Below are 288,358 nucleotides of genomic sequence, written 5' to 3' on the forward strand. Positions count from 1 at the left end.
TTGGGACCCCTTTTTAGAAGCTGCATGCGCATGCTATATTATATATTTTGTCATGAGTGCTGAGAAAGATTTGAGGGGGGAAAAGTGAATAGAAAGTTGGCCAGGTTAATGCCATAATTTCATCTGCGTGACTGCATAATACGAGCAGGGATTGGTAGGTGTCAGTATCATTAACATGTGCCTATACAGAAGTTAATGTGGGATAGAGACAGCACTCAATTCATAAAAGTAGAGACAGTAGTTTGTTTGTGCATGCTAGTGTATAAGTTTGGCTGTAACTGAAGACGTTCGAGAAAATACGTGCGGAGGTTCAAACCTGGCCCACCCTACACATTAGCTAGGCTAACAAAGTAGAGATTTTTCTAGTTGATTTTGATCATGTCTGAATATTATTATTATTATCATTATTATTATTATTATTATTATTATTATTATTATTATTATTATTATTATTATTATTATTATTTTCTTAATGTAACTTGATCAGTGTTTTGTACCGATACATTTTTAAGCAACAGATTAATGGATTATTATTATTATTATTATTTTATTTACTATTATTAATTTCTTAAAGTATTTTGATCGGTGATTTGATACCGATAGATCTTGAACAATAGGGTAGTATCTGACAGGTACACAATCTCGCCTCTAAGGGGAGAGATTAGGAGACATCGCTTTTTGGTAAAGGCTGACGAACGTACGATAAGGCTACGGGAAGAAATGTGTGGTTGAACTCCAGACTCCTGGCAAAATTAGGGAATTTTGCGATAATATGGCTGCATAATTTGAAAAGTGTATTGTTGGATCATAAGGATAGTATGAGTTAATTTGAGCAGGTGTACCCTGCATTAGCTCAAATTGTATGGGTTTATCAAGCCCGTGACTGCCGCTATTGTGCGCGCTGAATGTCCTTTCGCCCGTGTTGTGGAAGGGAGCTTTGTCAAGCAGTAAGTTATTGCCCGAGGAGGCAGGTCAGAGAGAGGAGCAGCTTAGAGAACTTGACTCGCCAGAGAATGTGTCTTTTAAAACGTTGCAGTTTTCTGTGAGAAGAGGGACAGAATATTGATGTAACCACCACACCCAGTCCGTGAGCCATGACCCGAAAGCAATGTAGAATATTTTTCCGACTGTCAATGACATGATTAGGTTAATTAGGGTTTTTATTTCAGTGTCCCTGATGGAGACGACCAGAGTCTCAGGTTCGAACCTCAATAGAGCACAGAAGAGACCGATAGCTTGCTCAAGTAGCGGGCGCTACGAGATGAAATACAGCCATTCATACTTCGTGTTGTTATATAATGTGTGTTCCTTTTCAGAGTGTGATCTTGTTTTATGTTATGTACTGTTCTGGGCGAGTTTAGACTTCGTGAAATTTCACTGGTAGTTGTTGGAAGTGACGGGTTCGTTGTCGAGCCTGTGTTCGTGTGATTTTCATTTCATTTGTCTTCCAATTGGTGGAGACGCGCAATATTATTGTCTTTTCCATGGTTTACGTAAACATATGTTTATTTCTCCAGTATACTTTTATTTACGTATAGATATTTGGTGGCGGTAGATATAAGATAAAATGACCACTCCGGGGTAGTTGAATTAGTGTAAGTAAATGTTTAACTTCATGACATGGGATTCGGTCCCAGGGAATACTGATATTTGGAGGAAAATGGTTCGAATTGTAACTGTAAATAGGTAATCTGTGTTATATTTTGTTTGTGTAACACTCAACAGCTTTTGATACCCAACGGGAGATAGACAGACAAAACCGATGGTATGAACGTAGTATGTCAACGAGATTGGTCATCCCTCGGGGATGTATATTTTTCTGTGTATGTCAAATCAGGTATCCATCAGCAAATTAGTTCGGATGGAAGTATTCTTGCATTTGAAGTATCCTTAGGAACTGTGGTCATCCACATAAATATTCTTATGGAATGTGGATGAAGTTTAGCTGATGAATGGTAGCACGGATTTTACCGTTGCTAAATATTTGTATTCAACTTGTCAATTTATATTAATTTTCCAAGGATGTCATAGTGTATGTGTATATTTCAACGAGCGCCTTAGTAAATTTGGAAAACTTATTTGTGCTTATTCTTTGCCGAAAAACGAGCATCCAAAAATCCTCTTCCGTTCATTGTAGGCCTTTAAGGTAGTTTATGTTTGATAGCCTCTATTTGCCGCGAACGTTCTTCGGCCCTGATGAGTCCGTGTTCAGACCTCAGGAACGGGAGAGTAGCTCTGATCTAGCTGAGTCGAATGGTCGATAACTCTTCATGTGAGTGGATTAAGTATACAATCCCAATGAGGAGAAATCGGCACAGACCAAAAAGATCCCTTGACTATCGACTTCCGTGGAGCATGGTCCCATGTGTTCGTGACCCGAAAGGGTTGGTTTGTTGTCACATGGTCCCATGAGTCATGGGGGACGGTGGGAAAGGTCCCAATATATACATTTTTTAAAAATTTCTGATTAACTGCTTTGTGCGATTTCTTAAGATGCGGTTAGATTCGAAGTCTGTGTCATCAAGATTTGTTTGTAATGTCGAAATAACGAGTCACAGTGGGCCATCATTCTCTTGCCTTCATCATCTAGCCATGGAAAAGAAGGACGAGAAACCTGTATTCGACGCGCGCGTGTGTATATCTTTGCCGCATTATTTGTATTTCAATGTCATTTCTTTATTGCTTATCACATGACCATTATTATAATAGCATTACCGTATTTATTCTAAACCAGAATATTGCATCCTTACTCAAACTGTTTATTCTTGCATTCATTTCACTTGTACTCGGAATATATTAAATGCTGCAGTTATGCTGGGATGTAACAGAGGTAACCGGGGAGCGGGGGGGGGGTTGTCGTCCAAGGAGTCCAGACACCCCAGGAGTTTTAACGAATGTCCTTTTATTGAGCATTTTATACATAATGTACATCAATATTAGCTTTCATGGTCCGACACATTGGCTGAATGATCAGTGTTGAGGCCATCGCTTTAGACGGTCCCGGGTTCGATTCCCGACTAAGTCGGGGATTTTAATCAAGTCTGATTAATTTTTCTGGCTACGGACTGGGTGTTTGTCCCAACATATTCATATTCAGACAACATACTACACTACCAACCACCAAAGCAGCACACAACACTGATTACATCCCTCTACATAGGGTTGACTACGGGAAGGACATCCGGCCTAAAACAGGGCCAAATCCACATGTGCGACACAGTTCGCACCCGCGACCCCACAGATGTGGGAAAAGCGGGGAAGAAGAAGGAGAAGAAGAAGAAGAAGAAGAAGAAGGAAAAACATACTATTAGCTTCCGGAATCCGCACGAATCAACCACTCTTACCTGGATCCAAGGGCACTCATTTCCTTTTTCGTTATTCTACACCACCTAAACTATGGAACTTTGGACACCTATCAAAATAAAACTCTGGATGAATGCCCCCCCCCCCCCAAAACTGAAATCCTGGCTACGCTACTGACGCCCTGGACGTATAAAATGGCTTCTCGAATATTGTGTTCTCTACCTATCTTATGTACGTTGCCTAGCGACAGTGACTCTATATATATTGGTGTTCTGTGCTCTATGCACTTAATCTTGGTGACAGCACGTTGGATTGTCATATCCCAATGCACGTTTTCCGATGGTTTTTCGTTCATAACTCACCAACGAAAGCGAAAATGAAAATTCCGGCTTCGAGGTGCATTAGGACCCCTTTCCATCTACCTATGTTCACAATTTCAGATCTCTGCGTGCTGTAGATTTTGCTGGTCATCGCGCACAGACAGACAGACAGACAGACAGACAGACAGACAGACAGACAGACAGACAGACAGACAGACAGACAGACAGACAGACAGACACTTCCTTTTATAATTATAGATATATACACACCCAGTATAAGCAAAATACATAACATCTCGAAACATTGAACCAATCTGTTCTTAATTGAAACTATGATCATATCACTCTCCTTAGTGACAGGCTGAGTGGCTCAGACAGCTGAAGCGCTGGCCTTTTGTCCTCAACTTGGCAGGTTCGATCCTGGCTCAGTTCGGTGGTATTTGAAGGTGCGCAAATATTATTATAACTCCCCTTCATCTAAAAGCTGATTGAGTACGTGGCCAAAACATGGCGGCTGGACTGTACTTTGCCACTCTACAGAGCGTAGTCTCCGTAAGCACGGCCAACTTGATGCGTTGGGCTAGGTAGGTCCTTACCACCGGAGATTTTGCGTCTACGACTGCACTCTTACGGCGACTTGAAGATATATTGGTATTCGCGCCCAAAGACTTCAATCTTCGCCTTCCTGTGTTATCCAGTTGACTAAACGAAGTTATATTTTAGGGTCATACGTGAGTGACCAGTAGACTTAATACGTTTTGTGCTGTCCTACGTATAAACATATCATGAGTGTTTTTCCTATAAATCAAGACGTTTTATTAGGCAAGAAGAGAATAAGAAGACTAAACGAAGTTAAACTAGAGACATAGAACAGGCCAAGCAGTAGAAGAGATCGAGTCGGCGGTGTTGGAAGTTGTTTATGTTTTCGCAGTTATGAAGTTGTTTATGTTTTCGCAGTTATCACAACAAACATTTTAAACTGTATTGAAGGTTTATCAATGATAATACGAGTTATTTAGTGTGGATCTCATGTAGAGAATCATTTATCAGATCTGGATTATATTTTATTCAGAGTGGGGAAAATGGTGTAAAATATGGATCGTTTATGTAGGTTATGTACTGGAAATGTGTTGTCTATGGAATTCTTGGATTTGCTTGAAAACATTGATTTGATGGAAAAAGTAGAGAAACACCTACAAATTAAGGTAAATTTGAACTGTATTGGAGCTTTTGTAACACCATACGCCTATAGCTTAATTGTTTGATCTATGAACGTGTTTCATTTAGCAAAATATTATTAAGAGCATTACGTTATTAAACTATTTTTAATAACCCGATTTGGTTAAACACTAGAACAGCGGCTCCCATTAGCATTCACAGGAAGCTATCGCATGTCGACGACCGGTGATGTATGTGTGTTCATATAGGCCTACACACACTTCTGAACCAGGTTGAATTCTTTTGCCAGTTGAATGGTGATTAATCATTACACATCCTATTGACGTCCGAAACGGGGGAGGAGCTTACGGTCAACTGTTTCCAATATGGCGGCGAGATAGTGACGGGAAATAAATACGACAGTGATCGGGTGTGCGTCTGCAGGATTTATTAAGTGTTCAAAATGTCTTTGGTGTCGTATGCGCAACTGTTGAGAGTTGTCGGAGATTTCACGTGTCCATTAGTGGAAGGGGAAGACATATTCAAGCGTAATTACTTGATATCTGTAGGTAAAAAGTTTGAAACAGAAGATGACACTAGTGTTGTATCGTTGTGTTTACAATTATCCCACATCGATTCAAAACCCCACAAAGTTAATGTTGTCTTGAACAAAGGGAGTGAAAATGTGAAGTGCAACTGTACATGTAAAGCGGGTTTGTCAGAGAAATGTTACCGTTGACGCGCTAATTCACCTTAACAGTTAAGCTGCCGTAGTTTTCCACTATTAGAGGTTATGGAGTAATTTCTTGTTGATTTGGTCCATGCCAAAGCCTTAGCCAGGTGACGGTGGAGTTACCTGTCTTGTAAACTGTAATCCTGGGGAAGAAATAAAATAATAATTCTACTAAGTAAATGTTGTAAAGCAAATAAATCCTAGGCTTTATACAGGCTTGTGTTGGAACAGCCCACATCCTAATCTTAATATTCTTCCATATTTACCATCAGCATAAAAGTTAGAACTTAGAACCGACAATAAATTATAACTACCTACAGAATATGCAGAGCAAAGTTTGAAAATTATAATTTAAGAGTACTATAACCTCTACAGACACAGCTGTTTGGGGTTGAAGAATACTTGGTTTGTCCAATTCTACCAAGTAATTAGGTTATGGCTTCTAATTTATGATGACCGGGCGAGTTGGCCGTGCGGTTAGGAGCGAGCAGCTGTGAGCTCGCATCCGGGAGATAGTGGGTTCGAACCCCACTGTCGGCAGCCCTGAAGATGGTTTTCCGTGGTTTCCCAAATGCTGGGGCTGTACCTTAATTAAGGCCACGGCCGCTTCCTTCCCATTCCTAGACCTTTCCTGTCCCATCGTCGCCATAAGACCTATCTGTGTCGGTGTGATGTAAAACAAATAGCAATAAAAGCTAATTTATGATTTGCAAAATACTACATATTTTCTTTCATTGATAAGTATTTTACAGGCAATTTAAATGCAGTGCTTAATTACTACCAGTTAAAGATATTACTACTCACACGTAAATAGTTAATTTTCTGCCTGCTGTTCCACATGTGAAGAAGTTTACAAAGAGCGGATTACATTCTATGTGCGGCACAGAAGTATTAGGCTACAAGTTTATCAGTATTTTTGATGTAGCTAAATCTTTGTGAATACAAATTAGAGACAATAACTATCAATGAGTACAATAAACAGTACCGGTACATATGCTGTGGAAAGAAGTCATCTTCACGAGAATGCAGACTGCACACTGTCATGTATCGCGTAACGCGTTTTCCAATTGACAGCGCGGAAGCCCATCTTTCTCTCTGAACTTTTTGTATAGGAAAGTAGTGAAGAGATTTCGCATCCGTTTTATACGATTTGCAACCATATACAGAGCAGTACCTCCTCAAATTTGACAATTTTCTTTCTGTTTTCATCACGATGTTAATGCTTCGCCATGTAAATAATCCTCACCAGTCACTATGTTGCAGCTTCAACATTCTACCACGTGGCTGCGCCATCCAACTTTTCTGACGTCAATCTGCTTATACACTATAAATAGAGGAATAGCTGTAAACAAATGAAGTCTTAACATCTTAATGCCTTGCTTTGCATGGCATATTGTACATCCAATCAGTCTTTCACCACTGATCTGCGTTTAGGCATAAGGTGTATTGCCTATAGGGCGAATTCCTTATTTGTTTACCTAGTCTACCCCCTGTGCGAGGGGGACGCAGACGAAGAATACACCCACGGTATCCCCTATCTGTCGTAAGAGGTGACTAAAAGGGTCGACTTTGGCATGGACAAGGATTGTAGCTTGGTATCTTGTGTTGGACCTCCTGTGGATTGGAGAGGCTGAATACATTCACAGGTAATCCCTGCCTGTCGTAGAAGGCGACTGAGAGGGTCATGTAGCCATCGTCCCCTCTTTATTTTTTAATTTTTTGAGGATTAGTTGTAGACCGATTCAAAATTCTTGATGTGCTTGCTGCTTGGAGATGGGCCTCTTACGTGTGCAATTACACCTGAAAGCCTGCTTGTAACCACTCAGGAAGCACCATGTACCCGTGCAGTAATATCCATCTGACAACACAGGTCCCTGTACAGCCGAATGCCAGAAGGACATATTATTAATTGTTTTTAATTTTATCTCTATATTTATTACTTTGTATTATTGGCACACTTTATCTTTTTGCATTTACACCCTAGTGCTGAATTGGTCGACCTCAGCAATCTTCTAGATTCGTACTGGCAACCTTTAAAACACAAACTATGAATCGCTTAAGCATCGTTGTGCGACATCTGGCATACACTTTATGTACTAGTACTGTTGTTGTTTACACAGCAAAGCCAAACTATAGAATTCATGCTAGGAACAAGATTCGCATCGAGAAATGTTATATAATGTGTATGTGACACAGTTGTTGGCTTAAGATAATAACGATTTAGAAACTTCATATCGCGCGGCTGTGAGCTTGCATCCGGAAGATAGTAGGTTCGAATCCCACTATCGACAGCCCTGAAGATGGTTTTCCGTGGTTTCCCATTTTCACACCAGGCAAATGCTGGGGCTGTACCTTAATTAAGGCCACGGCCGCTTCCTTCCAACTCCTAGGCCTTTCCTATCCCATCGTCGCCATAAGACCTATCTGTGTCGGTGCGACGTAAAGCCCCTAGCAAAAAAAAAAAAAAACTTCATATCGATCAGTCATATTCTCGATTCAATTCAGATTTCATTTTCATTCAGTTGGCAGCACTACCAGAACCGGGACAGCTCCCTCCTTACTCCTCATCCCCGTACACAAATGCATCCAGATAAAGTGTGCCGATGATATATGCTATGAGGTACATGCTTCGACAAGGTGGTTTTTACCTTGGCTGCTTGGTTTGGCTACAGAGGCCCTTGATTGGAGTGAGTGGCATTCGGGGAGGATGATTCCGCGTATGGCTACGGAACGTCTTCAGCCTGCCCAAGTCGGTCCCCTGCCAAAGTTGTTAACTTGTGATTCCGTGAGGGGTTCAACCCCCTGGAAACAAGTCCAGCGTGAAGGAATGGGATCCAGCTTTCCTAGGTTTCTGGTTGCTGCAAGAACTGATGGTAGTGACTTCAGGCTGGTAAAGTCTATTTTATTCAGCAGACACATCGAAGGTGACTATGGCGAACTGAAAGATATGAAGAAAATGCACAACGGTAGTTTGTTGCCTCAGACGCGCACTGCCGTGCAAGCTGATCGGTTGCTGAAGTGCGACCACTTTGGCGATATTCCCATCAAAGTTTTTCTTTTTTTACAAGTTGCTTTACATCGCACCGACACAGATAGGTCTTATGGCAACGATGGGATAGGAAGGGGCCAGGAGTGGGAATGAAGCATCCATGGCCTTTATTAACGTACAGCCCCAGCAGTCTAAGCAGCCGAATGCTGGTTCCCCTGTTTCGGTGGAATACACACGGTGATCTCTGTGAAAGTGATGTTTTACCCATTGTTCTTACTTTGTTGAAACTGAAATCCATCAATGTTCTTCCTCGATGGATTCTTAAACATGCTGATTGGCCGAAGTTCACATAACTTGCTGCCTTTAACGATGTGACCACACGGAGTGTAGACGGCGATATCAATTACATAACACAGGTTATTCTTGCTGCTGCTGAGGAGTCCACCCCATTATTTTCAGGGACTCCTCGCCGAAAACTCGTTCCTTGGTGGAACGAAGAAATTGCAGCAGCTATGAAAGAAAGCCGTCTTGCTCATAAACGCTATCGTAGGCAGCCTACTTTGGCCAATTTGATAACATTTAAGAAACTCCATGCTAAGGCGCGAGTTTTTATTTGCCAGAGTAAGAAACCTTCCTGGGAGAGATGTGTCGTCTATGACGTCACATACTCTGTCATCTCAAGTGTGGACTAAACTTCGATGTATTTCAGGTATCCAAGGATCATCTTCAGTACGAGGAATTTCCATCGCAGGCAGTATCGTCACTGAACCGCTCTTGATTGCTAACCATCTAGCCAGTCATTTCACGGATGTGTCTGGCTCTGGGAATTACCATCGTGATTTCCGCGCTCTGTTGCAGGAGGCAGAACGTCATCACCTTAGTTTTGCCACTCAAGCTTCAGAGGATTATAATATGCCCTTTACGGAGTGGGAACTCCGCAGCGCGTTGGCGCTTTGCAAGGACACGTCTCCTGGACCAGACAATGTCCATTTAACCAGATGTTGAAACACCTTAGTGAGGATGGTCTGTTATATCTCCTTCATGTGTTCAACTGAATCTGGATAGAGGGTGAGTTTCCATCTCATTGGCGAGAGGGCATAGTAATTCCTGTCCTCAAGCCTGACAAAAATCCTAAGTATGCAAGAAGTTACAGACCTATTTGTCTTACTAACTGTTTGTGTAAGCTATTTAAGAGGATGGTAAATCGCCGACTTGTATATAGTCTGGAGAAACAAGGACTTTTGTCCGAGTACCAATGTGGTTTTCGAGCCGCTCGCTCGACCACTGACCACTTGGTACTCCTGGAGAGTTCTATTCAGGGTGAATTTCTCTGCAAAAAGCATTTGGTGGCTCTTTTCTTTGGCTTAGAAAGGGCCTGTGATACCACATGGCAATATGGTATCCTATCAGTCCTGCAACAATGTATCCGAGGTAACTTGCCAGTATTTATTGCAAATTTTTTGTCCATCTGTCTGTTCCGTGTCTGAGTAGGGAGGGCATATTTGCAAGACCATGTTCAAGAAAATGGAGTCCCACAGGGATGGGTTGTTAGTGTCACTCTGTTCGCGATTGCATAAAAAATATTGGGTGGTGTGAATAAAAATGAGCACGCACTCTTTACTCGCGAATTTAGAGCAGGCACTCGCAATGAGGTGAATAAAAACTGCCTGTCGGAAGCAGTCACTCACAACAGACCTGTGACCTTGAGCACACACTCCGGTCGCTCGAGTGACAGAGTGGGCGCTCCTGATTTCTGGTGAATAAAGATAAAGCAGGCACTCTTTCCGGTAAGCGCCTGCTCATGTTTCCATGAGCTAACTCAGTAGGTGACTCCAAATGATAGTGTCAAGTTCAATAACATGGCAGAGGTAATGGTGGCGGTTAATCAGAAAAGAAAATTATATAAACTTTGCAGAGAATCATCTCAGCTTGATTACAGAGTGCTATAAAGGTCCAGTAAGGAGCATGCTGAAGAGCCTCCGTGGCTCAGACGGCAGCGCGCTGGCCTTTCACCTTTGGGTTCCGTGGTTCAAATCTCGGCCTCTCCATGTGGGATTTGTGCTGGACAAAGCAGAGGCAGGACAGGTTTTTATCCGGGTACTCCAGTTTTTCCTGTCATCTTTCATTCCAGCAGCACTCTCCACTATAATTATATTTCATCTGTCAATCATTAATCATTGCCGCAGAATAGTGTGACAGATTTTGGCAGCTGGCACAATTCCTATCCTCACCGCTTCATTCATTCCATTTGTGATCCGGTCAGATGACTGGAAACAGGCTGTGGATTTTCAAGGAGCATGCTGAATGGTTAGCGGAGCATTTCTTTGGGGACCCCAAAGAAACAAGAAGTGGTGCACTAACAAATAAAGAAAAAATGTAAATATTCTTGCAATGTTGGTGACCCTGGGTTTTAGAGTGGAGTTGGTGAAGACATCTCGGAGAACTGTGTCAAAAACATTTACGCAGGTTTTGACATGAACAGAAGTGAAAGCAGATTGATTATTAGATAAAATTCCAACAAATGTTGCTTAGATGCAGCAAGCACGGGCTAAGTGGCAAGAACGTTTGAGCTTCCCTTATGCTGTCGGAACTGTAGACTGTACTCATGGACAAATTCTGAAGCCACTTGTTCATGGGAATAACTACATTTACAGAAAAGGCGTCCCTAGCATAAATGTACAGGCCACTTGCAATGGAAAGGAAGAATTCAACCATTGTAGATGTATTACGGCCTGACTCTGTCTATGACTCCCGAATTTGGAGAAACTCCAATGTTTGCAAAGTTATGACGACTCTGTAGGAAGTCGAAGGGATGACAACTTGATTACGTCACGCCGACACAGATAGGTCTTATGGCGACTATGGGATAGGAATGGCGTAGGAGTAGAAAGAGAGCGGCCGTAGCCTTAATTAAGATACAACCCCGTCATTTGCCTGGTGTGAAAATAGGAAAAAACGGAAAACCATCTTCTGGGCTGCCGACAATGGGGGTCGAACCCACTATCTCCTGATTGCTGGATACTGGCCGCACTTAAGCGACTGCAGCTATCGAGCTTAGTCTACGAAGGTTCATCTCACTTTATACCCATACTTCATTTCCCGTACGCTGTAATTCTACTTTATATTTCAGTCTTGTTATGTTTTGTAATTTTTTACAAACAGTTGTTGGACGGAAATTCTTCTCTTTCTACCACTTTTCCCACCACTGTGGGGTCCTGGCTGCGAATTGTGTCGCACATGTGGATTTGGTCCAGTTTTACAGCTGGATGCTCTTCCTGACACCACCCCTAGATGGAGGGATGTAATCACTATTGCGTGTTTCTGTGATGGTTGGTAGCGTAGTGTGCTGTGCGAATATGAAGAGGAATGTGTTTAGACAAACACAAACACTCAGTCTCCGGGCGAGAAGAATTAGTCAGAGGCGATTAAAATCCCCGACCCAGCTGGGACCCTCTGAACCGAAGGTCTCAATGCTGACCATTCAGCCAATCAGACAGTTGTTGGACGGAAAGGTTTAAGTTAAATTTAGCGAGTAGCTCACACAACTGCATTTATTGCACTTGTCTTCTTGTGCTTGTTATCTGCTAACTGTGACTTTGAAAACATAATTGTATGTTCCTTTAAAATGGAGATAAAAGCGGACTGGAATGCCCCACTGTCATCTGCCATGTTGAGCATTGAAATAGCCGGAAGTCATCAAAGTTTTATCACAGTCTAAGGTGTTATATACATGGCACGTGCACGACGTTGATCAGTGACACTGAGTGGCTGCTCCAGACACTCGAGTGTACGCTGTGCTTCAGCTCTACATTTTTATTCACCGCAAATGCTGAGTTGAAGCTCATCGGCAGGGGGACACTCAGGCACTCATTGAGCTTAGACCAATTTTTATTCACACCACCTTTTTTGCTGCTGCTGGTTCAGCAGTAATACCGTTGCTATATGTGGATGATTTTGCTGTGTATTATAGCTCGCATGATATGGTAGTTGCAGAGCAACAATTGCAGCAAGCAATTAGGAGAGTGGAACAGTGGACTTGAGAACATGGCTTTCAGTTTTCAACCGCAAAGACCTGTATTGTGCACTTTTGTCAGAAGCACTCGCATCCTGAGCTTTATTTAGGAAATGTTGCTCTTCCCGTAGTTGACACTTACTGATTTTTTGGGTTCCTTTTCGATAGCAAATTATCATGGGAGCCACATATGCGGCAGTACAAGTGCAGTGCACTAAGATATTGAATATTTTGAAGTTTCTTAGCAGTAATTGGGGGAGGGGGGTGGGGTTGATTGCACGATACTCCTAAGATTTTATTGGGCGCATATTTTATCCAGGTTAGACTACGGCAGTGCAGCACGTGGCTCAGCAAGGCAAAGTGTCCTTACAAAACTGAATAGCATCCACCATAGTGGGGTTAGGTTGGCAACGGGAGCTTTTCGTACAAGTCTCATTGCTAGCCTGCTCGCTAAATCTGGTGTGCCACCTTTACATCTGAGGTGCCAGCAAATGCTTCTGTCCTATGCAGCAAATTTGCGACAGATGCCACTTCACTCAAGCCATCCTTGCGTATTCCACAGTAGAAACCGCCAGCTGCGCGCTGCTTATATTCGAGCAGCGTAGCTGGTTGGAATACGCTTGAATAGCAGTCTCAGCTTTTTTGATGTACTTTCGGTTCCCTGCCTTGTTAGACAACCAAGTGGGGTACCTCCATGGATAATATGACGATCTGAAATAATCCTGGATCTGCACACTGGCCCGAAGGAAAACACGGACCCTTCGATTTATCGGAGGCTCTTCCTGTCCATTGTTGGCCGGTATCTAGGTTCAGTCATCGTTTACACAGATGGTTTGCGGGCAGAAACAAAAATGGGCTGTGCGTTCGTTGTCGACAATGATAGGTTTCTTTTTGCTCTCCCGGAAATCTGTAGTATGTACACAGCAAAGCTCTATGCTATTTGTGAAGTCTGCGGTATGCACTGTCCGATGAGCACGGACACTTTCTGCTGTGTACTTACTCCTTGAGCTCGCTACAGTCTATTGATACCTGTTTTCCTTGGCACTGTCTGGTGCTATTAAAGAAACTACTGTATTTATGCTAATAATCCCCGGATATTTTTTAAAAACAAAATTGGGGTGCGGGTTTTATTTGCGTCAAGGTTGGCAACACGTTCCTGCTCACGTAGTTTTTGGTGTTGGGTGTACAGTTATGCTTTGTGTAACTGCAGATGGAAAAAAACTGCCCCCATTTGTCATATTTAAACAGAAAACAATTCAGACGTTTAATTTAAAACCGTTTACATTTAAAAAATAGTATTTTACAGAGTAATTTAAATTTAAAAGATTCTCCATGTCATGATAGAATGTGTCTTCCGGAACGTGCAGGAGTATCTTTCCACACTTTCACTTCAGTGTGTCGACAGTATGTTTCATAGTTGCTAAGTTCCAGTGAAATCGTAATTCTTTTGTATTAACGTTTTAAGGAACGCCACAATATCACGTAAGAGGCAGTGTGCGGAGAAGCAGAATCCGCAAACACTGGGAATGCCGTCAGTTGACGAAAAAGCGTGGCTCATAATTATAATCAATTCGTACACACCGAACAATATCGTCAATGCCATTGAAACTGCATTTTTGTAATGCCTAGCCCAAACAGACTTTTTCTTGCACTGTATTGCAATGCAGGCAGAAGCGAAAGATCTCCTCCCCTCGACATTGGAAAGTTCGATAAACCACGAAATTTTAAGGGCGTCTGGCACTTTCCGTGCAAGTATAAGGCATCTGAAAACGCAAAGAGTATGGTAATCCAAAAAATAAAGCACTTGCACAGGGGAGCCAGCATAATTTGTCCTCGTCTTTGAATCGTGTTTTTTTCTTTCGTCGCGTTAGGTTACGTTTGCTTGTGAGTTATCCAAGTGCATTACTTGAATACTGTAAATGCACCTTGTTAGATACCTGTCAGAAATAGTTCTTTTCCGTGGCATTTGAAAGGCTTAAACTGTGATTCAGTGTTAATTGCATGGAGTAACGGGTCTTAGAATTTTTTATGACGCGACAAGGGTTGGCATTTCCGAAGTACGAGTTGGCGGTTAATTCGAAATCCGATTTTTGTGTCCCAACGACTTCGACTTAACGAGGTTCTACTGTATTGCAAAACTAACATCCGAGTTCACCAGTGTGTCTGTTTCAAGATTTTACATTGCACGAAAAGAATTATTCCCCACCGGTCGTGTTAATATCCAAGAAAAAGAGACCGCGTGTGAAAAGTTGTTTAGACGTAGAGTGTGACAAATTTGTAAGTAATTTAAGAAAGGATTCTAGTGATGCAAGAGACAACGAATCTTCCGATCTACAGGGAATCAAACCCGTTTCAAGTTCAGATTAATGAAATACCTAGGCCTACTTGCTAATTTTCATGGCAAATACATTTTATAGCAGTGATAATGTATTTTTATTATCTCAAATATGTTCAAGCAAAGCAGCTATATCCGTAAATTTATACGGTCATATTTGCGTACAGACCACGTGGACCTCACGGAGTGATATGAAATGTTAGTTTATGCCTACGTTACTCTTTTGATGGAAGGAATTTTAGTTAATTTCAGTTTTTTCACCGAGCTCGATAGCTGCAGTCGCTTAAGTGCGGCCAGTATCCAGTATTTGGAAGATGTGGGTTAGTACCCCGCTGTCGGCAGCCCTGAACATGGTTTTCCGTGGTTTCCCATTTTCACACCAGGCAAATGCAGAGGGTGTACCTTAATTAAGGCCACGGCCGCTTCCTTCTCACTCCTTGCCCCTTCCTCTCCCATCGTCGCCATAAGGCCTGTCTATGTTGGTGTGACGTAAAGCAGCTTGTAAAAAAAAAAATCAGTTTTTCAAAATGAGCCTTCCTAAAATTAGGCTGCGGGGAATATTCGCGTAAATACAGTATTTAAAATAGTTTATGTTTGGTTCACCTTGTCAACACACTTTTAACGATTGAAAAAAAAATTAAAAAATCATACATGTTTCGGGAACAATATCCATTCCCTTCATCACCAAAAATAAGGCATTGCGAATTAGTTCCACTGATTATTTTAAATTCACTATCATTATTCATCTTCATTTGTTTTAAATTCTAGTCAGTGGTTACATTTTAAAATTTTAATTATCGTATCATGCCGTCCGTATCGTACCATTAGAGGCTGATGACCTTAGATGTTAAGCCCCTTTAAACAGCAAGCATCATCATCATCATCGTGTTTACCTAGTCTTGAACGATTTCAAAGAAGTTGGAACTTTATCGAAGATCTCTCTTTGGTAAATTATTCCAATCTCTAATTCTTCCCGTAAACAAATATTTATTTACTTATTTATTTATTCTTGACTTTCGTTAGTGGCAAAGTTAGGGCCCAGGCCCTCTTTTACACTTAATCACTTTCAAAAATATTTAAAAGTATAAACATAAAAATAAAAGCAAGACATAGTATTGTACAAAAAACTAAATAAGTTACCAAATATCTGCCCAAATTTGTGCTCTTCAATTTCAGCTTTATCTTCGTATTGCTTTTCCTGCTTTCAAAATGTTCACTCAAACTTGTTCATCTTCTAATCTCATTTCAAGCTATCCCTCTGTTGACATCTTGGAACATACCACAGTGACTATATTAATACAGTGTGGCCAAGTCCATGCGGCAACCATGTTCGTCCCAACCACTCCAAAAGCTGATTGTATCACGGCAAGGTTAGAGGCAAAGGAACCAAAGAAAATATGAATAAATTAAAACAAAACACACTGAACCTCATAATTATAATGTCTATTACATATTTATTACTTTCTGAAAACCGTAGAAGTAGTTATTGGGACGTAAAGCAAATAACATTATTATTTATTACTTGACAAAGCAGGAAAATAATGAACTAGAAGACACATGTAATAATATCCAATTTCTCTATGAGGTTGACAGCATGTTTACACAGATTGCATGAGCTTATAACTGATTGTACTGTAGACTACATACAAACTCCACACCGTATGTACATACGTTATTTGAGAACAGGCTTTATTTACAATAAATAGATGGTAGCGCTAGCTCACAAGTTTTTCGATGCCGGATAATGCTCAATGGAAAGAAGTCCCTCGAACATTCGGCTTTCATAATCGAGGTGGAGAGGCGACATAGATGATTCGCAGCAATTGAAATACATCAGTCAGTTTTTCTGTTATTGCATAAACGTTTCCGGTGTTAATTTCTTCAGTATATACAGCGTCATTCAATGAGACAAGGCCACTTCAACATACAATGACCAGATGGATTATCTTCAGCATTTTTCCCCTACACAGGTTTAATTATTGTGCATTATTCCCTATCTGCCCAAACCTTCTGTTACATTCTTCCCTTACGAGGTTTGTCCGGAAAATACGTATAAATCCGTCGGGGTGACGTATCACGTATCGTGGAGGCGCCGCCAGGTGGCACTACTGTTGTCGCCAATCTTCTCAACGCTCAGTTCGAGTCGGAGAGCTCTGCGTGTCAGTAGCAGTGTGCGGCTGCTTGTTGAAAGTTACCCGTTTTCACCTGCCGTCGGTATGGAGCTCTCTCTGATTGAGGAACAGCGCATCAACATCAAGTCTCAGAGCTCGTGTGGCCCGAGTTCGACCGGATTTGGCACAAGGGGGCAGGTGGATCCTTCATCACGACAATACGCCCGCTCACACGTCGCTCGTTGTGCGTGAGTTTTTGGCCCGAAGCTCAATCACTGTAACAGACCACTCGCCTTATTCACCCGATTTAGCCCCTTGTGACTTCTTTCTGTTCCCGAAATGCAAAATGGTGCGTCGGGGGCGGCACTTGGGTGATGTGGAAGCCATCAAGGGAGAAACGACACGGCAGCTGAACAGCATCACAACTGAAGACTTTCAACAATGTTATCAACAGTGGAAACGGCGTTGGCAGAAGTGCATCTTGTCTCAGGGAGAGTACTTTGAAGGGGACCATATTGTAATACCTGAATAATTGTCAAATAAAGTTATTATTCAACTTTTATACGTATTTTCCGGACAAACCTCGTATAACAGTGGTGTAATGTTTGTAATCGACTCTGAAGTGTGTGATTGAAGTGAAATCTAAGATAAACGTGATCTGTGAAGTGTTAGAGGTGACCATAAGACGTATGTATCAAATTGGTGAAGGTGGTGAATTATCCCAGAATGATTAAAAGTGAGTGCCCAATGTTATTAACTACTTGCATGCACATTTTTAGTTATGCAGTCAAAAGTTAAGCTGGTACGTTTGACAAAATTCCCCACAGTATTTTGTATCTTACACATTGATAAATTTAATAATAATTCTATTTGCTTTACGTCACACTAGCACAGATAGGTCGTATGACAATGATGGGACAGGAAAAGCCTAGGAATGGGAAGGAAGTGGCCGTGGCCTTAATTAAGATACGCCCCAGCATTTGCCTGGTGTGAAAATGGGAAACCACGAAAACCCTCTTCAGGAGTACTGAGATGGTTCGAACCCATTATCTCCCGGATGCAAGCTCACAGCTGCGCGCCCCTAACCGCACCGCCACCTCATCCGGTAATTGATATATTTAGTTCGTCGAAAGAATTTTTGTCACCTTAGTGTATCAAACACTATTTATATTACAGATGCATGGGCTGCCACATATTTGCTGCTAATGATAGTTTTACTTTTCTTTCTTCTGTCAAATACATTTTTTAGCCTAAATACAATGTACCTCATTATGAATACAAATTATGACAGTCAAGCACTGGAATTGCAGAAATTTCGTTCTTCACATTAGATACCAGAAACCTTTTTATGTCAATAGACATGCTTTGTGATTTCAATAGATCAGTGTAGTTAGAAAACAATGCTGCCATTTCTAATACAGATTGAAATGTAAACTCATTTACAAACCATAATGTACTCTCTTTGAAACATTTAATTTGAGTTAATCTCTCGTAAGGTAAGCCATAGGGCTCTGAACTACCTAAGCTCTTTAAACATTTCTCACAGTGCCTGGAATTATTCTTAATGCTCTTAATTAGATAACCCAGCAAACAATACAGAGAATGAGAATTCTTTTCACTGGAGGTCAAGATTAGGCTTGATTTGCTGAAATGTTGAAGTACTTCAGGTTTTTGCACTTTAACTTTCTGCTGACACTCTATTTGCTTAGTGCCCTCAGGAAAATCTTTTACAGCCTACCTGTCATCCTTCCCATAGCTTCCTTTTCTCACATCCTTCATGCATTGAGAGATCGTGGTCAACTGCAAGTTATGTTTGAACTGTAATGCTGTAGGGAGAGGTTGCTTTGCTTTTACAAGTGAAAATATCCTCTAATGAATCTTGTGGGAACCTGGAAGTTAGAACAAAATCATACTGGTACACATTCAGTAACACAGCCTGCAACTCAAGTATGGATTTTGTGCAAGGAATAATTCCAGTTTGTACAGGTTTCCAAGCAACTCTCACTCCTATTTTGAGATTAGAAAAAATGTCCACAAAATGGTTGAGGAAGGAAATATTTTCATTATATGCATCAGAATCATGTTTACTGAATGCTATGGTTCTGCTACTAGAAGTCACAAGTGCAAAACATTTTTCATTCAAATCTACGAACCAAGTGGTAGTGTAAAATTTTGGACAATTTAATTCTTCAGCCAGGAACTCCAGAGCACTATTGACAGAATGAAATTAATACCTGCATCTTATTGAAGTGAGATGGGTACATATCTTCTTTAGTAAGTTTTGGTGCTAACTTGAAATTGAATTTCTGTTGGTATGCAATTAGTTCCTCTAAATGTGATACCTTGACTTGAACAGAGCGTAGGCCATATTCTTCAGCAGATGTGGGTTAGTGATCACTTTGTTAATTGAGCATGCCTTTAATATTCATGAAAAGGTGAACTGGATCTGGAACGACATAGTATTTCTTGTTTTCATCACTACAATGCAAGATATAATTAACTACCGTATTGTGACATTCAGCGGTTACACCGACACTCCTCCAAAATTCTTTATTTGGTGCACCTATATCGGACACTACTGACAAAATATTAAGACCTAATTTTTTGGGCGTGGGATTTTCATTATCAAGTCTGAAATAATATTTGCATACACAGCACCGTATGTACTGACTCCAGCAAAAAAGTATTGTTTCCAACTACTTGATAATCCACCAAACATAAACACAAAAGCACGTGTAATTTGCCCGGTATGACCCGGTTAAGCGACTCGCGGTGAATGCATTGCTTGAATTATCAGATTCATTCCCTGGTATAATGGCCATTTCATCCCATTATTAAAATAAATTGTTTTTCTTCACTTTTATTTTGGGGAACTTAATAACACCCTCTAGAATGCTAGGCTGAAAAGGAATATTCTGAAGCAATTATTGAGGCAAGAAAATTATGGCAATGGTGTTACATCTCAGAATTCTTTTCCCATCCTCTTGTACTTTTCCCCACATTCCCACTTCAAAGTGTGCCTAGGGACATAAAAATAACATGCTGGTCATTCCAGCCGACTATATTGTGGGTACTTAGATTACCTTTAAAAAAATGTAGTATTACGGACTTACTTCACATGAACGCGATGCGTCATTGGGAGACCACCATTCTCTTTTAATCATAGCAGCCCATTGCATTATTTGAATTGGATCCCTGGGAACTGTGACTGTGGTGCCTCTAAGCAGACCATCAAACGTATTATCACTGAGTGTCCAAAAAGAAAGTACAGTGGCGACATTAGTTATTTTGCTTGTGCGTTTGCACAGACAATTATATAAACAGCCTGGACGTAACAATATAGTTCGCTTTCCAAAATCATGTATGTATGTTGCAACCCTACCACCTTCGCCATTGCCCCATAGAACCACATGACAGCATGATAATCCCCATAATATCGGGCTACAGCCATATAGCACCATACGCCAAGGCGTTCGATGGTGTGGGACCTTTTTAGTCTAGAGTCAAATGCCACCTCATCTAGAATTATCATTATCATTATAGACTGTTATGCCTTTCAGCATTCAGTCTGCAAGCCTCTGAGAATTTACTCAATTTGCAACTAGTGTTGTGGCCTCATTTAGTTCTATACCTGTTATCTTTAAATCGTTTGAAACCGAGTCTAACCAACGTCGTCTTGGTCTCCCTCTACTTCTCTTACCCTCCATAGCAGAGTCCCTTATTCTCCTAGGTAACCTATCCTCCTCCATTCGCCTCACATGACCCCACCACCGAAGCCGGTTTATGCGTACAGCTTCATCCATCGAGTTCATTCCTAAATTAGCCTTTATCTCCTCATTCTGAGTACTCTCCTGCCATTGTTCCCACCTGTTTGTACCAGCAATCATTCTTGCTACTTTCATGTCTGTTACTTCTAACTTATGAATAAGATATCCTGAGTCCACCCAGTTTTCGCTCCCGTAAAGCAAAGTTGGTCTGAAAACAGACCGATGTAAAGATAGTTTCATCTGGGAGCTGACTTCATTCTTACAGAATACTGCTGATCACAACTGCGAGCTCACTGCATTAGCTTTACTACACCTTGATTCAATCTCACTTACTATATTACCATCTTGGGAGAACACACAACCTAAATACTTGAAATTATCGACCTGTTCTAGCTTTGTACCACCAATCTGACATTCAATTCTGTTGGATTTCTTACCTACTGACATCAATTTAGTCTTCGAGAGGCTAATTTTCATACCATACTTAATGCACCTATTTTCAAGTTCCAAGATATTAGACTGCAGGCTTTCGGCACAGTCTGCCAATAAGACCAAGTCGTCAGCATAGGCCAAACTGCTTACTACATTTCCACCTAACTGAATCCCTCCCTGCCATTTTATACCTTTCAGCAGATGATCCATGTAAACTACGAACAGCAAAGGTGAAAGATTACAGCCTTGTCTAACTCCTGTAAGTACCCATTCTACCATCAATTCTCACTGAAGCCCAATTGTCAACATAAATGCCTTTGATTGATTTTAATAATCTACCTTTAATTCCATAGTCCGCCAGTATAGTGAACATCTTTTCCCTCGGTACCCTGTCATATGCTTTCTCTAGATCTACAAAACATAAACACAACTGCCTATTCCTCTCGTAGAATTTTTTCAATTACCTGTTGCATACTGAAAATCTGATCCTGACAGCCTCTCTGTGGTCTGAAACCACACTGGTTTTCATCCAAACTTCCTCTCACTGGGCGAGTTGGCCGTGCGCGTAGAGGCGCGCGGCTGTGAGCATGCATCCGGGAGATAGTAGGTTCGAATCCCACTATCGGCAGCCCTGAAGATGGTTTTCCGTGGTTTCCCATTTTCTCACCAGGCAAATGCTGGGGCTGTACCTTAATTAAGGCCACGGCCGCTTCCTTCCAACTCCTAGGCCTTTCCTATCCCATCGTCGCCATAAGACCTATCTGTGTCGGTGCGACGTAAAGCCCCTAGCAAAAAAAAAAAAAAAAAAAAAACCTTCCTCTCAACAGCTGATCGCAACCTCCCTTCCAAGATGCCAGTGAATACTTTGCCTTTTATACTAATCAATGAGATACCTTGATAGTTGTTGCAATCCTTCCTGTTCCCTTGCTTATAGATAGGTGCAATTACCCCTACTGCTTTTGTCGAATCTGAAGGTACCTTACCAACACTCCACGCTAATTTTACTACTCTATGAAGCCATTTCATTCCTGCCTTCCCACTATACTTCACCATTTCAGGTCTAATTTCATCTATTCCTGCTGCCTTATGACAATGGAGTTTATTTACTATCCTTTCCACTTCCTCAAGCATAATTTCACCAACATCATTTTCCTCCTCCCCATGAGCTTGGCTGTATGCAACACCACCATGATGATTTCCTTTTACATTGAGAAGATGTTCAAAATATTCCCTTCACCTCTCCAGTGATTCCCTGCGATCTATTATGAGTTCACCTGAATTACTCAAAACACTGTTCATTTCCTTTTTCCCTCCCTTCCTAAGATTCTTTATTACTGTCCAGAAAGGTTTCCCTGCTGCTTGACCTAGCCTTTCCAGGTTATTACCAAAATCTTCCCATGACTTCTTTTTGGATTCAACAACTATTTGTTTCGCTCTGATTCTTTCATCTACGTACAAATCCCTGTCTGCCTAAGCCCTTGTTTGGAGCCATTTCTGATAAGCCTTCTTTTTACATTTACAGGCTGCTCTTACTTCATCATTCCACCAAGATGTTCGCCTTTTCCCATCTTTACACACAGTTGTTTTTAGGCATTCCCTTGTTGTTTCTACTACAGCATCCCTGTATGCCACCCATTCACTTTCTATATCCTGAACCTGCTTACTGTCTACTGTTCGAAACTTCTCACTAATCATATCCATGTACTTCTGTCTAATTTCCTCGCCCTGGAGATTTTCTAGAAAAAAAACGAAAAAAGATCATCTTCAAAATGATGGGTGAGCAAAAGCTCTTTCGACCGTGCAAGGATCAACTGCACTCCTCCGTTCCATAGAATCAAACCAACGGCCTCCCAGGCCCACGGTGCGTTCGCAACAAAAGATCAAAATATAACACATAACTAGCTTAAAGGCATAAATGAACGGAAGGAAATTTAGGATGCAATGTTTTCCGGCAAATGACAGGCAAACAAAAGTTTAATTACCTATTTATTAATCCTTGATAAATCATAATTAATTGAAATTAACCCTGAATAATTATAATATAATCAAAATAGAATATACAATGTCCGATGGACTAAATACAAATTTTTGAAATATCGAAGTTGATTTCTCCATTCCCTTATCTGACATGATAAGTATTACATTGAAATTGGTATAACATATATTTTAAAAAAATCAGAAATATCCTTGTAAATCCGACAGTTATCATTACTAACTTTCTTCACTATTAGAAGAAATAATTATCTATACAAAACAAAAAATTGAAGATAACTTGGAGTGGTCGCCTAACTAATTAAATATACTACCAAATAAGTAAACAAAGAAATAAGCAAACACTAGTCGATAAAATCATAATCATCAAAAAAATTTACTGATGTTGGGTCCAGACATCGAACCCACATTACAATGAATCCAATGACAAAATAATGAGATAGAGCTTGTTTTGTCATCCAAATAAAAATGTAAAACACAACTTAAAGAGCGTATTTAAAAAATATATGTACACATATTTTAAAAGGAACTGTAAACAATATACACATGCAACTGGCTATATAATGAAAAAGAAAAATAAATTGTGTGACAAGGAAAATCCAAGGTCTGCCTCAGAGTTCGAACCGATGATAACCAGGATGACATCGACAAACGGGTCTATAAAAACTCCCTTTCTCAGTTATTCATAAGGTCAACAAATCAATAATAATACTGGCATTCCAGTTATTTAATTTAGAGAATTAAACATGAAAGAGTTGAAAGAATCCTTTTAAATGTAGTTGGTTTATGCAAACTTTCCTGCATTCAGACTTAGTGGACAGGCTTGAACAATACACTTGGCAGTGACCCTTTTCAAGGGGATTGCTCACTCTCCCTTCTCTAAATCATAAATCTTACTATGTCTGACCACACCAAATAATGGCCGACCGCTAAATACTTCTTGCCATCAACTCAAGGCGAGACCAAATCGTCTCCCTTAAAATATATCATGGAAAATAATATCGTTTCAACTGATATCCTCACATCATATTCCAAAGCTCCACTGGCTTATTAATTTACTGCCCCATTACAATTCTTTAATTCAATATCAAGCCACTATTCATCTTCTCAATTTCACATCCATAGATTTAGAATACCCGGGTTCACATCCATCCGGCTACAAAAATTATCTCAGCTTATGTTTTCCTACAGCTTGAACTCAGACACACACAAAAAAAAAATCAAATATGGATTTAAACATATCCATAATGTTATTCTCATATACAGAAAGGAAAATACTTGACATTAAAGGAAAACACTTATCTCAATGGGAGGGCGTTTGTTCGTTGTCCAGGCTTGTCACAAGTTACGCATATAATTAATACAGCCATCTACATATTATTATCATGCAAATTACGTGAAAATAGGAGTGCCTTCCTATCTTCATGGTACAAGCCGATAGTTCATTTTGAAGACACAGTCACCATGCATTACCACAATATGCTTCAATATCCCGTAAATACACTGACTGACAGAGCAAATGCAACACCAAGAAGGAGTGGTCAGAACTTTATGCCAATTGCAGGGTAGACTGACGTCACTGAGGTATGCTCATGATGTGAAATGCACCGCTGTGCTGCGCACGTAGCGAACGATAAATGGGACACGGCGTTGGCGAATGGCCCACTTCGTACCGTGATTTCTCAGCCGACAGTCATTGTAGAACGTGTTGTCGTGTGCCACAGGGCACGTGTATAGCTAAGAATGCCAGGCCGCCGTCAACGGAGGCATTTCCAGCAGACAGACGACTTTACGAGGGGTATGGTGATCGGGCTGAGAAGGGCAGGTTGGTCGCTTCGTCAAATCGCAGCCGATACCCATAGGGATGTGTCCACGGTGCAGCGCCTGTGGCGAAGATGGTTGGCGCAGGGACATGTGGCACGTGCGAGGGGTCCAGGCGCAGCCCGAGTGACGTCAGCACGCGAGGATCGGCGCATCCGCCGCCAAGCGGTGGCAGCCCCGCACGCCACGTCAACCCCCATTCTTCAGCATGTGCAAGACACTCTGGCTGTTCCAATATCGACCAGAACAATTTCCCGTCGATTGGTTGAAGGAGGCATGCACTCCCGGCGTCTGCTCAGAAGACTACCATTGACTCCACAGCATAGACGTGCATGCCTTGCATGGTGCCGGGCTAGTGCGACTTGGATGAGGGAATGGCGGAACGTCGTGTTCTCCGATGAGTCACGCTTCTGTTCTGTCAGTGATAGTCACCGCAGACGAGTGTGGCGTCAGCGTGGAGAAAGGTCAAATCCGGCAGTAACTGTGGAGCGCCTTACCGCTAGACAATGCGGCATCATGGTTTGGGGCGCTATTGCATATGATTCCACGTCACCTCTAGTGCGTATTCAAGGCACGTTAAATGCCCACCGCTACGTGCAGCATGTGCAGCATGTGCTGCGGCCGGTGGCACTCCCGTACCTTCAGGGGCTGCCCAATGCTCTGTTTCAGCAGGATAATGCCCGCCCACACACTGCTTGCATCTCCCAACAGGCTCTACGAGGTGTACAGATGCTTCCGTGGCCAGCGTACTCTCCGGATCTCTCACCAATCGAACACGTGTGGGATCTCATTGGACGCCGTTTGCAAACTCTGCCCCAGCCTCGTACGGACGACCAACTGTGGCAAATGGTTGACAGAGAATGGAGAACCATCCCTCAGGACACCATCCGCACTCTTATTGACTCTGTACCTCGACGTGTTTCTGCGTGCATCGCCGCTCGCGGTGGTCCTACATCCTACTGAGTCGATGCCGTGCGCATTGTGTAACCTGCATATCGATTTGAAATAAACATCAATTTTTCGTCCGTGCCGTCTCTGTTTTTTCCCCAACTTTCATCCCTTTCGAACCACTCCTTCTTGGTGTTGCATTTGCTCTGTCAGTCAGTGTAAAATATACATATCACGGTTTGAAATTATCAATAATACAATCTACATTTCCTTCACCTAATCTAAGCACTCTCAGACTAACTAATATTTTTCCATTAAATTACGTACATGCATTACATTACATATATTTTTCATGCCCGAAATTTTAGCCATGTAATAAGACTTTCAATTCCATCTAGAATATAAACGATATGAAGACCACTCACAAGTTCTCTCTCTAATTCAAGAATACATGCAATTTACATTTGTAACCTAATTTATGTGATCTACATATTATATAACCGTGCATTTATTTAGATAAAATTTTATATTTTTGTACTTCTCGTCATGTCGTGAAATCCATGGCTCGGGCCCAGGATAAAGGCCCTTTATCGTCGCTTAAGCTCTCATGGCGCTGATGTTGGTCACAGGTTCGTATCCACTGCTGCTGAGCACGTTCATAATCCCGTTGTTCTCTTCTGCACTGTAACAACTTTAATGATGCTGAAATATGTTGCGTCACTCAAACACAATTTTTTTTAAAACTGTAACACAGTTCTTGCGGTCACGTTACTTAAACACTTTCAATATTATAACTTGGACAAGGTTTATCACACCTCGTATTTGCAAAATGTATATTTTTACTTTCAAATACAAGTAAGGTCAGAACACCAGCGAACCGTGGGTCTGCCTTGAATCTTTCGCGTCAAGTGGATGTTGTTGCAAGTGATAAAAATCATTGTTATCGTATTGAAGATACTGAATGTAGGACGCTAAAAGGTTTGTTTTTTCCACCTATTCAATACATATGTATTGAAGATACTGAATGTAGGACGCTAAAAGGTTTGTTTTTTCCACCTATTCAATACATATAAATTTTATAAATTAGGAATTTATTATTGATTCCACTTGAGACATGTTTCGCCCTTCATTGAGGGCATCATCAGTCAAAATGTCACCTCAAGGTAAAAAATCTGGTAACTGGTTAGTAGTTAACATGTACAAATTAATACATATTACATTAATACATATTACATTATTACATTAATACATATTATACATTATACATTAATACATATTATTAATTTTTGTAATTGTATTAATAATATGTATTAATTTGTACATGTCAACTACAGTACTAACTAGTTACCAGATTTTTTACCTTGAGGTGATATTTTGACTGATGATGCCCTCAATGAAGGGCGAAACATGTCTCAAGTGGAATCAATAATAAATTCCTAATTTATAAAATTTATATATATTGAATAGGTGGAAAAAACAAATCTTTTAGCGTCCTACAAGTGGATGTTGTGTCGACATGGCCACCCTTTTTATAACCTAAGCCCTACACGCACAATAGACGGCGGTCAGTCCCCACCATTTTTTAAAATTAATAGTTCTACATGTCGTATGACATCGGTAATGCGCTCAAATGTCACACTCAGACTTTTAAGTAGTCTTGTTATGTGCAAAAACTGCATTGATCGGCCGTTTATTTAAAATTTATTATCAAAATAATGCCTTTACAGAATCCCCCGTGATGATTCTGCGTACATAGTTAGCTTGGTGACGCTCTCGTAGTTATATAATGAGATGATCACGTATTTTTCCACACGTCAACATTTTATAAACAACTCGAATTTTGGCAGAGGTCTATTATGAAAACATATGACATCCCGAGGTTTCCTATACTAATTGTTATGCATATCTCGAAATCATACCATACAAATGAAGGTTGCAAGTTGGCATTGCCGCGTTTCGGCCAATTTTTTTTTGCGGGTGGAGGTATTAGTATTGATTTTCTTTCCTTGTCATTTTTCATCCCTCTCTCTCTCTATCTGGGGATTCCTTCAGTTACGACGGAGTCGTGTTTACCAAGTTAGAAGTGTTGTGTAAGCATGTGCAACCTAATGCAACTTTCTGTAATATGTACTGCCTAAAATAATTAATAAATAAATATGTACATGACCAATACAGTCACAATGTATTATATCTGTAAAGCCATATGCTAAATAAATAAATCATTCACAAAAAGCCTTATCTGTGATTCCAGTTCTTTACTCATCATTTATGTGTAAGAAAACATTAAAGTCCAATAATGCTGCCTTGTAAACTCTCTATTAATCATTACAGGATCAGATAATGAAATAAACAATCAAACAAACAAACCGTATGTCAGTACAGCTCTAACGGTCCTTGGCCTACCAAGTGACTGTTGTTCAGCCCGAAGGTCTGCAAATTATGAAGTGATGTAGGGTTGGTTGACGAATCCTCTCTGCCGTTATTCTTGTTTTTCTAGGCAGGTGTCACCGTCTTGATGTCGGATAGCTTCTCAATTGTAATCGCATCTTAGGCTGAGCGGACCTCGAACCAATCCTTGGGTCCAGGAAAAAGTCCATGACCTGTTACGGAATCGAATCTGAGGCCTCTAGGTGAGAGGCAGGCACAATACCCCTAGACCATGGGGCCGGCCAGATAATGCCACATCTACTCTTAATTCTTTGAGTTCTGTTTTCTAGAAATGTAACCATCTTGGCATCCCAGAAGTTGGAGTTGCTAGCTATCCGATCTCCCAACAAGCTCAGATTAATTTAGAAGACAACTGCCATGTGGCGGTCCTCTTTCTGGTATTCTTAGAGAGAGGCCTTTGTTTTGTGTAGGCTGAGGATAGATCATGGAAGATCTACACACTCTTACCTCCTAAAGAGGGAAGCCCCCCTGTGTGTTCTTGCGTTGCCAAATTCACGGAGTGTACAGGTCTCTGACATAAGATGGAACCTTGGTCCGCAGCAGTCGCTCAAACTCATACGAGGTGGTAATGGGAAAACTGCTGATCTTGTCATTTGCTTTCTGTGTGAAAGTGGGTTAATCAAGGGCTTCTAAATTTCAGGTTTTCAATGTCCTTTTCGGCTTAATACATTTTTTAATATCTTAATTCATTTTAAAATTACTCCCGCCGCTTAATTTGTTCAATGTTGATAAACTTAACCATAATAGGTATTATGTTTGATCCTGTATCACCTAGACAATATTTCCGTCCATGGACTCATGATCGGAGCTCGAGGCACAATCCCTAAATTTATTGTGCAGCTATAGGATTCTCTCGGTCTCAGCCGGACACGACATCGCTATCGCCGCAATACGAGGTTCAGTGACCATACTCCGTAATCATCTGTACAACATCTGAAGAAATGTATTGCAAATTTACTCCTGAGCCTTGTGGTGATTTTTCTACCTGGCCCACTAGCAAAGTCAACAATAACTTAGAAGACAAAATAACTGTGTAGTCGACATACTTTGTCCTTGTGGCAGCCTCCGCATGGGGGAAGTTGTAGTAATAATAATAATAATAATAATAATAATAAATCTATTACAGAACTATTTAAATTAGTTTTACTGGTGAAGGGAATGGATGTGTTTCCTGAAACATGTATGGTAAAATAAACAGTTTTCTATCATTATAAGGTGTATTAACAAGGCGGACTCAAGTAAAACTATTTTAAATAGTTCTGTAATAGATTAATTTTTTCAGAGAGGGTGGTTATATAGTTGTACTTCCTCTTAAAAACAACAATCACTGCCATCTTTCTCACTGTGGTACAATATTGCTAGTTAAGTGTTAGGTTTCAATCCAGCATTCTTGAGTATTGGAGGCAAGCACCCAACCAGTGGCATAATTCATCCAGCCTATCCCTTCTAGACTCCAAATCCAAATAATAAAAGTGCTCTGGAAGAAACTCGAAAAAGGTAGGTTAAACTCCTGAGAAACGTGTGGAGTATAAAAATCCTTGCGAATGGAAGTAAATGATCACATTGACATGTCATAACTGATAGAAAGTATGTTAACAGTAGCATTTGTATCCAAAATTATATAGATTGATTGTTTTCAATGCTTTATTTATTCTGGAAAGATTAAGGCCATGAAACCTTTTCTTATATCTAACCAGATTTATTTAACAAATTTTTTTTTTTTTTTTTGCTAGTTGCTTTACGTCGCGCCGACACAGATAGGTCTTATGGTGACGATGGGACAGGGAAGGGCTGGGAGTGGGAAGGAAGCGGCCGTGGCCTTAATTAAGGTACAGCCCCAGCATTTGCCTGGTGTGAAAATGGGAAACCACGGAAAACCATTTTCAGGGCTGCCGACAGTGGGGTTCGAACCTACTATCTCCCGAATACTGGATACTGGCCGCACTTAAGCGACTGCAGCTATCGAGCTCGGTCATACTAACAAAACAAGACACCTTAGTTAGTCTGAGTATGTGATAAATGAAGTGGCAGAGAAGTAATTAATAGTATATAACTGATTTACACTTAGGATAAAAAACATATAAACTATCACAGATAAGTATAATGTGAATTTACATGTGTGGAGTTAGTAAGCAAGAGTTTAACTTCATGGAAATTAAATTTTATATAAACTAAAGTAATATATAGAGAATAAAATTTGTTTACCATGTTTGAAAATAGAACTGTGGTATATTTGCAGCAGTTGTGCATGAACTCATTTACGGCTCCATAGCTAAAAGGTTAGCATGCTGGCCTTTGGGCACAGGGGCCCCGGATTCGATTCCTGGCAGGTTCGGGAATTTTAAAAATCATTGGTTAATTCCGCTTGCACGGGGGCTGGGTGCATGTGTCGTCTTCATCATTTTATCCTCATCATGACGTGCAGGTTGCCTAGGAGTGTCAAATCAAAAGACCTGCCCCTGGCGAGCCGAACATGTCCTCGGACACTCCCGGCACTAAAAGCCACACACCATTTAATGTCCTTTACTCCTGCATTATCGTTGAATCACTGGCTCCCCAACACCTCTTTGAGTGGTCCAAACAAATAATAATCACAGGGCTATAAGGAGAGTGTAAAAATGGTGCCTGTTGAATTTCTTCCAGAGTATTACATGTTAAAGTAGCAGTATGGGGCTTTGTATTATCATGGAAAATAATACTATTGGTTTTACATCTCACTAACTACTTTTAGCAGTATTCAGGGATGCCAAGGTGCCAGAATTTTGTCCTGCAGGAATTCTTTTATGTGGCATTAAATCTACCGACACAAGTCTGGCGAAATTGAGCCCCTTCAAATACCACCATACTGAGCCGGGATCAAACTCACCATCTTTAACTCAGAAGGCCAGTGCTCTACCATATGAGCAACTTACCCCGGCAGCATAGATAATAATGACGTCTAATTTTGGCTGCTAACTTCTTGTTGCAGTAGGCAGCATTTGAATTGTCCATAATTTGGCATTAGTAGGCATCATTCACTGTTCTTCATTCATGGAGGAAGTCAACTAATAAAATGCTCGTCGAGTTTCAGAAATGGTCCCAAGAACCTCTGCGGCTGAAAAGCAACTTTTGGGCTTTACTGACTCTGCTTCAACTCTTTTATATGAAGGTCGATCAAATATAAACGGGATTTTTGTTCCTGAACATCAACAGTTGGTAGGACTGGCCCCGCGCTTCTGCTATGCTTAGGCGGGGCCGTTAGGAGTGGGGAGAGCGTGCTGTTAGATATTTTCTGCTGTTTCATCAGTAACGCTCATGATGTCGAGCAACAGGTGCACCCCTCCACTGCGCAACACATAATTATAAAATTTCGAGCTCATGAAGGAGTTACAGCGGCGGAAATTTTCCAGAAACTGACTGCACGGTTCGGTGATCAAACATGGCCAAGGACGCATGTGTTTGCCTGGCATAAAATGTTCAAGGAAGGACGAGAACATGTTTAAAATTAGCAACATGATTTCCGTCCTCTGACCAGCATTACAAACGAAAACATTCGTGCGGTTATAGACATTATTGACAATGATCGAAGGGCGAGAGTATCAGATATTGCAGAACAAGTCGGAATCAGTTATGGGAGCCGTCAAGCAATCATTACAAATGAACTACAGTTCCGTAAAGTGTGTTCCAGTTGGGTTCCTCGCCTTTTGACCAAAAATTTGAAGTTGAGACGTTTGGGGTTGTCAGAGGCTTACAGCAAGGTTTGTGGAAGAAGGTGATGAATATGTGAGTTGGATCGTCACCTGCAATGAAACATAGGTCCACCACTACACTCCCAAATTGAAACAAGCCAGTAAGGAATGTTGGAGGGAAGGGGAGGCAGCAGCAGCGAAAGCCAAGACTCGACTGTCAGCTGACAAGGTTCTTACAACCATTTTCTTTTTCGATTGGTGAGGCATTTTGCTGATTGGTTTTTTGCATGAGCGATGCACATTCAATGCTGCTTAGTACTGCGAGCTGTTGAACAAGGCGACGGTTGCATATTGCTGCAAAAGACGAGACCAACTGATTCGACAGAACAATGCGTGGCCCTATACTGCAGCTTTAACTGTCTCCAAACTACAGGAAATGCACTAGACGACACTTAATCATCCGCCTTACAACCCGGAGTTATTGCTCTGCGATTTCCATTTGTTCGGACCGCCTAAAGAAGCTCTAGAAGGGCAACGATTTGAAGATGATGCGAGTATGGGAGACTTCATGCGCAACTGGCTGGTGACATGACCCTGTTCTTTTTACGATAAGGGCATCAAAAAGCTGCCCATACACTGGGACAAATGCATTTCCAAAGCAGAAAACTGTGTGGAAAAGTTGCCTTGTGTTTTTCAATAAATGAATTTAAATAAAAAATAAAATCCTGTTTATATTTGATCTCCCTCCTTGTGCCAATCCATGCTTGCTTGTTTTGATTCAGAAGTGTAATGATCCAAGTTTCATCACAGATGACAATATGGAAGAAAAAAAATCCTCACCTTCATTGATGCTTCCAGAAAGTTTTCAGATGAGCATGTTTTTGTTGTTAGAGGCAGGACATGACTGATACATTTCAGCAGTCAAGTCATGTTCATCACTGCTGATGGATTGAGCACTCCCATAACTATTCCTACTGCAGTTATAATTTCAGAAACCTTTATCTGGCCATGTGCTTCAAAAGGATTACGAACATCACAAATGTTTTGTTTTGTGCTAGTTGTCTGGAGCTGTCACTGATGTTGTTCATTTTCCACAGCTTCCCATCCTGACAGAAACATTTTATGCCAATCAAACATTTGCATCTTTCGAAGAGTTTGTTCCCCAACTTGTTGCAGTCTTCTTAGAATTTCAGCAGGTTTGAAATATCTTTTTGGCAATAAATGTTATAACGATGCATGGCACAGCGGATGGACGGACGTACGTCTTGCTCACTCACTTTGCTACTGACGAGAGGAAACCCTTGCCATGCGTGTTGAGTAAAGTGTCAGCTTCACACTTCCCCACCACTCTTCATTCAGCATCTCAAACCATTCCCTGTGGTACTTCAGTTTCTTTGTGAAAATTCTGGTTTATATTTGATTCACCTTGTAGTTATCTGTTTTATTTGTACAGTGTGTATTAAGTGACAGAAGTTGGTTAACATACTTCCATGCAGCTACTTGATCTCAACATTTGTCTTTTGTTTCAGTGCTCGCAAGATGAGTTTGCTCTACCACATAAGATATGCAATACCTGCATATATGAACTTGAAGCATTCGTGAATTTCTTTGAGCGGTGTCATTCAGTTCAGAAAGCTCTCAAGTTACAGGCTGAACTGTATTCCGACCAGGGCACACATAAAAGTTTATTCAAGGTTTGTTTTACATTTTTCAGTGTTGATGTTCACTACGAAGTGATGACTACTTCCTCATCTTCTTCTTGGCCTTTTTTGTAATTTTATTGGGGTTGACAGTTGATGTGGATTTGGCCCAGTTTTACGGTCGGTGGTCCTTCCAGATGCCAGTCCTATGTGGACGGATGTATTCACTGTCGTGTGTTCTGTGGTAGTCATAGTATGGTGTATTGTATGTAGATGAAGGAGGTTGTACTGAGACAAACACAAACTCCCAGTCTCGGAACCAGAGGAATTAACCGTATGCAGTTAAAATCCCTGATCCAGCTGGGAATTGAACCCAAGGCCCTCTGAACCAACGGCCAGTATGCTGACCATGCAGGCAATGAACCAGACCAAGGAGCGATAATGACAGCTCTTGGAATTAGATCAACTTTTACTACTGTTATTGAAGCACTTTCAACTGCATACCTTGTAGCCATTTTCAGCTGTTGACTTCCAGAGCAGAAACACTTTAATCTTTTGTGTCTGTATCAAAGCAGTTTTGTATGATGTGGTCATATAGTGCATGATATTTGAATTGTGTCTGTTCATTTAAAACTAGTTTCTGGCTCCTTGGTTAAATGGTCAGCATCGAGGCCTTCATTTTTGTGGGTCCCAGATTTGATTCCTGGCGTGGTGAAGGATTTAACTGCTTTTGGTTAATTCATCTGACTTGGGGACTGGGAATTTGTGTTTGTCCCAAAACACTCCTCTTACATGCTCTCTCTCTCTCTCTCTCTCTCTCTCTCTCTCTCTCTCTCTCTCTCTCCTCTACAAAAAAGCACACACGGTGGTGAGTACATCTCTCCACATGGGGCTGGCATCAGGAAGGGCATCCAGCTGTAAAACAAGACCAAGTCCTCATGTGTGATACAGTTCAACCTGCGACCCTACTAGGCTGAGGGAAAAGTGGCAGATGATGAAGATTTATAATGTTAGTATCAACTTGTGAAAATTTAAATTATAATTCCGCCTTTACAATACTATAATTGTCTTTATTGAAAAGACTACATTAGACTATATTCGTGATACATGTTTCGTCTTATTATGGGACATCTTCAGTAACACATACAAACATTGAAAATACAATAATATGAGGACATGTTAAAATTGGCTGATACAGCGAGTTGGCATCTTGTCAATCTTGAATCTTAAAATGGTGCAACATGAACTTGATATGAACCATGAAGTCCAGTTAAAATGCAGATTAATATGTTGTATGCACAGAATTGCCCAAATATAAAACATGAGTGGCTATGCAAATAAAATTGTAAACATATTGTACATAAAATAGTGTGATGATAATGCCACATTAAAATAGCTTCCTTGATTAGATGAAGCAGGTGGAGTTATGTTGATAACGCAAGTTGAACTTGATTGTGTGTTGACAGTATAGGCCTAAAAAAGAAAAAAATATGAATGAACTAATGAAAAAAATTCAATTGAAATGCAAACTGAGTGCCCATCTGGTCACTCACCTCCTTGCCCGTCCTGTGTCGACCACTCCATCTCATTACAAGTGATTATTTTCATTTTGACCGTATTGAAATTCAAGTATTAAATGTTAAACAATTAATTTATTGAAACCACCTCTTCAGTAGTAGTAAAGTCTTTAGGACTATAACACTGTCATTATATTAAGTTTAAGTATGGTACATGTTTCGCCTGTCATTGCAGGCATCATCAGCCATGAATTCTAACTTCAAGTCAGAGCTCTGAGTGGATGCTATACTAGGATTATTCATAAATCAGTATTTTTTATATAACAATTGGCACTGAACTACAAGAACATTACGTCACATTGGAGTGAACAAGCCGTTCATGTCTTAAAGTTCTAATGTGACGTCCTACACAAGTTCACATCCATTGAAAATAATACTGTCAACTCTCATAATGCCGGTAATGAGAACGGCATGATACAAGTGGGATACTAGAACTATTCTTAAAAACTATTTTTTATACAATTTACACTAATGTATATAAAATATGGTACAATTTGGAAATGAACTGTCTTATTTTGTCTTAAGGTTCCAATGGGTCGCCCTACTCACGTCCACGTCGATTGGAGATAATACAAAATATTAACACACATCATGCTGATACTAAGATGGCAATTGTAGTCTATTGGATAATAACATTTAAACATTTCATTTTACATTTGTAGATCAAACACGTTCAGCTTATATGGTTTTGGGATGGCTTAAATATTCTATAGATCAAGATCACTTCCTTGAAGAATGAGAATCGCTATTGAAGTGGATTGCTGGTAGAGCGCTTGATCGAGTTTCATTAAATAACGGATTATTTCATGTTTATGTTGTGTAGCTTTTTGAAGTTATTCCATGTAAGCCTGAAGAGGAGTTCAACTGGATTCTGGATGTAAGTGTGCGGGTAGTGAGTATGTTGAAATGTGTGGAATAAAACGAAAGAGTGTGCGAGTGCTATATTGGGATGGTTTATTAGTGGATTTAATATTCTTGACACTTACCCTTTAGACGTTAGGAGGATGTCCGGTTGTGTTGCTTGTGTGAGGTGGTCTGAACAGTCGCTTTATCTCTGCTTCTCGTATTGTAGAGGTGTGTCATTGTTGGCCGGGAGTGTGTTGGGTGGAGTGGGTAGGGCGGGGTGTTAAGATCGTTATTGGTATAAGTGGGGGAATGGCTGTGGCTGGGCGAGGGGGCAATGGCTGTTGTTGGTATATGGGTATTAATGTTGGATTTTTGGTTTATGTTTATCTTAAGAGATGACAATAAGTTAGGAATTTGTTCCATGACCGGGCTTTTTTATTCTACGATGCCATTTAGATTTTTATTTTTATTGAAGTGTTGGTCTAAAAAGCTGTAGGTATTTTCAAATTCAGTCATTAGACTACGTTTATTAGTGATCTTTAAGATTTAAGATCCTGGTTTATGGTGGAGAAGTTATGCCCCGTTTCTTTCATGTGAATACTCATAGCAGAGTGTTTGTTGTGCTTAGATGCGTTGTAATGCTCTAAATATCTTGTATGAGAACTGTGTCCAGTTTACCCGACATAAGAAAATTCACATAGGGCGCATTTGAGTCTATAAATTCCTGAATTAGAGTATCGGTCGTGTGTTGAATTTACTGTATGGGAGTTAAAGAATATATTTCTGTTTGTTTTTAATGCAATATTGATGTCCTGTTTCTTGATTGGGTTGGTGATTTGATATAGAGCCGAATTTGTGAAGGTGAAAGGAGCAAAACTGTTTTTTTGTTTTTTTTAAGCTCTTTCAGAGGTTAGGTTAGTAGCAGTTTTTAATTTGATTTTGTTTATAATTTTATTAACAGTGTTTGGTTTGTAGCCATTAAGTTTAGCCAGTTCTTTAATATATTGTAGTTCTTTTTTTTTTTTTTTTTTCGGTTGTCATTGGAAAGAGGAATTTTGAACGCTCTATGGATTAAGCTGTAGAAGTTTGCTAATTTGTGAGAATGCGGGTGCATAGATTCTTGTCTTATAGTCAGAGGGGCAAAAATGGGTTTTCTATAGATTTGAAATTTGTATTTATTATTGGTTCTATTTATGGTTACATTAGGAAATTTAAAGAGTTGTTGGTTTCATCTTCCTTTGTTATTGTTGAGTCCATTAAGAAATTCTAAAATGTTGTTGCTGTTGTTTTGCTGCTTATCAATGATGGCAAACGTGTCATCTACGAATCTTATCCATGGGTGGAGACCGTTGATTTTGTTTACAATTTTGTTAGCCTCTAGATCAGAGTCAGCCAACTGCGTGTACGTGTGATGTCAGGTAACACGTCACACACTCTGCTCGGGCAGCGAAACGAAGTACTTAGTACTGTAACTGAGAAGTGAAGGCCAGAGGGGCGAGGGGAAACACAACGTCATTCCTAGGGGGAGGCCCAAGGGTTGCAGGTAGTACAATGCGGTTGTGTGTTGTACATATTCCTCTCCACATAATTTATTGTAACGTAACTTTGTTATGAATTAACATAAAAGTTAAAAAGCAACTTTATTTCTACATATACAAACTAAACTAGCTTTTTCTGGTGAATCTTCGGAACTGATATTGAACACAAAATGGCTGAGTTTTACAATATCACCCAATGTGAAAAAATAGTGCTAATAGTGTCAAACAGCACAGTTTTACAACAAAATAGTACAGAGAGTAATCTGTAAACTCAAAACATACCTTTTAACTCATGATATCGATACTCAGTTGCCTTGATTTTTGTAGTCTTGTTTTGTTTACTAGTTTTGCAATATTTGGAGTTAATGTTTGAGGAAACATTAAGTTTAAGAGCACACTTCAAATCGTGATCTGACAACTGGCTTCAATGTTTTGGTTTTGTTGATTTAAAATAGAAAAGATTCGTTCACAGGCATACATGGAACCGAAAATACTCAACATTCTCGCTGCAAACCTATGCAATCGGGGAAACCTTTTTTTAATATTATGAGCCTAACTACTCCAGAATTGCGCCCTAACATAGAAGGTGCACCATCTGTTGCTATTGAAACTAGTTTGTTCCATGGCAAAGAAGCATTTTCAACAACACTTACAGTGCAGTTGAAAATATCGATGCCTTTCGTGGTATTCTTCATAGGCACTAAATCCAGTATTTCCTCCCAAATTGTAAAGTTTTTGTCAACCCCTCATATGAAAACGGCTAGCTGGGCCGTGTCAGAAATATCTGTGCCCACGTCAGTTACTAAGGAGTATGCCCGGAAGCTTTTTGTCAGTTCTAATAATTGTAGGTGGACATCATGAGATAGGTCTTGAATTTTTGTCGACACTGTGTGCGCGGACAAGCTGGTAGCTTCGAACTCTTGAATGATATTTAGACAAATTCCCTCACCTGCTAGAATTAAACATTCCTTTACGAATTCACCACCACTGAACGGTTTAAGTTTCTTTGCAATTAAATATGAAATTTTACAACTCAGTCAAACTGCTGACTCACTGATCGAATGCTCGACATGGTTATTTAATGTACCTTTTAGTTCTGTAATTACATGTATCCTTTCCTCGCCTTGATACTGATCATAATCTGCAGCGTGATACAAACTGTAGTGGCGTTGTAAATTATATATTTTTACATACTGTAGCTCTTTTCTACAAACTAAACATTTAGCTGTAGCAATCCTATCATTTTCAATGAATAAATATAGATCTTCCCATAAAGATAAAAAGATCGGAGGCGTAGATAGCTTTTCGCACCGTGATGTGCCCGGTTCGTCCATACTTATGTACTGTACCACTAACACCATACGGCTGAGGATATTGATAGGTATGTCAAAATCATTTTAAAAAAACTTTTTTCGGAATTTGATCCTAGATTTAACAATTTGGAGTATCTGGAAACTTATATTCAACTTTTAACCACGCCATTTTCAGTTGTTACAGATAACGTTGATCTAGACCTACAGTTAGAGTTATTAGATTTACAGTGTGATAGAGAACTAAGAGATAAATTTTTAAATAAGAAGGATTTATGTGGCTTTTTGTGAAAAGCGTCTATAAAAGCCGTAGCCACCAGCATGTATGGCACTTCACGTGTTTACTACAAAGCAAGGTTGTCTCTTCGTCTCCAGTCTACGACAGCAGCTCCCCACCTTCTGCGCTCTTACGTCACATGGTCTCTCGGACGTCACACGGTCTCTCTCACATCACACGCCAGCAAGTTGGCCGAGCCTGCTCTAAATTATCCATGAAAATGTTAGCTAAAATGCCCAAAATGGGATCTCCCATTGCCAGTCCTTTTTAATGGTAGATTTTGTTGTTGAAAGTGAAGTACTTATTGTTCAAAACAAAGCTCAATGATGTAATAAATTCATTTATTTCAAATTTGCTTAAATTGCTGTGTTTGGATAGGTTCTTTTTGATAATATTTATAGTATCATTTATAGGGATGCTTGAGCACATATTGGTGATGTCATATGAGACCATTATATGGTTAGGTTGCAGTTTAAATTGTGTTAATTTTTTGCAGAAGTCAGTGGAATTTTTTATGTATGCTTCATTGTTGAATTTAAAGTGTTTGTTAAGAAAATAGTGTAGAAATCTTGAGACTTTATATGTGGGACGGTTTCTGCTGTTTATAATAGGGCGCACAGGAATTTTTTTTTTATGGATTTCGGGTAATGCTTTTGCGCTTGGTAGTTTTGGATCATGATAGTAAGTTTTTGATATTCTTGCTGTTGCAAAAGGAAGGATGTGAATTTTTCAACAAAATCTTTAAATCACGTTGAATTTTTGGTGTCGGGTCTTTACTATAGTGTAGGTATTATCGGAAAAGAAAAGTTCTGTTTTATTGACGTAGTGGGCCTTGTTTAATAAAACAGTGGTGGATCCTTTATCAGCTTTCGTAATGATTATATCGTTATTCCTAATTTTGTTTTTTAAATCAATTATTTGTTTTTTGAGACCTGGTTGTGGATTATTTTTAAATTAATTGACTAAAGAGGGAAGTTTCTTTTTAATTTCAAATCTAACGTCGTTACATTTGTTGGTAGGGAGTTTATTAATGTTAGATTCGATTTTGGCAGCTGTGGTGATAAGGTCGTCCGCTTTGTTGGGATTCGGCCAGTTGAATTTTATGCCTTTGTTAAGAAGATCCAATTCTTTGTCTGAGAAACAAGTTTGTGATAAGTTTATAGTTGTAGGGGTGTTGCCTAGTAGCGAAGTATCCGTGTTAGTTCTTTTTTTTTTTTTTTTTTTTTTTTTTTTTTTTTTTTTTTTTTTTGGGAGGTTTGATTGATTTTTGTTTAGTGTCTTTTAAAGTAGCTGGTTTTTTGTGTAGTGCTTCTTGTTTTTTGTTTAAAACATCTAACACTTTGTTGTTCACGAATCTTAGATATGAATCCCATTGTAATGGGGGCATGCTTTGGGCGACTTATAGATGATTTTTGTATAATTGTAGGTTCAAGAGCGATTTCTTTTTATAGAGAGACTTGATCTTACTCTTTACCGAGATTTTGTTAATCTTTTGTTGAGTATTGTTGAATTTTGAAAAGGTAATGTTTTTTCTTTGTAAGTGTTTTAGAAATTTAGGTACTAATCCACTTTTCAAGCATTCTTTCAAGAAGTTAATATCTCTTGAGATTTTGCTAATTCTGACTTTGAGATTCAGGTACCTGTTGGACATAGCCTGGTTGGCTACTCGATTACAAGTGATTATTATGTTAAAGCTAATTGAGTGATGTCCGCAAAGGCCGTTGAAGACTTACTAGGAGGGGAGGTTGAGGGGAGTTGGTAATGGGAGGAATGTAAGGTAAAGCATTACTTATGCACCTTTGTGTAAAGAATTTAATGATTATCTCCTCGAAAAGTATATTGATTACCTCTGATATTTCATTCAGATTACAAATCGGGTTGCATTTTTGATCGTTATTAATAAAAATGGAAACTACCTCACTCTTCATTTTCCTAGTATGCCTCTTCAGTGACACCTAGGCTATCTATGACAGCTGTTGGTGGAGCTGAATACCCAACATACAACACATTAATAAAAATGTTTTCCAAAATACAAAGGGCACTAGGAAAGTTTTGCAATGTGAGTGAACGCTTTAGTCTTTTCCAAATAATTTCCACCACACTCAATACACTTCTCCATCCATCGAAACCAGTCACTGAACCAACTCTGCCCCTTTTCTTCGGTTACATTTTCACACTCTTGATCCCATGCTGCCAGAAGCATCCTCGTTGGATGCAAAACGCCGCCCTTTCAGCTTCATCTTCACTTCTGGGAAGAGTGCGAAGTCACATGGGGCAAGATCAGGACTGTATGGAGGGTGATCAAGCACACTCAACCCTGATCTGGCAAGAAAATCCATTGTTACATTAGCACGATGTGCTGGAGTGTTGTCGTGATGCCAGAGCCAAGTGTTGAGCCGTGACCTTGAACGGAGCTACTTAAGAGCCTGGATGACCTGAGGCAGACAAGTCTCACTGTACCACTTTCCAGTAACTGTCCTTTGTGTTTCTAGAACAACCTGAATCAGCATGCCCCGTTTAGTGAAGAATACTGCAATCATCCTTTTCTTCACTGACCTTGACTTTCGCACAGTCACAAGAGTACCCTCATATTCAAACAGCCTGTTCTGGTATTTTGTTGGGACATCGAAATAATAAAGCCAAGTTTCATCACCTGTAACAATGCTATTGGCGGTACGCGAAGTCCCATTTTCAAACTGTTTTAGCATTTCTTGGCACCATTTCACTCGATGTGCCCTTTGTTGCTCTGAAAGTGAATGGGGCACCCAAAGGGAACAAACCTTTCTAACATGGAGATGGTCGTGTAGAATTGAATGAATAGCTGGTGCAGGGATCTAGAGGATCTCTTCTACCTGCCGATATGTCAACCGCCTCTCTTGCTGCAACATTTTCCTCACAGCTTCAGTGTTTTCGTGTCACTGATTCAGACGGTCGCCCAGAACGAGGATCGCCTTTAACCCCAAAATTTCCCCTCTGGAACTCTTTGCGAAAAATTGTTTTCCGATGTGGACAGTCTTTCCCCAGCTCCCCAGCACAGGAGTCATTTCTTCCAGGCACTGGTCAGCAGTTAATCCACAAGCAAAATTGTAGCGGAAAACGCGATATTCACCTTTAGACCACCACTGACAACTTGCTTTCAATCGCACTGCTTGGTAACAACTGGTGTGAAAGTCGCGCCTTGCTGTCTCTAGACTGGTTTTCACCCCGCTTTTCATCCCTCACCATAACAGGGGTGTCCAGCCAACCGTTTTTGCATATTGCAAAACATTCCTAGCACCCTTTGTATTCAATAGATTCCCTTTCTTACTTAAATGGAGAATTTGAAGGTCTTGTTTTATGTCCAGGAATGGATGATTGGTATCGACCATATGAGAACCGAATGCCGAGAATCTGCCGTATTTTGACACATTAATATGTTCCTTATACCTTTTGTTAAAATTGCGGCCCGTCTGTCCAATATAACGGGTGGAACATTGCGGGTACTTTAATTTGTAAACTCCTGATTTCTGATATTTGCTATTGCCGTTATTGATAGTGTGCTGATTATAGAAAAGATGAGCGTTGTTGTTTGTTGTCTTGAAAGAAACTTTCATATTAAGTTTCTTGAAAACATTCGTAATTTCGTAGATTTTACTATGACTGTAGGTGAAAAGGGCGTAGCTGTCTTCTTTCTTTTTTTATCCTTGGTTAATGTCGAAAATGATTTCTTCTCGATTTTGCTAATGATTTTGTCCACAAATTGCCTGCTGAACGCGTTACATTTAGCTATAAAATAAATAGTATCCAATTCATTTTTACGATCGACTTCTGACATGGGTATACTATATGCCCTGTAAATCATACTATAAAAGGAGACCATCGTATGTGTTGCCGGGTGTATGGAATTTTGTCGAATTACATTCTCTGTTTGAGTGGGTTTTCTAAATATATTATATCTAAGTTTATTAGAGTCATTAATGATTGTAATATCAAGAAAATTTAACGCTTTATTATTTTCACGTTCGAAAGAAAATTTAATCTGTGAATCCATATTATTTAATTGTTCCATTACCTCCTCTCCATTAGAAATGCTGTGATCAATTATTGTAAACGTGTCGTCTACATATCTCAACCAGCATATTATTCCTTTAATGTTGTTGATTTTATTATATTCAAGAAAATCCATGTAAATTTCCTGTTTATAAATCTGACCATTAAAAGTGAAATAATTATTAATGGTGACGAACTCCAAGATATTAATAAAATTGGCCACCTATTGTTCCTTACAAGATTTATCGCTTTGATACATGAATATTTGGGAACATATTTTTGACATCAAATTAGTACATCTTCTGTTCCGATTGCATGTTTAAATTTTTAGTATGATCACAAAATTCTTTGGAGTTTTTAATAGATTTGTTACCCTCAAATCTATAATGCCTTTTAAAGAAATTGTGTATAAGGCTATTTTCGAAATGTATGGTGGATCTTATTAGGTATATTCTCTTTATGTACCTTCGGTAGTGCCCTAGCCGTCGGGATACCCCTGTTCATACTAATAAGTTTTTGAGACTCCCTTTCATTGAGGATGAAAGAAAATCTAAGTTTCTCTGAATAATATTGGACAGGTCTTTTTTTTTTTTATAATTTTGAATGAATTCCCTGTGAAAGAGGTTTCGGTTTTCTTTATGCCTGATTATTAATAATAACCGTAGCATTCCCCTTGTCCGCCTTAGTCAAAATCAAATCATTCTCCTTAATTTTCTGTTTCAGTGAACCTATTATTTGGTTATGATATGAAGAAACTCCATCTTTGTTGTTATTTATAAAATTAGAAAGTTTTTTTCTTAATATTAAATCTAGTCTCCATTTGGTTCTCGATCGGTAGGTAACTTCTGTATTGCATTTTCAGCTTCCTGCGTGATCGTGATTGAGAGTTTGAATTGAACAGGTCGATTGAATTTGGGACCTTTCTCCATAACACACTTCCGATTTATCAAAATGGGTATTCGGAATATTGATTAACAGGCTCTTGAAATACAGGAATGGTTGAATGAACCCGATTGTTATAATTCGTAGACGAGGGAGAATCCGCCTCAGTTTTCTGACTATTGCGCCTATTCTGTTTATCTACAAGTAGGTATGCGATTTTATCATTAACATAATTTTGAAATGAATTCCATTCTAATGGGACAAAGAAGGAAGAAGCCACAAGATGGGCCTCATATAACTGAGTATTAAGTAATGCTTCTTTTCTTATAGAGAAATTTAATTTCGCTACTGATCTATAGAATGGATTTTTCTTGTGTCTTTCTATGCCCGTACGACAAAACATTCTTGTTTTGAACATATTTCAAAAAGATAAGGATGAATCCCTCTTTGAGACAGTTTTTCAAGAAAAGAATGTCCTTACCTATTTTCACAATTTTGCTCTTAAGATTTAAATATTTGTTAGCTCTACCTGCCTGGTTGACATCAACATTGCATGTAATAAATTTCATATTACAGCCTGTATTGTCAAAAAGTATCAACTTGTGAAAATGTAAATTATAATTCCACCTTTACAATAAAATAATTGTCTTTATTGAGAAGACTACATTAGACTATATTCGTGATACATGTTTCGTCCTCTTATAGGACATCTTCAGTCACACATACAAACATTGAAAATAAGGCGAGCACACGTTAAAATTGGTTGATGAAAAGGCTTTAAATCATGTGACGCAACGTGTTGGTGTCTTGTCAACCTTGAATCTTAAAATGGTGCAGCATGAACATAATATGCACCATGAAGTCCAGTTAAAATACAGATTAAAATGGTGTTATATGCGTAGAATTGCCCAAATATAAAACAACATGAGTGGCTATGCGAATAAAATTGTAAACATATTGTACGTAAAATAGTGTGATGATAATGCCACATTAAAATATCTTCCTTGATTAGATAAAGAAGGTGGAGTTATGTCCCATAAGAGGACGAAACATGTACCACGAATATAGTCTAATGTAGTCTTTTTAATAAAGATAATTATTTTATTTAAAGGTGGAATTATAATTTACATTTTCACATGTTGATATTTTTGACAATACGGGCTCTAATATGAAATTTATTAGGTGCAATGTTGATGCCAACCAGGTAGGTAGAGCTAACAAATATTTAAATCTTAAGACCAAAATTCCAAAAATAGATAAGGACATTCTTTTCTTGAAAAACTGTTCCAAAGAGGGATTCATCCCTAATTTATTGAAATATTTTCAAAACAATAATGTTTTGTCATACTGGCATAGAAAGACACAAGGAAAATCCAACCTTCTGTGGATCAAGAATGAAATTAAATTTCTCTGTAGGAAAAAAGCATTACTTAATACTCAGTTATACGAGACCCATCTTGTTGCTTCTTCCTCCTTTGTCCCAATAGAATGGAATTCATTTCAAAATTATGTTAATGATAAAATTGCACACCTGCTTGTAGATAAACAGAACAAGTTAGTCAACAAAACTAATACACTTAGGCGCAGTAGTAAGAGAACTGAGGCGGATTCTCGCTAGTCTACGGATTATAACAATCGGGTTCATTCAACCATTCCTGTATTTCAAGAGCCTGTTATCAATCTTCCAAAGACCCATTTTGATAAGTCAGAAATAACTGTTATGGAGAAAGGTCCCAAATTCAGTTGGCTTGTTCAATTCAAACTTACAAGACGCAATGAAGATCACGGCGGAAGCTGAAAATACAATACAGAAGTTACTTACCGATCAAGAAACAAACGGAGACTAGATTTAATATTAAGAAAAAACTTTCTAATTTAATAAATAACAACAAAGATGGTGTTTCTTCACATCATAACCAAATAATAGGTAGATTGAAACAGAAAATTAAGGAGATTGATTTGATTTTGACTAAGGCGGACAAGGGTATTGCTACAGTCATTATGAGTAAAGAAGCATACATACAGAAGACCGAAACCTTTTTTACAGAGAATTTGTTCAAAATTATTAAAAAAAAGTCCTGACCAATATGATCCAAAGAAACTTAAAGCAACTTGTTAAACGATCTTCTTTCATCCTCAATGAAAGGGAGTCTTAAAAACTTATTAGTATGAACCCGGGTATCCCAACGACTAGGCCACAACCGAAGGTGTATAAAGAGAATATAGCAGTCCTAATAAGACCCATCAGACCCATCATAAATTTCAGAAATAGCCCTATATACAAGATGACTATATTTATACACAATTTAAAAAAATTAGAGATTTGAGGGTAACAAGTCTATTAAGAATTCCAGAAAATTTTGTGATCGTACTAAAGATTTAAACATGCAGTCGGACCAGAAGATATACTCATTTGATATAAAAAAATATTTTTCCAAATATTCCAGTATCAAAGCGATAAATCTTGTAAAGAACAATCTACTTAAATACAGTAATTTCAGTAGGCAAGAGGTAGCTGATTTTATTAATATCTTGGAGTTCGTCACCGCTAATAATTATTTCACCTTTAATGGTCAGATTTATAAACAGGAAGGTCATCTCATGGGTGCCCCAGCTTTGCGAATTATGGTGGAAATTCACATGGATTTTCTTGAAAATAATAAAATCAACAACATTAAAGGAATAATATGCTGGTTGAGATACGTAGACGACACGTTTACAATAATTGATCACAGCATTACTAATGGAGAGGAGGTAATGGAACAGTTAAATAATATGGATTCACAGATTAAATTTTCTTTCGAACATGAAAATAATAAAGTGTTAAATTTTCTTGAAATTACAATCATTAATGACTTTAATAAACTTAGGTATAAAATATTTAGAAAACCCACTCAAACAATGAACCTAATTAGACAAAATTCCATACACCCGGCAACACAGAGGGTTTCCTTTTCTAGTATGATTTACAGGGTGTATAGTATACCCATGTCAGAAGTCGATCGTAAAAATGAATTGGATACTATTTATTTTATAACTAAAAGTAACAGGTTCAACAGGCAATTTGTGGATGAAATTATTAGCAAAATAGAGAAGAAATCATTTTCGACATTAACCAAGGATACTAAAAAGAAAGAAGACAGTTACGCCCTTTTCACCTACAGTCATAGTAAAATCTATGAAATTACAAATGTTTTCAAGAAACTTAATATGAAAGTTTCTTTCAAGACAACCAACAACAACGCTCATCTTTTCTATAATCAGCACACTATCAATAACGGCAATAGCAAATATCAGAAATCAGGAGTTTACAAATTAAAGTACCTGCAATGTTCCGCCAGTTATATCGGACAGACAGGCCGCAATTTTAACATAAGGTATAAGGAACATGTTAGTGCGTCAAAATATGGCAGAATCTCAGCATTCAGTTCTCATATGGTCAATGACAATCATACATTCCTGGACATAAAACAAGACCTTCAAATTCTCCAATTAATTAAGAAAGGGAATCTATTGAATATTTTGGAATACATTTTTACAAATATTGATCAAAAATGCAACCCGATTTATAATCTGAATGAAATATCATAGGAAATCATTATTTTCGAGGAGATAATCATTAAATTCTTTACACAAAGACTTTATGCTTTACCTTACACCTCTTCCCTTACAGCAAACTGCCCTCAACCTCCCCTCCTAGTCGGTCCTTAACAGTCTTTGAGGACGTCGCTCAGTTAGCTTTAACACCTGAGGTGCAGTGGTCGATACACGTTGGGCAAGGAGGTGAGTGACCAGATGGGCACTCATTTTACATTTCAGTTGAATTTTTTCATTAGTTCACTCATGTTTTTTTCTTTTTTAACCTCATATTGTCAGCACACAATCAAGTTCAACTTGCGTCATCAACTTAACTCCACCTGCTTCATCTAATCAAGGAAGCTTTTTTTAATGTGGCATTATCATCACATTATTTTATGTACAATATGTTTACAATTTTATTTGCATAGCCACTCATGTTGTTTTATATTTGGGCAATTCAACCATATAACAACATTTTAATCTGTGTTTTAACTGGACTTTGTGGTTCATATTATGTTTATACTGCACCATTTTAAGATTCAAGTTTGACAAGACGCCAACACACCGTGTTACAAGATTTAAAGACTTTCCATCGACCAATTTTAACGTGTCATCTTATTTTCATTGTTTGTATGTGTGACTGAAGTAGTCCCATAAGAGGACGAAACATGTAATACAAATATAGTCTAATGTAGTCTTTTCAGTAAAGACAATTATGGTATTGTAAAGGTGAAGTTATAATTTAAATTTTCACAAGTTGGTACTTTTTGACAATATGGGCTCTAATATGAAAAACAAAATTATTTTGTGCAGTTATAAAGTTAGTGCCTGGAGAGAGAGAGAGAGAATGAGTTATGTGTTGAGTATTGGGAGTGTGCCCTTAGGGCTGTTATGGTGAATTTCCAGATAGAATATTATAGGCAGGACTCGAAAAGTTTTCTTCAGACCTAGGCACCAGTTATAAAAACCAGGTGCCTCAAAAAAAATTAATATATACTGTGATGCATAGGCCTAGATGTTTTGGCCTTAAATTATAATTAATGGTATAAAAAGTACAAACTTACCCTAGTATACAAAGTATCCCTCGAAGATTATAGCGAATGAAGGCAATATAAGTTAAGTTTTACAAAGCAGCAGTGTGTGTTTTATTTTTCATGCCATGTCTTTTAATTTGAGTGCTGAAATACCAGTTTTCCACTGTTCTGGAGGGACCAAAGTTCTCTAATGATGGGTTATTTATGTTTTAAAAAAATTAAAAAATGGATAGTTTCATCAAACTCTGTTAAGGATTTAACGTCATGTTAACATGCGAGAGGTCGCACCCGTTTTAATATTCTAATGAGCTGCTCTTTGCCTTTTACAGTGAATGCTCTGATAAAAATATAAATATATACCCTGTTTAACTGCCTTTCAACTAGTACTAACATAATTACCCAGTAACAATATTTTCTCAATGTAAAAAATTAATGAAATGTTTTTGCAAAATCTGGTAAAATTACGTGAGTTTTTAAAGAACGCGAGAGGTCGCGCGTGAGCAAATTGCCTCAACGTTTGCATTTGTACGTTTCAATGAATGATTTGGTCACAATTCAAGATAAAACTACACTTCACTGAAAGTCACCATAAACCTCATGAACTTTACTTAAGAAACTTTCTTGGAAATGCAGTCATGAAAGAATACACTACGTGAGGGGTCGCTCGAAGGCAATTTGCCGCGGCAGATGCGAGAGTGAAAGAAAACAAACTACTTAAACAGATAATAAATAATAATGTTATTTGTTTTACGTCCCACTAACTACTTTTTGAGGTCTTCGGAGACGCTAAGGTGCCGGAATTTAGTCCCGCAGGAGTTCTTTTACGTGCCAGTAAATCTACCGACACGGGGCTGTCGTATTTGAGCACCTTCAAATACCACCGGACTGGCCAAGTTGGGGTTAGAAGGCCAGCGCCTTAACCGTCTGAGCCACTCAGCCCGGCTTAAACAGATAATCAACGTCAGGCGGGAAATAGGGAGGGGAGGAATGAAACGAGCGCCCTAGGCCCTACAGCGGCTAGCAACGAAATTATTAACAAATATTTATAATTGCCGGGGTGTGACCTCTCGCGTGTTAAATTGCTTCAGCAGGATTGTTAACAGAATGATTGTTTCATCAACCTTCGTTAACTCGAATAGCGCCAAGGGGTTTGCTCAAGACTTAATGTCCCTATCCGATGGACGAATCGCCATCAGCAGCTTCATATGCCCTCACTCCATATGAGCACTGAGGAGAGGTTTGGAATTGAATCCAGACTTGTAGATATTATAAATTGTAAACCACCAACTCTTTTCTCTGTCAGCCAACATTCTGATGGTGACCTTTTTTTGACCAACGGGACTCTTAACTGGCTAACCACAGTATCAGATCATAATTCAGGATTGACACCTTAACAATCATGGCCACCAGGTAGTCATCTAATTTCTAATATGATTATGCTAATTATTAATGATCTGTCTAGTTAATAAAATTCGGCATATAAGCCTCTCAGTGGTAATACCAAAGAGATGTCTCACATAATAGCATGAATTCTTTAAAACCAACGCATCATTTCATATAACGACATAAACTCTAAATGTCATGCCGAGGAAATTATGACTGAGCAAGTGATGCGCTTTTTAGGCCGCTATCAGCTTGCATTCGAGAGATAGTGGGTTTGGACCCCATTGTCAACAGCCCTGAAGATGGTTTGTTTGGTTTCCTATTTTCACACCAGGCAAATGATGGAGCTGTACCTTAATTAAGGTCATGGTCGCTTCCTTGTCCTTTAGTATCCCATTGTCACCCAGACCTATCTGTGTTGGTGCATCATTAAGCAAATTGTAAAAAAACAAAAGAAACACTATGGTGGCTTACTGTGATATTCTGCATCACAGTAGTCATTATGAAGATCCTCAACTTGGGTCACCGATTTATGCAATAATCTTCGAAGTTGTCTGTGTAGATGCTGTAACAAATGTACTACCTCTCTGGTCTTGTACTGCTCCAACTTATCCTTCAAATAAGCCTTATTAATGCTTGTCTGCAGGTTGCTGTACAAGTATTTTAATTGTTTTACTGACTGCATGGTCACTTTCAAGTAGCTATTGACTTCATTTCACTAATTAATTCCACGTTTTTCCTTTTAGGGATGTACCATCTTTTTTTTTCTTCTTTCTATAACACTCCTATATTCAGAAAGTAAATTGACAATCTCTTTCTCCAGCAAAGTAAAATTACTGCCTCGAACACGTTTGTTGTGTCCTCCCCCCACCTCCGTCACCTTCCAATATTATTTTCTTCTGTGCAAAGTCTAATCAGTTTTAAATGGAACCTTTTAAGCCTGCTCAAACAAAAGTACAGATGAAAGGTGACAAATGAGTAACATTCTGCCCAGCACAGTTCAGAGGAGTGAAATAATGTTAATGCTACACATTGCTTACTTGATCTTTAAAGGAAAAGGCCTCTGATGCCATGTTAGTTAACAAACTTCTTATAGCTTTCTGTGAAGTGCGATTTCCATAATGCCACATTAGAATCTTTACAAGGTGTTAACTGACGCTCTTTCAGCGGATTTTTAACAGTGGTTGATGAAACTGGCCCTAAATTATTAAGGCTGTCCCACCTTATTGATGACCTCAATTCTGTGGCTTGGTTCTAAAAGGGCCAATGCCAAAAAACTTGTTTTTGAGCTATGAGCATTTGAAGTTTTGCTTATAGTTTTCCAATTTTTTTTTTCAGCAACTAACTTTAAATAACTTTATACCTTCTTTGTGGAAGGCACCTTATTAAACGCTAATTTTTTCTATCGTTTTCTTAAAAAATTGCCAGGTCTCTAATCTTGATTGGTAATCTAACATTATTGGCAAAGACTTATTTAATTAAACATCAACTGTTCGTTTAGTACTTATCAGAGACATTGGCCCTTTTAACATGTTGCAAGCCAGGATAAAACACGTTTTTATCAGTTAGTATCTCAATTTTGATAAAAAATGACATTGGCCCTTTTAGAACCAAGCCACAGAATTGTTCTTTAGTAGGTTCATTAAACTAAAAACACACACACTCTCTCTCTCTCTCTCTCTCTCTCTCTCTCTGCCTAAAATATATTTTTTTTGACACCACTTTGCTGTAAATCTCACTTAACTGCATCCCCTTTGAGTTTTAAAATAACCGGGCGAGTTGGCCGTGCGCGTAGAGGCGCGCGGCTGTGAGCTTGCATCCGGGAGATAGTAGGTTCGAATCCCACTATCGGCAGCCCTGAAGATGGTTTTCCGTGGTTTCCCATTTTCACACCAGGCAAATGCTGGGGCTGTACCTTAATTAAGGCCACGGCCGCTTCCTTCCAACTCCTAGGCCTTTCCTATCCCATTGTCGCCATAAGACCTATCTGTGTCGGTGCGACGTAAAGCCCCTAGAAAAAAAAAAAGTTCTAAAATACACTTTGAATTGGAATTCCTATCATTAATGTAGAGTGGTTTGCTGTGCATTTTCAAAGTCCATTGTAGAACCCACAAGTTAGTTCATGAAATGCTGTGTCAGTGTTTCTGTGTCCTCCTCTCTAAAATTCTCTAGTTCCTTCCCACAATAAATCAATCAATCGGTCACCGCTGTTCTGCATTTAGGGGGCTGTCACCCAGGTGGCAGATTCCCTATCAGTTGTGTACCTAGTCTCTTCTTGAATGGTTTCTCCCTTAGTAAATAATTCCAATCCCTAATTCCTCTACCTATAAACAAACATTTGCCTCAATTTGTCCACTTGATTTTCAAATTTATCTTCATATTACAAATTTTTCCTACTTATAAACATTTCTCTTTTGGCCATGTGAAGTATCAAATACTTACCATGGTACATATTTCAGTGCTATGTTCACTCTTTGAGAAACCTTTCCTTTCGGTGTTATGCTCCATCTTACAACAAAGCCCTTTTGTCAGCTTGAAGACCGAGCTCGACAGCTGCAGTCGCTTAAGTGCGGCCACTATCCAGTATTCGGGAGATAGTGGATTCGAACCCCACTGTCGGCAGTCCTGATAATGGTTTTCCATGGTTTCCCATTTTCACACCAGGCAAATGATGGGACTGTACCTCAATTAAGGCCACGGCTGCTTCCTTCCCACTCCTAGCCTTTTCCTAACCCATCGAAGGACTTGTACTGCTATTCTACCCTTGTAATTGCACACTCGTACCTCAACGGAAGTAAATGAGTTTGACTTTCAAAGTAAATCTGAAATATTGAACTTCATCTAGGAACAAAATTATTATAATTTGTTTTTAATCCATTCACATAAAAATCACATCTACTGGCAGATAAAAATTGAGAATACAAACATCAGAAAAACCTAGGTACCACACTTGTAATTCCAGTCACCATGGCAGTGAAGGTCATCATCACTGCTTTCTTTGTCTCTGAAGGCGTTATTTAAATAAAGGTTGTGCGGTGGGGCCCAACTATTGTTGCTGCCAAACTTTGGAATGGTTGTGCATGGCTATAAAAAATAAGAGGTGGAGAAAGTTAACCAATGATGTTGTTACAGATTATGAATCCATTGTTGAATCTGTATTGACGGTTGAACTTCGTACAAAATTGTACAAAATTATTTTAAATCCTCGTAGTCAATACTATATATTTTTACGTCCAATTAAGACGAAAGTTCGTACATAATTAGGCATGTTTCGACCTGGCATATGCATTAAAACATAGGAAAACACACAAAATGAAATGTTATTTAAAAAGTTTTTGAAAGGCATTATGAAAGTTAAAGAACTGTGAAATGTTGATCGTTAAAACAGTCTTGAGGCTGGAAGTCTTTCTGTTTCAATGCTTTTGTTGTCCTTTGGTGTTGTTCAACTGGTATCTGTATATTGTTGGTTTAGTTTTTGTATTCCGACCTGGGCTGATATACATAAGCATTGTTGAAGTTGTACCGTCTGATTTTAGTGTTACGTGGCCCGCTTCTATCACCCGTGTCCAGTGGACTCCATAATCAGGAAGGACATTCCATGGCCCACACAAGTCGTCGGTTCACCATCCTCTCAAATAACTTAGAGAGGTCATTCATAAGGTGCACTGGCCTATAACTATCCAGAAGCTTTGGATCTTTACCTGGCTTGGGAATTGGTAATACAATTACCTCACACCACTGAGATGGAAACACACTCTCACTCCATATTCTCTTGAATTAGGTGAGGATATACTTGACATCGGATACTCAAATGTAAGAGAATTTAATTGTAGATTTTGTCCCATCCAGGAACAGTGTCCCTGCATAGTGCAATTGCACTTCGCAATTCCCACTCCATAAAAGGCATGTTATAGGAATGCAAAGCATTAGAAGCAAATGAAAGCACACTTGAAAAGCAGAAATACAGGGTCATATCTTCTTAAAAAATTGTACAAAACAATTTTAATCCTCGTAGTTAATACTACCGTATAATCCCGAATACCACCCACACTTTTTTTTCCCCAAAATATTGGTTTTAAATCTTGGTGCAGGTCGTATTCAAGCCGTTTATTCTTGTAAATATTTACTATGTTTACATGGAGCATTGAAATAGATTGGAATACGGTTACTGTACTCAATATACCACATGTAAATGGGCATTCAGGTCTTACTGTGTTTTAGTTGTGTTATAGAAAACAAGATTGATTTTTTCTCACTGCGGTTACAGTGGCATGTAAACGCGAAATGTAAGGTAATGAAATGCAGTACAGTAAATCAAAGAATATGGGTAAATATGAAAGCCGCTGCTGCAGATGGTTGATCATCATTTGTTTCACAAGTGTTGCTGGCATGCTGGGTGTGCGAATAGCTGATCTCGTGGGAAATCGTACTTTGCAAGAATCAAAACTGTTGATTACGGAAGTCTACCTCGCTCCCATTCAAGTTCCGTATCAGTCCCATGAAAGTGCTGTCTCGATAGTAAGCCATGGATTCAAAACGGCGTCTGCGGTCATTTACTGTGAGTGAGAAACTTAAAGTAGCAAGTGAAGCTGAAATATACGGAATTCGTGCCGTTGGCAGAAAGTACGATATTGATGAATCATGTTTTCATGATTGATGGAAGAAGAAAAACTTTTAAAATGTAACAGCGATCGCAGAGCGTTTTGTGGGCGGAGTGCAGTGTTTCTGGAAATTGAAGAATGACTCCACAAATTTGTGACAGAAAAATGTGAGTTAGGATATGGTGTTCCTAGTGAAATGTGTCAATTGAAAGCACTAGAGATCTCAAAAGAACTCAACACACAGGGTTTTACTGGAAACCGTGGATGGATCCGAAACTTTTTTTTTTTTTGCTAGGGGCTTTACGTCGCACCGACACAGATAGGTCTTATGGCGACGATGGGATAGGAAAGGCCTAGGAGTTGGAAGGAAGCGGCCGTGGCCTTAATTAAGGTACAGCCCCAGCATTTGCCTGGTGTGAAAATGGGAAACCACGGAAAACCATTTTCAGGGCTGCCGATAGTGGGATTCGAACCTACTATCTCCCGGATGCAAGCTCACAGCCGCGCACCTCTACGCGCACGGCCAACTCGCCCGGTCCGAAACTTTTATCGGAGAAAGGGATTGTGCATTTGGAGACTATGTCTATTTCACAACGTCTCCCTGGGGCATATGAAGAAAATTAACATCCTTTCAGTGTTACATTATTCATATGTGGAAGCAAAATTCTTTTTTGCTGTCGTAAATGGGGAATGCTGACCAGACACCTGTCTATTTTGAAATGCCGTTGGAAAATACAGTGGATACGAAGGGTTCTAAAGGTGTAACCATCAGAACAGGTGGTAACGAAAAGCAACGATGCACGGTAATGTTGTGCGTATTAGCGGATGGAACCAAACTCCTTCCATATGTGGTTCTGAAAAGGAAAACACTTCTGAAAGTAAACTTGCCATCCGGTGTTATTGTTAGAACACATGAGTCCGGCTGGATGGACAGTGCGTTAGTTGAGAACTGGGTGAAGTGCATTTGGCAACATCGCCCGGAAGCTTTGTTACAAAAACGAAACATGCTTGTGTTGGACAGTTACCGAGGACATACAACTGGCGCCGTAAAAGATATGATGAGGAAAGGAAAAACTGATCTTGCAATAATTACAGGAGGACTCACTTTTATTCTACAGCCATTGGATGTTCGTGAAATGGCCTTTCAAAACTGCAATGAAACAGTTGTACACCGAATGGTTGTCTGATGTTGATTACGCGTTAACACCAACCGGACGAGTGAAGAGGCCTGAAGTGGGACTGATATGCAGCTGGATAAAGACTGCGTGGGCGCGTATTCTAAATGCTCTAGTGTCCAAAAGCTTTAAGAAATGTGGAATTTCAAATTCAGTGGACGGTAGTGAGGACGACTATTTGTGGAAAGATGCCAGCGACGAAAGTTCCTATGGTGAAACTTCAGATGACGACGGGGAGTTGTGAATGATCTGAGTATTGGACCGATTTTATTTACGATTTTTGTGATGATTTTATGAATTGTAAGTTGTTTGAATTTATATTTGTGATATATTTCAAGAAAATTAAATAGGTAGGCCTAAGTTATTTGATTTTTTATTTTTTTCTGTATTTTGCCGTCTGAAATTTAGCGTGCAGTCTTATTTGGTGGCGGGTGGTATTCGGTGGTATGTTTCAACCCGGTATTGGGGTCATCCTCAGTAAGACATGTAAAATGAATTAAATATATAGGATACACACTAAATGAAATGTTAGTTAAAATGTTCCTGGTACCTGTTTTTGCCTTAAAGTACCTATATATACGTTTCCATTTTTCTCTTAAACTCATACGGCTGCCAATTGTTAGCCATCATGTTATAGTTAGCAGAATTTTTTGGTAATTCAATTTTGTAGTTCTTTCAATCTCTCCTTACTTTTTCAACCATTCCTAATCTATTTCTTTCTAATCTGAACCTTCTTAATCTAATATTTCTCTGTTATAACATACTGGTTTTTCACCATTCCTTACCACCTTTAACGCTAGAAAGATGGAATGAATCACACCTCCTAGAAAGACAGAGGGGTCAAAAATGACCCTCGAGTGATATGCCATGATTCGTGAATACAGATGTGGGGATATATTTTCTACAATGTAAAAAATCACTGATCTTCCTGATTGAATATTATATTATATATTCTGTTCTAAACCATACAGTCATATCTGACATTCAGTTAGAAAGGATGTAAAATAAACTAAAAATCACAATCAGATATAATGTGGTTACAAAATGAAAGTCTCTTGCCTGAAAAGCTTTCTATTTTCATGGATCTGTGTTTTCATACTAAGCACACCCTTCAGATTCTGCCTCTGCAACATAACGGTTAGCGCTATTGCCATCCTTGGAGGCCCAGGTTCAATTTCTGGTACTGCCAGAAATTTAAGAATGGCAGGAGGGCTGGTATGGTACACCTTCATTGGGGGTGTGCCAGAAAAGAGTTGCACCACCTCGTGATGAGGATACAAGTTTACTTTACATCCTTCAATGGTCTGAAGAGCACATGATGAAGTACAGTATGTCTGTTCATGAGTGTATCATCAATCTCAAAGGTTACACACATTCTACATAGGTAATGATTGTTTTCTCTTTTCCAGTACGTCTCTTGCAGACAGCCTTTTTGCATGCCTTGCATACATACTGACCTGTTGTATCCTTCTTGCATTTGTTGTGCACTTGCCATATTTCCTGCATTTTCAGCCAGATTGAGGTTCTATATCACTATCGTCGTCTGCAGTATTGATTTTTTTATTTCTGCTTTGGATGTTTGCTACAGTAAGTTCCTCAACGAGTTGTAGGAGAAAGTTTCTTCACAAGGTCTTGATATTTGTAACCTGTTTGTACAACACTGGAGCATTTATTCCTTCTAAGTCGAGAATATTACTGAATGTGTGTAACAGTCACTTATGTGCAGCTGGCTTGACAGGATATTTTCTGGCCATTTGTCCACAATGTTCTGGACGTGGTGCCGGTAAGACATTATTCTCTCTAGTTGGTTCATTCACTTTCTGATTCAGCTTTCCTTCCTAGATTAACTTATTTGGCATTCATTTGTTGGTCGTGCTGCCTGTCATTTGCATTACCTTCCCAATCGACATTTGGTAAATTGAGATCACCTGCTACAATCACGTTCCTTTCTGTATTGTTTTCCACATAGCTGATTATCTTATCAAATAATTCTGAATCAGTGTCGCATCATCCTTTCCAGGTCTATACACTCCAAAAACATCAAGTTGCCATCATCTTTAAAGGTGAGCCATTCACCTAGAATTTCATGTTTGTCATCTTTAACATTTTTGTAGCTTACAAATTCTTCTTTCACCAGAATGAATAATCCCCCTCCTACCTATTCCTTTCTCTACAATACTTCTACTGTTCCAACACGAACATTTGTATGTCATCCCTACTTGATTTCCAGATCCCTGTACCCTTATGTCCACTCCCTAGTTCACGCAGTTTCCCTGAATGTACCTCCCTATCTGAGCGCATATCCCTATCTCCTACCCACCCATTAGGATCTAGAAATCTCACTCCCAGTTTCCCACATACCCATTCCATAGTCTCATTTAAATCCCCAATCACCTTCCAGTCAGTATCCCTCATACACAGTATTCCACTGATAATCTCAGTTTCCTTAAACTTCACCCGTGCTGCATTTACCAGATCCCACACATCCCCAGCTATGTTGGTACTTATGCTTGCCTTACGTTGTTGGTACCAATGTGAAACACTAGCACCATTTCCTTTTCCTCCTCCTTCTCTTTTACTTTCCTAAACATCTGCCTTAATTGAATTTCTGGATAACACTCTGCCCTGGTTCTCATTCCTGCACACACTTTCCCCACATGCCTGACAGTTCAGTTACCCATTACCAGAGCCTCAACCATACCCTCCTCATTTGATCCCCTCCTTTCCTACTCTCCCTTAACTTCCCTGACAGCTGCAGAACTCGCTTCCTCCTACCTTTTCTTCCCTCTCACTACCCTGTCCCACTTCCCTTTTCCTATCCTCTGCTCTACATTTCCCTTTCCTACTGGTCCTTTTCATGTTGCCCTCCCCCTCCTCTGTAACACTTCCCTGATCTCCATCTTCCCTCTGCTGATCTACCTACAGTGACCCATACAGATTCCTCACTAATACCTCTCCTGGGCACACTGCCACTGAGGAAAACCGTTAACCCTTGTTTTCCTTGACCTTAAAACATTAGCCCATCTGTCTTCCACAACTTCTCCCCTTCCTTCCCCTCCCTCTTGCCTACTTGCCGAATCCTGTACATTGATTGACGGAGGCCTATTTTCATTCCTGTCCTCTGTTACAAATTTAATTATCTTCCTCAAACTCGCTCTCTTCCCTCATCTTCCGTACCTCCCACTCACACCCACAGTCTTTACACCGACCTCTCTCAGCCATTTTTTTATCTCTTAACATTAAGGGAGAGGGTCCCACACTTGAAAAAACAGAGTATCGGCCAAAGAAAGACAAGGCCCATGAAAATGAAAGACTCCTTAGGCCTCAGAACCTAATACCATTTGGGTCGGAACAAAACAAAAGTGGACCAAGAGTGGTCGTATAGAATAGAGGAAAGTGAGGAGCCTGAAGCAGTGCCATTAAGAGAAATGAATTTCACTTTGAATGGTCCGTATTGAACTGTGATTACAATTAAATTAAAAATTAAGAGTAAAATATTTCCACCTTTTCAAGACAAAATCAAGTAATGTGGATTACGTTATGGGAGAAACATTCATTGTAACTAGTTTTAACCTAAGGTCGTGAAAACAGTGATTTGATGCTATAAGAGTGAAAAAGTCAAAATTGTTGCAAAAGTTTTGGATAATGCATAAAATGCATAAATTGATGCACTTAGCTGTTGAAGGAAGAATTCAAGAATAATTTGGGCATTGAAGATTCTTGAGTTTTGTATATATTACTCCTTATGAAGTTCTGATAGATGTGCTGCGATGTGTTGGACTTATTGCAGGTAAGGTCTCATTGGTGATCAAAGTTTCAGATTATGTTTAAAAATGCATACATCAATGAATATAGTTGTCGTTGAAGGATAACGAAGGTTCTTGAGAATTACGTATCACACGATGCAGAGTTTTAAAAGCTACAAATCATCAATGGTAGTAGCAGTGCTGAGAAAACAATCCATGCATACACAGTGAACAATGTAAAAAGATGGTAAATAGAAGTCATTCAAAGAGATTAAAGTCCTTAAAAAACTAAAAGTGTAAGTAGCGCTTGAAAGTTTAAAAAAATTAAAAATGGTGGAGAAGATTTGCAGTTCAGTGCAGAAATAAATGAAATGAATAAAGTTGTAAATAGTAATAAAAGCCAAATTAGCGAAATAGTAATCGAAAAAGGAAAAATAGAAAAAATTTTATTAAGAAAATATGTAATATGTGACTCGCCTTGCGTTGCTAAGTGTTGGACATATTGGATAACTTATGTGGCAGGAAGCAAGATGAAGGAAGAAAAAGAAAGGGAGGGGAAATTTTGGAAAGAAATGAGGAATGGAATGGGAGAAAAGAGGAGGGGTTAATTTAATGGGAATGGAAATGGGGGAAGAAAACAAATAGAAGAGGTAATAAATTATGTAATATGTTAATCAATTTGCGGTGTGAAGTATTGAGTGTATTGTATAATTTATGTGAAAGGAAGCAAGAATAGGAAGGTAAGGAAGGAGAAAATAGGTAGGATAGTTCAGAGCTAATTGGGGAAGGTAGGTGGAAGAAACGAGAGAGGAGGGGGTAATTAAGGTGGAGCTGTGGGATGAGGGAATAGGAGTCAACGCTGAGGAAAGGTGCCTTGAATAGAATGGAAAATTGATTTTAGATTGGTTAAATTCAAAAATTTTAAAATAATAATCTGGTCAAATAAAATGTTGGTGTTTTCAGAAATGCCATTTAGGTTATAGTTTGAGTTGAAATATTGATCTAAATGTATGAAACAGTTTTCTGTTATATCGGGTAGAGGGCCTTAGTTTAATGTTTTATTTCCATATCTTTGTTTATGTTGGTAAAAGTATGGTTGTAGTCTTGCATGTGTTGACCTAGTGCTGAGAATTTGTTGTATCTGAGGCCATTAATATGTTCTGAATATCTTGTGGTTTATCCAATATATGAGAAATTGCAATTATTACACTTGATTCTATAAACTCCTGATTTTGAGAAACTATTAATTCTGTTAACAGAATTGGAGTTGTATAAGACATCTGCATTTTTATTATTTGTTTTAAAGGCTATTTTTACATTGTATTCCTTAAAAATGTTAGTGATTTTGTAGATGTTTTTATTAAAAGTGAAAGTGGAAATTAAGGGGATGTTTTTTTTTTTTTTAAGTGGTTGTGGGGTGATGTCTGTTTTTGTTAATTATTCTTTCAATGAAAAAATTATTGTAACCATTGGATTTTGTGATGTATTGAATGGTTTTCAATCCGTTATAATCTTTTTTAGACATGGTTACAGTGAAGGCTCTGTGAACTAAGCTATTGTAAGTTGTCTGTTAGTGAGTCTGTAGATGTGTTGAATTATGAATCCAAGTCTTCCTACTGCAAAAGCCCATCCAAAAATACACGAAACCGGTGTACCTATTCACCCAATCATCAACTTTAGACCAAACCGTTTATATATAATATCTGAATTTACCCAAAAAGTTTTGAGGAAGAATTATCAATTTATTTCTTTAAAAAATCCATCAAAACACTTCAGATCTAATTAATAAATTAAATAAATTCATTAACCAACCCCATCACTCCGTTCTTTCGATATCGTTAATATGTATCCCATTATACAAATATCAAAACTTTACCCTATTATTGAAAATAATTTAAATAAATAAATAGTCATTTGAGTAAATTAGTAATCCTTGAATTCATGTCTATTTTAAAATTAGTTGTTAATAACAATTTCTTCACTTTTGATAATGTTATCTATCAACAGAGAGGTCTAGCAATAGGCTTGTCTGCCTCAGGTATCCTAGCTGAAATATACCTAGATTTCCTAGAACATAATAAGATTGACAACAACCAAAACTTTAACAATATTCTATTTTGGGCCAGATATGTAGTTATTTTAGAGGAGAAAACAGTCAACATTACTACCACCCTTCTCAATAATAACATTGATCCACATATAAGTTCACACCAGAATCTGAACAAAACCGGAAAATAAACTATTTAGATCTAACCATCACCGGACATCAACCCTTTTTAAATTACAAAATCTTCAGAAAACCCACTCTGCTTCCACAATCCGCCATGATTCAACACATCCACAGGCTCATAAACAGGCAACTTACAATAGCTTAGTTCACAGAGCCTTCACTGTACCCGTGTCTATAAAAAAATCTAAATAACTAATTGAACACCATTCGATACCTCGCAAAATCCAATGGTTGCAATCATTTTTTCACTGAAAGAGTAATTAACAAATACAGACATCGCCCCACAACTTCTTTAAAAAAAGAAAAACCCAACATCCCGTTAATTTCCACATTCGCTTTTAATAAAGACATCTACAAAATCACTAACATTTTTAAGGAATACAATGTAAAAATAGCCTTTAAAACAAATAATAAAAATGCAGATATCTAATACAACTCCACTTCTGTTAAGAGAATTAATAGTTTCTCAAAATCAGGAGTTTATAGAATCAAGTGTAATAATTGCAATTTCTCATATATTGGATAAACCACAAGATATTCAGAACATATTAATGGCCTCAGATACAACAAATTCTCAGCACTAGGTCAACACATGCAAGACTACAACCATACTTTTACCAACATAAACAAAGATATGGAAATAAAACATTAAACTAAGGCCTTCTACCCGATATAACAGAAAACTGTTTCATACATTTAGATCAATATTTCAACTCAAACTATAACCTAAATGGCATTTCTGAAAACACCAACATTTTATTTGACCAGATTATTATTTTAAAATTTTTGAATTTAACCAATCTAAAATCAATTTTCCATTCTATTCAAGGCACCTTTCCTCAGCGTTGACTCCTAATTCCCTCATCCCACAGCTCCACCTTAATTACCCCCTCCTCTCTCGTTTCTTCCACCTACCTTCCCCAATTAGCTCTGAACTATCCTACCTATTTTCTCCTTCCTTACCTTCCTATTCTTGCTTCCTTTCACATAAATTATACAATACACTCAATACTTCACACCGCAAATTGATTAACATATTACATAATTTATTACCTCTTCTATTCGTTTTCTTCCCCCATTTCCATTCCCATTAAATTAACCCCTCCTCTTTTCTCCCATTCCATTCCTCATTTCTTTCCAAAATTTCCCCTCCCTTTCTTTTTCTTCCTTCATCTTGCTTCCTGCCACATAAGTTATCCAATATGTCCAACACTTAGCAACGCAAGGCGAGTCACATATTACATATTTTCTTAATAAAATTTTTTCTATTTTTCCTTTTTCGATTACTATTTCGCTAATTTGGCTTTTATTACTATTTACAACTTTATTCATTTCATTTATTTCTGCACTGAACTGCAAATCTTCTCCACCATTTTAAATTTTTTTTAACTTTCAAGCACTACTTACACTTTTAGTTTTTTAAGGACTTTAATCTCTTTGAATGACTTCTATTTACCATCTTTTTACATTGTTCACTGTGTATGCATGGATTGTTTTCTCAGCACTGCTACTACCATTGATGATTTGTAGCTTTTAAAACTCTGCATCGTGTGATACGTAATTCTCAAGAACCTTCGTTATCCTTCAACGACAACTATATTCATTGATGTATGCATTTTTAAACATAATCTGAAACTTTGATCACCAATGAGACCTTACCTGCAATACGACCAACATATCGCAATGCAACTATCAGAACTTCATAAGGAGTGATATATACAAATCTCAAGAATCTTCATCGCCCAGATTATTCTTCTTGAATTCTTCCTTCAACAGCTAAGTGCATCAATTTATGCATTTTATGCATCGTCCAAAACTTTTACAGTAATTTAGACTTTTTCACATTTATAGTGACAAACCACTGTGTTTTCATGACTTTTTACAATTTCTATGAGCTATCAGATTCATTGTGCAACTTGAGATTTGGCTGATGATTACCTTAAAAAATAGGTTGAAAATAGTTCCAATAAATATTTCTCCTTAATGTAACCCACATTACTTGATTTTGTATTGAAAAGGTAGACATATTTTACTCTTATTTTTTAATTTAATAGAAGCATTGCCAGGACTCATCTAAGGGCCCTGTGGTTGCTAAACCATGCTCCAAACTTAAGAGCCTCTGAGGCCCCTTTTAATCATCTCCTCCGACAGGCAGAGGATAGCGTGGGTATAATTCTACCGCTCCCACCCATGGGCTGCTGGGAAGCTGCCAACTGGCTTGAGGGCATGGGATTCCCTTTCATTTCTATTGTGTTTTTCAACTGATGCCTCTGTCAATTTTCTGGTAAGTGAAACTTGAACGCTTGCATTCTGGTCACATCCCGAAGATAGTGGAATTTCATCATCAGGTGCATGAAAGAAGGCACACCGTGAGCAGTGGTAGTGGTTGGTGTTGGGTTATGTTGCCGAGTGATATGTGTTCAGTATGTGTGGAACAGTCAAGCAAGTTGATTGTGTGAGTTATTGATCTTGTCTGGAGTCAAGCCAAGTGTATAGCAGTCGTGTGTTATGATTGTTAACAGACTTACGTTCAAACCTGTGTGCGTGCAGCTGCTGAGTGGAGTGACCAATGGTGCAAGTGAAGGGGATATACATGAAAGCTGTCAATTAAGATTACAGAGGGACTGCTCATTCCAGGTAAATACCAACAACCTGGAGACTTGCTGTGAGGACAAAAGACTTTTTAAATGGTCACTGAATAGTGAAGTGTTATTATTGAATATAATTATGTGTGTATGTTTGCAGTTTCCATGTAACTGCATAATCTTTGGTGGTGTTATTTGAGGATCCAACCAGCCTCTGGGCTGATCACCTAACAGGCAGATTGTGTGTACCAATTGGGTGATCCTAGGTTAAATTACATTAATAAAACGGACACTGAATTATATATAACAATACATATCTATTAAATTACTTAATTCTGGTCCTTACTGTACATTTCTTGTACAGTTTAACACTTATTCTTACCTGACTTCCTGCTTCCAGTACTGTCATCATCACTCCCTAATCCACCCTGTTTCCATGAATGTACCTCTCTATTACTGTTCTAAATGAATCCCATAACTTGTACGTGGGCTACCATTGTGATTCAAATGAAGGGCATCTTAGTGTAGATCCCTATTTCCTACCCATCTGTTAGGATCTAGAAATTTCACTCTCAGTTTTCCTCATACCCACTTCATAGTCTCATTTAAATATCTTATCACCCTCCAATCAGTATCCCTTGTACACAGTATCCCACATATAACACTCCCTCAAAACTTCTCCCACGCTGTCATAACCAGTTCCTGCACATCCCCAACTACTGTGTGGAGATGAGAAGAATGCAAGCATGAGAAATGTGGTCTGCAAACATGAACTTCCTGTTCTGCCCAGACAGATCGGCTCTTATCTGCTACACGAAAACATTGACTCACACTTTGCAGTTTGTTGGATTACAACTGACAAGAGCTAATAGCTGCCAGTAGAAGATAATATAAAGTCGCCGGGGTAGTAGTGGAGTTGGTGTGGTAACCATTGCGTCACTGGCTCTGCTGGTGAAAATCCCTCCGCCCCGTGCCTCACCGGGCATGTGCATTCTTCTGATCTCCCAACAATATGTTAGTACCTATTCCTACTTGTCTTACATTGTTAGTACCCGTGTGGATAATTACCAGCTTCTCCTTACCCTCCTCCTGTGAGAATGAACCTATGAGAAAAAGTGATATGGAAGTATGATCATTATGTGATGCTCTTTAATGTTCATTGTGTTAAGCTCTCTTAATTGATGTAATGTCATGTAGGGATTAATTTTATTAATTTTGATGGAAAAGAAATCCATTTAAATGAATCTGTTTTGGTTTCAAGCAAAGTTTTTAGATTTCGATAACATTACTTGTTATTTCTACTTTTCTTTTACTTTCAGGGAAAGAAGATTGATACCAATTGTCATGCATCAAATAATATTGATGGGAATGGAGTAATTGTTTCAACAGTTCCAAACCAGACGCCATTACTAAATCAGTTAGTACGTTGCATAAAATCTGAAGAGCCTTCAGATACTTGCGTGAATAATAACTTACCACCAAGTGAGATTGTGGCTAAAGTGATTGTACCAAACATTGTGAAAGAAGAAGAAAAAGGCGATGAAGAAGTATTTATAATTGACGCAAGTGATCATGACAGTAATGATTTTAGGCATGATGTAATAGATGTTGATGATGATAGTGATGTACAAGTACTGGCTGAACAAGGCACATCAGAACAAAGTAATAAATCAGAAGGTGTTGTAAATTCATCAGCTAATAAAGCAGAGGGCATCAGAAATTCATCTGAGGGTTGTAACCAACCTCCAGGTGGTGCCTTTCAGTTGAACAAAGCGGTGATAAACAATCTTGTGCATTCTAATAAGAATAGAAATAAAAGTCTTCCAAATTCTGGGTCCAGACCTTCTAATACATTAGCCTGTGATGATTCCCTCCAAGTGACAAGAAGTTCTATTGGTAATAAACAAGCATTTGTAAGCAATACTTCTTCTGAGAGCCATGAAAATGTGGAAAAAGATCCTCCTTCAAATAGTTGTAGGTGAGTTGAAACATTTTTCTTTAGTGAAATGACATACAGTAGCATATATAGAATAGGCCTAATGGTATTTAGGAGAGAATTCACTCAATCGGTTACTACTGATCTGCATTTAGGGTAGTTGCCCAAGTGGCAGATTCCCTATCTGTTCTTTACCTGTGGCAGGCTGAGTGGCACAGACGGTTGAGGCACTGGCCTTCTGACTCCAACTTGGTAGGTTCGATACTGGCTCAGTCCAGTGGTATTTGAAGGTGCTCAAATAAGGCAGTCGGTAGATTTACTGGCACGTAGAAGAATTCCTGTGCGACAATATTACGGCACCTCGGCGTCTCCGAAAACAAAAATAAATAGTGGGGCGTAAAGCTAGTAAAATCACTATTATTATTATTATTATTATTATTATTATTATTATTATTATTTATTTGTTGTTTACCTGTCTTTTCTTAAATAATTGCAAAAAATTGGAAATTTTGTTGAATATCTCCCTTGGTAAATTGTTCCATTCCCTAACTCCTCTTCCTATAAACAAATAATTGCCCCATTTTGTCCTCTTGAATTCCAGCTTCATCTTCATATTGTGATCTTTCCTACTTTTAAAAACACCACTCAAAATTATTTGTCTACTAATGTCATTCCACACCATCTCTCCACTGATAGCTCGAAACATACCACTTATTACAGGTTATAAATTTCATTTATTGTCTGTATTGAAGATCTACATGTGGTACAAATTACTATAATATTATTAAATACCACCTATTCAATACATAATAAACTAATGAGGACTTATATCCTTTTTAAATGATTAACATGTTACATGTTTCACTCCTTTTTGTGAGCATCATCAGCCAATTAACCGAGCAGCTCGTCTTCTTTCTTCCATGTCTTCCCAACCCAAAATTTGCAACATTTTTGTAACGTTCCTCTTTTGTTGGAAATCACCCATAACAAATCGAGCTGCTTTTCTTTGGATTTTTTCCAGTTCTCGAATCAAGTAATCCTGATGAGGCCCCCTCTAGGGACATCAAGATTTTGACGTCAGTGTGGGGACTTGTGTGCTTGTTGATCCTGAGGGCTGTGCCAGCTCAGGGTTACCCATGCTGAATTGGCCTCCATGTAGGGCCAGACTAACAAAGTGTCCCCCGAGTTGCTTGAGAGGCGTCTGTGCTCTTTATTCTTCATTACTGTTTCTACTCTTCTATTCTCACATTCTTAAATTTCATTCTTCTTCCTGTCTAGCCAGCTTCTCTGCCTCGGGTAGAATAGGTTAGTACGAAGGTTTTATCCTACCCCAATTACAAGTTTTGGGTCATGGCAAGGTGATGCATTGCTACTGGGAGAGTAGTTCTTAGTGACCCCCTCCAGATATCGGGCGCTCTCTGGAGTACATAGGCATACCAGGGCTCTGTCAAAGGTCGACCTTATCCCGGGTTCTCGTGGGACTGAAAATGGAACCTCTCTCTTCTTCTTCTTCGTCTTCTTATGTACTTTCAAAGGGTGGCACCCTTCAAAAGAATGGCATCTTTAAAAAGAACAAAAAGAAAGTGATATACTCCAGTACTTGTAGATTAAGTGACGAGTGTCTACCGCGTTTCCTGGTTGCTTCCAGGGTCAATGGTAAAATTTTTAGATGAATGTCCTTTTTTGATTAGTAATTGGATTGAAGAAATTGCTGGTGGTGAAGTTGACGAGATGCGCAAGCTTTGTGATGGATTCGTACTAATCAAGACCGGCTGAACAGTCCAGATGGCTACTTAAAGCCAAATTATTCGGAAAGGTAGAGGTTAAAATCAAGAAGCACCAAACCCTAAACTCCTGCAAGGGAGTTATATTCCACAGGGATTTGGTTAAGTGTTCCGATGATACCATGATCAGATACCCTGCACGTCGGAGAGTAACCAACATGAAGAGGTTGAAGAGGTGCGTTGGTGACAAGCTGCTCGATATGGGCGCTTTCATCCTTACCTTTGACGCTGAGACCGTACCTGAAGCAATAAAAGTAGCTATGTACCGATTGACTGTTCTTCCATATATTCCAGCACCAGTGAGGTGTTATAACTGCCAAAAGTTTGGCCACACTTCATCGAGATGTCAAGGTTCGACGACCTGCAAAATGTGTTGGAAATGTGAGCATGCTGGGGTTGACTGCACACCATCACCTGTGTGTGTCAACTGTCCAGGTTTGCATGCTCCTATCTCTAAGGAGTGTCCCACATTCAAGCAGGAGAAGAAGATCCAGGAGATAGAAATTCTAGTTAAGCTTTTTTATCCAGACGCCCGGAAAAAATTAAAATCACTGGCTGCTCCGGAGTTCTCCAACTCCTTTGCTGAAAAGGTCTCGAACGTGCGGATCACCTCACAGAGTTTTACACCATCTATCTCTAGACTGCTAGCATCGACAAGTCTCAGCCACCAAAAAGAGCAGGTACTGAAGGAAACTGGAGATCCTGGGAAGGTTTTGGGATCTCCTGGGAGTAAGAAACACACGTTATTTCCAATGTCGCCTGGGAGAGGCCCTTCCCAGGAACATGTGGCTGGGAAGACCTCCCAAAACAGGGCGAGGGAAAGACTTCCCCAAATAGGGCTGGAAAGTCCAGCCCTCCTTCTAATGCCCAGACCAAAAAAAAGAAGGGGAAGTCCCATAGCTTCCCTAAGAAATTGGAGAAGCAGCCTTCTCCAACTCAGTCGGGGGTCATAGGATCCCTGAAGAACACCGGCAAGCCATCTGCCGGTTCTCCTCCAAGAAAGACAGAAACGGTGGGCAAGAGCGAGAGGCCCAGGTGCCTTCTTGCGCGATCACTTTCTGGGGAACCTAGTTCTTCCAGGAAGAAGGCCCACTGTTCCCGATCACTGAGATAACCGTCCACGGAGTGCCCAGTCACCGCATCTCCCTCTTCTGAGGAGACCATGAAGACTGAACGACTCATTGTCATGGATGGTGATGACTACATAAAAGACACCGACAAAAACGGCGGAACCTAGCAGGTATGGACCGAACGAAGAGCAAGAAATTCCTCTAAATTCAAAGCGCTACCTATCTGCACAATGGCACTTTTGCAGTGGAACTGCAGTAGTTATCTCTGTCACCTAGTTGAGATACGTCAATTGATATCTGTCTCTGCGGCCTCCATATTCCCTCTAAAGGAATCTTATTTGAGACCTGGATACGACACGATTATGAGAGAACATCGTCTTTCCTCTAAAGACAGAGTAGCTGTGGATGGCGTGGCGTCTGGGGGTGTTTGTACCCTAGTTCGCTCCGACATCTTCAGCGATGAATTACCGCTCTGTGCTCAGCTGGATGCAGTTGCAGTTCGTGCTCCGTTGCCTGTAATGACAACGGTGTGCAACGTGTACATTCCACCGGATTGCCATCTTGAAGTACATGAACTCCAAGATCTGATTGGTGAATGCCCATAACACACTGGGTTTCTCCATCTTCCTGTGCTAGGGGGAAGATGTTCGAGCGATTGATCAACCCTTTCAATCTTTGCGTGCTTAATCCAGGGGAACCGACACATTTCAGCAGCACACTTGGCACATTCTCACACCTGGATCTCACCTTGTGCAGCTGTGTGCTAGTTCCCCTGCTTCGATGGCTCTTTTGAGTCCGAGTAGGGAATGCATTTTCTCAATATTACGTTTGAGAAATTGGAGTACCTCAGGGATCTGTAGTGAGTGTCACGCTGTTCGCAATCGTCATTAATGGCATAGTTACCGCTGCTGGGCCCACAGTCATTCCATTGCTGTATGTAGACGATTTAGCTCTACATTACAGCTCCGGAAGGTTGGCATTTGCTGAGAGACAGCTTCAGCAAGCTATTAACCGAGTCGACAGATGATTGTGCATCCGGAACCAGAGCTCCACTTGCAAAACAATGTCTTACCAGTGGTAGACAGACACCTGCAGATTCCTGGGTCTCCATTTTGATAAGAGACTAAAGTGGCCGCCCCACATCCGTGAGTTGAAGGTTGCCTGCATGAAGCGACTTAACATGCTTGTCAAGTTTCTCAGCGGCACTTTGTGGGGGGCTGACCGTACGGTGTTGCTACGTTTCTACATGGTAACGGTCCTCTTCTGAATGGACTATGCCTCAGCATTAAAATCTACGCTCAGCCTTTTAGATAGTGTTCACCATAATGGAGTTAGGCTGACAACGGGAGCTTTCCGTACTAGCCCCATTCCCAGCCTACTCGCTGAAGCGGGAGTTCCATCTTTACGAATAAGAAGGCAGCAGTTTTTACTCACGTATGCTGCCAAAATCCATGAAATGCCACTACATCCAAGCTATCAGTGCATCTTTAGTACCCAGTACCACCAGAGGTACCAAGACCAGCCGAATGCCACATGGTATTGAAAAGGTGAACCTTTAACATTTTCATTTTACTGTAGCCACATGGCCAGTCGGGTTTCGAATTGGTAGCTTGTGTCATGATTTAAATAGAGGTATTGGTGGTGGTCTTGAACAGACATTTAGCAAGGTATCTCCATGTTTGGTTTTACGACCGGATATACGCCTAGATCTACTCCCATATATAATTTAAAAAGTTTATTCCACCTACTCAATACTGTACAATAAGTGCAATGGCAAGGTCTATAAATACACTGGGTGTCAGTCTGCGTGATAGAAGGAAGATTATGTAAATGTGGCCCACAGTTGGCCATATCGATAAATAATAATAAACATTACAATATGTTATCAAGGGACTAGTTTCGACCCTATGTCAGTCATCATCAGCCTAAGATACACTTATGGATCTACTCCGTGGATGCAAGGTGCACACGGATTCCTCCGTTTATTGGAGGTATTTCCAGGACTTCATTCACCAGTATCCGGCTGCACGACATATCTTCACGGATGGTTCTCAAATCGGAGAAAGTGTTGGATGCTTTTTGGTCACCGATGATATGAGCACAAAGATCTCACTTCCTAGTGTATGTAGCGTGTATACTGCAGAGCTTTACGCCATCTTAGAAGCTCTGCAGTTTGCACTGGGTGATGAAAGAAACCATTTTCTTATGGGTACCAACTCGTTAAGCTCTCTGCAGTTTATTGAAACCTCTTCCTCGCAACACCCACTGGTGCAGCGGATTCATGACCTTCTAGGCAGGTTAAGTATGCTGGCACCAGAATCACTTTCACATGGTTTCCAAGCCACGTTGGGATTGCGGGAAATTAACTTGCGGGTAAAGCTGCAAAGGAAGCGGTACTTTTACCTCCAAGACCTATTAATATACCTGCTAAAGATATTTGTTCTCAGCTATGTCAAACCATCTTGGCGTCCTGGGAGTCGGGTGGCTAGCTGTCCGAACTCCCAACAAGCTGAGAGCAATTAAGAAGACAACCTCCATGTGGCGATCTTCTTTCCGGCCTTCACGGAGAGAGGCCATAGTATTGTGCAGGCTGAGGATATCTCCTAAAGAGGGAAGACCCCCCAGTGTTTTCTTTTGTGTTGCTGACTTCACCGTTGCACCAATCTCTCTGGCATAAGACAGAGCCTTGGCCTACAGAAAACACTCAAACGCATTTTAGCCGATGACGCGACTACTGCTGATCTCGGCATCCGCTTTATGTGCGACAGTGGAGTATTCAAGGGTATGTAAATTACAAGTGTACTGTTACTAAGGGAACGCACGTCCCCTTGTGATTCGTTAGTAATTTTTCGGCTTAATCCAATAATTTTTTTTTTAAATTTTGTACTTCATTTCAAAATTCCTTTGTTGAATAAATAATTTTGTTTTATTTTAAATTTCGTTTCCACTTAATTTGTTCACAGAGGATGATTACCTAGTTGTACTTCCTCTTAAAACAAAAATCACCACCACCAATTCTGGTGAGGTCGGCATACACTAGAACAATACCCTGGTTGAGATCTTACCAGAGACTTATATGCCGTCTTCTTTAAATCCGTACTACAACCCCTAAATACCCTCAAAACTGTATGCAGAGATCTGTACACTTTATTTACAATCCTGTTTATATGATTACTTCAATTAACACCTAAGTACTTAGAGTGATCCCCATAAGGAACTTTCACTCCATCAACGCAGTAATTAAAAGTGAGAGGACTTTTCCTATTATTAGAGAACTCACAAGCTGACTTTTAACTCTGTCTATCATCATACCATTGCCTGCTGTCCATCTCACAAATTGACGAGGTCATTTTGCAGTTGCTCACAGTCTTGCAACTTGTAACAGAATAACATCATGTGCAAAAACCTTATCTTTTGATTCCACATCTTTACTCATATCATTTATATACATAAGAAAACATAAAGGTCCAATAATACTGCCTTGAGGAATTCCCCTCTTAATTATTAGAGGGTCAGATAAAGCTTTGCCTACTATAATTTTCTGAGTTATATTTTCTACAAACATAACCCACCCATACAGTCACTCTTTTGTCTAGTCCAGTTGAACTCATTTTTGCCAACAGTCTCCCATGATCTACCCTATCAAGTGCCTTAGATCAATCACAATATAGTCCAACTGACCTGAATCTAAAATATCTGTTATATCTTGCTGGAATCCTAAAATTTGAGCTTCAGTGGAATAACCTTCCCTAAATCAAAACTGCCTTCTATCGAACCAGTTATTAATTTCAAAAACATGTCTAATATAATCAGAACGAATGCTTTCCCAAAGCTTACATGCAACACATGTTAAACTTTTTGGCCTGTAATTTTTGGATTTATGTTTATCACCTTTTTCCTTTATACGCAGGGACTACTATAGCAAGTCTCCATTCATATGGTATAGTTCCTTCATACAAACACTAATCAAATAAGTACTTCAGATATGGTAGTATATCCTAACCCATTGCCCATTGTCTTCAGTATATCCCCAGAAATCTTATCAATTCTAGCTGCTTTTCAACTTTTCTCTTTTTTTATTGTATTGTAAATGTCCTTGTTATCATAGGTAAATTTCAATACGCAATTAGTATTAGTCATTTCCTCTACCTGGACTTTATCCTTGTAAGCAACAATTTTTCATACTGCTGACTGTATACTTCTGCCTTCTTTAGCTCCTCACACAACACTCCCCTTGTTCATTAACTTTTTCACTGTATAATTTGGAATATGTGGCATTCATGGGATTCCAGGATGATAAAGCCTTTAATTTCAGAAACTGTACCATATGTATGTATTTTGTCATTAAGCATTACATTTTAGTAGAATAGTGGCATTCTTGTGTAATCTTAAGTAATGTTTTATTCTGTACAGTCTCTATTGAATAAGCAGGTTCATCAACAGCGGGAACATAACGTTCCCCGCATATTTGCGTCCCAACAATGCACTTTTGTATCTACCCTGCACAACCGTTGGACATAATGCCGGCATGCAGCATATGATATTTGAACTTGACACAATGATATCAGTGACTCTTTAAACTTTAAGAATTGTTTCCTGTTTTTAACATTATAGTATAATATAAAAATTGTTTGAAATATGTGGCATTCATGGGACTCCAAGAAGTTAAAGCCTTTTAACTTCAAAAACTGTAATATATGTACTGTATATATTTAGACATTAAGCATTGCATTTTACTAGAATAGTGGCATTCTTGTTTAATCTCAGTAATGTTTTATTCTGTACAGACGCTATTGAATAAGCAGGTTCATCAACAGCTGACGATGACCTATTTAACAGGTCGAAATTGGTATTGTGTTTTAATGTAATTTAAATTTTTAGACACTTTGTATAATAAAGTATTGATTGGGGAAATAATAACATGGAAGAAAAATGAAAAAAAAAAAGCAATAGAACACAGAAAAACTAAACAAGCACAAAGTCTTACCTGGCCAACCTATAAAAAAAAAATCTCTTTGGATAAACGCTAAGCTGAAACACTATAATTCCATAGTTAAACCAGAGGCAACGTACGCTAGTGAAACTTTATTCAAATTAAATGTAAAATCTATAACAGACAAATTACAGAAAACTGATAGAAGAATTCTTAAAACAATTATTAATAAAAAACACCAAGTTGATGGACAGTGAAGATTGTTGCCTAACAACATTGTCTATCGTGAATGTGAATCAATAATATCTACAATGCGTAAAAGAAGAATTTCCTTTTTCTGTCACATATCAAGATTACCAGACACCAGGATATTGAAACAACTATTTGATTGATTGTTTTTTGAAAACTAAAATCAGTAATAATTGGTTCAAAGAAGTTCAGGATGATTTGGAAGAATTGGGTATAACTCGGCAACAAATCAAAGACAGAAAAGAAAAGAGGATTTTGAAGAACAAAAGCATAAGTCTCAAAAAAACAGTTGAACTGAAACAATGTACTATATCGGACACACAAAGGGCTTCCAGGTCAGAGAGGATGAGAAAGTTCTGGGAGAAGAAAAAGAAGAAATTAACTCAAATGTATTGATTTAAGTGCTCCAATTTGGGTGTAAAATATGTAAATAATAATAATAATAATAATAATAATAATAATAATAATAATAATAAAGTATTGATTAGGTGGATAACTCTCATCCTTCATACTTGTAAGGTTAGCAATGACACCAAAAAAAAAAAATGGTTAGAAATCTGAAGCGGGAAACCTTGGGAACCGAAAGGGGGTACACTCTTCTACCTGGTGCAGTTACAAAATGTTTGGGTAAGTTTTTCTCATGTAGATAATTATATACATTTAAATTTAGTAGTTTTGCACAAGCTATTCAGAATATATCAACATTTACAGTATATTTACAGATTAAACTCTTTCACAGGTAAGGGAAATGATGAGTTCATTTCAGTCAAGGGTATTGACATATTGAAGAAGTGAAGCATAGATTTAGATTTCTGAAATATGGGTCTTGATGATTTCTACCTTAATACCAAAGAGACTATGAAAAATCTTAAGGTGGAAAATGATACGGCAGAGAGAGGAGTGAAGTTAATGCAAGACTTCAATGGACTCTTAACCAGGGAGTTTCCACTGAGAAATTAACATTCATCACAGGGAATATATTTTGACTGAAAATGAGTTAATCTTGCCCATTATCATGATGGTGACAAGTTACCTCGTCATGCCCATTGCTCTTCCGCGAATGACGAAGGAACTCGTCCTGCCTGTTATACTCTTCTGCAAATGATGAAGGAACTTGACCAGCTCATTATGCATGCATGCCTTCGTGGAAGACAAGTTATCTAGTTCTGCCCGTTTTGACATAAATATGTTTTATGGCTGGTGGTCATCTGAAAATTTGCGTTATGGAAATTAGCGTCACAAAATGGAAAATGTGTAACGGTAGTGTAACCCTATCATCCGTGCAGGCTGTGATGTAAGGTATGGATCGATGGTCAGATAGTGTTACCTAGCAACCGTGCAGGCTGTGTTTTCTTGCTGGTGGTCATCTGAAATTAGCAGCTGTTGATGGATGGCCATGACCGAAAGATATATTTATGATCATTTGATTTTGGCAAAGAGAAAAGTGGTTTCTTTTGATTTGCATTTGGTAACTCAAACTGTAATTCAATATTGCATGCGACATTTTGTAACCACATTATGAAACTACGTTTAACACTAAGTAACAACCGATAAAACGATGCCGCTATTATAATGAAGTATTATTATTATTACACTATATGAATTTATCCTGTATAACAATATAGCAAGAAAAGCAGTGGAAAATGAAAATACTGTACTGTGCATGATGTTACAAAAAGTATTCTAAGTCAGTCTTCAATTTAATTTTTCTTCAGTCTCTATTTCAGTGAGTATTTATAATGGTACAGGCGTAAGCTCACTATGAGTTTCACCACTTGTGTTATCCACTTTATTCAAAGAGCATCATCGAATTCATCATCTGAATCAATGAGATGAGGAATAGTTTCATTATCTAAACGAAAATGCTTAGCAATTTTGTTCAGAAGAAAATGCAATAAAATATTGGTGTGCAGTGTGGTGCAGTAAGTCTGAAACCTATTGACATTTATAAAGTGATTATAGAACTACACTCAATATAAGAAGTGATGAGAAAACATGTCCAACCCAGCAGATAACAGTTTTCGAAGGTTTTAGATGAGTTAACTAGTTATTACCCAGTTGAGTAAATATTATTGGTAGATGAATTGACTCATCATGCCCGGTCAAGAGGTTAATAGCCAATGAAGAAAAACGAAAACTCATTTTGCGATATGTGCAAGATCACCGGATACAATACCCTGATAGTAGAAAAGACATGTAGAAAAGAAAATAGTGCTAAAATTGGTATTGATTTGTATGTAATCAATCAATCAATCACTACTGATCTGCATTTAGGGCAGTCACCCAGGTGGCAGATTCTCTATCTGTTGTTTTCCTAGCAGTTTCTTAAATCATTGCAAAGAAATTGGAAATTTATTGAACATCTATCTTGGTAAGTTATTCCAATCCCTAACTCCCCTTCCTATAAAAAAATATTTGCTCCAATTTGTCTTCTTGAATTCCAGCTTTATCTTCATGTTGTGATCCTTCCTACTTTTAAAGACACCACTCAAACTTATTCATCTACTGATGTCATTCCACGCCATCTCTCCACTGTCAGCTCGGAACATACCACTTAGTCAAGCAGCTTGTCTCCTTTCTCCCAAGTCTTCCCAGCCCAAACTTTGCAACATTTTTGTAATGCTACTCTTTTGTCAGAAATCACCCAGAACAAATTGAGCTGCTTTTCTTTGGATTTTTTCCAGTCCTTGAATCAAGTAGTCCTGGTGAGGGTTCCATACAATGGAACCATACTCTAGTTGGGGTCTTACCAGAGACTTATATGCCCTCTCCTTTAAATCCTTACTACAACCCCTAAATACCCTCATAACCATGACCAGAGATCTGTACCCTCTATTTAGAATAATATTTATGTGATTACCCCAATGAAGATCTTTCCTTATATTAACACCTAGGTACTTACAATGATCCCCAAAAGGAACTTTCACTCCATTACTGCAGTAATTAAAACTGAGAGGACTTTTCCTATTTGTGAAACTCACAACCTGACTTTTAACCCCATTTATCATCATACCATTGCCTACTGTCCATCTCACAACATTATCGGGGTCATTTTGCAGTTGCTCACAATCTTGTAACTTATTTATTACTCTGTACAGAATAACGTCATCTGCAAAAAGCCTTATCTCTGATTCCACTTCTTTGCAGATATCGTTGATATATGCAAGAAAACATAAAGGTCCAATAATTGTGCCTTGAGGTATTCCCCTCTTAATTATTACAGGGACAGATAAAGCTTCACCTACCCTAATTCTCTGAGTTCTATTTTCTAGAAACATAGCCACCCATTCAGTCACTCTTGTGTCAAGTCCAGTTGCACTCATTTTTGCCAGTAGTCTCCCATGATCTACCCTATTAAATGCCTTAGATAGGTCAATCTCGATACAGTCCATTTGACCTGCTGAATCCAGGTTATCTGCTATATCTTGCTGGAATGCTACAAGGTGAGCTTAAGTGGAAATAACTTTTCCTAAACTCAAACTGTATTCTATCAAACAAGGTATTAATTTTGCAAACATGTCTAATATAATCAGAAAGAATGCTTTCCCAAAGCTTACATGCAATGCATGTCAAACTGACTGGCCTGAAATTTTTTCAGCTTTTTCAGCTTTATGTCTATCACCCTTTCCTTTATATACAGGGGTTATTATAGCAACTCTTCGTTTGGTATAGCTCCTTCTTGCATGCAATAATCAAATAAGTACTTCAGATATGGTACTATATCCCAACCCAAAGAGAAATTTGGAAAGGGAATCACAGTCCAAGGAGAGGAAATCAAAACCTTGAGATTTGCCGATGATATTGTTATTTTATCTGAGACTGCAGAAGATCTCGAAGTTGCTGAATGGTATGGATGAAGTCTTGGGTAAGGAGTACCAGATGAAAATAAATAAGTCCAAAACAAAAGTAATGGAGTGCAGTCGAACGAAGACAGGTGATGTAGGAAACATTAGATTAGGAAATTAAGTCTTAAAGGAAGTAGATGAATATTGTTACTTGGGTAGTAAAAAAACTAACGATGGCAGAAGTAAGGTGGACATAAAATGTAGACTAGCACAAGCAAGGAAGAGCTTTCTTAAGAAAAGAAATTTGCTCACTTCAAACATTGATATCGGAATCAGAAAGATGTTTTTGAAGACTTTTGTGTGGAGCGTGGCATTGTATGGAAGTGAAACATGGACGATAACTAGCTCAGAAAGAAAGAGAATAGAAGCTTTTGAAATGTGGTGTTACAGAAGAATGCTGAAGGTGAGATGGATAGATCGAATCACGAATGAAGAGATACTGAATCGAATTGGTGAGAGGAGATCGATTTGGCTAAATTTGATGAGAAGAAGAGATAGAATGATAGGACACATCTTAAGACACCCAGGACTTGTTCAGTTGGTTTTTGAAGGAAGTGTAGGTGGTAAGAACGGTAGGGGTAGACCAAGGTATGAATATGACAAGCAGATTAGAGCAGATGTAGGATGCAATAGTTATGTAGAAATGAAAAGGTTAGCACAGGATAGGGTGGCATGGAGGGCTGCATCAAACCAGTCTATGCACTGATGACTCAAACACACATCCCAACCCATTGTCTTTAGTATATCCCCCAAAACCTTATCAGTTCCAACTGCTTTTCTAGTTTTCAACTTTTGTATCTTACTGTAAATGTCATTGTTGTCATAGGTAAATTTTAATACTTCTTTAGTATTAGTCACCTCCACTATCTGGACATTATCCTTGTAACCAACATTCTTTACCTACTGCTGCCTTTTGAAGATCCTCACATACACACTCCACTTGTTCATTAATTATTCCTGGAATGATGTTCTTAGAACCTGTTTCTGCCTTAAAATACATACCCTTCCATTTTTCACTAAAATTTGTATGACTGCCAATTCTGCTTGCCATCATGTTATCCTTAGCTGCCTTCTTTGCTAGATTCAATTTCCTAGTAAGTTCCTTCAATTTCTCCTTAGTTCCACAGCTATTTCTAACTGTATTTCTTTCCAATCTGCACCTCCTTCTTAGTCTCTTTATTTCTCTATTATAATAAGGTGGGTCTTTATCATTCCTTACCACATTTAAAGGTACAAACCTATTTTCACATTCCTCAACAACTGCTTTAAACTCATCCCAGAGTTTGTTTACATTTTTATTTACCGTTTTCTACCAATCATAGTTACCTTTTAAAATCTCCCTCTTGCCTGTTTTATCAGCCATACGGTTCTGCCTAATAGTCCTAATTTTTTAATACCTTCCTTTCTTTCACATTTATTTTTAACTACCACAAAAACAGCTTTGTGATCACTAATACCATCTGTTACTTTGGTTTCTCTATACAGCTCATCTGGTTTAACCAGCACTACATCCAGAATATTCTTCCCTCTAGTTCAGGGCCATCCAGTCATTGCGCTCCGAGAGCGCGCCCGTGCTCGGGGAGCACTGGGCAGTCAGCCTAGCGCTCCTTCCCCTACCACCATTACAGTGTGGCATCGAGGGGACCTGAGACAGACGGACGATCTTCATACCGTGCTGACTAGATATGTACGTACAGTCGTGCGGCCGATGGCTTTTGTGGGTTTGTTGACATCACATTGATAGAGCTGTTTTGCCATAACAAATATACTGAATATACAAATCGAAAGGTGCTCCGATGTATGGAATATGCAGGAAACAGAATAAAGAATGGTGTAATTTATTCAAAGCTGAAATTTTAACATATCTGAGAGGAAAATTCAACAAAATTTTACCATTATGAACAGATAGTACAGGCTGTGAGTGACTTCTGCTCAGTCGTTTCTACGAGCTTTTAGTTTTGGAGCAAACAATCTTTTCCAAATTTGGTACGATATTTCCGGACACAGTTATTCTTAAACAATTGTGCAAGTTTCTATCATTCATCGTGCACGATGTTTACTTTCGGTAAGCTTAAGAACCGAAAAGAAACGCTCACAAATGTACGTTGAGCCGAACATTGACAGAACTTGACATGCATGTTTATACAAAATGGGGTATTCTTCGTGCGGAAAGCCACTGTAATATTCTTCTAAACTTCGTGACATTATAAAGCGGTCTTTAAGACGAACATTTCACTGCAGTTCAATCAATTATAATTGAAATAGCTGTGGAACGTCTGTACTAAGAGAAAATGGTCGAACAAATACATCTAACACTACTTGGAGTTCTGATAATTCTGAAAATTTCTTTTCAAACTCTTCTTGTAATCGGCGAATTACCTGCAAGTACTCATCAAAGTCGACACCTTCTTTCACTGTTTCAAGCAATGGAAAATGTCCGGTGTTCCTTGCATGCAAGTTTTCCCACAAAATCAATTTTCTTTTGAAAGCTTGAATTTTTTCAACCAAATTGCAGATATTGTGCTTTTCTCCCTGAAGCAAAATGTTCAAAGTATTCAGATGAGCAGTAATGTCACTCAAAAATGCTAAGTCCGACACCCACTTAGGATCACGCAAAATTTAGGGCCGCCCTTTCATGTCACAAAAGGTATCTATTGCGTTCCGCAAGCAAAAAACCCGATGAAGCACCTTCGCCTTGCTCAGCCATCTTACTTCTGCATGGTACGGGATATCCGGATACTCCGCTTCAGTGTCATCCAAGAACTCTTTTAAATGACGGTGCGTGAATCCATGGGAACGAAGAGAATTTACCATTCGCACAACTGTACCCATTACGTGTTTAAGCTTGGCGACTTTTGCACAGATTGCCTCCTGGTGTATCAAGCAATGGATCGCCGCCATTAGGGTACTACCGCTCTCAGCTTTTTAATTTTACATAGCTGAGGATCCCCGTACGTAGACCACGTAAAGCAGGAGCTCCATTCGTCGATACGCACGTCAACCACTCCGATTTTAATCGCATTGACTCAAAACACCCTCCACAACTTGGAAAATATCAAAACCGGTAACGGTGTCTTCGAGAGCTATCAAGTCTAGGAAATCCTCGGTGACCCGGAGATCGTTTATCCACCCCTCGAATGAAAAAACGAGCTGAGCTGTGTCCGCAATGTCGGTTGATTCGCCGAGTGTGATGGAAAAGGACACAAAATGTGCTGCCTTCTCCATTAATTGCTGTTCCATATCAACGGCCATATCGTCTATTCTGCAAGCAACAGTTTGAGGAGAAAGAGAGATTTTGTCAAATTTCTCAGCTAGCTCCATAGGAGAAATACATGCTGCCGTAAACATTAGTCACTCCTTGATTAAATCCCCTTCCGTGAAGGGTTTCCCAGCTTTGCCAATTCGCAGTGAACATTTGTTGCTTGCTCGTAAAATGGATCCACCAACCTCACTCTCCTCAATCTCCTGTCAGACAAAAATACGGCAAGTCACAATTTTAGTGATCTTCAGATAATTCAATCATTTCTTCATTCCCGTTTGTAAACAAGCATATTCAAATTAAAACAATAATACATAATAATGCTGCTTGAAATTATCTTTCAATTCTTCCAACTTCGATTAGTGACTGGCGTCTGTCAAATCACCGTAATCATCCCAATGGTTGGCACTGTAGTGCCGTTCCAAATAGTGTGTTTTTAAACCCATTAAATCTCGGTGGCACACTAAACATTTGGCAGAGAAAAATGAAAATTCCCATTTTTCTTTAAAGGCTGCTGCTTCACCACTCCTTTTTTTTTTTTTTGTATGATGTTCAGTCATGGCAATTGCGAAATTGATTTAGTTACACGCTGTCAACAAAGCGCATTGGACAAGACTAGCAACTGATGGATCGGCCAGCCAAGCTCCTCCCACCACTACCGAAACTACCTTCCCTCCAAAGCGCTCGGAGCACTGGCTTGGAGCGCTGTTTGGATGGCCCTGCTCTAGTTGGTTCCATCACTTTCTAATTAGATGCCCTTTCCATATTAACTTATTTGCCATTTGTTGGTCATGTTTCCTGTCCGCATTACCTTCCCAATTGACATTTGGTAAATTGAGATTACCCTCTACAATCGTGTTCCTTTCCTTATCGTTTCCCACATAGCTGATTATATCCCAGCCCATTGCCTGGAGTATATCCGTAGAAATCTTATCTATCCCAGCTGCTTTTTCTTGCTCTCAACTTTTGTATTGTTTTGTAATGTCTTTGTTATCATTGGTAAATTTCTGTACTTTGCCAGTGTTAGTAACCTCCTCTACCTGGTCATTATAATATCCAACTATCTTTACATACTGCTGACTGAATACTTCTGCATTCTGTAAGTCCCACCTTACTTCATCTTCTCATTCCTGATAAGAATTTAAATATTATCAACCAGTATATTTGGCCACAGCTGGTGTACTGTTCCAATGTACACCTCTTAAAGACCTGAACAACAAAATTTCTCAGCGACATTGACAAAGTCATAAAGGGCTCTGTTAAGGAAATTATTGGATTACCAGCAGATGCCATTGATGCTGTGATCTACGCTCAGCACATCCTAAGAGGACTTTGTATCTTTAAAGCACAATGGGAAGCCTTCATTCAACATATACTGTACATATATGCAAAAGACTGTGAAAAGTTTTGTTGACCTATTTGTCGTGAAAAGGTTTGTTGACAACTTCTTAATTAACAACAGCAATCACTACCATTTATCTATGTTTTAATTGTAATGGATGTTTTAAATCAACTTCATTGGTGGAACTATGTGAGGCAGATGGAGAAGAGTAATGGACTCAGCTTGGGAGGTAAGAGAAGCACAAAGATTTTGAGGCGGCAGTGGTTAGATTCAGATTTAAAGGTAAGAGATGTCTAACTAAATAAAGCCACTGATCTAGTTGCAAATGGAGGGTTATGGAGGGACCTGCTTAATTCACAGAGGCTTACAGACTGAACACTGAACAGCACGACAGTCAATATATGTACAATCGACAAGAAGTACTAGAGACAGAGCCTGTAGTGAATAAGTGATGCCAAAGGAATTTAAAGAATATGTGAATAAATATAAGAGCATGATAAGACTTTTGAAGTGAACAAACTTCTGAAGACAAATAAAATTTAGTGTAGCCATTAAGGACTGCATCATGCGGGTAGTTGTTTACAAACCAGAGGCATTTATTGGCATTTTAACCTGGAAATTAATGAAGCTACTAAGCCATACCGCACTGATCAAGAGTGGCTGCGCAGTTTGGATCACGTAGCTATCAGCTTGCATTCGAGAGATAGTGGATTCAAACAACACTGTTGGTAGCCCTGAAGATGGTTTCCCATTTTAACATAAGACAAAATCTGGGGCTGTACCTTAATTAAGGACATGGTGACTTCCTCCCCACTTTTAGCCCTTTCCTATTTCTTTGTTGCCATAAGAACTATCTCTGTCACTGCAACATAAATAAAAAAATAAATTAAAAAAATTCTTAGCGTATATAGTGATAACAAAGAAGGATTGCATGCATGGAGTTGGATATACTGAGATTTAACCTTTTTTTTTTTTTTTTTTCAAGTTGCTTTACAAGGAGAACAATAAAACTTTGATTTCCACCTATTCAATTCATTGAAAGGAATTATAAAATTAGGATCTCATCCTTTTATTGCTTAATTGTTAAAACATAGGGCATGTTTCATTCATATTTTGAATGTCTTCAGCTATAAATATTCTTACAAGATTAAATTGGTGACATTGTTCTAGAACTTACACTTATGGTTTGCCATTAACAAACTTATCCATAATAAACTTTAACGCTAGAACCGCCGGAATATATTATATACCTGGAACCGCCGACGCGGTCATTTTGACTGCTATTGAAATTATATCTTCGTTCTCGATACGCACGGTTACTCATTATTATCCTTTTGCCTCTGTTTCTGTACATTGATTTATGAGTTTCAATATTTATTTGTCAACAAAAAACGCCACGCACTCGTTACACTGTCGTCAGTTTCATACCACTATGATTATGGAGTAAGTCCTGGATTTTCTTTCAAGGGGTAATGCGAGCAATCCAACCAGGTGTCATCTTCCCAGTCTGCTACAGTCCACTCCCTGATGCCATCAGTACCTGAGGACGCATTATCTGGCCATGGTAGGCTTTTACCTTGGTTGTCGTGTCCCCAATGATACCATGCTTTACATTTTACTATGTCTACGGTTGTACGAGAAGAATTGAAAACTCGTCAGTATTCAGCCTATGTGAGGAATCATTATAATTTGAATACGGTATAAATCAAGGAACTTCACCATATTTGTTATGCTGATAGTTATAACAATACTAATATCAACTTACCTTTCAGCCTGAACAATTCGGTTTTGAGTGTGATCTGAATCACCGCTTTCCGAGTTATCACTTGACTGGTAGTAATATGTGTATGCATTTTTCTTTTTACGTTCTTTTTTGCCTTTGCTGGCGAAATGTAGTGTTTACAGTGCACTATGTCTTCTGGTATGGGCTAGAATAAATTTTTCACTTTCATTGACCTGTCTCAGTCTTATCCTTAGCTTGTCATTTTGAGTGTATTAAGATTTCACTTCCATATCGTACAACATGTGAAAATGTTTACGCCATTTGTAACAAGATGTTTTAATGTGTATACAACAAATAATTTTAAAACATTCAGCAATTTAACAGATTGTAAATTTATTCAGAGACTAACTAATGGCATTGTATTTTAAATATTAGAAGAAGGTTTTAAAGTTTTAAACTCAACAAATAGTCATATTATTTCCAATAAGACAACGTAATATATAAACGCTTTATATTTAAGAGGTTTTTTTAAAGTTTATTATGGATAAGTTTGTTAACTGCAAACCATAAGTGTAAGTTCTAGAACAATGTTACCAATTTAACCTTGTAAGAATATTTATAGCTGAAGATGTTCAAAATATGAACGAAACATGTCCTATGTTTTAACAATTAAGCAATAAAATAAGGATGAGGTCCTAATTTTATAATTGCTTTTACTCTATTGAATAGGTGTAAATCAAAGTTTTATTGTTCTCCTTTTAACAGACTTTCAATACGGAAAAAATGAGGATAGTCTTTTGCAAAGTTGCTTTACCTCACACCGACACAGATAGTAGGGCTTATGGCGGCGATGGGATAGGAGGGCTAGGAGTGCAAAGGAAGTGGCTGTGGCCTCAATTAAGGTACAGCCCCAACATTTGCCTGGGGTGAAAATGGAAACCACAGAAAATCATCCTCAGGGCTCCCGACAGTGGGGTTTGAACCCACTATCTGCCAAATGTAGGTTCACAGCTGCGCGCGGCCAACTCACTCGGAGAGATTGGTTCATGTAAGACTGAAGTTGTACGTAGTTTGATCCACCGTGGACCACAGGTTTGTTGAAAAATGGTGATAGCGCTGAAAATTAGAAGTGGATGCTTTTGGCAAATAGGTGTTATAATTGGAGAGTGTCTGTTCAAAAGGTGCTATTTCCACTTCAGTTTTTTTAGAGGTATTTCATCCACATGCATTGCAGTAGTTGAATTCTATTGAATGCCATGAGCAATCCAGACCAGAAAGATGTGCTTCCTTAAACGTAGTATCATACCAGGTCATGAGTACATTCCATGTGCATTTATTTATACATTTCCTTATGTTTTTCCATAACTTTCTTAGGGTGGAAATAGGTTCCTTTGAACAGATACTCCTCAGTATGGTTTCAGAAGTCTCAAGTAATAACTTGAACTAAATTTATTTAGTATATGACTCTCGTAAGAACAGTGCTAGCACAAGCCTCTGAGACATAGCTGTTTTCAAAATCTGATTAAGGACACATAGGTATATTCAAAAGATATATATTGATACCCATATTTAGGCCATGTTTAGGGACATGGAGACCAAAAAAAAAAAAATACAATTTCAGCTCTGTGAACTTTTTAAGGAATCTGATGTTATCAGATGGGCTGGGTATCTACTGCGTATCAGTGACAAGGGAATGGTTATAAAACATGGTGTCAGAATGAACTAGAAAACTTGAAAGATCAAAACTGATTTGGAAAAAACACATGGGGCAGAACTTAACTTGAAAATTAGAGAATAGTGAAAACATTTTAAGGAGGTCAGAATTTACAAAGTGCAGTCATGTTATTGTTTTTCCATTCCATTGCCATTTGTACTGAAAATGATTTTCATGTCATTTGCCACAATGCTCGTGTGCATGTGACCCAGATTTCAACTCGGTTCTTGTGCAGCCTTAACCTCAAACTCTGTAGAAGGTGTTTGGGGCATGTTAAGAAGAAATGAAGCTGTGAATTCCATAACAGCACAAGTCCACTCATTAAAGTTTGGAGATAAACGGTTTTTTTGTGTTTATTTATTTATTTTTTTTTTTCATATCTTCAAACCTACTAAAGCTATTCCTTTGAATTTTTTTCTGTGCACAGATATTACAAGGTGTATGTGTCTTGCAAAATATTACATCAAAACTATGAACGGTTTCAGAATAAAAAAGATATAAAAACTGTATTTTTTGCTGTTTTAGAAATCATTGGATTTCTTTTTAATATTACTTTTATTAACATCTGTTTAATTGCATACAAATACATGGTGAGGGTTTAATTTTGGTGAAAACATATTCACAAAGATATCAGTAAATACATGACCCTAAGAAATGTTCAGTCTGCATCCCAGGAGTCACTTTCTGAAGCAGCATTATCATTGTCAGAGTTTCCATAATGTAGTAGACGCTCAAAGTATGGCCAATGCTGTGTGTCAGTGGATAGTATATACTTCGAAATGTCTCTTGCTTTCGGTGGTTTCAACTTTAGTTCACTGTAGTAGGCCTTCTTTAAAGCTGCCAAATTACAAACACGCTTTTCTTTAAATTGAAATGTCTGTGTCACTAGTCGAGTAGCTGATGTGCTAACAGTCACATCATTGCTGTGATACTGAATAATCTTGTATGATGTGACTTTCCACTGGCCTTCATGTTTAGACAGTGGCACAGGGTTTACTTTTGCAAAGAAGGTTTTGTAATCCATAATCATGGATTGATCAACGTGAACAATGTGTATATTCCTAGCACTCTTCTCCATGATGTCTATCCATTGTTGAGGAGTGTACACAGTGTCCTGCTTCCTCTTCTTCAACTCAGTACAAGTATATGTGTTTAGAGTCAGAACAGCATTTGTTCATGCACTTGTGATATTTTGATTATCATTACTCAAAATAGATGTGCACAAAACGAATATTTTGTGCTGTTCTGATTGCCAAGTGAAAGCCTACGACGAGACGATTCCAACGATACCCATAACTCATATAGCGTCAAAATGTGGACTTGTGCTGTTTTGGAATTCATGGCTTCAAAGGTTTGGCAACATATCCCTGGAATATGCTTCTATAGAAGCGTGAGTGTACACCACAACTAAGCCAGTTGACCTTGAACACGTGTCTGAGAATACATTACATATTCAGACACTAAAGAAAACTCTGGATTTAAATTGACCTGAATAGTTTGTAAATTATATGTGATAGATGTTAAAAAATTTAGTGTATACAAAGGGAGTGTGAAGGAAGCGGACTTGGTTTCAATGAAGGTACAGCCTCAGCATTTGCCTGGTGTGATAATCAGAAACCACGGAACACCATCTTCAGGGCCGACAGTGGGGTTCGAATCCACTATCTCCTGGATACAAGCTCACAACTGCCCGCCCTTAACCACACGGCCAACTCGCCCGGTCTCACCGAGTGTAACAGCCTGCCTGAATATTGGCGGGAGTTAGATAACGTTCTTCTTTAGCATGGCATACCTCTGGTCCATAAATTTTCTGATACTACTGGTACATAAAACACTGGTTCATCATAGCATTCGAGCTATTCGCTCCCTACTGAGACACTGATTGGAATGAGCAGTGTGCATATTTAACGGAATAATGGCAGAAGAGTGCTGTTTTCCATTTGATTGAGTATATATGATAACATTGCTTTTAATCGCTACATTCCTACTGACGTTTTTGTAATGTCCTATGTTGACTTCAGTTAGCAAAACCACAACGTCTCAGTCTTTCTGAGAATCCCGTAGCGAAGCATGGGTACCGGTACATCAGCAAGTATACATAATATAAGAAAACAGAACGGTCCAATAATAAGGCCCGTCTGTATGTAACGTTTTCGCATACCTGCCAACCCTTCCGATTTACCCGGAAACTTACCGGTTTTTAACTCATTTTCCGATTTTTGACTAATATAACCTCTAGTACGGCCAATACTCTTCCCCTAGGATAAATTCTTATGTGCTTGTGTAATTTACGAAACCTCATTTTTAAGCGTATTTATTTGATGCTTTATTTCGTAAGCGTTTCGTCCGTCGCCTTCGTGTATCGTGTTTCCCGCTCACCGCAGCAGCGTGTGCGCCTTATACAGCTGGGATTCGGGGCGGCAATCGTCCTGCAAGCAAGAGGCTAGCGCTCGCTAACCACTCAGTTAATCGGGACGAAAGAATGAGTTTGTTATTGTGTTGTTCGCACGCTGTTAACATCGTTTCTGTGCGTAGTTTCATCGGAGTTGTAGGCCACGTGTTTTTTCTTGCATTTCTATGCTTTCCCCTCTGTCAAAGTCGTATGTTAATAATATATGGGACATATTGAATTGTTGAGTTGAATGTTTTTAAGGGGATTGTGTCGGTGACAGTTTCTGGTATTTTCTTTTCTCGTTATGGCCAAAAATATAACAAACGTTATCTCCAAGTGTTCAGAAATACCTATAAATTTCCGTCCATTTTACCGCCTGATAAAGGAAACTTTCGTATTTTCTCGCGTAATTAACGCCCTTTCATAATTTACGCATCCCAATATTGTTGGGTCCAAAGTGGAGAAAAAGAAAATGTTCACCTATTTGACGCACCCACAACTTGGAACATCCATCACTCAGCTCCGGATGCGTTTCGAAATAAAGTTGTCAACTACTCAAGTAGCAGGCTTCCTAATGGGAAAGCGGGCATTCCAAACACAGGGCAACGTGCTGTTATTAGCCATAAGGAAATCCCACTGCACTAGTTTTACGAGTGTTTCGGGTACGGGACATTCTGTGATCTCAAAATTGTTTTGTCAGTCCACAGTATTGGTGTTTCGGGTACGGGACATTCTGTGATCTCAAAATTGTTTGTCAGTCCACAGTATTGGAGTAATACTGCATCATACAAGCTCGCGGTGATCAGTTAACGCCGAAACACAGGGAATAGAGCAGCGGGCAGCATATACTGTATTCAGTGTATATACTGTATGGAACGTGCGTTACCGCGGTAACAGAAGTGCACTTCAAGCGGCCAACAAGTCTCGCAAAACATTTCGCGGACCAAAAAGCGGCAAGTTTCCGTAAGTAGAGGATTATCTGCTTAAATATATGATTTAGTTACGCAATGTTGGATAAGCCGTTTCTCTCGAAATGCTGTATTTTAAAGAATGAGAAATAGCCGCGGGATTAATGTCTCGAATTTGAAGGTTAGCCGAGGCTTGATTAATTTTATGAAGATAAATGGACTTTCTCTTCGACGAAGAACAACATTATGCCAAAAAATGACCAATGATTTCAACTATTTTCATCGCTTTGTGATTGGGAAGCGTAAAGTGAATGAATATTTGAAATCCCGTATAGGAACCGCATCAGTTTCCATATACAACAAAGTCGAACAATCGATAAGAAAGGAACATACAGTGTTATCGTACGCGCTACCGGAAGCACAAAAACAGTCATGTACAGTACTGCAATGCTTGCTGTAACAGCTGATGGCAGAAAGCTTGCATCTTACATTGTTCTAAAACGAAAAACAATGCCTAAAGCAAAATTTCCGCGAGTGATCCACGTTCGTATACAAGGAAAAGGGGTCACTCATACAAGTTTGGATACGAACGGTTTGGGGTCCCTCCTTCGATGCCCGGCCCTTCTCGTGTTGGACTTTTTTTTTTGCCGGTATGTCATTCAGGTTGTATTGTCAGCTCGTAATGGGAAGAATATTTTCCAGGGTCGGTACTTCAAACCCACGTGTCTAACTTACCTGATGTACCCATTTGACTATTCAGAAAAAAATATCACGCCGGAATTTTACGTCAAATGACGATAACCACAAATGAGTTGAACCAATTGTGTTTATTTTATATTTGATGTATCTTTTAAATGTAAATGAATTGTAAATAGTTTATAAATATCTGAATTCCCTGAATAATGTACGCATCCGAAGTTTTCGCCTGTATTTTTCGTCAGAAAGTGTGTTAATTACGCGAGAAAATACGGTATTATGCATTTTGTTGCGTGTGTCGGTGTCAACATAAATATTATTATTCGTATGTAAGTGTCATAAAGAGAGTGATTAGGTACATTTTCTTGTAACCATTTTTACGTTTTCTTAGTTTAAGATTTTAAATTTAATGGTCAATTCGCATTGTAACTGTAGATATATATGCCTTTTATCCTGACCTTTTTTTTTTTTCACGTAGACTGTGGTGGATATGTGATGAAATCCAAGAATTAAAAAAAAAACTTCCTCTTTTTGGTTTCTAAAAGTTGGCAGGTATGTATCGTCAGTCTCGTATGATCAAGTTTAATTTAATTTCGTGTGGTTATTTCTAGCCGGCTGCAGCCCTTGTAAGGCAGACCCTCCGATGAGGGTGGGCGGCAGCCATTTGTAGGACACTGCGTGTTATTGTGGTGGAGGATAGTGTTATGTTTGGTGTGTGAGTTGCACGGATGTTGGGGACAGCACAAACACCCAGCCCCCGAGCAATTGGAATTAACCAGTGAAGGTTAAAATCCCCGACCCGGCCGGGAATCGAACCCGGGACCCTCTGAACCGAAGGCCAGTACACTGACCATTCAGCCAACGAGTCGGGCGCATGATCAAGTAAGACTGACAGATAAGACTGATGCAAGACATGCGTCCACACAGCTCAGTCTTCCGCTCAGACTTCTGTTCAATCTTACGACGATCACCTTGGATGAAATACTTTTGTTAACAATAATTCCTCTATGTGCTAAAACTAAGAGAATCGAGAAAAAAAATACTTATGATCGCTCTCTCATCTCTCGCATCTCTCATGTCAGTTTGATTCACGAGTTACGACAGGAACCAGAATACTGGCGTATTTAGCTGCGTATGGATATGGAGACTTGCTGTAAATGATTAACTCTTAGTAACTCCCAGAACAGGAAAACAAGACATTGCTATGAGGAAAGCTATCATTCAGCATGAGGCACTCACTGCAACATAAAGATTTTTAGCGACAGGGCGGAGCTGCAAGGATCTTGAGTTCACAATAATAATTTCCAAACAAGCTCTTGGTTGACTTATAAAGGAAATATGTCGAGCTATATACAAAGTTCTGAAGAAGGAATACTTAAAGGTACGGTACCGTACGTGAATGAATTATATAATGTGTTTTCTAATATTTGAGGTTTATTGAAAAATTACTGAAATACAGTGATACAAAACTGCCGCTTTGGTGTAGTGGTTAGTGTGATTAGCTGCCACCCCCGGAGGCCCATGTTCGATTCCCGGCTTTGCCACGAAATTTGGAACGGGGTACACTCAGCTTTGGGAGGTCAACTGAATAGAGATGGGTTCGATTCCTTTCTCAGCCATCCTCAAAGTGTTTTTCCGTGGTTTCCCCACTTTTCCTCCAGGCAAATACCGGGATGGTACCTAACTGAAGACCACGGCCACTTCCTTCCCTTTTCGTTGTCTAGCCCTTCCAATCTTCCCATCCCCCCTACGAAGCCCCTGTTCAGCATACCAGGTGAGGCCGCCTGGGCAAGGTACAGTTGTATCCTCGATCCAATGTCTCACGCTCCAGGACACTGCCCTTGAGGTGGTAGAGGTGGTATCCCTCGCTGAGTCCGAGGGAAAAAACTAACTAACCCTGGAGTGTAAGTGGATTAAGAAAGAAAGGAAGATACCCAGACAATTCTAATTTCTAAGAAGAAAATTTAAAGTAGAGTTTTCTGAAAATTGTCATCTGAAGAAAGAAAATTGTAAGCAGTCACTTAGCTAACTAGTTCTTCATATTAAAATAACTAATTACTAACTACTCTTATGGCTTTTGGAGACGCCGAGATGGCAGAATTTAGTCCCATAGATTTACTTTATGCACCAGTATATCTACCGATACGAGTCTGGCATATTTGAGAACCTTCAAATACCAACGGACTGAGCCAGGATTGAACCTGCCAAGTTGGAGTCAGAAAGCCAGCGCCTCGACCGTCTGAGCCACTCTACCCGGCTGGTAGGAAATTATAATGGATTAAATGATTCGCATGTATTTTTTCACTACACACTCATCCCATACTTAGAAAATAAATCCGAAATGTTTGCAGAGCTCGGCGTAATCACTGAAGAGCTTGTATTCTCAAGATTTGTGCATGTACTTTCCATCGCTTGTCAAAATGCCATTATACCACTGGCTCTTCTGGACGGATGTAATAAGGAAATCCATATGGTGCGGAACACTTTGCTTCTGAATAAATATCTGCCAGTCCTGTTGCTCAATATGCCTTGTGCAGTCGATAATTTTAAACTCCTAATTCTACAATTCCATTTTGGTCTTAAAAAGCACATCGTCTGTGAATTTTTGCACAGCAAGATATTTCGCTTGAAGGCCAAAGGCCACGTTATTTATGCATTACATATTTTCCATAAGCATCAAATGCATCTTCAGAATGGAGACCTTTTAATTTCTCTCCAGCTAACTGCAGCGCTTATTGTCCTATTGCATGAACACAAAGCTATTACAGAACTATTTATAATAGTTTTACTCGAGTCCGCCTTGTCAATACACCTTATAATGAAGGAAAACTATTTATTTTACCATACATGTTTCGGGAAGTCATCCATTCCCTTCACAATGGTCAGTTCAAAGAATAAAACAATATAACACTATCTTTTGTTTTTACAATTTAAAGAGGTATTGTGTCCTAATTCACCATATCAGTGAATAAAGAAAACTAATGAAATATTATGAAAATGATCAATACCTAAAAATTTTGTTTAACTGAATGAGAATACTTATATAAATTTAAATCTTCAAGGTTTTCTTCTTTTTGTTCAAGTAAAACTATTTTAAATAGTTCTGTAATAGATTCAGACAAGTCAATACGAATCAAACAACCATATTTACCTATCATGGTTACGTTTATCGACAGTGAACACAAAGCTCTCACCCATCAGTCTTTTGCTCAGTCTTCAAACTTCATTCAGTTCAAGTAAGACGTCACATTTGCCGTCCACATGTAACGTTTTGCATGACTGATCTAGCATGATCGTGCAAGACTGATGATAAAACGTTACGTTTAGATGGCCTTCTACTCCTTTGCGGGATTCCCCTCTTAATCATTACAGGATTAGATAACATTTCATCTACTCTAATTCCCTGAGTTGTATTTTCTAGAAATTTAGCTACCCACTCAACCACTCTTTGGCTAGTCCAATAGCCCTCATTATGGTCGATAATCTCCCATGATCTACCCTATCGAAAGCCTTGGATAAATCAATAGCAATAAGGTCAATTTGACCTCCTGAATCTAAAATATCTGCTATATCTTGTTGGAATCCTACAAGTTGAACTTCACTGGAATAACCTTTCCTAAACCTGAACTGCCAGCTATCAAACCAGTTAGTAATTTTGCAAATCTGTCTAATGTAATCAAAAATAATGTTTTCCCAGAGCTTACAAACTACACATGTCAAGCTGTCTGACCTGTAATTATCCACTTTATGTTTGTCACCCTTTTCCTTGTACACTGGGACTATTATAATAACTCTCCAGTCATTCGGTATCGCTCCTTCATGCAAACAGTAATCAAATAAGTATTTCAGTTATGGCACTATATCCCAACCTATAGCTTTTAATATCTCCCCAGAAATCTTATCAATCCCAACTGCCTTTCTAGCTATAAATTTTGTATCTTTTTGTAAATGTCTTTATTATCGTAGGTAAATTTCAATAATATGCCAATATTAGTCGCTTTCTTTCCTTATCCTTATATTTGACTGTTGTATACAAGGAACTTAGTATACAGTAACACAACATAAAGTTTATTGCTTCAATAGTTTTAGACAGTATTTACAAGAAATATAACTAAACTTTTCTTGAAGTTTGATTAATCGCACGCAGTTAATGCTGATATTAAAAGGTAGACTGAAAGTCTGTGGCGTATATACATTTATACAAAGTGAGAGTCCTATATACACATTCAGTCCTATCTTGATGAGATAGTCTGTTCCAATGAGAATGTCCTTGGATAGTCGAAAACTATCTGCTGAGTAATAACAAGTGTAACTCGTAGCGAGAGTTCGTATTAACAGGAGGCTAGTATTAGGCTTAGACTTGCTAGGAACTTGCATTAATATTCTTAATTAGCAGAATGCTAGGATTGACATCGGAGCACTGGTGAGGACTTGAGGGAGTAGCTGAATGCTTGACTCGGGGCTCGACGTGGCTACGGGGATCAGGGAAAGTGAGACAATGTCCAGAGGTGAGACCTCACGGCCAGAAATCAGTCCACCTGTTCAAACTCATTTTAAAGAGGATGCCTCCGTGTCTGACTTGCGGTGTGGTCTGGTCGTTGGACACTGGGGTAGTCCTAGAGAGGCGAGGAACATTGCTCCTTATATAGCGCTGGCTGGCGTCACAGATGAGCATGCCAGGCGCAGTGCAGTCACCTCGTAGGCTCTGGAAACATCGGTGATGCGGCGGGCTGCGGAGCTTGTAGGCGCGGAGCTTTAGGTGTGGAGGACACACACAACACTGACTACCTTTTACATACTGCTGACTGAATACTTCGGCCTTCTGTAAGTCCTGTCATGTACAGTACACTCCCTTTGTTCATTAATGGTCTCTGGAATGTCCTTCCTGAAACCTGTTTCTGTCTTACAGTATTTATGCATATCCTTCCATTGCTCCCTAAAATTCATATGGCTGCCAGTTATGTTTGCCATCATGTTATCTTTAGTTGACATTTTTGCTAAATTCAGTTTTCTAGTAAGCTCCTTCCATCTCTCCTTACTCTTGCAACCATTCCTAACTATTTCTTTCTAATCTGCATTTCCTTCTTAATCTCTTTTATTTCCCTGTTATAATTGTATGGGTCCTTACCATGCTTTACCACTTTTAAAGGTGCATACCTGTTTTCACACTCCTCAATAACATAATTGCATTAAATCATCCCATAGGCTGTTTATATTGTTACCTTTTTCCATTGATCATAATTATTTTTTACTTTAAAAAATGTCCCCATGACTCTCTCATTAACCATGTGGTAGACTATTGCCTAATAGTCCTTCTCTTACAACATTCCTTTCTATCACATTTATTGTTAACTGTGACAAAACTGGGCAAGTTGGCCATGTGGTTAGGGGCATGCAGCTGTGAGCTTGCATCCAGGAGATAGTGGGTTCAAACCCTACTGTCAGCAGCCCTGAAGATATTTTCCCATGGTTTCCCATTTTCACACCAGGCAAATGCTGGGGCTATACCTTAATTAAGGCCACGGTCACTTCCTTCCCATTCCTTGCCCTTTCCTATCCCATCGTCGTCATAAGACCTATCTGTGTCTGTGCGACGTAAAACAAATTGTAAAAAATAAAATAAAAATAAAATAACTATTACTAAGACAGTTTCATGATCACTTATACCATTGTGACCTTGGGGTCCCTAGCTGTGGCTAACATTGTTTCCATTTACTTGTGTCATGCTCCTCACTTTGAATAGTCCTGTCTGATCTTCCTTGGTTAACTCTTGTTCTCTTCTGACCCCGACATTATTAGGTTTGCAAGGCTTAGGGAGTCTTTCATTTTCTTACCCTTCATTGCCCTTCTGTTTCTTTTGTCAGTACCTTCATTCTTTGAAGGGTTGGACCTCTTCCATAAATTTTCCTCTGATTAATGTTGAGGAGGGGTTGCCCAGTTGTACTTCCTTATAAAAACAATAATCACCACCACCAGCACTTCTGAAATGATAATAACATGGTAATAATAATTGTGTAGGATCAGGTAGGTACCGTGTGCTGCTATTTTGATGTGACATGATTTAGGCTGCCTTCGTGTCAATTTTGTCATTCTTCATTACTCTGGCAGATGGCAGAGAAGGTAGAACTTTATTGGGTGACCTAATATTTAGTTTTAACTAATTTTTTATTGTAAACACTGAGTTAATATTTAGTTTTAACTAATTTTTTATTGTAAGCACTGAGTTTTCACCAAAGATTTTTTGTGTGCTGACATCATACGACATAGAGTGCCTAAAAGGACTCCCGTATGTTCCCCAGTTCTAACTACCTCCACTGATATTGAGATCCAGAGACCAACACTCGGCCATTGATCTACAAGAACATGCATTTTATTCACAGTCAATATATCCTTCATAGGAATGTATTTTTGACAATATTTTAGCTTCTTTTGAGAGAATTTTTTTTGTCAAGTCCTTCCTACTTTGCGAAATTCAGCTCACTTTTATTAGAAACTGTATTTGTCTTTGTGATTTTATAATAGATAGATTATCTTTAACAGTACTCCAGCACACAAAAGATCATTGGCGAAAATTTGGTGCTTACCGTAAAAAATTAGTTAAAACATTATATTAGGTCCATAATAGTTGTACCTTCTCTTTCATCTGCTATAGTAATATATAATGATGAAATTGAGCAATTGTGTCATTTAGTAAGACTCGTTCAACAAAGAAAACGAGTGATGAGGAAGAGGTATGTATTCTGCAGCACTCAAATTCATTGACATATATTTCTTTTCAAAGGAAGAAGAAGAGGAGGAAGAGAAGTTCAAGCTCAAGCCCTGACGCAGGTGACGGATTTCTTGAAGGAAGCAGAACAGAAATAGTTCCTAGTCATAAGTGTGGAGTATGTGATCGCGCCTTTAAACGGAAAGTGCAATTAGATGTACACCTGAAGACACATTCAACAAAGAAAACCAGTGACGACGAAGAGGTATGTATTCTATAGCACTCAAATTCATTAACACATTTCCGTACTGTGATGGATGTAATCATTATTAAGTGTTTAAATTGCAAAGGCAGCTCTGGAACTGTTGTTAAAAACGAGTGTATCTAGTAACAGTTGTTTGTTGCATTTTGATGACACACACATGTGGACTTGAATGTTGTAAATAGTTTTAGCATTTATGATGGACCCTAGAGTCCGAAAACCAGCTATGGAATAAAGTAGTCTGCCGATAGGACTGTTTGCGATTAATAATAATTATAATAAATACTATCATCAGCACTGTTATTAATATGGCTTTGATATTTTATAATGATTATAACATGACTGTTCAATTCAGTTGTAACTTTGTAATTTAATTTTATTTAAACAGTGGCATACCAAACGGGTGTCAAGACATTGACCCCAGTGATATATCTTGGTCCTAACGTCCATATGATTGGTTCATTTATTTTCAGCAATTGTGTCGTGATCCATATTCTGTGGGTTGACTAAAATTAGAATATCAGGTGATAGTTCAATGTTGTGATATTGCTATTATTGGATTTGGATGTGTAGCTGGGTCGAGAATATTTTGTGGGTTGTTAACCCGCCAGTGGTCGCTAGGATGAAAGTAACGCGAGTGGTCGCGTGTTGAGCAAAATGCTTACGGCATGATATGACGTGTTTACATAATAAATACCAACCAATTTCAAGTGTAAGTGTATTAACACATTAAAGGAACATAAGAATAAATCTCAAATGGTTATAAAGACTGCTAAAATTACAAATAAAATTACAAATAGTAATAAATCTCAAGTGGTTATAACTGTATCTGGAAAAAAAAATTCCCAACTTTCTAAAATAGTGTGTAGGTCTTTCGCAATGCCCTTTACACAAGGAAGATGAGTCACTGTATTTTCAGCACAAGTACGTGAGCATGGATTTCTTCTCTGTGGATGTCTGCCCCACTTTGTCACCTTATCTTTCCCTATATAAACATTGTCACTAAACATGAAATTCTCATTTACTTCCAACATATGTTGTTCGCCAGCTAGAGATTGTTCTTCAGGTACGGGTCCATCAGCACGTTCTTCTGGCTCGGACTGTTCAGTATCAGTATTATGTTCACTGTGCTCACTTTCACAGTCCAAATCACTGTTTTCGCCTTCGAGTTATCACTAGGAATTTCATCAAACCAAGCTAAAATGTCACGACTTGAAGCCATCGTCGCACACTAATTACACAACACATTAATACAATAAGTTGCAAAGAAGTGTTTCAACTATGAAACAACATACAACAATAGCGACACTATAACACACACAGAAATTAGTGCCAATGTGACTGGTGGCTCGTGAAGCAAAATGCTTACCCTTGACGGTCACTGATAATTCCTTCCTCCCTGTCCCTTCTCAAGGTCACAAATGTGCATTTCAATGCATCCGTCCTTCTCTCAAAACTGCAGTGCGAAGGTACACCAGGGCTCAAGTTCGAAACTACATGTTGTTTAAAAGAGCAGATGTTTTTCAATGACCGTGAGCATTTTGCTCATATAGCAACCACTGGCGGGTTAAAAATTAGGGTGTCTAGTAACAATAATTGTTTGTTGTATGATTGCTATTGTTGTATTTGAGTCAGTAGTTTGGGACTAGTGATGGTAAAACTTTTTAGAATATCGATATATCGGCGATTTATCCGTTTTAAAAATATTGGTGCTATTATGCATTATTGTAAGTCTAGTTTTACATTTAAAACAATGAATAAAGGATTAATTAGGTTTAATAAGTCTTGACACAGATCAGAAAACAACCTTAAAACGATGACCAAGTAACATGACTTTTTCACTACAATGACACATTATAAAAACATTTATAGCCGATGGATGTTATGATACATAGAAAAACAGTATATGTAAGGTGTCTAGTAACGAGCTAATAACTTACACCGTAAAACCATATGAAAAAACTACAAACGTATAATTTATGTACAAAGTACATCTAATAATTATCAGAGCTCTATAAAATAATAAAACATTTTCTTCCCAACTTCTTCCTCAGCACTGCAATTCCATTTGTTCGTGAAACAACATGATGATGATCTCAGGTCTATCCAATACCTCCTAGGTAAGCCATTTAGAAAAAGTAGCTTTGATAACAATTTGCCACTTAATCAGTTTCTCTTTTCCGTGATGGTGTTACCAGCTTTTGTAAACACTCTCTCTGCTGGGACAGAGGTTGCTACAATGCTCAAATATTGCCTAGCTAATGTATAACGCTTAGGAAAAACTGGTTTCAGATCTTCCCACAACTTGAGCAAATTCACTCTGTGATTTACTGCCATAGGCATTGACAAGTACAGACTTATCTCTGACTGTAACTCCAGTGAGGATTCTGGTGTTGCCATTTTTGTTGTTGATTTTAGTGCTAAAGATTTATGGTGGGCCCATATCTATCAGATCTACATCTGCTTCCATCTCAGCCTCGGATTCTGAAGATGATGGTCGCGGTGTTTCTTCTGACAAAGTAGCGAAAAGTTTTAATGTGATTTAGGGCTCTTGAGGCTGCCATTGGGTCCAAGAAGTGGATATTTTTAAATCTAGGGTCCAAAAATATAGGTAGGGGTAGCAAATGCACCTCCTCTCGTTCTTTAAACCTAGTATCAAATTCTTTCAGAATGTTAGTTTTCAAGCTGTTTCCAATTTCTTTCGGTGATGAAGAGGAATGAAATGGTGTATGGCTTTTAGTGCCGGGAGTGTCCAAGGACAAGTTTGGCTCGCCAGATGCAGGTCTTTTGATTTGACTCCCGTAGGCGACCTGCGTGTCGTGATGAGGATGAAATGATGATAAAGACGACACATACACCCAGCCCCCGTGCCAGCGAAATTCACCAGTTGAGGTTAAAATTCGCGACCCTGCCTTGAATCAAACCCGGGACCCCTATGACCAAAAGCCAGAAAACTAACCATTTAGCCATGGAGCCAGACGATGAAGAGGAGATTGACTGGAACAGGTAATTCAACAGTGGAATAGCCATACTGGCTGTCACATAGCTTTCTCCTGAAATTTCCCTTGTTAAACGTTCCAAGTAAAACAACATGTTTAGACAACATATTTTTTACTTCTCTGGAATTTTCTAATTCTACTGCAGACAGCATTGGTGGATAATCTGGGCGGCTTACTAGAACTCTGCTTACAATGTTGGACAGAAGTAGAAATTGTTTAATCATGTAGTATTTAGAATTCCAGCGTGTCCTAATGTGAAAACTAATTTAAGCAGTTCTCCTTCAGAAATTCCCTTCATTTTTCGGCTCTTCTCAGAAATGATTACTAACATTCACTTACTGCTTGATGTATTATTTAACGATCTCTCTTATCTTTTGTATTATATCATGTAGCCCCTCAGTGTTCTGGATAGCAGATTCTGCTAATAAATTTATGGAATGAGCCAAATATCTCATGTGCTTATTTTTCCCAAACAGATCACCAATTGCCTTCACCATTGCTGATTCATTGTCTGTAACAACACACAACATTTTATCTATGGGGATATCCCACTCATTTAATGCAGACAAAATTCGGTTGCTCAAGTAAACAGCAGTATGGGATTGCTGTAACTGAAATACACCGAGTGCGATTGATTCGACTGAAGACTCTTCAATGAAGTGAACGGTTAAGTCAAGAAAGCTGGTGGTTGTCATCATCTCAGACCAAACATCAGTTGTAATTGTAAAGTATTTCACGTGTTTGGTTATCTTCTTAAAATAAGAGCTTACTTAGCAAATCATTTTTTTAAATCAGTCTTTCTGGTGGGCACTTTATAGAGAGGAGTTGCTTCCTTCAAAAGATGCTGGAATCCTTCTCCTTCAACCTCCGACAAAGGCATGCCATCTTTGCAAATAAAGTATAAAAGTGATGTTACAGTGCCGCGAACCATCCTTTGTAAAAAAAAAAAAAAAAAAAAAAAAAAGTATTGCTACAGAGAACAGAAGGGTGATTTTAATTAATATGGACAACTAACAGCTCTTTAAAAAAATAGGCCCTTTCTGCTTAATAGGTCTAAAAAATACATTAATTATTTATAAAACACGGTAATCTCGTAAAGGGTTAAAAATGAAATCCCAACTGCGTAGCTACAATAAAGGGCCAAAATGTTTTGTAAAATTAACCTGAAAATTTCTTAATGTCTCCTAATGATTGCCGGATAGATGGCTGGATAGCTGTAGACGTACTCGGTGATGACAACTCAGCGTTGGTCACCGATGTAGTGAATGTAGTGAACTTCCCAGTAGCAGTTCCCAGTGATGATACAGACACAGATGGTGCTAAGGATGTTGTAGGAGGGGTTTCAGCCTCACCAGATTTAAAGAGCGATTTACTGCTCCCTGCCACTGACTTAAGCATTCCTTTCATGCTTGAAGTTCCTTTAACAGGCAACGTATATAGTATTTCGTGCTTTTATGTATGTATCTTCAAACGAGCCTTCATATTTTTGCTATTGCTGGAACTTTTCAAAATTTTGCTCACGTATTACACTAAACTTCAGTTTTATTGATTTTTGTGAAGTTTCTCTACAGATCACTTTTATTTGGAACCATTTATGAAACTACTTATTGAAAATATATACCACTAAAATATGTAAACATATGAATCACGTAAAGCAACACTATGAAGTATGAATAGGACTAACCGCCAGCATGTTCCACAACTTTCCCGTACCTTACTGACAACAATGACATTGTAGTTAATGACTGGGGCGTGTTGCAGGTGGCCTGTGTTGGCTGGCAGCTTTATTGACTTACAAGGTATGCACAATGAATGAGTTGTGAAATTATCACTGTTCTAGCTGATGTACCCGTGCTTCGCTATGGAATTTTCACAAAAACTATCTTTGTGGTTTTCCCAACTGAACAGTACTGCATTGCCGATCTAACAGTCCAAAGTTCCAGTGCTGGAATGACCAGCCTGCAAACAGCCGTGAACACTCGTCTGCCATTATTCCATTAAATGTGCACACTGCTAATTCTAATCACTGCCCCGTAGTAGGGATTGAATAGGTGGAATACTATGATGAACCAATGTGTTACGTTCGAGTAGTATCAGAAAATTAATAAACCAGAGGAATGGCATGCTAAAGAAGAGATAGATCTAACTCCCCAGCTACTTCCCACGAATATTCAGGTAGGCTGTTGTACTCGGTACGCAGCAGTAATCCCATCTTCCTGAGATGAGTGGCAGCAGAAGACACAAAGCACATCACAACAATGTTATTGTTGATCAGTTTTATGAACTTTCTATATTGTAGGCCTTCACATTTATTTTACGGCTGACTCTGTGATATTAGGGAGTCTTATAATTATAAAATTATTTTTACCGTCGACTGTAGTTCCTTATTCCCCGACTTTACATACAGAATTTCATTTAAAAATGTTTAGTCATTTTCTTGTGCCTCGGTGCTGATATGGATTTAGCAACAAAAATACCAAATTCATGAATATCTGTTATCATAGCCAGTACGGTAAAAATGTATAAAACATAAATGATCGGAAATTTAATGCTATATAACTTTAGTTAAGTAGTATTTATTGATAGGACCACTAAAAACACAAATATTTAGGAATTAAATTTTAGGCCTTCCCCTAAACTACCATTTCATTCAGTGTGAATAAAATTATTTATGGCCTAGATTGCAGCGACTTATTCCTCGACTCTACATACTGATTTTCATTAAAATCTCTTCAGCCATTTTCTCATGATGTGCATACTGTGACCGTTCGTGGGACGCCTAATTCGGAGATGATAATAAATCTTATAATTCGCTCGACTAGAATTCAGTGGTTTACATGATCCTCCACTCAGGGCATGGCCCTTCGGAAAGAAAGCGGTCACATTCTATCAATAATTAGTCTGATGATGATCTAACATCAGTTTCAAGATAATAAGTTCACTTAAATTAAGCATAAATGAAAAGTTGCAATGAGAAATTGGAAGTATAATAATTTTAATAAAATGAAATTAACTGACTACAATTGAACAACTGAATATGCAACGTAAAAAATATTATCTTTGTGCATTAAAAGAAACAAGTCCATCTTGAAAAATAATTGTCAGTCATTAAGTTAAAATCTCATCACTACGCAACACTGATTCATTTAAATAAATATAAATTAATATAATGGAAAATCAGCAATTTCAGTCTCTATTCGTTCATCTTGTTTGTTCATTTCTGACGTATTACTAGACGAACCTGTCCTCCCTGCTCTACTTTTCTTATTACTTCATTATAATTACCTAACTAACTGAATAATAACTTGAATTTTCTAACAGCGCATGATAAACACCGAAAATCCATCGTAGAGACCGAGGAGATAAAAAGGGAGGGGGGGTGTTTATTCTGGTGAAGGAAACTTACTGTTCACATGAATGGTTTACCGATGAAAGGGATGAAATATTAGGGATAAAATTAGTTTGTGATAATATGAAGGAGGTGGGAATTATAGGAACATACAGGCCTGGAAGAGAGGCAAGAGACATGGAAATCTTTGAAAAAATAATAGATTATACTTGTAAAAACAATAATAATGATATGGTAATAATTGGGGGAGATCTAAATTTGCCTGAAGTTGAATGGAAAGGAGCTGCAAGTGAAGCCCATGAACAGAAACTGGCAAATAAGTTAATTTGGGAGGGAGGATTTACACAAGTAGTACAAGAACCGACTCGTCTCAATAACTTACTAGATGTATTCCTGGTTAAACCATGGGAAATTGTTGATAAAACTGAGGTAATTGAAGGAATAGGAGACCATAAGGCTGTAATAATGGATGTAGGACTCGTACCAAAAAGGCTTAATAAGAGGGTTACACAAGACAAGAAATTGTACAGAAAAACTAAAGTTGATGAATTTGGGACTTACCTTAACTCACAATTCAGTTGTTGGATAAGTGAAGGGAGTAACGTGGATACACTTTGGGCTAAATTTAAAGGAATTATTTGGGAAGGAGAGAAGAGATTTGTACCTGTTAAGAAGGGTCAAATGACCTCAGACCCTGTTTATTATACAAGGGAAATAAGAAAATTAAAAAGAAAATGTAGAATAGTAAACAGGAAAATCAAAGAGGGTAGGGAGAGTAGAGAAACTAGAAAACAGCTAATGAGGGAACTGAATAGAGTGAAAAAGGAAGCAAAAGAGAATTATATGAATGGCATACTTCAAGAGGGTAATGACCACAAAGGGAAATGGAAAAGGCTGTATTCATATATCAGGAATCAAAAAGGAAAAGGAATCCAAATTCCTACAATGGTGGGAGAAGGGGGTGAACACTATTTAACAGATACTGAGAAAGCAAACCTATTTAGTAGGGAATTTAGAGATTCAGTAGATGATTGTCAAGAGTTGGAAACCGAAACAGAAGATAGAGAGGGAGAGAGACAGAGGGAAACAAGAAGCTTCTCATTCACAAACGAAGATATTTTCAGAGAAATCCAACTGCTTCAGCAAGGAAAAGCAGCAGGGAGTGATCAAATTACTGGGGAGGTATTAAAGACAATGGGGTGGCACATAGTGCCTTATTTAAAATTTCTCTTTGACTATGTCATAAATAATAGTGTAATACCAAAGGAATGGAAGGAATCTATAATAATACCAATTTATAAAGGAAAGGGTGATAAAAGGAAACCAGAGAACTACAGACCAATCAGCCTGACCAGTATAGTTTGTAAAATTCTGGAGAGTTTAATATCGAAGTACATCAGAGGGATATGTGATGATAAAAATTGGTTCATGGAGCCAGTATGGATTTAGAAAGAAATTTTCTTGTGAGGCACAACTGGTGGGATTTCAGCAGGACATATCAGATCAGTTGGATTCAGGAGGTCAGTTAGATTGCATAGCCATAGATCTTTCCAAAGCCTTTGATAGAGTGGAACATGGAATATTATTAAAGAAATTGGAGGGAATAGGATTGGACGTAAGGGTTACACGGTGGATAAAAGCATTTCTAAATTCAAGGGTTCAGAAAGTCAAAGTAGGAAATAATGTATCTCAGGAAGAGAAAGTTTGGAAGGGAATTGCACAGGGTAGTATAATCGGTCCGTTACTTTTCTTAATATACGCAAATGATTTAGGGAACAATATAACATCAAAAATAAGATTGTATGCAGATGACATAATTGTTTATAGAGAAATAAACAACATTGAGGATTGTTCAGAATTACAAAGGGACCTTGAAAGTATCCAACAATGGGTTGAAGAAAATAATATGAAGGTTAATGGAGGCAAATCAACTGTTACAACTTTTACAAACAGGAGCTTTAAAACTGAATTTGAATATACTTTGGATGAGGTAGTTATCCCAAAAGATGGCAAGTGCAAATACTTAGGTGTGAGATTTGAAAGTAATTTGCACTGGAAGGGTCATATTGATGACATTGTTGCGAAAGCATACAGATCATTACATGTCATAATGAGGCTACTTAAAGGATGCAACAAAGAATTAAAAGAAAAAAGTTACTTGAGTATGGTTCGTCCATTATTGGAATATGCAAACAGTGTTTGGGATCCTCACCAAGAATACCTAATAAAAGAAATAGATAGTGTGCAGAGGAAAGCAGCAAGATTTGTAACAGGGGATTTCAGGAGAAAGAGTAGTGTATCAGAAATGTTAAAGGAACTTGGGTGGGAAACTTTAAGTAAGAGAAGGGAGAAAACTAGACTTACAGGATTATATAGAGCCTATACAGGAGAAGAAGCATGGGGAGATATCCGTGAGAGGCTTCAGTTGGAAAATAATTATATCGGCAGGACTGACCACAAATATAAAATTAGAAGGAATTTTAGCAGAAGCGATTGGGGTAAATTTTCATTCATTGGGAAGGGTGTGAAGGAGTGGAACAGTTTACCAGGGGTAGTGTTTGATCCTTTTCCAAAATCTGTACAGATATTCAAGAAGAGAATAAACAGCAACAGAGAAAATAAATGAAATGTTAGAGGGCATTCGACCAGTGCAGGTTATTGTATATAAAAAAATGTGTGTGAATAAATTAATTCCATCCCCTGGTCTAAGGAGTTTGGACAGCCAAAGTAGGGGACTGCCTGTAGGGGTGAAGTACAGTGGGGACTTCGAGGGCCCTGGGACCGCTACGGTAGCTGTGAAGGCCCTTCAGGAACTCTGAAAAGTGGTGGCAAAAGGGGCTCTGGTTAAGACGCAGCAGGTCGTTATGCTACTTAGGATCCAGAACGGGTAAAAAAAAAAAAAAAAAAAAAAAAAAAAGTAAATAAATAAATAAATGCAATGTAAATATTAATGTTATACCAGTTGTATAGTATCATTTGAAGTAATTCCACATACTGTATATCAGTTGACTATATTTGTAAGTAGGACAGGATATATTATAGGTAGAATTTTGTAAACAATATAAATTTATTAAGGATGAGCTGTGTGTTTAATAGAAAACATTGTTAGCGTAAATTGTATAATATTGTATTATAGGAAAAATTTTCTTCTCTTGTTAATTTAATATTTAGTGCTTGACAATAATGTATTTTAGTGTACCATTTGCCACCGAGGTAGACACCTCATTTGCAAATAAAGATATTTTGATTTTGATTTAATATTAGTGTTCCATAATCAATTAACTGCATGTCTCCATCCAACCAATGGCATCATGTGGCTGCACCTGAAATAAGGTACTAACTACTGACATAAATAAGAAAACTATCAAATGCTAGACGATCTGCGTTGCACCGGCTCCACTCCATCCTGCTGAAAATACTTCTACAGCGCTAACTTACTACATCTAGCAATACCACAAGTTGATCTACATTACAGGTGACACTAATCTCGCAATCTAATTATCGTTCGAGTAGCTTGTCGAAGATCCTACTCGTATATTCGTAAATACATTCCGCTACCCATGTGATACCAAATTAAACTCAAGTCAGCTCGCATGCCTAACCAAACTCTTCGAAAAGCATTCAATCAACGCTACGAAACACGCTCATCTAATAAACTCAAATATACGCGGCGGAAATACCTCTCAATAATACTATCCTAACCATTGGCCATCTCAAATAATTAAATTACTACCGCAATTCACCACTCAATAAATCATTCTCTACTTATACCGTCAACTATACCTTTAGATGACCCTACATATTTTACGCCACACAATGTCCACCACATAATGAGAACAATCATCATTCCCTACATAAATGAGCTAAATATCTTTGAAGAGCTTCACTATTATTCATACAACCATCACTGAATCGATCCACTAAACATATCACAACACTCCGCGGAATTATACATTATTATAAGATCACCACTTCAAATATCTCACACATCAGCACATAAAAACTTACCTGTGGCATTCAAGATCACACACGCTTCATAGCTGTTCCACTAACACGGAAAACAACGCAGGAAAGATCGCCTAACCCTAGTATTCACCAACAGAAAACTATATTCTAATATACGCAGTAGCATTACATGACGTTACCAACACCGTTAGCACGTTAGAGCATTCAAGTTATTTCACTTTACATCACCTGTGTGACATTTAAAAAAGATCTACTTCTACTATAAGCATCTACAAGTAAACAAGAAGGGCAAGGTTCGACTACTCATCTGACTTCTTCGCTTCTCCGTAGGTATTGGTAGTCAGGTTATTTTTTCAGCCATCTCGTCCATTTTGGCAGAGTGTGGATCCACCAGGATCCTACTAGTTTACTCGGACATCTCTTCTATATGGACTTTCTTATTCACAAATATAGGCAACATCTTGAGTTCAACCTGAAAGTTGAACAGCATAGTTAGAACGAATTCGTACAGATTTATTAATCCACTGTTATAGATTAATACTGGCCTGTGTAAATTTGTATCGCTCAATGCTATACTTAGTTTGTTAACGTTATTTCGGCCTCAACTTCTTAAATTTTTAAGAGCTTTAATTCGCATACAAGAGCTGAGCTCTCTATTTGCTTCACGATCCTTTTTGTACTACTCAAGAATTGACATTAAAACAAATTCAAACTTCATTATTTCAATAATAATAACGAGGCTGCTTTCCATAAACTACATAACTACGATCCTGACTTCTTTACATATGGTTTTTGACATTGAGGAAACGTTATCACAGAGATTCACAATGGAACACATGCTACCCTTGTTTATTCTTCTCCACTTGAAATACGTCACACCACATGCCTGTTAGATAATTGACTGTATATAATTCCGGCTCAATCCATGGCCTCCTTGACGTCTGTTATACTAGATGTAATGTCTGGCCTTTTCTTCTTCTCAGCTGTTACTGCAAATATTTATTGATACCCGCTTGTGACTACACTGTTTTTCACGCGGTCCGATGTATACCACGGGGTTCTGAGCTTGATCTATCGATCCTCTTCCATAAGATCTACTATCAATTCGCGAGTTGTGTCGGCTCATATCGTATGAATATATAAATTCGCCGTGCATCAACAGTTTTTTTTACATCCATGCCGTCCATATGCATCTATCATACTTATGACCTTCAATGACTCCCTGACATGTAATTACGCGTCATTTTAAGGTCATAATACATACAGACAGATAGAAGGACAGACAGACAGAAATTACGGAAAATTAAATAGTGCATTTCCTTGTTACTGTGGACTCGACCAATACAGAAATAAAATTCTTTTCAAAGTCTGATGAATTGAGAAATAAAAATTCAAATTTTGTAACTGCAGCCTGCTAATATTGAAAGGGCCTGAAAAATAATCAAATCATAACCAAAAGTATTAAATTAGACAGAAATATCTATATGGTAGGCACAAAGTATTGATATTTCCCTCTCAAAATATTGGTATTTCTGATATATCAATATTCTTTTGCAATTCCTAGCTAGGACAATCACTCAGTCAGTCAGTAAAAGTGCTGGAAAAAGGAGGTTTGTTTTTGTGGTTGTTCAAAAATATATAAACAGTCCAGACTGACTTGAGGAAGAAATTGATAAGGGACTCAAAAACTCAAGAGTGTGAATTCAGTTGCAATGTACTTGAAAATGCATCCAGTGCAGCTGATGGTGTTGTTCAAGAACCCCTCTGCCAGCAAAATTACGGATACTAGTGAGTCAGACGAAACTGTTGAAGGTACGGAAATTTTTGATCTTTTTCCTAGACTCATTGTTATAAGTGTTCATAATTTTTGGATATCACTGAAGTTTTAATGGATGAAAATTATTTGTTATACCATGTCGCTAGTAAGAAGTAATTCCCTGCATTAGCAGCCAGCATAATTAACGCACTTTTTTTGACGAAAAATACAGTAGAAAACTTCGGATGTGTAAATTATTCAAGGAACATACATACATACATTATCATTATAGGCTGTTATGCCTTTCAGCGTTCATTCTGCAAGCCTCTGAGAATTTACTAAACGTCGCCACAATCCTCGATTTGCAACTAGTGTTGTGGCCTCATTTAGTTCTATACCTCTTATCTTTAAATCGTTAGAAACCGAGTCTAACCATTGTCGTCTTGGTCTCCCTCTACTTCTCTTACCCTCCATAACAGAGTCCATTATTCTCCTAGGTAACCTATCCTCCTCCATTCGCCTCAAATGACCCCACCACCGAAGCTGGTTTATGCGTACAGCTACATCCATAGAGTTCATTCCTAAATTACCCTTTATCTCCTCATTCTGAGTACCCTCCTGTCATTGTTCCCACCTGTTTGTAACAGCAATCATTCTCGCTACTTTCATGTCTGTCACTTCTAACTTATGAATAAGATATCCTGAGTCCACCCAGCTTTCGCTCCCGTAAAGCAAAGTTGGTCTGACAACAGACCGATGTAAAGATAGTTTCGTCTGGGAGCTGACTTCCTTCTTACAGAATACTGCTGATCGCAACTGCGAGCTCACTGCATTAGCTTTACTACACCTTGATTCAATCTCACTTACTATATTACCATCCTTGGAGAACACACAACCTAAATACTTGAAATTATCGACCTGTTCTAGCTTTGTATTACCAATCTGACATTCAATTCTGTTGAATTTCTTACCTACTGACATCAATTTAGTCTTCGAGAGGCTAATTTTCATACCATACTCATTGCACCTATTTTCAAGTTCCAAGATATTAGACTGCAGACTTTCGGCACAGTCTGCCATTAAGACCAAGTCGTCAGCATAGGCCAAACTGCTTACTACATTTCCACCTAACTGAATCTCTCCCTGCCATTTTATACCTTTGAGCAGATGATCCATGTAAACTACGAACAGCAAAGGTGAAAGATTACAGCCTTGTCTAAATCCTGTAAGTACCCTGAACCAAGAACTCATTCTACCATCAATTCTCACTGAAGCCCAATTGTCAACATAAATGCCTTTGATTGATTCTAATAATCTACCTTTAATTCCATAGTCCCCCAGTATGGCGAACATCTTTTCCCTCGGTACCCTGTCATATGCTTTCTCTAGATCTACGAAACATAAACACAACTGCCTATTCTTCTCGTAGCATTTTTCAATTATCTGGCGCATACTGAAAATCTGATCCTGACAGCCTCTCTGTGGTCTGAAACCACACTGGTTTTCATCCAACTTTCTTTCAACGACTGATCGCACCCTCCCTTCCAGGATGCCAGTGAATACTTTGCCTGGTATACTAATCAATGAGATACCTCGATAGTTGTTGCAATCCTTCCTGTTCCCTTGCTTATAGATAGGTGCAATTACTGCTTTTGTCCAATCTGAAGGTACCTTACCAACACTCCATGCTAATTTTACTACTCTGTGAAGCCATTTCATCCCTGCCTTCCCACTATACTTCACCATTTCAGGTCTAATTTCATCTATTCCTGCTGCCTTATGACAATGGTGTTTATTTACTATCCTTTCCACTTCCTCAAGCATAATTTCACCAACATCCTTTTCCTCCTCCCCATGAGCTTGGCTGTTCGCCCCACCACCACGATGATTTCCTTTTACATTGAGAAGATGTTCAAAATATTCCCTCCACCTCTCCAGTGATTCCTATTATGAGTTCACCTGAATTACTCAAAACACTGTTCATTTCCTTTTTCCCTCCCTTCCTAAGATTCTTTATTACTGTCCAGAAAGGTTTCCCTGCTGCTTGACCTAGCCTTTCCAGGTTATTACCAAAATCTTCCCATGACTTCTTTTTGGATTCAACAACTATTTGTTTCACTCTGTTTCTTTCATCTACGTACCAATCCCTGTCTGCCTTGGCCCTTGTTTGGAGCCATTTCTGATAAGCCTTCTTTTTACGTTTACAGGCTGCTCTCACTTCATCATTCCACCAAGATGTTCGCCTTTTCCCATCTTTACACACAGTTGTTCCTAGGCATTCCCTTGCTGTTTCTATTACAGCATCCCTGTATGCCACCCATTCACTTTCTATATCCTGAACCTGCTTACTGTCTACTGTTTGAAACTTCTCACTAATCATATCCATGTACTTCTGTCTAATTTCCTCGTCCTGGAGACTTTCTACCCTTATTCGTTTGCAGCTAGATTTCACTTTCTCTACCCTAGGCCTAGAGATACTTAGTTCACTACAGATCAGATAGTGGTCTGTATCATCGAAAAATCCGCGAAAAACTCGTACATTCCTAACAGATTTCCTGAATTCAAAGTCTGTTAAGATATAGTCTTATTATGGATCTGGTACCCCTAGCCTCCCATGTGTAGCGGTGAATAGCCTTATGCTTGAAGAATGTATTCGTAACAGCTAAACCCATACTAGCACAGAAGTCCAGCAAACGCTTCCCATTCCCATTAGTTTCCATATCTTCCCCACATTTACCAATCACCCTTTCGCATCCTTCAGTTCTATTCCCAACTCTCGCATTGAAATCGCCCATTAGCACTATTTTATCCTTGCTGTTGACCCTGACCACGATGTCACTCAATGCTTCATAAAACTTGTCAACTTCATCCTCATCTGCACCCTCACATGGTGAATACACGGACACAATTCTTGTCCTAATTCCTCCCACTGACAAATCTACCCACATCATTCGCTCATTTACATGCCTAACAGAAACTATGTTGCGTGCAATGGTATTCCTGATAAAGAGCCCTACCCCAGACTCTGCCCTTCCCTTTCTAACACCTGTCAAGTACACTTTATAATCTCCTATCTCTTCCTCATTATCTCCCCTTACCCGAATATCACTTACTCCTAGCACATCCAGATGCATCCTCTTTGCTGACTCACCAGTTCTACCTTCTTTCTTCCATAAGCCCCATTAATATTGATAGCTCCCCATCGAATTCCATTTCGTTCGCCAAGTTGTTTCCAAGGAGTCCCTCGCCTGTCCTATGGGAGTGGGACTCCGTTACTCCCATAGGTCCGAGGCTTGCTTAAGGTGTTCTGAGCTCGGTAAATTCATGAAGCATGATGCTGCCCTACTTGCACATAGTCCAAGTGAGGATCTCTCCTCTAACGGGTTATGGACCACCGGTGAATTGTATAGTCCTAGCCGCCTGAGCACAAGGAGGGCGAGGACAGAATATGTCAGAGATGCCCACTCCCATTCCATAGCAACTGGTATCCCGACTCTCAGGACCACTTACTATGCCACTCAGCCGTTGCCCATGGTTCACGAACTAGGACGTGACTACAGTAACCGACAAACATGAACCATTTATTCAAGGAAATCAAATATTTAAAAATGATTTACAATTACAGTAGAAGTCCGTTATAGCGAGAATGCATACCGTCTTAAAACTTACTCGCTATAGCGGATTGTCGTTATATCCGATTTTTAAATAAAAGTCGGAAAACCACCCATGCATATTAACATTGGTATGAAACGGCAATCAGTTTGTTCAAAACTTGTGTTTCCGCAGATGTTATCCACACTACGGCTTACTTGTTTGTTATTTTTCGAAATCCGATACTACGTGAAAGCGTATGTTTAATTACATTCTGAAAAAATAGAGTACCGTATTTCTCCGAATCCAAGATGAACCCCACTTTTTCCTTTAAAAAATTTTAATCAGTCTCAAAAAGTACTTTGTAAAATCATATGAATGCCTTTGTTGTACAATAGGCCGACGCATTTTTAGACGCCAAACATTGACTTTCGTCATGCCTATTTTTTTTGCGGCTGCGCAATTATTCTTTATTTCCGTGGGTTTAAGGGCCATTAACTTAAAATTGGCGTCATAATACCGAAGAGAACCCGTTGAAATTCGCCTATTTCATGCGTCTGTACATTACGACGATCCATCAGGAAATTATTCTTGCTGTCTATGAAACTGTTACTTTTACTCAGCGTCAGATGTAATCGGCTACCCCTACACACACGTCTCGCTTGCCGGGTTCGGCCAACTTCAGCGGCTAGCGATGTATAGGCCTAATCGCGGACGTCGAAAGTCAACGAACGAGTTTATTGCGCCACGGTATGGCCATTCCGCTCTTTGTCTTCACGCTAACGCCAAATATTGGCTTTAGTTAGGCCTATGCCGAAAATATTCCTGCTGTCTATAAAACTTAATTTTGCTAAGCGTCAAGTACAATAGACGCGTTATAACTCTGCCACTGAGTAGCCATGGCCTTTCTAAGAATTCGAAGGCTCGCATGTTTTAATGCCATTCTGCAGATTTGAGAAACGTTTCTGTAGAAGCTACTAGAACGTCATACTCTCTTCACTATTTCCTGCGATCCTGTGTGTAACTTCACTGGCGATGTAGGCTATAGTAAAGAGGCGGTCGTTTATTTTCAACGAGTTTTGTGCGCGTGTGAAAAGAAGTAGCGTGGTTACCGCGGTAGTTGCCAGTGGTATCCATTAACTTACTGTTAGACCGCGAATGCAAGACAACCCTTGAGTTTTCGCATGAGATTCTGAGAAAAAAGTCTTGGATTCGGAGAAATACCGTATCACTCCAGAGGTTTCTGTGGCAAACACTTCAGTTCTCTTCTTCAAACGGCGTCACCTATCCTAACCGTATATGTATCATGAGAACATCAAACGCAAGTAGAGAAATGATAACCTCCTCGCGAAAAATTTACATTTAAATAGCCTTTCCGAAATTTAACTAGAAGCGAGAAGATATGAAATATCCTCTGAAATCAGTGATGTACTCTGCCATATCTTGAGGTGTATCACATTCTTACTTAATTTCCGTATATAACATTAAAAAATATCGTTTAATTCAGTATTTTTAACGAGTTAACAACTGCTATCGGCCACGTTATTTACGCATTTATTACGAAACGCGTTTCCTCTTTCATTTCGAATTTTCTTTAGAGAACTGCAGTCGACGGGTATTAGGTACTAATCAACTCCAACATCGCCTCTGAATGTCGACAAGAGAACTCCCAAATGCACGAAGTGAGAAAACTATACCGTACGGAACCGAAGAAGATCGATCGCATTTTTTCGCAAACGTTTCAGTTTTCATATTCAAACGGCGTCACCTATCCTAACTTAACCGTACTATACGTATGATGAAAACACACTTCAAGCGCCAGTGGAGAAATGATAATCTTCTCGATACACATTTTCATAATAGCCGTTCCGTAATTTAACCAGACGCGAGAAAATATAAACTAACATCCGAAATCCAAATTAAACACTCTGCCATATCTCGAGGTGTATCCCTTTCTTACTTAATTGATTATTTAGCCTCAAAATTAAGCGGTCGTTTAGTCCGCCTTAATTTTTAACGAGTTAACAACCGTTTATTTACCGATACGCATTTATTACGAAAATATGTTCTCTTTCATTTCGAATTTTCTTTACAGAACAGTCGACGGGTATTACTATTCGACTACGACATCGCCTTCGAATGTCGACGAGAGAACTCTCTAGTGCACATAGCGAGGAAACGATGCCGAAGATAATCGATCGTATGCAATATCATCGCTGGGGTGCATAAATATCCCTTACAGAAAAAATCGCACGCGCTTAATCGCTCGTAATAACGGATGCGTCAGTGATAGCGCTCTCGCTGTAACCGAAGGACGATACGCAGTTAAATATAGGCTAGGAATTTTGAAGGGACAGAAAAGGTCGTCGCTATATCGGAGTTCTCGTTATATACCGTACTCGCTATAGCGGACTTCTACTGTATTTACATTTAGAAGATCCATCAAATTTAATATACATGCAATTAGTTAAACTCATTTGTGGTTAATTGTCATTTGGCGCAAAAAACTGGCGTGAGATTTTCTCCAAAAAGTCAGATAGGGTAGATCAGGTAAGTTGGACACGTGGGTCTGAAGTACGGTACCGACACTGGAAAATATTCTTCCCGTTACGAGCTGATAATACGGCCTGAAGTAAAATAAACATGTACTAATAAAAGTTCAATTCATGTAAGTACATAATAATGGCATACCGGCCAAAAAAAAAACTATCCAACACGAGAAGGGCCGAGCATCGAAGGAGGGACCCCTGCTATATTCCCCAAACTGTTCGTATCCAATCTTGTGTAAGTGACATATCCATCCAACCTTTGTCTTGGATACGAACATGGAATCCCTCGCGGAAATTTTACTTTAGGCATTGTTTTTCGTTTTAGAACAATATAAGGTGCAAGTTTTCTGCCATCATCTGTTACAGCAAGCATTGAGCATTGCAGTACATTGTTCTTTTTCATTTCCGGTGGTGCCTACTATAACACTCGATATCCCTTTCTTATCGATTGTTCGACTTTGTGGCGTATGGAAACTGATTGACGTCTCCCTGTGGTTTCTATTTGGGAGAGCAAATATTCCTTCACTTTACACTTCTCAATCACAAAGCAATGAAAATCAATTACCTGATTGAAATCATTCGGAATTTTGTGGCATTGTCCATTTCTCTTCATAAAGTTAATGAAGCCTCGGCTAACCTTCAAATCCGAGACACTGATTCCATGTGCAACATCTGTTTCTCATCCTTTAAAATACAGCATTTCGCATGAAACAGAATAGTCAATGTTGCGTTTACAACAAAATAATATGTTTAAGCAGATCCTCCTCAACTTGCGGGAACTTGTTGCTTTTTTGTTGTTGGTTACTTCAAGTGCACTTCTCTGTTACCGCGGTAGCGCACATTGCATTCGGACACTGAATACTTGCGGCCCACTGCTCTATTCCCGTATGTTTCAGCGTAACTGATAACCGCAAGTTTACATGATGCACTATTACTTAAATACTTGCTTACTGTGGACTAACAGACAATTTTGAGATCACAGAAAATGCATGTCCCATACACGAAACACTCGTAAAATAGGTTTGTACCTGACTGGACTTCAGTGCTAATTCTCTCACTGAACTAGTGCAATGGTATTTCCTACCAGCTGATAACAGCACGTTGCCCGGTATTTGGAATGCGCGGTTTTGCAATAGGTAGGCTGCTACCTGAGTAGTTAACATCTTTATTTCAAAACGCATCCGGAGCTGCGTGATGGATGTTCGAACATTTCTTTTTACTCCACTTGGGACCTAAAATTATTGGGATGCGTTAATTATGCAAGAAAATATGGTAATACCAGATTGCATTTTGATAATGCATTTTATAAATAAACCATCAGGTATAAATAAATAATAATAATTTGATAATAAATTTTTCCCAGCTGTCAGGCATTAGTAGAAGTTTTCACATCATTCTCAGTGGACTATAAGAACATCATGGTGATAGTAATGGATGGAGGTATGAACATGATGAGCAGTATCTTCTGTCATAAACTTTCATCTATATCCACTGCTGGGCACATAAATTAGATGGGCTAGCAAAAATAAATGCCAGTGGACTTAAAAACATAAATGAATGTGTCATTGAAACAAAAAATGCTTTCTTGAACACATAAAAGCATAAGCATGGTTATATTAAATACCTATGGGTTAAGTATCCAGATGGTGAAAAATCAGCCAAGTTGTTTCTCCTCCCTGGTTGTAACTTGGTGGAGTTCCTGGATGACATCTGTCCCCTATGTAGAATAATATTTGGAAGATATTACTGGCTATTTCAAAGAGTTGGAAAGCAATTCAGATTTAGCTGCACTTGCATATTTTAGTGACCTTACTCCTAGAAAAATAAAGTCTATAAAGTTTGAAGCTACATTTTGCAAAAGAACACTGCAGTTCTGTCGTAAAGCTGGTTCTACTTAACTTTGGAGGAAGCAACCTATCCATTTGCTCACAAATTATATTCCTATCTTCATGACCTATTGAGTGAGTGGCAACTCATCGAAAAGTCCATATTGTGATGAAGTTACTAGCGTCCTTACTACACTAAGCGAACAGAGGAAAGAAACAGCCATCTGTAGGATGGAGCAAGTGGCAAGGAAAACTGTTGCGAAGTTGCAAGAACAATTGAAAAATGATCCTACAGGTAAGTTTTTCAAAGCTACTGCTGAACTCTTTTTATTTTCCTTCTCAGCAATCCTATTAGCAACACACTTCCAGATAAGGTGAAAAACATTGCTGCACTAGATGATGTCTCAAAATCAGATTTTTTATGGGGTTGCCAAGTTCTACAAAGGCTAGCAAAAAAATATGGAGGAGGTAAGAGTGAATGTGATTTGGTAAACAGTATTTTAACAGATATACTTGAGGATAACAACATTTTTGCCTCTAAATGTCTACATTTACTGTGATTTTTTGTATCTTACATTGACAGTGCAAGAGGGTTTTCAGTATATAAAGATGTTTTATCTGTTAGATGAGCGAGTGTTAGCTCATCATGTGCAAATGTGGAAACTGTTTAAGTCTTTCCATTCAGTGTCATGAAGAAAGGCAATGTTCAATACTACTCCATGGTTTATTTTTGTCTGTGCCCATAAATGTGTATTTAAGATGCAGTAATAAAGGTTAGGAAGCATGTTTTGTTATTGCACTATTTGCTTTGCATAATATAATTTGTTGTGTCATAACTGGTATTTCCACAAAAGGAGAACCAAATTCATTATAATAAGCACCAAAATAAACACCAAGATCACTTCAAAATAAGCACCAAAATTGAGGTAAAATTAACTCAACAAAATCACACCTCTAATAATGGTTATGGATGAAATTGTGAAGGAAACAAAAGTAAAATATGGGGACAGGGAGCTGAAGGTAATGTTGTTTGCAAATTATTTCGTGGTGTGGGTAGCAAACAGAGAGGAATTACAAGGCCAATTCGACTTGGGTGAGATTATTGAAAATTATGGAATGAAAATAAGCATGTAAAATAGTAAGACACATGATTGTTGTCTAGAAGGGAAAGAGAAGGGAAGGGAATTATAAAAATAAAGGGACAAGACCTTGAAATTGTGGAGAGCTTGAAATATTTGGAAAGCAAACTGATGCAGGAGGAAGTACCAAGGAAGTGTAAAGAGGTGATGTATAAGATGTGCTACTGCCTAATACTGATGTATGCAGCAAAGACCTGGAGACTGACAAAAAAGACAGGAGAATAACATCTAGGCCAGTAAAATGAAATTTTTCAGAAGTACGATAGGAAGGACAAGAAAGGACAGAGTAAGAAATGAGGACATCAGAAAGGAAATGGGGTGAAGAATCTTTTCAACAGAGTGGGGAGGGATAAACCGAGATGCTTTGGACATGTTAAGAGGATAAAGAAAGAATGCCAAAAGCAGTTGATGGAAACCCAGATAGAAGGAGGGAGGACAAGAATGAGACCCAGACTAAGGAGGTTGGAAACAATCAAGAATAGTTCAATTAGAAGAAACCTGGATTGGAACACATTTAAGAAGGAGCAATAGTGGTCAGATAGAGGAAGATGAAAAGGTGCCATAAACATCCCAACCCAGCAAGAGCTGAATGAGGGAAATGATGATGATGAATACATTTTTCCTAATGAATAAAATTTCATTGAAAAACTGCTTTATTCACATCGCATTTTATGAATCATAAGTTATGAAAGCTATGTCCGTTAACCAAAAACGTAATATGCTGAATTCCCAGATGGTGAATATTAAAAAATATTATAATTTGTTTGGCTTAACAAATGAAATATAAGCTCACTGAACAAAAACTCAGTCACCCTAGTGCACATGAACAGATGGATTGTTAAACCTGCACAGAAGGCGCAGCGAACGAGTCCGGTGATTAACTGCACGCACACTGCCTGTACGAGAGCATAAGGCAGTTGCAATCAGTGAGACATTGTATTGATGTTTCTGGTGGACAGTGTACATCAACATGGGTACATGTAAGGATGTGACAGAGTGGCAGTAAGGGGCAGTCGTGTTTAGCCATGCCCCTGGCCATACGGTGCATGAAGTTGCTGAACTTGTTGGTGTTTTGCAGCAGACTGTTCGACGTGCCTACAAGCAGTGATGTACTACATGTGGTCATGAAACACATCAGAGTTGTGCTCAGAAAAAGATCCTGACTGAGAGGGTCCGGAGATGTGTTTCACGCCTTGTGAATCAAAATCGCTTCCAAATCAGACAGGAATTGCTGTAGTCAGCAGTGAATGAAGGTTCATCCCAACCTGTTAGTGAGAGAAAATTGTGATGGAAATGGCATGCAAGGAATACTTGGAGTCGATCACCTTGCAAGAGGCCATTGCTCACACAGGCACATACAGCTGTGCGTCTTCAGTGGCTAGAAATCGTCGAACGTGGACACAGTAGTTGGCTGGCAGAAGATAATGTGGTCTGACGAATCATGTTTTTGCCTGTATTCCAATGACGCACGTCATCGAATGCACCAAAGGCCAAACGAAGCATTTCATCCGGAATGTGTGCAGGGTCAGGTCAAGCCAGAGGTGGGTCGTGATGTTTTGGGTGGTGTTTTTCATATCATGGGTTGGGCCCACTCACTAAGGTGACCTAACATGAAACAGCATGTTTATTTAAACATTGTGAGCTTGCATCTGGGGGATAGTGGGTTCGAATCCCACTGTTGGCAGCCCTGAATATGGTTTTCTGTGATTTCCCATTTTTCACACCAGTCAAATGCTGGGGCTGTACAATTAAGGCCACAGCTGCTTCCCTCCCACTCTAGCCCTTTCCTATCCCATCATCGCCATAAGACCTATCTGTGTTTGTGCTACATAAAGCATATTGTATTTAAATATTCTGGATGACCAGGTGTTGCCTTTCAGTCAACAGCTGCATGATGAGTATGCTATTGATACCCTGATTGAACAACAGCAGAGTTCATCGGGCTGGATGCATATGTGACTGGTTTTATGAACCTAGTTCCATCTCGATTGGTCTGCAAAATTACCTGACTTGAACCCCATTGAAAATCTGTGGGAGATGTTGGAACAGCGGATAAAACGCCGACATCAGCACCCCTGCAGTCTCAAAGAATTGCGTGATCAAATCTTCAGTGAGTGGCTTAACCTTGATGCGATGTACCTACACAACCTCTGTGTTTTTCAAAGACTTGTTTGAAGCTTTGGATTGTGCAAACATTTCCGTCAGGAAAGTGAACTGTATTAACTTCAGAGATTTCTTAGAAAAGTACACAGGCCGTTCAATTCCAGACCAGTCTAGTTTGAGAAGGAACTATGTGTCCCATTGCTCTTAGAGCACAATGAGCAAAATAAGAGCATAAGTCTGTGGGGAGAAATGTTTTTGTCTCTATCGATGAAACCAGCGACGTTGTGGGCCGTTACAGTATTATCGCGGGTATGTTGGAATCAATCAGACATCAGTGACCTGCATTTAGGACTGTCACCCACCTGCTAGATTCCCTATCAATTGTTTTCCTAGCCTTTTGTTCAATATTTTTGACGAACTAGGAAATTTATCAAACTTTTCCTTTGATAATTTATTCCAATCTCTTACTCCTCATCCTATAAACAAATATTTGCCCCAATCTGTTTTTTGAATTCCAACTTTATTTACATATTACGATCTGTCCTACTTTTTAAAGCTTCTCTCAATCTTATTCTTCTACATGTCATTCCATGCCACCTCACCACTGACAGCTCGAAACATACCACATTTGATATGATATGGATGTTGATTCCCATAAAGAACCTGAAATATTTGTCCCGAATGAGTAAATTTATAATACCAATGTAGTTGGTCCCTTATTGGACATTATAAATTTTTCAGTTAACTCATTCCAGGTTGCCAGCGTTTCGCCCCAGTGTGCTAAATTGGGCTCATCAATTGGTAAATAGCACACACACCAAGACGCATGGCTAGTACATACCATGGAGGCCACTGCGTAGGCTACTTGGAGCCACCGGCAGAGCCAGTGCACTATGAGAGACTTTGTCTCATTTCCAAAAATTGATGCCTGCCTGGCTATCAAATGATATGGATGTTGATTCCCTATTTGTCCTGAATGAGTAAATTTATTATATTATTATATTATTATACTTGCAAGATATCCGTGCTTTGCTACGGCTTTAAACTGAAAATAGAAAATTATTTTTCAAGATTTTACATTTTGCAGAGTCCACTGTCAGCTGAGCATGTAAAATATTTTTGGGGCAATGATTACTTATTTTCTGATCTAACACACATTTGAACTCCATACGGAAGAATTTGAATGTTTAAAACCCTATCGTATTTAAAATCTGGGACGTAAAAGTAACCAACCTGTGAAATTTTGATTTTGTACGTCGAACAGTAATGGAGGATCGAATACTTTTTAAGGGTTGAATGTTTTTAAATACAGAGTATTTATTTATGCAGCAAGTCTTTACAGAGTTATCCTCTTTTTTTTTAGACACTAAATTATAAGGAAAGAACGAATCACAACCATGATGAGTGTCTAATGAAACAAAATATGACTCGGGACCGTCAACTTGGTCCTTTACACAAAATAAATAGGAACTCTAAAATCATGGCAATTGGCACTGTTGGAAAATGATAAAATTTGGTATGACACCTGTATGTTTTAAAATATTTATTAACATAGGGTATAGAGTATAGAAGACCAACCTTCATAAAAATAAAAAATAAAAATAACTTAGTGCCTGAAAGGGTTTTGGAAGAATGGGTATTGCGCTTCTGAGAGTCAACCACAATCTAAACCCCGTAGGGGAGAAAAATTTTGAAGTATATGATATTTTACACCTAGGACATAAAAGGACACCCTTCTCGTAAAATTACAACTTTGTACGTCAAATAGTTTTGGTGGGATAAATAATTTCGTTTATCGAGCTAACCTCATTTAACACTTTTTGGTTGGAACGTTAAAAAATAGTTCCTATTTCACACCTAGGATTTGGAATTGGAATTTTGTCTTCGTTCGTTAAACTGTTTCGGAGGAAGGAACGAATATATTTGTTTTCGAATCTTAAGCCCCATTTAACCCTCTGAATGGTTAAATTTGTTTCAGACCTTCTGTTATTTAACACCTAGGATATCATATGAATTTTTAACTTCGTAATTCAAACAGTTTCATATAAATGCATATTTTTGTCATCATTCCTCACTCCCTAGTCAAAACTTATTTGCATCCTCATAAAATAATTCAACTCCTTTTAGACCGCCTTAAGTAGATTCCATCCCCCTCACCCGCCACAAAACACTTGTGTCTTTATGTTTAAAGGAGATTCCAAATACCAATTTTCTCATCTGTAACATCCTTTGTTTTCAAGATGTAAGTATCCTCAGACAAAGAATTCAAGTCATTTTTCAATTCGTCTATCTCCCCCCTAATTGGATTTTCCAAAAACAAAAGAATATGTGTTTCTTTTTTAAAGGAGATTCCAAATACAAATTTTCATGTTTGTGTCGTCTTCAGTTTTGAGATATACTGTAAGTATTCTCATAAAAAGAAATCATCCCCTTTTATAGCCCTTTTTCCAAACCCCAGCCCTCAAGTGTTTTTCGGAAACCAAAAATACGTGGTACTTTATTTTAAAAGAGATTAAACATATCAATTTTCACATCCGTAACATCTTCAGTATTTGATATATAAGTATCCTCATAAAAATGATTCAACACATTCTTCAGTTCTCTTTACCCACCCTACCCTCTTTAAGTGGATTTTCCGAAAACAAAGCAGTACCCTTTACTTTTACATACATTCCACATACCAGTTTTTATATCTGTAGCATGTTACACTTTTGAGATATATCGTAGATATACTCATTTGAAAAATTCACCCCTTGGTGACTCTTGTTTACCCCCCTCTTAAGAAGATTTTCCAAAAACAGAAAAATACATGTTTCTTTATTTTTAAAGAAGATTTCAAATACCCATTTTTGTATCATCTTCGGTTTTTGAGATATAAGTATCCACATAAAAGGTACCCAACCACTTTGTCACCTTTTTTCACACCCCTTAAGAGAATTTTCCAAAAAGAAAAAAATATGTGTTTCCTTATTTTTAAAGATTCCAAATACCAAGTTTTACTTTTATAAACTGTTAAGATTTTGAGATATAGATACACTCATTTTCAAAATCCAACCCCCCGCCCCCACTTTCACCCCATTAGCGACGGAATATCCAAAAATCCTCCCTTAGTGAGCACCTAAAATGTAAGATAAATGTATCCTCAAAATTTCATTTCTTTATGTCCAGTAGTTATGGCTCGGCGATGAGGAATCAGTCAGTCAATTAGGACATGTTATTTTATATACATAGACTAGCAATTACCCACCACTTCGCTCGCATGGATTTCATAATTTGGTCAAAGTAATCGTTCCTCGGCATTGTACTAAGACATTATCTGAAAATTCCTAAAGTATAAAAACTTACCCAAAAATTGAGTTTCATTTACCCCAGAAATTCTTTGTAAACCATGTTTGTGGTATTACCTTTTGGGGCTAAGACGACTATGCAACATAGAACTGTACATGTGAGAAACAGTCTTCTCTCAAGACGAAAAAATAAATACATGATTTTTTTTTATTTTTAAAGGAGATTCCAAATACCTTTCCCCACATCTGTTACATCTTCAGTTTTTGAGATATACATAAGTATCCACATAAAATGAATTCAACCCCTTGATCAGTCCTTCCCCCACCCCCATCTAAGTGTATTTTCCGAAAACAAAAAGATGTGTTTCTTTATTTTTAAAGGAGATTTCAAATACCAATTTTCATGTCTGTAATATCTTCAGTTTTTAAGATATAAGTATCCTCATAAAAATAATTAAACTATATTTCACTTCTTTTCACCCCCCATTAAGTGCCTTCTTCAAAAACAAAAAGGTACATGTAAATGTATTTTTAAAGGGCTTTTCAAATACCAAGTTTCTTGTCTCTAACATGTTAAGTTTTATACATATAATGTAGGTATACAGGTACTCAATTTAAAAATTCACCCGCTTTTTCAAGTCTTTTCACCCCTTTAAGTGGATTTTTCAGAAAAAAAAGTGTGTATTTTTAAAACAGATACCAAATACCAGTTTTCACATCTTTAAATATCTTCAAATTTTTGAGATATAAGTATCAACATAAAAAGAATTCAACTTCTTCACTTCCCTCCACCTCTCCCCCCCTTAGTGAACTTTCCAAAAACAATAAATACATGTTTCTGTATTTTTAAAAGAAATTCAAAATGCCAACTTTCACGTCTGTAACACCTTCAGTTTCTGAGATATAAGTATCCTCATAAACAGAATTCAACTCCTTTACTTATTTTCAACCCCCCCCCCCAAGTGGATTTTTCGAACAGAAATCTAGAGGATATAAGTAAAAAACTTAACATGTTACAGACGTGAAACTTGGTATTTGGAAAGTCCTTTAAAATAGAGGAATTTTTATTTTATTTTTGTAAAAGGCACTTAATGGGAATGAAAAGAAGTGATAAAATAGTTTAATTAATTTTTATGAGGATACCTACATCTCAAAAACACATATGTTACAGACGTGGAAATAGGTATTTGGAATCTCTCTTAAAAAATTAACATTTTTTTCGACTTGAGAGAAGACTGTTTCTCACATGTACAGATCTATGCCGCATGGTAATCTTAGCCCCCAAAGGCAATACCACAGACGTAGTTTGCAAAGAGTTTCTGGAGCAAATGAAACTCAATTTTTCAGTGAGTTTTTATAACTTAGCGATTTTCAGATAATGTCTTAATACAGGTCCGAGAAACGATTACTTTTAACAAATTACGAAATCCATGCGAGCTAAGCCATGGGTAACTGCTAGTCACACATATAAGGGGCAGTCAAATGAAAACCAAACACCCATTACGTGACCATGGAATGGTTTTATTCAAAAGACGAGGTGATCAATTCCAGTTTTGTAGAAATGGGATCCACAACCGCACCCACTTTTGCACTTCTTAGTCCAAAAGAAACCAACCTCCATGAATGTCTTTCTTCAGGTCACCAAAAATATGAAAATCACAAGGTGAAAGTTCTGAGCTGTACAGAGGATGTTGAAGTGTTTCCCAACTAAATCGCTGAAGGCGTAGCCTTCACTAGATGGGAAGTATGGGGGTGAGCATTATCATGCAACAGGATGACTCCATCCCACAGCATTTCAGAGCATTTTGACTTTATGGCACGTCCCAGTTTCTGCAAAGTGTCTTCATAGTGCTGTGCATTGATTGTGGTTCCAGATAGCCCCTGCCGCCAAAGAAGAAAGTCATCATGACTTTACTGGAATTTGTGTGAACAGTTTTGGATTTGTTTGGCAGGGGATAATTGCGATGTTTCCGTTTTTGCTTTGCTGTTTGCTCTCGGGCTCAAAATGGTGGCACCATGTTTCGTCCCTTGGGACGCATACTCTTCCTCGTGGTACCGCTGCAGATGACTCAGACATGATGCCATTCTGCCAGTCTTTTATCCCTCCGTCAGTTGATGCGGAACCCACTACGCGCAAATTTTGCAGAAATGCAAGTGATCTTTGATAATATCATGCACAGAGCCATGGCTAATGCCAACCTGGACACAAATTTTTCTTTGTGATTCGTCAGTTTTCCCGGCTAAGACCATCAATCTGCCCTATCCTTGGAGTAATGGCTCGATGGGCCTGTCCTGGTTGCTTACTCATCATAGGCATGCAGTATTCACCATACATAGCAAACGTGGAACAATGAGTTTTGCACACTCCAGCACTCTCAGGGACCAGGAAATGAACCACAATGTTCTGCTCTTCTTTGCTTCCCTCCATTTCTACAGCTGGACGAACACACTAGACTAGTCCGCACACCAACAAAGACGTAACCCAACAACTGCGTACACCTGTGAGTTGTCACTCTGCAGTTCTTCTATCACAGTGATGGCGGCATCGATACATAACAACAGTATTGCCACCTTTTGCTCAGAATGTGTGATATGGCGAGTGTTCGGTTTTCATTTGACTGCGCCTTATAAAACAAAACACACGAGAAAAAAATATATACAATAAATACAGCTGCTTCTGAGGCATTCCTTGCGGGTGGCCTTGCCAAATTCGTCTGTTGTCGAAGTTTGAACACACTATTTCTGGTAATTGAAGAATGGACTGTAATATCCTACTAAGAGTACGTAGTATAGTCATTAAGTTCTGAGACTTGACGCCTGGAGGATAGGCACCCACACGACTGTATGTTGCACATGATGCCGCAGAAAACAAGAAGAGGAACAGCAAGAAATTGAAAGAAAACAACAGGAATGGCAACAGAGCAACTCGAGGGAAGAAGAAAAGAAAGGCAGGAATTGTTGCAAGACTTCGCTAAGAAACAAGAGGAGTAGCAATAGAAGCAACTGGAGGAAAGAAGAAGAGAAAGGAAGGAAATGTTGCAAGAAATGAGAGAGGAAAGAGTAAAGGAAAGAAGGGAAGATCATGAGAAACAGCAAGAATTGCTGCAGGATATGATCAGAAAACAAGAAGAGAAATAGCAAGAGATGATCAAAGAGCTAAAAGAGGAACAGAAAGAGATGATGGAAGACGAAGGCAGAAAGATTAGATCAGAAATATTGGGAATTAAGGATAATATGGAAAATATACGAACAGAGATAATTGAAGTGATAAAGAAAAAGAACAAGCAGGTTTATGAAAAAGTAAAGAAAATAAGGGAAGAACTATCGGAGAATCGAAACGTCATTCAAACTTCAAGAGAGGAAGAAATCAATTATCAAGCGGCATGGAAGGATTGAAAATGAATTCTCAAAAGAAATGGATCAATACCAGGAAAATTTGGTTAAAATAAATGGAGGAATAGAAAACACGAACCGGACAATGGAAATGAACTTTGTTGTGGCTAGAGACCAAATAGCTAATAAGACTGGTGTATTAAAAGAAGAGATGGAGCACAATAGAAATCAAACCAACCAAAGAATGGAGAAAACAGAAGAAGGATTAAAACAGCTTAGAAAAATGCAAGAAATGCAAACAGAGTCAGATGACAAGATCTGTTACATGAAATTACAATGAGAAACAGAAAGCAATTGAACTTCAAATCAGCAAAAGAGAAACTACATCAACAGGAACAGTTGATTCAAATCGGCAGAGTAAAGACATAACGTTTGGGAGTAATGATAACGATAGTCCAGCAATTATAAATATAATTAAAACTTATGACGATAGACCCAAACATTTTGATAATACTGCGAAACTATCACCTAAACAATTCCTTAGGGAAATGGAGGAGCATTTTCGTGAGAACAGGGTACCGGAAGATAAGAAATTACGCATAATAGAGAAGCACTTGGATTCAAACCTGAACATCTGGTACCAGGCTTTCAAATAGTTTCCCGACTACGAAGAATTTAAGACTGCATTCCTTAGAAGATTCTGGAATCCTGAGATACAGCAACAGTTGAGGTTGGTATTATATGCGAGGAAATACGCTTCGACGGGACACGCGGTTCAGCGACTACTTCGCTTATCAATTTCATCGATTCCAGGACTTGGACACAGCGCCAAGTGAACTTGAGGTCATAAGAACTATTCAGAAACAATTTCCACCAGAGGTGCAGAGATTGCTAGCGACCACAAATGTAGAAACTGCGGTAGGTATGGAAAATATCTTGAGGCAGCTAGACATGACGTCAACGTACCCAGTGAACAAGAATCTACGAAATGCGATCCTAGAAGAAGCAGTTAACACTATAACCCCTGAGAGTTTGGATAGTCGTGAAAATAAGAAACCCGAGAATGAGTCAACAAATTATGGCAAAGGAAGAGGGAAGGAGCAGGATAAATGTAATTGCCATTGGAATGGAAACTCGAGCAGAAGATACGGCCACAATAACAGATATGTTCCTTACCGCAGAGCAAATCCAAGATATACAGGGAACAGGAATCGGCAATGTTACCGAACTAGACCACGATATGATGACAGATGAGGACAGAGTGATTATAATAGGAATTATGACAATAGAAAATACATACAGGAATTGGAAGAAACAGCACAAAATAAGGAAAAATGGGAAATTGCAATTCAAGACAAAGGTATAAATTGAGATATTTGAGGGTGCTGAAAGTTTAGAATTGCAACATTATAAACGTAGAAGAACGGAAGACAATAGATTGTGCCCAGACACTCCAGGATTTACGGTATAGTCAGGGGCGCCTGAGAGATAAAGAAACCCCGATTTCGAATTGAATAATAAAGAAACATCAGATAATGACAGAAAAGGGAAAGTAAACAAAATTTACAGTTGGATAATAGCACAAGTTGACTACTGGAATATTCAACCGGACGAGCTAATTGAGAACCGTACTACAGATTTAAGGAAACATATAGTCTACTGGTGATGATAGCGACACTAGCTGGTATAACATGTCATTGCTTAGTAGATTCGGGAGCAAGTATAAGCGTAATGTCACATGCTTTGTTCCAAGAAGTAAACAAGAAAATCCACTTACCAATGAGACCCGTATCTGGAGTCAAGATAAGAGGGATAATCCTGGACAGGACAGTAGAATGTAAAATGCAGATATATCTTAGCATAATGATAGGAAGACAAAAATTCAAACATCCATTCATCATAAAGAAAAAATAAAATATAATATTATTTTTGGCATAGACTTTTTGTAACTACGCAAATGACTATTGACATGGAAAAAGAAGAGGTCAGATTTCCAATAGTGGAGGACAATGGAATGGAGTTGATCGAAATAATCCAGTTAAATAGTACCATGGATGAAAATGGACATCTAAAAGTTGAGGGAAATCAAAATCATTACTAATAAAAACCAGGAACTGGACGAAACACAGAGTCACCAGGAGATTGATTTGGAATTGATTGAGAAAATTGAGAGAATAATCACCATAGAAGGGGAGGAAGAAGAAAACCCAGAGATCTGGAAAAGTATTTCAGAGGCAGCAATATCATCAGCAGAGAAAAGAGAGCTGTATGAAATTCTAAAGAAGTACGCAGAGGTATTCAAGAACAAGCCAGGACAGATGCCCAGCTTTAAATACAAGTTATTGGTTAACGACTGGACACCTTACAGAGGGAAAATCTATGCTATTCCAAAAAAATATTCCCAGGAGGTGAAGAAAATCATAGACGAAATGCTAGCCGATGGGATAATCGCTAAGACCACTACTCCTTACATTAATCTACTAGTGATAGTAAAGAAAAACAACAGAAGTCTGAGAGTGTGTCTTGATGGCAGGAAGCTAAACGAGAAGATTATACCAGAGTATGATCAGGTACCAAGGATTAAGGACATAATAAAGAAGTTTAGGAACATGCGATACTTCTCCAGTATGGATTTTACCTCGTCCTTCCATCACATAGTCTTGGAAGAGAAGTCAAGATTATTGACAGGCTTCATGTTCAACAACTAAACATATGCATATTGCCGTTTACCATTTGGCCTGAAAAATAGCTGTGCAGTGCTTATCAGAGCCCTAGACAGGAATTTAACTGCTGAAGTGAAAGAATACGTAAATTGCTATGTTGATGATCTGGTATTTGGCAGCCTACCAGTTGAAAGATCACTGTGAAAAGCTAGAGAAATTGCTAATCAACCTAGAGAAGACTGGATTTAAGATCAATCTAGTGAAGCCGAAATTCTGTCAAGCAGAAGTGTTATTCGTTGGACACATAATAGATGGTGAAGATGTAGATGTAAAAATCAAAGCGATCTGCGGATTTCCACGTCCCACGAGAGTAAAACAGATCAGACAATTCCTGGGAATGACGCAATTCTTTTCTGATCACTGTGAAGGATATACGAAGATAGCTGCACTACTACAGGGCAACTGTTAAAAATGAATAATAAATGGAATGAGAAAACTGAGCAGGCATTCCTAGAAATGAAAGAACTAATGAAACAGAGCATCAAATTGGGATACCCAGATTATGAAAAAGAATTTATTATCCAGACGGATGCATCAAACAATGGTGTAGGAGCATGCTTGTACCAGGAATAAAAAGAGGATAAGAAGCGAACATATCTAGCCTTCACAAGTTGGAAGTTGTGAAAGCATGAACAGCACTATACAACTACTGAACTGGAACTACTAGCAATTGTACATGCACTGCAGCAATGGAGGCGAATAATCTATGGTTATCCGGTGATCATAGGAACCGATCATAAAGCACTCACATTCGGGTTAAAAGCAGTAATGGTAAGCGAAAGGGTGACAAGATGGATGTTGTTCACTCAACAATTCCACCTCAAGATTGAGCATTGTAGAGGCAGAGATAACATACTAGCTGATGCATTGAGTCGGGATCCGCCAGACCAAGAGGAGAATGTTTTGCAAATAGTATTGGACCATCAGGATGAAGACCTATTAAGGAAACTGGAAAATTTAGGAGAAATGCAGAGATCGGACATGAATTTAAAATCAGTCATTGATATATTAACAGAAGATGAAACTGAATCTTTTTAAAGCATAAAATTGAATTGGTAGGTGGCCTATTAACTAAATATATTGACAATACCAAAGATAGCAAACAAATCGTAGTACCACAAGAGTTACAACGAAATCTGCTATGGCATACCCGTAAAATCACGGGTCATGCAGGAATTGATAAGGTAATAAGTACTATTCTGGAGAAATTTACATGGAAAGGATTAAGAAAGTTGGTTAGAAACACCATAAAAACATGTGACATATGCCAGGGAGTGAAGCACAATAACTATATTAATAGCCATCAGCCCATTGCTATTTTACCATTGAAGTCAAAATAAATTTTTGCAATCAATATTTTTGGTAAGTTACCGACTGCAAAGAAAGGACAGAAGTATATACTGGTCATAATAGATGTCTTTTCAAAATATATTGCTCTACAGCCTATACAACGGGCCAATACAAAACAGATTCTGCGATGCCTGATCCGTAAAGATGGTAAAGCCCATTAAAATCCTTACACACAGGTGAACACAATTTACATCTTACCAATTTCAAGATCAGATGAGAAACTTGGGCATAAGACATATATTATGTTCAGTGAGGCACCCGTCAGCAAATCCAGTAGAGAGGTATATGAGAGAAATAGCTAAGTTCTGCCGGATTTAGTGTAGCAGATGTCACTGGATATGGATTGATGTGCTTGAAATAATCGAGAAAAGCCTTAATACCATAAACGAGTCAACTGGACAAATTCTTAATGTGGTACATAATAACAAATATCCACAAAGACCATGAGATAACATAATTAACCTGTCATTAGAAGTAAAACCAGATGCTCAGGACATAGTTAGGATGGTCAAAGAAAGATTAAAACAACAATCCAAGAAAAGATTGAAAAGACTGAAAAATAAAAGATTCTGTGCACCATCCAAAGAGAATGACTTGGTTTTAATCAAGAAAGCACCGATCCCAGACACATCAGCAAGGATATGCGCGAAATTCACACACTTGTACGATGGGCCATATATAATTAAAAGAGTATTTGGAAATAACGCGTATGAAGTAGAGAATAAGAATGGTATGTACAGGAATGTATATAACGCGGCTACTATGAAATTATATTTCCAAGAAGACAAAAACCATAAAAGGAATAGCAAGTTGTAAATGGCCAGAAAAGGAGCTGAACTCATATGCAATCTTAACTCAGCTGATGGTCAAAGAAAAGAAGATTCAGATAGAATATATAACATCCACCCCTCCGTTACCGCATCGATACTTCACGAGAAGTAGAAAGGTTAGTCATTCAGACGCAACCAGAACAAATGGATCCAGCTAACATCCGACTGGATAAGTAAGTTCGTCCACAATTATTGTGTATTACACTTTTATCTTTATAATTATTACGTGGACTCTACATTCGTCATTCTAAATTCATTTTCTCTTGTTCAGTTACAGACAATACTCATAAATCATCTGAAGGGTAGAACAACGTACCAACGGGATCATTAATCAGATAAGAACGGCACAGAAATTCCAAGAAACATTTTATCATACAGGGTGGCACACAAATAGTTGACACATTTAATTTTAGAATAACAACTTTATTTTTCACAGAACACTAATGAAATTTTAGACACAGACAGCTTGGAACCTGGAAATACGAGGGCTATTTTTTTTCAAGGTCCGATCGTTCGCGACAGTCAAACGCCCGCGAATATATGATGAACTGCTGTGCAGATGTGTTGCGCAACGTCTCTGAAATGACCGTTATGCGCCTCACCTCAGTCCCGTCAGTAGTGAACATGCAGCGCGCTCGTAAACATGGCTACAACGATCGCTTCGCCCGCCAAGTGTGAAGTGCACGGTGTAATTCGATTTCTTCAGGCTGAGGGGTGCAATGCAGCCGAAATTCATCGCCGAATAAGTCGTGTGTATGGTGAAACGTGCATGAGCGACAGCAAAGTGCGACAATGGTGCAGGAACTTTACAGCAGGGCGTACAGACGTCCATGATGCAGGCGGCCAGGGAAGGAAGCGTCTGTCAGCCGATGATCTTGTTCAGCGTGTGGATCAGGCAATTCGAGAAAATCGTCGGTTCACAATTTCTGTGTTGAGTGCTTCGTTTCCTGAAATTTCCAGGTCAGCTCTCTACACAATTGTGAGTGAGACACTTCAGTACCGCAAACTTTGTGCGAGATGGGTTCCGAAGATGCTGTCTGACCGTTGCAAAACACAGCGAATGGGCGCCGCTTTAGCGTTTCTCCAGCGCTACCATGATGAAGGACCGGATTTTTTAAACAAAATTGTCACAGGGGACAAGACATGGGTTCATTTTGAAACGGAAGAAACAAAAGAGCAATCCAAACAGTGGATGCATTCGCACTCCCCGAGTAAGCCAAATTCAAGCGAACATTCTTCAACAGAAAGTGTATGGCTACTGTGTTCTGGGACCGGAAAGGAGTTCTGTTGGTGGAATTCATGGAACGTGGTTCCACCATCACTGCAGCCGCATACTGTGCGACTATTCAACGTCTACGATAGGCAATTCAGAATAAGTGGAGAGGGATGTTGTCATCAGGCATTGTCCTCCTCCATGACAATGCTCGGCCCCACACTGCAGCTGCCACCACGAACCTCCTGCAGCGTTTCCAGTGGGACGTTTTCGATCACCCAGCATACAGTCCGGACCTGGCTCCATCAGATTTTCACCTCTTTGCTCACATGAAACGCTGGCTAGGAGGACAGTGTTTTGACACCGACGAGGCGCTGCAGACTGGCGTACAAAGATGGTTACAGGCGCAGGCGGCGACGTTCTATCAAGAGGGCATTGACAAGTTGGTACCACGCTACGACAAATGTCTCAATCTGCGAGGCGACTATGTTGAAAAATAGCTGTGATGTATCAGTAAGTGTTACTAATAGAAAAGTGTCAAATTTGTACTGCTGTTTCATTTCATGACCAATCGGACCTTGAAAAAAAAAATAGCCCTCGTACATTTCACTATATCACATGTTCAATGTAGCCTCCACTTCGGCGGATAACCTCTTTGAGACAAGTACGCACGTTTCTGACAACTTTGAGGCACAGGTCTTCATGAATTTCACTGGAGAGCTGCACAAACCGAGCACGCATTTCCATGCAGCTTTGAAGTCGTGAGACAAAGAGCTTTTTTCAAATAGCCCCAAAAAAAGAAATCACAAGCATTTAAATCTGGGCTTTAAGAATCTGCCATAATTGTTGTACTGTGGGTAACGATGAGACATTACATGATCAACACATACTCCCCCCAAAAACTTAAGGACATCGTTAGCTGTTGAGGTGTTGCACCATCTTGCATAAACCACTGCGTAGGAATAGGTACAGCAAGAATTTGAGGCATGAATTCATTCTCCAGCATGTCCTTGTATCGCTGTGCATTAACTGTCTGACTGAAGAAAAACTGTCCAATTAACACATGACTTGACAGAGCTACCCACAGACTCACATTTTCCCCATACGTGTTTTTTCTGTCAATAATGTCTGGTTTTCTGTATCACAAAAACTGCCAATTTTTTTGTTTATTAACTGCCTCTTTGAGATGAAAATAGGCTTCATCAGAGAACCAAGTGTTAAACAGTACTTAATCTTTTTTTTTTTTTTTTATTTAAACATAAGAGACCTAACAATCAATAGGCACCCCTCTTCGTTCACATATAGTATCTATAGAAAGCCCACTCAAACGGCCACTACTATAAGAAATGACTCACTACACCCCCAAACACACAAAGCGGCTACATATAATAGCTTAGTAGACCGAGCATTCAAAATTCCGATGTCAAGAAAAAACTTAAATAAAGAATTGAACACCATCCGCTCTATAGCAAAATCCAATGGATATAATGAATCCTTTATTGAAAGAATAATCAATAAATTCAGACACCGCCCAAAAACCACCCTAATAAAAGACAATACTAGCACTGCCACGTTTTCCACATTTACCTTCAATAAAGAAATTTACAACGTCACTAACGTCCTTAAAAAACACAACGTTAAAATAGCCTTTCGTACTAACAATAGAAGCACAGAGATTCTACACAACTCTTCATCAATAAATAAAAGTAGTCCTTTTTCTAAATCAGGTGTATATAGGTTTTCTTGCCAAGACTGCAAAAGTTCTTACCTAGGGCAAACAGGACGCAGCTTTAAAATCAGATATGCAGAACATGTCAATGCCATAAAACACAACCGTTTTTCCGCGGTCGGCCTACATATAAAAGAATTTAAGCACAACGTTACTGAAATAAATCAAGATCTTGAGGTACTAGATATTCTAAACAAAGGTTCTCTCCTAGACGTCACTGAAAACCTCTATATTCATTTAGACCAATATTTCAATCCCAACCTAAACTTAAATGATATCTCAGAGAAACCAAAGATCCTATTCGACTTTCTCATTGAATTTTTCAAAAACATGAATATCCCGAAAAACAGATCGGTCTTTCAGATTATGCATAATACTTTGTCACGCCACACACTTTCACCACATCACCCTCCATACTTCCCTTCCTTCCACTCCTCCTCCCCTACCACTCCTCCCCTCCCCCCTCCTAATCCAACAATGGCCGCTCCCCAGACCTAAACTATACAACACGCTCTGTTTCTTCTTCATCTCGCGACATAGCTTTTCCGCCTCATGTCCCGCAATAAACATCACAGAAACCTGCCCCCCCCCCCTACACGTAACAATACACCACAAATACTGGCACAGTCAACCTCCAAACTCTCAAAAACGTATCCCTGAATACCAATTTTATATTCCTGTCGAGCTGAATACCGGACCTGTGAAGATTACAAGATTATTTTGTGCATCTACAGAATGGTTGTTATTGAAGCTATGTAATATAGAGAGAGACTTTCATAGGTGGTTAAATGAAGAAGTTATATCATGTTCAAGATCATCCTTTCACATCTCTACACAGTATTTAAAATACAACTCTTCTCAGAAGAACTCTTAAGGTTTCACCTTACTCTTTCCTGCCTGCTGGCTCTTTAGAAATGTGTGCGCATGCGTTTTTATATTCAGGTATCATTCAAGGCTAATATTTTCGCACTGCAAGTTGTGTGGTTAAGCTCATTTTTAATATGCATTACGATGCATTTGTTTCTACATTCGGCCCTGTTTTCATCTCCTCGTAAGATGTGTATTGTTTAATGTAACACCTTGTGTAAAAATTGGGTTAAATGAAGGAGTTATATCATGTTCATAATCATGCTTTCACGTCTCTGCACAATATTTAAAATGAAATTTACCGTTGGTCTTTATAGCTATTGTTGAAAGTGAAGGAGAATTTCCTGTTGTATATGTTTATCAGGAACTCAAGGGAGACTTCATTAGCTAGTCGGAACATAGAAAAAATGATGAACTCTTCTCAGAAGAACTCTTAAAGTTTTCACTTTACTTTTTCCTGCCTGCTGGCTCTTCGGAATTGTATGCGCGTGTGTTTTGTATTCAGGAATCATTCAAGACGAATATTTTCACACTACAAGACGTGTGGTTAAGACTATTTTTAATATGTATAACTTTCCCTGTTTTTATCTCCTTGTAAGATGTATATTGTTTAATTTCCTGTTGTGTATGTTTATCAGGAACTCAAACGAGACTTCATTAGTTAGTCGGAACATTGAAAGTATGATGAACTCTTCTCAGAAGAACTTTTAAGGTTTCACCTTACTTTTTCCTGCCTGCTGGCTCTTTAGAAGTGTGTGCGCGTGCGTCTTTTATTCAAGAATCTTTCAAATTCAAATATTTTCGCACTGCAAGTTATGTGTTTAAGCTTATTTTTAATATGTACAACTTTTGCTCTCTCAACGGTGCATGTGTTTCTACATTCGTCCCTGTTTTTATCTCCTCGTGAGATATATTATTTAATGTAACACCTAGTGTAAAAAATGGGTTAAATGAAAGGAGTTACATCACGTTCAAGATCATGCTTTCACGTCTTTGAAAAATGAAATTTACCGTTGGTCTTTATAGCTATTGTTGAGAGTGAAGGAGAATTTCCTGTTGTGCATGTTTATCAGAAACTCAAGGGAGACTTCATTATTTAATCGGAACATAGAAAAATGATGAACTCTTCTCAGAAGATCTCTTAAGGTTTCACTTTACTTTGTCCTGCCTGCTGGCTCTTCAGAAATGTGTGCGCGTGTGTTTTATACTCAGGAATCATTCAAGAAGAATATTTTCGCACTGCAAGATGTGTGGTTAAGGTTATTTTTTAACATGTATAACTTTTGCTTTCTCAACGATTCATTTGTTTCTATATTCATCCATGTTTTTATCTCCTTGCAAGATTTGTATTGTTTAATGTAACACCTTGTGTAATATGAATGCCTACACACTGGCCTATTTTCCCATTTTTTGGCTGATGATGACGCCAACACAGCGTCGAAACTAGTCCCAAGTGCAAATACATGTTATAAATAAACCTATAACATTTTTGTATTGAAAAGGTGGAACCTTTCTAGTTTTTCCTACTTAATCTTTGTCGTGAGTCCATAAAGCGTACTACAAACTCTTCTGCCCGTGAAGATCTGTTAGCTTGTGTAGCACAGACATTTTGTACAGGTACAATTGAAGGTCACCTCGTAACATTCTTTGAACTGAATGGCGCGGTATTCCACTGTCTCTTGAAGCACCCTGTGTTGACTTGTGTGGGCTGCGCTGCATGGCGACTCTCAGGAGACTGAACTGCTGGTTTACGTGGTCGCTTTTCTTCTTTCACACTGCCTTGTCCTTCAAAGTTTCTGTATAAGTGAAGGGTAGTGTTCCTTGCTGATGCCCACCTAGTCTGAAATACGGCTTGAAATTTCTTTTGTGTCGCCATAACACTTTTTGATTCGCAATAAAAGATAACTGTTTTGGCGCGCTGCTGAATGGAGAGTTGGCTGTGGTCGGCCATGGCAGAAAGCTCACTGGAATGCAGACATTTGGAAACAAAGCAGAAGTGTCACCTCTACAGATATTTCCATGAAAGAGGGAAGGTGTACGCAAAATTTTAACAATGTAGTACATAAGTTGCATGTTATATTTGTTTTTCAAATGTGTCAACTATTCGTGCGCCACCCTGTATGAGCACCTGACTAATGAATGATATTGACAACGCGTTCCAACATACACGTTTTTAACTTCTAAAATAGTACCATCCAACTACGCTTCTTCCTCATGAGATATTCAAGCTCAACAAGATTGACATTATACCACAGTTCCGGTTTGTAGCTGCCTTACTTACGACATAGGTGATCATAAGCACCTTTGGATGAACACATTTTTACAAACTATCAACCTAATGATTCATCCAACAGTTGGTGAAGTTCCAGTTTACACTTGGGGCAATTTTTAGTCAATGTATTATAGTTTTAATTGCTTCCTTGTCACAAAGTCTGGGTTTTAATTAATGAACACATTTTAAACCTGTGTAAACATCACCTAAAGCACAACTTGTAAAAAATGTTTTAAGTATAAGACCATTATGTTCAGTTTTAAGTTCAAATGTTTAATTGGATTAATGGTTTGACCTTAAGATTATCATTAGGCTGAAGATGCCCAAAACTAGGGCGAAACATGTACCTAATTAGTATATGTAACTCGTGTAGGATTTAATCACAACAGAATATAATTGTATTGAATAGGTGGACACAGTAAGTGTTATTCTTGAAAGAATTTTACTTATTGTTATCTTCAATACGGAATAGATATGAGATTCATTTCTTGTAAGTGGTATGTTCCAAACTGTCAGTGGAGAAGAAGAAGAAGAAGAAGAATAAGTTTGAGTGGTGTCTTTAAAAGTAGGAAAGATCACAATGTAAAGATAAGTTGGAATTCAAGAGGACAAATCGGGGCAAATATTCATTTATAGGAAGGGGAGTTAGGGATTGGAATAACTTACCAAGGGAGATGTTCAATAAATTTCCAATTTCTTTGCAGTCATTTAAGAAAAGGCTAGGAAAACAACATATAGGCAATCTGCCACCTGGGTGACTGCCCTAAATGCAGATCATTAGTGATTGACTTTCGATGGTGCAGTGGTCAGGTAGCCAGTATTATTTGATATTATTGGAATGCCTGCACACGGTAGCGGAGGTCAGGAGATTATTATTATTATTATTATTATTATTATTATTATTATTATTATTATTATTATTATTATTGGAAGGAACCCTTAAGGTCAATGACAGTGCATTGTTCTCCGCTTTCTATTTTGCTTTATTTTCTCTGTTTACCAAGCTTCAAATTTACCCTGGCATGAAATAAATTGACAAATACCTTCTGTACTTCTGCATTACACTGTGGTTTTCTTGATTGGGGGGAGGGAGGAATTTCGTGACAAGTTACTACATATAATTTGCATATGATTTTTTGTCACTAGAAAATCATTTTACTACAATACTACGTTAACAGGGACATGTTTTGCTCGACTTCCGAGCATCCTCAGCCTCTATGACTTTTCTCAAGGTTAAGACATAACATTATTTACTTTACATATAACTAATTTGTACTTAATTATAATCTTAATATTAAGTAGTAAAATACATTAACAGAAAGACATTTGTAAACACAATGAACAGATTAACATATAAAATAACAGTGTTGAAATTGGAATAGACATTAATTCTATTAACAGTGATGTCCAAAACATGGTAAATCCCAATGACAGTGAAAAGATTTGGCTAAAATTCTCATAAAGTTCTTCGTTTTTATTAACTCAATGGTTAATGAGCTATTGTATTGTGCTTCTTAAAATTTAAGTCATAAACCTTGTTAAAATTCAATAGTATCTGAGGGTTAAAAGTCCCCTTAAGCGGGGAGCTCGGTACACACTAGCTCACTCTCAGGTGGGGAGCGATTTCCCTGATTGAAGAAAATATTTAATTACTTGATTAAAAACAATCTTGGACTAAAATGAGCTATCGAAGGGCCAAAAGAGAAATATTTACTTGAATATAATGTATTTAATTGTTGAAAAATTTGGTTATTTTAATTTTCCAATACTTTGTGCAAAAACGTACTAAGTGCTTTCACACTGTGAAATCGAGATTGCTTCTTCCTAACAGCAAAGCTCTGGTTTTTGTTTATACAGTAACTTTCACCTGAATATTTTAGGCAGTTTACTATCAATCTCTGCCTGTAAATAAATGTTTCTGTGTATGTAAATTGTAGATTTACAAAGTTTACATGTACTTAAAAGATATACAATGGAATAAATTATAATACTCATGAAATTTTCTGTTATGTTGGTTAGCGCTTTCGAGGGATCAAGTTTAAATAGCCTCCCTACAGTTCATAAGTGTCATAAACGGACTATATTACACTACAATACAGGTAATATTTACAGTATTTACAGTCTTCACAAGTGTTATGTCTTTTACAGCTGTTCATTATGATACACACGGAAGCAGGTCATGTTATATAACCTGTCTCGCCTTCGCATAATTTATATAATTCCATTCCGAAATGCGATCGTTTTCTTGTTATGTAAACTTTCCACCCTAGCTACCCTTTACATAGCAAGAGGTTCTCATCAATTGACATTTTGCCATCAGGGATATAAGCTTCCAAAAATTTTGCTAACAGGTGGTCAAATAATGGATTTATCTCATATATTTTGGGAGGAAGTTGTGCATTATTCAACTAATTGTGAGAGATATGTAAAAAGCTGTGGAAGAAAATCTAATAATAATAATAATAATAATTATGTTGTTGGCTTCACGTCCCACTAACTACTTTTACGGTTTTCGTAAACACTGAGGTGCCGGAATTTAGTCCCGCAGGAGTTCTTTTGCATGCCAGTAAATCTACTGAAAAGAGGTCGACGTATATTTAGCACCTTCAAATACCACCGGTCTGAACCAGAATAGAACCTGCCAAGTTGGGGTCAGGAGGCCGGCCAGACCACTCAATTTGGCGAGAAAAAATCTCTTCTGTGTCATCAGCTCATAGAAAATAGGCGTAGTGAACAAGCGATTGCGAGAAATAGTGTCCTAATTTAGGTTTCTGTACAATCCCCTGTGGCAACAGAATGGCCATAAGAAGCTTTATTTCGTCCTTATTTTCCCGGACACGGTCTTGTTCTTGATTCCTTCCTTTCATCTTACTAAACTGGGTTTTATGTGCGATTTCCTGCTCGGCATCTTTTGTCTGTTCAGCTATGTCCTGGCATATCTCATCATAAAAAAGTTATTGAAATATTTCGCTCAGATTTTTTTTCCCTAAAACACTCTCTTTACATCATCGTAGAAATTTGGATCAAAGCAGGAATTTCTTTCTCCATTTGCAGTATAAGTTGACCAAGAACTTGCAATGGTTGGATTGTAATCAGTATTATCGTCACAACTGTCACTGTCATGATCGCTACTTGAACTGGAATCGAACACGTGTTGTCTCTATTGGGACTGCTGAGCATTCATATCAGCTACGCCCAAACCCTGTATATTCGAGCCTGCAGTACTTACTCCAGGTAATTTTCTATCACTTCCGAATTCCCCTTCGGCAGAACTTACTTCACTAATATCACAATTCTTGCCACTAAATTCCAACATTTCGTTTATCTTGACCCGTAAATCATCTTCCTCCAACAATGGGGCCGGTAATTCGTTATAGATATTTTAGCGGAAAAAAAAAAAAAAAAAAAAAAGGATCGAATAGAACCCTGGTCTCAGCAGTTTGGACGGAAATCATGAAATATGACTATTACGGATGCGTACGATAATAAAATGTGTAACTCGTGATAAACTCACACTCCAGTCGTGAAAGAAGAACTCAAGACTTGGGGATAATAAATCAGGTCACAGTTCTAAAATGTCATCAGAGAGGTCTGTTTAGTGCCATAATCTCTAGAAATCCCTTCTACAGCGATATTATTGCATCCGAGGGACAATTAGGCGATGAGTTAAAGCTTCAGCGCGGAGCTATTAGGCCTTAGGTCGTTCTTGCCCGGACTCAGCTGCGTTCTTTATGTTGCAACTCATGGATGACACATTGGTATTGGGAGAACATAGTTGAAAAAATTAACATCAGAGGGCAGACTCATCCAGAATACGCTGCTGAAAAGGAAATAAACCTCTGCAGGCAGGCAACTGAGAAAAAAAAATTTGAATCGGCAGATATATCCGCGTTCCCCACCGAGCAAGCGACTTGCAGCCACGCATCTCGCCGCATCGCCCACCGAACGGGTTAATGTACCTGTTGAGATGGTGAAAAATGTTCTGCGTCTCGTATTAATTTGATGCTTGCTGCAATAATTTATTGATTGTGGACGGCTAGGTACATCTTGTTGGTTGTTTCGGCGAACTAGTCTTGAATTGACCAGTTGATGTGTTGCTTGGGAGTTGTTCGATTTCTTTTTTAGAAGCTTGGTCAAAAAGGACTTCAAATCTGAGAAACTGGATGTTGAAGTATTATCCTTTATGACAACCTTTATGTGTTGGTGCCCTTTGACTGCTGCTATGATGCCTCGCGGTGCTTCATTAGTAATCATTAGAGAGAAGAAGCAGAAGCACGAAAGCAAGCAGTCACCATGCTGCAACAAGCACCAATATATAAAGGTTGTCATAAAGGATAACACATCAACATCCATTTTCTCAGATTTGAAGTCTCTTTTGACCAAGCTCCTAAAAAGAAGACGAACAACTCCCAAACAACATATCAAGTGGTCAGTTCAAGACTAGTTCGGAGAAACCACCAACAAGATGTACCTAGCCATCCACAATCAATAAATTATTGCAGCAAGCATCAAATTAATATGAGACGTAGAACATTTTTCACTATCTCAACACATACATTAAATTTAAGACTTTTAAGCCACAGATGCTATTGAATTTTAACAAGGTTTATGACTTAAATTTTAAGAAGCACAATGCAATAGCTCATTAACCATTGAGTTAATAAAAACAAAGAAATTTATGAGAATTTTAGCCAAATTTTTTCATTGTTGTTGGGATTTACCATGTTTTGGACATTAGTGTTATATAATTAATGTCTATTCCAATTTTAACACTGTTATTTTAAATGTTAATCTGTTCATTGTGTTCACAAATGTCTTTCTGTTAATGTATTTTACTATTTAATATTAAGATTGTAATTAAGTACAAAGTTATAGGGGCTGCCTGGCTGAGGCCGTAAAGACGTGCTCGGTTCGCCCGGAAGGACGTGGGTTCGAATTCCCGTCAGGAAGTCGTAAAATTTAAGAAATGAGCTTTCCACTTCTGGAGGTGCACATGACCTTGAGGTTTACTCAGCCTACACCAAAAATGAGTACCAGATTAATTCCTGGGGGCAAAGGCGGCCAGGCATAGAGCTAACCACTCTACCCCATCATGTGCTGAGATTAACAATGGTGGAAGCCTTTACCTTCCACTACTCCAAGGGCTCCATGGCCTGTGCGGAGGTGACTTTGCTTTGCTTTACAAATTAGTTATAAGTAAAGTTAATAACGTTATGTCTTAACCTTCAGAAAAGTTATAAAGGCTGAGGATGCTTGGAAGTCGAGCGAAACATGTCCCTGTTAATGTAGTATTGTAGTAAAGTGATTTTCTAGTGACAACAAACAATCATGTATTGAATAGGTGGAAAATAAAAATCATATGCAAATTATAGCAAGTTTCAGTATGGGTCTAAACATGAGAATTGTTACCTCAGACCAAGGAGACTCTTGAAAGTGTAACTGTTTTTCTTTAAAGTTGCATTACCTTTCAACAGTGGTGCATTATGTTTCTTTCTGCTTCATATTTGCTTTGAACTTCATCAAATTCCTGCCCTAGCTTCTCAATTTCTTGCTCCTTTGACTTAATAGTTGATTCAAAGACAGTTGTTTCTTTTAATTTTTGTTTTATTTTTGGTCACAAATATTTCAAAGTGGAGAGTGTTCTTCTGAGACCTTCCCTTTTTCCTTTCCTCTGCTCACGTTTGGTTTTAAAATTGCAATAGAAAATACATACTGTATTTATGAAAACTTTTAAAATCCTTTGAGTAAATTCCTTAATTAAAATGATAATTATGAGGTTTAATGCTTGCAGGGACTCAGGGTATTTATGCAGGGTGATTTTTTTCCACCGTGTACAAACTCTAGGGATTGCTCGATGAGAGGTTATGGAACAGAGAAGGTCTAATGTCCGGAAATGCATGGTTTGTTTGTTAGAGACCATTTATTCAATCATCCTTTGTTACAGACGGCAGTCTAATACGTGCTGTACCATGCAGCCACAGTTACAGTATGTATTGAAAATAGTTTCCATGTGCCTCAACGCATGCGTGTACGTGCCGTAGCATGTTCTGTCTCACACGTTCACATCAGCCAGGCTGCATCCGAACAGTGTCAAAGACAGCGAAAATACGCTGCTCCAGTGTTTCCTCATCTGGAATAGGCTCTGCATACACGATACTTTTGAGATGGCCCCATAACCAGAAATTGCATAGGTTGAGATCTGGTGAATGAGCAGGCCATGCAACTGGACCTCCTCATCCGTTCCATCAACCAGGGAAGACACGATTGAGATGCAACCAGATGTTCATGTAACAACCACAAAACCCTGCGAATCATCAATGGTACATCTTCCAGCAGGGGAGTCAAAGTCACCCACAAAAAACGCCGGTAGTTCCAGCCTGTTAGGCGACGTGGAAGGAAGACTGGTCCCAAAACACGGTCGCCAATTATCCCGGCCCATACATTCTTGCTGAAACGCTACTGATGATTCATTGGCACCAAACCATGTGGGTTCTGCATACAATCCCACAGATGACTGTTAAGGAAGTTGAAGATACCAATCCTCATAAAGGTGGCCTCATCTGTGAATAGGACGGATGCCACAAATCCCAGAATCGTGGTTGCCTGGTGAATAAACCAGTGACAAAACTGCTCCCGATGTGGAAAGCCTGTCGCTAGTAAGCCCTGTTCACACTGTAAGTGATAAGGGTAGTAACAGTTGTCATGGAGAATGTTCCACATGGTCGTCTGGCTTAACCTGTACTGGCGGACCAACTGCCTGGTACTGACACGACGGTCGCCTTCCACAGGGTTAATTACATTTTCCTCCATGTCTGGTGTCCGAACAGGGCCGGTACATCCTTCAGGATATCATGCTTCCTTAAACGATCCTGTCTCAGACAAATGGCAAAACACTGTTGCAAGCATTGAATCCTGTGGTGGTTGTTGCAGGGATAGGTCTCTCGATACAACCGTGCTGCCCACTGCCCATTGCCATTTGACTTGCCGTAAGTAAACACCACGTCGGCAAGCTCTCGAGTCGAATACGGACCCATTGCGTACAACACTGTAACACATCCACTACCCGTTGAGTCAGCACGAGAAGTGACTCGGACACAGTGGTACCGCTGACTATGGCAGGAGAGGGCGCTAGGGCATGATGTATGAGGAACAGTACCACCCTCTAGGAAGAAACCACGCATACTGTACTGTGGCGGCACAGTACAGCGCGTATTGGCATGCAGTCCCTGCAACGAAGTATGATAGAATACATGGTTGCTAGCATGGACACCATGCATTTCCGGACATACGTTCATTAGACCATTTTTGTTCCGTATCCTCTCTGTGGGAAATCTTTCATGAGACATTTGTGAGGGTCCGCACTCCACAAGTGTGTGAGATTCCTACTCTCTAAAACCCACACGCCCTTTTCCCACGAAGTACCGTATATCTCCGCCCCCGAACCGCTCTCGTATTACTTCAGGGTGGTGTCGTGCTTGTAATTTCTCAGGTTTCTTCCTCCTTTATTTCTATTTTACTGCCGTTCATGAGCATTCAAATCCCTCTTTTTCTGACGCAGGATGCCTTCTACATATACTGTTACCTGATCCCAAGATTCTTGGTTTCGTAGCATCACCTGCAGAATAGTTTCTGCCATCAATACTCCTTGCTCAGCTTCTAAATATTTTCTCTTTGTTGACCAATGACAACATACAAAATATGTTTAAAGTACATCGACAACATCATTGCAATGAATATGCGCCTAATCTCGCTCTATCTACTCTGTGTAGAAATTTCTGGAAGTATCCATGACCTGTCAAGAGCTGCGTAAGATAAAAAGTTAATCTCACCATGAGCTTGTTTAACCCAATCAGCTAAACATGGTATCAGCTGCTTAGTCCGTTTTCCTCGAGGATCTTCCTCCCATCTTTGCTGCCATTGTACCATTCGTTGCCTATAAGCTAGCTCCTTAGCACGTTTCTTTCCAAGCTCCCCTTGAGTTTGCCAGATTTGCTGTCTCTCTAAGGTAAGTAAATCAATCGGTGCTACTGCTGAACCGCAGGTTTAAGAACCGCATGTTCGGATACTGTGCGATATGCGCTTGTAATATACAAAGCTGATCTCCGCTGTACTGCAGCTATCCTTCACTGGTATTTTTCAAACTCAGAGATTCATCCCAGACTTCAGTACCATACAGAAGTGTCGAGTGAACTATCAACATCAGAAGTCGTCGTTTGCTAGACTTTGGACGTTTAACGTTGCTCATTAATCTGTTCAGCGCAATCATTGTTTTCACTGCCTTATCCATCACCCATAATAATAATAATAATAATAATAATAATAATAATAATAATAATAATGATAATAATAATAATAATAATCACTCTTCTGTAGGTAGTTCTACTCAATATTTGTTGAGAGGAAATGGCACCTGGCTTCAACTTCTTTTTCAGTGGCAACCCTAAAACTTCATTCTTTAAATATCTTTCATGATTGTAAAGAAGGAAATGAATGTACCATACACGTGCACGATCAAAATATATGTTGTCTTTGCATGTACGTCTCAGAATCTTTCCCTCATAATTTCCTTGTTTTTAGGAAACGTGTGAAATGTAACTTGTGAGTTGTTCTTGCCAGGTCGAAACGGCATAGTTATTATGACAACCCATGCTGGTATTCAGTATGGAAAATAAAACCAGTCATGGCTCTGGAGTTTAATAGCATGATGATCATTTACTTTACAACAATACTGAAGTCAGATACGACCAAATAAATGAAACAATGGTCATAAGAACGTCAGCGTTAGCCAACAGCAACATAAAATGTGTGGTAACTTAAAGGCTTGCACTACCTCTTGAGAGTCCTTTTGAATTGCTGCATGTCAGTTTTCTTAATTGCTCTCAGCTTGTTGGGATTTTGGATTAGTTAGCCACTCCAACTCCCAGGATGCCAAGATTGTTAGCTCACTCCAATAACTTTTCACAGTTTACTACAGAAAAGCATCCTACATACAACTTATTTTATGGTACAGTTTTACAAACCAAAAATAAAACCTTTGAAAATGTCCTTTCCTGGTTCTTGTAAGGTCCTTTTGGCCAATATCTAATAATGGTGTGATACCTTGAGGTTTAGTGGTAGTGACCCTATCTTTTTTTTTTACCTGGATGTCATGGCTGGTTCTAAGTCCACTCTGTCTATGTCTGGTCTATAAATCCAAGAATAGTGGCTGAAAGGATTTGTCATGCTGATCACGTGTCGCCTTGTAATCTGCAGCCTTTTGGGCTGAGCTACGGTCACTTGGTAGGCCAAGGCCCATGTGGGCTGTAGTGCCATTGAGTTTGTTTCTTTTGTGATATTTCGTGAAACATTTCTGAACATGCAGGGTTAATTTTCTGTTGCAGGTCACAGGAACAAAATGGAAGTTGGCATATTTACTACCATTCAATGTAGCACTTGCATCACAAGAATGTAAATGTCAACTTTTTTTTTTTTTTTTTCTTATTCACGTGCCGGGTTGAATGGCTCAGATGGTTGAGGCAATGGCCTTCTTACCCCATGGCAGGTTCGATCCTGGCTCAATCCGGCTGTGCTCAAATACATCAGCTGCATGTCGGTAGATTTACTGGCACATAAAAGAACTAATGTGGGACAAAATACTGGCACCTCAGCATCTCCAAAACCTGTCAGAAGTAGTTATTGGGATGTAAAAAATAACATTATTCTTATTCAAGTAAAAAAAAGAAAGAAAGAATGCATAATGCAATAAAAGCTCATTCATTTTAAAGAAATTTGGGGAGAAGTCTACACCAAAGTTTACACAAAATTTTGAATAAAAATTACACTCTCTCGGGAAACAGAAATAACTACTGGGAAAAACACTAACAACAAATTTGTTCACAAACTTCTCAACAGATAGCAGCAAAAACAGAAACATATAAAGAAATATTGTCAACATCAGAGCCACAACAACATATTTCACATGTTAAGATTTAAATGCAATAAACAATTTAGTCTGGAAATGATCCTGGAGTCAAACTGCAGAACTACTAAAACAAATACTGAAGTGGAAGACATTTATTTGTATGAGTGTGTGCTGCATTATCAGTCAATCAGTCAACGTCAGTTATATCCAGTTGGAAAATTACAACAAAGCATTCAATGGAAGAGTCCAGAATTATTGAAGAGAAAGATTGTTGTATACTTCTTATGCATATGCAAAGCCTTGCATGTCTTTAGTGATCTAAATAAAGAAGCACAATATTTCCTCTAATGTCTACGAAACCTGTCCACTTCAGTGTACATAGTGTCATTTCATTCTCACTTCTTTTGGTCTCTGCAGAATTCTGGTAATGCAAACAAAAAAAAAACAAAAAAAAAAAAAAAAAAAGCACTTGGATGGCTTCTTTGTCTCCAACCTGAAAAATAAGAATACTCTGGTAATAAAGATTTATTTTCTTAGGACCATAAAATATGTTTTATTTCTCTCTAAGAAAATCTTTAAACTCTTTGGACAACCTGTTTATCAGCATGTCTCCATATTTCACCCACAGGGTAGTAATCTGCAATCAATTCTTTGTCTTCTTCTTCTTCATTTCAAATCACCCATCTTTGGGGTGCATCAGATCAATCACTTCTTAGTTGCTTGTGCTCTTTTCTTCTCCCAATAGTTCTTCATTCTAACTGATCTCCTCCTCCTTTCCTCCTCTGATATCTAAATCGGTTTTCTGGTGTTGTTCTTAACTTGGAACCTCTTAGTTTTGTCTTTTGTCACTGTTTTGGCTGTACTATTCTTTAACATGAGTTTGGTAACCTTAAGATCTCTCATATCCTTTTCAACTTCCCTAAACCAATTGAGTTTAGCCTTTATTTTTTATTTTTTTTAAGAAGTCAAAGATCTGTTTAGTTAATCTGTCAGGATTCATTTGGAATATGTGTCCATAGAAATCAATCCTCCTTTTCCTCATGGTATCCGAGAGTCTCTCCGACTTTAGGTAGAGGGATTGGTTTCTATAAAAAACTTGTTTCAGTCCATTCCCCTAGGTACTTGAAACTCTTCACCACCTCTATTTTTTGAGCTCCTACTTTAATTTAATTCTCTTAGGAGTGTCAAGTATATTCGTCATGATTTCGTCTTTTCAAAAGAAATCTTTTCCTATCTTCCCCACCTGCTCTTGTAATTTGGCGATTTATTCTTTTGCTTCCTCCCACGTTTCTGCGAACAGCGCCAAGTCGTCAGCAAATGCCACACTCTTAACTGTGATTCCTTTGTTTTTTGTTCAAAGTCTTATTCCCCCTTTCGTTCTTGCATTCCATTCCCTCACAACTTTTTCGAGTGCACAGTTGAACAACAGAGGGGAGAGATCATCCCTTTGCCGGACCCCTGTTCTGACCTCAGAAGGTTCTAATAGTTCGCCCATGAATCTGACTTTAGAGGACGTATTCGTGAGTGTCTTCTTGATGATGTTTAAAGTTTTCCCATCCAAGCCAAACTCCTCCAAAATATTGAACAACGACTCTCTGTGTATGGAATCGTAAGCTTTTTGAAGTCTACAGAAGTCACTATATATAGTTTCGCCCTCTGCTTCTGGTATGCTAAAATGTTTCTGAGGTTTAAAAGATCTGTTCAGGGCAAGATCTTCCTTTCCTAAACCCTACTTGATACTCCCCAAGTTGGTGATCCAACTGAGGTTCAGTGAAATCCCTCTGTAGTTGTTGGGATCCGATTTCAAACCTTTTTTGTGAAGAGGGTGTATTAGGGCCATTTTCCATTCTTCTGGAATAACCTCATTCTTCCATATCTCTTCAAAAAGTTTTTGGAGTGAGACAATTGCATTTTTGCTTGCATACTTCCATAATTCATCTGTTATCTCATTTTCCCCCGATGCCTTGTTATTTTCCATATGAGTTAGTATTGTCTGGATCTCACTTATAGATGGGGGTTTAGAGTCAGGGTTGGGGGATGACTTCGGTCCACCATCGAATGCCATCTTTTGGTGTGGTTCTTTGCAATTCAGAAGTTCCTTGAAATATTCTGCTAGTATCTTACAATTGCTCCTATTACGATATGCCATGTTCCCTTTTTTTGTCCTGAAATTGGAGAGTGGGGGGGTCATATCTCTTAAGCTTCTCCCTGAAGATCTGATAATAGTTTCTCATGTTGTTCTTAGCAAAGTCATCATTTATCTTCCTGAGTAGTTGGTCTCCTTGTTCCTTCTTAACTTTCTTGATCCCCTTGGACACCATCTTCCTAGTTTCCACAAAGTGTTGCCAGGCACTCTCGTCCTTTTTGGTTTGCCAGATGTGCCACGCCTTCTTCCCGAGATCAAGTAATCTATCACACTCTTCGTTCCACCATTTGTGCTTCTTCGTCCTGGTAACAGGCGTAAGCTGCTCTGCCTTAGTTATAAGACTTTTCTCCATTTGCTTCCACTCCTGACCTCCTAGGTCGCTGGTTAACTTGCCCCAGTCCTCCTTGTTCTCCTTTATTTTTGCCGGATCATATCTCCTTTCTGCAAGGTTTTTCCTTTGAAAGTTACTCTTGGGGACGTTCAGTTTTATTTTAGAAAAATAGTGGTCCGAATCGAGATTGGCCCCTCTGAGAACCCTAACATTTTGGATTTCCTTACAAAATTTCTGCTTTATCGCAACATGATCTAACTGTAATTCTCCCGGGAGAGGGTTAGATGATATCCACGTCTTCTGCTTTCTTGGCAATTTCTTAAAGCTAGTTGACTTCAGGACCAAATTGTGCACCTGGCATAATTCGATGAGCCTGACACCATTTTGGTTTGTTCCTGTTATGTGCTGGGTAACACCCCACTATATGCCTGAACCTTTTCTCTTTCCCCACTTGGACATTAAAATCCCCCTAGAAGGATGACGTTATGTCTAGTTTAACCCAGAATAGTTCCTTCTACTTATTCTTTTTGTTATCAATGTTATAGGGGCGTGAACATTCACAATTGTATATACTTTGTTGGTGGACTTAAACGTGATTGTGGATAGCCTTTTGGATATAGACTCAAAGCTATAATGGAGTCTAATACTTTCTTCCCGATTACGAAACCTGTCCCAAGATGGGGAACATTTTTCATAACTCTTGTCCCCATCTTCCCCTTAAGTATCCTGAATCCTCCCAATTCAAAGCTGTCCTGATCCAAGAATCTCGTCTCTTGCACAGCCATTATGATGATTCTCTGTTCATTTAATATGTCTATTAGAGTCTTAAGTTTCCCCACTTTCAAAAGCAAATTTGCATTAAAAGTGGCTAAGTAGTTTGCTTTCCTGTATTTTATTTTGTTTGAGCTTCCAAGACGCTCCGATTCGTCTTTGCGTGACGTTGCAGACTCCCCAGAATCCGAATGTCTGCGTGCACACTTATGTTCACCTGGGGTAATTAGTTTCATATCACACTTTTCCATGATTGATAATTCTTTGAATTCTGGGGTGACTTCTAGAGTCATCTTTTCTTACAACTATTCACAGCCGCCACACCAAAGGCCGCCCAATTTGGGAACAGTCGCTTTTGGATTTTGATTTGATTTTTAATTTGTGGTGAACTCCACTAGGCTCTTCCGCTCTCTCCGCCGTTGGGAATCAGATTCCTCTTAAGCCTTTAAGACCGTTGACCAGGTTTCACCTAGCAACCCTAGGCAGGGGCCCTTACAGGGTGCTAATATTTGGAGCCAGGTGGACCCTCATTTTTCCTCATCACTGGAAAGCACTTATTTATATAATAATTTAAGTTATCTCTGTGGCCTACTAGCGGCCATGATGCTGGCCGTAAAGTAATATTGTAATGTTGAAAGGTGGAACTAGTGAAGCAAAGAAAACTAGTAGCCATGTTGTTGGTCGTAAAGTCTTAACTGACAAATACATTATTGATATAGAAATATAACTATGAGCATACAACATTTTCCATAAGATGGTACTCTGTCACATTTCTACTGATAAACTTTATTTAATTAAAAATGTGACCAAAGAGTTGAAAGGTTAGTAACCAGAAAAGAATAAACACGAACTATGTGATCTTTTAGGCGCTATCTTCTAACTTCCATGGTGAGACTTCATTTTTCTCAACGAGGGAACGGAATACTAAATTACGGAACAAGCGACAATCGCATAAAAAGACACATAAAAAGTTAACCTGACTAACCGCTTTGACGAACAGGAATCCACATCACAACAAAAGAAATAGAAAAACTTTACACACTTCCAGTCCTCCCTGGCAAAAGCTGCACTCCACAACCAAAAATTTGTAAAAACATGTAACATATTGTATATATATATTTACAGGAGCTCTTTCCCCCACCAGTTGCTCATCATTGTACCATCATTTTCAGCCTTGTGAGGAATGTCAAATATTTTATTTGTTTTGATTTCATTGTTGTATGTGTTCAGGTGTAAAATTATGGTTTCAACATGTATGTTTAAAGATATCAAATATGCAAGTAATTTTGAGTTTTTTAATTTACATCATGTTTTCTTTACAGGAGAGTGATGTTCATGAGTCTTCTTCAGGATCAGAATTCAGCTGTGGAGAAGAGAATAGCAAATCAACAAAGACATCAGAACTATCTGAGCATGCTCAGAAGCAACAACAGAAAGAAACAGCAGAAAAGGTTTCAAGCTCTTTGGGTTTTGACCGTCATCAGAATAAAGTGTTAATAGCATCTCAGCATTCTAAACACCAAAATAGGGTGAATAAACCTTTTGCTACTGAGAAACAAAGTTTTCAACCAATTTTGCCTTTTCCTGTGGCAAAGCCAGTGGGAGTTCAGAGTGAGTTAAAGAATTCTCAAGTTTCTCAAAACTCAAACAAGCCTCATCAGACCAAAAGTATTCTATTAGAATCATTGCTAAAACAGCCCCAGCCCCAGCCCCAGCCCCAGCCCCAGGTACTTGTTAGGTTCATTCCTGCATCATCATCACAATCCAACCAATATCAAAGTAGTCCAGTATCTCAAGTTATCACGACCCCCCATCAGGTGACTTCTTCATCCCCTCAGGTCAGTCAAGTTCAGAACACAGATGGGGTTGTTCTTATCGGACCTTTTCCTAGTTTGCCTACGTTTCAGGTTGTTCAATCACTTATTCAATCTCAGTTGGCTGAACAGACCCAGAAAAGTCAAACAATTGCAGATGTCTCATCATCTCAGCGTTTGAAATCTGTACCTGTGACTTCTTCCTCTGCTTCATTACATGATTCGCAAAAAAATCAAAGTTCTCAAATCTGTCAAGTAGCTCTACCCCTCTCTTCGTCTACATCGCCTCAAATATCCCAGCAGTCTTGTGGTACTTCTGTAGTACAAGTTAGTCAAACTACTCCACATTTGCAAAAACAGTTCCCAGCTTCTCACCCGTTACAAATGGTTCTAAATAATTGTTTATCCTCTGCATCCGAACAGACTGCTCAAATTACACAAGTTGTACCTCAACAAACTGCTTGTGTAATGCCTTCAACTTCTCAATCTCATGTTTCTCAGCAAGGGAACATAATTGCTCTGTCTCCTCATTTACAGACTCATCCAGTGTCTCATACATCCATGAAAACTTCGCAGTCTTCTGTGCAGAGTTCTCAAATTGTTCCATCTACTGTGCAGTCTCAAATCATCTATATTGGACAGTCATCAGTCCAGTCACAACTTACATATCAGTCTCAGCATCCTGAAATTGTTCATGTTCTTCCATCTTCTCAATGGACCAGTTCATCAACACAATCTCAAGGTTCTCAGAAATCCTGTAATTCTCAAATTTTGGGGGCAGTATCTACTGTACCATATTCATCATCTATTCAGTCTCAGTTATTTTTACCCTCTACTCAACCAAAGATTGTTGTTGCCTCTTCTCATCAGCAGTTTCTACAGGTACAAGAACATAATGTTGGTCAACAGCATCAGCATGTACAGCCATCATATACAATATCAAAAACCACTAAGTCTCGGGAAGATCAGCCTATAGTCTCATGTACACCAGCATCGCTACAGTTTCAAGACCCTAAAATGTATCCTTTAATTCCAACATCACAACCAGTGCAGCAGCCTCTGGTGTCTTGTATCCCTGTATTCCAGCAACAGTCTCAAATAAGTAGGTCATTCCAACAGTCACAGATAATGCCTATTTTTCAGTCGGTGCAGAATCTTCAGCCTCTCCAAATTTCTCAACCATCTAATTCCCAAGGATATCCAGAAAACCATACCACGAGCTTGCATCAGCTAACTCAGCCTTCACAGAAAATTCAGGACAATAACAATGGAAAATCTGAATCTTCCTTGCAATCACTAGTACCTGAGCGTTCTGACTTAAAACAAACTATGAAATCGCTGCAAAGTGAAGTTGGACAGTCATCACCTAAGCATCAAGATAAGTCCAGTAGAAATGAAACTGAACTCCTGTGTATGGAAGTGGAGGAGAGTGACAGTGACAATGATATGAGTTGATTTACTGTAGCTGCATATACCAGTGCTGGATTTCTGAAAAATCTGTTGTGCCTTGTTGAGTGAGCAAGTAAAAATTATTAGTAATGTCTCTTAAAGGTACCAAAGGTACCAAAGAATACCAACACCAGCTCACTTCCTATGATTTATTTAACTGTGGATGAATAAGGTGTAGTTATTTCAGCAGTTATTGCAGGTGATCACTTCATGTTCTTGACATTCTAATCTAATATGAATGCAAAAGAAATAAGTAGTTTTCGGATTTTTACTCTTCCAATAATCATAGCATTTACTCTGAGATCCAGAGTGCTGCTGGGTTGGAGTGCTGAATGAACCATCCTTCCATAGCTGCTCTGCAAATGCTGTCTTGATACTTCTTGAGATTATTTCATTCAGGGGTCATTTTACCATCCATGGAACCATCAACTGCTTTCCTAATATCAGCAAAAACCTGTCTTTATTTTGCTGGCTTTTGACTTACTGATACTAAGTTGTGGCAAACGATGCTGTAGCTATTCAGACATTCCAGAGTATTCGGGGATGATATTATTATTTATTTATTTATTTATTTATTTATTTATTTATTTATTTATTTATTTAATCTCCAAAGTGCTGTGAACCTTATTTTACCATAAGGTATGTGAGGGTTGTAGTTAATACAAAATATATAATTTCTCTGATAAAATTCAATACATAAACAGCAAAATAGTCATGAACAGAAATGGAAAGATAAAAGTATGACATGTACAATACTTAATACTAGAGTACCAATATTTAAAATACCAGATCATAATATATACAATACATATGTTAAACAGCTAATAAGCAGAAAATATCAAATTATATATGTTTAAATACATAATCAATAAATTCTGAAAATGGAAAAGTGCAGCATTTTTTATAAAAAATGAAATTTAGTGGGGTTTTTTTTAAATAGCAACTGCAAGTTGACAAATGCATCTTAAGCACAAAATGTGCTCTCTCAAAAGCAAGACATTTGAACAGAATGTGTTCTACAGTTTGAATGTCTTCAGTGCAGAAGCACAGTGAGCCATTTTGTGTTGGAATTTTGAATCGCTCGAAGTAAGCATTGAATTTACCATGACCTGATAGCACTTGAGTAAATGAAAGTTGCACACTACATATTTACATCCCAGCCTACTATATACATTTGGAAAAAACAAATCTTTGGTTACTAAGCCATTTTTGCTTGCTAACCACAGTTCATTCCAACGAGAGAGCACTTCATCCTTTACGTTTTTTTTTACAAAAGAAATTGGGCATTTAGTATAACTCTCTGACAAGTTAGAATTACAGGCTTCTTTGGCCAGTTGGTCAGCTCTTTTGTTCCCTTTTATGGCGGAATGACCTCGCACCCAACCGAAACATATATGGTTATTGTACTTTGATATATTCTCTCTTACATGTACTGCCAAATTGTGTAAGTTATATTTATCTTTTATGGAGTTCAACGCCACTTGTGAGTCACTGAGTATAATCGCACACATATTTTTGTTTATGCACCACTCGACTGCTTTCAATATTGCAAGCAGCTCGGCTTGAAACACAGAACAGTATTCCTTTAGTTTTATTTTCTCAGAATGAACTTCGTCTTCACCCTCATATACCACGAAGGTGCAGCCCACTAGTGTTCCACTGCTGGAAATGCGAGAACCATCTGTATATGAGGCGTATAGTTTCAAACATGGCCAAGTCCGTTGAGCTTTTTTTTTTTTTTTTTTTTTTTTTTTTTTTTTTTTTTTTTTTTTTTTTTTTTTTTTCTTCAGGAGAAGCAAAGAACTCGTTTAGGGTATTAATTCATATATATTCAGACACTTTAACCTTTATGTTGCTTAGCAGAGGCTTCTGATTCATTACCATACAATTTTTACAGTCTAAATATATTACATGAATTGAAAAATGTATTTAAAATTTGGACTTGACCATGTTTGAAACTAACTGTGGGACTTGGCCGATTTTGAAACTTACGTAAGAGGACTTGGCCATCTTTGAAACTTAGATTAGAAAATTTGGCCTAATACCTAAAGAAAAAGGAAATCTAGATTAGGCCTATTTTCCAACTGTGCTCATCTTGACTTTGTTTAGAACAAATATGATTAAAAATGATATGAGATTTAGTGAAAAATCTTTATAAAGATTATTATTTTAAACATTATGTTTGTGTAAAATTACCCAACATTGTAACCAATGTAGAGGCTAATTAACATTTAAATAGCGTATATTTTGCAAATATATGGATTCATGTAGCTACTTCAATGTATATTCTTCATATTATACCTATTCAATATCATCGCGCCTTCGAAACATATCACCGAGCCTTGATCAAATCACCACTAACACCACGTTGTTGATTGTACTCATCTCAGCTGATTTTTCCCTCGTGCGCTTCCAGATGGAAAGATCATGTTGCCGCTTTCTGGTATGGCGTTTATTAATTTCCTCCATTTTATTGCACAGCAAATATGAATACTATTAAAAATGACCAATTAATTATGTATATATTTAAGATTTATAGAATATTTACTAAAATACACGCAAACAAAACCACCACATGTGACTCGAACAAACGTCAGGCCGCCGTATTACCGGAAGAAAACACGTGATTGGATAGCGCAGGATTATTGGCCCGTGCGGGTTAACAGGGACTTGGCCGACTTTGATACTGAGCCGTATCCTGCCGGCCCATAATAATAATTAGAATATTATTTGACCCAATATGTAAAATTTGTTCATAAAAGTTACAGTCTAACATGTTAAAGCATCGTATCCCAAGATAGTTGATACCGGATGTTGAGCAAGACAGTGAGTCGCTGGACATTGCTTCATATTTCCATATGACCGTGAGAAAAGAGTGGTGTAACTAAGCGCTGGCAAGGATCGACACGTGTAGTAGATGCTGACTAAGCAATATATTTCAGCCAATGGGAAATTAAGGACTTGGGAAACATGGAGGCTACACCGCACCAAATCTTAATTCCAGAATGACCAACATGCTCAGTTGCTAAAGTCAGTTTTTGTCAGTAATCGGTTTTTCCACAGTTTCAGAAGTCAGATATATTTGGAAATGTAATATAAAAATTGGTGGAAGTGATTTACTAGTGTTTGAGCTGTGTTTTGTGAATATATCACAAATAATATTGTGTCATCATATACGACGAATTTTCTGATTGGTGGTTGGTTCAGACACCCGGGAACCCCAGTATTAATATGGCGTCACCGAAGCCTCCTCAGTAACCCTAGCTCAGGAGAGCGTCACTCTGTGTTAAATGCTTGGATAGTGCGGAAGCACAAACTCTGAATTGGTGATCGTGACTCCAGTAACAGTATCTGGTTCTAAAAGATATTTTAAATTGTGCAGTTGGAAGATTTTACTGTTCTTGAGTAAATAGAATAGTATATTTTGGCAGAGTTTACTTTCAATATATAAAGACGGTGCTTAGTGACCGATGTGTAGCAAGTGTAGTGGAGACGTGCTATTGTTTCACTACTTCGTGACGGGCGCGTTTCGCGGAGAACTTCCGTAGCGAACCGTGTGCTGCTTTTAAAACTGTATTCTCACCCTTTAAGTGAAGTGTATATTATAAATGGATCAGTGTGTTTAGCTGATCTTTTAAAGAGAAAGGGTATTTCGGCTCGAAGCATTGAGCAGCAAAGATATTGTCAACCAAAGTCTTCTGTGTTCCAGTGAATATTTCCAGCAAGATGATGGATACAACCGTAGAAGAAGGAAGTGTATTCCCACATGCTAATACTGTGATTGACATGGAGTAGAACACTAAATTAGCAGGGATGTAAGCTGCTATCCTGGTATCTCGAGAGTCGTCATGTAAATACAGTAAGGCGCATGTGTTATTTATGGCATGATATGTAAGTTATGTTAAGGTACTAGGGCAGTGTAGATAGAATTTTTAATTTTCATGTAAAGTAAGCCTGAAGGCATGTGTTTGTTTAATTTTATTACTATGATAGATTCGGATACGAGAATAATGCATGTTTATTTTATTTTCATTTTGCTTTATGATTAGATGATTGGGAAAATGAGGGATTGATAGGATTAGTTGTTGTTTATTTACGTATGTTACTTAGGATAGGATATTCCGAGTTTTCCTTATATTTATATGTTAGATGGGCTAGATTGACAGGTTCATCTTTATACAACGTTCCATACGTATTAGTTCATTTCATTTCGGTTATTCAGAGAGACAGGTATAGATATTCTGCATGACGCATGATTTTACGGAAGATGACTGAAGAAGCTGCAGAACGTCGTTGTTAAAATAAGATCTTTGAGTTAAGTTGGATTCTGTTTTACCTGATGGTCTGTAAAGGACACGAACTGAGTCTCATAATGTGGAAGGCCAATGGGATTTATGAGAAATAATGAGATAAAAATTGCATGCCGAATTATAATGTATTGATGCAGGATGATTGTATGCCTGACAAGAGAAAGAATATTGTGCAGATGTGTGTGCCTGCTAAGTGTCTTCTGAGTGTATATTGTGATCAGAATGGACAGTATAAATTCCAGACTATTGAGTCTGATGATATTCAATGGTAAAAGCATGCTAAGAAGGTATGAATATACGTGAGTTTCCGTGTAGCCGGCGAAAGTCGTTATCTCATGACAAGCTGATTATTAGCCTGGTGTTGCGCGAATGAGACGAGATTTCCTTGTGGCAGCCTCGGGGGACAGAATCCAAACTTTAGCATAGTGCTGAGTTCAACATTTCTTTTCAGCTCGTAATCTACCCGGAAGTACATGACGGATGACCGCGCAGTTGAGCGCTCAAATGCAGCAGAAGTAGGCAATGTTGCCCATTGCTTTCTTCATGATATCAAGGGTTATTTATATGTCTTTTCCCTTACAGGATGATGTTTTACATTGTTATTTGTGATTGTATACCTTGTCTCGTTGTTTTAAAAGGAAACAGCCCGAGTGCTGAAGTATTGATGGTTTATCTAGTTTTGTCTAGATCTTTTGCAGTGAATCGGGTTTCACATTAGAATCTGTCTAGCATTTAAGACTTTACTCGATATCCGATGTATATAGATGTGTTTAGTTTGATTATTTGAATTTTTGTAAATATAGTGTAGGATTTGCCCCTAGTACTTTGCATAAATTACATAGCGTCCATTGCGTCTTAATTATTTTCCTTTTCGTCGTAACTTTTCTTTATTATGTAATTTCTATTTAACAGTTGTACTACGGCGCTCTCGGATTCAACTTAAATTTGGAAACCGTATCGTTGTGATGTGATAGTGTGTAACTCCATACGGAAATACCTCATGTCAGTGTTTGCGTACACTTGTTGCCATACGATATAAACATTGGACTATAAGAAGAAACTCAGTCTCGATGTATATAAGTGTTCTTTATTGAACTTGAGATTTTTAATTTTAAAATTTTGTATTATCATTCTAGTAATGTTGTAATTTCCCTTTATTTTCCATATTTTGAATTCATTTGACATCTTATTTGTTCTTGATTTAATTGTTTTCTCGTAATATGATCGGGGATATTTATCAGTAAATCCATCTTACCCCCTATGATTGTTTCTCATTCGTGTTATACCTCCATTTCCTATCATTGATAGATATTTTAGAGTAGAACTTCGACTTTTATCCTGACCCAAACGACAACCAACCCACACTCTGCCCAACCCTGAGTTAGTTGGATGTTCTTACAGGAATGGAGGCATTGTCCTAGAGGGTATTTACCCCTGGGAACGGTACAATACGAAACCTCATTCTTTGCTGCAATTTTAAATGTGATCTGGCCGGATTTGAAACCCACTTTCGTTCCCGTTGTATTCATCTTGTAAAGAGGAATCCATGGAAGTCAAAATATCAGAACGTGAAAAAGATGGACTTGGTCGTGTTTGAAACTATACGCCTCATATACTGAATGGCTGTGATCTCTGGTACATGGGTGGTCAAATACCGAGCTCATATAATCTGCTGGATGTCCGGTGGCAGTATGATGTACAGGAAGTTCAAGTTCCACTCCTTCCAAATCCCGCGGATGTATTCTGTTCTTCTTAAAGTTGACAGAAGTTGACATGCTGAGTCCTGTGAGATGCAGAGGTTCTATACCAGAAATAATAAGGACAGCATCAGTCGATATTGTACGGTAAGCGCATGTGATGTGTAATACAAAACCTCTTTGAATTTGAGACAATTTCTGTTGCGCCCATTTTTAATGCAGAACATGTTCGGAAGCAGTGACACAATAAAGCACCATTGGTTCAACATCTCCACGATATATAATCTTCAAAATTTCCGAGTTTAATCCCCAGGTGGGTCGTGCTACCATTGTCAGGCTCCTATACAATTTAGCTGCTTTGGTTTCCAAATGTTGAAAGTGCGATCTAAATAAAAGTTTGCTGTCTAAAATTATTTCTATATATGTCATACTGTCTACAATATCTAATTCTTGGCCATCTAGTTTAACTGCCGGTGTCTTAAATTTCCTTTTCTTGGTGACTAGCATAGCAACAGTCTTAGATGCGTTGAATTTCAATTTGTTGTTCTGTCCCCACCTTAGAAGTATGTCAAGTGCTTCATTTGCTGCAGTTGTTAATGTATTTGTTGTTCTACCCCTAAGTAGTAGTAATGCATCATCTGCATAAGTAATTAGTGTACAATTATCGGGAAGCTTCTGTTGAAGAATATCATCATAGAGTATGCTCCAGAGACCTGGGCTGCAAGCAGAGCCTTGTGGGCATCCTCGATCTACGTTTCTTGTCACAGCTCTGCCACAAATGGTCAGGTGCACTTTTCTGTTTGTGAAGTAATTTTGCATTAGCCTATAAATGTTTTTTGGACAAACCTTCACTTTCAGCTGATGCAAAGTTGACCGCACCAGAGATATCTAATGATACTAGTAGTCTGAATTCTTTGCAATCGTAGATAGATTTCATCCATTGTGTCACCTTATGTACTGCATCTTCTGTAGATTTTGATTTTCATGTAAACTGTTCTTTATCGCAAAGTTAAACATCACTCTATTAATTATAAGTTTCTCTAAGACTTTTCCTAACACAGAGAGTAGGCTTATTGGGCGTAGACAGTTGGCTGTATATTTATTTTGCTTTCCGTGTTTAGGGATCACTTTTATCGTGGCCTCCTTCCAACAGTCTGGAAAAACACAAAGTTCTAAACATTTATTGAACAGTTTCAGGAAAAAATCAGGACAGGCACTATGAATATGTTTCACAATAGTTGCAGATATGACATCAATTCCTGGGGCTCTCTTATCATCTAACTTCGAGATCACATGATTAACTTCTTTCATGCTAAAAGGCTTTTCATCTTCTATTCTGGTGCAAGCATGGTTTCCTTTCAAAGGGCAGCCTGCCTTTCATTATCAGGTTCGTCTCTAGGAAAAAATGTCTCTACTAGAGTATTTGCAGTTTCTAATGGTGGTGTTGTGAATCCAGTACCAGTGTCAATAGTATGCAGAGTAGTGTTGAGGTTACCTGTTTTTCGACATACTTTATAAATTTTCTCCCAGGGATTTCTGGTTGATTCCGAGGAGCAGAACTGTTTCCAGCTATTTAATTTAATTTGCATAATTGCCTTTCTATATAGTTCTCTGATACATTTATACGAGGCTTCGTATGCGAGCTTGAGAGTGTCACATGTGCATCTTTTGTATCTTCTCTGAGTTGCCAAAAAGTGATTTCGGAGTGCTGTAAGTTGAAATGTCCACCAGTAGTTCTTTGGGTGGTTGTGTGACTGTCTAGGAAGGCGGGAGTTGCACAGATGTACAATATGTTATGTGATATCTTGCATAAAGTTGTTTAACCCTTGTTGTGCAGTTGAGATAGCCTCCAATTTCTCAACTGAATTTTGAAGAACTCGTTTGGCAGATAATTCAAAATGGAGCCACTTCACATTTTGAGTTTTGTATTTACGTGTATGATAAATGTTTGCAGGAATAACAGGAGGACTTCTTGTAGCACTAATTTTGGTTTTAATTAGCCCATGATCAGTCGTTGGGTTTTTGTTAATCCAATCAGAATCAAATGGAAAGAGCCTAGCACTGCAGGTGGTGATATCAATAAGGGTATGATGCGCAAAGGTATCACCCAAATATCACTATAAAATTTGTCACAAATGGAACATAATAATTGCTTTTACACATATCAAGTGAAAAATCCCTGGCAAATTAAGAAATACCGTCCTTATTTGAGAAATATGAAAACATACTTAAGGCTTGTAGACAGGACTGGTTTATGTCGTACTACGCTGCTGGTGCCGTCTTTTGTTACTTTATTCAGGTCCAGGGCTAGCACCGTGGAATGGGAGTGCTATGTCTGTAGATTCTCATTATCTTTGGCCAGTACAAACAGCAAAATGGAGGTCAAAAGAAAAATAGCATGATCCCTGAACCAATAAATATTTTTATTTCTCTTCGAACGAAATCACTAGTCCACTGAGTTTTTCTTATGTACATTGGCCATATCATTTTGTCGCCTATTAAATATTGCATATCGCGATACAATTCATGAAATGATGTCATTGACAAGTGAAGAATGATACGAAAGCAAAGAACTTCAGTGAACACAGATATCACACACGAAATTGTTCAAAGTGTAAGACAAAAGACATACGTGTGTCACTGTGAGCGCAACACCAAATGTACTTGTAAAGTAGTAAAGTACGTATTCATATTCTCCAAAAAACATATATTTCTTAATTTGCCAGGGATTTTTCACTTGATATGTGTAAAAGTAATTATTATGTTCCATTTGTGACAAATTTTATAGTGATATTTAGGTGATGCCAATGCGCACTATACCCATCAATAAAGCTCTCAGAGTTACCACAGCAATAGGTTGGCATAGTACCATCATTTAGTATATGAAGACGATGTGTACAACAAAAATCATAGAACCAGTGTTGCCAACTTAGTGGATTTTCCGCTACATTTGGCGGAATTAGAAGACTGTCAGCGGAGAAATATATCATTTAGCGGACAGCGGATTTTTTGGCGGAATTCTAGATTTTTTATAGCGGAATTTAGTGTTTTATCCATTTTACGGTTTTTTCTTAAAATTTGTACTCTAGTCTGTCTCCAAGCTATTCCGTATTTCTTGTCAGGAGCTAGCAGTCACATAAGGAAAACATGCTATTTGGATTTGATGTTATACAATCGTGGTATCATCAGTTTGTAATGCGTGGGGAAAGGTTACTTATCTCTTAGTTGACGAATGACGACAGATAATGGAACTGTGAGAGAGTAGCATTTATTTTATGGTATGAAGGAAGACCATTTAATGAATTAGCCTGTTCTGTGTGTGGCCCTTGAGGTAGGGGATTCACCTAGTTTGCACCTGGCAGTAAACCTCTAAGTTTTACCTCGCCAGATTTGAGACAGGGAGCTAATCCCAGTGGAACTCACAGATCAGGTTAATACAGACATTTACTTGTATTATTATTGTTATTATTATTATTATTATTATTATTATTATTATTATTATTATTATTATTATTATTATTATTATTATTATTATTTGAGATCGGATTTCTTAGGGGATTTTTAGTGGTATTTAGCGGATCTTGAAAATATAAGTTGGCAACACTGCATAGAACTTCTTTCCCTTTTCATCTGAAATGGGGCTCCCCCATGTTTGGTGTTTTGCATTTATATCTCCTAGTAACAGTAACTGGCACCCGTTTAGTGACTTACAGATGAGATCCAATTTACACAAAGCATTGTCAAAGTCACAATCTGGATCGAGGTATACATTACACACATATAGGGTTGTACTCTGCCAATTCACACACACTACAACACAGTCATGGCAACAGAACTGTACCATCTTCAAAACATTGTAGCTATTGCAGCTCTTACTCTTTGCTCTGATCTATCAGTAGAATGAATGTTCAAATTTGTGCCTAGACCCTTAACAGCATTATTTCAAGTGTATGGTTCTTGAATGCACAAAAGTTTGATGTGCTGTGTATCAGATAGATTTCCGGCTTCAATAAGTATGTGTAGGAATAAGAGATCTTCGTAAGTTATATTGATATACTGTTATTTTAGCCATAATTAATCTTGGATCTAATTATATTTAAGATTCTAATATAGGCTGGACACTGTGAGGATGTTGCCGTGTGATTTGTATCTATGGCTTAAAAAGATGTCCTGTTCATTTTTTGGTTATGTGATTTGCAGTTGGCACGTTCAGTTCTACGCTATGTTTCTCCGAACAGATTGGGCATCTTTGCGAATTACAGTCTGCTGCAAAATGGCCATAACCGCAACTTGAGTGACAACATATGACAGGGAAATAGTCTTTAACATTGCACCTTTGGTAGCCAATATATAGCTTCTCTTCTTTCATCACAGCATGGTAGATCTTAGGCGTCACTTCTATCACTGCGTAGTGAATGTCACCGCTCTAAGCTTTTTTCACAAATCTTTTCTCCAAGACTTGCGTACAATCTAGTAGGCACTGCTTTATGCACGGGTTCTGGTTTTTAATGGCGTCCACAATGTCCTCCTCCAGAAAGTCTGGCTCAATACCATGAATGATGAGTCTAAGATTTTTGTGCTTTGGTATTATAGCCATCAAGTCTGAGGAAGTTTCTTGAATGCGACTGACTAGGTTCGTGCATTCATCATGATTCCTTTTCGAATAACACTCCATTTCTAGTTTTTTTCACTTTATTTACTCCTACATTTAGAGAACTGGATTTAGTTGTAGCTTGCAACAGGCGTAATGTCTGTTCGGAGTTCTTTACTGCGTCTTTGTTCTTTGGAGAGATGAATACCATATTTCTAGTCTTCATAATGTTTTGTTTATTTATATGAGACCGAGCTGGATAGCTGCAGTCGCTTAAGTGCGGCCAGTATACAGTATTCGGGAGATAGTGGGTTTGAACCCCACTGTCGGCAGCCCTGAAGATGGTTTTCTGTTGTTTCCCATTTTCACACCAGGCAAATGCTGGAGCTGTACCTTAATTAAAGCCACGGCTGCTTCCTTCCCCTTCCTAGCCCTTTCCTGTCCCATCATCGCCATAAGACCTATCTGTGTCGGTGCGACGTAAAGCTACTTGTATTTATATGCGTGCGAGATACTCTGTTAGAATAAAGCGGTTGTTCATGTTAGTTGATCTGTTGTTCATGTTGATCTGCTGTAGAGATTAAGGTATTCTCCAGTTTGATCAGTTCCTCATGAAAGTTTGCTAATACTAATTTAACTATACTCACATCCGACTCGTTGGCTGAATTGTCAGTGTATTGGCCTTCTGTTCAGAGGGTCCCGGGTTCAATTCCCGGCTGGGTCGGGGATTTTAACCTTCATTGGTTAATTCCAGTGGCTCGGAGACTGGGTGTTTGTGCTGTCCCCGACATCCTTGCAACTCACACACCACACATAACACTATCCTTTTTTCCATAATTAAAAAAGATCCTACGCAAAAAGTTCAAGTACTCCTCAAACAAACTTTAAAAAATACTTCCTTTCTGCTTACCGAACAAGAAAAAAGTCAACTTATAAGTATGAATCCGGGTCTTCCTACTGCCAGAGCTCTCCCTAAGATACATAAGGCCGGTGTTCCCATTCGACCAGTCATTAATTTTAGACTGAGTCTATTGTACAAAACATCGCAATTTATCCAAAGGTTCTTAAGGTTCTAAGATGTCCATTAAAAACACGTATGAATTAATACACAAACTAAACAAGTGCAGCATGCAACCCAATTATTCATTTCATTCTTTTGATATTATAAACATGTACCCCAGCATCCAAATTTCCAAGTTAATTCCCATCATTGAAAATAACCTGAACAAAAATATAATTTGAGTAAACTAGAAATTCAAGACTTTATTACGCTACTTAAATTGGTCGTAAATAATAACTTTTTCACGTTCAATGGCATTATCTATCAACAGAACGGTCTGGCAATGGGTTTACCGGCCTCAGGTATTCTTGCAGAAATTTATCTTGACTTCCTTGAAAACACTAAAATCAACAATTTCTGGGCTAAGTATGTTGATGATATCTTAATAATTATAAATGAGAAATTAGCCTTCAAGCACTAAATAACATCGACTCTCATATTAAATTTACCCTGGAATCAGAAACAGATCAAAAGATCAACATTCTAGACCTTACCGTTATTAGACATCCGGATTCTCTAACCTACAAAATTTATAGAAAACCCACCCAATCCGCAGTTACTATTCGTCAAGATTCAGCTCACCCTCAACCTCACAAAAGAACAACATATAACAGCTTAGTTCACCGAGCATTCAATATACCCATGATTAAGAAAGATCTCTCCATTGAATTGAATACTATTCATAGCATAGCAAGATTCAATGGCTTCAGTAGCCACTTCATAGAAAGTATTATCAATAATCATAAATTCTGTCCCAGAACAACATTTAAAAAAGGATTACCTAAATACGAATCCTTTTCTACTTTCACTTTCAATAACGAAATTCATAAGATTACTAATTTTTTCAAGAAAAAAAGGCATAAAAATAGCTTTCAAATCCAATAATAACAATACACACATTCTACATAACACATCACACATTAATAAAGTCAACAAGTACGCAAAATCAGGTGTTTACAGGCTTAAATGCAACTCCTGCACTAATATTTCTTATGTAGGGCAAACTGATAGAAGCTTTAATATAAGATACTTGGAACACATCAATGCAGTTAAACATAATAAATTTTCGGCTATCGGCCAACATATGGTCGATTATAATCATAAATTTACTAACATCGAACTAGACATGGAAATCCTTGAAATAGCTAATAAAGGCCCTCTGCTTAATATAATCGAGAACTTTTATATACATTTGGACCAGTACTTTAACGCTAACTACAACCTTAATGCAGTAACGGAAAAGTCTAATATTTTATTTGATCTATTTATTACTTATTTCAGAAAAAGCAAGTTAGCAGACCAAAATTCTTTCTTTAAGTCAATTAAAGGTCCTCCGCCAACACAAACACCACCATTTTCTCTCCCGCCGATCCCGCCTTAAGCCACTTCCCATTTGCCCGCCCCTCCCTTTCCACGTCACTCTCTGGTTGCTCCTCCCTTCACTTACCTCCTCCCTTCCAAACTCTATGCCACTCTCATTCTGTCAGTTGCACTCCACCGGTAAGGTTGTTTTATATTGCGCGCAAGGTGAGTACTTGTTCATTTCTTTCTTCGCCATTCTCGTCTTTTCACAATATTTCTCGCGTTAATTCTAACTTTTTCTTCACCAGGTTCTATTGGTTCCTACTTGAATTGGGAATATTCTTTACAGCATAGCAAGATTTCATTATATTACAAGAATGTTGAACAGTTCTATCAACATTTAACCTCTGTTGTGGATTTATTGGACGTCATGGAAGAAAGATTCCTTCTGCGCCAATGTCGAACTTTATATCTTCTAGAACTCAATAGAAGCTTTTGGATTTCACTTTAAAACCGGCATATTACAATTTCAAATGTGCAATTTTAGAATATTTGTCAACAGAACTCATTTTATTCAATTTTACAATAATTGTATGATAAACATTCATATAGTTTAATTATACATGACATATTTCCAAAGATTGTCACTGATAAACATATCATTGTTACATCTATACAGTTCATAGACTCACCATTTTATGTGCTTCATTCCATCATATACTCAGTTCATTCTTTTATATTTCATTCCACCGTGAAATTCTGTTTTAAGACTTTGATATATATATATATATATATATGTATCTTGGCTAGGCTGATGATGACCCATACAGGGTCGAAACTAGTACCTTGTAACTTGTTGTAAAGTTTTTGTAAACATTGCAATTTATGTAAAGTATTGAGTAGGTGGATTAAACCTTGTATTTATTTTATATGTAACTGACTGTCTTGTATCCATGTACCAAAGCATGTCAAACGTAAAGTTATTTCACTCTGTTAGATTTCTACAAGAGGACAGAACGTGACACATAATGCAGCTAATAGGTAAGGAAACAGGAAACATTCTAGCTAAATTCTCTCCTTTGATATATACCATAGTACTTCTGCTCCAGGAATGGATCTGAAGTCTGCTTAGATTAAAAAAAAAAAAAAAAAAAAACAACTCATAACGTGTCTCTTCTAGAGTTGCAGAGAGATGCGGTGTTCAAAGTACTTGTCCTTAAGGAAAAATGTTGAGAGGTATGCAACAGAGTAGGGGTACAAGATGCCACTGAACCAGTGTATTTTAATTTGTAGTGAATTGTAATTTGTATAGTGCAGTATGGACCATATATTTCAGAAGGAAAACTGAATTATTACTGTATAATCTGTTGTTTTAAAGTTACCTGCAAGTAAATGAACGCAGCAAAGATTGTTGTTGTTAACATAGGATGACCAGATTTCCAAAACCCAAAAAAAGGGGACACTTTGAATATTTCAGCACTTAAAATAAGGGGGACAAAATAGGATCTTCTGGTATCTATGAAAAGTTGAATAACATATGATAATATTGTATAAGTACGAGGGTCGAGTCATTAGTCTATTTTTTTTCCTCGCGAACAGGAGACAACACGGAAAATCTAAGATATGCATTTGGAAATATAGGGCGTGTACTTATGCATACTGCCTGAAGACAAATTCTGACTTCAGGAGATTCTCGTAAGAAAGTAACAGAACACAGGCCATTGGTAAACATTGTTTTATTATGGTATAGACAGCAAATACACAAAACTACGTACAAAGGACAGGTCTCCACTGGTTACAGACCTTTGAAATAATCAGCCAAGGTTACCACTGTGCATTGCCAGTGATGGGGCAGGTGCTGAATACCATTCGCTGCATGTGTATTGCTAACGTGTGACACCTCTCTCCAAAATCCTGTTAAGATGACCTCTTTGTTAGCAAACCGTTGTCCACGTAATGGCTTCTTGACTTTGGGGATTAGATCATAGTCACACACCTAATTCTTCCCGCAGCTCTGCATGGCATTGGCGTGCATTTCTGCTGCAGAGATCTGCTATTTTAATATACGATCGTTGCTCCTGCTTGTTGACTTCCGTTTTGTGACGCTCTCACTCAGACACTGAACCTGGGGGCATGCTTAGACCCACACTGTTGTTTACATACACCATCTAGTGGCATCATACGCAAGTACATACCGTATGTTTCCAAATGCATATCTTAGGTTTTCTGTGTTGTCTCCTGTTTGCAAGAAAAAACATAGTTGCCATGACATGCTTCGACCTCCGTATTTTTAACATAACTACACGACTTAATTTGTCCTGATTACAGTTACACAGCATCAGCATTATCATATTTATGTAAAGTCATTATGTTCTCCAAAAGCTTTTCTTCTTTCAGTATTCTCTCATAAAAGTCGAATACATGAAATATCAGTGTATGTCTGGATCACAATCATTGCTTTTACAGTCTTGATGTTCAAAAAGTTCTTTTCATTGGACCACAAAGAACCCATGTTTCATCTGGCCACAAAGAATTCTTGTTTCATCTGGCCACAAAGAACTCATGAGGGAAAAATCCTCTCCACTGCATTTGTTCCTGCAACTGCCATAACAAATTCAACAACTGACAGTAAGTTTTTTAGTAGATTTCTTTTTCTTGGAGCATCTTAAACACGTCACATCACTTTTTGTCCATTCCATTATTTGCGTCCTTCCACTCTTCTATCTTGGAGTTCGCAACATTAATATAAATAACTGACTTCATCAAGAAAGTCATTTTCATCAATGATAATGCTCTCAACATCACTGATTGTTTTTAGGCTGCTATGAACTTCAGCACAAGGTTGCTTTGGAGTATGCAAATTAATCCAATGAAATGCTTTTAGTGGTTGGAAATGGTGAGTCTATTTACTTAAATATTCAAGAAAAGTATCATAAAATAAAATTGAAGAAGTTAAAAAATAGTTTTCAGTTTGCAATTCTGAAATAAGCGAGAACATTTAAAAAGTTTGGAAAGTCTCAGCTTTCTTACTTGTAATTTTCTGAGTGAGCAATTGCAGTCCTTCTACCATGTCAGATACCAAAATGTTTTGTTTTTTCTATTTTCATTATGGTCACAGAATATTTTCAGCTGGCTTGAATGAAATGGAGCCAAAGGAGTGATTGTTGATCTTTAAAAGTGATTTCAGCAATGTAGAACATATGTCTTATGACAGAGAGTAACTTGTAAGTCCATTAACTCTATTAACATGTCAAACATAGCTACAATGCCTCTTTAAAAATTAATCAGACTGTTCAACAGATTAACATACGACAGATCAAAAGCTGATCATTATATTTTACTGCAAAAAAACCAAAATTTCTTTTAACATGTCATTCTTTTTAAATACACCACTATTGTATCAATGAAAAGTCTAGGAAAGCAACAGCTAGGGAATCTGCCACCTGGGCGACTGCCCTAAATGCAGATCAGTATTGATTGATTGATTGAAAACTTAAATGATGAAAAACATATTTAAAATATTTAAAAGCGTCTATGGTAAAATTCTTTTTGATAACGTTAGGTGGCGTGAATAAAAAGTTTGTGTTTGTAATAATCTTCAGGCATTTGTGAAAAATAATAACTTAATTAAAATTCGCGTCTATGGTGATGTTAAACACTTTGTTTTTAATAAACATACTTTAAAATATTCTAAAGTGTCTATGGTAAGGCACTTATTCAAAAACACTTGTGCTTGAATGAAAGTTTATGTCATATGCACCAGTCTTCAGGTATTTGTTGTTTATATTTAATAACTTCCTTGAGTGATATTCTTGTGGTTAAAAAACTAAAGCAACAATCGGAGAATGCAAAGAAATACGTCAAATTCACCTTTAATAACCCGAGGATTTATGAAATCACGAATTTGTTTAAGAAGCACAATACCAAAATAGCTTTCTCAACCAACAACAATACAAAACACAGATTTTTTAATCACAATAAAGTCAATAAACTTAAAGATGGCGAATTCCAGGAATCTGGCATTTACAGATTGACATGTACCCAGTGCAAAAAAACATACGTGGGGCAATCTGGGGGGAGCTTTTTAATTAGATATCAGGAACATATTAATGCAGAGAAATACAGAAGATACTCTGCTATGGGAGCTCATATGAAGGAGGCAAATCACAATTTCACTAACATCAGACAAGATCTCCAAATTATCAGTAGGATTAATAAAGGAAGTTTAATGAATAACCTAGAAAACATTCACATTACTCTCGATAAACTGGAGAACAGGGAACGGAATCTAAACGAAACGAACGAAAATAAAAACCTCCTATACGAACAATTCAGTAAATACGTGGAAATGGTAAACAGTAAACAAACAAGACTAACAAATGAAATACTCGAACACGACGTCACTGAAACACAACCAGTAATCCCTCCCCCCTCACAAGACGTACTAGATGACGACACAACTCTACTTCCCCTTCCTCCGAAATATTCCACGAACAACCAGACCATGTCACACCGCTATCACACTAGGTCGTGCACGAAGGCAGTTCTCCAAGGCAACGCGGATTAAACATTTGCCAGATAAGGTAAGTCAAGGCCACGCAATCTCGAATACAAATATATTCCCGCTACCTATTTAGAATTCGAAGCTTTGTACTTTTATCATATGTCATATTTTAATATATTACGATCTCCTGCTGGTTACAGATCGCGAGGCAAGCTGCCCGAATCTGATCGCCATTTTATATAACAGAAGCCACCACAGGGTTTTAGCAAGTTAAACGACTAACACAATTTCTTTTATCACATTCCGAAGAGCAATTCTCGGAAGTTAAACAATCAACACGGCCTTTTAACCACAAGAATATCACTCAAGGAAGTTATTAAATATAAACGACAAATACCTGAAGACTGGTGCATATGACATAAACTTACATTCAAGCACAAGTGTTTTTGAATAAGTGCCTTACCATAGACACTTTAGAATATTTTAAAGTATGTTTATTAAAAACAAAGTGTTTAACATCACCACAGACGCGAATTTTAATTAAGTTATTATTTTTTCACAAATGCCTGAAGATTATTACAAACACAAACTTTTTATTCACGCCACCTAATGTTATCAAAAAGAATTTTACCATAGACGCTTTTAAATATTTTAAATATGTTTTTTATCATTTAAGTTTTTAAACACAGTTGTAAACGATACTGTAATTTAAGTATCATTCACATAAATCTCCTTACCCCCAACCCCCCCCCATCTTCCATTTCATTTAAAGCATCTAGAACAATAGTTTTTAGATTCCCATGGGATATAGTTTTATGATCCAATGTGCTTGCTTTTAAATGTTATCATCTAAGATTTTTTATATACAGCTGAAGATGACCACTAAGTGGTCGAAACATGTACTGTGTTTGTTAATGTATTTTTAAGTTTGCCAAAGGCAATAGAAATAAAGTATCGATTAGGTGGCTTTTTAGATTAATTTGTTGATTATACTCATCGATACGGCCATGAAGTGGGCAGCTTGCTTATCAAGTAGACATAAATAAAGAAATAAACATACAAATGGATAAATAAATACAATAAATATAAATGCATACGGATAAATGTACTGTATTCCATAATGTGATAATTGACGAAACTCATATAATGTCAAACATTTCATTTATAACTATGTGGTAAGGAGTTGAATGAAAAATCTGTTAAGATAACATCATTAATGGAAATAAGTAAAGTATACAAATGAACTCAATTCTTCATCTTGTGACAAGCATTAAAATCAAGACACAATACGTTGTACACAGACAGTATGGGAATTACCGTTAGTGCTCTGTGTTGCATGGAACAGGTGTTATATAGGAGGAATTTCCATTCATAAATATCCGAGTTTCAGCTCATTTTGCAGAAAGCGATGACCTTCAATCTGAAAGAATTTGTCCAGCACATTCAAAACACCTCCAATGCGGGCACAGATGTAGCAGGTACGCTAAGGTAAGCAAGAGCAAATTCATTTAAGGGTCAATGAATATTGAAATTTGACGACCGCATTGTAATCGAAATCGACTTTCAAGCTATTAGGTCGTGTTGCGTACATCTAGTGCGTGTCGAAGAGATGTTAAGTACAGAAAAAAATGGCCTACCGGACACCAATGGGATCCGAACCCACAACCTTCCGAGTTCGCGTTGGTAGCTCTACCGATTGAGCTATGGTGGCCTGGTTCTTTTTTGCTCTGTTGGAAAGGAACTAAGCTACAGGTCTGGCTCTGTCCTCTACAACCCTCAGTGACTGCTTGCCTTCTCATACAAAAGTAGCCAAACTCCTATGCAACTTTTTTTTCCCCTGCACTACCCATCCATACGTAGGAATGGAATTACTTTCGCGATGTGCAACTGTATTTGTACCATGTCCTTACGATACGCCCGTTTTATGTGATTCCAAAAATTTGACGTTCCTCCACCTGTACAATAGATTTGATTGCAAATTTTAGAAGTAGCGGATTTTCTACCTGGACTGCTAGTAAAATACTGCCATGCTTGGGAGGACTGTCATGGCATTCTTGCTTCTTTCTTATTACAATTATCAGTAGAAAATATAACGCAACAACTTTAAATAAAGATATATGTAGTGTAAGGAAACACAAATAGAACAGTCGTCTCAGTCTGGAGTCTGAAAAACAGCACAGTGGTGTTGCGAGTCTAGCCTGGCTGGAAGGTTTACTGAAACACCCGCAGCGCTATACGGAGTATTCGAGTTGAATCGGTGAGTCTCGTCCGCGACATCGTACTGTACGGTCCGTTGTGTTCGAGGTTTCGTGTTCGGTGTCTGAAGTTTCTCGAACTTCCTCCTGCGTTCGAGTGCTAGCTTGCGTGTGATTGTGCAGTGGTGGCATGAGTTCTGATAGTGGAGGTACTCGGAACTTTCATCCCGCGTCAAATAGTAATGTTGAACGGGAAGAAGAAGTGAAAATGGACACAAACGTGACTGATAGTTCTCCTCCTACCCCTTCGTTGAAAACTTCGACCCAATGCAATACTAACCCTCCCCCTCCTGCTCAACCTCCTAATACTAGTGCATGCAATTTATACCCATTAAACCACCCAGGACCGTATCTTGTTTTTGTTTCATCCAAACAAGGTAATAACATTGGCAACCTACACCCTATGGCTATAGGGCGTTTACTCCATGAAAGGAACTTTCCTGTTAAATCCATCCAGTATAAAGACCGTAACAGGATTCAGGTAAACTTTCACTCTCCTAATCATGCTAATGACTTTCTGCAGAATAAGTTCCTTGATACACACAAGTTGCATGCCTTTATTCCTCACTCCAATATCTTCCGCGTAGGCATTATACGCGGTGTTGAGAAAGATCTAACTGAATCCGATATTCTTACTTTACTTCAGAGTGACGTCAAAGTTCATTCAGTTCATCGCCTACGCCGTAAATCCCTCCAAGATGGTCAGGGAGTATATCTACCTACCGGCTCCGTAAAGATTGTTTTTTGCTCCAAAACGTTGCCCAAATATGTTTCAATCTATCATGTAATGTTAGAAGTCAATCCCTTTATATTTTACCCCATTATTTGTTCCAAATGCCAGCGTTATGGACACACCATACGCAATTGCCAGTCCACTAACTTTCGCTGTCGCAACTGTGGTTTGAATCATCCTACCTCAGACTGCCTTGCTAATGTCAAATTATGTGTACATTGCAATCGGGAACACGAAACGGGTTCATCAGATTGTGCTGTTCATCAGAAGCAAGTGGAAATCAAAAAACTCATGTGCACTGATAACATCTCCTTCTCAGAAGCTTCTGCTCGACTATTTCCACCTACTTATTCTGAGTATAATAACATTCAACAATTTCCTCCCCTACCCTCTCAACATCCTTCTCCTATACCAGACGCCCCTCGCAAACGCAAATTCACACAAGTGATTGTTAAGGATTTGCCACCTAAACCTTCTCCCGGCTGTGATAGAGCTGCCTATCTCCAGCTAGTGCAATCCACTACATCCTCTCGCCCCTCTCAATCTCTGAGTTATCCATACCCCATTCAACCCTGTCACCCCACTCCCTCAACATCGAGCCCGTCAATGCCTCTGCAACCCGCACAACATCCTCAAACAGGTACTACACTCCCTCAGCGAGAACATGTTCATCAGTGTGTTCTCAATCTTCTCCTGCAGCTTACTCAACTAATTGGAGATCACCCCAATATCTTACCAGTTATTAGTCAACTTCGCGAAAGTTTACACCATATCTTTAATAATGGTAGTACGCATCCTTCAATGGAATGCTAGGAGCCTACAAAATAAACAATACGAATTCAAAATTCTCATGCACGAAACATCTCCTCATATAGTCGCTTTGCAAGAAACTTGGTTTTCTCATACAACTCACTTTTATTTTCCAGGATATTCTATCGAACGCCATGACGGACCAGGATTTGATGGTGTCGCACTTATGATACATACTTCGTTATCGTACACTCCATTACATCTACAATACATAATACCAAATACCTATTCCCTAGGTCTTATATATCAGAACACGTATGTTATAAACTTGTATAATCCCCCTGATAACTACATTTCTTTTGCCCAATGGTTCAAATTTTTTAATCAGTTTCCACCTGATACCCAACTGTTGTTTTTGGGAGATGTCAATATTCATCATACTCAGTGGGGAGCCCCGCTCAGCACCTCCAAAGGCACACAGTTCTTACATGCTGTAACTCAACATAATCTCTTGCTTCTGAACGATGGTTCGCCTACCAGGCTCACTCCTCCTGGTTCGTTGCCTAGTGCAGTCGATCTATCACTTTGCCGCAACTCCATTGCCTCTATAACCACGTGGCGGGTACTCAGTGACACTCATACAAGTGATCACTTTCCTATCCTCATTACTTATGGCCACGGGTATATTACTAAAAACCCACTTAACGACCATTATATCGCTCCGCTACGTTCCATGAAACAGTGCAATGCTTCGTGCTTTAACTCCTACATGGTAACCCAATTGGAGACCTTCCCTGTAACAGAATTATCCAATCACTCACTGCTCAAAATAATAACACAGTATCTGGACCTATACCATCCTTTTACACCACCATCAAACTCCATGACAACTGGTGCCTCAAAATTAAAGTGGTGGGACAGTGAATGTCACCAATTAATCCTTAAACGCAAGAGACTCTTCAAAATTTATCGTAAAACTCTAACCCCTTCACACTACTTTCACCTCAAACATCATATTGCTCATATCAAACGTGTATTCAATCAAAAACGACGACAGGCCTGGAAAACTTTTATATCCTCTTTCCATAACCATATTTCTGCATCTCAATTATGGAACGCTATCCGTGCTCTCACCCGGGCTTCCACTCACGTCCCACGCCCTCAAACCCCGCCGACTATTCTGAATGACTTTCTAAGGTCCCTCACTCCAGATCATGCACTTCCACCTTATACTCCAGCTATCTCTGCTTCCACTCGTCAGTGTTCAGTCCTTTCACGTCCTATCACTCTCCCTGAGCTCACGTCCGTTCTTAATTCCTGCAAATCATCCACTCCCGGTCCTGATTATATCTCTTATGCCATGTTACAACAGTTGCCGACCAAAGCCCTACAAGTGCTTGTTCAGTACTTTAATTTTGTGTTACATACTACGACTCCTCCTCCCGAGTAGAGCACTTTTTTCCTAGTTTCGGTTCCAAAGCCTCGACGTCCAATGACCTCCCCTCACAATATTAGGGGAATAATTTTGCCGTCTTGTATACGCAAACTATTTCTTAAACTCCTGCTCCAAAGGTTTCTCTGGTAGCTAGAATATTATTCCCTCCTTCCCAAGTATCAGTATGCTTACTGTAAGGGTCGAAATGCTCAGGATGCGATCAATATGCTTATAATAGACATCTTATTAGCTAAATCTCGAAAAGAACCTCGATATTCGAGGTGCCTTTGATTCCGTCCCCCTGAATATGTTATGGGATGTGTTATCACAGAAAGGCATCCCATCCACTTTCATAACTTTTCTACGTCATCTGTTAACGTCTCGCACTCTAATCTTCAAACCTCCTCTCACTACACCATCCCCTCGTCAAGCTACTGTCGGCGTCCCTCAAGGTGATATCTTCAGTGGAATACTGTTTGCTTTATATTTATCCGGCCTTGAACAACTTGCCCTCCAATCTGCCCGAATTCTTATGTATGCCGACGACATAGTTCTCTACTTTTCCCATAAAGACGTAGATGTTGCTCGCAAATGCATAACACGGCTGCTCATTCAAGTTCAGTCCTGGTTACACAATCATGGGTTCTCTTTATCACCCGATAAATGCTCTGCAGTAATCTTTACTACCACGCGGGTTTACAACTCCGAGCCTTTACTGTTCGATACTTATGAAATTCCCATACGTTCGCACCATAAATATCTTGGCATTATCCTTGACCGTAAATTACAATTTTCCCAACATATACAACACCTACGCAACTGTACTACCACGTGTATTAACCTCCTAAAATCCATTACACGTCGTTCGTGGGGAGCTGATCCTGCTACAGCAAAATTAGTCTACTGCTCCACCATCCGGGCTCGTTTCGACTACTGTGCACATATCATTGATCTTGCATCACCATCTGCCCTTCAATCCCTCAACACAATTCAAAATCAAGCACTACGAGTTTGTTTTGGTGCGTTGTCTACCACACCTACTAATGCCTTATTAGTTGAAACTGGTGACCCTCCTCTTCTCCTTCGACGCAGATTTCTAGCATCTAAGTATCTCCTCAAACGACTTCTCGTGCTCTCCAATAACCTTCTACCCAAAATACAATTACTCGCTCAATCATTCTCAACACCTATCACACTCCTTGCCAAGCCCCTGCCTTAATTTGGGCATTTGAGTCTGTCTCCCCTTTTAAATCTACTATTATTCGTAGTCATGTGCTACCATACTATTCTGTGGCATACGACGTGATTCAATATACTCCTACTATTATTCATTCTAAAGAATCTTCTTTTGCTATGCTCCCTTACCGGCTTTCATTTTTTCCTCTACATTCTAAAAAAGTTCGCATTTCATCCACTAATGCCTGTCCCAATTTTTATACTGATGGATCGAAAAATTCTTGTGGTGTCGGCGCTGCTTTTTTATTACGAACAGACTCAGTATGCTGAATTGTTTCACTTATCGTCCCACTTTTCAATTTTTTCAGCTGAACTCCTTGCCATACGACAAACATTACTGTACATCAAACATTCATCCATACAATCTGCTAATATATTCACTGACTCTCTCTCCGTGCTCCAAACACTAAAATCTAACAAGTTTACGCTGAACTGGTATGTTTATAATGTCAAACACATCCTCTTCAATTTACACCAATCAGGTATCCAAATAATCCTCATTTGGATACCTGCACATAAGAACATACCAGGCAATGAACGAGCCGATCGCTTAGCGAAAGAGGCTTCCCTCTTATCTACAACCCCAGCTACATTTTCTGTTCCAGCCACAGATTTCATATCTCTCCTCAAATCACAACAACGACACATATGGCAAAACACATGGACAACATCTGCATGTCAGAAGGGCAAATTCTATCATAGTCTCCAACCCATACTATCTACTACTTTCTGGTATCAACACGCCACCTACACTCGTCGTCATATCATCAATATCATACGTCTTCGCTTTAATCATTCCCTTACACCTCTCTATAAATTTCGATTTCGCTTACAACCGCATCCCCTATGCCACTGTGGATCTGTAGATGCTGATATCAATCATCTCTTTTTTCAATGCCCATTGTACAACTCTCCTCGCCGATGCCTGTACTCCAGCTTAATACTATACAATTATCCACTCCCCTCGTCAATTGCATGTCTCGTCTACAAGCCCTCTCCCACAATCATACGTATCTTAAATCAGTTCTTAGATCACTCTAATTTACAACTCTAACCCCACTTTGCCCCAATACATTGACACTACTTACATATTTCATCATATTCTCATTTGCCTCCCGCCCTCCCTAACGCCTCCTCTTCAAACAAGACACATAGCTACCGTTTATTCTCATCTCCCCCTCCACCGATCGCGTGTACATTTTCATTGTTCATATAAACACACTGTCGCCCCTATTCATCTTTTGTTTACGATTTCACTGACACTTTGCCCTCTCTACATCCCCCATATACGTTGTTCACATATTTCTTTCCATCTGTCCAAAGTCCTACACTCTCACATATATCCACCCCTCCGTCGTTCCCATGCCCAATCCTGCTTGTCCCTTATATGTTGGCCCGGTGTGTATGTTTTGTAGAAGTCGCTGAGACGGCCACTCTAGCGTGAAGATTAGTTATACGGTACCTTGTGTCCCTGTGCTTTTCCTATATCTCCTAGTCTTGTATACGTATTTCCTCACTCTCAATTGTCTAGGTGATACGTCTTTTCCTGAACTACTTCAAGTGCTTTGAACCCATTTTGTGAGTCTGCTGCATGGTCTACTTCCCTCAATCTTCAAGTACTTCGTACTCAGAAAACATTGTCAACTGCATTGGTGTACTACTTTATTGAAATTGTGTGCGTGTGTAGAACTAGTACAAATATAATACAGTATTGTGTCTGGGTGAAATAACGAGCCCAAATCAACTTCACGAACAGATCAGAGTTGAATCGGTGCTCCGCTGTGACGTCACGAAAACCTGAAGCTACTCATTCTCTTCGATCTGAAGAACCGAGTTACAGTACTCTCCAGATCTACTCGCTCCGTCCCCACCTCTACTTTTTATAGGTTCTGTCTTGGTTCAAGACCTTTCTAGATCAACCACTGTATTTACAACTTGCTTCATAAGATCTTTTCAAGCACTATTTTTGTGTGTGGGTGAAATAACGAGCCCAAATCCACTTCAAGAACAAGAAGCACTATTTCAACAAGAACCTCGTATATTCCCGTATTCTAGCTTACGCAGATGATTATGTTATTTATTGTGCTGACTCCCACATTGACTTTTGTAGAGACAAAATATCTCAGGTTCTAAGTTTAGTCTTTCAGTGGCTAACGGCCCATGGACTTTCACTTTCTATACCTAAATGTGCAGCAATGATCTTTACACATAAACGGACCTTTGATAAAACCCCTATTAACTTTGACACCTATAGCATTCCCTTGGTTTCACAACACTTATATTTAGGAATATATTTCGACCAAAAACTCGCATGGCAACCTCATATACGACATCTGATTAGGAAATCTGATCGTTATATCACCATTTTACGAACGGTAACGAAACGTGCATGGGGTGCTGACCCTTTGTCAGCACTACAGCTATATCATGCAACCATTCGGTCCATACTTGATTACAGCGCCCATATTATTGATCTAACCTCTAAACATAGTTTATTAGCGTTGGACCGTCTCCAATTTTCAGCACTACGTATCAGTGTGGGTGCCCTTCGCACAACACCTACTAACGCTTTATTAGTCGAAACTACGGAAGAACCACTGTACATCCGCAGGATAAAACTCTCCAAAAAATTCCTACTTAAACATATTAGTAGAACGAACTCCCTTATTGTCCCTAAATTACAATTATTATATGAATATTATCAACAGCGTCCTCCTCCCAATCATCGGTATCCTGCCATATATATGGCTTATGCTGAAATCCACCATCTTACTGAGACTATATTTCGTACACCACGTATTAATACGTATTCATACCACTATGATATTCAAACATTCCGTCCTTCTATTATCATTGCCCCTTCTGATGCATCAATCCAATCTATGTCTGCAGCTTATCCCAAATTATATGCTCATAAGAAATTTAAAAGTCCCATAACTACACCAGATTACCACCTATTTACCGATGGGTCAAAATCCAATACTGGAGTCGGAGCAGCATTTTACGACCCCCAACTACTCATCAGCTTTAAATATCCGTTACCTAATAATTTAACTATTTTTACAGCAGAATTATATGCCATATACCAAGCCCTTGTATATGCTCAACAGTTGCAATCCAAAAAAATAAATATATTCAGCGATTCCCAAAGTGTTTTACAAGCTCTGCATTCACTCGCCCCTCATACAAACACATACGTCTACGAAGTCAAGTCTCTCCTATTTCGACTTGAAACATCCGGTTTTGTTATAACGCTAATATGGATTAAAGGGCATAATCGGCATGTAGACAACGATATGGCCGATATAGCAGCGAAAGACGCTAGTGCAGATACCGCGAATGTATTACAAATCAAAATTCCGATTCCCGACTTTTTTTCGAATATCAAAGCTGCAGCTCAACACACATGGTGCACACAATGGCGATTATCTGCTCATACGAAAGGACAATATTACTACCAACTTCAACCGAGTATTCCCACATTACCGTGGTTTGCAACTGGTACGTATACACGCCGTCACATTACTAATATCATCCGACTACGATTTAATCATGCCTTAACCCCAGTATATTTAACTCGATTTCACATTACGAATGACCCAACTTGTTCCTGTGGAGAATCTGAGTGCGATAGTGACCACCTGTTCTTTCATTGCCCCCAATATGCACATCACCAGACCATTTTGATGCAGAAATTACTTAAAGTTCAAGTATCTTTCCCTACACGACTTTCAGTTTTGTTGCACCAACCTTCGCCTACGATCATTACTATTTTAAATGAGTACCTTGATAACACTCGCATAAAATTGTAATCACGATTTAGTTTTGCAGTTGGTTTTGTTCCGACATGTTTGTGAGGTGGCACTTCTCAATGTCCCTGGTGAGTAGATACTGTTCCAAGGTTCTTATTATTTTCCGATCTCGTACAGCGTCACACGTTACTCCTATTCCAGCCTTAGGCCTGGTTGTATAAAGACATCTGACTGGAGATCAATTAAGAACTTAGTTCTGAAAATGAACTGAGATTACGACTTCATCGCGTTGTATAAAACTGAACTCGGTTTACACATGTGTAGTTCAAATGTAATCGGAGTTCAAAAAAGTGGACGTGGCAACACCGCAAAACAAATGAAATACGAAATAGCTTGGCCCTTTGGATAATACATAAATGGCGGGATTGACCTGGCCGTGACTGTAAACAAATGAAATACGAAACTGCCGTGACTGTCGAAGGAGGAGAAGAAGATAATAATGAAATCTCGCGAAGTAAACATGAAAGGAAATTCAAAGGAGCGTTCTGCGAATTTCACACCGAAATAAAAGGACGATCTGGTGGATATTGTACTATCAAGGTACAGACATATAATAAAAAATAAAAGAACCGACATAGTGACATCAAAGTTGAAAGAGAAAGCCGTTGACTTGTCAATTTGAAGAGATCTCCAACAACCATTTGAAAACTTCTTGTAGCATAAAACATACACATGGGTGACAGGGGATAATTTCTTTGAGTAGGTTTTTGTAGTGTGTCCCTTAACTTCAGTTCCAGTCGTTCCCCAACATCTTTCGAGAAACGAAATCTCATTTTGAACATTTGATCACTCATTTAAATCATCGGATTCCGTCTGTACCGAAAGACGCGAGGAGCTCGTAAAATCAACTCTTCTTCATCAGACGAAAGGTCGGAATAATCTGACATCCCTGCTAAATAATATATATATATATATATATTACACAGTTGCTTTGTTTTGTAAACTTGAAACATAATTTAAAATAATTCATTATTGAAGCAGTATCATAAAACTAAGTACCGGTAACAACAACGTGTTGGTATGGCAGTAGTCTATTGTTTATATGATATTCACATAACCTCACTTCTGAAAAAATCGAGCGATCTTTAGCAATATCATTTAACTACTAGCATTCAAGATATTTATAACTCATCTCGATATTATTAAGGTGCGGTATTCTTACGCAGATACGATAGAAGGAAACACTTCTCAAGTCTTCAGGGCTAGTTCAATGTTTAATATGAATGATAATGATCTAAGTTCAAGGAGATTAACCGACGAATATTCGCCAGTCAAATCTGAACTTAGATCGAGACGAGATGATCTTAGATTAGCGTTTATACAACGGAAAATCGAAGTTCAACTTGACTGGCAGCCATTTTTCCTCGTTAAACTCAGATCAAATGTTTTATACAACCGGGCTTCTTTGCGTTTTTGCTCAGTCCTGAATGTACTACCTCCATAACCCTCCTCATTCCCGATATAATCTTACTTCCTTAAGTGCATCTATCTTCGTGTGTTCATGCTACAATCGGACATTTGTGTTGTAAACGTGTGTTTTTGTGCTATAAGTGTAACATATTAATGACCTTGTGACTGGGAAAAAGTCTTTTGAATCCCAAATAAATATCCGCAAGACAAGACAAGACAACCTCGTATATTTTACAGTGTTCAACTCATATTACTTAATATGACATAAATAAACATACAGTGTGACAACCGATAAAAAAGAACTTTCCAATAAAACACTTTGCTTGTCAATATCAACCTGCAGTGACATATAAACTTAATTTATCTTGGTTATATTGGGCACTGTACTAAAATTCGTCTGTTAAGTCCAAGTTGAAGCTCTATTAGAATATTCTACATTCTGTTGTGTATATACTCGTGAGGAACAACTTATGACTGTTTGTTTAACTCTATTAACATGTCAAACATAGCTACAACGCCTCTTTAAAAATTAATCAGATTGTTCAACAGATTAACATACGATAGATCAAAAGCTGATTGTATTTTACTGCAAAAAAACCAAAATTTCTTTTAATATGTCATTCTTTTTAAATACACCACTATTGTATTAATGACTATCAGCTTATATGTAAATATCACTTTAGTTTTAATATGTATATTTCTAATTTTACTATCATGATATTATTATAGGGTCACGATCAATGTATTTTATTGTCTTTGTATAATTTATCTTAGGCTGATGATGACATATAGTTTTGTTGAAACCGGTACCAAAAGTTCATATACGTGATGAGTTAACAGAAATGTAAAAATTTTCACGTAATATATAGTATTGAAAAGGGGGATCTTATTATTTGCTTTGGTTATTGTCCATCATACATGTCAATAACTACTCACAGCTGGTAGTAATGATAACCATCATGTTTCAACACTACCAAGAGCGCGCTTGTATTTAATTTCCATAGTTTCTCAGAATTTTCTCAATTCTTCATTCTTACGGAGTAAATATGGAAATACTGAAATATTTTATTTGAACTGTTTCGTTATCAGTAAGCGTGAAAAAAATTCTGTCCACCATTTCTCTACACTTAAAGGATCATCAAAGCTATTGCAAAATTTTTACACGTATTATTTACCGAAGAATGGAAAGACAAGTTGAAGCTGAGTTGGGAAAAGATCAGTTTGGCTTCAGAAGAAATGTAGGAACATGTGAAGCAATCTTGACTTTATGTCTGATCTTAGAGCATCGAATTAAGGACAAGCCCATGTATATGGCATTCATAGATCCAGAAAAGGGATTTGATAATACCGGTATCGATTGGACCAAGCTGTTTGAGTTTCTGAAGGTGATTGAGATCAGATACCAAGAAAAGGACTATTTACAATCTATACTAATATCAGTCTGCATGGATAAGAATTGAGGGCTATAGAAAACAGCAACGATCCCAAAAAGAGTGAGGCACGGCTGCAGTTTGTCCCCTCTCGTTTTCAATGTTTACCTAGAACAAGCGGTAAAGGAAATCTAAGAGGAATTTGGAAAAGGAATCACAATCCAAGTAGAGGAAATCAAAACTCTGAGATTTGCTGGTAATATTGTTTTACAAGAACATCCTCAGATTCTATCAAATCACATAAAACATGAGTATATATGTTTACGTTATTGTTTACATTGCGTAAACTTGTCAATGATAGAGGGTTTAGTGATAATATGAACCAGTATTGACAAATAATAAATTAATAAGTATTAATATAATGAAAAAACTTCTGTACATATCTAGACTGCCGATGCTAAGTCCGTTGTCACTAAACACTATTTCAGGGCTTCCTTTATATTCAAAGATTTACTTTTATTTTTGATGTGTAAAATTTTTAGATCTGTTTTGATGACTGTGAAATGGCGTGAACTGTCGTATATATGATATGCTCCCCGAAGTCTGAATGCCGATTATATCTGATAGCGTTTTTGTGTTTTTTGTATCTTGTGTGGAAATTACATTTTGTTTGACCTATATATGTGGCATTGCAGTTAGGTAATTGTTGCGCGTGGAAGCTTAGGAGTCCAGAGGAGCGCTATATTATGTTAAAAAATAGAGATCCATAAAAAAGGTCCCGTGCGTCATATAAAAATGACAAGCTGTGAAAGTGGAAATCGAAAAAGGTTGGTTTTCAAGCGATGATGTTGTTAATTCAGAGATCAATTGAAATTAAAGTATCGTGACATTGTCTTCTCAAGATGTTTATAAACTAGAAATAATTGTCGATGCGAAGTAAGATGCTAGAAGAAAGCTCTTCTGCTTCTGGAATCTTGAAGGTGGTAATTATACAGGAACACTGGAAGAACAATTAGAACATTTGGAGTTCGCGCATGCGCAATGTCAGACAAGGTCAAAATGCCAAGATCGCTTTTCTCCGTAGTCTGAGAGAAGAATCTGTGAACGTGTCACGCCTTTGTCTACAAGTTACAACGTGCACTTGAATTCGATTGAGTGAATAAGTGAGTGAGTTTGTGTTGAAATGGCAAGTGGCAGTGATGTTCGAAGGTGACAATGTGTGAACAATCCCAACTCTTTCTGTTATATGGTATATGGCCAGTGTACAATTAAAGGCCAGAAGCAAAATATTATGCCATTTATAAAAAGCCAGTACTTGACATATTTTAACATGAAGTTAGGTGATCAGGACAAGAATTTCGCACCCTATATTGTGTGTAAAACCTGCAGCAGTGGTACAATGGGTTGTTGCCATCAGTACCATTCAGAATCCCAATGGCTTGGCAGGAACAAAGAAATCATTTTGACGAATGTTATTTTTGAGTATGTGAAGTGCCCAGGTTCAATACAAAAAACAAAAAGCACATTGTGCATCCCTGCCTTCCATCTGCCATAACTCCCGTACCACATGGACCCGATGTTCCTGTCCAAAAACCACCAAGTTACCAGGAGTGTATCTTCGTCATCTTCAAGTGCGGAGGATGATGATGATGATAGGTACCTTTGTACTGGATGTTGAGGATAAAACTCCACGTCTTTATAATCAGTGTGATTTAACACGTTGACGACGGCGTATTGTTTTCCGAGTTTATTCATGAGGAACGAAGTGAAAAATCAGAGGTACTTGAACTCTAATGATATAGTACATACTATTACACATCTTAATTACAGCCTGTAGGCGTTAGGGTGCACTGTGTGCTGAGACCGCCCGGCGGGTCTCATCGTCCACAAGTAACGCACGAGGTTCGCGCGCACTCTGTGACCCGCCGGCGACCTCACTGAAATTGGCGGTCTTTACTTGAACTCTAATGGATATATTACATACTATTACACATCTTAAGTACAGCCTATAGGCGTTAGGGTGCACTGTGTGCACTGTCTGCTGAGACCGCCCGGCGGGTCTCATCGTCCACAAGTAACGCACGGGGTTCGCGCGCACTCTGTGACCCGCCGGCGACCTCACTGAAATTGGCGGTTTTTATGCAGCATTGTTTGTTTTGATCGAACGTAGTGTTGTGAATCAACATGTTAAGTGTGTGTCTATTCTTATATTTGTACATATTTTCTTCATATAAAATGATTTGAGTAATGGAACAAGCATGTTGAATAATTTCTTAATTATCCTAGCTCCTATGTACTCCCTAAATGTCCCACTCTATACGAAGTTAGTTTGCGTTATGTAGAGACGAACCAGAAAGGACGAAAGCATAAACTGTGAACGGCGCACGATACAGCTCCAGTATATATAATGTGTCATGAGACCGCCGGCGAGTCTCACCGTCCAGAAGTAAAGAGTTGGCGTGACCCGCCGGCGGGTCTCATAGTCGCCAAAGTGTTAAATGATTTGGAGCGTGACGTAGGCCTCACTAAAGAAAAGAGTAAACTTTTAGGATCAAGATAAAGAGAGAAATTTTTTCTTCCTGGGACAAATTCATATTGTTACAGAAATCGGGAGGAAGAATTCCGGCAGTTTTTTGTTCACGAAGACGAACTTGTGTTTTGCTGTGATATCCCTGGCTTGATTCGTCTTCTTGAAACTATTCACCAAGCAAAGGACTGGTGTCTATTTATTGAAACCAGTAAAAGAAGTACCAAAGGTGTTCTTCTGCACAATGGAAATAAACTTGCTTCAGTGCCAGTCACCCATTCAACATCTCTTCGTAAAAACTATCACAATTTATCTATGGTGTTGCAGAAACTGAACCTACGATGAACGCAGATGGTTACTGTGCTGTGATTTAAAAGTGTGTGGTATCATATTATGGCAGCAAGGAGGATATACAAAGTTCCTGTGTTTTCTGTGTTAGTGGGACGCTCGGGACAGGGATCGTCACTGGTTAGTGTCCAAGTAGCCCAAGAGGAAAAAGTTCATGTCTGGAGAAAAAACATTGTAAGCTGTCCATTAATTGATCATCAAAGTGTGTTATTGCCCCCTTTACCTATTAAATTGGATATGAAGCAGTACGTGAAGAGTTTGGATAGAGGCAGTCCCTGCTTTTGGTACCTCTGCCAGAAATTTCCAGGACTGTCGGATGTCAAAATTAAGGAAGGTATTTTTGACGGCCCCCAAATTCGGAAGCTTATGAAGGATCCAACATTCAGTACGAGGATGAACGAAGCACAGCTTCAGGCATAGGAATCATTGAAGGATGTTTGTAGCAAATTCCTGGGTAATGTTAAAGATATCAACTACCAACAGATTGTGGAAACCATGCTGTACAACTTGCAGAAATTGGGTTGCTGCATGAGCTTAAAATTACCTTTCCTGCACAGTCATCTGGATTATTTTCCTGCAAATTTAGGAGCATTCAGCGAGGAACATGGCAAGCAGTTCCATCAGGATCTAAAAGAAATGGAATGAAGGTATCAGGGGTGATGGGACGTCTCCATGATGTCAGATTACCGTGGTGTCTAGTGCGAGATAACACTACTGAGGAACACAAACACAAATCAACACAGTGTTCATTCACATCAAAGTGCAGCAAACAATAGTGTTCTTGTAGTGAGATTCATACATTCCAACAATGAACATGTTACTTTTTTCTATATTCATTGCAATTTGATCATGTCCCATTAAAATTACATATATTCTCTATTATGGTGTTTTCTATTGAAATAACAACGTGTCAAATTTGGATTTCAAATAGCAAAAAAACAGTACATGACAGGCAAAATCGGTTTACATATTTGAAATCAGCACACCTAAATTGGGATAAATCACCTCATCAACCTTTCGCCGGAGGAAAAAAAATGTTTTTCTGCAGGTCGGTGTTATAATTCTTCAGTTACATTTCAATTCCTGCTCTTAAAGTATGATTCTTTATAAATAGGTAGCCCATTAAATCTTTTTCAATGGGAACTCAACATTTAAAAACATAAAACAAAAGAATAGTTACTTAATTTCAGAAGTCACGTATAATTGTAGCGACCCCATTTTTCTCTGACATGTTCGCCTTCACCTTCCCAAACTTCTTCCTCTTCATAATCATCTTTTGCAATTTTGAAATCATTAAGATGTTTAGCCACATTATGCAGAATGAAACAGCACACAATGACTGAAGGAACCTTTTCTGTTACTGATCTTATTTTAGTTTGGAGAATAGGAAAACTCTTTTTTCACGTAACCAAAACACCTTTCTATTATTACACATTCCTTACTTAATGCACTCATTGTAAGATCTCTCTGCTGGGCTAAAAACATTCTGAAAGGGTGGCATGAACCAAGGGACTATTCTGTATCCAATGTTACCAAGAAGTAGCACATTTGCTTACACGATTTCCACTCACTACCCTGAAAACATCTGAATTTGTCCCTATGCAGGAATTGTGTACTGATCAAGGTCAAGTGGCGTCAACACTCGTAAATACATTTTTAGAATTATATGTTGCCTGTACATTAACGCTGAGAACCCCTTTCCTCTTAATATACGAGGTGTGTTTTTTAAGTAAGGGCCGTTTGAAAATAATTACACAACGAAAGACAATTTTCAAACACCAAATTTATTTGCAGATTCTACATACTTTATTTTTCAACATAGCCACAAGTTTGTTTAAACACTTTATCATACCTTACAACTAAGTTTTTAATACCCTCTTCGTAAACACTTGCCACCTACTCCGATAACCAAGAGTTTCATGACCATTGTTTCCAGCGCTTGAGCCTGGACTGATTTCAGATCTTTGGCCTCGGTTGCGGCTTATTAACACAAACATGTCTGTAGGGGAGCTGTCTTAAAATGTGCCTATCATTCTGTCTATTCTTCTGATCAAAGTTTGCCAAATCTTTCTCCTCTCACCAATTTGACTATATTCATTCATGATTAGATCTACCTCATCTCCACCTTAAGTATTCTTCTCTACACATTTCAAATGCTTCTTTCTTTCTTTTCTTTTCTTTCTTTCTTTCTTTCTGAGTTAGTTATTGTCAATGTTTCACTTCCATGCAATGCCACACTCCAGACAAAAGTATTTTAAATCATCTTTCTAATTCTGTATCAGTGTTTGAAGTGGGCAAATTTATTTTCTTAAGAAAGGCCTTCCTTGCTTGTGCTAGTCTGCATTTTATGTCGTCCTTACTTCTGCCATCATTAGTTATTCTACTATCCAAGAAACAATATTCATCTATTTCCTATAAGATTTCATTCCCTTATCTAACATTTCCTGACTTTGAGTGCACTCCATTACTTTTGTTTTGGATTTATTTATTTTCATCTTGTATTCAGCAATTTCTCCAGGTCTTATGCAGACTCAGATAAAACAACAATATCTCCAGCAAATCTCAGAGTTTTGATTTCCTCTACTTGGATTGTGATTCCTTTTCCAAATTCCTCTTAGATTTCCTTTACCGCTTGTTCTAGGTAAACATTGAGAACGAGAGGGGACAAACTGCAGCCTTGCCTCACTCTTTTTGGGATCATTGCTGTTTTCTATAGCCCTCAATTCTTATCCATGCAGACTGATATTAGTATAGATTGTAAATAGTCCTTTTCTTGGTATCTGATCTCAATCACCTTCAGAAACTCAAACAGCTTGGTTCAATCGATACCGGTATTATCAAATCCCTTTTCTGGATCTATGAATGCCATATACATGGGCTTGTCCTTAATTCGATGCTCTAAGATCAGACATAAAGTCAAGATTGCTTCACATGTTCCTACATTTCTTCTGAAGCCAAACTGATCTTTTCCCAACTCAGCTTCAACTTGTCTTTCCATTCTTCGGTAAATAATACGTGTAAAAATTTTGCAATAGCTTTGATGATCCTTTAAGTGTAGAGAAATGGTGGACAGAATTTTTTTCACTTTAAGCACCATAATGTCATGCAACATCATCTTTAATCAGTCATTTACTACATTCCTTCCTTTCTTCCTTTTCTCTTTTCCCTTTTCCCATTACCCAACTCCTTGTTGAGTAGGGTAATGAATCAGCAACCCCCTTTTCTGTCTGTTGTTCCAACACTCTTCCCTGGGCCCATCTGTGACTCTCTACTCCACCACTTCCTCCATTTTCTGTATACACTTCTTTCTTTTTCTACCTCTGTGTTCTTCTACCTTCCACTTTAAATTTGCCTTTGAAGTTCTTTTTTCTTCCATCCTTTTCATGTGACTAAGCTGTTTCATCTAGGCTCTTTCTACTTTACCCAGTAACTTCTCTGTTCCAAACCTAGACTTTATCTCCTCATTCTTATATGATCTTTCTGTATCTTTCCTAATGCACTTCTCAGGAACATTTTCATTCCTTGAAATCTGCTTTCTTCCCTAGATGTTGTAATCCATGTGTCTGCTCCATATTTGAGGATGAGCATAAAATTGGTCTCATATAGGGCTTCTTTACATAGTCTTATTACCTGGTCATTCCATAGCAGATCTCTTGTACTCTGATAAAACTTGAATTGTATTCTATTGGAAATTTCATGAGTTATAGTCCCATCTTATGATACCATACTTCCTAGGTATTTAAAATGCTCAGTTCTTCTTCTTCTTTTCTTCATGGGGCCTCTAAATATTAGTTCCTAATTAGCATCGACCTCTAAGATCTTTTGCTACCATGTTTTTCCTCCATTCCCACCTAGATATACCTGCTCCCTTCACAAAGCTGCAGGTTGTTCTTATTGGGTCTTCTTGAATTTTTTTCTCTCTTCACCTGGTAGTCCTAGAGTGGAGAGTCTGATTCTACCCAGCACCTCACATTCAAAAAGTATGTGTTCAGCTGATTCCTCTGCTTCATTGCATTTCCTGCATATATTGTCTCTTATTACTCCAATTCTATGTAGGTGTTTTTTTTTAGATGGCAGTGTCCTGTCAACAGTCCTACTACCCATCTTATATTTTCTCTGCTGAGTATCAACAGTTCTTTAGTATGCTTCTTGTTTGGTCCTTTTATCAGTTCTTTTGCAAGCCTGCATCCTGTTTTCCAGTTTTTCATGTGTTTCTTTTGTACCCATTTTCCTATGTAGTGTTGGGCTTGTCCATAGGAAATCCCGCATACAGGTTCTGGGCCTTCAAAATGTGTTTTTGCCCCTTTCCTGGCCAGTTTATCTGCCTTTTCATTTCCTTCTATACCTGCATGCCCTGGTACCCATATTATTTTGACAATGTTGTACTTTGAGAGCTTCAGGAGAAGTGAATGGCAATACCAGACAATTCTGGATATTATCCGGACTGCTTCTAGTGCCTTAATGGCTACTTGGCTGTCCGTAAAAAATGAAAATGTTCTTATTCCTATAGTTCATTTTCAGATTTTCTTCAAGACATGTTGTGATAGCTATCACTTCCGCTTGAAGTGCCCAGGCTCATCTGGATTGATCTCTCAGGTCTTACCCCGTTGATCTCTCCTCCTGTGCCATCCCCAGTCTTTGAGCCATCAGTCCACCACACTATATCTTCTTTTTCAATATTCCATTTGTTGATATCCCAGTCTTCTTTTTTATTATCTGGATCTCAAACGGTTTTTCAAAGTTGTACTTTGGTATCATATGATCAGAAGGCATGTGTAGAACTTCCTCTATTATTACTCTGTTAATTTTACAGTGTCCTAGATTGGGTCTTTGTGCATTCCAGCACTCTGATTATGCCAGTCTATATGAACTCATTCTAGCCTGTCCTTTTATAAAACTGCATAGTGATGGGAGGTCTAGTAAAGTATTCAAGGCTTCTGTCAGCGTAGTTCTCATAGCCCCAGTTATGGCTATGCATGCCATTCTCTGTAGGCTATCTAATCTACTACTGACTTTCTCTTGGCTTACTTTCTGCCACCAGATGATTGCAGCATAGGCCATCAACAGTCTAATGATCATTGTATATATCCACATTACCATTGATGGTCTTAGGCCCCGTGTCTTCCCGACGGCTCTTTTACATGCATACAGCAAGTTCTTTGCCCGGGTTATGTTCCTTTCAATATGTGGATTCCAGGTTAGAGTTTTATCTAACACTACACCTAGGTGCAGTGCCTGTTCTTCAGTGGCGTATCCTGGAATCTCTACTGAGGCATGCAACTAGTAACCATGCAGTTAACACAACGTATTAAGTAAATTTCAATTCTACTCACCCTAATCACATGTAGGTGAACTTGAGCCAAACAGTTTTACTGTAAGTTTCTGGATTGAACGTGCGTACACAATTCTTGTTTTCTGTTTTTAAATTTACGAGGGTCCGCCTCTGTGGTGTAGTGGTTAGTGTAATTAGCTGCTACCCCCGGAGGCCCGGGTTCGATTCCCGGCTCTGCCACGAAATTTGAAAAGTGGTACGAGGGCTGGAACGGAGACCAGTCAGCCTCGGGAGGTCAACTGAGTAGAGATGGGTTCGATTCCCACCTCAGCCATCCTCGAAGTGGTTTTCCGTGGTTTCCCACTTCTCCTTCAGGCAAATGTCGGGATGGTACCTAACTTCAGGCCACGGCCGCTTCCTTCCCTCTTCCTTGTCTATCCCTTCCAATCTTCCCATCCCCCACAAGGCCCCTGTTCAGCATAGCAGGTGAGGCGAGGTACTGGTCATCCTCCCCAGTTGTATCCCCCGACCCAGAGTCTGAAGCTCCAGTACACTGCCCTTGAGGAGGTAGAGGAGGGATCCCTCACTGAGTCTGAGGGAAAAGCCAACCCTGGAGGGTAAGCAGATTAAGAAGAAGAAGAAGAGGAAGAAGTTTACAAGGGAAGGTTGAGGTCTCCCGGCTTTAACTATTTGAATCTTTTCATCAAACGAACGGCCAGTAAATGGCTTTTCAAACTGTTTTACAATTATATCCGTTTTAGACTCATCCATCGTTAATACCACATCTGCGCAAGATATAATAAAACACCAAAAATACAATGAATTAACTCACTAGTTAGCCACAACTCAAGTACTGGAGGTAAGTCACCCCAGTGGCATTGGTCAGTTTCGTCACGTTGGGTTCTCGCTGGGGGGTAATCTGTGGGTCCCGTTCGCTGTAAAGATGCCGACTTTCTCCAAGTTGCTAACAGATGGCAGAGGGTAGCACGGATATAGGGTGACAAATTCTGACCAAGTTTCAATTGCAGCGACATCGTTCGGAGGGTTTCAGAACTACGTCTGCCACCGAATGCAATTTTAAGATTGAATGCCTTTCTTCCTGAACTCGTCCATTCGCTGTCTCTTTCTTCCTAGAGTGGTGTAGACGGCGAGACTACACCAGCACAACACGTAGTCAAGCAACGGAACCAGTACAGTTGCGCGGACCTTTTGAACTTCTGAGAGATGAAATCGTTAATATTCGACTTGAAACAACCTAAAATCGTACATCAGACATTTCTTTGTGTTATCATAACGCATGCAATGAATGCCTTGCATTCAAGGAGAATACGCCCCTGCTGTTCTTCCATATACTGTATATATCTTGCCCAAAGAGCTTCAGTGATCTCTTTCCATCTAATTTCCTCCTCCTTCATAGTTGTTCTTCCCGACACCAGTTCTCCACAAGGTTAAGTGATTTTTGCATGAGGTCCTGGATAACACTTATTACCTTACCTCGTACCACAATCACTAGGTCATCTGCGTATACTTGCGTGTAAAAACCTTGTTTGTTGAGCATAGCTATGATTTTGTTCACCACGAGTTTCTACAGCAGAGGAGAAAGAACTCCTCCTTGAGCCTCAGGTAACCCTAACCATCAGCGTTTCTTCAAACGGGGTTGCTTTTATCTTCCTTCCATCTAACGTGGATTTAATCCATTTGACAATGGTTTTACTCACCTTTTCCAATGCTTTGATCATAGAGTCATAGATTGTATTGCTGAAGGCTCTTTGTATATTTAGAAATGCCGCCAGAGCAGTTTCTTTATATTGTAGGTTTTCCTCTAGTTTACAAACCAACTGGTGAAGTGTTACTTCAGAGGATCTGTCAGGTCTATATGCAAACTGATTTTCATGTAACGTTGAGTTCACTTGCACCGTTATTCTGATATATTTATCCAGAATTTTCTCCATTACTTTCAGCATGAAGGAGGTTAAACATAATGGTCTGTATGCTTTGGCTTGGGCATAATTTGCCCTTCCAGTCTTAGGTATGAATACTGCTTTAGCTTCAGACCATGATTTTGGCACATACCCTAAAGCTAGACTAGCTCTGAAAAGGTCCATCAGGGCATTGACGAGTATCTCCCGTCCTTCCTGTTAGGAATATCAGAAGTATCTCATCTGGCCCCGGAGCCTTTATAGGATGAAACGTATCAATTGCCCATTGTACATGGTTTTGTTTTATTATCCTGTTGGCACAGTTCCAGTCTCCTCTTCTAGCCCCGGTCTCTGTTCCAACCGTTTCTTTTTCTCTCATCTTCTCAGCCTCAGGAAAGTGACATGCCATTAGTATTTCCAGCGTGTCCCTCCCTGCCTGAGTAAATGGCCCATCTGGTTTCTCCAGTGTCCCCACTTGATTTATATGGGTTGCTTTCAGAACCTTCTGGAGCCTTGCTATTTCAGTGTGTGATTCCACTTTCTCGCAGAACAGTCTCCAAGATTTTCTTTTTGCTTTCCGTATCTCTAGGTTATACTCAGTGAGTTTCCTATGATATACATCCCACATACCATTTCTAGATGATATTCTATACAACATCATAACCACTTTTTTCCATTTTGGCTAATTTGTTGTTCCACCACCTTACTTTTTCTGTGTTTTTCTTTTCTTTGAGAGGACAGTTTTCATTGTATGAGTCTATAATGGCCTCTTCTAATAGTTCCACTGCCTCATCCAATTCTTTTTGTCCTCTCACGTTAGAATTTTTTGTACATCCTTCCGTAGAACTTATCTTCTGTATCTGTCCCAGTTAGTTCTTTTTGGGTCTCTATACATCTCAGTCCCACATAGTCTCGCATCTATTGCAAATTGGATGTGCTGGTGGTCTGCCAATGATGGCTCCTCCAGCACCTTCCAGTCTTTAATAAAGTTTGCAATATGTGTAGTGCTTAGTGTAATGTCTATTACCTCCCTACCATTTTTATTTATAAATTTAGGCTTGTTTCCTAGGTTTAGTATCGTCAACTCAGTTCCAATAATAAACTCTAGTAAAGACTCACCTCTTGCATTGCAGTTTGTGCTGCCGCATGCCGTGTGGTGTGAATTTGCATCTGCTCCAAGGACTAGGTGTTTGCCTTTCCTCTTTGCATTGCAAATTAGATTCTCAACTTCTTCTGATGGGGGCAGATTAGTTGAGTCATATGGGAGGTATGCAGAGCCTATGATTATTTCTCTGGGTCCCTCCAAATTTCCAAGTTTAATCTTGGCCATGGTTAAGTCCTGTGAACAGTGTTCCTGCAATATAAGACATTTTAGTTTGCTGTTCAAAAGAAGACATGTTCTGGGTATTTCCGATGTTGTACATCAGCTCCAGATTTCACCAGTCCTGCTACTCTGCCCTTGACTACCCATGGCTCTTGAATAAGGGCCACGTCAATAGCCTCGGACTTGAAGTTCCTGGCGAAATTGGCCACAGCTGCTTATTTATGCTGAAGATTGGCCTGAAGGACCTTCAGCTCCATCTTTATCAACATTGGGTTTCGTTTTTCCTCTGATGATTTGAAACTTATCTGCCCAAGTCTGAGGTTAGCCTTAAGGCTTCTCATTTTGAGCTCTTCAAAGTCTCTTTCACCAAGGGCTAAAACGACTGTCCTTCCTGTCTTATCGATTGAAGTGGCATTCAGCACTCTCCACTTGTGTGTTAGGAGTTTGGTATCATGCTGATTGATTCTGACAGCAGTCTGCTCTACTGGAGTCTTCTGTTGTTTCTTGTTTTGAGTCAGTGACAGCCTGTCCAATTGGGACTTCTGTCTCCATTTTTTCATCTTCGGCTTGCTCCCGGATCTGCTCTACTGGAGCTTCCTTGGCATCGCTTGATGTTGAAATTTTTGAAATTGGTTCTTTATAAGCATCCGTATTTCAATCAGTCATAGGGTTTTTGCCCCTTCTAGGGTCCTGAGCGTCCTCACCATCCATGGTGAGGCATACAGCCAGACATTATCCTCCCGCAACTCAGGCTCTTCGTAGCAGAGACCACGCCCCTCAGTTGTCCATCCAGCAGTCCGCCCCTAGCCTGAACCTAGCCGGGTTTGTTCCCCTTTCAGTAGGTCTACTCATGTGGTCTCCATTTGACATTATCACGACTGAATTCACAGCCATGACTTTCCCCCTAGGTTCTGATCGCCCCTTTCCCAACCTGCGGCCGGTCCAGGCTACGTAGAGCAAAGTGATGTGTTGGTTCCAGCACCCCGCAGTGAGCCTTCACCTCAATCACCAGCCCCACTTCACCTGAACCACTCATGTAGGGGAACCATGGATGCCACTCTAGCATGTGTGGGCGAGGCCTCCACTTCCAAGCCTTGACTTGGGCTAGTAACAAAAAAATGCTCGGTTACCTCTAACTGTTCTCCTTGGACTTTCTTCCATCCATGTTCTCTGTTGTTATCACTGCAATTTTACTCTTCGTGTTACTTATTTCTGTTCCTCGTTCTTTAGTTAATCTACTGCAAACATCAGCCTCCCTTTGCACTTGCTGCTCACCCCGGTTATAACAGAGAGGTCAATAGACTACATTAGTGGTCTGGATATTAGTTACCGGGCGAGTTGGCCATGCGCGTAGAGGCGCGCGGCTGTGAGCTTGCATCCGGGAGATAGTAGGTTCGAATCCCACTATCGGCAGCCCTGAAAATGGTTTTCCGTGGTTTCCCATTTTCACACCAGGCAAATGCTGGGGCTGTACCTTAATTAAGGCCACGGCCGCTTCCTTCCAACTCCTAGGCCTTTCCTATCCTATCGTTGCCATAAGACCTATCTGTGTCGGTACGACGTAAAGCCCCTAGCAAAAAAAAAAAAAAAATGGATATTAGTTTGTAATTATGAGATAGTTTATTTCTTTTAGTGATGTACCCATCATCATTTTCATTTCCCCTCGTCCAGATCCTGCCAGGTCGGGGTGTTGATGGTACTTCTCCACCGTTGTCTCTCCTTCCACCACTCCTCTTCAGTAATTGTATTCCAGTCCATACTTCTTTCTCTTATACTATTCTTGAAAGAGTCCATCCATCTTGCTCTGGGCCATCGCCGGATCTTTTCCATATTCCCACAGTTTTTCCATCAGTAATCTTATGGTAAATTTAGGGTCTATCATTGACCTGCCCTGTCGAAATCCATACTGCTCTTCTTCTAAATTGCTTTTCACCCTTCCTCTCATCCTCCTTTCTATTATTCTCTCCAATATTTTGGCTACTGTGACAACAGTGTAATTCCTCGATAATTGTCACATACCTTCCTATCACCTTTCTCAAATACTGGTATTCTTACACCTTTACACCAATCATCAGGTACTTGGTACTTGCTTTTACCTCCATATACACCTTAGCAGCCTATATAACCAATGTAGGCCAATATGCTAAATAAATAAAAATTAATCTGTGAACAGCCATGCTCTTTTCCTTTCTGGTTCCAGCTTTCTTTTAACTTTTTTCAATTTCATCCATCACAATAAGGCTCGAAAGACTTGTTTTTACTTCAAACCAATCTGTCTTTCCAAGCTTGACTTCTTAATGCTTTCCAAACTCTCTGCCTTGGCACACTATCATATGCCTTCCATATATCAACAAAGGTCATCACAACCTCCTTATTGAACTCCCAACTTTTCTCAACCAGTTGTCTTATACTAAAGATCAGGTCCACAGTTGATCTGCCTCTTCAAAATCCATGCTGTTCCTCTTCTAGATTTTCTTCAACCATTTTCCTCGGTCTACATTCAAGGATTATTTCACAAATCTTTGCTGCATGTGGGATCTAAATAACTCCTATATAATTGTCACAGTTCTTTCTGTCACCTTAAAGATCAGGACTATTTCATCTTTTTCCCACTCTTCAGGTATCTTTTTGTCCTTCGACACAGATTTCTCTGATATAGATGTTGATTCCCATAGGGAACCCAAAATATTTGTCCCGAATGGGTAAATTTATAATATCAATATAAATGGTCCATTATTGGACATTATAAATTTTCCAGGTAACTCATTGTAAATGGTCCATTATTGGACATTATAAATTTTGCAGCTAACTCATTCCTGGTGGCCAGACAGGCATCAGTTTTTGGTAATGAGACTAAGTCTCTCATAGTGCATTGGCACTGCCAGTGGCTTCAAGTAGCCTACGCAATGGCCTCCACAGTATGCACTAGCCATGCATCTTGGTGGGTGTGCTATTTACCAACTGATGAGCTCAGCTTAGCACACTGCAGCAAAATGCTGGCAACCAGGAATGAGTTAGCTGGAAAATTTATAATGTCCAATAACAGACCATTTATATTGGTATAACAGATTTCTCTGTCGCAAATGTTTGCTGTATGTGGGATCTAAGGAATTCCCTTATAGTTGTCAGACTTTTTTCTGTCACCTCTCTTAAAGTTGGGGACTATTTCACCTTTCTCTCACTCTTCAAGTATCCTTTTTTCCTTCCACACAGGTTTTATCACTTGCCAAATTCAATGAATTCCAACAGGTCCTGCAGCAAAAATCATATCACTTGTTAAACAATTACATCCTGTTGCTCTCCGTGAATGCATTTTGTTGGTTGCATCTTCCACTTCTCCAACTGAGTCACCACTCCCATTCTGTAGTTTATCTTATGTTTCTTCCAACCTTGATGCAGCCTGTGGATTGAGAAGTGTTTCAACATACAGTAAAAACCAAACCATCACTACAGCCCTTGAAGGGCCTTGGCCTACCAAGCGACTGCTGCTCAGCCCGAAGGCCTGCAGATTACGAGGTGTCGTGTGGTCAGCATGACAAATCCTCTCGGCCATTATTCTTGGCTTTCTAGACCGGGGCCGCTATCTCACCGTCAGATAGCTCGTCAATTCTAATCATGTAGGCTGAGTGGACCTCTAACCAGCCCTCAGGTTCAGATAAAAATCCCTGACCTGGCCAGGAATTCAACCCGGGGCCTCCGGGTGAGAGGCAGGCACGCTACCCCTACACCATGGGGCTGGCTTCATTTCTCCTTCCATTTCTTCTTGATGTCCTCTCCATCTGTCAACTATACCTGTCATACTTTGAACAGTCAGAGCACCCTCCCATTCAGACCTGTTTTGCATTAATCCATGCAGTTTCCTTGTGTCCGCTCTTACATCTCCTTATAGTTCTCTCATAAAGTTTTCCCACCACTTCTGTTTTTCATGCTGATTATCTTCATACACTTCTTCATTGCTTCCATACATTTTACCTATTTTCTTCTTTTGTTTGACTGCTTCTGTAGCTTCCTCATTCAACCAAGGTGTTTCTCTTTCTTTTCTCTTTGTACTTTTCCATCCACAAGCTTTCTCGGCACTCTCTACAAATGTCTTCCTAAATTCAGTTAATTCTTCTTCAACTCCCTTACCTTCAGTTTTTGGAACTAGTTTCTTGACTTCCTCTTGAAATTTCTCCCTCACCTGTTTCTCTGTCAGATTCCACACTTTAATTTTCTTTTCCTTTCCTTCATTCATTCTTGGTTTGGCTGTAAACTTCAGTGCTTCATCTGGTAACACAGTTATATCCATCAATTCTTTCCAGTTCCTCCTGTCAATCAAGTAGTAGTCGTTCTTCTTTCTGAACCATGTTTTCCTAATTATGAGATTATTTCTCTCACAAAATTGTAAACTTCACCTTCAGAATTTCTTTGGCCAGAACCAAATTGCAGAAAGTTGTTCTGGATATATATCTAAGTGATTTTGTGATGTCACTGCCATCTACAAGATTGGAGTAGGTGCTGTTATTAGTCTTATCTCATCTACCAGGTGCCAGAGCTGTAAAATGACATTGAAAATGACTGTCTCAGACTGTGGTGCTCATGTACACTACCTCCTCCTGCACCATATTACTGAACCTAGGACTAAATATAGAAAACTGTATGAAAGACACCTGATGGGGTCAAAATAGGAAACTGTGGTTATAATGGGCACTGACTACAAGTGGTCATATTCAGTCGTTTCCGTACCGTAACGCCGATGACATGGGGTACACTAACTTTGTTTTGCCACTGCCATGTCACATAGCCAAGGGGCTTCATGGTTTCCTCCTGATGTGGTTATGCAGGGAAGTTGCCAATATGTAAAGTGGAAAAAAGAAATGTGTTGGTGAATGCTGCCTACTTTCAAGCATCCATTCTGACTCTTACCTACTCTGCAGATATCTTTGTTTGTATGGAGAGAACATTCCACAGGTGCACATTCACAAAGATGAGCTGTTAAATCATACCACCGGAATATCCCTCTGCTTTTTTTAGAAGCAGATGGAGTAGAAAACAGAGATCCATGTTATCCCATGCCAGATCCCTGTACATTTGCACTCTTGAATCAATGTCTGGTGTTCACATACCCTGACTGGTTTTTGAAAAGCTTGTTATGAGGAGAGGAGAGGTTTCCTATGCCTGTTCTCCAATATAATTTACTACGTTAGAAACCAAAAGTTAGAATAACAGTCCTCAGTGCCAATCGTCTGTCAGAACACAACCATTGTTGGCGGCATGGCATTTTGTGATGTAAGAACACTTTTAAAATTGTTTGGATATTTCCAGAACAACCTTCTATAAAGAAACACCTGAAGCGAACATGTTGAAGCATTGTTGAGTGGGTGCTGAAGGTACATAAACATTTCTATGGATGATCTCTTCATCTTTGCCATTCTTCAAAACAAATTATCATAAATTGATATTTAGTATGAGTCGTCAATCATGTGTTTGTGCACATATATGCACTTTTCATCAAAAGAGAGAAAGATAGCGTGTGCCTTAGGCTTCATTTTCTTTACTCATACAGTATATTGCTGATAAGGGAAAACTAAACACCTGCAACAGTGCTCTGAAAAAATTGCATACAAACATAATAACCAAATTTTATATACTTCCTGTAGTAAGATGGCCCATACTTCATTTTTATTGGAAACACCAATACATGATAAAACACACAATCTTTTATTTCTGAATTCAAATCAGTTCTCAATTTATTTGCTATTGGGCACTCTTTGTAGAATGCCTCGCATCAATTAGAAACACATTTCTTTATCATAGTTCTGTTTTCTTCTTATCACGTATACATCCTATTAATGTATACCCAATGTTCCTCTGTTCCTCTCTGTCTGTTCCCATTGGTCAAGACTACATGTTGCCACTCAGAATAGAATACGTCCACTGTATCTCCTACATGTTACACGAGGCAACTAAAGTGGGGTGGGTGGAGCAGGAGCTTCCAATTTAGAAGTGTGCATTGGTAACGATGGTATAGGTAGTGAGGTATGATACACCCATTTGCCATGCACATTCATCACTCCGGCAGTAATAGTCAGTGTGTCTGTGCAGGTCTATCTAGTATCTGTTATTTTGTTAGTGTGTAGTCAAATACTAAATTACTTCTTTATTGTATAGCCATGTCATGTTTTTATTTAATATGTACATTCTATTACATATCGTCCCCCCCTCTAGCAAACTAACGAATCTGCAGATTGTAAAAAAATTAGGAGAGCTGAAAGAAGAAGTGATTACTCATGTCAAATAAATTTTTATATTTAATGATTGGTTTTGTGTGTTAGCCATACAGAACAAGCTGCAGATGTGAGACTTTGCCAGAGGGTAGAGATTATATAAATAATAAAATCTAGATCAAAACTTCAGAATTACAGATTCCCTAGTTTTGTCAGTTTGCCATAGTGGGGACGATATGTAATAAATTCTTCCTTTGGTGAAAGTTTTATTGTATAGCATTGTTCAAAATCTCAAAAAACTATTATTACTGCAATTAAGTTGGTAAATTGGCAACCTTTACTTACCATTTTGTAGCTATTTTTTTTTAATGTGTTGTGTACATTCCCCCCTATCCCTCAGACCTCCGGTACTTTATTGTCTATAAAATTTTGTACCCTCTCACTTCTAATTCCCAGTCGCCACCACTGTGCCCATTTGTATTTCCTCTTAAAACAATATTCAGCACCAGCACCACCTGTGAAGGTAGAAACATAGTATAACAGCAGACCATATCAATGAAATGGGAATCTGACTACAACTAATAATTGTAAGGTGAGTGTATATCAACAGATAAAAGTTTAAAGTAGAGAGAATGTAGGCCTATGTAAATACAATGCAAACATATCAAACAGAGGTATAAATAAAATTTGACAGTTGCAAAAGGTGGTTTTCTAATACTTATCTACAATAGGGATTATCTTCAATTTCTCTTATCCACTATCTGCCATGGGCAGCATGTGGTGGTAGTGGTGATTGCTGTTTTAAGAGGAAGTACAGACTGGACAATCATCCTCTCTTAACAGTGATTAAAAGGGAAAAAGGAGAGGTCCGACCCTTCGAAGAATGAAGGCACCGGTAAAAGAAAGAGACGGGCCACAATGGGCTTGAAAATGAAAGACTTCCTAGTCCTTGCAAACCTATTACTATCAGGGTCAGAAGAGAACAAGAGTTGAACAAGGAAGGTCATATAGGAAAGCTGAAAGTGAGGAGTCTGACACAAGTACGTGGAAACAATGCCAGAGTCAGCTTAGGGAACCATCGTGGCAAAAGTATACCCCCTGCTACCCTTCCTTACAAAACATTCTACACGCTGTTACATGAGTATCCCCTACTTGCTGTGGCGCTGTACTATTTGGTTAGCTGTGACAAATCGCATTTTGTGTGTCTTGCTGCTAAGTAACTTTTTAATAATTAAAGAAATTAATAATTAATTTCTGCCACTGACTGGGCAACCATCCTCTATTAATACTAATCAGAGGGAAAAAGTGGAAGAAAAGTTAAAATATTGGCCAAAGAAAGACAATTCCTTCCACTGTGAGTTCTGACATATACTGTGAAATAATTAGTGTTATAACAACACTTCATGTGAGCTAGTGTTGGTGGCTGTTACTTAAAAGTGAAGGACCAACAGCTACATGCAGAGGAGTCCTTATAGAAGGGAAATGGGCTCTCAGTGGAGGAAATGCCACTGAAACTCCATATCAACTGTAGCATCTGTACTTCAGAGGAGTGGCTACAAAAGGCGTCTGTTCTCCATGTTAGGAGCAGCCTGCAAGTTTCGGCTGGAAGTAGCTCTAAAATGCCTTTGGGAGTGGCGAACCTATCGTAATAAAAGCCTATATGATGACAAGTGTACTGAAGCCTCATAAAATGCTAGAGCGTTCCCCACAAGCGACATGCAAAATGCTAGGGCATTCCCCACAAGTGACGTGCAGTTCTTGTGATGCTTGGAGAAATGTAAGAAATGGGCATTCAGCAACCAAATACATCAAGATAGTGACCATCAATGTAGTGACATGAGCAGGGAAAGTGGAAGAAATTCTAGATTTTATGGTTGACAAAGATACAGCATTGCTGGGAATCAGTGAGGCCAAATGGAAAGGAAAAGGTGAGAGGAAACTAAAGAAAGGATACACCTTATACTATAGTGGAGAAAGAGAAGCCAAAAATGGTGTAGGTCTCATAATGAGAAAGGAATTGGTGGAAAACATAAATGACAGGTTGATTAAAGTCAGATTGAGACTAGACATGAACGCCTAAGTAAGTCAGGAAAGATAAGGAGATGAAGAGGTTATAGGACCATTTGGATATGGGAAGAGAAACAAAGATGGAGATATTTTGGTAGACTTTTGTAGAAGAAATGAACTGATCATTGGTAACACATGGTTTCAAAACAAAAACAGTTAGAAGATAACAAGATATAGCTGGGATAACAAAATCAAAACTCTGATAGATTACATTTTGGTCAAGAAAGGTTAACAGGTAAATGCTGGTACATCTAACAGCCCTCCCACGTGAATCTTTTGAAGGAGATCACAGAGTTGTGATAGCTAAGGGTGTGGAAATTGTAGGAGAAGGAAATAAATGAATGAAGAGTTCCAGACACACATTAAAACAAGTATACCTAAGAAAGACATCAGAAGGGTTGAAGAAGAATGGGCATACCGTACTTTAAAACAGTCATGGTGGAGTCTGCAGAAAAGACCTGTGGAAGAGTATCAGGAAGGAAGAGAGATCAAGAAACGCCCTAGTGGAATGACAGGGTAAAAGATATAGTTAAATGGAAGAAACAAGCTTGGAAAAAATGGCTGAGAAACAGAACAACAGAATGCAAAACAGAATACAGCCACTGCAAGAAGGAGTGCTCCAAGGTAGTTCAAGAACAGGAAAAGAAATGCTGACAAAATTTCATTGAATCTCTGCAAGAAGATACAACAGGAAGCAAAAATATCCTATTGCAGTGGGTAAAAAGGAAGAATAACCCAGGTGAAGGTGCTAACTTCATCAAAAATGAACAGGAGGAAGTGATGACACAGAAGCAGGATATATTGCAGAGGTGGGGAAAATACTTTGAACAGCTTTACAATGTGCAAAATACCTCGTTACAAGGAGAAATCGAAGAACCAGATTTACTGCAGATGGAAGATAAGAAAAATGAGGTGTCCACGACCAAGATTGAGTAGGCCACTAGAAGGATGAAACAAGGAAAGGCAGCTGGATTTGACGAGGTCACCATAGAAATGATGATAGCAGCAGGAGCAATTGGTCTACATTGGTTGTATAGACTCTTCAGAGTGATATGGAGAGAAAAGAGTGGACAAAAGGGGTCATTATACCAATTTTCAAGAAAGGAGACAGAAAGTAATGTGAAAATTACAGAGGAGTGACACTGATACCTCATACAGCTAAAATTCTTGAAAGAATCTTGGATAAACGAATAAGAGACAGAGTAGAGGGAAAATTGGCAGAACACCGGTCTGGATTCAAAAGAGGCAGGTCCATATTTGACCCAATATTTACATTGCATCAAATGATGTAAATGTATTGGGAATATGGAAAGGACATTGTAGTAACATTTCTAGATATTGAAAAGCCATATGACAGTGTCCCAAGGAATTTGGTATGGAAAACATTGACAAAGGCACAGATTGGGAATGAAACAATGCAGATGGTAATAGCATTGTATCAAAATTGCAAAAGCTGTGTTAGAACTAAAGTGGGTCAAACTGAATGGTTCAGAGTTGAGGCAGGCTTAAGACAGGGAAATGTATTGTCTCCCTTACTCTTCATTATCATCATGGATAGAATTCTACATAATCTCAAGGAGAAGATGATGGGCGAGCAAGTAAAGTCTATGCTCTTTTCTTATGACATTGTAGTTTGGGGAGATAATGAAGATGAAGTACAGACACAAGTTGATTTATGGAATGAGGAGATAAGAAATTTTGTAATGAAGGTTAGTACTGCAAAAAGCAAGACTTTGATCATGACGAGAGGTAACAGAAAATCCAGGGTAGTGCTAAGAATTGGAAATGAACCTCTTGAAGTAGCGAAAATTTTTAAATATTTGGTTAGCATGATGTCACAAGATGGAAATTTGGATGGAGAAATTGATTTAAGAATACAGCACTCTGCAAGTTTCTACCAGTGTGTGAGAGACATTGTATGGAACAAAGATGTACTAATTAATTTCAAGAAGGTTTTATACTCGTCCTATTATAAACCTATACCGACCTATGCTTCAAGAGCCTGGACATTGACTAAGCGGAACCAAAGAAAGATACAAGCAGCTGAAATGAGGTTCTTGAGGAGCATACAGGAAAGGATGAAACGAGATAGAAAAAAAAAATGAGGAAATAAGGAGAAGTGTGGGAGTGTGTAAACTTCAAGAAGATATTGAGAAAGCTGAAATGGTTTATTAGACACATGATGAGAATGCCATGAGAAAGAATACCAAAGAGAACATTCTTGGATACAGACACTGCAAAGAGGCCTAAGGGACGGCCTAGAATGAGATGGAGGAACTCTGTTTTGGACTGTATTGAAAATGAGGAGTTGATAGCACTAAAGTACTAGAAGAGGAGTGGTGGAAAGATTGAGTAAGGTGGAGAGCTTTGGTACACTACCATATCCAGAGAGAATCTGGAAAAGGGAATGGATGAGGAAAAAGAAGAAGAAAGGAAAGAATTAGGTGAAAGGCAACAGGGTTTGCATATTCTTTTATAATTTCTTCTTTTAGGCAGCTAAAATGGAATAAAAATTTAATTTTTTCCCACAAAGTGGGGGGGCGACTGCCTACCATAATTGCCATCACTGACTGGGCAACCATCCTTTATTAACACTAATCAGAGGGAAAAAGTGGAACGAAAGTTAAGATATTGGCCAAAGAAAGACAATCCTTCCACTGTGAGACTTCACATATACTGTGAAATACTAATTAATGTTATAACAACACTTCGTGTGAGCTAGTGTTGGTGGTTGTTACTGAAAAGTACCAAACAGCAGTACTATTTGCCCATTTCATGTGTACTACTAGTGAAGCTGTGCCTTAAGCTTTTTTTAATAATGAATTCTATTTCTGATAAACCGGTGGGTTTTGCATTGTGTCAATTAACTACAAGAAGCTGAACATTCAGTTAACTAACAATGGCTATATATTTGTCATCATTGATCTGCATTTAGGACTGTCACCCAAATGGCAGATTCCCTATCAGTTGTTTACCTAGTATTTTCTTAAATGATTTCAAAGAAGTTGGGAATTTGCTGACCATTTCCCTTGATAAATTATTCCATTCTCTAATTCCTCTTCTTATAAATGAATAGTTGCCACAATTTGTTCTCTTGAATTCCAGCTTTATCTTCATAATATGATCTTTCCTACCTTTAAAAGCTCCCCTCAAGTTTCTCTACTAATCTCATTCCACACCATCTCTCCAGTGACAAAGAAGAACGTGGTTCAGAGTGCAGTGACCAACCATCTAAAAACACTAGAGAGGCCTAAGGTAGCCTACATACCTTACATCTAAGGCATTTTATAGAAGAAAATAGGCCATCTTCTTAAACAGCATCACATAAAAACTGTGCAAAAAATCTCATACAAAAATGAAAGATATATTAAGTACTGGCAAGGACAGGCTCTGTTTCTCTCTACTACTAAGCATACTGAATCCACTGTAGCTGTGGCTCTGTATATGTGAGAGCATCCAAGAGATTACTGAGAGCAAAAGTCAAAGAACAAATCAGGCAAATGGAGATTGAGTAATAGAAAACATTGTAGCTTAACAGAGTCACACCACATACATGCCATATTAATTGACAGAACCAGAAAACTAGCCAGGGTCACACATGATCATCAGAGAGATGCCAGAAATAAACAAACACACTAATAATTTGAACCAGCAATGTGGCTACAAACTTTCCCAACCTTGATTCATAATCAAAGCTAAACAACTAGACATGGCCTATGTTACATACTGCTGTACTATGGGTAAGTCTCTACAGATATTGTCACTTAACCCTCCTCAAAACCTCCTCTCTGGCCTTACACGTTCCTCAGTCCAATTATAATTGAAAATGCCTCTACACAGCATGAGTGAAACATATGACAGTGTAAATAAATACATGGTCTAACTGGAAGAAGAATTAGGTAATAATGACACTGGCTGCGTAAACGTACAAATGAAATCTCTAATACGTCCAGCTTTTCAACTCTATGGATTTGTAAAACTGTTATTTTTATTTTGACATTTTGTTGTGTTTTTTCTTTTGTACACTTTTCACAATACGTCTTGTGCACAAAAGGCCACCATTATGTTGTGGGAGAAGAGCTGAAGGTACTCATCAGTGTTGTGTTAAGTTCAGTTGAAGTTTTGTCTGTGGTGAACAAGGTAGATAAGGTAATGTCTTCTGTTGGCATTTTGATTCCTACATCTCGCAACTTTTTGTTCTTGAGAAGATGCAGCATCTCTCTGCGAAACACATCTGGATGTTGAGTAACAGACAAGTGGGTGTCACGGCAATCCCGTGGTTCACGAGCTATGAGCCACATTCCTGTCACCATCTCTGAGCCTCCACACACACGACACTGACCTGTAAATATTAATAATTTGGTATTACTTGTATGCTTCTGACACATTCAACACCAATGGTTTTGTATATACAGTATGTATTACTGATAACCCACTGTATCAGACTCTCTGGTCTGGAATTATATTGCAGTGTTACTATAAACTTTGTATATATATTCAATCACCACTGATCTGAATTTAGGGCTGTCACCCAGGTGGCAGATTCCCCATCAGAGAAGCTTATCTAAAGGTACCAGTGTTTTAACTTCAAGATTTTTCTGCATTAATATGAACTAAGTTAAAGATAGAAAAATATTTTCGCTTGGAAGTTCAATTCTAGTCAGAGACCAGAAATGATATATTCTTCATTCTAGAGATACTGTCAGGCTAAATCTGTAAGTAAATATAATGAAGCTCAAAAACAGGGGTTAAAAAAAATAACAATCGCCAATATAAAACCAGCAGTAATATGCAAATAGCTTCCAAAAATGACTGCCAAAGATGGGGAGAAAAATTTAATTATGAACTCACATCATTTTAGTACCATATCAATGAAGGAAGGCGATCAGGGAATTTTACATGGAACCGAAACATGCAATAGTAAAACAAGGAAAGATCTTGTCAAAGAACACTTTTAGAAATAAATTTGACACTGCTAATTCTCATTTGAGAGAAATTTATGACCTGACTTGCAATGAAGATGTTGATAATATTATAGATATTTCTTCAGAACTAGTCTCTTCAGTCATAAATGAATGAAATGGCTTTTAGTGATATAGATGTCGATTGCCATAGGGAACCTGAAATATTTGTCCTGAATGAGTAAATTTATAATGCCAATATAGCTGATCTGTTATTGGATATAAATTTTCAAACTAACTCATTCCTGGTTGCCAGTGTTTCACCCCTGTGTGCTAAGTTGGGCTTATCAGTTGGTAGATAGCACACCTACCAAGCCACATGGTTAGTGCATACCGCGGCCATAGTGCATTGGCACTACCGGTAGCTCCAAGTAGCCTATGCAGTGGTCTCCGCAGTATGCATTAGCCATGTGTCTTGGTAGGTGTGCTATCTACCAACTGATGAGCCCAATTTAGCACACTGGGGCAAAACGCTGGCAACCAGGAATTATTTAGTTGAAAAATTTATAATGTCCAATAACGGACCAACTATATTGGTATTATGGCCTGTAGTGCCAGGAGTGTCCGAGGACAAGTTCGACTCGCCAGATGCAGGTCTTTTGATTTGACGCCCGTAAGCGACCTGTGCGTCATAATGAGGATGAAATGATGAAGACGACACATACACCCAAACCCTGCTGGGAATTTAACCCAGGACCACTATGACCAAAGACCAGCACGCTAACCATTTAGCCATGGAGCTGGACTTCAATCATAAGCAAGGTACTGATAAACACTAGTCCTGAGCCGGATAAAGTTGTACTTCAATATGACATCCAATTGCAGTGAGTGTGATAGCACATTATGCTAGGCTGAAGTAAAATAAAGGGAATTGTTTCAGACGTGTTTAAAACTTTTAGAACAGTTCTTATATTCAAGGGAAGGAATGAGATGGTTATTTCAAATTGGAGATCAGTCACTATCTGTTCTGTCGTCCGGAGGATTATAGCAGAAACATCAGATTGTGTCATAAGGGAATACGTTTTCTTAAACCATTGTCAAGGGGGATTTGTTATGATGCCTGGAACTTTTTGCACATCATTGATGGTATTCTCTGTACAGCTGTTTCACGCAAGTCCTCCGCATTCATAGTGTTTTAGATGTCAGTAAAGCCTTCGACAGCATCGGGCATGATCATCTAACCATGACCACTGAGCATTCTCAGTTACCTAAGGCTCTCAAACTTCTACTAATAAAACTACTTACAGAAAATAAAACACAGATATAAACACATGAAGGCCACACTAAGGAAATAAATATCAAATGTAGAGTGATGCAAGAAGGTCCAATATCACCTTTTTTATTTTACTAGGGTATTAACCACATATTAATGACATCTCTAAACAAGAAATTGCTGAAGCTTATGGTTTCAAATTAACCCGTGATACTGATACAGTAACTACATTATGTTTTGCTGATGATACAGCAATTGTCAGAAATGACAAAGAAGCAGCCTTGATCTTGATCACAAGTACCATAAATATGCTGCAAGAGATAGATGTAGAAATTAATACTAAGAAATCTAGAGCTATTATCATCCAAAATGGAATCTAATAAAATTATATCAATCTGTGGTAATATCACATGTACTGACAGTGATGAAGAAGTTAAATATCTGGGTGTGTCCTTCAATAAGGCACTGATATTCAGAGAAAATCAAACTGATATGCTTGCTGCCTCCCATTTGCTGCAACCACAACAAAAATTAACTGTTATAAATCAGTTTATAGGCCCCGGTTTAATATATCCTTTTCAGTCAGCACCTATAGAGAAAATTCCCAACAAATTTTTAATAAAAGTAGACAATTTAATCAAGAGTGCGGTGAAAGAAATTCCTCAGCTACCAAGTGACACACCTAATAGTATGTTGTTCACAAGCAATAAAAACTGTATAAAGGTGTGTCTATACTTTGTGCAACGTGGGAAGCAATTTCCAACAATTAAACATCAATCGCAAACTTGAAGTTAGAAACGATCCTCATGTTAATACTGTCAGAGATTATAATGCCATCAATAATTATTGCTTCTCATGGCTGCAAATAAATACTGATGACAAATCCACGTGTGTTAAGATGACTGAAGGAATTTCATGCTTGGAGTAAATACCAGCTCAAAGAGAGAGAAGTTCCCGATCTTGGTCACAAGTACCATCAATATGCTACAAGAGACAGGCATAGAAATTAATACTAAGAAATCTAGAGCTATTATCATCCAAAATGGAAAATTAATCTACAATTCTATCAATCTATGGTAATATCACAAAGGGCCATCCACCAATTCATGGGTGGTGAAATACAATGGGCTGTCTTATTCAGAATGGAGAAATAAGCTGAAAATGATGGCAATGGTCACCCCAGTGTGCACTCTACTTGGCCACTGCAGGCACTGCAATGAATATGAAACCCTACTGCATGAGCTCAGGAGCTGCTGTCAGGGAGAGTTACATCACATCAAGCACCATAACATTGTAAGATCTTTATTAGTGAACAGTCTCAAACCGAGCTCGATAGCTGCAATCGCTTAAGTGCGGCCAGTATCCAGTATTCGGGAGATAGTAGGTTCGAACCCCACTGTCGGCAGCCCTGAAAATGGTTTTCCGTGGTTTCCCATTTTCACACCAGGCAAATGCTGGGGCTGTACCTTAATTAAGGCCATGGTCGCTTCCTTCCCACTCCTAGCCCTTTCCTGTCCCATCGTCGCCATAAGACCTATCTGTGTCGGTGCAACGTAAAGCAAAAAAAAAAAAAACAGTCTCAAAGAAAAAAGCCTTGAAATTCATGAAGAAGTCCACTGTTTAGAAAAAGATGGAAGTAACCTAACCATCGTATTGATATAATTGCCATCAACCAGAGAAAAAACAAAGCAAAAGAATTGACCCTACGAAAAAGTTTGAAGACTCTCTTTCCCAGCCAGATGACATAGATAAAGAAAATCAGGTTATATATATGCCAACAATATCCTACTTCCAAAGATCCCACAATATCAGGAACATACGAGTAAGAGGGTGATTCTGGGTAGTAGAGGGACCATCCTCAGAAATATTATTGAATAGCGGCAAATGTACAGAATGAACCGAACTATGCAAGGAAAAATTGTTACCAGAATTAATAAATTCTCAGTGGCAATAATGTGGAACCATTTATATGGAATGCATAATACTCTTTTGTTTCTTTACGTCGCACCGACACAGATAGGTCTTATGGCAACGATGGGATAGGAAGTGGCCGTGGCCTTAATTAAGCTACAGCCCCAGACTGGTGTGAAAATGGGAAACCATGGAAAACCATCTTCAGGGCTGCCGACAGTGGGGTTCGAACCCACTATCTCCTGGATGCAAGCTCACCGCCCCTAACCGCATGGCCAACTCACCCGGTAACATGATACTTCATTTACTTCTGGCAACATTAATGATGTTCATATTCTAAGTTCATTGACATTTCTTTTACAAAAACAACAATTAAATTATTTTCAAACAACCTGTGAGCTATTCTGTGTCCTTTAGCAAACACACATTGGTGTCAGAATGAATAAATACGAATTTTTTATTCTGTTGTACTGAAAGATAACAAATAATTTTAAGTTACACAGGGTATCATTTTTACATGATAACATGACTAACTGCTGTGTGCCCATCATTGACAGGTTAGTTTTTTAATTGCAGCAGTAATGCCATCTAGCAGATATGAGACATAGCACACCTCTATTAACAACAATAGTCAGTTAATGTATTGTTATTTTTAGTAAGCTCTAGGGGTTTGGAACATAGTAGGTTATCACATTTTGTTTTTTTCCAGCTCAACAATATTAGGACATTTGAGGCCTGGCTTCCAACCCCACATTTGTTAATCATTTTTCCCTTCATTCCTTAGGTGATCATTCTTACATGATTTTCTTCTCATTTTGACAGTGATTCTCTGTATCTTCCTGATCAACAGAAGCTAACGATTACAAATAATTTTATATTACACAGGGTATCATTTTACATGATGTCATGACTAACTGCTGTGTGCCCATCATTGACAGGTTAGTTTTTTAATTGCAGCAGTAATGCCATCTAGCAGATATGTGACATAGCACACCTCTATTAACAACAATAGTTCGTTAATTTAATGTTATTTTGCAGGTTATAAAAACAATCATAATAACCACCACCAATGTACATTGCCATTGATAGACTTACAAGAAAACAGAAGTTATTCTGATTAATAATTAATTTTAAGTAAAAGTTAATATCCCTTCAGCCAATCAATACTCTTTATTACATATTATTTAAGCATACGGCATGTTTCCCAGTTTTTACTTACATCTGCATTATAGACTGTTATGAATGCCTTTCAGCCTGCAAGCCTCTGTGAATTTACTAAGTGCCTCCACAATCCTCTAATTGTAACTACTGGGCGAGTTGGCCGTGCGGTTAGAGGCGCGCGGCTGTGAGCTTGCATCTGGGAGATAGTGGGTTCGAATCCCTCTGTCGGCAGCCCTGAAGATGGTTTTCCATGGTTTCCCCTTTTCACACCAGGCAAATGCTGGGGCTGTACCTTAATTAAGGCCACGGCCGCTTCTTTCCAACTCCTAGACCTTTCCTATCTCATTGTCACTATAAGACCTATCTGTGTCTGTGCGACATAAAGCAAATAGCAAAAAAAAAAAAAAAAAAAAAAAAAAAGGGAATTGTAACTAGTTCTGTGGTTTCATTTAGTTTATCTCTTATCTTTAAATCATTAGAAACTGAGTCTAACCATCATCGTATTTGTCTCCCTCTACTATTTCTTTAACCCTCCATGACAGAGTCCATTATTCTTCTAGGTAGCCTGTCCTCCTCCATTCAACTCACCACGACCCCCCACCGAACCCACCTTATGCGTATGCGTACCATTTCATCCACTGAGTTCATTCCTCACTTAGCCTTTATATGCTCAGTCTGAGTTCTCTCTTGGCATTGTTCCCACCTGTTAGTACCATTGATCATCTTGGTACTTGTAGCTTATGAATACGATATCCTGAGTCTACCTAGCTATAACTCCCGTACAGCAAAGTTGGTTTAAAACAGACTGGTGTAAAGAGTTTTTTCTACGAGCTGCCTTGCTTCTTACATAATACCATTTATGGCAACTGCAAACTCACTGCATTAGCTTTGATACATCTTGATTCAAACTCACTTAATATACAGTACTACCAATGTGAGAGAGTACACATCCTAAATGCTTGAAATTATCTACCTCTTACAGCTTGTAATCCCAACCTGAAATTTAATTCTCTAAGGTATTTTTACCTACTAGGGGCTGCCTAACCGAGGCGGTAAAGGCGTGCTCGGTTCGCCCGGAAGGACGTGGGTTTGAATCCCTGTCAGGAAGTCGTAAAATTTAAGAAACAAGATTTCCACTTCCGGAGGTGCACATGGCCCTTAGGTTTACTCAGCCTACACCAAAAATGAGTACCAGGTTAATTCTCGGGGGCAAAGGCGGCCGGGCGTAGAGCTAACCACTCTACCCCATCAAGTGTCGAGGTTACAGATAGTGGAAGCCTTTACCTTCCACCGCTCCAAGGGCCTTCATGGCCTGTACAGAGATGACCTTTTTTTTTTTTTTTTTTTTTTTACCTACTGACATCACTTTCGTCTTCAAAAGAGTAATTTTCATTGCACCTATTTTCACTTTCCAAGATTAATATCTTGTTAATACTGTCAACACTGTCCAATAATACTGCCCTGCAAAATTCCCTTCTTAATCATTACAGGATCAGATAACGCTTCACCTACTCTAATTCTCTGAGTTATATTTTCTAGAAATGTAGCCACCTATTCAAACCACTCTTTTGTCTAGTCCAGTTGCCCTCATTTTTGTCAGTAATCTCCCATGATCTACCCCATCAAAAGCCTTGAATAGGTCAATAGTGATACAGTCAGTTTGACCTCCTGAATCTAAAATATCTGCTATATCTTGTTGGAATCCTACAAGTTGAGCTTCACTGGAATAATCTTTCCTAAACCCGAACTGCCTTCTATCACATCAGTTAGTAACTTTGCAAAGATGTCTAATAATCAGGAAGAATGCTTTCCCAGAGCTTATAAACTACACATGTCAAGCTGACTGGCCTGTAATTTCCCGCCTTATGTTTGTCACCCTTTCCCTTGTACACTGGGGTTACTATTGCAACTCTCTATTTATTTGGTATAGCTCCTTCCGTGCAAACAGTAATCAAAGAAGTATTTCAGATATGGCACTATATCCCAACCCATAGCCTTTAATATATGCCCAGAAATCTTATCAATCTTAGCTGCCTTTCTAGCTTTCAACTTTTGTATATCTTTATAAATGTCTGTATTATCAAAGGTAAATTTCAGTATTTCGCCATTATTAGTCGGCTCCTCTATCTTTATATCCAACTACCTTTACATATTGCTGACTGAATACTTCTTGTTCATTAATGATCCCAAGAATGTTCTTCGTGGAGCCTGTTTCTGCCTTAAAATATCTATATATGTCCTTGCATTGCTTCCTAAAATTCATGTGGTCCCCAATTATGTTTGCCATCATGTTTTCCTTAGCTGATTTTTTCACTGAATTCAATTTCCTAGTGAGCTCCTTCAATCTCTCCTTACTCCCACAACCATTCCTATTTCTTTCTAATTTACACTTCCTTCTTAATCTCTTTATTTCCCTGTTATAAAATAATGGGTCCTTGCTATTCCTTTTGCATTTTTAAAGGTACATATATCTGTTTTTCCTCAACAATTGCTTTAAACCATCGCATAGACTGTTTACATTTTTATTTACCATTTTCCATTGATCATAATTGCTTATTAAAAATGTCACCATTCCCATCTTATCAGCCATATGGTATCACTGTTAGTTCTACTTTTTCAAGATTCCTTTCTAACATTTATAACTCTGTTCATGATCACTTATACCATCTATCACTTCAGTTTCCCTATAGAGCTCATCTGGTTTTCTCAGTACAACGTTTAGAGTATTGTTCCCTGTAGTTGGTACCATCATTTCTGATTCAGCGGTCCTTCCTATAATAACTTATTCACCATTTGTTGATCATGCTTTCTGTCATTTGCATTCCCTATCCAGTTAACATTTGGCAAGTTCACATCACCCGCTACAATAAAGTTCCTCTCTGTATCGTTCCTCACATAGCTGATTATCTTATCAAATAATTTTGCATCAGCGTCAGTGCCAGCCTTGCCAGGTCTGTACACCCCAAGAATATCAAGTTGCCTATTGTCTTTAGAAATGAGTCTTATACCTAGAATTCATGTTTCTCATCCTTAATTTTTTCGTAGCTGACAAATTCTTCTTCCACCAGTATAAATACTACCCCTCCCATCGTTCCTAACCTGTCTCTATGATAAACACTCCAGTTCCATGAGAACATTTCCGCATCCACAACATCACTTCTGGGGAGTCTGAGACCTTGCAGCAAACCAAGACTTCATCTCAACAACTACGCAGGCCTGAGGCATCTGCATCTGTACTGACCAACTTTTGGATTGGTTGGTGGTGATGATGATGATAATATCACTTTTCATCCATGGTTCAATTCCTATAACAATATCTGGTAAATATATATCCATCAAATTACTTAATTCTATTTCTTTCTTTACAATACCTCTACAGTTTAACACTAACAATTTTGTCATCCTTACTCGACTTCATGCTTCCTGTACTGTCATCACCGCTCCCTGATCCACCATGTTTCCCTGAATGTACCTCCCTATGACTCTTCCAAACAAACTGCCTTACATGTACCATTGCGGTTCAAGTGAAGACCATCTGAGTGTAGATCCCTATCTCCTACCCACCCATTAGGATCTACAAATCTCACTCCCATAATCCCATAGTCTCCCAGTACAGTAAATATCTTTTCCCCTCTGTTCTCTGTCATATACCTTCTCTAGATCTATGAAACATAAACACAACTGTCTATTCCTCTCGTAGCATTTTTTTCAGTTACCTAGTGCATACTGAAAATCTGATCCTGACAGTTCATCTGTGGTCTGAAACCACACTCGTTTTCATCCAGCTTACTCTTAACCACTAATTGCAACCTCTCTTCAAAAATGCCAGTGAACACCTTGCCTGGTATACTGATCAATGAAGTACCTCAACAGTTGTTGCAATCCTTCCTGTTCCCTTGCTTATAGATCCAATCAAAAGGTACCTTACTAATGTTCCATGCTAAACTCATTACTCTGTGAAGCCATTTCATCCCTGTCTTCCCACTGTATTTCACCATTTCAGGTCTAATTTATCTATTCCTGCTGCTTTATGACAATGGAATTTATTTACCACCCTTTCCACTTCCTCAAGTGTAATTTCACCAACATCATTGTCCTCCTCCCCATGAGCTCGGCTGTTCATGCCACCACCAGAATGATTTCTTTTTATGTTGAGAAGATTTTCAAAATATTCATTCCAGCTGTCCAGTGATCCCCTGGGATCTGTTATGTGTTCACTGGATTTATCCAAAACACTATTAATTTCCTTATTTTTCCCTCCCTTTCTAAGATTCTTTATTATTGTCCAGAAAGGTTTCCATGCCACTTGAACTAGCATTTTCACATTATTACTGAAATCTTCCCACAACTTCTTGGATCAACAATTATTTGTTTTGCTTTGTTTCTTTCATCTGCAAACAATTCCCTGTCTGCATCAGTCCTTGTATGGATCTATTTCTGATATGTCTTCTTTTTACATTTACGAGTACTCTTACTTCATCATTCCACCAAGATGTTTGCTTTTCCCATCTTTACTCACAGTTGTTCATAGGCATTCCCCTACTGTTTCTACTACAATATACCTGTATGTCATCCATTCTCTTTCTATATCCTGAACCTGCTTACTGTCTGTTGTTTGGAACTTTTTACTAATCATGTCCATGTATTTTTCATTCCAGAGATTTTCTACCCTTATTCGTCTGCAGACAGATTTCACTTTCTTTATTACTACAGATCAGATAGTCTATATCATCAAAAAATCTCTGAGAAACCCGCACATTCCAAATAAATTTCCTGAATTCAAAGTCGGTTATGATATAGTCTAGTATGGATCTGGTAGTCCTACCCTCCCATGTGTAGCAGTGAATGGCCTTGTGGTTGAAGAATGTATTCTTAACTACTAATTCTGTATTAGCACAGAAGGCCAGTAAACACTTCGTATTCCAATCAAAAGGTATCTTCCCCACATTTACCCATCACCTTTTCATATTCTTCAGTTCTATTTCCAACTCTCAAATTGAAATCACCCATTATCACTATCCTATCCTTGTTGTTGATCCTGACTATGATGTCATTCAGTGCTTCATAAAACTTGTTAACTTCCTCCTCATCTGCACCCTTACATGACTTATAGACTGAGACAGTTCTCACCCTAATTCCTCCAACTGCTAAATCTACTCACATCATTTACTCATTTACGAGAATAATAGAAACAATGTTGCATGCATTAATATTCCTGACAAACAGTCTTACCCCATATTCTGTCCTTCCCTTTTTAACACCCATCAAGAATATGTTATAATCTCCTCTCTCTCTTCCTTGTTATCTCCCCATACTCCTAACACATCCAAACACATCCTCTTTGCTGACTCAGCCAATTCTACTTTCTTCCGTAAGTCCCATTAACCCGTTCAGTGGGCACAGCTACTGCAGATATATCTGCTAATTCTACATTTTTTCTCAGCTGCCCGAGTCGGCCACGGCCACTTTCAAACCCCACATCTACCACACCACTAGAGCTACCGACGTGCAACAACTATAGTGCACAATGGGAGACTTGAGGCTACTACCGCACACAAACACCAGTGGTCTTCAGTGGATAGTTGTGGCTGCAAAGTGAAATATATGAACACACATCTTGTTTTATATGTAAGTGGCCACCTTCAACCCCTATATCTACCACACCACCGGAGCTACCAACACGCAACAACCATAGTGCAAGATGGGAAACTCAAGGCTACTGCCACACACAAACACCAGTGGTCTGCAGTGGTTAGTTTTGGCTGCAAGGTGATATATATGGACACACACACTATTTTTATAAATACAGCAAAAATGTTTGGATTTTGCAAAGAAATGTAAGAACTGATATTTTGTTCCAATCTGAGCAAAGAGTGCAATTATTATGGGTACAAAAGAATTGAAAAGGATAATGAAAATCAAATTGAACTGTTGGAAAAAGGTGCACATTATTTCAATGATAACCTGGATGACCATGCTGATTTTGCACACTGCATTCTCCATCTTCAATTGTTATGGAAGCAATATTGATTGTGAACTACTTTTCTTTTCTGTTTACAATAACGTTCTTTCAGATAAGCATTATCGTCTTATGAAAAACAACGCAGATCATTTTTCAGATATTTATTTCGATAATTAAATGTTTTTTTAACCCATCTCCTAATGTATTAATATATTAACTTTATACTTATAAATATATTTCCAAAAATTAAAAGTCTTATGTATTCCAAAAATACCTATTGTACACAACATATGTTTTGTAAAATATTATATCTAGACTAGATGGAAACTGACACATAAACCTTACATTTTTACAAATGTTTTACTATTTCTTCACTTATTCAACCATAACCAACAGTTTTATACTTAATTCACAGGGAATTCTATGCAAATTATTAGGTATACTGAAATTAAAGAGTGGTAGTGTACGGCTGCCAATTATGCTTGCCATCACATTATCCTTAGCTGACTTCTTCACTAAATACAATTTTCTGGTAAGTTCCTTCAATTTCTCCTTACTTCCACAACTATGCCTAATTCTATTATTCTTTCTGATCTGCACCTCCTTAATCTCTGTATTTCTCTGTTATAATATAATGGGTCTTCACCATTCCTTACCACCTCTAAAATGCTTTAAGCCAGTAATTGCTTTAAACCCATCCCATTGGCTGTTAACATTTTTATTTACCATTTTTCACCAATCATAATTACTTTTTAAAAACTCCCTCATCCTGCTTTATAAATTATATGGTACTGTCTAACAGTCTTACTTTTACAATTTCCCTCTCTAACGCATTTAATTTTAACTACAACAAAAATAGCTGTGTGATAACTTACACCACATATCACTTCAGCTTCTTTATAGAGCTCATCTAATTTTATCAGCTCCACATCTACAATATCTAGTTGGTTCCTTCAATTTCTGATTCAGCTATCCTTTTCAGATTAACTTACTTACCATTTGCTGGTCATACTGTCATTCACATAACCTTCCCATGTAACAATTGGTAAATTAAGATAATTCACTACAATCACATTCCTTTTGTTGTCATTCCCCACATAATTTATTATCTTATTAAATAATTTTGCATCAGTATCAGCATCACCCCTTCCAGATCTGTACATCCCAAAAATATCTAGTTGCCTATTGTATTATCTTTAGAATGAGCCTTAAACATAAAATTTCATGATTTTCATCCTTAACATTTTTATGGCTTACAAATTCTTCTTTACCAACTGAGTTGGCCATGTGTTTATGGTCAAGTAGCTGTGAGCTTGTATTTGGGAGATGGAGGGTTCAAATCCCACCATCGGCAACCCTGTGGATGGTTTTCCATGGTTTCCCATTTTCACACCTTAATTAAGACCATGGCTGCTTCCTCCCCAGTCCTAGCCCTTTTCCAGCCTTGCATTGCCAAAAACCTGTAACGTGTTAGTGCGACGTTAAACCACTAGCAAAAAATTCTTCTTTCACCAGTATAAATACTCCCCCCACTTCCTATTGAATCTACCCTGCTTCTATGATGAACAATCCAATGCTGGGAAAAGATTTCCACATTGTCACATCAGTGGGGTGTTGAACAAGTGGTCATGTGTAAAGTGCATAATGTAATTTGTTATCTAGTGCATATTTTACACAAGATGTAGCTCCATGCAGATTTTTAAGTAGCAAACTTACAAGGGAAGGTCCTAACCCCAGTGAAAAATATAAATGCTTGAGAGGACAATCAACCTTCAACAGTTCGTCAAGACCAGTTGCCTCTGGTTGTTATGTCTGATTATGCTTAAAATTAGGGATGCTCTGGTTGGAGGGCAGCATCTTCAACAGATCTGGCCTAGGGCTGAAGAGGACCTCATGAACCAAAAGAGCTCAGGAGTGGTGGTGGTGATTTTTGTTTTAAGAGGAAGTACAAGTAGGTAATCATCCTTTCTGAACAAATTAAGTGGAAAAGAAAACCAGGAAGCATCATGCAGAACTGGAGCAGAGGAATGGGTGACATACTATAATGCAGAAGGCCAAGGAAAACCACTGAATTACAAAGTTCCCAGGATAATCAGATTGGCAGTAAAACTAAACGACAACTCCTTAAATGGGGGCAGGGGGGGTGAAGAATCTCCCACACTGCACATGTTAGATTAGGGACAGATAATCCCATTAAAATGGTAATGTGGAATACCTGTAGTTTGTTTGAAGTTGGCAAACTGCACAACACAATCCAAGAGATGAAGAGGCTGGACATTGAAATATTCGGTATCAGTGAAATGAGGTGGCTGGGCTCAGGAACGTGCCTAGTGGGTGAGTAGACCACTTACTACTGTGGAGAGGACAGCAGACAGCACCGCAACGGAGTTACACTCATCATGACCAAAGAAATGGACCAGGCCATTTAAGACAGTAGTGTCCTATGGTATCATGGCCTAAGTCAGTGCCACACTGGTCTATGACATGCAGGTCTACTCACCCATAGTTGATAGCATCAAGGACTTGATTGAAACCTTCTACAATGACTTAGAAGAACTTATCAAATCATTCAAGAACAATAGAACAGTCATATTAATGAGGAACCCTAATACAAAAATCAAAGAAGGAAAAGACAGCATAGTAGTTGGAGGTCTCAGGTTAGGAAATATGAATGGAGAGTGGGACATGCTTGTCCAATTTTGTGTTGAGCATGATGTGGTGATCATGAACACCTTCTTTAATTTGTGGAAGAGGCTCCTTTACACTTGGAAGTCTCCAGTGGACAACCCAAGGGTAGTTAGAATTCAGATAGATTATTTCATGATTGGAAAAAGGTTCTGGAATGCAGTGAAAGCCATTAAGACCATGCCAGGAGCAGACATTCCATCTGACCACAACCTGCTTTGAGCCACTATACACCTCCGACTGAAGAAAATACAGAGGATAAAAGTACCCAACAGACTGGACGTCAAAGTACTCTGCACTGACATTAAAAATCTAGAACAATAATTTAAAATCCAGGGAGACACTGATAATATGGAGGACATTTGGACTCAATTCAAGAAATGCATTATGGATACCGCACACATCACGCTTCAACATCAGAGATCACTTAAAAAGAAACCGTGGTTTGATTAATGCCATTCTGGCCTTCATGCACATGAGATGTCATTATAAAAATTGAGACCCGAATAGATACAGAGAACTCAATATAAGGTTCAGACAGGACATCAGGAAGGTCAAAGCCAAATGGCTTGAGGACCGATGTGCCAAAATTGAGGACCTAAATAGGCACCATGATATGTTCCATCTGCACAAGAAAATACATGATGTAGTTGGGCATAGGTGAACTGGTCAAATGGGCTGCCTGACAGATTAAAAAAAGCAACCTGATCCTGGATGTAGACATGAAAATGCAGCAATGGATGGAGTATATAAAAGAACTATTTGACAGTAATAGAGATGACCTAGAGCAAGAGGAAGTTGTGACGATCCCATGGATAACAATGGCTGAGGTAAAACAGACCCTAAAGAGGATGAAAACTGCAAAACCTCCTGGGTCAGATGTACCTCCACCAGAATTGCTTAAAATTGTGGGTGAGCAAGGGAGAAAAAATGTTGACACTCTTCAACAAGATTTATGAGACTGGAGAACTCCCTGATGACTGGTTGCAGTCAACGTTCCTGAGCTTGCCAAAGAGACTAAAGCAAGAGAACGCAAAGACCACCGTATAATCAGCCTGATGAGCACTGTGCTGAAAATCTTCCTACGGATAATTTTCCAACTTATCTACATGAAAATTGAAGAGCACATTGGAATCACATTTGGGGTCACATTCGTTTCAAAATCCACACATTTGTTTGTATGTTCTCCTACCACAAGTACATTGTTTCATATTAAAATGGCTTTAAGAACTCCAGTAAAAATTTTTAGTTTATGTTAGAAGGGTGGATGTCCTGGACTTCCAGCCTTTTAACAAACATTGATATTTCTCATTATATTCAGAGTTGGTTTACCTGCTAAGAAAATAAAGTAACTAAATGGTACACAATAAGGCAATACTGTTCATTGTTGATTTGTTTATATAACACACTGTTAGAGTTAACAGTTTTTGTCCAAGATGAGTGGTTCTGAATATACCATAAGGATGAGGTTTTTATCGTAAAAGAAACAGAAGAGCACCCTAGTGGATATAAACAAAATATAATTAAGAAGGCTAGAGTATTGGATAAAGAATATCGTAATCATGCTGGGATTTGAATTAGTCCTAATCTTCTGGTGATTATGAGATATTCATTAATACAGACCCAGAAAGGAGGCAAGTCTCTTGGTGACTGGATTCTTTGCAAATATGCTGAAAAGTCCACTGCGCTGGAAAGGTGCCTCTCCTTCAAATATCCAGGAGCATGTAAGCAGCCCAGAATCTTTTGGAGGTACACGGTTGGCCACATGAACCAACATGGTGCCATTTGCCATCACATCCATGTCAAGTCTTATCCCTGCAATGTCACTGACCCAGGAACCTCCTACTTGACATGGTAATCCTGGAAAATAAATGTAATCAATGTAAAATGTTTTTATTCAATTATTGTGTCAGAATCAAGATATATTACATTATGGAAATAATTATACATGCATAAAACTACTTTGAAATATACATAAACTATATTCTATATGGTCAGAGGATTATACTTCTGTGGACCAAATGCTGGCCACTTCAGATGTGTTTGGTGTTGCCTTGAGCAGGTCTTCTCATGTGCAACTGGCTGGGCATGTACCACATTACAATAAGTGTGCTGTCATCTATTCTTATTCTCACAAAGTGGAATCCACATTGAAGTGCCATTTCTTCAGATTTGTCCTACATCTTGTGACGGTTGAACACAGTCTGTTGAGTGACATCTAAGTCACCCAATCTGCTATGTAACCAGGGCAGTGATGTTCATCTGGCATCATCAATTGATCATTACGCTGACTTTTTGCCTGCCACTCTTGAATTCATGCTTGCCGTGATGTACTTGCAAGTACTTCAGAAGAAGAAGCTTCTTGATTTAAGTCATTGGCAAGCTGGCTGATGTTGAAACAGAGGATGGGCCTGAAATGTCATTGCCTCATTCTTCCCTTTCCTGGCAGCTATTCTTGAAAGGTGCTGGGAGGTGCTATACTGGTAAGACAGTAGAGTTTTTCCAGAAGTGTGAGTGAGACGTAGACAGCAAGTTGAGTGTGACATCCATGGTTTTTACATTGCAGGATTTATGTCATACTGGGCATGAATACTCAGCTACTCAGTTGCAGAATAGCACAGTGCAAGAGCAAATGTCTTCACTGCATTTGGGTGTGCACCCCAAGTTGTTCCAGTCTACTTCTGTACGATGTTATTTCTAGCATCCATTTTCTGTTTCATGTTTGAGCAGTGTTTTCTGAACATCAAAGCACAGTCAAGAGTAACTCCCAGATATTTTGGGGGGTATTCCTTTGTTCCACTGGAATTCCTCCCCAACTGACTTTCAAAGTTTGAAAAGCCAGCATTTTCTTAAGATAGAAAGCACAAGTCTGGATCTTAGATGGATTAAGTTTGAGTTGGTTTTTGTGCATCAAGAGCTTCAGACAGCTTCTACTCGACTGACTCTAAATCATCCCCTTGAACAGTTACAGCTCAATTATCAGCATAGATGAAATTTTCTGTTCCATCTGGAATAGACTGATTGTTGGTGTAAATATTGAACAGCAATAGTGCAAGCACACAACCCTCTGGGGCAGCCCATTCCTCTGTCTTCTCCATCTGCTTTTTTGCCCCTGAAACTCAACAAAGCAACTCCAGTTTTGAAGTAGATATTGAATGACACAGGGAAGCTTGTAGTCCTTCGTAATGTTATGGACTTTTTCAATGAGAAGACGATGATTAACAGTATCGTAAGCTGCCAAGGTCTATAAACACAGCTATGTGATCTGTTGCCTTTCAAAACTGTCTTCTATCTGCTGAGTTAGTTTCAATACCTGTGAAATACAGCTCTTCCCTTTCCTGAAACTGGCTTGCTGTGAAATTAGAAGTGGCTCTATCTTGTCCATCAGTCTGTGTAAGATAAGTATTTCTATAACCTAGTAAAGATGGCTCAAAAGAGAGACTGACCTGTAACTTCTAGAGTCATTTCAACCTTTTGCCTCATTTAGGAAGGCTATAACCCTTTGTTTCTGCAGATTCTTGAGATCTTACAAGATTTCAAGCAGTTATTTATCAGCTCTGTGGCAGGACCAGACTCTGAGATCATCCAGACCAGCATCTTTGCCAGTCTTATATTTACTTGAGGCTAATTCCAGTTCAGATGACTTGAAGAGTTCAGACAGGTTGTTGCTTTCATTGGCCAATTGTCTGGCTATTGATTTCTTTCCTACTTTGATGACAGGTGTAGGTTTGCCATTCATTAGGAGCTGATGGGCTATTTGATCTGTATTTATACTGACATAAGTACTGGTTTGGGAAGGATCACTGCTTAGGCATCTTAAAAGCCTCCAGGCTTTCTGGCTGCTTCTGCCCATGTCAACTTCAGCCACCAACTTCATCCATTGCTCCTTCTTTGCCTAAGAGATGGAGGAGAGAATACTTTGCACTGACTGAAGAGTTTACTCACTGGAAGTATCTGTGTCATAGAGCTTGCAGTAGTTTTCCAACAGGACTGCTGTTCCAGGAGTAATCTTTGAAGACAGTGTGTCCTGCAGCTTCTTGGAATAGATGCATGGGAACAGGTTTCCACAATGTCGAAAATGAATATTTCTCAGGAATTGCAGCAACTGTCTTAATCTTCTGATCTAACATAGCAGAGAATTTTGACCAATTGGCCTTCCTGAATTCTGTTTGAATCTAACTTCTTGTGGTTTTATGCCTGATTGAACTGAACTGAACTTGTGTCCTCATTCCAAGGTGATGCAGCTCTTTTCAGGCACACCCCCCAATGGAGGTGAGCTACATGTGCTATTTCAACCACATACCAGCCCTCCTGCCATTCTTCAATTTCTGGCAGTACCGAGAATCGAATCCGGGCCCCCGAGGATGGTAGCTAATAACACTAACCATTACTCTCCGTCTTGTGTAGTAGTAGTAGTAGTAGTAGTAGTAGTAGATGGAAGACTGCTTCAAACATAGCTCCTCCAAGGTTACAGTAGGAGTGGATTTTGACAACAGCAAGAATATTGGGAAGCTCGTTTATTAATAGCAAAACGGCAATCATCTTCAAGGTTCCTGAACCAACCCAATTCAAGACACATTTTGTAAATTCAAAACAAATAGCAGCCAGCTTGGAGGGAGTAAATGACGTGTGAACACTTAACAATATTCAGAACTGTGACAAAGGAAAGTCATACATTTATCAAAAACTTTTTTATCAGAAGACAAGCGGAATATTTTAGTGATAAAGTGCTGGAAACATTTTAACAATTGTTCATATGAATAGAAATAGTCTTTTTTAATAGGCTATTTAAAATCCATTTGCATCTCATTTCACTAACCCATTTAACCAGCACATTGTTTCCAACTCATTTTAATTTAATTTATATTTATGTGGTATTTAAGAAGAACAAGGTACCTGATTATGATGTACTTAAAAAGATAAACACTTAGTGAATCACCTAAGCAATGTGAACAGCTGAAGATGTTCTAAAAAGGAACAAACCATGTACTGTGTGTAATGAATTAATTTGCTAAAATGCAAATATATGTATCAAAAAGGTGGAAGATTGTTATTGTCATTAAGTCTTTGTAAATAGGATTTGATACAGAAAATGAAGCTGATTTCTTGCAAATACACCACTTAGTTGAGCAGCTCATCTCCTTTCTCTCCAAGTCTTCCCAGTCCAAACTTTGCAACATTTTTGTAATGCTACTCTTTTCTCGCAAATCGCCCAGAACAAATTGAGCTGCTTTTCTTTGGATTTTTTTCCAGTTCTTGAATCAATTAATCCTGGTGAGGGGGTCCCATACACTGGAACCGTACTCTCGTTATATATGCGCTCTCCTTTACATCTTTACTACAACCCCTAAATACCCTCATAACCATGTGCAGAGATCTGTATGGTACCCTTTATTTACAATCACATTTATGTGATTACCCCAGTGAAATATCTTCCCTTATATGTATTAACACCTAGGTACTTAACAGTGATTCCCATAAGGAACTTCCACCCCATCAATGCAGTAATTAAAACTGAGAGTATTTTTTCTATCTGTGAAACACACAACCTGACTTTTAACCACATTTATCATCATACCATTGCCTGCTGTCCATCTCACAACATTGTCAAGGTCTTTTTGCAGTTGCTCACAATCTTGTAACACTTATTACTCTATACAGTATAACATCATCCCCAAAAATTCTTATCTCTGATTCCAGTTCTTTATCATTCTATATCATTTATATATATAAGAAAATATAAAGGTCCAATAATACTGCACTGAGGAATTCCCCTCTTAATGATTACAGGATCAGATAATGCTTTATCTACCCCAAATCTCTGAGTTCAAATATAACCACCCATTCAGTCACTCTTTTGTCTAGTCCAATTGCACTCACTTTTGCCAGTAGTCTACCATGATCTGCCCTATCAAATGCCTTCAATAGGTCAGTTGCAACACAGTCCAGTTGACCTCCTGACTCTTAGTAGTATAGATTAAAGGTAATATTTAAAAATAATGTATATTTACATATAAAATGCTAAAATTATATAAGTACAGTATCGTATATGATAGATCTGTGCTTTCATGTTCATGAATTATTCAGAATCATAGTACTTGCAAACTGTTAACCTTGTAGAGTGAATATGGTATGTACAACTGTATAAACAATGATATAACTATTATTTAATACTTTACCTTCTTTTCCACCTGCAGCAGATCTGTCAAGTTTTATCTCCTCTAACTCATTCATAATCTTGAGAAGAACTTTGCTGGAATTTGCTACCATATCAGATGATTTTAATTTATTTGTGGTTGAAGTAATCTCTGTTCCACTGAGGCTTGTTTGATCATGAAGAGGGTTTTTATCTCTAGTGCTGTTATCGGCACTGATATTGCTGATGAAGTTTGTGATGTCAACATCAGCTATTGTCACTGGAGCCATTCCAAAACTTTCTAATGGAACACGTATTTCTCGGACAGGCATATGGACTGGACGCTGGAACATTACCATACATTTATTAATAGTCCCAGTATCTTACAGTGTCGCTGAAATTATTTTCAGTTGATGTTTGTACAGGATTTAGGTATGGCAAGAATGATTTAAGAATTTGATATTTACTGTTGTTCCTGTTTCTTGTTTTATATTCTTTACTATTAAAGGAAAAGTAAAATTAAGGATAGGGAAAATGTTAAAAAGAAGATAGAACAACATTTTACTTTTTTTTTTTTTTTTAAGAAGGAAGCCAACGCAAAATCAAACGTGGGAAATGCAGGAGTTTGTTTAATAATGAATAAGAAAATAGGGCAGCAGGTAAACTATTACAACCAGCATAGTGAACAAATTATTGTTGTCAAGATAGACACCAGTACAGGTCTATATGCCTACTAATTTGGCAGATGATGAAGAAATCAAAACAGTGAAGAGATAGAAAATTAATATAATATGGAATGCAGTGGTAGGCCAAGGAAGAGAAGGTAATGCCATAGGAAAATTTGGACTGGGACAAAGGAATGAAAGAGGAAGTTGGCTAGTTGAATTCTGCACTGATCATAATTTAGTCCTAGTAAATGCTTGGTTCAAACACCACAACAAAGACTGTACACATGGACGAAACCTGGAGACACTGCAAGGTATCAAAATAGACTTCATTCATTATGATTAGGCATTGATTCAGAAACCAGATGTTGGATTGCAAGATCTTGCCAGATGCAGTTGTGGACTCTGACTGCAACTTGGTGGTCATGAAATGTCATCTTTAAATTGAAGAAAGTGAAGAAAGGAAGGAATGTGAGAAGATGGGATCTAGATAAGTTGAAAGAAAAGAGTGTGAGAGATTGTTTCAAGGAACCTGTTGCACAAGGACTAAATGAAAATGCTGAGGGAAACATAATAAATGAAGAATGAAATCAGTAGGGCTGCTGAAGAAAGATTAGGAAGAGAGGTATGATCAAGTAAGAATTGGTGGATAATTCAGGAGATATTAGACTTGATTGTTGAAGGGTGAAAATACATAGATGCAAAAAATGAGGAGGGCAGGAAAGAATACATGCAATTAAAAATGTAGATATAAAGTGGAGGTCAGCTAAGGAAGAATGGCCAAAAGAAAAGTGCAAGGATGTTGAAAGTTGTATGGTTGTAGGAAAGGTAGATGCTGCATACAGAAAAATCAAGAAAATCTTTGGAGAAAAGAAAGCTAGAAGTATGAATGTTAAGAGCTGAGATGGAATGACACTTCTAGGGTAAGAAGAAAAGGCAGAAAGATGGCAGGAACATATTAAACAAGGGAAATAAATAGATGATAAGGTTCTGGAACAAGAAGAGACTGTTGATGCTGATGAAATGGGAGATCCAATTTTGAGGTCAGAATTTGACAGAACTTTGAGAGAGCTACATAGGAACAAGGCACTTGGAACTCATGACAATACACTCAGAATTACTGACTGCCTTAGGAGAAACCACCATGGCAAGATTATTCCATTCATTATGTAAGATATATGATACAGAAGTAGTGCTATTTGATTTTAGACAGAATGTTATTATACCTATTCCCAAGAAACCAGGTGCTGACAAGTGTGAAAATTGCTGCACCTTTAGTTCAGTATCTCATGCTTGCAAAATTTTAACACATATTATTTATGGAAGAATGGAAAGACAATTTGAAGCTGAGTTGGGAGAAGATCAGTTTGGATTCAGAGGAAATGTAGGAACACATGAAGCAGTCCTGACTACATCTTATCTTAGAGAATCGAATTTAAAATGACAAGCGCACATACATGGTATTCATAGACCAAGGAAAGGCATTTGAAAATGTTGATTGGACCAAGCTATTTGAAGGTAATCATGATCTGATACTGAGAAAGAAGGGGTAAGTACAATCTGTACAAAAATCAGTCTGCAGTGCTAAGAATCAAGGGTTATGAAAAAGAATCAGCAATCAATAAAGGAATGACAATAATGTATTTTAGTGTACCATTTGCCACCGAGGTAGACACCTCATTTGCAAATAAAGAGATTTTGATTTGATTTTTGATGAGGCAAGGCTGCAGTTTGTCCCCTCTTCTTTTCATTGTTTATATAAAACAGGCAATAAAGGAAATCAAAGTGGAATTTGGAAAGGGAATAACAATCCAAGGAGAGGAAATCAAAACTCTGAGATTTGCCGATGATATTGTTATTCTATTTGGTCTACTTCACAATATCTCAAGAAGAGCTGAAGACCGCTCAGGATGGAAAAATCTTGTTGAGGATGCAGTTACCAATGAAGTGAAGAAATGAGGTCATGACGCTCAGCAATGAGTAAACCGACTGATGATAATTATTTGAGTCTGCAGAAAATCTGGAGATATTGCAGTATTTTATGGACTCATTCTTGGAGAAGGAGTTTTTTTTTTTTTGCTATTGGCTTTACATCACACCGACACAGATAGGTCTTATGACGACGATGGGACAGGAAAGGCCTAGGAAGGGGAAGGACGCGGCTATGGCTTTAAGTAAGGTACAGCCCCAGCATTTTCCTGGTGTGAAAATGGGAATCACAGAAAATCATCTTCAGGGCTGCTGACAGTGGGGTTCGAACCTACTATCTCCCAAATACTGGATACTGTATTGAATAGGTAGAAATCAAAGTTTTATTGTTCTCCTTTTTACTGGATACTGGCCGCACTTAAGCGACTGCAGCTATCGAATTCGGTGGAGAAGGAGTACAAGATGAGAATAAATCTTAAACAAAACTAATGGAGTGCAGTCAAACAAAGTCGATGCAGGGAATATTAGATTAGGAAACAAGAGAAGAAGTAGATGGATATTGTTACTTGGGTCATAGAATAACTAATGATGGTAGAAGTAAGAAGGACTTAAAATACACACTAGCAAAATCAAGGAAAGCCTTTTTTAAGAAAAGAAATTTGCTCACTTCAAACTTTGATATAGGAATTAGAAGGCATTTTTGAAGACATTCGTCTGAACTGGGTTCTCACTAGTAACCTAAATCTGTTTTCCCTGCATTAAATTTAGTGGGATATCGGACATAAGAGTAACACTCAAGCATGTTTATCATTCTCTGAAATCATCATTTAGAAACATATTTTGCATGAACACCTGCAATGGCATAAAGAACTTGAGGTAAATATGTCATAAGTCAAACATAAAGTGCCAATCTGTGAAGTGGGTTATAAGAATCCCATTGTACACAGCCACTACAAGAAATACTACAACCAAATGAACTACATTGCTTAGAGCAAGCAATCAGTCAATTACTCTTCAAACTAATGCCTGTGTTCATCAGGGATCTTATCCTTGAAATTGGCATGGGTGAGCTTGCCAGTTTCTAAACATACTCATAACAGAAACAAATGGATTAGTGCTCAGAAACTCTGGAGTAAGTTCCCAGTTTATTTAGCAAATGGAAGTGTCGTTTGAATACGTATGCTGGTCAACTAGTGTGCATAGAAACAAGCATTATTGACACATTTCATTCTTCATAGAATTCCTTTTTTGTGATAATTTCACTTTTCCATAATAATTTCTCCTTAATATGAGGTGAAATCCGTAATAATTACACTACTACTACTCAATGTTCTCATTCCTGTCCTGAAGGAGGAGGCGGGCCTCCTAGACGGTGATGCCATCTCTCAGGCCAGGAGGTTTGTAACGGAGAAGGAGACGTGTGGAGAAGGTGAGAGGGTTGGCAGCCGTGGCCTATACTAGGAACTGTCCTGGCATTCACCTTAGTGCAGGAGAATGGAAAACCATTCTCAGGACAGCCAGCCCCTTTCCATCTTCCGAATACAGAAGTGCAGAGCTGTTGGACCTAATAATTATGAGCAGTCCATAATAGTTAGCACTTCTACATTATGTAAATTACATGGGTACCTCAAAAAAGTTTTTCATCACCATCAGTCTTGTTCAGTCATTCCATTCGGGTCCAGTCTTAGATCGAAAGCTTAATTTAGATGTGCCAAGTCATTTCCCAGTGTTTTCCCTGTATATTTTCTGTATTCGCTTTAAAAGTTGTTGCATGGCAAACAGACATCCGAATGACGAGTAATGCTACCTGTTAGTGACCATGGATGTAATACATGCAGTCTCAGAACTGTGCAGAAGAGTGTTCTGTTACTGTCACCTGTGGACACATGACAAGAACACATTTGTGTCCTGTGCAGTACACAGAGATGCCCCAACAAGTAATTACTGCTTTTTACAATACGTGCATAGTGACATTGCGCCAGCAAGGCCTGTCTGTGAGGGCAGTTGCTGGCCTGGTTGGTGTACTCCATAGCAATGTTGTCAGGACATACAGCCGCTACTATGTGACACATAATGTGAGAAGTAAGGAGGGTGCACAAGGCTGTGAGGAGCAGAGAAAACATACCCCAGGAATCGCTGGCGGCTGAACCAGCGATAGACACGAGTTACATCGAACAGTTCCGAAATTAGCCGAAGCACTGTCAGAGCGTGCGGATAAAGTTTGCCGTATGTGGTAAGTTTTGGAGGGATTTTAATTTGACAATTTTGCAATTCTGATGTAATGAGCCAGAATATTTTGGTAAGTACGTTTTGTATAGCATCAATAGGTGTACATAGCCTAAGTTTATGTAATTAATGAAACTTTTCATTAGTAAATGGTGATATTTTTTCAAGACAAGTACAACTAGACAACCATCCTCTATATAACACTAAACATAGAGAAAAATGGTAGGAAATCCTACACTTCGAAAATGAAGGTGTCAGCCAAAGAAAGACAAAGGCCACGAAGGGCTTGAAAATGAAACACTCCCTGGGCCTCGAGTGCTCTAATACCATCGGGTCGGGAAAAGAACAAGACTTGATCAAGGGAGGTTGGATAGGATAGATGAAATTGAGAAGCCTGGTATAAGTAAGTGCAAGCAGTGCCAGGGCTCAGCTAAGGGCCCCATGGTCGCCAACCCACGCTCCCAAGTTGAGAGCCCCTGGAGCTTTTCATTAGTAATACGTGTTTTATGAAAGGTAAGCAGCAAAATACGTCAATACATAAACAACAGTAGTCTGCCTAACACGTTCTTGAAGAAGTTATTTGTATGCAAGCAACATCTCCAAAATCAGAGGAAATTGCATCAGCTTTAACTAATTGCACCTCATATTATCTTCTTTCATCTTCATTGTTTTTGTAACTTCTTTGAGCTGTAGCCGTGTCCCTTCAAAGGAAAGTCGCATTTCTAATCAAACAATGTCACTATTTTACATCTATATAAACATGAAGTAAAAATAAATCTCAACACGTTACTTTCGACAGCAGTGAACCCCCAGACGCTTTATCCACGCGCCGCCACTGCTACAGACACTAAAAGGCTGTAGCAAAGCTAATGATGTGGCACCCTTATGAACTTACCAACAGTAAAGAAAAGTAAAATGACCAGGCAAGTTGGCTGTGCTGTTAGGAACGCACAGCTGTGAGCTCGCATCCGGGAGATAGTGGGTTTGAACCCCACTGTCGGCAGCCTTGAAGACGGTTTTCCGTGGTTTCCCATTTTCACACCAAGCAAATGCTGGGGCTGTACCTTAATTAAGACCACGGCCGCTTCCTTCCCATTCCTAGGCCTTTCCTGTCCCATCGTCGCCATAAGACCTATTTGTGTTGGTGCGACATAAGGCAACTAGCAAAATAAGTTTAAAATGTGTAAATTTCTGTGAGTTTCAGGAAACAGTAAGTGATGTCGAGGAATAGTTTAAAACACAGTTTGTGAGATTTTGACATCCTAAAGCCAAAATTGTACTACTTAACAACTCTGTGGAAATTGAAGCCAAGAACCCTCTGATCTTCAAATGGAGATTTCTGATTATATGCTGATCTATTTTTTTAGACCAAAATGTGCAACATTTCTTAGAATCTCAGGAAACTTGCATCAAAACAGAGCTTTCCCAAACTGTACAAATTTTTATTTAAAATTCAGCCATAATTTGGCAGTTAATACATGAGTGACTCAAATAAAAAACAAAAACTTATATTCACTGTGCTTCAATGGAATCAAACCTGAGATTTCCTCACATAACTTACAATAAACATTGAGAAATCAGAAAAGCTGGACAATGTACAGTATGAGGAAACTGGAGTTTTTGCATATATATTGTATTAATGAATCTGCTCTTGTTAGTAATAAGTTATTCTCCTATTGGGGGGGTTTCTTCATAAACAAACAGTAGGCCTAACATACGATTATGATGTACATATCGTAACTCAGCCCCCTCCCCTCTCACTCCCTCCTCGAGAATTGTACATTAAGGTCATATTGGCCCTCAGTTAATGTAACACTGGACCATAGCAAGTGGAAGAGAAAGTGTGTACTCTATAAGTTGTTCACTGTTGGCTAGTATAGGGACTATGATGCATTGTCCCCTATGGGCAGCACTGTTACTATGTTGGGGCTGGTATATGTAGTTGTCATATGTTCATGTTTGGAATTGTTCTTATGATAAATGTAAGAAATTTATTTCTTTTCCACCTATTCAATACAACTCAATATGTTAGAGTTAAATCCTCATTAAAGTAAGAACTGGTACATGTTTCGCCCTTTTCTATGGGGCATCATCAACCATATCATTACCTCAAACCTCAAATTACTTCAAATTGATCTAAAATCTACTACGAAATTGAATACATTATAAAACTTCACTTAAAAAAGCCGTCATTATATGAGTAGATTTAGATACAAGTGGAAATTATAATTTTGATGGCCTTGAGCCATGGTCAATGTTGAATATGAATGAAAGTTTAAAAAATAATATTGTTACAAAATGATGAAAGTGAATATAGAACAATACAAATGATTATATACAAACTAATAACGATATGCATTCCAACACTGTGCCATTTTGCATTATGCTGGACCTGGGCATGTGTACTTGATTTAGTGTTATTCAAAAGTAGCGAGTAAGTTCTATTTTTTAAAATTTTTTTAACTAGTCCAGAAAAACGTTATATTTATGCTGTAGTTCTAATTGAACACCTATGTTGAACAATTTATTAGAAAACAGCTTAATGAGGTTGTTGAAATGTCAATGTAGTGTTGTTCTGTGAAAGCAAGAACTTAAGTGAAAATGAAAACCTACAACCTGTTTTCCAGTCAGTGAACGGCTCAGAGATGGGATGAATGAAGCCCCAACTTGCGACGACGATAGGAATTGTGCCAGCTGTCGAGGCCTGTCGCACTCCACTGGGGAAATGATTAATGACTCACAGATGAAATGAAATGATAGTGGCGAGTGTTGTTGCAATGAAAGATGACAGGGAAAACTGGAGTACATGTAGAAAAACCTGCCCCGCCTCCACTTTGTCCAGCACAAATCTCACATGGAGTGACTGGGATTTGAAGCACGGTATCCAGCGCTGCCACCTGAGCCACGAAGGCTCTAAAGCAAGAACTTAAGTGTCGTGCATTACTTTTAAATGAAAGTGAAGAGCGTGTGATTTGGTGATGGTATTCATTTAGTTAGTGTAAATATAGTGCTGAGCTTATAAAACTTACAAACATACCGAGGAAGAAAATATACCTACTTGCTTCATTCCAGGCTGTAAATCCTGCTACAAAACTTTGGAAAGAACACTTCTTCAAACCAACTAATGATGAAGTAAAATTTTTGAAATGGGAAAAGGTGATTTCCAGAAAAGACAAAAATATTTCTGATAAGTTTTATGTGTGCGATTCATATTTTTCTGATGAATTTATAGTTAAATCAGGCTCACTCATAATACAAGATGAACAGGCAGAAATTCGTAGGGATAGATGGAAACTGAAAACTGGCACTGTCCATCATATATTCTCCAATTTTCAACAATATCTCACAAAACAATTAAGAAACAAAAATCATCCCATAAAAGACAGCCTCCAAAGATGGGGAAAAGTTCAAGAAACAAATCACAGAGGCCTCACCATGAATTAAATGTTGATGCTTTTTCTGAGAGTGCTAAAAGAAATGAAGTAGGTTTGCACACAGCTAAAAAGACAATAAATTCACTTACAAAAAACTAAAGATACAGAGACATAATATAATAATAACTATCTGTAATAAATTGAAAATAGCTAATGCTAAGATTTTGTTGCTAGAAAAACAGCTAAGAGATACTATATTACAGTCAAATTATTTAAGTGAACCAATGTTAAGCAGAAAGCAAAAGGGGATTATTGACACCATGCTAAAAATATGTCAGCTAAGAAATAAGAAAGGGATGAGATATGATAATGAATTGCTTTTAGATAGTCTCTTATTTAAAATTAAATCACCTAAGGGTTAAAGTCACTGTTTAAGGCACGACAGTATGAGCAAAGTGAAGTTTTTGCATATATACTGCTCACAAACAAACAAAAAAAAATTATCTAACTTTTGGTTGGCTGTAATACTTTGTGTGCTTTTATTTTGCAGATGTAGATTATACAGAACCTAAACATGTTCCTTTATTTGTACAGAAACCAAAAATGAACAAAATACACACACGTTTACACTTGATCGTCTCAAACAGACACAGTAGTCCAAAACTGAAAGTCACAGCTCTTGAATGCAACTGAAAACAAACTGAAACTTACACTTAACACTTTTCATTACTCTGTGTTCCCACCTCTGGCTTGTAGCACAACAGCACACTGGCTTGGCATGCTTCTGATAAGCCTCCAGATTGCATCCTGGGGGACGGCTCTCCATTCTTCCAATAATGCTGCTGTCAGCTCCGGGAGTGTGCGGGGTTGCTGTGGGTGATTCTGGATATGCCTGGATATTCTGGATATGCCACAGATGCTCGATACAATTGAGGTCCGGGCTACATGCGGGCCAGTCCATTACTTGAATTCCAGCAGCTGCAAGGAAGTCCCTGGTGGTCCTAACAGAAAGTGCAGTGGCTCCATCATGCACTAATGTGAAATGTTGCCCAATACTGTCTGCGATGGGCAGTACATGGCTTTCCAGAACCTCCTCAATGTAGTGCACAGCTATCAAATGCCCCTGAATGACCACGAGGTCACTTTTATGGTTCAAAGAAATTCCTCCCCAAACCATCGCTGATCCGCCACTGTAAACGGATGTTTCCTGTACATTGCAAGGTAAATTTCATTCTCCTTGAAGTCGCCAGACTGGAATACGACCATCTGACCCAGAAAGCTGGAATCTGGATTCATCAGCAAAGAATGCTGGAGTACAGTGTCGGAGCTGCCAGTTGACGTACTGTTGTGCAAACTGCAGAAGGCATCTTTGGTGATGAGGGTTCAACTGGGCCACTTTAAGCGGTCTCCGGGAATTGAGCTGACCTTCCCTTGGTCTATTGCGGACTGTCTGTGTACTGACGACAGTCCCCATGTGCATTAGGCTAATTAGCTCACCTCGTAGGTTCCTGGCTGTACTGCGGCGATTTCGGAGGGCCTCTATGTATGTTGGGTATTCAGCCCGAAGGCTGGTTTGATCCTCTGCAGCTCTGCCAACAGCTGTCATAAATAGCCTAAGCGTCGCTGAAGAGGCGTACTAGGGAAACGGGGAGTGAGGTAGTTTCCCGTTGCTTTCCTCACTGAGCCAGCCGTTACTGTTACATATCAGTCTGCCAAGCCCACTGAAATGCATGCACCAACCGACCCTATGAGCGATATTTTCACACCATTCATAACAGGGACTGGCTGCATAAGCTATGGTATTACTAGCATCACTCATACCTCAGTCACTTTCATATTGTCAAAGCCAAGGATGAGACTTGATACAGGTCAATGAAGTAACAAATTTGATATAGCCCATACCAAAAGACACAGTGCACTGTAAATATTACATCTCGCCAGCAAAGGCGAAATCGGTCCTTAGTTTGCGTTGTTTTCCGTTTTCTCCCTGAAACAAGTTAGCGTTTGACAATATGTAGCTCTTGATATCACTGACACAACCTGCAGATGACTAGTTGAGATACTCCGAGCCGCTTTGCCACATAACGCTGAGTGTGTCCTTGCTGCAAAAGGGCTACTGCACACATGAACTGTTCTGATGGTAAATGCCTTCCCATGTCTTGTGTGCGCTAACCTGCCTACGCTGCTTATCAATACACACAGTACACAGTACTGACAGACCATGCCGTACGTCACGAACCACTCCTATTTGGAGTGTGGTCACAAAGATAACTGCTACGACTGGAAGGTTATGTACTTAATTTCAATATTCCACCACATTAATGTCACCAAGGGGTAAACAAACAACCCTGCAGAGCACCATGGATGTGAAACAGCATGTGTACTCTAGTTCATACCAAATTGTGATATGATTTTTTTTTTTTTTTTGAGCAGTGTATATTGTATTAATGAATCTGTTTATGTTAGTAATAAGTTATTCCCCTATTGTGGGAGTTTCTTCATAAGCAAACAGTAGGCCTAACATACGATTATGATGTACATATCATAACCCCCTCCTGGGAGAATTGTACATTAAGGTCATATTGGCCCTCAGGTAATGTAACACTGGACCATAACGAGTGGCTAGTAAGGGACTCATCTGCAAAAATTAGTTAAAGGTTTTAAGTGCCCTTACAGGGTGAACATCCATGCATGCCATTAGCGCTACTGAGAACTATTTCTGCAATGAGAAGAGTGAAAACAGTCGCACAGGAATTCTCATATATGATGAAGTAAAATTAGAGAAGACGTTCAGTTTAATACCAACTCGATTAAAAGTTCATTGATTCATAAATTTAGGAGACATACCCAAGAATAAGGGAAAAATAAACTCTCAAATCATGTGTTAGTGTTCATGTTTGTGCCCCTACTATATAATTGGGTTCAACTGGTTCCTGTATATGCAAGCCTAAATTCCCCACCTGGTGATATTTTGTCACGAATTTTCCTCACTAGACTGGAGCAAATTGGCACCAGTATGATTGGTTTCACCTCGGATGTCAATCTAATAAAAAGGTGTGGAAATGTTTAGGAATAAATGGAAAAGAAGGAAAGGTGCTCTATTTCTAACCCTTTTGTTTCTAGAAGGAGAATCTGGGTCTTTTCAGATGCTGTACATATGACTGAGTGCATCAGAAATAATTTCCATGACAAAAGGCAAGTCTATTACAATAATGTTGTAGACTTTAAATTCTATCGACAGGTTTTTGAAATGGATAACTGCCATAAAATTTCAGGTTTGAAAGTTTGCCACAAACTAATGTCTGCACCCCACTAAATTTCAGTGCATGAATGTGAGATTTGCTTTTCAGTTATTTAGTAATTCTGTTGCAAATGGCATAAAGGTTTTAGACAGATAAATTAAGGGGGATTTGAAGACAGTGAACTGACAGAAACATTTACTAATAGATATGTTAAGTACTTCTACACCAGCATAGGGCATCATCAAATCTTTAAAAAAAAAAATGGAGAGATATCCTCAAGTGAGAAGAATAATACTTTTGCTTCAGAAAGAACTCTTGAGTCCCTTAGAGTAACAATTGAGAGCACCATATAGATGTCCGAGTATTTACGGAACAATGGATTCTGATATGTGCTCGCAGCCAAATTTAGTCGAAATCCACTAAAATGGCTCTTTGGTATGTTATGCTCATTAAGTTGTGACTACCATCCTTCAACAACAGATTTTCTGAATTTATACATGTTGCAGTCTATTTATTTCCAAATAAAACTTTCCCTGTGAACAGGTAGAAATTGTGAGCCCAAATTTGAACTGACATTGATGTCATTTACCAATCAAATGAAAACACTGACTAAGAAGACAGAAGAGACAAATAAGGCTGTAGTAGAAAAAGTAGCCTACATAATAAAATAAGGCAAGCACTAGACTTTACTGAGAACATGGATGGACTCTTACTGGACTGGGAGAACAGTTTAGGCCTTGTTAACATTGATAGCCACAGTCTTGCTAAGGAGTGTTTGATTTATTATCTAGGAAGATATATAGTACGCAACGTATCCAAGGTCACAAAATGTCATAAGTGCGTTAACCTAATTCACTGAAAGCCTACAGAAGAAATACTTGCTGCAGCCCTCACATTTATTAGGGACTATAGCAATAAATACAGCATTGACAGCAGTTTCCTCACCCATCCTTCAAGAGCACTTTATAATGTGTTTGTGCAAATTGAAAGTGTAGTGGAACAAAAACTCTCCTGTGAACATAGTCAATGGGGTGATATATTTTATGAGTGTTTGGAGAGTTTATACAGTATCACTATTAATTCAAAAGAATTTGGATGCTATGATGGCCATGTTGTGGACATTATCCCTAAACTTGTGTTACATTACAGTGTATGAAGCATCAATTTTATTTTGTAACAAGACAGATGAGAAAGGAACTGAAATCTTCTAAGACCACAAAGTCTACCAGAAGCTATTTAAACTGTCTGACAGTTGACTTCTGGAATGGTAAGCAAAAGCAAAATATTTTGCATGCATTAATTGTCTTTTATTTGTATGCTGAGTTATAAGTTCAAGCTCACTTATTGGTGGAAGAGCTTTCTAGCTGAGGAACCTATGAACTAGGAGAGAAATCACACTTTTCTTTTTACTCACTATGATTGGATCACACTTAAATTTCATATATATATTCTGTCTGGTATCCTGTATTGTTATAGCATCTGTTTTGATCTAGGTATTAATGATTAGGACCAAGGAGGTAATGAAAGTGGCTCTGGCCATGAGATAAGTGTTATCAAAGTTTTTCTTGGAATCAAAATGAGGGAAATAAAGAAGATCATTACAAGGTTGGCTGGTGGTGGGTTTCACATCCACCTGTCTTCTGAGTTCTGGTACAGGCTCCTTATGGCACAGGCTAGCATGATGAAATGCTGAGATACTCAAGTTGGTAAAAGAAAGGAAACAATACAGGGTAATGCTTATCTTTCTAAATTGCTTTCCCAAAGCCAAACCATTTGAGAGAAAGACAATGGTGATTGTAATCCTAGGAATCAAACTTAATATTCATCAGGCTGTACTGAATAGGTACTGGAAATTTAAATATGGGCTTTGCATTAATAGAAGATTTTGTTTTTAAATATAAAGTTATTCTATAGAATATGCAAAAATTCAAGAAGTGATGGAATGTCTACTGCATAGCACTTAATTATAATCTCCTGGTATTTGAAGTCATTAACTCTTTGTATTTTTCAGACAGAAGGTACTTTTGATTTCCTTCTTAAATTGGAATATGTTTGAAGCACATCTATGCAGATATGCATTAAAAATTGTGATGTAAATGTAATCTACTTATGGATTCAGTTTATAGAAGTTATAATTTACCAGGTTTTCCAGTGCTTCAAGGGTTTTCTCTGCTTCATGGTAATCATCATTATTATAATCATAGTCATGAAGTGACATTACATGTTCCGAAGTTGACGTAGGCTCTTGAGTTATCTGAGTCACGTTCAGACGTTCTTTGCGGGACATGGCTAGAGAAAGTAGCACAGCTTCATCTCTGAATTTCTTGGGCAGCAGTTGGCTCTCAACAGGTATTCTGCTAATATCTGATGACAGGTCCGAATCTGAATCTGAAGCCCGTTCTTGGTAGTAATTTTGCTGTCCAGAATATATAAACTGTCCCAGATTAGGATACTGCATTCCAGAACTTTGAACCTGACCTGGCACAGAATTATCCATTGAACTTGAATACGATGATTGAGGTAACTGATTTTGTCCTGGCATTATCAGCTGCACTGCTGGATTTGGAATAAGTCCTGGATTTAAGGACTGTGGAACTTGCTGTTGTCCCGGAAGGAAAGCCATCGGTCCAGGTGGAAGTCTGAAGGCAAATGGGGGTGGGAACACACCTGGCATGTAGTAACCTTGAGGTGCAACATTTTGAGAAGGCATTGCTGCAGTACCATTCATCATAGGAATATATTCTTGCAGCTGTGGTTGATCAATGATTTGGTATGGTAGGAATCCCGCTCCATCATCTTGCTGAAAAGAAAAGAGAAGAAAGTATGATATTACAGAAAATGACAATCCTGCTACTGTAAAAGAGCTTGTAGAGTGAAAAAAATAGTATCAGCACATGCACAGATGCACTGGTGCTGGTAATTGTTGTTTTAATGGACATGGTAGTGTGTACAAAGTTCACACTGCATGGACCTGATTTCAAGAGCCATTTTCACAGAAACTGTTGTATATACCACTCTGAATTTTTTTCATGTGCTTCAACAACCATGGAAATTATTTCTACCTATATCAAACTCCACATCTGTCTGTCTGTGTGTGTGTGTGTGTGTGTGTGTGTGTGCGTGCGCGCGTGCGTGTGTGTGTGTGTGTGTGTGTACATAATGACAGTACTAATTAATACCCTATATAATATTTATATATGACTTTTGTCAATATTACACTTAACTGCTATCTCATAAGATGTCAAAAATTTATTTTGTTTACAAATTTATAAAAATCCTGTAGGTGTCTGTCCATGAGTTCATATTTCTCCACTGGCCAGTGGCCCACTGACTTTATAACACTTCTACAAAGTTCACCTCTCTCAGAGTTGAGTAACTTACACTTCCAAAAATTATGGTCAACTGTCTGATGATTTGTTTCACCACACACACATGCAGGGTCTTCTGTTATTTTGAACCTAAAGAAGTACTCACCAAATTTCCTGTGACCTGCTGTCATATTATTATGACTAGTCTCTTTCCCTTGCAGTAAAATGACAGCTCACGAAAGTATATCTACCATTGCGGACCCAAACAAAACCGTCTGCCCATCCTTGGTTTGATACTGGGCATTTGCCCAAATCTGGTATCCAAATTACTGCTGTCCAAAAGTTATCCATGAACCATCCTGGGTGGTCCCTGTCCTGATAATGTTCACTAAGAAATATGTCTACTCCTATCTCAAAGGTCATCTGTGTCAAAAGATCATTGGCAGTTCGACTCCTGTGCATATTTGTCTGAATAACCTGCATCATTTACCACTAGTTTTAGCCTTGTCGAGAGCTTCATGAAACATTGTACAGCCTGCTGAGCCAAGAACATGACTTTGATTAGCTTCGTCAACATTAATGTCTATACAAATTATGCATCTCGGATTTGCTTTGCAACCTACTGCCCCATGCCCGGCTTCTCTGCACCTAAAACAAAGTTTGCTTCTATCTGCACCTTTGCAGTTTCATGCATGATGCCCACATGAAAGACATCAAAATCAGTGAAGTACCATGATCCTTTTTTGAATTCTACAATTCAACCATCCTATTTTCATTTTACCAATTTCCAAAAGTTTCTGAGCCTCCGTATCTTCTATCTCAACAATAGCAAGTTTTTGCCCTCTACTGGTTGATACAGTCCATTTGACCTCAGTGGTTATTTTACTCTAAATGAATCAGCATTTGATTTTAAGGCTAAGCTGGATGGCCTAGAGGATGTATTACAAGGTTTTGACAACAGGTTAATCGTTGTTGGTGATTTCAATGCCCAAGTCCTAGAATGGGGTATGTCACAGTACGACTCTAGAGGGTGCCGAACTGTGGAGCTGGCTGCTAGGTTGGGTTTGATGGTCACTAATATTGGAAATGTGCCAACCTCTTGACGACCGGGCTGTAGGGGAACTATACCGGACATGACTTTTGTATCTGAGGACGTTATGTCGAAAAGCAATGACTGGCAGGTGATTGAAGAATACGGGGAAGTGATCACCAGTTCATTATTTTTCGTGTCCTTCCTAAAACTCCACAAATGAATAGCACATTGTATAAACCAACATGGTGGAATATAGAAAGTATGGACAGAGAGAAATTTCTTGCTGTCTTAAGAAATGAAATGGATAGTATAACAGAACAAAGTTGTTGTTATAAAGGGAGAGAAGCAGCTGAGAAATGTGCTGAACTCACCATACAGCTTATTTGGAGAGCATATGATTGATTTGTGCATTAGTGATGGGACATTCGATTCATTTTACTGAATCGATTCATTTGATTCCGTTCACGTTACTGAATTGATACAGTGATCCGATTCACGGCTCATTGGTCACCGCTCCTACTGCATCTGTGTAGTATGTGCTGGTAAGACAGCAGCAACAGCATTCAGTGCTCGCGGCTGCCATCTGGTCTTCATACTATGAACTCCTTTCTTAGAAAAAAAATGCTAGTTACTCTAATACATCGAAGGTTTCCAGCGACTCAGGGTGGGAAAGGTTAGGATTAGGAAGGTAGCAGCCATGGCCTGAATTAAGGCACAGTCCCAGCATTTCCTGGTGTGAAAATGGGGAAACTACGGAAAACCATCTTAACGGCTGCCGACGGTGGGATTCGAACCCACCATCCCCCGAATGCAAGCGCATAGCCACGCGAATATTAACTGCACGACAACTCGCTCAGTCATTTTTGAAAATATGTATTTTTCTATCAGCTGAGGATTTTTTTTAAATCGTCATATTTTGTATAGGCTACCCGAGATGTACAGTAGCCCGCTGGTTTTCTGATTCAACATACTGTTATTGCGTCTGTCCACATATGATTGAAGTCTTGTGCAACGATGTGACATATGAAATGAGAGAATACTGAGCCGTTCTTCCCAATATAAAACAGGTACTTTTGAGTGGTCATGAGCATGACTCATAGTCATAGGGCAGGCTAGAGTCGAGTTTAATTGTCAAAAGTCAACTAAGTTATAATACTAAGATTCATTAAACTAATAAATAGTATAACCTAATAGCCTACCTACTTACTAGCTACTTCAGAATTATGTTGTGACTACCCTTTTAACATTGCAAATAAATCCATCTATTATTTAAACCTCCCTGTAAGAAGAGGACAGTGAATGCAAATGGGTATTATTTTCAAATGAGCTGAGCTTGAGAGTCCATTATAGCATACAATTCTTTCAGTGTAGCATGGCTCACTGTATGTCTCGCTGCAGTGAGCCGATAAGAAGCCGTGTGTATCTTGTGTCTCACTGAGCCGGCTCGTTCACGATTCTTTCGGTGTGCCATGGCTCACTGTATGTCTCGCTGCAGCGGAAACTCGGCTCTCCACGTGTCCAGTGAGCCGATAAGGAGCCGTGTGTATCATGTGTCTCATTGAGCCGCGCTCGTTCACGATTCTTTCGATGTGCCATGATTCACTGTCTTGCTGCAGCGGAAGCTCGGCTCCCCGTCAACGTCCAGTGAGTGCGCCACTCAGCACTGTCCACTGGGAGTAAGCTGAATCGTGTGCCGTGAGCTCGCCGTTCCTGTGAATCGATTCACTCGTACACTTGAATGAATCGATACACTGCTTCGAATCATGCATTCAGTAGCCAACACTATTGTGCATGACTCGTAATACATTACTAAACAGGAAGCGTTCAGCATATTGGTGGACCAAAGAAATTGCTTTTTTTTTTTTAAATTGTGTGGCTATTCCTAGCCGAGTGCAGCCCTTGTAAGGCAGACCCTCCGATGAGGGTGAGCAGCTTCTGCCATGTGTAGGTAAATGCGTGTTATTGTGGTGGAGGATAGTGTTACGTGTGGTGTGTGAGCTGCAGGGATGTTGGGGACAGCACAAACATCCAGCCCCCGGGCCATTGGAATTAACCAATGAAGGTTAAAATCCCCGACCTGGGCGGGAATCGAACCTGGCACCCTCTGGACCGAAGGTCAGTACGCTGACCATTCAGCCAATGAGTCAGGCAAAGAAATTGCTGACCAGAGAAGACATCTGCAACTTAAACGGAAGGCCAGAGAGCACGAGTCAGCCAAGAAGACATGGCTAAGGAAGTGGATGACAAGCCATGGGGTTTAAGATACAAGATCGTTATGAAGAAACTTGGAAGTTTCTCGAATCCGATCATGGATTCAAATGCAATGAAGGATATTATAGATACATTATTCCCAGATCATCCTGAGAGGTCTGATGATGATGATTTCATAGAACAAGGGGAGTGTGTATGTGAGGATCTTCAAAAGGCAGAAGTATTCAGTCAGCAGTATGTCAAGATTGTTGATTACAAGGATAATGTCCAGATAGAGGAAGTGACTAATGCTGAAGAAGTATTAAAATTTACATATGATAACAATGACATTTACAATAGGATACAAAAGTTGAAAACTAGAAATGCGGCTGGAATTGATAAGATTTCTGGGGATATACTAAAGACAATGGGTTGGTACAGTGCCATATGTGAAGTACTTATTTGATTATTGCTTGGTTGAAGGAGCTATGCCAAATGAAATCAAGTAAGGATGACATAAAAATGTTAGTGTAGAAGTATTGTAAAGAAAGGAATAGAATTAAGTAATTTAATAGATATATACTTACCAGATATTGTAATAGGAGTTGAATCATGGCTGAGAAATGATATAATGGATGCAGAAATTTTTCACGTAACTGGAGGGTGTATCGTAGAAATAGGATAGGAATGGTAGGAGGGGGAGTATTCATTCTGGTGAAAGAAGAATTTGTAAGCTACGAAAAAGTTAAAGATGACAAACACGAAATTCTAAGGGTAAGACTTATCTCTAAAGATAATAGGCAACTTGATGTCTTTGGAGTGTACAGACCAGGAAAGGGTATGCAGTTGCTGATTCAGAATTATTTGATAAGATGATCAGCTATGTGGGAAACGATAAAGAAAGGAATGTGGTTGTAGCGGGTGATCTCAATTTACCAAATGTCAATTGGGAAGGTAATGCGAATGACAGGAAGCATGAACAACAAATGGCAAATAAGTTAATACAGGAAGGGCACCTGATTCAGAAAGTGATGGAACCAACTAGAAGAGAGAATATTTTGGATGTGGTGCTGGTAAAACCAGATGAGCTCTATAGAGAAACTGAAGTAATAGATGGTATTAGTGATCATGAAACTGTTTTTATGGTAATTAAAAATAAATGTGAAAGAAAGGAAGATATTAAAATTAGGACTATTAGGCAGTACCATATGGCTGATAAAACAGGCATGAGGGAGTTTTTAATAAGTAACTATGATCGGTGGAAAACGGTAAATAAAAAGGGTTTAAAGCAATTGTTGAGGAATGTAAAAATAGGCTTTACCTTTAAAGGTGGTAAGGAATGGTAAAGATTCACTATATTATAGCAGAGAAGTAAAGAGACTAAGAAGGAGGTGCAGGTTGGAAAGAAATAGAGTTAGAAATGGCTGTGGAAGTAAGGAGACATTGAAGGAACTTACTAGGAAATTGAATCTAGCAAAGATGACAGCTAAGGATAACATGATGGCAAGCATAATTGGTGGCCATACAAATTTTAATGAAAAATGGAAGAGCATGTATAGGTACTTTAAGGCAGAAACAGGTTCCAAGAAGGATATTCCAGGAATCATTAATGAACAAGGGCAGTGTGTATGCGAGGATCTTCAAAAGGCAGAAGTATTCAGTCAGCAGTACGCTATGTAAAGATTGTTGGTTACAAGGATAATGTCCAGATAGAGGAAGTGACTAATACTAAAGAAGTATTAAAATTTACCTATGACAGCAATGACATTTACAGTAAGTTACAAAAGTTGAAAACTAGAAAAGCAGCTGGAATTGATAAGGTTTCGGAGGATATACTTAAGACAATGGGTTGGGATATAGTACTATATCTGAAGTGCTTGTTTGATTATTGTTTGCATTAAGGAACTTTACCAAATGAATGGAGAGTTGCTATAGTAGCCCCTGTATATAAAGGAAATGGTGATAGACATAAAGCTGAAAATTACAGGCCAGTCGATTTGACATGCATTGCATGTAAGCTGTGGGAAAGAATTCTTTCTGATTATATAAGACATGTTTGAAAAATTAATAACTGGTTTGATAGAAGGCAGTTTGGGTTAAGAAAAGGTTATTCCACTGAAGCCCAACTTGTAGGAATCCAGCAAGATATAGCAGATATCCTGGATTCAGGAGGTAACTTGGATTGTATCACGATTGACCTGTCTAAGGCATTTGATAGGGTAGATCATGGGAGACTACTGGCAAAAATAAGTGCAATTGGACTTGATAAAAGAGTGACTGAATGAGTGGCTCTGTTTCTAGAAAATAGAACTCCGAGAATTAGAGTAGGTGAAGCTTTATCTGTCCCTGTAATAATTAAGAGGGGAATGCCTCAAGGCAGTATTATTGGACCTTTATGTTTTCTTATATTTATGATATGAGTAAAGAAGTGGAATCAAAAGGCTTTTTGCGGATGATGCTATTCTGTATAGAGTAATAAATAAGTTACCAGATTGTGAGTGCAACTGCAGCCTGACCTCGATAATGTGAGGTGGACAGCGGGCAATGGTATGATGATAAACGGGGTTAAAAGTCAGGTTGTGAGTTTCAAAAATAGGAAAAATGCTCTCAGTTTTAATTACTGCATTGATGAGGTGAAAGTTCCTTTTGGGGATCATTGTAAATACCTAGGTATTAATATAAGGAAAGATCTTTATTGGGGTAATCACATAAATATGATTGTAAATAAAGGGTACAGATCTCTGCACATGGTTATGAGGGTATTTAGGGGTTGTAGTAAGGATGTAAAGGAGAGAGCATATTTGTCTCTGGTGAGACCCCAACTAGAATATGGTTCCAGTGTACGGGACCCTCGCCAGGATTACTTGATTCAGGAACTGGAAGAAATCCAAAGAAAAGCTGCTCGATTTGTTCTGGCTGATTTCCTACAAAAGATAGCATTGCATGTAGTCCACTTCATGACTGTATCGATGAGTATAATCAACAAGAATAATTAAAGAACTACCTAATTGATACTTTATTTTTTGCGTTAGGCAAAATTAAATAAACATTATCACTCACAGAACATGTTTCCTTATACAGCTGATGATGACCACTAAGTGGTCGAAACAGGTGGTTCTTTAATTATTCTTGTTGAAAGGATAGCATTACAAAAATGTTGCAAACTTTGGGCTGCTCAACTAAGTGGTATGTTCTGAACTGTCAGTGGAGAGATGGTGTGGGAGGACACCAGTAGTAGAATAAGTTTGAGTGGTGTCTTTAAAAGTAGGAAATATCACAATATGAAGATAAAGTTGGAATTCAAGAGGACAAATTGGGGCAAATATTTGTTTATAGGAAGGGGAGTTAGGGATTGGAATAACTTACCAAGGGAGATGTTCAATAAACTTCCAGTTTCGTCGAAATCATTTAAGAAAAGGCTAGGAAAACAACAGATAGTGATCTGCCACCTGGGCGACTGCCCTAAATGCAGATCAGTGGTGATTGATTGATGAATGGAGAGTTGCTATAGTAGCCCCTGTGTGTAAAGGAAGGGGCGATAGACATAAAGCTGAAAACTACAGGCCAGTCAGTTTGACATGCATTGAATGTAAGCTTTGGGAAGGCATTCTTTCTGATTATATTAGACATGTTTGCAAAATTAATAACTGGTACGATAGAAGGCAGTTCGGTTTTAGGAAAGGTTATTCCACTGAAGCTCAACTTGTAGGATTCCAGCAAGATATAGCAGGTATTTTGGATTCAGGAGGTCAAATGGACTGTATCGTGATTGACCTATCTAAAGCATTTGATAGGGTGGATGATGGGAGACTACTGGCAAAAATGAGTGCAATTGGACTGGACAAAAGAGTGACTGAATGGGTTGCTATATTTCTAGAAAATAGATCTCACATAATTAGAGTGGGCGAAGCTTTATCTGACCATGTAATAATTAAGAGGGGAATTCCTCAAGGCAGTATTATTGGACCTTTATGTTTTCTTATATTTATGATATGAGTAAAGAAGTGGAATCAAAAGGCTTTTTGCGGATGATGCTATTCTGTATAGAGTAATAAATAAGTTACCAGATTGTGAGTGCAACTGCAGCCTGACCTCGATAATGTGAGGTGGACAGCGGGCAATGGTATGATGATAAACGGGGTTAAAAGTCAGGTTGTTTCACAAATAGGAAAAGTCCTCTCAGTTTTAATTACTGCATTGATGGGGTGAAAGTTCCTTTTGGTGATCATTGTAAATGTCTAGGTGTTAATATAAGAAAAGATCTTCATTGGGGTAATCACATAAATATGATTATAAATAAAGGGTACAGATCTCTGCATATGGTTATGAGGGTGTTTAGGGGTTGTAGTAAGGGTGTAAAGGAGAGGGCATATAAGTCTCTGGTAAGACCCCCAACTAGAATATGGTTCCAGTGTATGGGTCCCTCACCAGGATTACTTGATTCAAGAACTGGAAAGAATCTAAAGAAAAGCAGCTCAATTTGTTCTGGGTGATTTCCAACAAAACAGTAGCGTTACAAAAATGTTGTAATTTTGGGCTGGGAGGAATTGGGAGAAAGAAGACGAGCTGCTCGACTAAGTGATGTTACACGTTATAATTCCGAGCTGTCGGTGGAGAGTTGGGGTGGAATGACATTAGTAGATGAATAAATTTGTGTGGTGTCTTTAAAAGTAGGAAAGATCACAATATGAAGATAAAGTTGGAATTCAAGAGGACAAATTGGGGCAAATATTCATTTATAGGAAGGGAAGTTAGGGATTGGAATAACTTACCAAGGAAGATGTTCAATAAATTTCCAATTTCTTTGCAATCACTTAAGAAAAGGCTAGGAAAACAACAGATAGGGAATCTACCACCTGGGCGACTGCCCAAAATGAAGATCAGTATTGATTGATTGATGATGTTCCACTTTTTACACCAGAAGAATTGACGAGAACGATTAGCTTCCTTTGAAAGAAAAAGGCTCCAGGACCAGATGGTATTCCAGCAAAGATACTAAAGCTGATAGCATATTTCTGCTCATATCTGCTGCTGAAAATGTGCAATAGCTGCCTGCTGTCAGGGATGTTTAGTGTTTGCTGGAAAAGAGCTCAGCTAGTTTTAATAAGCAAAGGGAAATCTGGTGGCTATAGTCCTTTATGTATGCTGGATACTGCTGGGAAAGGATTAGAGAAAGTTCTGCAGCCAAGAATACTTTGAGCAGTTCAACTAGCTGGGGACCTCTCTGATTGTCAACGTGGTTTTCAACGAGGACATTCGACAATCGATGCAGTGTGGGAAGTATTGAATACAGCGAAATTTCACAAATGGGTAATCATCATTCTCGAAAAGTGACACTTCTTGTGACTCTGGATGTCAAGAATGCTTTCAACTCGGTAAGGTGGAATGGCATGTTGGAAGCGCTTCAAGAAACTTTCAAATAACCAGAGTATTTTATGTGCATAATGAGAAATTATTTGAAAGATTGTACTCTAGTATATCACACAGAAGATGGGCAGAGAGTGAAATGGCTCACAGCTGGTGCAGCATAAGGGTCCATCCTTGGCCCAAATCTGTGTAACATTGTGTATGATGGATTGTTGAGGTTAGAGATGCCGGAAGACACGATGCTAGTGGGCTATGGTGGTGATATATCTGTTTTGATAGTAGCTCGAAATTTGGACCTGGCTCAGTTTAAGCTAAATCAAGTGATGCGATGGGTGAACGATTTGGATGGCGAATCACAGATTACAACAGGCAGATCATAAAACAGATATGGTTCTCTAGACAAGAAAATGGATAAGACCATTATTCCAATGTATATTGGACAAACAGTAATTGAAACATCTAGAAGTACAAAGTGCCTCGGTGTGACACTTGATACCAAACTTACATTTTGGGATCATATCAAATGGGTGACGGAAAAAGCGGTGGAAACAACAATTACGCTGAGTAGACTAATGAGCAACGTTAAAGGCCTGAAGTCTAGCAAACGACAACTTCTTACATCGATAGTTCACTCGACACTTCTATATGGTGCTGAAGTCTGTGCTGAATCTCTGAAGTTTGAAAAATACTGGCGAAAGATAGCTGCAGTACAGTGGAGATCAGCTTTGCGTGTTACAAGCGCTTAACGCATAGTATCCGAACCTGCGGTTCTTATGGTAGCAGCGGTAGCACCGATTGATTTATTTGCCTTAGAGAGAGACAGAAAGTCTGGCGAACTCAAGGGGAGATCGGAAAGAAGCATCCTAACGAGCTAGCTTATAGGCAACGAATGGAATGATGGCAGCAAAGATGGGAGGAAGATCCTCGAGGAAAATGGACTAAGAGGCTGATACCATCTTCAGCTGATAAGGTTGCACGAGTTCATGGTGAGGTTAACTTTGATCTTACACAGCTCTTGACGGGTCACGGATACTTCCGGAAATTTCTACACAGAGTAGGTAGAGCGAGTGATCCGGCGTGTTTTTACTGAAATGGTGTTGATGATGTACTTCACACATTTTTTTATGTTATCATTGGTCAACACAGAGATGATGTTTAGAAGCTGAGCAAGGAGACTTGACGCCAGAAACTATTGTTCAGGTGATGCTACGAAACCAAGAATCTTGGGATCAGGTTGGGTATATGTAGAAGGCATCCTGCGTCAGAAAAAGAGGGATTTGAATTCTCAAGAACATCAGTAAAATAGAAATAAAGGAAGAAGAGGGAAAAGGGCGTGTAGGTTTTAATAAGTATTATCTGCACACTTTTTAGCGATAGATTTACACACTAGTGCTGAGTCGGTCGACTTCGGTCATCTTCGAGATTTGTATTGGCAACCTTTGAAACACAAACTAAGAATCGCTTATGATCGCTGTGCGACATCTGGCGTACACTTTACGTACTCGTACTATTGTTGTTTACACGGCATAGCCAAACTATAGAATTCATGCTAGGAACAAGTTTCGCATCGAGAAATGTTATATAGTATTATATATTGTGTGTGTGACACAGCTGTTGGCGTAAGATAATAAGGGTTTAGAAAATTCATATCGATCGATCATATTATCAATTCAATTCAGATTTCATTTCCATTCCGTTGGCAGATTTACCGGAACCGGCAGTGCTCCCTCCTTACTTTTCAACCCAGTACAAAAATATATAACTAAAAAGTGCTTGTACAATAGGTACCGTATCTCACACGCTTGTGGAGTGCGGACACTCACAAGTGTCCCATGATGAAAGATTTCCCACTCTCCCATGTAAAATAGTATTATTATTATTATTATTATTATTATTATTATTATTATTATTATTATATAGCAAATACCACTCACTGATCACAAAATTTCCAGATCCAAAAGACCTAGAAAGCTAATACTAGGAACATGGATTATTATTTTTTTTGCGCTAGAGGTGCACTAAGGAAGGATTTTTCAAAAGATAGGCAAAAATCAAATTTGTTGTACAATGCGAGGAACAAATCTCGATACCGGTAACCAAAAAGCAGGTTTTAAGGCCCTATAATCAACTGTTTTCGAGATATAGGCATCTCACTCTGCCAACTGTTATGGAGATTTGGCACCGCACTGCCACCACTCTGGTCAATGTGCTGGAGAGCAGATGTTGACAGACTGACAAGCAAGACGATTGGAAGCGTTACAGGTTTCGATCGGCCAGACTGCGTAAAACATGCAGGAAGATTATCTTATTCCGTGAAAGAATTTTGTAGTGCTCACTGATAGTTGACTCATCTACAGCAATATGTGGTGTTTCTCAGTGGCAGCTCGTGGTATCTGAAGCTGGGTGTGGCACCAAAATTTTCAGTGTCACATTTTTATAGCTTACAGAAATAATAAGTCCGCCTTCGTGGTGTAGTGGTTAGTGTGATTAGCTGCCACCCCCGGAGGTCCGGGTTCGATTTCCGGCTCTGCCACGAAGTTTGAAAAGTGGTACGTGGGCTGGAATGGGGTCCACTCAGCCTCTGGAGGTCAAATGAGTAGAGGTGGGTTCGATTCCCACCTCAGCCATCCTGGAAGTGGTTTTCTGTGGTTTCCCACATTTCCTCCAGGCAAATGCCGGGATGGTACCTAACTTAAGGCCACGGCCGCTTCCTTCCCTGTTCCTTGCCTGTCCCTTCCAATCTTCCCATCCCACCACAAGGCCCCTGTTCAGCATAGCAGGTGAGGCCACCTGGGCGAGGTACTGGTCATCCTTCCCAGTTGTATCCCCGACCCAGAGTCTGAAGCTCCAGGACACTGCCCTTGAGGTGGTAGAGGTGGGATTCCTCGCTGAGTCCGAGGGAAAAACCGAGCCTGGAGGGTAAACAGATTACGATACGATACGATACAGAAATAATAAGTGACTCTGTTATCGTTAAGTAATGAACTACATTCCTACTAAAACTGAAATAAGAGGCTAATTATACACTATAACTACAGTTAGCCTACTCTCAATAATAATGTTTTTGGCTTTACGTCCCGCCAACTACTTTTTACAGTTTTAGGAGACGCCGAGGAGCCGGAATTTAGTCCCCCAGGAGTTCCTTCACATGCCAGTAAATCTGCGGACATGTTTTCGAATGGGCTATATGTTAGGTTTATTAAACTAAAATAATAGAAGAAGAGACGATAAATGAAGTGTAAAATTATTGGGAGTTGTGCAACACTGCAACAATACCACGTACCACCCCTGGTGTTTCTCACATCACGACAGACCTGCGCAACTCTCAAAACCTCGCTGTACGTGGTTGTATCTTCGTAGCAGCACCTCCAGTGTCTTTTGATCGGCCGGGTGGCTTCTTCACATCTGTAATAACAGCTGCCGCCGACCTGAATAAGCATAACGGCCGGCTCCTAGTTGGATGTCAGCCTGCCTATTACGCTCAACAATGACGACCACCACCACTACCACCACAACGACTTCCGCTCTCACCTTTTTCTCCCACCCTCTGACGACTATCACGTTTTCCCATCCTACACCACTTATGTCCTCATCTTTCTCCGTGCCACAAACTTTTCCTCAGATCAGTGTGTTACCTCCTCGCTTTCTGTGCCGCAGTTCACCACCTGTTTCTTCGTCTGCACAGCCACCAACTACGACACCGTCAACTCCAGCCGCATCAGCATTGACCGCCCGTCAACCAGCATCACCGCCATCAACATCAGATACCAACACAGTCTTCAGTTGCGTCGTTCGCGGCGTCGACCCACTCATCTCCGTTACAGAAGTCCAACGCCAGCTACGCCATCACGCCATACCAGTCCGGAGGGCGTTTCGGATCTTCAACTCCACGGGCCCAACATACTTAGTGCGCCTACAGCTACCCACCGCAACAGCCGTCGACCATCTCCTCGCCACCGGTGCCCCATCTACGGTCGTCTCCATAACGTCGAACCCTCTCGATCCCCTCCACAATCAAGACATCCCCTCACCACACCACGTCGCCGTACCCGGCCTGACCATCCTCCTTTTCAACCACCCCACAACGTCCGTCCACCATCTCCCCCATTTAATATTTCCTTCCCACCGCCGCCAACCCTCGAACATCTCCGACAACTCACAACTATACTGTATCAAATCGCCTCCACACTTTACCACCTCACCCTTCCCCGCAACTTCCCTTTAAGCACTCCCGTATAAACTCCATTTCTTCCCATCTTCATAACCAAGAGAACCCATCTTCTCTTCCTAATAAATATTCACATCGCTTTACCCATCCTCTTCATTCAGCCACATCGCACTGCTCTCTTCGCATCTCCCGGCCCGAGCGAGAGCGTCACACTCTAAGGGGCCCGCCCCACCCCCTTCAGGGTGGGGATTGAAAACGTGATAACGTAACGTGTTTCTCAGGTAATGCTAAGAGCAATGCAATGTAATAAATATCTTACTCACAACATGTATAGAATTTTACCTAGAATTCCGTAGTGAAGCATGGGTACATGAGTTTATTATCAAATAAAGGTCACATATCTCTTCATATGATCATGGGGACCTGTAGTAAGGAGTAAGCTTGTAGTAAGGATGTGTTTAAGTTACTGGTAAGACCGCAGTTAGAATATGGTTAGAGTGTATGGGACCATCACCAGGATTAGTTAATTTGGGAACTGGAAAAGATCTGAAGGAAAGCAGCATGATTTGTTTCGGGAGATATCCGACAAAAATGTAATGTTATGAAAATGTTACAAACATTGGGCTAGGAAGATTGGGAATAAGGATATGAGCTCCTTGGCTAAGTGCTATGTTACAAGCTGGCAGTGGAGAGATGGCATGGAATGACATTGGTATATGAATAAGCTTGAACTGATGTTTAAAAGGTTGAAAAATGTAATATGAAGATAAAGTTGGATAAAGGTCAAATCATGGAAAATATTGATTTATAGGAAGAGAATTGGAATAATTTGCCAAGGAAGATGTTCAATAAATTTTTACTGTTTAAAAATCATTAAAAAAAGGGCAAGGTATGCAATTGATAGGGAATCCCCACATGGATGATACCCTAAATGCAGATCATGGTGATTCATTGATTTATTGATTGATCCAGATACTGTATGCAGGCATTTTGATTTAACACCAAATTTAGACTGCCTGTGTGTCAGCTTCGATGTTCCATTTTCCACTGCTAAATAACAGAGAAACCTGAACTATATTTTAACGATCTACAGTTGAGGTTTTAAAAAATAATTGACTGAGCGAGTCGGCTATGTTAGGACCATGCAGCCGTGAGCTTGCAATCGAGAGATAGTGGGTTCGAGCCCCACTGTCTGCAGTCCCGAACATGGTTTTCCTTTTTTCCCATTTTCACACAGGCGAATGCTGGAGCTGTAACTTAGTTAAGGTCATGGCTGCTTCCATCCCACTCCTAGCCTTTGCTATCCCATTGTCGACATAAAAGCTATCCGTGTTGGTGCGATGTAAAGCAAATTGTAAAAAGTAAAACATGTCAGGGTGGCCGACCTGTCTAAGGCGCTGCGTTCAGGCTGCAGTCCACTTCTGTTGGTCAACTGAGTAGAGGCGGGTTCGATTCCCACCTCAGCCATCCTGGAAGTGGTTTTCCGTGGTTTCCCACTTCTCCTCCAGGCAAATTCCGGGATGGTACCTAACTTAAGGCCACGGCCGCTTCCTTCCCTCTTCCTTGTCTATCCCTTCCAATCTTCCCATCCCCTACCAAGGCCCCTGTTCAGTATAGGAGGTGAGGCCGCCTGGGCGAGGTACTGATCATTCTCCCCAGTTGTATCCCCCGATCCAATGTCTGAAGCTCCAGGACACTGCCCTTGAGGCGGTAGAGGTGGGATCCCTCGCTAAGTCCGAGGGAAAAGCCAACCCTGGACAATAAACAGATTAAGAAAGAAAGTAAAAAAGTAAAATGTATTTGAGTAAACACCAAATATGTTAATGGAGATCTTTGAAATGTCAGCATCGTGTGACATGGAGTGGCAAATGGATTTACCACTCTTCAAAAATCTGACTCTGTTGGAACCCACAATCTTGGCATCTAGAGGTGGACACACTATCACTGATCCACAAAGGGAACTAATCCACCATATGCTAGTTGCTTTACGTCGCACCGACACAGATAGGTCTTATGGCGACCATGGGGTAGGAAATGCCTAGGAGTTGGAAGGATGCGGCCGTGGCCTTAATTAAGGTACATCCCCAGCATTTCCTGGTGTGAGAATGGGAAACCACGGAAAACCATCTTCAGGGCTGCCGACAGTGGAATTCGACCCACTATCTCCCGGATGCAAACTCACAGCCGCGTGCCCCTGAACGCACGACCAACTCGTCCGTAATCCACCATTTATCGCAGCTTACAACGCTTTTCTCCAGAAGGAACATCATCGTTATCTTTGATTCAATGTGCTATTTTGCAAAACGTTTCCGAAGTGAATTTACCTTAACCTCTGGATCACCTTGGTACACTGAGGTATAATACAGAGCCAGGCTGAGTAGCTCAAATGGCAGAGCACTGGTCTAATGAGCCCAACTTGGTGGGTTCAATGCTGGCTCAGTCCAGTGATATTTGAAGGTGCTCAAATACGTCAACAGATTTTGCTGGCACGTAAAAGAACTCTTGCGGGACAAAATTTTGGCACTCCAAAAAACCGTAAAAATTAGTGGGTCGTGAAACCAACAATATTATTATACACTGGCTTCTGAGGAAACTGTAAAATTAACTTAGTTAGTAGGACATCAAACCAATAATATTACATAAGCGAGGGCTTGGTGCTAATGACCACGTTATCCTCAGTTTTTAAGATAGGCCACAATGCTCAGCTTATTATAGTGTGTTCAATATTCAGGTAACTTAATATTTAAGCACCACAGTTATACGCTACAAATACCAGCTATAATAACTATTACACACGTCGGTATTGCTATTATTTTCTTATTTTAATAATTTTAAGTCGGTCCCGTTTTCTTCACTGTGCATGTAAGTATTACTTCAGAAGGGTAATAAACTTTACCGTTGGCTGAACCAATGCTTGAATCATATCTCCGACATCTCTTAGGATCACGACTGGATCGTGCTGCGCAGATGAAGAATACGCTTCAGATGAAGAGGGCCAGACTGAAAATAAGGTACCAGTCTCATCTTTCTTTTCTCGTACAATAGCTTGCAATAATCCTGTATAAGCTGTAGATTGGTCAGTGAAGTCTGTTGAATGTTCAACTGAATTAATTGTATTTTCTTGAGCAAGAAATTGCTGTAAATCTTTCCCCACATATGCGTTTGTAGTAGACGGAACAGTTGAAGTAAGTGGCATCAGCAGCCCAATAGTATGGTTGCCTGCGACATTTATTAAATTTTCTATGCCCTTTTCGTTAGTCTGCACAGACCTCTTGAAGTTCATTGGATTAATTCCCCTTTTCCCTTTTATTTCATCCCAGTGTCCATCGTGGACTTGGCTATTCTTTTGTTTAGAAGATCTTCCTTGTCTGTCTGAGCCGTATGACGGCAATTCTTCGATTCGCGCAGAGCCACCAGTGTATTTTTTCTGTTCTCTACTAGTAATTTTAAATGTTGATCTCTTAAGAACGACTGGCAGTCCGAAGTACTTTCGATTGCCGTAGTACTGTTGTACTCGACTATCTGGCATAAATTCAAACTCGGCATCGTAATCACTTACTGGAGCTCTAGGGTGAGATGGCAATATCTCCTGTACATACCTTCGAGTCTTGTATTGTAAGTCAGATGGCTTTTCATAATCAAGCTCTATTTGACGTGGTAAACTTTGCCTCAGGCTACGGGGATTACTTAACCTAGAATTTGCCTGTAACGTTGTGATGAGAAAAAATCCTATAAAAATTAATTTCCAAGGTAATGAATACATTCCTTGGGCCGCAGAATCGGTAGATTATGCCAGATGTGACACTCACAATCTATTAACTTATCCATGAGTTCACTGTCAATATTAAATTCTGGCTTAACTCAGAAACTGTCGGAGTCACTCATAATACAGACAGGCAGTTTTTTATTGTTGCTGAAATGTCACGGGCAGCGAGTTTCAGTCCAGATGGCCAGGAGTTCTTGCTAATAACATAGATACCTAGAACTTCCTTGAAGTGAGGCCTTAGAATTAGGCCTACTCCATGACATCCCCATGAAAGCCATGATGAATTTAAAGATAGTGTATATTAGATGTTGCCTACGAAAAACACAAGGCCGGGACATAGGCCCGATCGTGTTCACGGTTTGGCCGCTAGATGTCAGATTTCTGTTCTGTTCTAGGAAGGTCTGGTCACGCTAACATAATCCTTTGCGGTGGCGGCCGTATTGAGTCTTAAGCGTCGTTATGATGTGGACGCGCCTGATGTGATAATGTGAAATATATTTTTAAGGGAAATGGGGTACCGCGCTACACCAAATTGTCAGAATAAGTCAACTGGCGGGATCAGAGTGTTTGCTTTCCAGTGATAAGCAATGGTGAGCTCAGTGGATACGATAAGAAATTACATGCGTGATAAATGGCAACCCACTTATAATTCCGTCTTGTTCGAGGTTAGTAAGTTTTTATTACAATTGAATTATTCCTGAAGAATGATATGTTCATATGAACGACTTTTGTATTTGTGGGTTCCATTATGTATTTTCTTCTGATATCATTTTGAAGAATCGCAGTTTGAACAGAAGTGTGTAGATGGAGAGAAACATTCAAGCGGAATTCCATCCCAAAAGTGTTTCTAATCCACCCACGTCTTTCAAATGTTATAGGGAAGTTTCCAAACAAATATTTTTTAAAAGAAGCAGTAAAGGTAATAGGAATTGTATAATAATATTATTCGTGTTTTCTTTTTCGAGTTAACTGCACAAGGGAAGTCGTTTAGGAAGAATTAAAGTAAGGATCCTGGCACAAGAAGGCTAAGTCACAGAAGAAAAAAAACAGGACTCAGTTAAAAGCCCTGTACTCACCAATCCGGGCTTACAAGTTAACAGACCCTGGGGCCTCTCTTAGTCACCTCTTACGACATGCAAGGGTATAGCGTGGGTGTTATTCTACCACCCCCACTCACGGGGTGTAAAGATTATGAAAGCCTGTACAGACATGTTCGCAGTTATCTACCGTAAGTGTTATACCACTCCTACAACAGTAACACATGTGATTCGAATGATAAATGTAGCCCAATACTCACGTAATGCCTAAGTATTCTTCTTTTTCGTTTTTTGCAATCTGCTTGACGTCGCACCGACACAGATAGGTGTTATGGTGACGATGGGATAGGAAAGGGCTCGGAGTGGGAAGGAAGCAACCGTGGCCTCGTAATTAACGAACAGTCCCAGCATTTTCCTGGTGTGAACAATGGGGAAACCACGGAAAATCATCTTCAGGACTGCCAACATTCGGGTTCGAACTCACTGCACAGCCACTTGCTCGGTCTTCTTCCTATGATTATGATGATGAGTATTACTTTGTTTTGTTTTTTTGGCCAAAAGTCTTTTCAAATGATGTTGACATAACCATAATACAGATGTCGGCTTTGAACCATTTTGTGAGGACGGTAGAATACATCCACGGTATCCCCTACCTGTTGTAAGAGGCGACTGAAGGGGGCCCCAGAGACTCTTAATTTGGGAGCGCGGGTTGGCGATCATGGGGCCCTTAGTTGGGTCCTGACATTCTTTCCACTTACTCGTGCCAGGCTCCTCACGTTCTGTGTCGTATCCGACCTCTCTTGGCCAACTCTTGTTCTTTTCCAATTCCCACGGTATTAGGGCAGTCGAAGCCTCGGGAATCTTTCATTTTCACGAACTTCGTGGCCTTTGTCTTTCTTTGGCCCACGCCTCCATTTTTCGAAGTGTCGGATCCCTTCAGAACTTTTCCCTCTCATTAGTGTTAATAGCGAATGGTTGCCCAGTTGCACTTCCTCTTAAAACAATCACTACCACCACTTTGTACTACTGAGCGGAATGGGTTATTCATGAACTAGTTAGAGTAGCTAAGAACATCACTCTTATTATATATGATGTAACGGTTCAAATCCCGTTACAAGATGATATCTGTATTTTTATTATTATATGATTTTATCTGTATTTTATTATTATTATTATTATTATTATTATTATTATTATTATTATTATTATTATTATTATTATTACTATTATTTTATCTGTGATATTATTACTATTATTGTAATTATCAGTCTTATTCAATTCTGTTTTGCAATGCCTGTTGCTTGCAAGATTGTACTTAAGTGTATGCATATATAAGTATATGTAGAATAACACTCAATACCTGTACAGTGAGAATTGTTGTATATATCAGAGATTGGATGTGACATTGGTGCATTGTGCAATATTGTTGGCGATTCTGCCAAGTCATTGCCACGCCATGGCTACGGCATTGTATTTATTTAGAATATGCGCTCAGAGAGTCGGCCGCCCCAGGGCTATTTCACCACTGGATGTAATATCTGTCGCGTTGTGGGAGTATGTCATTGTTATTTCTGGAGATTACGTAGCGGTGTCAACCAACGTCTATAAAAGGTGGGTGCATATTGTAGCGTCAGTCATTACTTATACGGATGCAGTACAGTGAAGAAGTCTACTAGATCAAGAGGCCAAGGTTGGTCAGTCAACGAGTGTGAACGAGCGATGGAGAAGACTCAGTGAGCCATTAATTATTAGTCATTGAGAGAGTGAGGCCAAAAGTTAGTTGGTCACTTAGTTGAAGACACGGACGCAAGGCTTACCATGAAGTCAGAGAGGGCAACCCTGGACCTGCCAAGAGGTCATACCATATTGACTTACAAAGAAGTCAGATGATATGGAGAAGAAGCAGTCACAAGGATGTTTCACCAAGTTAGGCGTGACACATCTACAGTAAACACCAGATCAAAGGAATACGTCGTAATTACACTAAAAGTGTTGAAGGTACAGTCAAGTGAATCAGTGAGGGAAATATTTCGTATAAATTGTTAAATGTCCGGTCAAGAAGAATTCAAATTCATGTCTAGTTTCTTTCAGTTGCAATGTCATAATTTCATATTCTCATCTGTTTTATCGCAACAAGACTCACTATTTTTTGATATATTATTTAAAGAATATATATTGTTCTATCAAACGAATTCATAGTTTCATTTCAATGACAGTAAAATATCTTAACCTCAAAATTAATGGGGAAACCGAACGCCAATCTCCTTTTCCCAGAACTTATATGGTATGTTGTCAAAAGTAAGCTTATTACCCCACACCCTATAGTCAAAGAGTCTCATTCTATTATTGCTGTACTGAGTGACAGCTTGCGCCCTTCAAATAACGTATGTGTAAGTAAGCAGGTAACAAGTAAGTGTGAGTACAAGGTCCGACGAGTGTGTATTCTATTTAATGAATGTTAATTTTCATTATCAATGCAGATATTCAGATTTCCATTATAAATGCAGATATTTCAGATTTTTCAAGTTAAATGCAGTTTTATATGATAAATATAATATTTGTAAATTTAGTCAGACAGATAGGAAACTCTCAATGAGAAGAGTATTTTTGCCTCAGAACCCAAGGAATTTACCACGTGAATGGATAACAACAGTTAGTGAACATCATTTAATGCACTCAACTCAAGAGGATTTCAATGTCTGCCAACATGCTGAAGTAACCTTTTAGAAACGCAGTACTGGTAACTACTTTCTTAATAAAGGGAATGTTGAAGGTAATTTACTACAACTGTCTTTAAGTAATTTAAGTTCAATATTTCATGTATTCAAATTATAACAGAGGTACCGTACAGATTTCTATGATTCTATCAATGCGATTAAGGAGTTTTTGACAGATTATATTGATTAGAAATACAGTAAGGTGTTGAGGCAGTATATCATCTAACCGGACCAACAAGCTAACGGTCTTTAATTTTGCACCAGTACGCATTTTCAACATTTTTAGTCATTCGACAGCCACGCCCCCTTGCTAATGTGATCACTGGAAACATGGCGGACGTTCGTTCAATTAGCTTCACCAGGCAGTGCTTCTGCCTCCAGCTCGTTGAACCTGACTTATACGGTATTTCCGTGAGCTGCGCCAACGTCGCAGCACTAATTCTCATTCTTTCCGCGGATCCACCCGCCTTGGTCGGGTAATACGAAAGTTAACGAGCATTGCCATTATGCAAAAGAGTGACTGAATTGGTTGCTATATTTCTAGAAAATAGATCTCAGAGAATTGGAGTAGGCGAAGCTTTATCTGACCCTGTAATATTTAAGAGGGGAATTCCTCAAGGCAGTATTATCGGACCTTTATGTTTTCTTATGTATATAAATGATATGAGTAAAGGAGTGGAATCGGAGGTAAGGCTTTTTGCGGATGATGTTATTCTCTACAGAGTGATAAATAAGTTACAAGATTGTGAGCAACTGCAACGTGACCTCGAAAATGTGAGATGGACAGCAGGCAATGGTATGTTGATAAACGGGGTTAAAAGTCAGGTTGTGAGTTTCACAAATAGGAAAAGTCCTCTCAGTTTTTATTACTGCGTTGATGGGGTGAAAGTTCCTTTTGGGGATCATTGTAAGTATCTAGGTGTTAATATAAGGAAAGATCTTCATTGGGGTAATCACATAAATGGGATTGTAAATAAAGGGTACAGATCTCTGCACATGGTTATGAGGGTGTTTAGGGGTTGTAGTAAGGATGTAAAGGAGAGGGCATATAAGTCTCTGGTAAGACTCCAACTAGAGTATGGTTCCAGTGTATGGGACCCTCACCAGGATTACCTGATTCAAGAACTGGAAAAAATCCAAAGAAAAGCAGCTGGATTTGTTCTGGGTGATTTCCGACAAAAGAGTAGCGTTAAAAAAATGTTGCAATGTTTGGGTTGGGAAGAATTGAGAGAAAGAAGAAGAGCTGCTCGACTAAGTGGTATGTTCCGAGCTGTCAGCGGAGAGATGGCGTGGAATGACATTAGTAGACGAATAAGTTTGAATGGCGTTTATAAAAGTAGGAAAGATCACAATATGAAGATAAAGTTGGAATTCAAGAGGACAAACTGGGGCAAATATTCATTTATAGGAAGGGGAGTTAGGGATTGGAATAACTTACCAAGGGAGATGTTCAATAAATTTCCAATTTCTTTGAAATCATTTAGGAAAAGGCTAGGAAAGCAACAGATAGGGAATCTGCCACCTGGGCGACTGCCCTAAATGCAGATCAGTATTGACTGATTGATTGATAAATCGCGACATGCTTTATATTTCCTGTAAATATTTCGTAACCTTTTAGGATATTCATAGTTTTAAGACGTGCCGTAATAATTCATAGATTAATATTTTCCCTTTTTACTTACCGATGTAGAAATTTCAGATGACTGGTCTTTTCTTGAATTAGACGAATATAGGCTAATACAATAGAGCCTCCGTGGTACAGGCAGCAGCGCGCCGGTCTCACATCGCGGGTTCATTGTGTTCCTAGGTTCAAATCCCGGTCACTCCATGTGAGATATGTGCTGGACAAAGTGGAGGTGGGACAGGTTTATCTTCCGGTACTCCGGTTTTCCCTGACATCTTTCATTCCAGTAACACTCTCCAATATAATTTCGTTTCACCTGTCAGTCATTAATCATTGCCCCCAGACGAGTGCGACAGGCTTCGGCAGGCGGCACAATTTCTATCCTCGCCGCTAGATGGGGGCTTCATTAATTCCATTCCTCACCCGGTTGAAACTGGAAACAGGCTATAGTTTTTATAGGATAATACAAACACAGAAATGACTATTCACTGATTCTCTATTAGGCAAAGAAATGGAAAATAACAAATTAAGAAGGAACATGTGATATAAATTCCAATGTGCAACACAATTTGCAATCTTGTAATTCCGGCAGTGAAGATCCTCACCGACTTGATGTTCATTCGTCTTCTACACAGCTGTAGCATATTTGTGTAATACACTGCAAACAAACCGGTGACGTACATTTAAAGCGCACACACACTATTTTACCCCAGGAATATTTTACCCGGGAGGAAGCCATCGTCAGTAGGCTACATCATTCATTATACAGAGTTACTTATGGCTGTAGTTTCCCGTTGCTTTCAGCCGTGTACCAGTATCAACACAACTAAGCCATGTTAAATATCATTACCAGCCCAGTCAATCATCCAGACTGCCGCCCTTGCAAATTCCGAAAGGCTGCCACCCACCTTTCGATTAACCATTCGTTAGTCTGGTCTCTCGAGAGATACCCGTTGGGATTAGGTTGCACCTACGGTTCGGCTATTTGCTTCATTGCGACGCTCAAGCCTCCCCACCTCAGTAAGGTCAATAGTTACGTAGAAGACAAAGTGATCCAATAGGGAAAATGTGTGATGAAATGGGCAGTGAATACACACAACTTTTGTTTCGTTCTGAAATTTGCTTAGTTGTAGATTTGTAGATAATATTATACCGTCACAGAAAATTATTACTCCCCTTCCAAATTCCGAAAGGCTGCTACCTACCTTTCGATTAACCATCCGTTAGTTTGGTCTGTGCGTTAAAAATTTTGAACCGAAATTCATGTTTAACAACTGATTCAATTTCTACAATTTTCCCTAACCTGACTTCCTACAGCACGTTAAACACTAAGGTACTGTTTAAGTTGCTGCGACATTGATGCAGAATGTCGATCAGATGGATAGATGATAATATCCCAAATACAGATAACAGAGAGAACAATTATTTTTTATGTTGCTAGCAAGATGTAGCGTTTACAGTGCACTATGTCTTCTGGTATGGGCTAGAATAAAATTGTTACCTTCATTGAGGTGCCTCAGTCGTATATTTGGCTTTGACAATATGAAAGTGGCTGAGGTACGAGTGACGCTAGTAATGCCATTACTTATGCAGCCAGTCCCTGCTATGAATGGTGTGAAAATGTCGCTCATAAGGGTCGATTAGTGCACGAATTTCAGTGGGCTTGGCAGACTGATGTGCAATGGAAACTTCTGGCTCAGTGAGGAAAGCAACGGGAAATTACCTCACTCCTCATTTCCCTAGTACGCCTCTTCAGTGACACCTAGGCCATCTATGACAGCTAATGGTGAACCTGTTGAGGATCCAACCAGCCTTCGGGATGAATACCCAACATACACATGAGTTCACAGTAAAAATGGACGTTATACAAGGTATTATCGGCACACTGTATCTTGGTGCATTTACACCCTAGTGCTGAATCGGTCGACCTCGGCAATCTTCGAGATTCGTACTGGCAACCTTTGAAACACAAAGTATGAATCGCTTAAGCATCGTTGTGCGACATCTGGCGTACACTTTACGTACTACTGCTGTTGTTGTTTACACAGCAAAGCCAAACTATAGAATTTATGCTGGGAACAAGATTCGCATCGAGAAATGTTATGTAATGGTATATAATGTGTATGTGACATAGTTGTTGGCTTAAGATAATAACGGTTTAGAAACTTCATATCGATCGATCATATTCTCGATTTAATTCAGATTTCATTTTCATTCAGTTGGCAGCACTATCGTAACCGGGACAGCTCCCTCCTTACTCCTCACCCCCGTACACAAATGCGCCAAAATAAAGTGTGCCGATAATAATGCCTCCATTTGTGCAGTGATTCAACTATAGCACGTGCCTCTTTCTACAGCGGAATGCCGACGTTCACTATCATGATGTGATGTTACTATCATGATGGATGCCATTTATATGGCTCTCTGCCAGAGCTGCGGGGTACGTTATTCCCATCCAATTTATCTCCCTTCTTTCCCAGACCTCGTTCAGATTGGCTTCATCACTTTTCACAATGTTTAAACTTGGAGGCGGCTTACTAGGATTCGTATCCTAGTTGACATTATTTTCAGTCTTCCAGTTGAATTCTAACCCGGTTCGATACAGTTATCTCTATTACTTCAGACGTTAGAACATAAGAATAATTACGTTTTGCTTCTGTAAGTTGAATCTCCTCAACAAATGTGTCGAACTTAGCGTGAACGGTTTTTCACATGAATACAGGACCTGATGCTGTTAGCCATGTCGGCAGAATTAATCCATTCGCATTACGTCTAGTATAAGGTAATACAGATATGTTCATGAGGCGATGTTTTAGAAGCTGCACGTAAAGGTGACTTTATGCCTTTCAAAGATTACTGAGTAACAGTCTCCCATTGCATAACTGAAAATTCTCGAGATTTTAAGGTAATTTCTACACTATTCCAGATTTTCCTGTTATACCTCTCGAGTGGTCCATTTCCTCGAGGGCTGTATGCTGTAGTATGGCTAGTAAATACTCCTTGTGAACAAAGGTACTGTTCAAGTTGCTGTGACCTTCGTGGAGAATCTCGATCAGAATGAATAGATCATAATATCCCAAATACAGATAACAGAGTGGATAATTTATTTATGGTGGTCAAATCTGAAACATCACTGCAAGGGAATGCAAACGAGGATCCCTTATATTTATCGATAATCGTGAGCAAGGATCAATTACCAGTTTTTGAAGGTAGTGATCCCTTGAAATCTATAGTCAGACGTTCGAAAGGTGATATTGCTTTAATGGGTCGGTCTCCTCTTTTGTAGAAACGAGGTTAAATTCCTGCACACACCGGACAAGATGCTGTCATCTTCCTGACATCTTCCAAAAAGTATTGGAAATCGCTACTGTGAATAAAGTGTGCCATTCGCGTTGCACCTGGATGGCAGAGCAGCTGATGAAGCTGGTAAAGGATAAGAATTCTAGCAGACGAACCGACTCTGGACAGTGTATTGGTTGCAGTACTCTCTTTCCCGGGACGATAGACAACATCATCTTTGGAACATGATAATTCCATCCTCCAGCGTTCGATATTCTCATTTCTGATTCTTCCATGCTTCCAGTTAAACATGAATTAAAATTATTTTTGATGAGTTAACAGTCATAGTGGGACGTTCTACAATATATAATGACTCCATTTGTGCATTGATTCAACTATAGCACGTGCCCGTTTCCTACAGCGGAATGCCGACGATCACTTTCAATAATAATAATAATAATAATAATAATAGATAGATAAGAAATGGGTGAGCCCTGTTTTCGCAGAGCTCCACACGTAGGTCTATGAAGACCCTTTGTGCCCCTTGAACGGGTTTGCCTAGTCCAGACCTAGTGCTCCTATAAAGGATACCAGTGTCCGGATTTTGGCGTTCCTGATGTCCTCCAGGCTCACAAAATGTGAGCCCAGGTATCGATGTCTAGTGCCTGCAAAAGCCTCGCACTGACATAACACATGCGCGGAGGTCTCCTCCTCCTTACCGCATCTTCTACACATCGGATCCTGGGTGATTTTCATGATGTGTAGGTGTCTCTGTAAGGTATTGTGGCCTGTTAACAGTCCAACTACCATTCTCATTCTGGTCCTATTCAAATTCATTAGGACCTTTTTATAGCTTTGACTAGGCCCTTTGATAAGTTCACGTGCCTGTCTTGCTATGGTTAACCTCTTCCAAATATCTAGGTGAGACTGGTTTATCCATTGGGATATTGCCAGTCTCACACTTCGGAGTGACACTCCCAGGAAGGGCTCTGGTCCTGTGAAGGAACCCATTGAGCCCTGTTTCGCTAGTTTGTCAGCTTCTTCATTTCCACTGATTCCTGTGTGCCCAGGAACCCATAATAAGGTAACTGAGCTAAGCTCACACAGCTGATCTAACATCCTTTGGCATTCCCAAACCAGTTTTGATGTTGTTTTAACTGCACATAGTGCTTTTAACGCTGCCTGGCTATCACTACATATAGTGATGTGTCTTCTGTGTCCAGGCATTTTCCATATATTTAAAGCACAGGCTAGTATTGCGTATACTTCAGCCTGGAAAACAGTAGCATATTTACCCATAGGAAGGGAGAGCCTTGTCTTAGGCCCCCAGACCCCGGCGCCTGTGCCCGCCTCCGTCCGCGAGCCATCTGTGTACCATGTACAGCCCCCAGACTTAAGACGGGCCCCAGCGTCCGCGGCCCACTCCTCCCTTGTGGGTATCACCACTGTGAATTTATAATTCAAATTAAAGCTAGGCTTCATCAGATCCCCGATCATCATTGTCATAGGGCAAGTCTGGTGAAGCCTTGTAAGAATAGAGGCATGACCTCTATTCGGGTTTTTGAAGGACCATCCTCCGAGTGACCAAAGGCGATAGGCACTCATTCCCGCTATTACCTTAACATATAAATGTAAGGGGGGAAAACCTAGGATGGCCTCCATTGCACATAATGGTGTAGTATCCAGTGCCCCTGTTATTCCTAGACACGCAAGTCTTTGGACACTGTTTAACTTGGTGCTCACAGTTTTACTCTCTGAGCCTGGCCACCAGACTATAGATGCATAGGTGATCGTGGGCCGTACAATGGAGATATAGAGCCACTGGACCACCCTAGGTCTTAGGCCCCAAGTCTTCCCGACGGCCCTGCGACAGGCCCACATAATCTTGCGAGCCTTATCCACCTTATGATCTATATGTTTCTTCCAACTCAGTCTTGCCTCAAGGATTACCCCTAGGTACTTAACCGAGGTTGTCTTAACTAATTTTTTTCCGAATAGGAAAGGCTCTGACAGTCCGTCTAGCCTCCTCCTCCTGGTAAATACCACGAGCTCCGTCTTATCGGGATTAACCGACAAGTCTGTCTCGTGACACCATCTTTCCACCCTACGTAGAGAGCTCTGTACGAGTTCGGAAACCGTACTGGGGAAATTTCCTACCGCCATCAGGCTTATGTCGTCTGCATAGCCTTGGGCGTATATTCCTCCAACATTTAACCTGGTAAGTAGTTCATCCACTACCAGACACCATAATGTTGGTGATAATACTCCTCCCTGTGGACACCCCCTGTCTATATTAGCTCTCAACATTACAGCGTTGAGAGTAAACAGAACTTGACGGCCCTGCAGTGAGGCCATAATCCATTTTATGAGCATACTGCTCACTCCTCTTCTCTCTAGACTACGTTCTATGGAGCCCAAAGATGTATAGTTAAAGGCCCCTTCTATATCTAGGAATACAACCATAGCAAGTTGTTGCTGAATAATAATAATAATAATAATAATAATAATAATAATAATAATAATAATAATAATAATAATAATAATGTTATTGGCTTTACGTCCCACGAACTACTTTTACCGTTTTCGAAGACGCAGAGGTGCGGAATTTAGTTCCGCAGGCGTTCTTTTACGTGCCAGTAAATCTACCGACACGAGGCTGGCGTATTTGAACACCTTCAAATACCACCGGACTGAACCAGGCTCAAACACGTTCACTTTCAGAGAGAGTTCTACAAAAGAACGCTACTGGCCTTCCAGTCTGAGATAAGGTTGGAACTATGGCAAAATCTGAAGTGTCGGTCTCAACCAAGAATGGAACTCCTTGTATAACAGCAGTTATGTGATTTTGCAATATCAAAGAATTTACATTTACTTTCATTGAGGGTAACGAAGCAGGGTAAGACCATATTTCTTAACTGCTACAAGGAACTTCTCCAAGTTTCTATCGTGATCAAATTGGGTTGCACCGCAGACTGTAATATCACTAAATAAGCATATATGAAATTGAGTTTTTCAAACTTGATTAGTGAACGAATTACGTTCTGAAAACAAGCCACGCCATTCGTGACGCCAAACGGGATTCGTAGAAATTGATAGCCCACAGACTTCAAATGCTGTATCATTTCGCTCATTTTCGATAATAGGTAATTATGATAAAAACTTTTTAGATCAATAGTGATGAAAACTTCTTATTTAGCTACCTCTGATACTATGCTTTCGATAAAAGGAAGAATTGTGTAAATCTATTGGTAGCCTAGTTTGTGAATAGTTCACAACCATTCGCTTCTTGTGAAATTGCGCCCGGACGCGCTCTTTTCAAATATACTCTCACTCAGAAGTTTAGAGATTCAGATTCTATAATTTTGTTGTCTTCTCGAGAATGTTTACGAGATTTTTAAAGCGATATAATGACAAATCTGATCGAGACGAGAAAATAATGACATAGGTGGTATAGACGCTGCGACAAGTGCTCAGCCATAAAAGGTTTCTCTAGGCCCTCGAAAAGCAAATTCAATTGAAGAATGAGTAGGCCTACACCATGCCCCAGTGTTATATCAGTACACAGGTCATCCGTGATTAATAATGCGACGTCGCGGTAAATATGATGACCAGGAAGTATAGTAGAAATACAGCTACCTGTTACATAAGAAACAAGAACCGACGATGCCATTGATATCTATGGATTTGCAAGTGTTCTTTCAAACTTGTTTCTGTTTACAACGGAGCTGTTAATGAAGCTAGTGGTACTTCCTGTGTCAATGAGGGCCTTAGCCTGAATTCCATTAACTTTAACTAGTAAGACGGATTTAAAATTTATCTCTAAATGGTGGATTATTTGTCATCGTTCAACATTTCAAGAAAGGAAAATACTCTTTAAATGAGGATGCAAACTCATTTTACGGTTCCAGTGACACGAAGCCCCTGTTTCTGCAAACGTTTAAATATTGTATCGATATCTGGCACTTGTCGCAGACTGAAGGAAGGCTATCTAAAACACACACACAGCTCTAATTCATACGCTTCTCGCAATTGTTGATCTACAGTGTGTAAGAACATATTTGATATGTACAGGTATGCCTAAATAGTCACATTCCAGTGACAGACAGACAGACAGACAGACAGACAGACAGACAGACAGACAGACAGACAGATTGTGGAAAACCTTTTCAAATTATAGAATAAGTGGCTGCACATACTATGTATTTGTCGAACAAATACTTGATTCTGACCAAAGACTCAAAGTCTTAAAATAGCTGAAACTGAAGACTGCGAAGTTAGGAGAATTCACATTAAAGGACGTAGCAGTAACATTTGTTCAAAGAAAGGTAGCCTAGGTAAAAACTTAGATGTGTTTGAATCTGCTATTGATGAATCCCGCTGTTGAAATGTTCCTTAAATTTTTTTTTTGCTAGTTGCTTTACGTCGCCCGACACAGATAGGTCTATGGCGACGATGGGACAGGAAAGGGCTAGGACTGGGAAGGAAGCGGCCGTGGCCTTAATTAAGGTACAGCCCCCAGCATTTGCCTGGTGTGAAAATGGGAAAACACGGAAAATCATTTTCAGGGCTGCCGACAGTGGGGTTCGAACCTACTATCTCCCGAATACTGGATACTGGCCACACTTAAGCGACTGCAGCTATCGAGCTCGGTCACGAAGTTTATTCTTACTTCATACAGTTAAACAGAGGTGGAATAAAACGTCCTTCGGGTTTTCTTTGTTACTTAGATTGATGTTTATTTCCTTTTCTAAACTCTAACCCATGTGACATCTAAACTTCAGGCCTGCACTGCCCGTTTACGGCCGGTCGAACGAAGGTAGTCGTGTAGTTAAGCCCTGCTCCGCTAGTGACCGTGGCTTGTCCGACCGCTTAGCCCTCGACAGTGTGAGCGAACGCACCATATTCGGTCCGACTGGTTCACATTCGCAGTCACTACGACATTTCTTTGCGAACATGGAACGGTAGTCCAAAGACAGAGTGAAAGTAAAACCTGAGAGGAAGCAATATGGATTACTACTGTAAATTAAGAAAGGATGAAGAGCGAAATGTGGGAATACTTCTTACCAGTAACAACTGCGAATGGTCAACATGCAGGATATGTGTCATGTAAATGTTGTGCTACCTTACTGACGTTTGCATCTGCTACCTCACATATGAAAGCACACGTGTGTGAAGTGTGGCATAATACAGTGCGTCCATCAAATACAGTACCACATGATATCAAAGAAAACATCACATAGAAGTGCGTCAACATGTGTGCAATAGATCTCCGTCCCTTGACGGTTGTTTCGGGAATTGGTTCCTAGATCTGTGTCAAAAACGAGTTAATGTTGGTGCAGACTATGAACGAATAAACGTTGCCGATATTATTTATACCTACCACAATTTATTAAAGGATCGCCTTTCTGATGACGCTATTGTAGCTGAAAATCTCAATTTCCCAAATGTTCACGGGGAAGGCAATGTGAATGACAGAAAGCCAGACCAACAAACGGTAAGTACGTTAATCTGCGAAGCGCAGATGTATCAGAAAGTGTGGGTACCATCTAGAAGGAAAAGTATTCTAAACGTGGAGCTGATAAGAATCAGACGAGCTCTATAGAGAAACAAAAGTGATCATGAAGCTGTTTTTGTCGTAGTTAAACGTAAATGTGATAGAAAGGAATGCTGTAAAAGTATGACTATTAGACAATAGTATATGATTGATAAGAGAAGCATAGGGAAATATTTAAAACGCAATATGATCAATGGAATATGGCAAATGAAAATGTAAAAAGTCTATGGGATGTGTTTAAAAGAGATTGTTGAGGAATGTACAAACAGGTGTGTATTTTAAAAGTGGGAAGGAATACTAACGACGTATTACATTACATTATATTATATTATATTATATTATATTATATTATATTATATTATATTATATTATATTATATTACTAGGAAACCGAATGTAGCAAAAAACTTGGCTAAGGATAACATGATGACAAACATAACTGGCAGCCATACAATTTTTGGGAAAAATGGAAGGCTATGTATAGATACTTCAAGGTGGAAACGGGTACCAGAAATACATTCCAATGATCATTACTAAGCGGGCGGAAGACTTACAGGAGGCAGAAGTATTCAGTCAGCAGTATGTAAATATAGTTGGGTATAATCGTAGTAGAGGAGGCATCTAATACTGGCGAATGACTGAAATTTACATATGATAATGAAGACAATTATAAAAGTATACAAAAGTTGAAATCTAGAAAGGCATTTGGGATTGATAAGATTCCTGAGGATATACTGAAAGCAATGGGTTGGGATATAGTGCCATATCTGGAATAACTATTTGATTACCGTTTGCATGATGGAGACATGATATGATATGATATAACATCTTTATTACCCCACCATAGTTACAAACCATCAGTATAAGGGAATAAAGGAAATATTCCAAAGCTAGACTAACTACTTAACCACAACTAATCTATAACTACTTTAATCTAAATCTTCTATGGCTAAATTACACTCTAACTAATTTAGTGGCGCCCCGCACGGGCGAGATACCAGGCACCATGCACGGCACCACCCCTAACTAAATCTACTGAGCCGCCTCTAACATGGGCGGATAACCTAACCGCATGTTAGGGCACCCCCTGCATCTACTCTAACGTGCTAACTATTTATTCTACTACCTACATCTAATTGAAGAACTGGCTGGTCGTGGTATCGCCCTGGTAAGGAAACTGCCCGTCCAGCCCGTGATATCACTGCCAGCCACGCCTCGAGGGTCAGATGTCTTTCCCCACCTACACCTAGTTGGCAATGTGTTTCCCTCCAATTCTTTGCGTGGCGAATCACATGAGGCGGAAACCAGTCCAGCATGATGGAGACATGAATTTTAATGGCGTGTGGCCTCCGGAGAGGCCTGGTGCAAGTCTTCCGAGATGACGCCATATAAGCGACCTGCTGGTCTGCACGGATAGACTCCTACCTAAGATGAAAACAACTCAAAATCATAGCCCCCAGCCAGAGGAATTAACCAATGAAACTAAAATTCCCGACCCGAAACGGGACCCCTTGGATCAAAGACCAAGATGCTAACCATTTAACCATGGAGCCGGACCACCAAAATGAATGGAGAGTTGCAATAGTAATCCCACTGAACAACAAAGCTCTGGGAAAGCATTATTTCTTATTACACTAGACACGTTTGCCAAATTACTAACTGGTATGATAGAAAACCAGAAAAGGTTATTTCAGTAAGGCTAACTTTACAGGACTTCAGCAAGATATAGCAGATTCAGGAGGTCAAATGGACTGTATCGACATTGACCTATCCAAGTCTTTTGATTGGGTAAATTACGGAAGACTGCTGACGAAGATGAGAGCTATTGGACTAGACAAAACAGTGGTTGAATGGGTGGCTAAATTCCTAGAAACAATAGAGTAGGTGAAACATTATCTGATCCATAATGAAGAGAGGAGAGGGGAGTTCCACAAGGCAGTATTATTAGACATATGTAGGGGGAAACGCGTCCGTCTGTCACCCGGCGGCCCCGGGTTCGATTACCGGCCGGGTTAGGGGTTTTTAATTGTAAATGATTAATATCCGTAGCCTGGGGACTGGGTGTTTGTGTCGTCCTTAACGTTACTTTCCTCACATTCAATACTGTACATTTCCGCAATATCCAAATATACGCAGGTTCATAACATATTGTGCAAGTAGGGGCAAAAGATCTTTCTAGGTCGACGCCCCGAACAAATAGCATTTTTGACAAGAAATTATTAGACATATATATTTCTTATGTACATAAATGATACGAATAAATAATTGGAATGAGAGATAACTTTTTATGGATGTTATGGTATGTTGATAAACGGGGCTAAAAGTCAGGTTGTGAGTTTCACAAATAGGAAAAGTCCTCTCAGTTTTAATTACTGCGTTGATGGGGTGAAAGTTCCTTTCGGGGATCATTGTAAGTATCTAGGTGTTAATATAAGGAAAGATCTTCACTGGGGTAATCACATAAATGGGATTGTAAATAAAGGGTACAGATCTCTGCACATGGTTATGAGGGTGTTTAGGGGTTGTAGTAAGGATGTAAAGGAGAGTGCATATAAGTCTCTGGTAAGACCCCAACTAGAGTATGGTTCCAGTGTATGGGACCCTCACCAGGATTACCTGATTCAAGAACTGGAAAAAATCCAAAGAAAAGCAGCTCGATTTGTTCTGGGTGATTTCCGACAAAAGAGTAGCGTTACAAAAATGTTGCAATGTTTGGGTTGGGAAGAAATGAGAGAAAGAAGAAGAGTTGCTCGACTAAGTGGTATGTTCCGAGCTGTCAGCGGAGAGATGGCGTGGAATGACATTAGTGGACGAATAGGTTTGAATGGCGTCTATAAAAGTAGGAAAGATCACAATATGAAGATAAAATTGGAATTCAAGCGGACAAACTGGGGCAAATATTCATTTATAGGAAGGGGAGTTAGGGATTGGAATAACTTACCAAGGGAGATGTTCAATAAATTTCCAATTTCTTTTAAATCATTTCGGAAAAGGCTAGGAAAGCAACAGATAGGGAATCTGCCACCTGGGCGACTGCCCTAAATGCAGATTAGTATTGATTGTTATTATTATTGTAAACTTGAGGTTGAACTTGAAGATGCGCAGTATCGAGAAAGTTAGTCACTCTGCTAACGAACGTTGCCCGGGATTCGCCACGGGGAGGCAGTTCTCACGTATGACACGTGCCGTGTAGTTTCTGTCTGCCTCAAACCAACAAACGTCGAAAGCTCTACCACACTTGTGACATAGCTCCACCTTCAATCCGACGGCAAGTAGCAGCTGAAACTGAAAAAGTCAAACAAGAGGTGAAAAACAGCCATCCTCCCTATGATCGTAAAGTAGTAAAACAACGTCTCAGGTCACGGAAGAGTTTCCACCAGGCCAGCACCAGCCACGCCAAGTGGTGTTAGGAATCAATACTGGCAGCAACAGTGTACACTACCCGACTGGAATCGCTCAACAGAAGGAACTCCAGCACATACAGTACTTCGCAACCTTTGCTTGTCTGGAAGACCTTGAGTAGGATAAGAACTGGAATGCCTAGAACCAAGGCTACACTCAAAATATGGGGTTATACGCAGAATGCCGACTGCGACTGTGGTGCAATTCAAGATCTTGAACGTATATTTCACTGTCCAAACCGCCCTGTGGAAACCCAGCTTGAAGACTTCATTACAGCCAGTGTTAAAGCTGTTGTGGCTGCTCCATGCCGGCGCGCTGTCAACATTTGAGGAAACTTGGATACGATCATCATCATCATCATCATCATCGTTATACTGTATAGAGTAGTAAATAAGTTACCTGGTTGTGAGCGGTTACACAAAGACCTAGGCAGCGTTGTGAGATGGACAGCAGAAATGGTATGATTATAAACGGGCGAAATGTCAGGTCGTAAGTTTCACCAAGAGGGAAAGTCCTCTCAGTTGTAATTACTATCTTGATGCGGGGATAATACCTCATGGGGATCCCCGTAAATACATATGTGTTAATACAAGGAAAGATCCTCAGTAGGGTAATGACATTAACGGGATTGTAAAGAAAGGTTGCAGATCTCTTCGTATGGTTATAAGTGTATTTAGGGGTTCTAGTAATGATACAGAGCCTCCGTGGCTCAGACGGCAGCGCGTCGGCCTCTCACCGCTGGATACCGTGGTTCAAATCCCGGTCACTCCATGCGAGATTTGTGCTGAACAAAGCGGAGGCCGGGCAGGTTTTTCTCCAGGTACTCCGCTTTTCCCTGTCATCTTTCATTCCAGCAACACTCTCCATTCTCATTTCATAAGCATCTATCAGTCATTAATAAAATCACTTTGGGAGAGGCGACCCCATCGTACTAATAGCCTATATATGATTCATTCATTTCATTCCTGACCCGGTCAATGACTGGAAAACAGGTTGTAGGTTTTCATTTTCAGTAAGGATACAAAGGAGAGAGCGTATTTTTTTTTTTGCTAGGGGCTTTACGTCGCACCGACACAGATAGGTCTTATGGCGACGATGGGATGGGAAAGGCCTAGGAGTTGGAAGGAAGCGGCCGTGGCCTTAATTAAGGTACAGCCCCAGCATTTGCCTGGTGTGAAAATGGGAAACCACGGAAAACCATCTTCAGGGCTGCCGATAGTGGGATTCGAACCTACTATCTCCCGGATGCAAGCTCACAGCCGCGCGCCTCTACGCTCACGGCCAACTCGCCCGGTGAGAGAGCGTAAAAGTCTCCGGTAAGACTCCAATTAGAGTATGGTTCCAGTGTGGGAGGCCCACAGCTGGATTACTCGGTACGAGAACTGGAACATATCCCAATGAAAGCAGCACGACTTTTTATAGATGATTTCCGCCTAAAGAGTCGGAATATTGGAACATTTGGAAGTAAGGAGATCATCATATGAAGGTAAAGTTGGAATTCAAGAGGAACAGTTGGGGCAAATATTCATTTTTAGGACTAGATATGCCTATAAGTGTTCGGGATAATATATGAAGGAAAATGATCAATAAATTTCCAAGTTCTTTGAAAACATTTGAGAAAACTAAGTAAACAATAGATAGGCAGTCTGTCACGTGGGTACCAGCCCTGAATGCAGATTACTGATTGAATGATATACTGAAAACGCCCTAACAAATGTAGTGTCGTGCGCCATTAATTAACATTTTAAAGAAATCTATGAAGATCCTGTTCAGCAGTTTTGTCAGTTACTACACTCTCGTTCTACATGACAAGAATGTCTAGAAAGCTGCAGTCAACATGTGAAGAAGAAGAATACCGAGTACCTAGGAATGCAGTAAGAGTTTCGCTAGGATCTTAAGCTGAACAGCAAGTAGACTTACCAGGTAGACTTCCGTGCGGTACAATTCTGGCCTAATAACTGTCTATTTAGGGATAGGTGTTGATTCTATAAAAATTCACATTAAAATGTTTTGCAACACCCCTGTGTGCCATTTAACTGTATTACTATCTTGGCCTGCTGGCATGACGACCCTTAGAATGTTAGTAAACTTACACACAACTGCACGTACCCCAGCCCACAGGCACAACGCCATGCTGAAATTGGAGGCAGTATTTCAGCTAACGTTGCAGCACTAGTGTGGAATTATTAGAGGTGTGTTCTGAGCGGAGTAATGAGTCTCTAGGGTTGCAAGACGTGTAATGAACAAGGTCTGTATTTTGCGGGCTTGTAGGCCGTAGTCTAGGAGCATATGGTTGCCCGACATTTCACCGAAAACTGCGTTCGACATCTTCAGGTATTCCGAATGATTTGAATGGCTACGAAGCTTTCAGTGGAATGGAGTGTTGCCACAATTTCACCTCAATATATAGTGCAGGCTGTTGTCCCTTACCTTCTAATTTCAACTCAGAGGAACCCTAAACGCAATGCCACCATACTGAGTAATCATCTTCGGGCAGCCCAGTTCACAACCCCCCATGGGTTAGGGTGGTGGAATAACATCCACGGTATCCCCTGCCTGTCTTAAGAGGCGACTAACAGGGGCCCCCGGGGCTCTTATTGGGAGCGTAGGTTGGTGACATCGGGACCCTCAGCTGGGTCCTAGCATTGCTTCCACTTACTTATGTCAGCCTCCTCACTTTCATCTATCCTATCAGTCCTCCGTTGGTCAACTCTTGATCTTTTCGGATCCTGGTGGTATTAGAGCATTCGAGACCAAGGGAGTCTTTCATTTTCATGCCCTTCGTCGCCCTTGTTTTTCTTTGGCCAATACCTTCATTTTTAAAAGTGTTGGACCCCTTCCATTTTTCTCTCTGATTAGTGTTACAGTATCTAGAGGATGGCTACCTAGTTGTACTTCCTCTTAAAACAATAATCACCACCACCACAGATCACGGAGTTTCAACTCAAACTATGAAAAGAAAAAAAAAAAGGTTGCTCGAGGTAAAACTTCATTCTCGACGCTCATGGTTTGGCCCGGCTGTCAAACCTACCGTAGACATCACGGAGCGCGGTACATGTGGGGTGTGTGCCCAGTATTATGCTGAATGGAATCTTCAGAATTCGCAGAAAATAATTTTCACCTATGTTAGTTCCATAAGCCTTGTTCCTGACGATCGTCGTCAACGTGTTTACAGTCACTCTGGTCAAGCTTCACGTCTCATACTGTCAAGCACGTGCAGCAAGACGTTTGTTCCCTGAAGTTTTTGGGTGGCATTTTGTAGGGCCGCCGTACACCACTGCTATGACTTGCAGGGCAACGTCACGTCTGTACAATACAGGGACATCCTCTGACCCATAGCGACCCCGTATCCCCAGAATTTTGGAGGATTTAAAAAAAATAATGGACGATAATGTGCGCATCTATCGTGCAATTCTCGTTAATAGACTTCCTTCCTGATCATGATATCGCTCGACTTCAGTGGCTGTCATGTTCGCGGACATAAACCCTATCGAGCAAGCCCAGGATAGATTAAAGAAGGCTGTTTATGGACGTTACGGCCCAACAAGCACTCGGCGATGTCTACCCGGAGTGGGACAATTTGGACCAAACTTACCTGCATGGACTAGTGGACAGTAAGTCAAAACAAATTCAACCATGCAATAAATCCTATATAGCACCTCTGTATTGAAACGGTAACGCCCTACGAGCATTCACGTTTCATTCTTTTATTAAGAGGAGCTCGCTAACACCCGGCCGTAAGCATTTAAAACTTGCGCCGAGCGCACAGGCATAGTGGGAGCTGCAAACAAGCTCGCGATGTTCTAGAACACCGGCCAAGGACAAGCGACGTCACGCAGAAGGTTCCTTCGTGTTCCATAGCATTGCTGCATGAACGAAATATAATATCAATATTTCAATAACGTCACCTTGCAGGCAGGAATAATGAACGCTGCTAGCCGAAATTTCGTGTCAATCTGTGTGAAGATGGCCAAGATAAAAAAATTCTTGGGGCCCACATGTGTAGCCACGCCCACCGGCCTTCGGCAATATAAGCGAGTCGCCAGCCTGGGGTAAAGCAGAGAGAGTGTGCGGTATGCAGCGGCAGTGTGCTGAAGGCAGAGAGTAGAGTGAGTCGGCAGTAAGCCGTGAGTTCAGTGAGTGTGTACAAGTAAGCACGTCGCGACATAATTCGTCACTCGGTCCGGCTGTATATTTGAGTTCAGAACGTTCGTGTTAAAAGCTTTCTCCGTGGGCTTGACTTCATTTAACGACTGTGTTCTCGCATAAACTGTGCCAGCCTTGATTTCATTTAAAGACTGTGTTCTCGCATAAACTGTGCCAGCCTTGATTTCATTTAAAGACTGTGTGAAAACAGCGATAGTGTTTCTAGCCAGCCTTGATTTCATTTAAAGACTGTGTTCTCGCATAAACTGTGCCAGCCTTGATTTCATTTAAAGACTGTGTTCTCGCATAAACTGTGCCAGCCTTGATTTCATTTAAAGACTGTGTGAAAACAGCGGTAGTGTTTCTAGCCAGCCTTGATTTCATTTAAAGACTGTGTTCTCGCATAAACTGTGCCAGCCTTGATTTCATTTAAAGACTGTGTTCTCGCATAAACTGTGCCAGCCTTGATTTCATTTAAAGACTGTGTGAAAACAGCGGTAGTGTTTCTAGCCAGCCTTGATTTCATTTAAAGACTGTGTTCTCGCATAAACTGTGCCAGCCTTGATTTCATTTAAAGACTGTGTGAAAACAGCGACAGTGTTCCTAGCATAGACTGTGTCGACCTTCATTTCATTTAAAGACTGTGTCTATCCGTTGAACTGTGTTGCATTATGATCTTAAGTGCCAGTGATGATCTTCTAAAAATTACGACGTAATGGAACTTGGACTGTCATTTATTTCAACAAGTGTATTGTGCTGATGGAGTACAGTGCAGAGACTGTACCCGGTAAATGTAATTTTCTTTATGAAGTGCTTAATCACTGCACCTCGGAAGGTCCTAGATTGTTTCCGTTTGTTTATTATTCCAAATACGATAATTCCTTCCATCTTATCCTCGGGGAACCGTGACTCTAACTTTATCCTTGCTGCTAAAGTGCGTTTAACATCATTGACTGTGGGAACTATTTCGGCGTACTTCGCCTTAGAGAAGTGTCACACCAGTGCCCCATGACGTCCAATGTGGAAGCTCCACATTTCCCCGTTCCTGCCTCAGGTTCGAGTCATCGACACTAATACAGAGAAAACACCAACGACGGAAGACAACGCCGACGCCGACCGCAAGACGACGCAGCCGCCGCAGGACGACGTCCTCTCCACGCCTTCAGGGACAACTCCACGATTCAGCTGTAAAAGGTGACATAATTCTTTGCATATCTATTGAATAAACTGAAGGATCCACTTAATCATGAATTTTTTTTTCACTACCCTTCTCTCTCACTCTCTTAGCATGGGCCGTACACGCCTTGTCGTTCCTCATGCTCTCCGATAAACTGAAGTACGGGCGTTCCTGTTACAGAGAGTCTCTCGTTTTTTTTGAAAGGTCAACAACTCTTTGGACCGAGGTGCTGCTATTATTTTGATGTGTGTATTTGAAAGTAAGGAAGGGTATTGATTTAATATATCTAACTTAATGAGAAAATTAAGATATTTTTATCTTTTCATTTATTTCAAGCAAAGTGTGTACTTTTTAACTTTATGCTTGGAATTCCTGACGAAATGTTTACTAATATGTGAAGGTTTCTCATCTAAATGAAGTTATTTAGATGACGCCTAACCTTAATCAGTCAGCAGTCTTACATGATTCTTGGGCAGCTGTTCACCTTTGACTTTCGCCATCTTAAATTTGATATTCCTGCCTTAGATATGCAGTTAGTCTTTTTTATTAGTATTATTAGGGTTGTTTATAGTCGCTTTAACTCCAAGGTCTTATCGCGACTCATACATCTGATTACAGAATAATAGTAATAATAATAATATTGTAATTATAAAAATGTAAAGAAAAATAAGTACAATGTAATTAGATTTTGGAGTGCAAGCCAGAGTCTTTGAGGAAGTTGATGACTTGATGACTCAGTGCTGGAGAAGACAGTGTCAGTTCCATTTCCTTAGGTATGTTATGGTGTTGGCGCCAATGGTCGTACAGTTGACAGTCTGAGATGATATGCTTGACAGCGAGAGAGCAGTTACATTTGCTGCAGGTGGGAGGTTGTTTCTTTTCTAGGAGATAGTTGTGGGTGATCTTCGTATGTCCTATCCTTAGTCGGGAGATTAAGACTTGTTCATGTCTGGTGAGGTTTTGGAGAGGGTATGTTCTCATAGATATCATTTTAATTTTTTGGAGGTGGCTAGTGGAAGTTTTAAGCCAGTTCATTTTCCATTGTTCGTGTAGTTCGATTTTGATATAAGCGATGATATCAGAATGTGGCGTGGCAATTTGACGGTCATTGATTGGAAGACTAGTAGCTTCTTTTGCTGCTTGATTAGCTGATTCGTTGCCTGGTATTCCTCTGTGAGATGGTATCCACATTTTTTCCTGCAATCTTGATCTTGTGGTACATCATTTGAATTTCTTTAACAAGGAGGTGTGTTGTTGATGGATTTTGTATTGAAGTTAATGCACTTTTGGAATCAGAGAATTATTATGAATGAGTTATTGTAACTTGCTTTTGAAATATGAATCATGGCCTGTAAAAACTGTGAAAAGATCTGGTAATCTGTATAGCTTACTATAGTCTTTATATTTCACTGCACAACAATTTCTCTCATTGAATTTTGATCCATCAGTATAAATTGCACTATATAATGAGTATCTATTAAAAATTTCATTAAATAACTGCTGGGATTTTGCTGTGTCAGTTTGAGCTTTAAGATTGTTGTTCAGTTCCCAGTTGACTGGAGGCAAATGAGCTTTCCATGGAGGTGTATCTAGTGAATTGTGTGGAAATAAATTGGGTGGAAGGCTGAGGTTTATTTCTTTGAGAAGATTGGATATTCTGATGTTAAAGGGTTGGGGTTGAGATCCAGTTAGTTTTCCTTTATGTCTCTTTGACAGTAGGCGTTTTTTCAAGTGTGGGTTACTTGTACCAGCTATCTTGAGTGCGTATGTCAAACTCAGCTGTTTACGTCTGATTTCAAGTGGTTGTTCGTTGGCTTCAATCTCTATACTAGCTATGGGGCTGGTGCGGTGGGCTCATAGGGCAATTCGAAGAGCTGAAGATTGGATGGTATCAAGGATCTTAAGAGTAGATGGTCTGGCAGAACAATATACTATACTGCCATAGTCCAGTTTGGCTCTGATTGTGGCTCTGTATGTGTTCATTAGGACATGGTAGTCTGCTCCCCAGTTTTTTGCTGAGAGAATTTTCATGATATTCGTTCTTCTTTGACGCTCGTCTTTAAGATTTTTAAGGTATGGGGTCCAGGTGAGCTTGTTATCAAATAGAAGTCCTAGAATTTTAATAGTTTTAACTGATTCAATTTTATGGTCTTCCATATATAATTCAGGGTTAGCGATGGTATGATTATTTTTGGAGAAGATAATACATTTGGTTTTAGTTTTAGAAAATTTGAATCTGTGGTTTTAGTCCAGTTTTGAATATTTACAATTGATTCTTGTAATAGGAGCTGAGTCGTCGTAATGTTTTCCCAGGGCAGAAGATGATCAAATCGTCAGCAAAAAGGCAACATTTAACTGGTGAGTGGATGTTAGAGACTATACCATTAATTGTCACAAGAAACAGTGTTACACTGATAACTGATCCTTGTGGGACTCCATTGTTGATTACTACTTCCTTTGACAGCATTCCATTTACTCTAACTTGAATTCGGCGCATTTGGAGAAAGTTATAAATGAAATATAGGATATTTCCAGATATACACTGACTGACAGAGCAAATGCAACACCAAGAAGGAGTGGTCAGAACTTTATGCCAATTGCAGGGTAGACTGACGTCACTGAGGTATGCTCATGATGTGAAATGCGCCGTTGTGCTGCGCACGTAGCGAACGATAAATGGGACACGGCGTTGGCGAATGGCCCACTTCGTACCGTGATTTCTCAGCCGACAGTCATTGTAGAACGTGTTGTCGTGTGCCACAGGACACGTGTATAGCTAAGAATGCCAGGCCGCCGTCAACGGAGGCATTTCCAGCAGACAGACGACTTTACGAGGGGTATGGTGATCGGGCTGAGAAGGGCAGGTAGGTCGCTTCGTCAAATCGCAGCCGATACCCATAGGGATGTGTCCACGGTGCAGCGCCTGTGGCGAAGATGGTTGGCGCAGGGACATGTGGCACGTGCGAGGGGTCCAGGCGCAGCCCGAGTGACGTCAGCACGCGAGGATCGGCGCATCCGCCGCCAAGCGGTGGCAGCCCCGCACGCCACGTCAACCGCCATTCTTCAGCATGTGCAAGACACCCTGGCTGTTCCAATATCGACCAGAACAATTTCCAGTCCCGTCGATTGGTTGAAGGAGGCCTGCACTCCCGGCGTCCGCTCAGAAGACTACCATTGACTCCACAGCATAGACGTGCACGCCTGGCATGGTGCCGGGCTAGAGCGACTTGGATGAGGGAATGGCGGAACGTCGTGTTCTCCGATGAGTCACGCTTCTGTTCTGTCAGTGATAGTCACCGCAGACGAGTGTGGCGTCGGCGTGGAGAAAGGTCAAATCCGGCAGTAACTGTGGAGCGCCCTACCGCTAGACAACGCGGCATCATGGTTTGGGGCGCTATTGCGTATGATTCCACGTCACCTCTAGTGCGTATTCAAGGCACGTTAAATGCCCACCGCTACGTGCAGCATGTGCTGCGGCCGGTGGCACTCCCGTACCTTCAGGGGCTGCCCAATGCTCTGTTTCAGCAGGATAATGCCCGCCCACACACTGCTCGCATCTCCCAACAGGCTCTACGAGGTGTACAGATGCTTCCGTGGCCAGCGTACTCTCCGGATCTCTCACCAATCGAACACGTGTGGGATCTCATTGGACGCCGTTTGCAAACTCTGCCCCAGCCTCGTATGGACGACCAACTGTGGCAAATGGTTGACAGAGAATGGAGAACCATCCCTCAGGACACCATCCGCACTCTTATTGACTCTGTACCTCGACGTGTTTCTGCGTGCATCACCGCCCGCGGTGGTCCTACATCCTATTGAGTCGATGCCGTGCGCATTGTGTAACCTGCATATCGGTTTGAAATAAACATCAATTATTCGTCCGTGCCGTCTCTGTTTCTTCCCCAACTTTCATCACTTTCGAACCACTCCTTCTTGGTGTTGCATTTGCTCTGTCAGTCAGTGTATTATGTGTCATTATTACCGGTACTTTGATTACATAGTCTTTCCATACCATGTCATATGCCTTATTAATATCTAAACTGACTGCTATTGGGTGTTGGTTATTGAGGAACGCTTCCTATATTTCAGATTCTAGGCTTATCAAAGTGTCTGTTGTAGAGATTGCTTTACGGAACCCGTTTTGCACATTACTGAAGAAATGTATGTGCTCGAGATACCAGCGTAATCTTTTGTTGACTATTTTCTCCATGAGTTTACACATCGCATTAGTTAAAACAATAGGGCGATAATTTTCTGCAATTGAGTTGTCTTTCCCTGGTTTGGGTATCGGAACTACAATGGCATTTCGCCATTGATCAGGAAATGTCTTAGAGCTCCATATGTGGTTGAAAATGGCCAGAAGATAATTTATTGCACTTAGTGGAAGCTGTTTTAGAAATTCATATGGGACCGTATCTGGGCCAGGACTAGATTTGCCACATTTGTCAAGTTCAGTAATTATTTCCTGTAGTTGGAAAGCATCGTTTAGATTATAGCTGGGGTCAGAGATGGCTTTCCTTAGATCAACGAATTCACTGGATTTCTTTGTATGGAGAAATTCGGGATCATAATTTTTGTCACTAGAGATCTCGGCAAATGTATCAGCTAAGTTATCAGCGATGTTTTGAGGTTTATTTATGAAGGTTCCATCAACCGAGTTTCTGAGGGAAGTAATGTAGAAGTGATTATATTTGCCATTTATTCTTTGAAGTTTATTCCACATTTCCTTTTGTGGGGTTTGGGAACTTAGCGAGGAGACAAATGATAGCCATGAATTCTTTTTGCTGAGTTTAATTTATTTTCGAGCGATTGCTCTATATTTCTGAAATTGGACTTTATTTTCAGGTGTGGGTTTTCTTTTGTAGAGGTAGAAAGCGTGATTCTTATTCTTAATAGCCTCCTTACAAGTGTCATTCCACCAAGGTACTGTTTTCTTAAAGGAATTTGAGATTACTTTTGGAACACTCATGTCCGCAGATTTAACAAGAACTTCTGTGAAATCTTGAACAATGGTATTTATGTGCTTAGAAGGGAAATCATTTGGAGGGGTTAAGTCTTTTAAGTGATTATTGACTGTCTGCCTAAATTTCGTCCAATCTGCCTTATTTAAGTTCCATTTAGAGTTGTTAATAAATGTGGAGTTGACAGAAGAATTTTCATTATTGATTAGTATCGGGAAGTGGTCACTATTTCCTTGGAGTGTTGAATAAACAGACCAGTTGAAAAGTGTTGCTACGTCTGGTGTGCAGATGGTTAGGTCTATACTACTACAGGTGCCGTGGGCTATATCAAAGCGAGTTGGACCAGTAGAGTTCATTAGAATTAAGTCAAATTCATCAAGTATCTTTTCTATCTCTTTTCCTCTTGCATCAGAACTATGGCTACCTCATAACGTGTTGTGGCTGTTGAAGTCGCCTACTAGGATGAATGGTTTAGGTAGTTGGTGGATAAGGTTTCGTAGATTGTCACCTTGAAA

The 288,358-nt window shown here is 39.1% G+C and overlaps 2 protein-coding genes across 2 annotated transcripts; one reads left to right on the forward strand and one right to left on the reverse strand.

Moving 5' to 3' along the window:
* The first annotated feature begins 4,563 nt into the window (after window positions 1-4,563).
* On the forward strand, window positions 4,564-156,258 carry LOC136858077 (uncharacterized). Its single transcript, XM_068225412.1, has 5 exons — window positions 4,564-4,828; window positions 33,507-33,671; window positions 65,729-66,387; window positions 97,042-97,231; window positions 152,582-156,258. The coding sequence occupies exons 1-5, from the start codon at window positions 4,718-4,720 to the stop codon at window positions 154,526-154,528; spliced, it is 3,072 nt and encodes a 1,023-aa protein (XP_068081513.1). The 5' UTR covers window positions 4,564-4,717; the 3' UTR covers window positions 154,529-156,258.
* Window positions 156,259-208,630: 52,372 nt separating this feature from the next.
* LOC136876695 (uncharacterized) lies at window positions 208,631-242,377 on the reverse strand. Its single transcript, XM_067150596.2, has 4 exons — window positions 242,256-242,377; window positions 228,723-229,023; window positions 224,167-224,403; window positions 208,631-208,992 (listed from the first exon to the last, which is right to left on the reverse strand). Exons 1-4 carry the CDS (start codon window positions 242,331-242,333, stop codon window positions 208,712-208,714), a joined length of 897 nt encoding a protein of 298 aa, XP_067006697.2. The 5' UTR covers window positions 242,334-242,377; the 3' UTR covers window positions 208,631-208,711.
* Between the last annotated feature and the right edge of the window lie 45,981 nt (window positions 242,378-288,358).

Source organism: Anabrus simplex, chromosome 1, assembly GCF_040414725.1.
Source record: "Anabrus simplex isolate iqAnaSimp1 chromosome 1, ASM4041472v1, whole genome shotgun sequence".
In the NCBI taxonomy this organism is placed as follows: Eukaryota; Metazoa; Arthropoda; class Insecta; order Orthoptera; family Tettigoniidae; genus Anabrus; species Anabrus simplex.

Coding starts and splice junctions, on each gene's coding strand:
- LOC136876695 (XM_067150596.2), bottom strand. CDS start 242,333: ATGTCACTTCATGACTATGATTATAATAATGATGATTACCATGAAGCA. Junction 229,024..242,255: donor TTGAAGCACTGGAAAACCTG/GTAAATTATAAC, acceptor GTAATGTTCCAG/CGTCCAGTCCATATGCCTGT. Junction 208,993..224,166: donor GAGACTTGCCTCCTTTCTGG/GTCTGTATTAAT, acceptor TAATATTTACAG/GTCAGTGTCGTGTGTGTGGA.
- LOC136858077 (XM_068225412.1), top strand. CDS start 4,718: ATGGATCGTTTATGTAGGTTATGTACTGGAAATGTGTTGTCTATGGAA. Junction 66,388..97,041: donor CCTCCTTCAAATAGTTGTAG/GTGAGTTGAAAC, acceptor TTCTTTTCAAAG/GAAGAAGAAGAGGAGGAAGA. Junction 97,232..152,581: donor AAACCAGTGACGACGAAGAG/GTATGTATTCTA, acceptor TTTTCTTTACAG/GAGAGTGATGTTCATGAGTC.